Source organism: Brachionichthys hirsutus, chromosome 4, assembly GCF_040956055.1.
Source record: "Brachionichthys hirsutus isolate HB-005 chromosome 4, CSIRO-AGI_Bhir_v1, whole genome shotgun sequence".
Taxonomy (NCBI): Eukaryota; Metazoa; Chordata; class Actinopteri; order Lophiiformes; family Brachionichthyidae; genus Brachionichthys; species Brachionichthys hirsutus.
Genome location: NC_090900.1, coordinates 8749071 through 9016156, shown reverse-complemented (window position 1 = coordinate 9016156; position 267086 = coordinate 8749071). Strand labels below are relative to the sequence as shown.

General features: G+C 40.7%; 17 protein-coding genes across 18 annotated transcripts; 4 read left to right on the top strand and 13 right to left on the bottom strand.

Annotated features, from left to right (window-relative positions):
* Nucleotides 1–743: 743 nt before the first annotated feature.
* nipsnap1 (nipsnap homolog 1 (C. elegans)) lies at nucleotides 744–8176 on the bottom strand. Its single transcript, XM_068761061.1, has 10 exons — nucleotides 8100–8176; nucleotides 6514–6641; nucleotides 5878–5923; nucleotides 5312–5406; nucleotides 4914–4984; nucleotides 4587–4727; nucleotides 2879–2910; nucleotides 2669–2763; nucleotides 1020–1103; nucleotides 744–808 (listed from the first exon to the last, which is right to left on the bottom strand). The coding sequence occupies exons 1-10, from the start codon at nucleotides 8174–8176 to the stop codon at nucleotides 744–746; spliced, it is 834 nt and encodes a 277-aa protein (XP_068617162.1).
* Nucleotides 8177–10309: 2133 nt separating this feature from the next.
* lrrc74b (leucine rich repeat containing 74B) lies at nucleotides 10310–18260 on the bottom strand. Its single transcript, XM_068738812.1, has 10 exons — nucleotides 18162–18260; nucleotides 17439–17613; nucleotides 16852–16994; nucleotides 15518–15650; nucleotides 14726–14932; nucleotides 13350–13459; nucleotides 12081–12196; nucleotides 11627–11705; nucleotides 10518–10613; nucleotides 10310–10426 (listed from the first exon to the last, which is right to left on the bottom strand). Exons 1-10 carry the CDS (start codon nucleotides 18258–18260, stop codon nucleotides 10310–10312), a joined length of 1275 nt encoding a protein of 424 aa, XP_068594913.1.
* Nucleotides 18261–22906: 4646 nt separating this feature from the next.
* Nucleotides 22907–49423, bottom strand: nos1 (nitric oxide synthase 1 (neuronal)). The gene is made up of 27 exons (XM_068738781.1): nucleotides 48699–49423; nucleotides 45803–45887; nucleotides 41982–42119; nucleotides 39227–39372; nucleotides 38727–38889; nucleotides 38432–38523; nucleotides 36873–37014; nucleotides 36631–36770; nucleotides 35616–35790; nucleotides 34796–34897; nucleotides 34398–34592; nucleotides 34130–34215; nucleotides 33505–33649; nucleotides 32752–32856; nucleotides 32600–32658; nucleotides 32386–32502; nucleotides 30604–30778; nucleotides 30087–30225; nucleotides 29028–29106; nucleotides 28660–28853; nucleotides 27566–27735; nucleotides 26535–26745; nucleotides 25288–25375; nucleotides 24399–24520; nucleotides 23984–24132; nucleotides 23500–23694; nucleotides 22907–23029 (listed from the first exon to the last, which is right to left on the bottom strand). Exons 1-27 carry the CDS (start codon nucleotides 49421–49423, stop codon nucleotides 22907–22909), a joined length of 4260 nt encoding a protein of 1419 aa, XP_068594882.1.
* Nucleotides 49424–75061: 25638 nt separating this feature from the next.
* ksr2 (kinase suppressor of ras 2) lies at nucleotides 75062–145615 on the bottom strand. The gene is made up of 21 exons (XM_068738336.1): nucleotides 145442–145615; nucleotides 140087–140227; nucleotides 138792–138942; nucleotides 128351–128386; nucleotides 126274–126775; nucleotides 110104–110276; nucleotides 101643–101712; nucleotides 100168–100251; nucleotides 99737–99822; nucleotides 98787–98807; nucleotides 97983–98092; nucleotides 96538–96706; nucleotides 95962–96003; nucleotides 94100–94169; nucleotides 88599–88647; nucleotides 85432–85793; nucleotides 83039–83135; nucleotides 82809–82942; nucleotides 81537–81671; nucleotides 76687–76816; nucleotides 75062–75208 (listed from the first exon to the last, which is right to left on the bottom strand). The coding sequence occupies exons 1-21, from the start codon at nucleotides 145613–145615 to the stop codon at nucleotides 75062–75064; spliced, it is 2883 nt and encodes a 960-aa protein (XP_068594437.1).
* Nucleotides 145616–146683: 1068 nt separating this feature from the next.
* On the top strand, nucleotides 146684–150920 carry rfc5 (replication factor C (activator 1) 5). Its single transcript, XM_068760826.1, has 11 exons — nucleotides 146684–146778; nucleotides 147199–147263; nucleotides 147550–147686; nucleotides 147827–147906; nucleotides 148090–148163; nucleotides 148856–149015; nucleotides 149173–149254; nucleotides 149390–149519; nucleotides 149646–149723; nucleotides 150127–150181; nucleotides 150297–150920. Exons 1-11 carry the CDS (start codon nucleotides 146732–146734, stop codon nucleotides 150394–150396), a joined length of 1008 nt encoding a protein of 335 aa, XP_068616927.1. The 5' UTR covers nucleotides 146684–146731; the 3' UTR covers nucleotides 150397–150920.
* Nucleotides 150921–151055: 135 nt separating this feature from the next.
* On the bottom strand, nucleotides 151056–156870 carry wsb2 (WD repeat and SOCS box containing 2). Its single transcript, XM_068760825.1, has 9 exons — nucleotides 156724–156870; nucleotides 156407–156575; nucleotides 153489–153691; nucleotides 153264–153395; nucleotides 152837–152937; nucleotides 151992–152188; nucleotides 151695–151784; nucleotides 151500–151616; nucleotides 151056–151357 (listed from the first exon to the last, which is right to left on the bottom strand). Exons 1-9 carry the CDS (start codon nucleotides 156761–156763, stop codon nucleotides 151138–151140), a joined length of 1269 nt encoding a protein of 422 aa, XP_068616926.1. The 5' UTR covers nucleotides 156764–156870; the 3' UTR covers nucleotides 151056–151137.
* Nucleotides 156871–157495: 625 nt separating this feature from the next.
* On the bottom strand, nucleotides 157496–162885 carry vsig10 (V-set and immunoglobulin domain containing 10). 2 transcript variants are annotated; one of them, XM_068738389.1, is made up of 9 exons: nucleotides 162689–162885; nucleotides 162254–162577; nucleotides 161409–161714; nucleotides 159796–160074; nucleotides 159293–159577; nucleotides 158652–158765; nucleotides 158184–158196; nucleotides 157855–157997; nucleotides 157496–157760 (listed from the first exon to the last, which is right to left on the bottom strand). In XM_068738389.1, the coding sequence occupies exons 1-9, from the start codon at nucleotides 162729–162731 to the stop codon at nucleotides 157666–157668; spliced, it is 1602 nt and encodes a 533-aa protein (XP_068594490.1). In that variant the 5' UTR covers nucleotides 162732–162885; the 3' UTR covers nucleotides 157496–157665. The 2 variants fall into 2 exon arrangements, 1 of the variants encoding a protein (XP_068594490.1); XR_011105438.1 differs by lacking the exon at nucleotides 157496–157760 and adding an exon at nucleotides 158924–159045 and having other exon boundaries at nucleotides 157873–157997; nucleotides 162689–162845.
* Nucleotides 162886–163521: 636 nt separating this feature from the next.
* emb (embigin) lies at nucleotides 163522–167059 on the bottom strand. The gene is made up of 9 exons (XM_068738730.1): nucleotides 166579–167059; nucleotides 166096–166173; nucleotides 165767–165950; nucleotides 165477–165559; nucleotides 165180–165316; nucleotides 164762–164923; nucleotides 164236–164353; nucleotides 164122–164152; nucleotides 163522–164031 (listed from the first exon to the last, which is right to left on the bottom strand). Exons 1-9 carry the CDS (start codon nucleotides 166802–166804, stop codon nucleotides 163974–163976), a joined length of 1077 nt encoding a protein of 358 aa, XP_068594831.1. The 5' UTR covers nucleotides 166805–167059; the 3' UTR covers nucleotides 163522–163973.
* Nucleotides 167060–167528: 469 nt separating this feature from the next.
* malt1 (MALT paracaspase 1) lies at nucleotides 167529–178081 on the bottom strand. The gene is made up of 17 exons (XM_068738839.1): nucleotides 177933–178081; nucleotides 175473–175639; nucleotides 173971–174092; nucleotides 173596–173743; nucleotides 173341–173519; nucleotides 173165–173261; nucleotides 171934–171981; nucleotides 171244–171267; nucleotides 171102–171146; nucleotides 170804–171007; nucleotides 170495–170672; nucleotides 170266–170337; nucleotides 170045–170172; nucleotides 169732–169872; nucleotides 169397–169554; nucleotides 168983–169108; nucleotides 167529–168354 (listed from the first exon to the last, which is right to left on the bottom strand). Exons 1-17 carry the CDS (start codon nucleotides 178079–178081, stop codon nucleotides 167875–167877), a joined length of 2466 nt encoding a protein of 821 aa, XP_068594940.1. The 3' UTR covers nucleotides 167529–167874.
* A 1904-nt stretch (nucleotides 178082–179985) lies between these two features.
* Nucleotides 179986–184579, top strand: prlrb (prolactin receptor b). Its single transcript, XM_068760862.1, has 8 exons — nucleotides 179986–180046; nucleotides 180664–180796; nucleotides 181650–181819; nucleotides 182768–182934; nucleotides 183311–183452; nucleotides 183543–183639; nucleotides 183712–183781; nucleotides 183845–184579. Exons 1-8 carry the CDS (start codon nucleotides 179986–179988, stop codon nucleotides 184577–184579), a joined length of 1575 nt encoding a protein of 524 aa, XP_068616963.1.
* A 911-nt stretch (nucleotides 184580–185490) lies between these two features.
* Nucleotides 185491–190817, bottom strand: secisbp2 (SECIS binding protein 2). Its single transcript, XM_068738361.1, has 13 exons — nucleotides 190578–190817; nucleotides 190395–190489; nucleotides 189787–189933; nucleotides 189584–189673; nucleotides 189386–189481; nucleotides 189184–189304; nucleotides 188889–189055; nucleotides 188666–188795; nucleotides 188371–188542; nucleotides 188027–188247; nucleotides 187513–187667; nucleotides 186982–187147; nucleotides 185491–186840 (listed from the first exon to the last, which is right to left on the bottom strand). The coding sequence occupies exons 2-13, from the start codon at nucleotides 190398–190400 to the stop codon at nucleotides 186719–186721; spliced, it is 1593 nt and encodes a 530-aa protein (XP_068594462.1). The 5' UTR covers nucleotides 190401–190489; nucleotides 190578–190817; the 3' UTR covers nucleotides 185491–186718.
* A 1889-nt stretch (nucleotides 190818–192706) lies between these two features.
* On the bottom strand, nucleotides 192707–197871 carry mfsd10 (major facilitator superfamily domain containing 10). Its single transcript, XM_068738495.1, has 13 exons — nucleotides 197827–197871; nucleotides 196834–197019; nucleotides 196170–196266; nucleotides 195955–196058; nucleotides 195594–195752; nucleotides 195121–195312; nucleotides 194681–194774; nucleotides 194485–194596; nucleotides 194289–194397; nucleotides 194110–194200; nucleotides 193642–193689; nucleotides 193449–193538; nucleotides 192707–193317 (listed from the first exon to the last, which is right to left on the bottom strand). Exons 1-13 carry the CDS (start codon nucleotides 197860–197862, stop codon nucleotides 193214–193216), a joined length of 1422 nt encoding a protein of 473 aa, XP_068594596.1. The 5' UTR covers nucleotides 197863–197871; the 3' UTR covers nucleotides 192707–193213.
* A 415-nt stretch (nucleotides 197872–198286) lies between these two features.
* LOC137918108 (zinc finger protein 462-like) lies at nucleotides 198287–203878 on the bottom strand. The gene is made up of 8 exons (XM_068760857.1): nucleotides 203832–203878; nucleotides 203392–203516; nucleotides 202146–202383; nucleotides 201257–201399; nucleotides 200940–201163; nucleotides 200358–200403; nucleotides 199167–199346; nucleotides 198287–198870 (listed from the first exon to the last, which is right to left on the bottom strand). The coding sequence occupies exons 1-8, from the start codon at nucleotides 203876–203878 to the stop codon at nucleotides 198767–198769; spliced, it is 1107 nt and encodes a 368-aa protein (XP_068616958.1). The 3' UTR covers nucleotides 198287–198766.
* A 115-nt stretch (nucleotides 203879–203993) lies between these two features.
* On the bottom strand, nucleotides 203994–209376 carry LOC137918107 (zinc finger protein 462-like). The gene is made up of 2 exons (XM_068760856.1): nucleotides 204288–209376; nucleotides 203994–204115 (listed from the first exon to the last, which is right to left on the bottom strand). The coding sequence occupies exons 1-2, from the start codon at nucleotides 209374–209376 to the stop codon at nucleotides 203994–203996; spliced, it is 5211 nt and encodes a 1736-aa protein (XP_068616957.1).
* A 1443-nt stretch (nucleotides 209377–210819) lies between these two features.
* Nucleotides 210820–215168, top strand: coq2 (coenzyme Q2 4-hydroxybenzoate polyprenyltransferase). The gene is made up of 8 exons (XM_068738546.1): nucleotides 210820–210872; nucleotides 211253–211615; nucleotides 212775–212941; nucleotides 213249–213370; nucleotides 213645–213730; nucleotides 213836–213969; nucleotides 214180–214368; nucleotides 214509–215168. Exons 2-8 carry the CDS (start codon nucleotides 211294–211296, stop codon nucleotides 214662–214664), a joined length of 1176 nt encoding a protein of 391 aa, XP_068594647.1. The 5' UTR covers nucleotides 210820–210872; nucleotides 211253–211293; the 3' UTR covers nucleotides 214665–215168.
* Nucleotides 215169–216205: 1037 nt separating this feature from the next.
* gldc (glycine dehydrogenase (decarboxylating)) lies at nucleotides 216206–229030 on the top strand. The gene is made up of 25 exons (XM_068738317.1): nucleotides 216206–216481; nucleotides 216584–216662; nucleotides 219114–219249; nucleotides 219576–219740; nucleotides 220078–220155; nucleotides 220400–220547; nucleotides 220691–220887; nucleotides 221049–221145; nucleotides 221362–221467; nucleotides 221777–221916; nucleotides 222008–222088; nucleotides 222168–222265; nucleotides 222912–222996; nucleotides 223095–223136; nucleotides 223263–223405; nucleotides 223603–223678; nucleotides 225707–225832; nucleotides 225911–226060; nucleotides 226566–226678; nucleotides 226863–227004; nucleotides 227292–227403; nucleotides 227505–227600; nucleotides 227744–227916; nucleotides 228442–228522; nucleotides 228766–229030. The coding sequence occupies exons 1-25, from the start codon at nucleotides 216206–216208 to the stop codon at nucleotides 228904–228906; spliced, it is 3081 nt and encodes a 1026-aa protein (XP_068594418.1). The 3' UTR covers nucleotides 228907–229030.
* A 2155-nt stretch (nucleotides 229031–231185) lies between these two features.
* On the bottom strand, nucleotides 231186–246851 carry jak2b (Janus kinase 2b). The gene is made up of 24 exons (XM_068738448.1): nucleotides 246799–246851; nucleotides 245136–245365; nucleotides 244419–244542; nucleotides 244189–244306; nucleotides 243232–243377; nucleotides 242594–242885; nucleotides 242386–242505; nucleotides 241670–241827; nucleotides 241096–241207; nucleotides 240050–240236; nucleotides 239593–239714; nucleotides 239338–239472; nucleotides 238779–238866; nucleotides 238199–238326; nucleotides 237895–238033; nucleotides 236686–236837; nucleotides 236044–236194; nucleotides 235468–235604; nucleotides 234735–234924; nucleotides 233868–233992; nucleotides 233617–233789; nucleotides 233346–233463; nucleotides 232553–232666; nucleotides 231186–232062 (listed from the first exon to the last, which is right to left on the bottom strand). Exons 2-24 carry the CDS (start codon nucleotides 245332–245334, stop codon nucleotides 231955–231957), a joined length of 3336 nt encoding a protein of 1111 aa, XP_068594549.1. The 5' UTR covers nucleotides 245335–245365; nucleotides 246799–246851; the 3' UTR covers nucleotides 231186–231954.
* Between the last annotated feature and the right edge of the window lie 20235 nt (nucleotides 246852–267086).

Below are 267086 nucleotides of genomic sequence, written 5' to 3'. Positions count from 1 at the left end.
ACAATGATTTGTAAAGTTGAAATTCACCCTTTCGACTTTCAAATTGGCCAAACTTTCATCGCTTAAGTTAAAAAAGTGACGAACACTCCTAAACTGATTTCTTGTAAATCGCTGTGTGCTTTTATTTTGACAATGCTGACCAGTTCCGATGAAGTTCCACTGCTGCTCCTTGCTCGGCGTGCAGCGAACGTGGTAAAACAATAATCAGACACTGTATTGATTGCTTGGACAAGTTTCATTTAATCAAACACACGTTTCACTGTCACAGCAGTGAAGTTCATCCTAACTTCATACAAGGCGATTCATATCCAGATGTGACATTCTAAAATTGTGGATGGAGATCGATGACCCCTTCTGCTTCATTGTGAAATACAAAGTTGATTCTCGTGATTAAAAGCAAGCAAGCAAGAAAAACAGAGACATGCTACATACTTGTAGATGCACACTCACATCGCCACTATTGCAATGCATTGTTCATGCAAGTAATGCAAAACACTGTGCTGGTTTATCATTCCCACCACCCCACATATTTTACCTATACTTCTGTAAATGTGGCCATTATAGCAACCTAAACATACAAGCACACACTACATCATCCCTTGTTATGATTGGCTGGTTTCAGTTAAATACAGAATCAGATTATTATTTGTTTGCTTATATAGGTCATATCAGCAAATTACAAAATGCTACTTGTTTCTCTGGCGGTAGTTAAAGGAGAGGCGCTCCCAGTTTTAATGATCTTCTTACTGTAAAGGTGAACTCTTGGAGGGAATCATTATTCTAGATTCCATGCTTCTGATCAAAGGCACTGAAGACAGAACAAGACAAACATGCTGAACTCAAATACCATGGACTTGCATGCATACTATAAACATGTATTCTATAGTTGTGTTAATTATGGATTGAATCATTTTATACAGTACTTCAATGAGCACTTAATAAACTGTATGGTATATGTAATCGTTACTATTTTCTAAACCGTAAGTTTTTTCTCAGAAGTATATTTGTGGGTGTCTTACCTGTATAATACACATTTACATCCCATCCCTCTTTCAACCAGGCAGAGTTCCTTGTCTCCTCCCGGGACTGGAGGTTCTCATAAGCTGGAAAGCAATGACATTGCTTGTATGCTTGGTGACACCTTGATCAATCACTTCATGTATGCTGACGACCTGGCCATATTGTCACCGAGCAGTGCTGGCTTCCAGCAGCTCCTGGACATATGCACTGGCTATGGTATCAGGTTTGATGTAAAGTATAATGCCAAGAAGAGTGCCGTCATGGTTTGCAGAACCAGAGAGGATAAGGGTTTGGACTTCCCAAACTTTTATCTGTCAGGGCAAGTGCTGTCTGTCTGCAGCAGAACTAAATATCTGGGCCACATCATCAATGACCAGCTGGGAGATGATGATGACATGTATAGACAGCGGCGGATGCTGTATGCGCAGGCCAACATGCTGAAGAAGAAATTTAGTTTTTGCTCTGAAGCGGTCAAAGTCACCCTCTTCAGGGCCTTTTGTACGCCACTCTATACTGCCCCCTTGTGGATCAAGTACAAACAGGCCAGCATGCAGAAGTCGAGGGTGGCATACAATGACTGCATGCGGATACTTCTCAGGAAGCCCAGATGGTCCAGCGCCAGTGAGATGTTCTGTGGTGTCGGGGTTAACACCCTTAATGCTCAGCTGAGGCACCTGTCATACAGGTTTATATGTCGGCTGCATGACTCAGGGAATGACATCATCAGAACACTGACTCAGCCAAGCCTAACTGCTGTGAAGTTTAACTCAGGTATTTGGTGTCATTGGTACCTGATGTTATTATAGGATTACTGTGTTTACTGTGTAAACGTTGTAGATGTTGTAAATGTTATGTGTGCTTTTTAATTGGACCATTGTGTCTGCAAATAAAGATTTGATTGATTGATTGATTGATTGATTATTTTCTTAGGAGTTCTTGGCTTTACATTACTTCAGTAAAAACTTTTAATCTTTAATTCTAAAAAAAAATAATTGAGGGGAAAGCTGGTTGACCAAATGATAGACTGTGAATAGAAACAAAGCCTCCAACATGGGAACATGTGTGTAGGCCGGCATCGCGATGCTAGTGTCTCAGCTGGGGTGTACCCCACCTCTTGTCTGTATTAAACTGGGATAGGCTCCAGTCGACCTGCGACCTAAAAGGCGGATAGCTGCCGGGATAAGAAAATGGATGGATGTATACTCTATTTCTAGTTTCTTAACGCCATAAATTTCAATTTTTTTTTGTCAAATTCAGACCCAGAGCTTGTTACATTTTCTATGAGCAAGCAACTAAAACATGCAGTTTTTCTATTTTCAATAATAATAATGGATAGAATTTTTAGTGTTTTTTTTTTTTTCTATTTGACTGAAACCATTATTCCTTTACTCCAATCACACCGGTGGTGGTTAACTGCATCTGAAGCCACAGCTGCCTTCGGCCGACTGCCGGAAACATGGCTGCCAACGGCCTCTCCGACAACCACCAAAGATACATTTACATTCATACACTGGAGGCGAGGTGGATGAAATATGTTGCCCAAGGACAACGGCAGAGAATGACTGCGATGGAGCAGGATTCAAACCAATCCTCTGGTTATTGGATGATGCATATGGTTTCTGAGGGGAGGAACATGTTGCGTACTCACCCCACAAGTGATGAACGATATACAGGTCCCCGATCTGTGAGAAGAACCCTCCCACAGCTTCGCTGTTTTCCTGTCTGTGTTTGATGGCCCTTGCCCTGTTGAAAGACATTTCATTGGAGGTGGTTTATGCTTGTTGCTTCAGCGTAACAATCCAGAAACGATTATTTCTTATTTATTTTAAAGGAAAAATAAATGCTCGATGAGGCTTACCAGCGATTACCCCATTCAATCATGGTTCCTGGCTGAAACACACGCAAAGAGAGAAAATATTCCGTTTTAAAAGCAAGATATTGGTTTATACTCCACCATCAAGCCATGACAGGAGTTCTTTTACAAATTCACAGCTTAATCATGCAAGGTGCTATGAGATGAACCAACATGGCCAAACCAGTTGAACAATCACATATCTTTTTTTTTCACACAGGCTAGGCAGCTCTGTTAACCACATGCATGAAGCAACACACACACACAAGAGCAACTCAGTAAGTCAGTGTTCTCATTGTGTTCTTTCGGCATGACTTCATTTACATAAGAGTAAATCCTTCAGGTTGCTTTCAGAGGGACAAAACAAAATTGGAAAGAAAAAAACTTATTCATTGACTGCTGGCTCCAAACACTTTATAATAAAGTTAAAGATCACCTCCACGTGTTTGTGTAAGACATACAGAACAGTTCAGGGCCCACAGTAATGGGCCCTGAACTCACAGAGGGTTCCAACATCAGTTCATGCTGAAAATGTTACGCTGCATGCTGCAACTAAAATTATTCAAGTCCCTTTACTTTATAATGGGGAAAAAAGTCGATGAAAAGATATCGGCAAAGACTTTGGCAACAATTAAATGTCTAATAAATATTTAACTGACATCTGAGAATAATATTGAAGTTAATTATAGCAATAAAGATAAATATTATGCTAAAAAAAGACCCATATGAAAAGTCAACTTCAAAAGTCAACATTCTGTAGAGCATCCTTTGACATTTGGTAAAAACAAAACAGAGGCACAGAACTCTACAGTTCCATTTAAATATCTTAGAATTATGTTTCTTGGCATGTCACATTACGGTGTTGTAAAAATAAATGGCACTCGTAGATTAAATTTGATATTTTCATTAGTAATTAGGCTCAACCCATTGAATTAAGAAAACATATGAATCTTTGGGAAATACTTAATATGCAAATAATTACATACTCAGCAGGGTTGAATTACAGCAACTACAACTGTAATTAATTGCAAAGTAACATGTAGCCAAATGCAATTTTAATCTTGCTGTCTTGTCTTGTTTTCAGACGCTTATCCGGATTGCGGGGGGCAGCAGTTTGAGCAAGGAAGCCCAGCCACTGCTCTTCCCAGCCACTTCCACCAACCCCCCCGAGGGGGGGGGGGGTATCCCAAGGTGCTCCCAGTCCAACCGAGTTACATAATCTCTCCGGCAAGTGTAAGTGCAGGGTCTGCCCCTGGCTTTCCTCCCAGATGGACATGCCTGGAACACCTTCCTAGGAAGGCGATCTGGGACATCCTAAACAGGTGCTCAACCACCTCAGCTGGCCCCGCCCCTCCTGGATGTCTGAGCTCCTCGCCCTGTCTCTAAGGCTGAACCCAGCCACCCTGCAGAGAAAACTCACTTCAGATGCTTGTATTCACAATCTGCCCAGAGCTCATGATATAGGTGAAGGTTGGAATGTAGACAAAGAAGTAAATGGAGACCTTCACCTTGCGGCTCATTTCTCTCTTCATCACAATGGACCAGTAGAACGACCGCATCAGTATGGACACCGTGCCGATCTGCCTGTCTATTTCCTGTTCCATTTTTCCCCTCACCCATAAATAAAACCTTGAGTTACTTGAACTCCTCTCCTTCCTGGAGTGGACACACCACTCTTGTTAGACCTTTTAATGCGTGTAAAAAATATGGATACCTTGAGCTGATAGGTGCGCATTTCATAGATGCTGGGTCCTGGCCTGGGCAAGGGTTCATTCCAGAAGCTGAACTCCAGGAGGAGCTGATTTCTCCTTGAAATCAACATTTTTGCCCTCTCCTTGCGAAACTCCAAATACTCCTGAAGAAAGATGAAAATAGAACAAAGAATATAAGAGAACACACAGCATAGTATTTTTCTCGTACTTGGATATGAAGTAAAACTCTGAAAATTGATTCCAAAGTCTTGGTCAGATCCATCTAAGGGATCTCTACAGTTTAATTCCTACTCTGAAACCTATTTCTGAAAAAATAGTTGATAGGCAACCTTGTTATTGTTCAACTTCTGTAGGCAGTCCGTCAATGCTGGGTAGCCTCCTCTGTACCGCCACAAGTGCACTGAAAAAAACACAATCCAGAACAGCAGATGTCACTAAAGCACCATGTGAGGTGAGAACTGACGCCATCCACTCAACCCGGACTCTGTGCTTCTGCTTCTATCGCCAAACGCTCTGGAGGTATACTAAATTGTAAACGCTCGTATGTAGAGGAGCGGTGTTGATTTTAAGTCGTCTGGCATGCAGCTGAACATTCTTCTGTGGCGTTTTGCTACAGGGAACACTGTCTCTGTGTTTTCACTCAATTTGACCTTGAAACAGAAAAACAAATCCTGTCCTGGGTGAATACAGTATTTTCTTAATACTTCCTGATGGGCAGCTTTTTTACCAGCTTGGTCCTGTTCTCCATACCACGTGTTCCAACTGCCAACCACTTCACATGGGTAATCCTGGTCCTGATGGAGCTTTTCCTGTACCTCAGCCCTAAATTCAGCATAAAAAGAAATACGACGTCTTCACATGCAGACTGTGAAAACGAGCTAAGGGTTTTAATATATCATTTCGACATAATGACCATCTAGATTCTAGAGGGAACTCAGAGAGAATAAAACCACAATGATCCATGTTATTTTCACCCCAAAAAAGACATAATTTCTTACACTCCGATTTTACGCTAAATTTCTTTTGTTCTTCTTGTAGAATACAAACAAACATCCCAATAAATATAGGAATCCGATTAAAAATAAGTGAAATAAAAGTAAGGCTGAAAATCTGCTGTATCGCAAACAAAACCTGTCAATGTCAATTGCTCGATTCAAAGCATAATTTTTCAACCAGATTTGATTAAACTATATTCTATAAATGTATGTATGTATTTTTATTATTCATATTTAATTGTGCTGCCAATAAACGCAGTTAAACACGCAAAAGGATCATAGCAGTGAACAAACTCACTCGAGACTGTTGTATGCTTCCAGACACTCGGGCTTGACATTGTGAACTAAAAGACAGAAAGCCAAAATGATCAGAAATCTGTGTTTTCAAAAAATTCAAGCAACAATCAAATTCTCCAACAAAGTAATTTCACACTCCGAGGCAGCAAAGACGTTGATGCACAAGACAGGCTTGTTTTCAATAGGTTGCAGGCTACGGCTGATAGATTGGCAAATTGAAATCCCTAAATGGTGAGATGTACGGAACAGAAAAGATCAAAGCCTCGGCAGGATGACAGAGTCCTCGGACAAGCGATAGTTGTCACCACGGGCCCAAAAGAACACCAGATAAATTGGTTTTTACTTTTACAGACTAACATACATAACTTTAACACAGAATTCCTCAATGTTTCGCGTGAATGTTAACAAATGTGTCTTCACAGCCCGGCCTCTGATGTAACTATCGCTTGTGTCTGAGGCCATGGAGCCCATTGCGGTTTGAATTGACTTCGTCCGATTGATGCAACTGTTTTTGCAGAAACAAACAGACGATAAAGTGTTGAATGCGTTTCATCATAGTAGAATATCACTACATCCTATTCACCAGAAAATGAAAACAAATCTTTACTTGTGAGTAAGTGAAAGATTTCAAGCCTACACTGAATTTTGTACAGGTTGCTGGTCTCTTTCTTTGACAGAAGGTTGGAGTGGGCATCTTTCCTGGCATCGACTTTGTGCACAAATAAGGAACGGAACCAGCCTTTGTCGCCGTTCTCTGAAAACCTCCTACACAGAAACAAGATGAAAGTAAGTTTCACAGAGGCTAAACGCAACAACAAAAAAATTTAGATGTAAAAAGGGACAGATTTAAAAGGAACATGGAGATGCACGACATATGGGATAAAAGATAGTGAAGCTCGTGTCATTTGATACAAAGAACATGCATAGCATACAAGGGAGTGGGCTGAATGCTGCAGCTTGCATCTTCAGCATAAAACTTATTTTCCTCCCATTGTGGAGTGGATGAGAGATTAATACGTTACTATTCACTTTAAGGACTTTTGCATTGATCCAACAGGCCCTAATCAGTATTTGAAAAAGAAAGTCTTTCGATTTGATGCGCCGGCTGTTCCAGAAAAATGAATGGGGAATGACTATAATAGTGGAATTAAAGTAAATAGGAAGTAGTTCACCCACTTACACTCCTCCAAGAAAGTAAAACTGGGTTATCTGTGTCAATATCACAAAAAAGAACACAAATATTATTTTTATTCAATTAAAAAAATATTGCATCTTCAAAATATGAAGGTCATAGAACAAAAATCAATTATCGTCTTATATTTAGAAATATAAAACCAGGAGGAGAGTGAACAGCTGCTTTCTCGGGCAAAATATCTGAGCTCCTTTACTCATCCGAAACTCAATTCATGGCTTTTGATACATTAAGTCTGAAATGAGTTTAAAGCTGCTTAGAGGTCAACATTAACCTCAATTTCAGGATTTTTATTTTATTTTTTACAGGAAGCGCTGAAGCAAGTACATCCGAAAGAGGTCCCTAATCCATAAATGCGCATATTGGTGTAGATCTTTTTATGGATTGAGGAGCTAAATTTTGTACATAATAACTCTCACATAAAATGTCAATTCACAAAGGGATTTATTTGTTATTGTAAAATACACATTCCTGCAAGGTCTGTGAGACTCTTAATAATCTTACGGGCCAGTGGATTTCTTGGCATAATTTTTAATTACTGGTAATTACGGTAACCATGGATTCCACTTTCTCTTCTTTTCATACACAGTGACAGAAACAGAGTACAGTATGCACTTCTTTTTAAGTATAACCAGCTGCAGAGGAAATCACTGTATGCAGTGTGAACGCACAAAAAAAAAGTGGAAGTCAGATTTAGTACAAAGGTCAGGCGTTCAGCAAAAAGCATGATTACAAATCTTCCTGTCTTATGATTAACAATCGATTGAAGAAAAATACGACGCATGAAGGCACCCAGTTAGCAAAATGCTGGTTAACAAAAATGATTGTGGGTTTTAAGATTATATATTAACTTTTAACCAAGACAGAGAAAAATATTTAGTCCTGACTCCGGCATTACTTTGATCAAAGTTACACACTGTCACAGGAAAAGTCAATAATAACATCAGCCTACTTAAAATTATGCACCCTGTTACCCAGAATGGTTAAGTGCTTAGCCAACTAAAACAACTTTTAACCAAGGACATCTTTACCTGGTCGCCATGTGCACATTTACAGAATGCCTGTAGAACTGCTGCCCTTTAGACCACACATTATTAGCTGTCGCCATGATCCTCTGGAAGAACAAACCTCCTTTGACATGCAAACACACTGCTCGGGTTAATGTTTAACTAATCGGCTAAGTAGATAGCCCGCCAGTCATTTTTAAAAATCCACGTCACCGTGACACAGCACATGGCGATCAAGGTGAGTGCAACTAAAAAAACAAAAACTTTTCGTTGTCACGGGGACGGACAGCTTTCGTTTCTCCACGCGAGAGGGGGGTATTCTAATGAACGCTCCTGACCCAACGTGTTACGCATGCCTGCGGCTATGCCGACCCCGAGGATGAGGATCAAGAATCGGATCATTCAGGGGCTCAGCTCCCAGGCATACTAATAATAATAAATAATAATAATAATTTCCATTGCAATAGTCAATACTATTTTTCTGGGGCTGGTGGTGAAATGTCGTTGGATTTAAGAAAAAGAAGAAGAACAACAACAACAAAAAAGCTATAAGACAGAAACGTCATGTTTTAATTTAATGTGTGTTTTATTTATTTAATACTCTTTTAAGCGTGTGTGTGTGTGTACTATCTACTATCATTAAAATTGTGTCTAAATTGTTTATAATCAGTAGGTTTGAATGTGACACACACACACACACACGTAGCACTATACTGTATTTTATGTTTTGGGTTTATGACAAATTAAAATCAAAGTATGACAATGATAATGCAATAAAAATTAAACTCCTTTGCACCGAGGTGAACTAAAATACCTACATTCCACTTTGTAAAATTGAGTCACTCATATTTATGAAAGTAAAATGCAGGTGAGGTGATGATGATCAATACATTTATTAGATAGAATGTTAGAGCAGTACAAGTACAGTCAAACAATAGTATGTATTATAGTACAAGTACAGTAAAACACCCTGTCTAAGAGGAGCATTAAACATTTCATACATTTAGGCATTTGTACATGATTTCTAGGGTTTTTTTCAGAGGGACATAATGACATTTCTAAATCATTTGAATATTACCATACAAAATATTACAATCCTAATAAAATCTTAGAAACAGTAATGATTTAAGATGTAATGAGTATTTTAATGCTTTGTGTTTCTGTACAGTCTTTCTCATTATGTCTACTTGGGTCACATTTAAGTGTTAGTGTTTCAGACGTTTAGAATTCTCATTATGTTGAATGACCCTTTTCAGACTGCTTAACTAAATTACTAAGTTTATTATCTGTATTACCGTCTAATTAAATGTTGCAGTTAAAGTAGTTCATTTGCTGCTTTTCTTCTTTCTTTTTTCCATATATAACTTTAACTTGTTTACTGTTTTTGCTGCAAAATAACAACACACCCATCAGATGCAGGCATATCAAAATTCTTCATTCACGCAGTAGCCCATAAAAGAAATATATATAGTCCTGAAATATTGTTTTTCACTGCTGCAAACAGGCCTGAAAGGTCATACAAGGTATTTTCGGCCACATATTCCTCACTATTTTTTGTTGTAATAATGATAAATATATGGAATAATATAAAATGGCTGATTTGTAGATACTTTTGTCAGGATTGTGGTGGAGATTCACGTCTCCAAATGACAGGTATTGTATCTAACTGTGTTTGACTTGTCCTGCTGCAGCAAACAGGTCTCTTATCTAATAGTGGATCATTCTTTAAAAGCTGGTTTCTCCATTATACTATTTATGCAGTACTTAAATCCCTTTTGTGCAATCCACTTTCACTTCTTTTCATACACAATGCAGTGCTCTCTGATCCTCTCCATCATTCTACCCACCGGCATTATATAACATCAAATCAGATCATACTAAAATATCGTACTCAATACCTGTATTGTGTGCCTGTGTTCTGTGTATTTCAAGCATACACACACAAAAACTGAAGCTATTTGTGAATTATCTTTATTTTAAGTAGATTGGATATTTAACAACTTTTATTTGATCCAAATGCCTTTAACTCTGAGGGATATTCTCATATATTTTATATATATTATATATATATAAGACATCTCTTTAAGATAATACCTTACATGCCTCCTTCCATTGGTTCATCTGTGGATAAAAAGATCCACAGGGCTTTGACAAGACGGCATCTATCTTTTTCCCATTTTCCTTCGGGCATACAATTTCAGCAATTGCACAAAAATGTTACACAAAAACACTTTTCAAGCTTTTGCCTCTTTGAATGTGCCAGTTCTGCCCCTGTGATTTACTGTAAGCACAGGGAACATTTCTTTCACTGCGGCGTATAAGTCTTCAAAATCCTGATTCACTGTGATGTCCTAGATGGAGCAATGCACAGAGAAGTAAGTGAATAATGTTATAAGTCACATTTGCAGAAAGAGTGATTAAGGTGGAAGGTGCGAAAGTTACCGAAAAGTCTAATGATTCCATCGCTGAATGTTGGTTTTCCTGCACAGATTTGAGAAGTCTATAGCATCCGGAATTCTGGATGGGGTTCCTCCCCATCTAAGGACAAGTATTTGAAATATAATTCAGTAAATTTACAAGTGTGTGTGTGTGCGTGTATTACATACAGTGTTTCCGATGGGGAGGTAGATGAGAAGTTTAATTGCACTCCCACAAGCCATTTCTGTCTGCTAAATACAAGGCTTCAGCCAGCGGTATTCTTGCTTAGTTTACCACAAAGACAGGAAACAAGGAAATAATTAGCCTGTCTCTGTCCAGTCGTAACAAAATCCATCATCCAAAACAGCACCTCAGAAGCTCACACATTGTATGTCCTTTGTTTTTGGGAATGTGCCAGATTATTTCCAGTTTGGGACCACTAATTTCCTGGTTTTTCCTGTGCCTGGTTCAAGCTAATAAAAAGGGCTGCAGAGGTGCTGATAGGTGGATTTTGTAACTTTTGAATAGAGCCAGTTTACTTATGTCCTATTGTTTCCATACTTTATGCTAAGCCAAGCTTACTGGCTGCTACTTTAATATTTACAAACATGAGATTGACATGGCATTGCTGTTCTGATCTCTGTGGATTTTGTCTTCATTCAGAATACTAAAAGTTGTGAAAATGAGGAAATATTCTTTGAAGAATTGATAAGGATAATACGTTTTCTTTCCTTTGGTTTATCCACAGAAAAGTATTTATGTGCTCCTCATATCCAATTAACAAGAACAGGAGGCAACTGCAGCAGATTTAAGTCATGTAAAAAGTCTTTAAAAAACTGATCAGATTTTAAAATATTGACCTGCGTGAATGGTTGCGCTCATTGAAAACTGAATATACAATCGAACACTCATCAGGAGTACTAAACTAATCAATATTAAATGCTGTAACTAATTTTCAGTGTAAGTCATCACCATAACTTTCTAATCAAAACATGTCCCTGGGAATTCTGGGTATTGACATGAAAACAGAGTACAGTGATGCACTTATTTAGGCAATGGAATTTTCTGACCCCCAATCCCCCCCACCCCCCATTGCTTGTAGAACGAGAACGTATCTCTTTTCATTAACTTACATTCAGGGATTTGATTGTCTTGTTTACTCTGAGGCCCATGGCCAGGCAAATAGCTCCTTCAGGTGGTATTCGGTTGTTACTGTGGAGACAAACAAATGCACAGGACGAAACTACAGTGTAAGGTACAACAATCAGAACATGTTATTCCTTTATGCCATTGTTCAGCAACCAAAATTTATATGGTAAGATGTGTTTTCCTAGAGAAGAAATGTAATATATATATGAACAGTAATTATTGCCACTGGCTTGTTCTATGAAGAACTCACTGGGCTCACTGGGAGTTTCATAAAGCATCATTTGCATTGGATTACTTTATCAAACAAGATAAACATGTTGATAACCCCTATTTGCCATTTACAAAGCAACGGTCGGTTTGAGTTGCAACTTCTGTCCCTTCTTTCAGTGTTACTATATAATGTGATTAAAACTAAGATAAACCAACCAAGACACCGACCTTACATTTAACTCCTCCAAAACAACATTCTCTTTCAGAGCCTGCCCCAAGGCAATGGCTCCTTCTTTACCAAAGCCATTAAATGACAGATCAACAGTCCTGAGGAAAATGTTTCCCTAAAACAGAGAAAAGAAGCACATCTTGGGCACAGTAAGATTTCAAATATATTAACAAAACAAATCTTGACGAAGTTCTCCAGAAAGATTAAATAAGGAACAAAGATGCACCTTGAGAGTGAAACAAAAAGTTAGACAGTCGACATTCACATAACAGGTTACAATGCTACTAGTTAGAGAGCTTAGGTGACATTCAAATGTAAAAGGGCTTGTAGGGTGCCCAACATCAAAATTCAGTCTTTTTACTGGTTACATTAAAATACTTCATGACTAGAGAAACTAAAGTCTGTCAATAACAATTGTCTACAACCTTTGAAATCAAGAGTCATTTTAGTGCGACACCTGCTTTCGTTTACATCTGTGTAAGATTGAGGAATATTTTTTTGCAAAGTGCAGCTAGTGACTTCGCTGCAATCCCCATGATGTGCCATGTGAGAAAAGCTTGGCAGGCATGCCGATAGTGACTAAAAGGCTTAGTGAACAATTAAATTTCACTTAAAAATATCTTGCACTGTGTAAACCATATGATATTGTCACACCTCGTGGCGGGGCGGGGTCACCACCTCACAGTCCTCCTGCAATTAGCTTCATTCCCATCACCTGTGCTCCTGCCACCACCTGTACCTCATCAGCCCAGACACTATATCTACCCAGCTCAGTCCTCCGCCGTCCGCCGGATTGTCAGTGATGCGTCCTACTTTGCATCACTTGAACCAGACCTCCCGTGCACCGATCCTGCCTATTCGCCTGCCCCTTGTGTTCCGTCTGCCTGACCTGCCTGACCACCCGGTGTCTGACCCTCGCCTGTCCCCTGGACCTTCCTTGTGCCTGCTCCCCCCCCCCGGCCCTGTCTGCCTCGCATTTGGGTCCTACCCTGCCCTAGGCCGTGACATTTTCATTTGGACTTCGGTTGAGGCCTCTTTTTCTGTAATGACAATGGTGCATTCCAACATTGTGGCAACAGATAAAGTAAGGACATTTACTGGGTCGATAGCCCCGTGCACAAAACCAGCTCTATACAAATAAGTTAGTTAGTTTCATGATCTTATGATATTTGTGCTGCCCTAACCACTCAGCATATTACAGAGCCTATACATCTCTCTCTCTCTCTAAAAAAAAGAATGTTCAAGCATTGATTTTTAGGCGTGTATACCCCGAGTCCATTTGCCAACGCCGCTGCTCCGCTCCCTTGAATGCAGTTCCAGGCCAGATTTAGTGATCTCAGCCCAGTGTTTTCTGAGAGAGAATATCCCAGGCGCTGGCCTTCAGATAAGAAACAAAATAACGCTATTATTATAAAAACAAGTTATATTACAATCACCAATGACCAGTAAAGTAAAACAACAGTTGATTTTTGGTTTGTGAAAGTTTCTATAGTGGTGGAAATTGGATTTTATAGCTATAATTTGGTAAGAAAGTAAACAGCAGTCATAAGATCTCATGGACCAACTTATCTCCATTGGAGAGAGGCACTCTGATTTATGTCAAAGTCCAAGGTACACAAGTAAGTGAGGGCTGAAGAGGCATAGATCCCTATGAGAAAGCCCCTATCATCAATTCAGCCCCTTTTTTTCGAAGATAAGAAAAAGCACAGGACCCTGCAGTTCATAATCATATATTATTACAGGTACCCTTGTCGTGCTGGTTTAGCAGTAGTACGAACGCCACCGTGTTTGATTTGTGTACTTTCTCTCAGGGACCTACTGTACATAATAGCGTACTCAAAATGAATGAGGGTATACTTTGATATTTCAACGGTGGAAGAAAATACAACTGAATATGTGGGAATGAATCACAGCTTCACTGACAATGAGACGTAGCTGTATCCCCTTTCCTGCAGATTTGTTTTCAAATCCCTGCAGTGCTTTCCTGGTCTGTTATTTTTGAACAAGGCATTTGTCACAAAGCTCTCCTCACAATATAATTGAGAAGAGATTTAAATGAAGGCAAAATGTTCTTGACCTTTGAATGCCACAGTTACTGTCTGTTGCGGCCTTCTGTCCTATAACTGCTTCAGACATAAGGCTACACCGTTACAGCAAGGCTCTTTCGATTTCATGGGAATGGATTTTCAAAACCATAATAAAGGTAGATGAGGCATTGCATACGGTCCTAATTTTAAATTAAGCCACACTCTACACAGTAATTGGACATTTTACACGGCCTTAGTGTACATTCAGTTACTTTATTTTAGTGTTACCGTACATATAACACTTTGAGCATGAACTGGAAACTGCCTCTTAGCCAGACCACATAGCATCAGTGAGGGGCCTCAATAATGGCACAGAATAGTTTGACTGTTTGTTGGTGATACATACAGTTTCTGGTTCCTGAAGTTCCCATTAATATTTAATATCAACCCAATGCTGGGATAGACCCCAGCAATACCCGCGACCGGCTTATGGATAAAAAGTGGTTGAAAAAAATTAATGAAATGTAACACATTCCTTCATTCATTAAAAGGCCAATGCCACACAGTAAATATAAGCCCTTTACGGTGTGTACTAGTACCGGTTATTGCTGTGCTACCTGCTTGCTCTCCTAGAGCATTGTAGCTGATGTCAAGGTGCTGCAATTTGGTGTTGGTGATCAGGGCAGGACTGAAATGTTCAGCGGATTGGTCTGTAAAATGGTTTCCTGACAGATTTAGTTTCTCCAGGATGCTGTTCTTCATAAGCATTCCAGCTATGGCTCTGGCCCCATCGTCCCCTAGATTGTTGTCGGATAGATCCACCTCTAGTTTAGATAAAAATATATATACAGGTAAAGTCATGGTGTTGAGAGGCTGGGCAACAGTATAATACATGAAAGAAAAAAGAAAACAGGTGTGTATTTACGAAGTGTCTAAAGAGAAGTACAGTCATCAACATTCCTTTATGGCATTTGTTGTAATGGCAATAGTTCTTTACTTTCATTTTTGTGCATTTATTTGTGGAAAAATAAGAAAAAATAGTTCTGTTAGTTCTGCTAATGTCTTCCATCATCCTTTATCATCCTTCAACATTTGCAAAATATAAGTCACAAATGCATACTGTATTTACAACACTGAACTGAAATTGTTACATTTATATAGTGGTAATGTGATATTGAAACAGCAGAAACCCACAAAACTTACAGAGTCGCTCATAGAGCCCCGATAGGATCCTGAACTGCACAAATGACTGATATTTAGTGACAATGAAGAAGATGTTAAATGGTGTGCTGTGGCATATAATTGTCATCAGAGTGCATGAGTGGGAGTAGGGGAGGGTTTTTTGCTGGAAAATGATGAATAAATGGAAAGAGAAAATTTGTCCACGCTTCAGTGACAAATAAAAGCACCTGTAATGTAACAATTGTCCTTTAACATCTTGGCTATAGCAGCTCCGCCCATTCCTTCCATCCAATTATCTCTCAGGTTCAGCCTCACTATTGAAGTGTTGGTTACCAGGGGAACCGCCATTGCTTTGGTGCCCTGCAAACACACAAACCCCTTCAAAGTGAAATTCTTGTGTTTGTTCACTGCAGTATATTTTCTTATCTGTCTTAAAGTAGAGGTACTGATGCAGGTGGGTGGGAGGGATATTAAACCTGTGTGAGACAAAGCAGAAGTGAGGAAGATGTATGGAGGTGTGGGCCAGAAACACAGATTGAAGCACACGAAAATGACAGCTTCTGACAAGGCTTATGAGGAAGCATGTGTGTCTGCATTAGCCTTTCTGGTGAACTGATGATAATTTTTTGTGTCTACTCTCCTGGATTGACAGATGAAGACTTACTTGGACATGGTTGTTGGTTTATGCATTTCATTTTTACAACTTTCATTCATAGCAATAAGGGCCAGAGGAAGCTTATAAAAGTGTTGCTATGATCTCCAGGCATTGTACTTTTCACATTAACTCAGGATATTGTCTTCTCTCTGCCAGAGATGCACAACAGCAAAGCATTTTTTCATTGATCAACCCTAGAAAGGACAGCTAATTGTTATCGACTTGTGGGTCTGTTAAAAGGTGAAAAGCATTTGCTGTCATTTAGCATTAAAAATGATCATTTCCCCAAAGGAAATTGAAAATGTATAGCTGCATAATGAACTCTCTCTTAGTATAAATTAATTCCAGCGGGTTCACTTCAAAGAGGTGCAGAGCGCTTTAACCAAATGTGTAGCTGCAAGATCTACGCAATGAGCTATAGATTTATGCAATTTTTAATGAACTGTACAGCAAATATATGTCCATGTCTGATCTATCGCATTGAAAAGGACCGAAAATTCCTCAACGTAACTGTAGTGGACAGAGCTCCCCAAACATAATACATGCAGTCGCCCAGGAGGGTAATGGGATGGCGGCTGTCACGACTACTAGTGACCCCTTTACACCAAGGAATTCAATTTGGAATTCAAATTCGCTATAAGGTGGCGTAACCCAACATTAAAATAAAATGTATTAAAAATATGTGAATAAAAAAGAAACTATAATATATAATAATTCCAAAATAAAAACAATTCTTACCATCACTGAAAGAAAGAATCGGCCACAGATGACTGCCCAGCAGCTACTGATGGACTTCAAAATTCATTCATGCATTGATCACTATGAATCCTTCCCCTACCATCCATAAAACAAGACAAATATATAGCCTCCCCATTTAATAATTTTCATGCAGTCCCTGTCCTGTACCTGAGGCCCCAGACCACGATGCATCATGGACAGCTCACTATTTCTCATTTGCTTCAGGAAACAAGACGCAGGCACCACCTTGAATTTTTCACATGCCTCCAAGTAGCAGGTTTGCCCCGTGGGGTCAAAAGCGTCCTCCTTATCTGCAACACGAACAAAGACACTTGTTGTTGCTTCTGTCTTAATGTGTCACTTTCAAAGGGAGCGATGTGGCACTTTCCGCTGGAGGACATTTGGAGAATGATATTGAGATGTCCCGCCAGTTTTACCCTGTCACTGGAACTCCTTCATGCCAGATGGTTTTTATTTCAAGGCTAAGATGAAATCATTAAAATGCAAACAGGGCTCTAAATGTAAAGGCAGCCAGGCGTGGAAGGTTCTATTTATTTCATGATTGAGAATATGGAAAGGGAAGGGAAGGTGAATGATGGAGTGACAGTGGAGGTTTCCTTCATCAAAGCAAGTCTATATTATTATTATTATTGTTATGCTATTTTCAACCAACCATTATGAAGCACCATATGATTTGAGCTTTTTAGCATGTTTCGTTTACGTGAGCGTTTTTTGTGTGTGATCTATTTCCATACCACTGAGCTCCAAATCCGTGTCATAGTTCTCTTCAGAGATTACGCACTCCTCTTCTCTCGGCGCTCGCTCTCGAGCCTCGCCTGTTCCTTCACCTCGATCTAGCATGTTTCCGTCAGGGTGTGAGTGTTGACCCTTTAGCATATGCATGTCAACCTCTGTCCAGCTCGCTCTTTGCTGTTTGGAAAATGATAAAGAAAGACATAGATGGCTGTTGTATAAGACTGTGTAAGGAGACTTAGTGGCAGGAAGATTAAACTGCCAGGCCTGGAGAATAAAACTGCCACCAGCTGCTGGGACAACTGAGGACATCAATGTGAATGGATCATTTAATGTCTCTCTTTAAAGCCCGTATCCCTCTTTTCTTCTTGTCCTTGCCTCTTGCCTCCAATATGCTGAACAAGAGGCTTTGTTTCTCCGTCACATTGAATTCTTTACTCAATACTATTAGCATGTACTTGCATATTGTATTACTCACTTTGCAGCCCTATTGGTCGACTGGTAGTCAACATAAAAATGCAAGAATGACCGAATTAATTTCAGGGTGTTGTTCTGATGGAACAATGATATGGTCAAGACTGACCAATAAAAACAATTCATAAACCTAATCTCTGACCTGTTTTTCTCTCCTTTGTTTTATTCTTATTTGCTTACTTTTTCCACTTGCCTACTTTCATACTTCCTTTCCTTAGATTGCAGACTTTGCTGAATAGTCAGCTTCCTACCTCCTCTGGCTGTAGCTCCTCACTTTTTGTTGTTGTATCATTGTCTTCCAGTAAAGAAGGCAGCAATGTCTCCTTGGACAACTTCTTCCCATGATCCATGACTCTGACACAGATTTAGGATGATCATACAGATATAATTGGCTGCCTTTATGGCAACATTACTTCAAAATTTAGCGTTATCAATGTGGAATTTCTGCTTTATTCAAAAAATCACTGCATCTGACCATCCAGTGTGTTCATGCAGACTATCTTGCTTAGTAGGAGGGTCAAAGTCTGGGCTAATCAAGGTAAACTTTTAGTTCTGTAACAGCCAGTCACCAATCAGGACAGTGATGCAAGTTTGGGTGACTCGTTGTGTTGACAAGTTGCCATGCGTCTCTGAGCCATGGCAACTGGCCCTTAAAGAGCCAGGAGGAGGGGAAGCAAATTCCTTTTTTTTAACCCCCCCCAGAGGAATTTCGTGAATTTAATACAAAACCTGTCTTTTCAAACTAAAATGATTCAGCCTTGTAGACTTGTATAATTAAAACTTATTAAAGAATGCAAAAAACAACAACACATTGACAGATTCTGGAAATGATTCTCTTTATTTGTAAGTAAATGCAAAGTCCTTGCAGTTGATGCATTAAAATCGGCTATTCTCGATTACACAACAAGGTTCATTGTAGCGGGATGATTTTTAATTATTATTCTTTTTTTTTTATAGCAGCAATATGCAAACACAGAAACAAGAACTCCTCAAGACCTTCTTTCCCCAAAGACCTGTGGAAAAATGCTGGATAACTTCACAAAACAGCCTCTCTGACTGACACAGTGTTTGTAAATAGATTTTAAATATGAACAGGAGACAAAAGATAACCATGCATTTATTCAATGCTGCCATTTTACCCCATGCCTAAAGAATATGAGACACCACATAATTCCTTTTTTTTCTTATTTTCAGATCAAGCAAAATCATAATTCTCATACATAATCAAAATACATTCTTAGAAAAGATTGAAGTTGTACTCTAGATTTTGTACTTTACTCTTTGAATATATTTATATATATTTATATATGTATATAGAAGCTATATGTAGAAGCTGTATTGTTTTCTTGTCAAACATTTTACATCTCAGACATTACTTGACACCCCTTTTTCCAACTCAACTAAATCAGTTTAAGTAAATTATACAGAGGAAACATTCATCTAGATAGAAATAGAAACAATGAAATCCCTTGACATGCTGGCAAATATCTTAATTCTGAGACAAATAAAGGGAACAAAAAAAGACTCAGAAGCCAAGAAGGGATCGCTTTAGGTTACTGCAGAGTGCAAAATCAATGATAAATGTGACCCCTGCACCAATATACAAACCGTGTCCCTGACTAACTGGAAAGCAGCAAATGACTACAGTGATCGTGTGATCGATTCTTGTCCCTGCATGAAAATGTCCCTTGACTTTAGTAACAACTACTGATTCCAAAACCAAAAGCCACGTGGGCCATATCTGTTAACAAAACACCATGCGTGAGAATTCGCAGGCTTGTGCCACTCACACAGCAACAAATCAATGCTTCCTTTATCATCAGACAAGCAGAATACAAGTAGATAAACGGAAGAATCATTTTAAAACATGCACATGCATGTTTTACATCTGATTGTATACAAATGTGTTAACCTGCAGGGGTTAAAGCAGGTCAGTCAATTCAATCAATCAATCAATTAATCAGTAAATAATTATGACAGGTAAGGTAGCTTCATAATTAGCGTCCCAACAGTCCAGTTTTGCAGCTGGTTTACCAGGAGGTGCCGCTTGGTATTATGTTATGAGAGTCAACTTTCACACAGATGGCCAGAGCTTCAATCGTATTTTTTTTTAGCATATTTAATAAACTACTTTTTGAAATTCTAGGTTGTTGCATCATTTCTCTGTAGCTCGTCTGGCCTTTGCTGATATATCAGAATTCAGGATTCCTCCATCTGTTAAATTCCATGTTCAACTCCTGTACATTTCTATGGCACGCAGACACACACAAAGATGCTACCTAGCAGGTTTCGGATCACAGTGGATGGGCAGTGTGCAAGCCACAGGGCTGCACACTATCACGCAGAGAGATAACACAGAACAGAATTTTTAAAAGCAGACAGAGGCAAAGAGTTAACATGAGGTGAGAAAGGAGTCATGATGCTGTTAAATTCAAAAGCTCAGTAGGTGACAGACAGCTGATACCAAGTTGACAGATTTCTGATATGATGTGGGAAACACAGCTTGCTGGAACAGTTTTACTTTTTGCTACAAAGAGATAATTTGACATTTATGCAATAAGAGCCTGTTTGTATGCTAAAAGGTAAAACCATCAAAAACCATCATAATTGTATAATCAGTACGCCCATGTTGCTACAGCAAGGTGCTGTTTTGTTAGCCTCAAGACTGAAACTTGCAAAACAGCTGGTTTTGCTCTCTGGGAATGTAACAAAATCTTCCTATATCTTTGGTTTAATCCATTTAAAAACCAAAGGGTATAATTGTAAGTATAAAGACTGGGTTATTGTTCAACTTGAACAAACAAGATGCACATTAATATTTAGGGTGGAGGAGTTTTTTGTTTTTGTCGTTTCCAGTATTTGTCAAATGAAGACACGTGCAGGCATTTTCATATTTCTCTGTCAGATTGATTTTATCATTGACTTATTAACTACAAAACCTTTTGTATCCATGATGGACTATGATTAGAGGCAAACCGTTTAAGAAGTTTTATTTGGTACTAGTTTATTTCAATATGCAGTGATGTAGTTTCAGATTTATTTAGTGGTCATTCTGCAGAGTCTACTGGGGGTTGGGGGAAGGGCCAGCTAAGACACATACTTTATTGGTGGGAGAGGATAGACAGGCCAGTAATACCACATTTGGCACAGAGGCTCATGCATGTTAATGGATTGCCAGGGATGAGCTAGATATTGTTTGTTGAGGCTGTTACAGAATCATAATGTCAAAATTGTCTCACTTTTTGTATCTGCCCTCCTTAACAGGGTTGATTTAACTTCCTTTCTAACATTAACTGAAACTACAGTCTTGGTAAACAATTCTGACAGATTTGACCAGCCCTGATTCTTTTCTGAAATTAAACTACGTGATTTACTAATGCCTTTTGCCCTTGTAAGTATAAAACCTTGATAAAGCCTTTTTTTTTTTTTGGAACAATAACACAGAGTATATTAAATTTCTTGAGTATATTCTTGTCTTGGTCATGCATTCACAATGAGGCAGGTCATTACACAAGGTGCAAACATGATCAATTTATGATTTCTGGAAGTATCATCAACAAGCAAAACATTAGATAACGCAACAATTCCAACTTGGTACAGACAAAGTCGTAGAGCCCAACAGAAACATGTAAATAGTATAAAAAGAAAGAAAGAAAGAAAGAAAGAAAGAAACCCATTCTCTTAACAGTACAAAAATTGGCACAGTTTTCTTTAACCAGCATTGGTATGTCTTCCAGACTGGTGGTCATCAGAAACGCCCTGATTCATACACTTATGAGCAGAAAACCCTGAGAGAGAAGACAGAAGGAGAGAAAGAAAGATGATGAGAGAGAGCAACATAGAAATAGAGATGCTACAGTCCTTACTCACCCAGTAGGCAGGGGTTTTGATGGTCAAATGTGTAATTCAAGTGACAATCCACACATGTTGGTGCTTAATGAGCCACAGTGGCTGTGTTGGGCTCTTGTTTTGCTCTCATGGGAAGGGTATATGAAGTGTCTAATCTTGAATATGCACAAATAACAACGGAAACAAAAACATGGAGCTGGAGCAGAGCCACTCGCATTCACTCTAATTCGGTGGGTTTCAAGGCCCCTCTCCATGGGTTTCTATGGTTACCCACTGTTTTCATCTGAAATGAGGTTGTGATAACACATCGGCGCTGCCAACAACTACAGGTTTGCAGATTGGAATCTGATTTACAAATGTCTCTCAGAGACGTAACTGCTCCCTTAATCTCACCAATGTAGATATGGGCTGTGCCAGAACACTTTTTCTTTTTTAAGATATGAGCTAACCAGATGGTGCATTAGAGTGGCAAAGAAGGCTCTTTGATAGAAAAAAGAAGAGATGACTAAATAGCAAAAATATCATAGATCCTAGGCATCCATCCTTCTCAGGGTGGATTGTGTGTACTCTACAGATATTACCATGCCTCCTAAAATCCAGCAAGAGACAAACAGATCAAAACTGATGAAGGATGATAACGCCTTTTGAGTCTCCAGAGGGAACTGCATGAGCTCAAATAAATAGCCTTAAGTAAGTTGGCATTGGTTTAGTTGGATAATGACAACAACCTTACAGTCAAGCATTAGAAAGACATTATCTTATCAGACTATGGAGACTGCTGCTCATCTGTGCATGAGGGTACATTTGACATTTCAACAAAGGAAAGATGACAGTACAATCTGGTTGCTTGATTTTGATCCCTATTATAAAACTCTCCATCATGATTCTGTCAATGTTACAAGAGAGGAAAGCCAGGACCATGGCAATCAAATCTGGAAGATTCATTCTGCAGTTTAGGGTGATGCCCAGCCATGGAATGTGAAAATACACTCAAGAATTGTGTGGTTACTTGTGTCATGTTACTTAGCTCTCAATTATCCGTCATGCAGTGGATTAAAGATAAAGCTTCCTTTAATGACGCAGCTTTTTCTGAAGTATTCATTGCTTTTCAAAAGGATTGTAATTTTGCCTACGACACCACAAACACTTACTCATCGGAATCCTTTTTGCACTCCTCAATATAGGCGATGGACTCTGAACGAAGACGGTTGGTGACTTCGTAGGTGCGCAGGGTGACACCAAAGATGTCCTCGTGGTAGCGGTTCTCACCCTAGATATGGTGGGATGCAAAGTACACAGAATAAGGGCGCACAATATAAGATGGATTTTACAGATCAGTATAAGACTGAAACAGGAAAGAAGTCTTGTATTTAGAAATGTTTGAGCGCCAACTTAAGTCACGACACGTTATCGCTGTCCTTTTTTCTGTCTAGCAGCTGACATAGAAAAGCTATAACGTTATACTGTACAATATTTCCTTTTTGGGTTACATTCTTCTGGACAAATAAGAAAAATGACATTTTGCGATCATAATGTCTATTTAGGCTGATTTCAGTAATTAATATGAACCCATTTGGGGCGTTCAGCCTTTCAGGAAATAGAAAGGTCAATGGGTGTGTGATTGCATCACTCAAGGCACTGCTGCAAGGGGGGGAGTTCACTACAGCTCTGAGCTGCTCAGTGGCGTTTTAATAGTGAATATCATGGTGTTGCCACTTTGACATAATTCTTCTCTCTCACCCGAAGCTTGCTGATGAAGAAGCCAGCGTCTTCCAGGCTCATGTTGCCCTGTTGTTTGATGATTTGCTGTATGGTCTTGAGTACATCCCCAGCCATTGTAACATCACCACACACATAGATGTGTCCGCCCTGCTCTCTCAGGCACTGGTACACGGTCTCTGACAGCTGCTCGCGCAGTGCGTCCTGCACATATCTCTGAGAAAGAATGATGAACGTGTGCACAAAGAAGTCAAGTGTGAGAAAACAAATCATTCTTAGCAGCTACTAAAAGAAAGAAGAGATATGGTAGATTAGAGGACAGGGCAAAACATGTACGGTAACCTGAAGAACAGCTGTAGAAAATCAAACCATATGATGCCAGTTGGAACATACTGATTTCTATTCAGCCTCTGCTCTGTGAAATTATTTTAAAAATCCACATAGCAGGAAAAGACAGTTGTGACAAATGGATTCATTTACGGCGATGGACTGGCTGTGCTTGTACCTTTGGTTTGCTGGGTTCTCTGGAATATGCCGTGTAGAGCTCGTTAAACACTCCTTTATTTTTGGCCTTGACGGTCTCCTCCTCGTAGATGTGGTCCATCTCAGATTGCCGACAGCCAAACACCAGGATCATGGGGCATGACTCAATTCCTACAGGCAGAGTTAAGTTATTTTGTTATGAACACTCTTGGCACGGACTTGTCCTGAAATCCATTACTACGCAAAAGAGCATATGACATCATTTTCACTGAATTTCACATTCATCAGTCTGTCCTCAACACTGTAAAAAAATCAGCAAATCAAATTGAAAATTATTTGTGCAGTTTCACATGAAGCAGTGAAAACCCACTACAAAGCCATTCTTTGAGACGGCAGTACCGGTAAATGCATCTCTAAGGAGTGAGAAAAGAACCAACCTTTCTGTTCAAGATCATACAGTCTCTGTTGCCAGAAGCTTCTGAATGGGGCGATGCCTGTTCCTGGACCGACCAGGATACAAGGTGCTTGGTTGTCAATAGGAAGATAGAACGATGGCGCACTAAAACAATGCAAAAGAAAAAAAAAGGTTCGATGAAAATATCACAGTCTCACGGGTCATATGTTAGGTTTGACATGAAGCACATCATGTGAGATTTGCATGCACATAATGGAGGAACATAAATAACGTTATGTTCCTGAGCTCAATATAGAACATAATAATTAGGATTATACGTGAATACAGAATACTGAACTGAGAATATGGGATCCAAGCAGATGGCAAACTTTGCATAGAGATTTCAGTGATAAAAATTAAAGGCTGGTTTGACTGCTGACGGTAGAGGTGCATCTTTGAGTTAATTGAGGTGGCTCTGGGAATACTGTAGATGCAGCTTTTGGATCTCTTCTTCACTTTTTCCACATTGCAACATGAGAACAATTGCTCTAGTGTGACATCTAGTGGTAGTAAATGTCATTTATCAAAGGAAAGTATAATATAAATGGAAAAGATTGTAAATATATAAAAGTGCCCAATGATATGGTGATCTGAAAGTTTCAAGTCATTGAACTTGTGAAAAAAATAAAACATAAATCACCGTTATGAGATAATAATGGCACAGACTTTTGACTTGTTTCACATTGCAGCTAAAACCATGCTGAGGTAAAGGCAAGTGCCATTAATAAAATGTGTTATCATTCTTGAAAAACTACTTGAGAAATAATGACTAATTTGAATAATTTTTAATTCCAAATTTTAGCATGCTACAGTATTGATTCATCTTCTAACAGTACAACATTCCTTTGACAAAAATCTCAATAGATATTTACCCTCTGACGAAACATGGCACCATCTCTCCCTTCTCAATCCTGTTGAGCCACGATGAACACACTCCGTGGTGGATCGGTCCCGCTCCATCTGAAAGGGGTGATTTCATAGCAAGCACGTTTCTGTCACTTCTGCCTCCCATTCTTTCAGTGCAAAAACGTTAAATTCTACGTTTTAAGTAAAAACACAATTACACTGATTTAATAAATCGTATGTACCTCAGCCAAGGCAGAGGTTATGTAATCGCCGGCGTTTGCTCGTTCGTCCGTCTGACCATTAGCATCATAACTCAAAATGTTCTGCATTAATCTCGATGAAATTTTCTGGAAATTTTAGGAATTTTACCAGGTTTGGTGATGATCCAGAAGAGATCCTGGATTATGAATCAGTTTGAAATTTTTTGTAACATTGCCGTCAATGGTTCTGATCATATCATTGCCTCCTCTGAAGCGGTTATGTGTTCGGCAAAGCCTGTTTGTCTGTTAGCAAGATAACTCACAAAATTACAGACAGATCTTGATGAAATGTTCGGAATGTTACCAGGAACAGATGTTTATATTCAGAGGCTTATTCAGAGGCTGAGACAATAGAGACTGATTACACAAGGATATATAATAGCCCTTTGATGGACAGACTAAATCTAACAATGTGAAAGCAAATGAATCGTGAATACTCAAGGCATTTTTTATGTGGTCAGACATGCTGGTCTACCTGCAGTGTCTCTTTGACGTCTCTGCTCATATCTTTAAATACCATCAAATAGTTGCATACAAAATCTTGCAGACAGAGAATCTCCCGCATGGATGTCCAACTCTTTTTTTCTTGTAATTATAGTCATGACCCCACAAAGCAGATGCACTTTCCAAGATAGCTTGCAATCAATTTTCTGAGAACCATCAGAGTGTTTTCAGACAGGCTGAGTCATTTGACTTTTCAAGTTGCTGCAGCAACCTTGAAAGTCACAGCACATTGACTTTTAGTGCCATGGATTGGACAGAAGCTAACTTTATACACAGGTATAAAGCCATTAAACACAATTATTGCTGAACAGTTGGCTAATTGGCTATAAGAGCTTCCAGAAATAAAGATACTAATTCAAGATCACCTCAGCATTTCTCTCAGAAGAATACACAGGACTGCAGCTTCCTGTGCAGAGCCTCAAAATCCTCAGAGATGTTAGTTCATGCTTGGCTTCATTAGATGAATTCATGAAGTGAAAAAGAGGCTCAAACGAGTAGTCGGTCCTTACCTTTGGCACAGTAAGAGACCACAGCAACAGTGAGGTGGATTTCGCCTGGGTGAAGCTCGGGAGATGAGCTGATGGAGTAATAGCGAGGCTGCAGCAGGGGCAGCTGGGTGAGCAGCAGAGTGGAGGGTAGCTGGATGGATGGGAACTCCTCCAACACCTCTACCAGTGTTGGATTGTTAAACCACTTCCACTGCTCATACTCCTGCAAGCCCTTGGATGTGAAGGAGAAAGACAAATGTTCCGGTGAATAATTGTCATATTCCGTTTTTTGTTATACTGTATGTTGTTAAGTTATCGAGTTAGGTTGTTGTTCACCATCTTAGGTTGTGGAACTTGATGAAAAAAATCCACTATTCTCTTCCTCTGGTTGTGATAATCTACTTAAAGCCAGAGAAACCCTGCATTCTGTTCTGAAAATGAGCCTGAGCTTTAGCACATAAAAAAAATAAAATCAAAATTCTACTGTACTGGTTGCTTCTCTGAATTCAGAAGCCTTCTATCGTTTCTCCTTGCTTTGATGATAGACGTTTGAGTACATGAGTCACTGCTTGGCCTCAGCCAGTCATTTTCACACATTGACAAAAATATAGAGTGAATTGTGGGAGGCACTGCAATGGGGAATGGCTCTGGGTTAGAACGATTATCAGCTTTAATTTGGCGCCAGCTAACTCCTACTGTACATATTTCCATCGGTGCAAAGTGCATCAAATTGGCTTATAGACACAGAAAACTACCCTCCATATTTTGATATCAAACATGATGAATTTGTTATGCCTTAAATATATGATGGCTTTTTAAGGAATAGTGCGTTCAAAACATGGTCTAATGAAAACTGAAATAAAATGCATTTGGCTTCATACATTTGACTCTGAAATGGGGAAAAAGGAAAAGAGCACATTTATTATTGATATAGCCTAGTACTTATACATAACAAATCCCTCACCTGTCAATACACGAACCAAGAGCTCAGTGCAGCAGCCGTTCAATAACTCTAAAGGTCAATGCTAATCGTTATGCCCAAGTGAACTTACCTTACTGAGAATCTCCAGTTTCTTTTTCTGCTTGTCGTTGGTGGCCAGAGCAGCAAATTGCTGCAGCAGAACAGGACTTGGTGGGGTGGTGATGTCCAGGAAGTACTGGAAGGCCTGGTAGATGGTGCACGGAGGGATACGAGTCTCATTTGTCCAGTTACTGATGACACCTGCATAGTAAAAAAGAGATAACCTGTCATTAAGTCACATGTTAATAAACGACAGTTCAAATGGTCATATGCATGAAAGGGGACTGGTTGTAATAATACACATAATTATCCCCAAACTCTGCAGCTATCCTACATATAGCTTTTTAGTCACCTTTAAACCACAGCCTTTTTTTTTTACAGCCTACAAACTTCTGTTATGAATGTTTCCAGGTTCAGGTGACAGAAAAAAATGCCTCACGAGTGAATACAGCAAGCAATGACGAATGAGAGGCGGTCGAGAACTAAGCATAGCCAAAATGGTAGGAATTACACAGCGCTCCATACCCTCCATGCAGGGGACAAGATCGATAAATGACTGTTTTAGCAATGTTATCTTTTGCTTATGAAGTACCAAGTACATTTTTTTTAAATGTCACAGATGGAGATATTGCTGTTATTTGTCTTGCCTCTTTAACTCACTAAATGTCAGTATGGCATCCAAAATAACACACTTAAGCAGCATTATCCCACCAAAGTAACAAAGGTAGCAGAGAGAAGGGTCTATTATAGAATCTCTCCAAAAAAAGGGCCCTTTTGTGGGACCTGGCAACCTGTCTCGGGTTAGTGTCTACCCGACCTCTCACCCAGTATCTACTGGGATCAGCTCCAGCCACACGTGAATGTCCAATCATATAGTGAACTCTGTTTGGACAAATTTACAATTTGAAAACGATGTTTCACAAATGGTCTGAGAGAAGGGAACATTTTGCTTATAGTCATAGAGCTTTGGAATATTAACCTATCCTTACGGTCTTAAACTACAGACCATAAACACATCTGTCAATATCAGATAATTACTTTTTTCCATTTATGTCATAGGATATAGTCAGTTACATTAAAAAAACAACATATTGTGCATCATTTGATGGCAACAGCATCACCCACCCAGGGCAGTGGTCTTCTCATCCAGGAACTCCACTTTGACTATCTGATTGACAGGTGGAGCATCTTCCAGTTTGTCTAGCAGCGCGGTCACCAGGTCCTCATGGTTGCCAGGGAAGATGCCCAGATGGTCTCCAGGCTGGTAGCTCAGGCTGTCGTGGTTGTTCGTGTAGAGCCGCACTAATATGGTGGAGCGACTGCAAAAATGATCAGGGATTTAGAAAGGAATGCTGTACCATTTTCTGTCCATTCAGACAGAATGAAGGAATTGCACAATAGCACAGTACCATCATCATAAATTACTTCACAAGTTCAACAAGCACATTTGTATGATGTATTGTGGGTATTTTCTTTTGTCAGTAAATGCTTACTTGGTTTTAGGAGATTGCAAGTTCTGAGATTCCAGCATCTTTGCTCCATAAACCTTCTTTTTGTGAATACTGTACAGAGCTGTTGGCAAACAAAATCAAAACTGCATCAGATGCACAATGCTGACTTTACTCAGGGACTTGTTAAAAATAATGTTCATAAACCTTAAAGCAACAAGAGTTGCTGCGTCCTTGAAAGTGATATGGTATTAAACAAAAAGAACAGTGTAACATCAATGCAGGACTTAATTCAGGACTACAGCTTTAGATTGCATAACATTTGTGGTGGCAAAAATACCATGGTCTGTAGTATAAGATGAGTAAAAAACATACAGAATGAGAACAGGGAAATTGTTGAGTAAATGGAAGCTAAGAGAAAAAAAAAAGAGGTTAGCATTGTTTTATTAACAGTTAAATTAAATTAAATGTTCTCCATCACAGATTTGATATGCATCTTACCGATGCCATCTTGCAGCCCGTAGTGTGGAGAAGAACATGGTGACCATGTTCAGGTTTCATAATAAAGTCAGCTGCATAGTTTCACTTGCACACACTTACACGTGGTAAGACAGTCAAGAAGATCTATTAAAAATTGCTGTAACAGTTTTATAGAAATACAGTGAAAATTGTATTCCTAGCAAATCTGTACTTCTTATCTTTATTTATTTATATTTATAAGAAGTGCAGAGCTGATATGTTTGATTCTTTTTTCCTATGAATTTCATGCTACAGTCAGAATTCTTTTTGCAAATATTGCACACAGCCCCACTGCGAGGCAAAATCCAAATTTTTAACTTGGATAATTTACTATAATTTAGTCAACAGAACCAGTGGAAATGTAGAACTTTATCGTGGAAAGCTCTCAAAAGACCATTGCATCATCATTATTCAGTTTCTCACCAGCTATAAAGGTCTCAGCTGCAGGTGATATATGGATGAGTGGGCTGGTCTTGATCAATAACATTAACATAATACTGTAGATATATAGCACTTGTGCTGCTGTTCATATTAGCACCTATCAGCATCAGTTCACTAAACACATTCTACAGGTTTAGTATTTACCTTGTGTGAGGGCCGGGGCCTCAGCTGTGTATGTCAAGCGGAACTTGTTCTTCTTCCAGCTGCGATCATTGCTGATCAAGGAGTCATTGGCCTTCTCAATATTCACATCATCGCCAACGCAGAAGACATCACAGGCAGCCTTGATGTTTCACAATGAAATCACAGCAAAGGACATGGCCATTATTAAAAGAGTCCATTCACACCACACTATTCAGAAAATGATTTCTTGCACTCCCAAGTTGGACAAACTTCAACAGATCGAGGTTAGAAATGACCAAACTTGTTACCTTGACTTCAGCGTGGTTTTGAAATAGTGAGAGCGCTTTCTGATGGAACTATTTCTGATGTCGTTACAGTGACACCAGAGGACCACATCGATATTAAAAGCAAACCATGGCATGTTACCAAAATGTCATTCATGATCTAAAGCCAAAAACTGTATGCCAAGCTCACTCCGCACATCGTGTCATAATAAATGAACTCAAAAACCAAAGGGTCTCAAGCCCCTGAAGCCAACCTTGAAAACCTTTTTGGCCCATGTTCTGAATGACTCCTCCTGGCCACAGAGCTCATCTCCTTCTGCCATGCGTAGGATGCGCTCCCCCCCAAGCTCTTCAAACAGTGTGTCCACAGCGTGGGCAAAAGCGCAGAAGTGCGGATAGGCCCTTGAGCCAAGGCCAAACACTGAGAACCTAAACATTGACAGACGTGGAGAATGAGACTGAAGTCGGGGGCAGGCAGTGCAACAAAAAACCAAAAACATTTACTATACATGTCATTCACAATAAACCGCCACAGAATTAATTAAATAATTTTTGTTTCATTGTTTCATTTCATTTTTACTCTTCTTGAAAAGCACCAAAATATTATTTATGAATTAAATACTTAAGTGCTGCCTGTTTTTTTGAATTGTTAATAAAATTAATTACCGGTAGATTACCTCTTGGAGAAGATATTCTTCCACTGACTCACTTTGAAGCATTACACACATATAAACACATATTATATACACACAAAATTACATCTTAAGAAAAGCTGTAATTTGTGAAATTATCAAAGGCTATAAGGTTTTCCAAGTGATTTATGAAATTGAATGTAGATTAATTTGTGTTCATTCTGCTGTAGTTGCAGGTAATTTAATTCAAAGGATGGGAGTTGGAGTGCTTTTTGGTTTTTGAATCAATGTTAAAATTTAATATTTTCTCCTGACCTCATTCAGGATTCAATCCAGATTAAATTTGGTGGTGGAATAGAGATCCCCACCCGACACGAGTGTGTCAAATTCTATAAACATTGGTCAATAATCAACCGAGATATTGAGGGACAAATCTTGAAATGCCATTGTCTACAATGTTAAATAAAATTGTAACGTGATCCATAATCTATGATCTCTTCTGGACCATCACTAAAATGTAATCATCTGTTCCTGGTAATATTCCAAAAATGTCATGAAGATCTGTCTGTAACTTTGTGAGCTATCTTGCTAACAGACAAACAGGCGCCAGGGAAAACATAACCGGCTCAGAGGAGGCGATGATATGATCAGAAGCATCAAAATGGCAGCAACTGTGCTCCATCTTCGATTTATGGAGTCTGATGGTGCCATACCGGATGCTTGGGGTAGGTGCTTTAAAAGTTCAAACCTGGTGAGAGCTTAACTTTAAAAATGTTCCTATGTATTGGATGCCATAACCTTTAGTTATCTGGCTGACAGAGACTCCTGAAGTTTCCTCTGTTTCAATGGGCTTTCTTCCGGAAATGTGATGGACACGGGATGGTAAGGAATTTTTGAAGAAACCTTGTGGGATCCACCTCAGGTATGGTAATGCTGTCCACAAAACCCCTTTTAATCAGGCGCAAGGAGTCTCAGGACCGCATCTTAACTGTGCTTCATGGGGACACCCTCGCCCACCATTGGCAATGTCAAAGGTAGTAGCTCACGGCACAAAGACCAATGGTTTCCATCTTCTCAGACACAGCTGGCTTACAATGACTTTTGATTACCAAAGACGTTCTCAAAAATTACACACAAGTTATACATTTCAAACATTCTGCACAATCACTCAAAGAGCTTAATTGCATCTACATAAAAAAATTGTTGTACAACTCATCTCCTTTTACCTGAGGCAACAAATACATTCAGGATCCTCATGAGTGAGTGCCATCTTATTATGTTAACATATTTATGTCTACACATCTGACAACTTGCCAATGACAGCTCCATCACTGAATGCGTGTGATACTAATGTGATAACAAATTAACAGTTTTATGATTTCTGCTTGGTTTGGTTTTCTTTACCTGACATTGGCGAAAGGCCCAGTGCTCTCAAAATTGGCCCTGGCTTCTGGTTCGTCACTGGAGGACTTACGAGTGTCAGAGTAGGAAGACACGCTGTTGAAACGGACCTTGTAGCTCCTGGATAGGGAGCAAGAGTAGAGATATGTAGATAGAAGGGGGGAATAAACCAAAACTGACAGACACTTATACAAATAGGCTGAGGCAGTAAACTCACTTTCTGTCTTCTGTGTTAGACGTTGCATGGCGCATGTCCATTAAGGCTGCTCCAAATTTCTACACATGAAGACATGAAATGTTGTTGGTAAATCTGTCAATTTGTCCTGCGCTTGGGCAACTGGAGTTGTTAGAATCTGTTCAGAAACATACCTCTCCATTTTCAGGGGGATCGCCATTTCCGAATGTGCTGGTCACCACTAAGACCAGTGTCTCGTGCTCCAGATGCACCACATCATATTCATCCATCGATGTGACCTGCAGACACCATAAGAAAAATAATACCATGGAGGGGTAACAAAATTAGTCTCCTCTCGCAAGCCCCCCCCCCCCCACACACACACATGCACATTAAGACAAAAAACCAAAGGCATGAAGAGAAAAATAACTTTTGTGCTACAACAAGGAAGACCTGCCCTAGGCATTTGCATCTACCCTAGACCCATCTCCTCCCACTCTCAATGACAAACACAGCCACACACTTGCATGTATGCATCTGTCTTGTCTGAGTGATCACACTGGAAGAACCAAAGAACAAATTAAGATATGACCTGGAGGGAAAACACCCAGTGTATGATTGAGAGCGGCATGTTTAGCATTTCATTTTTCTAAACAGATTTGCACAGCCAGAGGTGCCTCTGATCTTGCCTTAAACTACTGTGCTGATCAACGCTTCAGTGGTTAAATCTTGCTTTTTGAACTGTGGCACTGCATTTTTACCCTCCCCTAGCCTGTACTCTGCTGTCACCTGGTTGGCTTTGTCAACCAGAGAGTTAGGATGAGAGTGACAGAAAGAGAGAGAGAGAGAAAGAGAGAGAGGGGAAATGTAATTATTTGTCCGCACAATGACAAGTGAGCCCACGTTAAACTTTTTGGTAAGATGATGCAAGGCAGAAGCAAGCATACCTTCACAGCAAATGCGTGCTTGAAGATTTCACAGAGCGTTTTAGCATAGTCTTGAGATTTGCCTGTCTCTGTAGCATAAAGTATGGTGGCTTTCACTCTCTTGGCCATTGCCTGGCCCATAAGCTTAGCAGAAAATTTCACAGCCCTGTAGAAAAGAAATGAGACAGAATGAGACAGATAAAAAATAAACTTCAGTCTTTGTCCTTTGCCATGACCAAAATTCCTATTCTGTGAACCGCCATTGACACTCAATAAACTGATTCTGAAAGATGTGTTGGTGTGATGACTCCCCGAACAGTTGATTGGAGGAATTTCACTACTGAGTCTGCGAGCTTCCTTCTCATGTATAAAGGACATGATTGCCTGTACTGCATTAGAGTACTTCTACGGTACTACCACTGTACTTTCGGCTTGTCCCGTGAGGGGTCACCACAGCAAATCAATGTTATCCACTTCACCCTGTCCTTGTATGGCATTAGACTGTTAAATGCTTATAGTAGCTGATAACATTAGCCTTGCTATCAAGGCTTGCACAACAGCATTGAGTCTACCAGTGTACGAGGTACAGCATGCGGAAAATAGGTCTGTAATTTCTTCTAATGTATTTGCATGACTGCAGACTCACTTGGCAAGCTTCTTGAATCCAATGGCTCTCTTCTTTGTTGGTGTCCCATTGACTCCTTTCCATACATACGTATTCCAGGGATCATGCTTTTGCACGTGGGAAAAGAAAAGATACCTCAGAGCTGGTAAATTGTCAATGACTTTGCAATTCACAATGTGTGCTCCAGGAAATTATGATTATTTTATCACCTAATTGAATTCCTTAATATACTGTAGCTTAGCAATCAGTTGGTAAACATGAGCGCATGTCTGATTTTATTGGTGATCACCTGGTACTCAAACGAAGGAGTGAGGTGGTAGTTGAGCATTTCTTGGTGGAAAACTGGTGTGATGCTTCCTGACATGGGAGGCACAATCCACACCCAGTCGCCAGGGCAACCACCTCGTGCCCGATACTCACTTTCCATGTGCTTCATGAATGACTCTGTGGCTGAGTGATGATCTACTATGGTCACTTTGCATGACTGAAATGATCCGACACAAACAATCAACTCATTAATATAGTTTCTGTCAGACTTTCAAAATGGCAATTCACATTCACATTAACTAATACACGAAAGAAGGCATCTTTCTAAATAAAAGTTTGACATTCTCCAACTTGACGATAAACTTGTCACTTAAATCTAAATTGAGTAGAGTGTTATCAGTCCACGGTGACAGTGTTTACCTGGAAGCTGTGAAGAACAGCAATGTTGACCTCCACCAGTGCTTGATCCTTCCAAAGTGAGGAAGTCTTCCTTGTGTCTAAGGCCATCTTGTTAGCAATTTCCTATATTATGGAGAAATAAATCAGACAAAAGGATGATAACAATATACGACAAAGTAAAAATGAAAAAAAGAAAGCATTGCAACAACTTATCGCTCAGGGTTACGTAATGTGAAACAAAGTGTGGTTTTCGACAATTCTTGAATGCTTCATTTTATGGAAAAAAAATCAAAAGTCGACGTCAAAGTGTCCAGTGGTGTTCGTTGCAATGGCACCATACAGTTTTAACTCAAATCTGAGAGGAGGAAATCCTTTCTCCTATTTAACTGAATGGGATGCAAATATATTTTACGTTAAGGCGCTAATTATATGGCAAACATTTACCAATCCCCATCAAGGATATTAAGGGATTAAATGCTGATTTTTAAGTTCAATGACGATACAAAATTATAACATTAATAAAAAGATACACGAATTAACATTTTGGCATCAGTGGTGCAACTAACTCACACTTCAATTTGCTTGTTTAAATACAATGAAGGCACAGAATATGGCTGCATTGATAAATAAATGCACATTTTATAGTTCATCACAAGGCAAAAATGTTATTTATTTCTAGCCAGGTGCTATTGTGCTGTAGGCACTATTAGGGGAAGAATGGCATGATTGTGTCACTCTGGTGACGCAACACATGCTTGTGATCCCACAAGGCTTTATTCAATCTGTGCCTCTGAATCTTCGAATGGAACGTGGCTCCATGCATTTTGGCACAATGCATTACCTCCAGAATGTTGTAGCGTGAGGTGTCACAGAAGTCTCTCACACCAATCTCTGTGCCCATGTACCAGCCACTGAAGGGGCAGGCACTGAATTCCAGGCCACCAATCTCCATCAGCATGTTGGAAACTGCTGGGACGGCATACCACTTCAGCTCCAGCTCCTTGAACCACTCCAACCTGGGCAGAGTAAACAGAAGCATGACTGCTGGGATTGCCCACCATTTCAACAAAATCATTTCACTATGCCGCCTGCTGAGGTCAGGTAACTATCCAACATTATACATCTGCCAAATACTGTATTTTTGTGTTATCCCTGATATGCAAAATTAAAAAAGGAATGCATTCAAAATCAAAAACAACAACAACAAAAACCCACATTTGACCCACAGAGCAGCCAAGACCTCAATCTACAACTCACCACTCTCTCATTTCACTCTCAAGGGGATTGTAACATCGCTTTCAGTTTATAATGTGCAGAGCTGAGTCTAATCTCATGTAATCATGAGATGCTGTTCTGCAAGCCTGCACAAAGCTGCTGCCATGGCTTGAAGGCCAGTTAATGTTGAATATGGGACATGAGATGTTAATTTTGAGGGTATAAGGCAGAAAGATTGGCATGTCGAGGGATTCTGAAATCCTCTTTGTCGTGTGAAGTGATGTAGTAATAGCTCGCTCCGCATCTGTGAGTATCCCAGTATGTGAAAACAAGTAAGAGACAATTATTTAGTGTGACTATAATTTTAGCTACCACAAGTTAATGCTTCAGACATCAAGGACATAGTGACTTTTGAAAAATGGCAACCAATGTGAGAAAAGGTTTTCTTGAAAGTAACATAAACATAAAGGAATAAAAACACAAGGAAGCCTGAAACCTCCCTAGCAAGCTTCCCTTTTGTCTATGAGGTATTGTTGAGATTTACGAGTGGGAGGATTTTCATGCAGTTCCCACCGCTCCTGTTTTTCTTTGTATTTCACACATGCTCAAGAGGCACATGGAAGTCTGTGTGCTTCACTTACTTTGGGTGCGTGATCGGCACCTCCAGGATTAGATCTTCAGGGATCTCAAACAGCTCAGGATCATTTCCATTGGCTTGCAGCAGGAGGGGCAAGACATCAAAGCGGCCTTTTGGAGCTTTCCATCCCAACTGCACACAGATCTAGTAAACAAAAGCATCATGCAAAGTGAGAGCACATAGGACATTTGTTCTAGAGTGAATTTCTGCAGTTATAGCTGGTAGACCTGAAAAAACAAGGTGTACCTCGGTAAATTCAACATTTGCAGGGTCTCCCAAGATCTGACCATCGGATTGTTTGTAACCCGCATAACGAATCAGCTGACTGTTCCACACGCGAAAGTCATGTTTGCCATCTGTCCGCTGAGGAAATATGGTGATGGCTGACCTGCAACAAGCCCATCAGAAAAAGACAACAAAGTATGTAATTCAGTAGAAAAAGAAAGTTCCCCTTTATCAATTCCCTGTGGGGAGCTGCATAGAGCTGTACAACATCTGCATATATGAGCTTATATCTCATTTTAAACTCCAAATTATTTAGAATATGAAGCAGATTCTTCAACTGTGCACAATATCGTCTTTGGTCAACGGCGTAGTTTCCTGAGCGTACTCTGAGCATATTTACTTCAGCAAATTAAATAATGTCATTAAATTTAAGCACATTGACATGATTACTACATACAATTGTTATGTAATATGTGCCCGCAACATTTTAAAGATGACGTCAAAGCGATCAGAGATTAAGTTTAGACACTTTTTCTACAATCCACACAATCAGAATCAGAATATTGCCATTGTCAATGAGGGTTCACAGACTAGGATTTCTTGTCAGTGCCATCGTGCGGAGCGCACGTCACACGATAGCACCAGGGCAGACGTAAAGTCGCCCTCTTTTTTTATTTTATTTCACAGTGGCCTTAAATGCCATGACCTGGCACGTGTTGATACTGATAAGCCGGGTTGAAAGTTGCAGGACAGTCAGAGCAGCTGGTTGGAATCTAGGCCACTTGTTTAAGCAATATACTGTACGTCTGCGAGAAACCCTGCTTGGCTGTGGAAATTCACGCAAGTGAATAGATAAGTTCAAAATCAGACATAATTTTCATTATCCCAACCACGACTTCTTTCATGTTGCATACACGTTGCATACATGTTGCATACATGAAAGAAGTAGTGGTTGGGATAATCGATATACAAGTGCAACTTCTATATTATTGAACAATATTATGACCTCTGCATCCCAATTTTGTTTTTAGTTCATTTTTTTGTATTTTCTGTTTGTGCATTTGTAAATTTCTTTTTACATTTTAATTAAAATTAAGGAGTAAGGAGGAGCTCACAATCTCAGAATTGTGGTCTCTGATTTTGTAACATTGGCAGGCAATGCCAATATTATTATTATCCAAACCACCACTTCTTTCATGTATGCAACCCACAAGGACAATGGTATCTGTGCTTGTAAATGTTAAATCAAGCCAGGCTGAGAGTACTGCTTTTATGCTGCCCTTCGGAGGGCCATGCTAATCATAGTAGTGAGTCAGAAGCTATCCATCATCCAAGAAGTAAATATGAGCTGCCATATATGATTGGGGCTCAGGAGAAAAAAGGTAAGACACCTGTGCAGATCTAACAAATGCCTACTTGTTAGCAGTGTCCACTGCCTCACTGCCAAAACAATGATTGGTGCCAAGACACTGACAGAGAGAAGCAGCAGAAAGTGTCAGAGGCAGAGCACACAGTAGAATGGGACAGTAGGCCGGGTGATTAAACACATTTGAATAAGTACTGTTTAGTTGTGACATTACCTCAGGTTTCCTTTGTTGGTGGCATACTTCATGTGGTTGCAGATGTTATTATACATTCCATGAGCTGTTGTGCAGTCTCTGGCATCAAATACCTGGAAAGCATTTTCACAAAAGAAATATGAAGTTCATACACATTTAAGTGTATAAAATATAAGAACAAAAAGATGACATAAAAGAAGAATGCTGTTATTTATCTCACATTATTCATTGAATAAGTATCTTCTGTGGTAAAGACAAACAAGTAACTGAACTACTTTTTGGGATAATGAACAATACTGTAAATGTGCATGTAGACCTGCAGTTTGGACCATTGGATCCTCCCGACACATCTGGCGGCATTTCTCCAGGCGTGCTTGGCTCCATAAATAAGTTCTGTGTCTTTCAGCTGGTAACTTCCTGAAGCTTCAATCTCCTCGGTCACTTCATCCAGCCTTTCCACATGGGCCTTTGAGCCATATCTGTTCAGGACAGGACAAGTCCACATGCATGAAAAGGACAAGCAAACATGTGCCTACACATCTCTGCAAAACACCTAGAGGTAGTTGACATAAAACGTCAACTGCAAGAACATCAGTTGGATGAAAAGAATAGGGTAGGAATGCAAAGTATCAGGAAGTGAATTCTTGAAAGGCTTAGCTTTATATACAAAAGAAAGGGTGCGGTGAGCCGAGTCAAAACTTTCTGAAGCGCATGACTACGAAGGGACAGGAACAGCGTCTGTAAATGGTATTTGCAAACCAGTATCTGTTTTTATGTTTATGATCTTAACTGCACAAGCTACAGACTGATGGTTACCTTTTGATGGAGGAGTAATACTGATCAATAAAATCAGTGGCTAGTTGAAGAAGCTCCTTTTTGTTTCTGACCTCGTCTGGTTTGCGGATATACTGATTGAGGGACATGATGGAGCCGCTGCACACATTTTCAGCACAGGTTGGGATCTGAAAGGACAAATAACATGAGAGATGGGGTGAAGCTTTATTCAAGGGTGAATTATTATTGTTATTACATTTATTGATTTTTTTTTTACAGACTTAGACTGAAGAGTCATGTGATTTTGGCCTATTGCACAATTGTCGGCCCCCTTGGTGCACAAAGCAGAGGTGTTCTTTTTATATAAAAAATAATTATTCAGTTTGCTTCAACGGGCTTCAGGATTCCTGCCAAGCCATGAGATTTATAAGGAAAGACAACTTCAATACATGAACTTCTTGATAAATAATTTCTTTACTGGGAGGAAAATATTAAGAATAGCTTTTTTATTTTATTTTATTTAGTTTTTCTAACCCTAACCCTAACCCTGGCACACGTTAATTAATTTTCATTAATGTTAGTTTGTCTAAATGTCTTCACTGTCTTAGAGATTGAATGATACACCCCTCCCCCCAACCCTCATTCAACAAGACCAGCAAGAGATGTGTGGATGAAGATAACAAACAAAGGCAGATAAGAACAGCAATTACGTGAAAATCATCAAAATCTGTTGAGAAAACTGTAAAAATAAAGAGAAAATGTACAATTAAATCAGGCTGAGAAAAGCTTATGAAAACAAGTGACAAGAACATGGCTGAGTCATGCCAGAGTAAGAAAAGGAAATGGATGAGGAGTGTTGAAAATAAAACAAAGGAATCCGGTCTGCTCTACCACACCAGCTCATCATACTGCTCTGGCTATTCATGTCAGCCAGCTGTCCGGATCATCCTCGAATACAGTATCGTCTGTGATATATAATATATCTGTAGACAGGTCTTTCATTGGAATGCACAGTCTGTTTGATAAGTCACCAAAGTAATTAGGCTGCTGTTAGTTCTTTATAAATTGCTGCAGTGTTTTGGGGCGTGCACATTTAACGAGTTCACCGTGTGCCAGCAAGGCTTATTAACTAAAGGAAATTTGCCAACATATTCAAATGGGAAGAATAGATGGATAGAGCAGTTGATAGATATTGTAAATAATAATAATAATGCATTGGTTTTATGTAGTGCTTTTCTAGACACCCAAAGCGCTTTGCATAGTGCATTATAATTCACTCCATACTTGTTGGTGGTAAACTACTATTGGAGCCACAGCTGCCCTGGGGAAGACTGACAGAAGCAAGGCTGCCAATTTGCGCCATTTTTTCTTTTGTGGAACAAAATCTTCACTTGTTGATATTGGGATTCTGGCACGCTTGGCTCAACACATGGTGCCGTGGTGCCGTGGTGCCGTATGCTGGCTACCAACATGCGTCATTCTGCACTCATTTGGGCTGCGGTGAACAAACCCGTTTCACAGCAGTGGAAGCTACATAAGTGGTTGGAAACACTGTTAAAAGACATTCTGCAGACACATGCATGCATTCCTTTAAATTAAGAGAAGCAAACAATTGCACTAATAATACTAGTTTAGGATATAATAATTATGATGGGCAGCACGGTGGCATATTTTTTTGCGGCGTTTGTATGCTCTCCTCGTGTCTGCTTGATTCTCTTACTTCCTCCCACCACTAAAAATCATGCAACGTAAGTTGTCCGTAGGTGTGAATGTGAGTGTTTGTATATGTGTGGCTGATCTACACAGAACGTGTTTCTTTCCCTCACCACAGTCAGATCAGGCATATTGGAAAACATACAAATCTGTGATCAAAATTACCACTCAAACTATGTCAGAGCGTTAGAACAGGTGACAATTATGTCAAATCAATTCTCAGAGAAGGATGATGCAACGCTGTCATTGAGAGATGGTGCATATAGCACCTTTCTGTCAGAGATAATTGTAACAACAACATGCCAGCATACCTGTGTATGAGCATACAGCTCAAAGCACTCAAAGTGCAGACTCTGTAGCTGCTAGCATGGCCAAAAAACTATGTCATGTTTCATTTTACCATACAAAATGTCAAGATTCTTCTATAATGGTAAAGATGCATGACTGCATTATTGATAGAATGCAGTTTGTGTAAAAAGATATCCACCAAATGCCACCTTAGATTTCTCAGTTTTCTAAAAATGCAGTAATTAAGTGGGTCACAGCTGTCCCCATATGGCATGTCATTACTGAGCTCTTGTTTAAAATGTATGTAAGGTTTATTCACCTATCCCCTGCTGACTGATATGATTGACTGGAGTTCAGCTGTAGTGACCGTAAGTCAGTTGCCAAGACACCACTGAAGCCACAAATATCATGTAGCATTTGTTTAGTGACACACAAAGCTTCTCAACAATAAACATTTCTGTCTTATGTGTAATTGTTTCATGTGTTTGGCATCTGATGATTATAATTTATCTGGTAATGAGGTGGATGAAATATTCATTTCACTTTCAAAGTGCAGCTATACAATTTCATAAGCATATCAATGTAATTATATTTATTCAGGATGAATCCCAAAACCATCACTGAAAGGATAGACCTGTCATTTCCATCATTCAAATTCACCGCCGTATCCTAAAGGAGAATTTTAATCATGGCGTCAAACTATTTTTCATCCTTTCCAGACGGTTTCCTCGGCTACAAACGGAAAAGGCGGACATTTCATTCAACCGTTATTTCAACTCATTTCCAAATGCCTCACCTTGCTGGAGTTATGATGGAGTGTGTCATTATAGCTGGTGCTATTCTCCCAGTTCTTCACTTTGAGAAAGCGGGGGCATTTGGAGGGGCTGCCATTTGCCATTGCAGTAGTGGGTGAAGCCTTGTCCTGGGCTGGAGGCTGGAAAGAGCAAAGCTATATTTTCACTTCACTCCTTTGTGGTGTGTCTTCTTTGAAACACTGCGACGGAATGTTTTTGAGTCATGAAAAGAGGCAGGGCACCTATTGTGTGCAACTCCCTTAGTGTCACAGCCCTTATTTGATTGGCGAGTTAGTCATCTCGAATATTCGGGAATGGTGTATTGTTCTTTCCTCTATGTTCCTCATTCTCAAGAATCAAGAACAGGAACCACTTTGATGCTCCACTCCCTTTCCTAATGTATTTCTAAGTATCTAAGAACAGGTTAATGGTTAAATAACTTTTGATTAGATTCTCAATTTTTCCATTTATTGATATAAGCTTGCAATTTAACCTTGAAGGTGCCATAAACTTTTTGAGGGATCAGCACCAAGTACCTAAGATCATAGTGATCAGCCTTGTATCTTGGAGTCCCTTTCATTATCTCACATAGCATTGGCACAGTGGAGCAGCTTTTGAACAACAGCAGTTGTTCAATCCTCACACTCGCCAGGCAGGTGAAAACCAATACTAGTCGAACACCATAGTAATTTCTTGGCTTCTATAATGGCAGAGAGCAGTGAGGCAGATTGAATTGAATTTGAATAATGCACACACACAGAGTAAAGAGCTTAGTTCCTGTGTGTTCAGCAGGGGTCACCCCTTTGTGTGGCAGAGTTGGCACCATTGGGGGTTGTGGACAGGAAAAAGCTAATTCCACCCTAACAAGACACACAGTTGAACAGACTGTAAGTCTTGTGGCATACTAATCGTCAAAAGTTGAAGCTTTGGCATTTACATTTTGTAAAGGTACATAACTATTAATGCCATAATATGTGACCCTAACTGTAATATAGATACACACCCACACAATGATATAATAAATTATATTATACAGTATTATTGTAATATAAAATGTGGTTTTATTATGAGATTAACTTTGAGAGAGACAGTAGCACTAACAGCGGTGAGCAGTGGAGGGAGGAGCGTTGGACGGTATGCACACACACGTGCACATACAGAAACTTAGACATAAGAGTTACGCCTTTGAAAGGCTTTGTGTTCTTAATAGCATCCTTCTGTTTGAGGATTGTACACATCGTCGGTGTACTCCGCTCCTACTGGCGTGCCAGATCACTAACGCAGACGCCACGGTCACGTTGATCGATAATGTCTTGCTTCATCTCCATCCCGCGTTTTTTCGCGTCACTTCCATCCTTACCGCTCGCTTTCTTTGGACCCGTCACTTACAAGGAATACTCAAAGGTACAGCCAACATCATGTAAATAATTGAAAAACATTGCGGGAGACGTGCAGGAGCGAGAACGGAATGTGGTGAATACCTCGGCCATTTAGTGCCAGCATCTGGAAGCTGCTTGCATCTAAAATTTATGCTTGTTTGTCAAAACAAAATTCTGCTTGCAGGTTTGCCCGTGTCTCGGAACGCTCGTATGTGGAGGTATTACTGTAAATTGTGCTGAACAAAACAAAAATGAATAAATACATAAATAAATAAATCAAGAATAAAGACATAAAAGAAAACTTCAGTTGGCTTCAGATAATAAGGTATTATGCAGTTAATTCCAAGACACATAATGAAAAACTGATGGAGTTTCAGTGTCAAATGGGCCTGTTAGTTAGACCAGTTCAGGCAGTCAGTGGCATCCAGTCGAGGAGCAGCTGATAGCTGATATGAATTAGACAATCTGGGATTGGAGGCTTAGGCAGCAGAACAGAAAACACTTGTGGATGAAATACTGTCAAGGGTTAAGGACATTGCTTTTAGAAAAAAAATATAAACACACTTAGCATGTTGCTCAGTGTTCTTATGACTCTCTGTGTTCTCTTCTGACCAAGTTGTAGCATAGTCAGGGATATAAGGATCAAATAGTTGTGATTTTATCTCGTCAGCAGGGGCCTTTCAGCAGATAACTGATGTTGAGCAGTGGTAAGTGGTGGTTAACCCTCTTTGTCAAGTTCATATGAAGATGATATGTGAGGCGCATTTTTGTTTGAATCCACCTTTTAGAAGTTTCCTCAAAGAATGACACCAAACTGGGAGTCAAAACCTCCTTGGTTAGGATCTGAGAGAAAAACTGCTGTGGCTTTGCAAATGGGAAACAATTCAACCCATCTTGTGCATATGTCCACAAAACCTAGGAGATAGAGTCTGCCTTTTGACCTTTGGGGGAAAGGCACCATGAAGGGGATTCATTTCATACCCTTCCTCAAGGTCTCCGTACCACAGTTTGTTGAAGTTTTCCCACATCGTTTTTGTGTTTCAAGTTCGCAGTGCTAGTAGACTTGGCAACATTGCACATGATCTCTCACCTCCATGCTTATCTTAGACAAAAATGAGCACCTGCTTTGTACCCAACTCGGTCCATCTGTCTGTTGAAGTAAATCAGCTCCTACACTGACGTCAGTAAAAGATGAATGTGAGGTTGCAGCTTCAGGGCCTTGTAGGGAATTTCCATATTAGATGGAATCCCACAACACGATTGCATGCCGACAGAACAATAGGGTTGCACAACATTTAGTTAACTTGACTATACTGATCACATCAAGTCTCATCAGAGATAACACATAGACTGATCAACAGGGGTCTCAGATTGGCTGGTGCAAAGCCCCACCCTCAGGGGAAGGACTGAAACGGATGTGTTAAAAGGAGGCGACAAGAAGACATTCATTGGTTCGGACCCTGGGACACCCACAAGGAACATGGCCGAACCTCAGCGCTGGTTTTCCTCATCAACTTGTAACTGAATTGTTGTTTATATAAATGAAACCTACGAATGGGATTAAAGAACCGGGGAGAGTTTAGGAAACTCTAACAGCCTCAAGGGCTGCTTGACGTGAGGCCGTCCAAATCAATTTGGCTCCTTTCCATTTTAGGCCATTGAGCGCTTCAGTCAGCTGAGAGAACTGAGCAGAAAACAACACCATCCGACCATCACGGAGAATCTTAGATGCACCATTCTTACCCTTGGCCCTCCTCTCTCCCTCTTACTTTCACACAAATATTCTTACAAGCATACGCATGAACACTTTTCTCTGCAGGTCTGAGGGCCTGGATCATTTCAAAAAGGGGCCACATTTGATGGAGAGAAATGAATAAGCAGCTGCACACATTCATTAAGCCTCCTAGAATAATTTCACCCTATCCGGTCCCATTGATGGAGGCTTGAGCAACATCACAAGTCGGTGGATAATGCAGACCATGTGCAGATTATGACACTATCACTGACACAAACACTAAAACTGTGACCATATGCTTCTGAGTGGAAGGAATAAGATGGATTTAATGCCGTGCCAGCTTTATCCCTGAAAAATCTAATGCCTAGGTGATGGGATCTTAAGCGAAGGCTTTACTATTATGTGCAAAGAAGCAACACTGATACGCCTGCACAGTTTCTGAAAGCATGAATACCACCAAAAGTGTGATCATTTTGCAAGCATCAAGTGCCAGAAAGGCAAAGACAGTCATGGGTGAACATGCATTATAGAGCTGCAAAGATTTACTTGGCAAGCTGAGTCATATAGTCTATCAATATATAGAAAATGGGACAAAGGATCTTTAGGTGGCCTCTCCTTTTCAGTAGAGTTGCTCACCCCTTGAAATAATCTAAAGTAAAAGAGATCATGCTAGAATTGAAAGTACGTACAGGAAAATGTTTCATTTTACCTTGTCAGCGTCTTTGTCGTTGGGCACTGTCGACTTGTTTTCCGGCGGTTGGTTATCTGTTGTCTGAGGTGATGAGCCATTTTCCCTGAAGGCAAACAGGTTTGAATTGGTTTTGTTTGTGTGTGACAAATCTAAATAAGAGTCAAGAGTTTTATTGTCATATGCACAGCAAAACACGTTATAATACACAATGAAATTCCTATTCTGTTCATCCCCCATAAAAGGACAACAATTAAAACACAATAAAAAGTTCAGTGTTAGGATTATGTGTGTGAGTGTGAAAAGTGAGTGTTGTGGATGTGTGCTGTCTGATGAGGTTGAGTGTTCTCTGAATATCACATTAACATATTTTCTAACTAACCCAATTTAAGAATAAGAATCTTGCATGAACTTAACAAAGTCAATAAAGTTATTATATTTTCATTTGACTGAACTGAAACTGCATTGTGGTTTCAGGTAATATACTAACCTGCTTATCTTGATTGCTTTTTATAAATATAGAATGGGAAGGAAAAAGCAAACCAGAAAACCAAAACAAAAAAACAGAACAATCCAACATGGATTCTTTCTTTGTTTCAGATTTTTTGGTTATCTCAACATTTAGCGATAGCATATCTGTACGCACGTCAGAGGTTGAGTTCAGACATAAGGAAACAGTGGCAAAGTGCGTCATTCGGCATTAACCCAGCGTGTGATTAACATCATGCTGGATTGTGAAATTGCAACAGCTTTTCTATCAAAAAAAGCTATTGCTATTATATTATATCCTTCTATTTCATGCATGTTACTGTTTTGCGAAAATGCAGCTAGTAAATTATATTACAAGTAAGTCACTTCACATTTCTCATTTGCTTCGACTCTAATTATCCCTAATAGGGGAAATTTTTTTATTTCTTTTTTGCTGCAGTTTGTCCATCTGTTTATTACTTAGGACAGGGGTCTCAAACTCAAATTCGCTGGGCGCCGCAGGAGGCAAAGTTTGGGTAAGGTATTCCACACAAAATAAAGCTTTGTTAAAAAAAAAAATCTAATTTCTCAAACATGATGACTCACAGTTCTTTAGTTAATTAATGATGTGTTGTTACAATAGTAATGTACATTACGTATAATACACATAATGGGATACAGTTATTTAGGCATTATTTAGTGGTGTTATTTAGTGGTATTTTTAGAATGGATTCAACGGTACGTCCTAGCCTACACCCATGTTCCGTCGACTTTATAACCGAGGTGGGTCGGCTCCATGTTGGACCCCGACTCCGAAGCAGGGCGGCAGACAGGAGATAGCTCAGTGGCCACTCCCATTGGTGACATGGTCAACGGAACATCGGTTTCGGTCGTTAATCTGCATTCATTTGCAGATTCATCATGATAACAAATCTTCTGCATGGATAGTGGCGATCATATCGCTGCCACCTTTCACACAAATGAGCCCATTTCAACTGAGGCAAAACCAAATACAGAATCAAACACCGGTAACATTGACTTAATCTAACTTTAAAGTCAAACAGTTTATTTAATTAAATAACAGTGCAGTCATCTTATTTCTTAATATAATAATCAGACAAAAACAAGTCCACATTAATCGGTGGTTATGGACACAAACAAAATTATAATAAAAGAAAAAAAAACAGTGATGCCACAGGAAGACATCCACAGCAAATAACTGTGGTTACAAGCAACAGGCAGTACCACGAACAGCAGCAACCACCAGTAAAAAAGAAAGAGCAGGACGCGTGGAGCAGCAACGGTTTAAAGTTATGAAGTCTTGGTAGAAAGAAGTTGCCACTTTGGCCTAAAGAATTTCCAGACCTGGGTCAGTGACTGTGAAGGCTCGGGGCGGGGCAGTACGTGCCGGTGAGCACCGCCCAGCCCACTTAAAGCACTGCTCAAAGTCATACTATTACATGAGTTCACAATATTTGCCTCTGTAATGTATAGTTAGAGCACTCTTGAAAGTCTTCCATCAAAGCTTAATGAGAGGATAAAGTTTAGTCAGCCAGATCTTTAATGATACTGGCTATATGTTACCATGTTTTTATCATACATACATACACACACACACACACACACACACACACACACACTAAAGTGTAGTCAAGGATTCTTGCTTTGTTTTTGTTTTTATGGAAACTGCCCTCAATTTAATTTGAATTGATCATGGTTGTATTTCAGATAGCTGAGATGTCAATATCAACCACTGCAGAGCTGGCCATTTAGCGGACAGGGACGTTTCATGAATGAGGCTTCCAGAGAGAACAATTAAAAAAACAAGGAAGCCATCTCTGAACAACATCTGGAATTATTAAAGTTTCAAAAAAGTGTTCATTATTTTTTAGATATTCAGAATTGTTTTCAAATCACTGCTTTTGAACTTCTTACTGATCAAATTTGCTCAGATAAGGTAGATTATAGCTACATACTAATACATAATTTTAGACATAAGATGAACCAAAATAACATAATTTGTGGTGTAAGACAAGACTGTCAAAAACAACCTTTTTATTTATTTTTTATCTACAAGACTAAAAGCAAGTTTCTCATTTATTGAAAAATAGCCAGCAAAGCTGTGAGCTAATGGAAGTAGACCAAACTTCATTTAGCATGCAGACACTAATAACTTGGCACTGTAAACCGAATCATATTAGATAATGAGAGCCTGTCGTCGAATGCAACGCAGCTGGGTCAGGTTGTTTGGGGACGGCAGGGTCGAAAACAAGAATTTTATTAAATCAGAGGACCAGGTGTATGCTCTGGTGTCAAATCATAGCCACCTTGTCGAAGAATTCTCAACCTATTTCTCCGGGGCTACAACTTCAGCTCACAATGTGACGGGGAACAAGCACAGATACACTTTATCCATGGGATCAATGAGGTAGTATCAGAAGCAAATTACCAGGCCACTTGAATCTCTGCATCCCTTCGCCCCACATTTCTCTGGCCTTCTCCATTGATCTCCTTCTTGCTGTTTTTGATGAGGCGGAGGACTGGTTCGATCTCCTTCAGCAGCTCGTTGTTCTCCTCCAGTCCATTGCACAGGAGAGTTCCACGGCCCCCATCCCTCATCAGCAGAGGATCGTGGCCCTGCATGCCTCCTCTCTGCAGGGGGGACTGGGTGATAGATGGAGAGGAGAGGTTCTCAATTGCCCGAAGCTGAGGCTCCTTATTGACCTGCTGCTGCTGTTGCCCGGGGCCAAATGGGCTGAAAGGGGAACTTTGCTCATAGGACTTTGAAGGTGGGAAGGCAGGGCGTGTGACCCTTACTGTGCGTTGGCGTCCATCCCCAGACAAGGTGATTTCCAAGTGGGTGGAAAAGCCCTCAGGCCCACGAAGGATCAGCACGGCGTGACTTTCAGGTGACACGTTCTTCAGCGTCTCCAGGGCCCGTTCATATGACAGGTCCACCAGGGGCTTGTTGTTGACAGCCAAGACAATGTCACCCACCTGCACCAGGCCACACTCCTCTGCTGCACCACCACGGATGAGGTCAGACACAATGACAGGAGGCTTGGAGACCCTCTGCTTCACCAGAAAGCCCAGACCGCCGACTTTCCTCTTGAAAAGACGTACTGAGATTATGTTGGGCTGCAGCTGGCACACCGTAGGCTCAGACTCCTGCATAGTGCCTGTTGTGTGTGGATGTGTGATTGCTTGCCAGTATGTGTGTCCCCAGGGATGTTTCTGAAAACAAACAGAAGGAGAGGCAGGAGTGGAATTAAGAAGTTCTATTAATTTTAAAAGGAAATTACCTCGACTGCATGATTTGTTTACAGTGTATTCATTTACCATAAGTCAAAGAGTGCACGAGTCACTGCATGTTTTCAGAAGGTCATGTACGATTAAGTCTTGGTGAGCTACACGTGCAAAGTGTGACAGACATAAATATCTATTATCCTGCTGATGAGACCTGCTTGAATCTCTGCTATGACACTGTAATGCCTACAAGCCAGATATTGTCTTATTTACACCTAATACTTGGATAGCAATATTATAAGGCTACTAGCATTTGGTGAAGTATTTCATACAGAGCCACTGCTGCCTGTTTCAGGCACTGCAACGCGTTCAGGAAAGTCCTGCGTTCAGCATCGCATCTTCCGTTATAAACCGTTTTATAATCCTGTTGAAATTTGAGGGGAAGATTTTTTTGAATATTTTAAATACAAAACCATAAATCTGATACGTTTATAAAGTATGCCGTATTAGATTCATCCTACTTCTTGTTTATTTCCTGTCCAGGAGAATCACAGTGAGAGAAGCAATCACCATTACAGACAGATCTGATTGCCTGTAATTTGAGCTGTAATCATGACAAAGTGGAGCGTGGTGATTGTTTTTATGCGATTGTTTCATGCACTTCTCTCACGTGCACCGGAATTGCAGAAGTGCCCGCGCGTAAAGCTCTTCCTTTCAGTAAAGGAATGACGCTCTTCAACTTTACAGCGGACAAAAAAAAAAAAGAGAGACGGCAGACGAGCTTCGTCGGGATCTAGACAACACAACTAACAAAATAAGCATCTAATAATGCATTTCATGCAATCGTGTTATCTTTTTTTTTTATTCTACATCAGGCCGCGCGGGTGGCTTTGCGTGGAACGCATCGTGGGTTAGACAGCTGAGGAGTCACAGCGCGCATACTGCAGGATTCAATGGGAGTGATTCAGCACTGAGGTCAGCGCCCCGCATCCACGAAACGCTCACACGCCGCTGCCGCTGCGCCTCCTCAACCATTCATTCATGATGCTGGCTTCATCGAACCTTCCCAAAACACAAATACATCTTGAATATATTCTGAAACCAACTTTTCCAGAGCTCAATAGTGTGGCGCTGACATGTTCACGTCAAAAACGTTCTTGGACAGGAATATGAAGGCTTTCGGTGAAGTCACGCACGTTCAGTTTTGGGCTTCAGGCACAGAAGTGGCCGAACCGTCCTGTGCCACAGGAATAATAAAGTGCTCACTGTATGGAGCAGCACCGTGCCAAGGTGAGAAATGACTACATGAATATTAACGGAATATACCCGATGGTGTTTGAAATAGTCTTTAATGCAGGTTTTTGGTTTCATTGGATTGTTGGGACTGCAGGCGTCCATCAGGACAAGTTCAGGACAGAGATTCTGAGGTCAGCTCACAGAATAGCCATCACACAAACGTCACTGTAGTCGGTCACTGTTTTTTTGTGTGTTTTTTTTACAAATTGCCACTTCGTAATAATTTCCAGCTGTTTGCATTTTGATCTCGCAATTAGTATAATTTGGCTTCATCAAATTGTTGTCAAACAGTTGCCTATATCTCGATTTTTCTTTTTTATATATATATATAGTTTACTTGAATTTAACACAAACGTCTGTAGTAAAACCACTGCTGGAGTATGAAAAAAACCCATAAAACTGTTTGGCAGCCAAATGATTCATCTCATTATTAGAAAAATGTAGCCCTTTAAAATTGGATGGTCGTTTGGTGACCTGATAATCCATCTTTTTTGGGTTATGGCAGAAAAGCAACAGCAAGAAAGCAAACCTGGAAAGGTGTCTATTTTCCCATAACACCATCACACACCAACCTAAAATACAGATAATTCAGATGGTTGTATGATAATTCCCACACTCATGGTTTTTTTCCATAAAATACTAAACAGCAAATATACAGCTGTAGACCTGCCTATTGACAGTTAATAAACAAAAGAAATCAGTAACCAGTTTAAAAAAAAGCATATGCAGTATTTCATCCCCTTACCATTAAAATATATATATATAGAGGAATAACTGAGAATTTTAATGAAAGCAAATGCTCCTTACACTTTTCTTTCCTCTATAAGTATAGATAAAAATATAACAGCCTGACCACAATGTGTAGTTTGGTTTCATATTGTACGCAGTTGGCAAAAATGCACAAGATGTTCCCAATGAGCCTGAACGTGGGTATTTCCTAGAGCAACAAGTTCTTACGATTCTTTCTAGCCAAAATTAATTGAAAAAAAAAAAAATAACACCATCAAAAAAGTAATCGCGGTTATAGCCGGTAGGTTTGCATATTAGTTCAGGACCGCGCCATCATTTTACAATGACAGACTCTCTAAATCCTCTTCCAGCAGAGGAATGCGAAGTCTAATTTTCTGCAGAAGCAAAATAAATACAAAAATAATAAAGGCGCCGCTTTACATTAAAAGAAGGAACAGCAACTCACCCCTGAGAGCAAGCTGTCGTGAACTTGGGGTGAAACTCCTACACGCTCTTTTCCTCAGCAGCGGCAGAGGTCTTTCATCCAGGAACGTCTCCAAGTCGTAGCGATGCGCTCTGCCTCTCTGGAGACGAGGCGCGCGTTTGCCTTGACGCGCACAGAGGCGACTTATAAATACAGAGCAGCGGGAGACACAGTGACGCGCTGGCTGAGAGCCGTGCACGGGCATTTAGATGAACTGTGGGTGGGTTTGGTAATGTCGGCTATCGTCATCACTCAGCATGCAACAGCCGACTCTCCTCATATAAGCTGCACGCTATGCAAGAGCTTCAAGTAGGCATGCAGCCGGATGCAAGGGGGGGGGGGGGGAGGTGAGGCGTGTCACAGCTACAACACTCCAGAGTGTGATATTGAACTTATGGAAAGTCGTGTTAGTCTAGAGGATGAGAATCTGAGCACTGAGAATGCCATCAGAAGAGAAATGAATTTTTCCTAAAAAAATATTCCGCTTGAGGGTTTGCAGGAAAAAACAGGAGGCATTCCTTCCCGCTTTGCAAATGACACCATAAAAAGCAAAGATGCGTTAAAAACATGACGTGTTATTGAGCTCCAAAATATATTGCAATATTTTCAAATACAGATATATGCACTGTAGATGTCATTAATGGATTAACAAATGATAACTAGATGGGAAGGATATTAGCAATTATTTTCAGAAAATTAACTTATCTATCTTTGTCACATCAGTCAGTTCCCATACTGCACTCCTCTTATTGGTGCAGATACAGTTTATCATACACTCATGTTGGACACTTCAAGCCGACGAAACAGTTCCCTCCTACTTCACACAGTTGCAAACAGACCTATTCCGTAGACGAATCATTGAACATATGAATATTGTGAGTTTTCTCTGTGGCTCAAGCGGTCAACATGTTGCAACATTATGCCATTCCATACTTTGTATCTCTCGCAGTGTGTATGAGTATTTGTTTAATTTTATCAGAGGACTTTTTCCAATGTCTCAAATTGTGTTTTACATCATGTGTGTTCAGGCACATGATAAAATACAGCTATAGTGAAGTTTTAAATACAAGAGGTATGACGTGTGTTTGACAAATTGAAGATTTAATTATATTGACACTGGGCCATAATCATTATTCTTCTGAATCAATACACTGTGCGAAATGTGCTGTCTTCGCCTAGTGATTATTTTTACTCAGGAGCACAGAGCACTGATACCAAACTTTGGCATACAGTAATCATCTGAAGTTCATCGCCAGCAAAACCAATGAGTCTGTGGCAGACTGCAATGATTCTGTGATGGCCACAGCCACACCGTGTTAATATGATTGAAAGCCATACAGGCGAGTGGGTTGCAACTTCAGAAAAACACAAGCTGATTGACTAAACAAGCAAATTTGGAAAACATCATCAATTTGGCAATTTATAAATAGCATTTAGGTAACCCACTGCAAATAGCCTGTGCACAAGACAGATTGTATCACAGTGCTTCATCAAACAGTGGTGAAATGTAATCAATGGGCTCTCTGTTCATGGGAAACCAATGTCATCTCTTTATGACACTCAAGCGGCAGCACAAATTAAATATGAGAGATGAACTTTCATGTGCACATTTCCCAAAGATTAAATGCCACCTGTCTTTCACAAACCAATTTTTAATAAACTCCAACATAACTATCTGTCTTTAACCTTAAAATAAATGTGAATCTCATAGATTGCATTTCTGTTTAACTGAAACTCTATTTTCCAAACCTTAGGCAAAACACTCGTGTTCCAAGTAACTTCTGGTAGATTTGACCCGAGCCCTGGACTCTGGTCTGAGTTCCTGGTGTTGCTGATAGAGCCGTTATGCAGAAGTGGGAGAGACCTCTTCTTTGTTCAGTGTTTACCTTTCCTATTTATCCTGCAAAATCTGTAATTTTGCTATAATTTACCATTGTTAGAGGAACATTACTTTACTTACGGTAATCACCTGTGTTCGTTGGAGTTAGCATTCAAATATCATTTACATCAAAGCGCATGAGTAAGTTAATGGTAAGAAAATTAAAAAAGATTTCCAAAATTACTTTACAAAATGTTGTTACACTGTATGTTTCTTTGTTAATAGTTACAGCAGCCAATTTGTTCTTCTGTTTTGTGTGTGTGTGTGGCGGGGGGGGGATCGCCCAGCACTTCCTGATTTTTATACCATTGGTGATATCATGGGCGACATCACTGGGCCAAACCAAATTGATGATTTTTTTGGCAGTAGAATATATTCATGGGTGGGAAGTTTGGTTAATCAAAGAATTTCAAATAAATACCGGTAAGTGATTTCCCATTTAAATTTATATTCAGTGATAAAAGCTGCGTCTAAAATTACCAGAAGTAATTTTAAAGGTATTGTAATATATCTATCCTACTTGATGATGGTAGTGGCTGAGGGAGCCTCAGGTGTGAATTGAATGAGTATTAGTTTCTGTAGAGCAGAGACGGTGAAGATGTGCTGCCATCAACATGTACCTTAAGTTTGAGTTGTGTGTTATTTTGAGTCTAAGCCAACATGCCTGCTGAATCTGCCTACCTATCACCCTCCAGGACATCTGAGCCAAACTACTTTACATCCCCGAGTACACAAATCCCATAGATTTTATTTTGTGACTATATGATGAACTGTGGGTGGCAGAGCAGAAGTGTCGCTTCACAGCAAGGCAGTTCTGGTTGGAATCCGAGGCCTTTGTGTGTAGAATTTGCATTTCCTGGCTGTGTTTGTGTGGGTTCCCTTCGGATACTCCAACTTCCTCTTGCAATCTAAACAAAACATGTAATATACAGTCGGTGGTGGTGTCTATAAGATGAGATAGATAGATAGATACTTTATGTGTATGAATAGCTTTATGCCATCCCAGTAATGAACTGACAAACTGACCCTGTGGTGGATATATATTTATATGGCTATATATGGATGCTTCGACACTATCTTACAAATACACACAACAAAATCAAGTACACAAATATGTTGTATATTCATGAAGAAGAGGGTGTGGATCAAACCCAAAAAAGGAAAACCTTGTAGGAGAAATATCACAATAACAATATAATAACATTCATGTCACATAGTTTGTTGTTATTCTTGAATTTTGTCATGCTCATTTTTAATTGACTATTTCCTTTTCAGCCAAGTGGAGAAATGACATATTGTTGTACAATTTATTATTTATTTTAGTATATTAACCTCTGCAGGTTATCCAGTGTCCCTCTTGACTTGACCACCAGCTGTGAAACTTTAGCTATGTCAACCTAACCTTGGTAATCAAGTTAAAACCCCAAAAATTACAGCCCCACTTTGCTCAGTATGACCACTAAGTGAATGCATTAGTTCCTACAGTTTTCCACAGAATAGACTAAAATAATTACCTCAATTTATCTGGATAGAAGTAGAAACCTTCTTTTGTGTTTGCTCTGTCATCTTTCAGATGACGCGCATACATTTCGGTATTTATGTATGATGCATGGAATATGCACGACTGGAACTGCACGTCACCAGCGTGATGGGACTGGTCTCTGTATTTTTCTACAACTTGATGCCATGTGTAGACAGAACAGAGTGCATAGAGTCCACGACAGCACACAGAAACACACATTAAAAGAGTTAGTTCTTTAAATCCGTTTTAAAAATGCATCACACACACACTCTTGCTCTCTCTCTCTCTCTCTCTCTACAGTAGGCCATGTCATTATGTCAATCACTTCCTGCTTGAGTGCTACCATCTGCCCTCTCATAAAGCCCTACACCATGTGGATCACTGTGCAAAGCCCCTTCTTAGCCCTGTTGTATTGCACATTGCCCAGAGTTAAGACTCCATGGTTAAAATTACATCAGTTTATTTTTAAAAGATTTCTCCTCTAGCCGTTTGCGTTCCCATTAAAGGAAAGAAGCATACTTTTATTGTCTGCATGTGTGTGTGCGTGTTTGGCTATGCATTTAAAGCCACACACCATTTGGATCACTGTGCAAAGCCTCTTCTCGGCCCTCAGCGCACTTCACAGAGTTAAGAATCCCCAGATGAAATTACATCAGTGTCTTTTTATAATTGTTCCCCTCTGCCCATTTTGCCCCATTAAAGGAAATAAATATACTTTTATTGTTTACATGTGTTTATATGCTTGCTTCCCTCAAGTCTTCAGTGCTTGCCTTACAATTCGAGAAATGACGAGCAATTACAAAGCGGATTCACATAAAGTGAATATCATGGCATACAACTATTCCGTTTCGGAGACGCAAGACATGCTATACTGTAGGTACAAACACACATATGATGGGATGATATGCCTGTCAGAAGACCTTTGAGACTCGGACACTTGAGGGAGATAGAGATTAAAGCATCCCCCTCATGGAACTCATACACTAGTGGTGGCTGCATTACTCTGGACAGTCTGATGAAAGGATGAAGTTGATAAATCTGCAAACACTGGATGGTGATGGAAAGGTGGCAGCCAAGCATAGCAGCAGCATGAATGAACTAGAGGAACTGAGAGCATCCTGTTTAGATGGACAGCAGCAAAATGATGGCTGACATTCAAACTGTGTTGCTAAGCTCTTAGATAGAAAACAGCTCATAGCTCAATTGACAGACAATGACAGCAGGATATTAAGACTAAGCATGCGTGAGACCCATGAATAGCAGGGTGAGAAATAAACTATGGATTAAGTTTGCTGAAGGATAGTATCCGCTTCAATATGTAAATAAACATGTACCGTACATAAATAAAGACCGACATAATGTATGAAGTATATTATTTCTTCTAACAAAGTAACCCACATAACTCAACAATGTTTTTACTTGGGGGGAATTCTCCACAAGGGGCAAAGAGTTACCCTCATTTTTGATGCTGTTAATGTATCTGTACAATGTTTCACATGTTCCTCATCAGTAAAATGCTGCCTCATATAAAGTTAGTATAAAAGCTGAAATAGATAGATATAGATTTGTATTGTCCCCCATAGGGAAATTCATCTTCATGTATATATACTGTATAAATACATTATTTTAAGACTTCTCAAAATAGCTGTCATCCTGCCGTTGAGCTGCAGACCACCACTACACAATGATGATAGTGGTAACCAACCCCCAATGATTACTTCAGCTAAAATCGGTCACTGGAAACCCTCCTCAATTCCTCCTAAGCTGGGATGTTTCCATTGAGCTCAATGGCACTGTACACGCTGAAGGTCCAGGCTCGATGAGGCAACATGCCTGAGCTTGAACAAGGTGTTTGTTATGGACAAACTGTGACGAGTACAGAAGTCCAATACCAGAACACCACTCGCGTTGTGAATGGTGGTAACCACGAGGCCGTTCATTCCAATCACCCCCCTCCCGGAATCATGGTCACTGTTCATGTATTGAAGTCCCCCAGAAGAACAATGGAGTCCCTAGTTGGATCAATACAGTACCCCTCCCAGGGACTCTAAGAAGGCCAGGTACTCTGCACTGGTGCTCGACCCATAGGCTGAAACAACAATGAGACACCCCTCAACACCCCCCCCCCCCCAATTTATTCCAACGTTTATTTCAAATTCCACTTCCCATGCCACGCAAAAGTCATTTAATTAAATTTGGGAATTTTCCAGAGGTGAAATGAATATTTTTGTAAATATTTGGGACAACCACTACTCAGAGTAGACATACATTACAGGGGGTCGTCGACTTACGACAACTATTGGTTCAAAGGGTTTTGTCGTATGCCGACTTGATCATAAATTGGCCCATGTTAAATTAACGTGTAATTATTATGCTGCGTCATGAAAATATCGGAGTAGAAAGAGATCATTTCCTCTTGGTGGACATCATGGATGAGACCTCAGAAACACTCGATTTGCTCGCATGCTTTCCTATCTGTTGTAAAAACACCTTGTAAATAGACTAAAAAATAAATGACAGACGAGTGTGGTGGTAAAGTCGAACAGTCGCATAGGTCGTAAGTTGACGACCCCCTGTATATTTTTTCGCAGCATGAAGGTTGCCCTTTTTGCTACTTGTGTAGCAGCATTGTCGAATTTGATATGAAGTGGGCAGCACTGTCTTAATGGGAATAAATAAGGAGGCTAGATTAGATGCAAAACAAGGCCACCAGCTATGATGTGGAGAACTCCTTCCTTTTGATATGATCAAAAAGAAAACACCCACTGTTTGTTGGCATTGAGATTGTCTTGGCACCAACAAATTCAGCAGAGCTAAAAGGGTTAACACTGCCAAAAACAGAGGATAGAGAAGAGCTAAAGGCATTGCTACATATGGAAATATGATTGCATTTTGTCAAGGTCAATGGGCAAAATCATCTACACAAAATGAGCGTTTCATTTCTAGTTTATCATCTTTACAACAGACTGCTGAGGATGATAAGGGTAGCCTGGTGTAGTGTCACCACTCAAACACTCGTGGGTATTATGCAAGAGCCTGCAGTGTTCTGGATGTGGCAAGTCTTTTATACAAATCTGTAATATTTTACTCCAATACTCTTGACATTTTAAAATAATTGTTTGTATGAAAGTCTAAATCTGTAGCACAATTTCATAAATCAAAAATTGTCTCGACCTTGCAGCTATTTCTTTTCAGACAGATGTAATAGATCCTCACGCACGCTATCTATCCTGCTTTTAGTTTCTGAAAACCATCACCGTTTATGGTGAAGCTCATGGGTAGGAATTCCCCAAAATCCACAGCTGAATGCTAGTGCACTTCAAAATATAATAAATATAGCTTGTTTTGGAGAATAATTGACAGTAGCATGTAAGCGTCATTGACCTGACGCATTTCATGGTCTCATGTTTCTGATCCTGTGTTTTCTGTTTTGTATGTAGTGCGGGCGAGGCTCCGAGAAAGTGGGCAGAACACAGCGAGGCACACCTGTTGCTTATTTTCTCTCATTACCATCCGCCGATTTAGATCCGGCCCTGCTGAGCCTCTGACATCAGATTATGCATTCGTCCTAATGTTTGCCATCCTCCCTTGCTTCTGTGTCATCTTGTGTGTTTTTGCCAGCTCTCTCCTGGCCATAAGTTATAGTTAGCGCTAGTCTTGATTTTGTTTTAGCAGTGTATTTTTGTGCCATTCTCTGCGATAAGTACAGATGCATCGTGCCAAAGACGCTTCCAAGGAGACTATCATTCTATCTTCCTGTGTCTTTGGAGTGGCCCGATGGTACATCGAACAGGTGATCCAAGAGGCCCAAGGGGACCAACTCATCCCGGAGGGCTGCACACCAAGTCGTACTGATGTATGGTTGCCCACCATCCCTTGAAATACAAAATTGTCCCGTATTTAAAAATAATAATAATTTTACAACATGTTTGAAAGACAAAGGGCTTCTTATTGTTGCATGGAGTTAAAAAAAAAAAACATGAACCATTTGCACGCAGTAATAAAGGCCAATTATTGTTATCAGGCTATTATTTAGTTCATGTTGGCTACTGTATGTTATTTCCAGCTGTTAATGACTATGTGTTTGTATATTCATTAGTCAATAAACTCCATTTTAAAATATAAATGATTTAACTATGAATTTTGCAATCCCCCCCACGGCTGCCCTTAAAGTGTCCCTTATGTCTTCATTCTCAAGTTGGCAACCGTATACCGATGAGACCTAAGCTTCTCTGTTTCCTCACACCTGTTCCTCTTTGATCCTAATTAGGTTGCTGCAGCAGGGGAATTGGCCGCCCCTTTACAGACACACCTGACACTCATCACTGCAATCACCTCACTCCTTTCATAGCTCCTGGTTGTCTGAAACGGTACCAGATTGTTGCCTCTGTTCCATGCATGTTCCACTCGCCTTTTCCTGTTGCGGCTCCTTCACCTGTTTGGTCTGCGTTTTGGTCTTATTTCATCTGCTGCAGGTTGTCTGCTCACTTTCTGCTTGGCTGTGTTTTTTGTTTATATATTTAATTACCACGCTAGTCCGTCAACTAGTTACCGGTATTTGAATATTGTGTGTATTTTTGTTCTCAAGTTCTTTAGTGATGATAGTCCATCTGCGTTTATTATTTTTCTGTATCGTTAGATTTTTATTTTTTGCTGTGATTAGGTGTTTAACTATTATCAGGACTCCAGCCGTACCGCTATTGTGCTGTTTGTAAATTTCACTCCTTTGTTTTCATAGTAAATAATGTGTAAATGCACCTCTTGGCTCTGTCTCTGCATCCTGGGGTCTCCGCCTTTGCCTGGGGCCTCCGCCCTCAGATGTGTTCTTATTGTTGTTGAACGCTGACAGTCTTCAGACCACATTTAATCTCTTTCATTTGTGTAAGGATACTGTTAGATCCCTGACTTTCTTCACTGTTTTCCTAACCGGCAGGAACCTATTGGCTAATTATGCTTTTTTTTCATGACCCAGCAGCGATGACCTGTACAATGAGTACAATGGCCCTTGATCCTTTCGGCTGTATCTCAGAAGAAACCTGCTGGAGTTATTTATCCTGAAGCACGACAATCCTTTTCGTAATACCCCAGCAGAAACCTGCTGGAGTTATTTCTCTTCAGGCACAACAATCCTTGTCATCGTGCATCAGCAGAAACCTGCTGGAGTTATTTATCCTCAAGCACAACGATCCCTTTCACCAAACTATTTCATCATTCTTCCTTGTACAAAGATGCTAATTCTATAAAGAATTACAAACTTGGTGTGATTACTCGGATGTCTTCTAATACTCAAGGAGTAATCTCTGACAACTAAATTTCCTACAGGCTTTCCGCTCGTCAGGCCAATCCGAACAACAGATGTATAATTTGTTTTCATTGGTATTGTTGCACGTCGATGAATTGCGTAAGAAGGACTTTGAATGGAAACAAGACCACAAGACTATATACCTGTACAATGATGCTGCTCGTCTTGTGTCTTATATGTCCCTTGAATGTTGTAAAATGTTCGTGTAACTGCTATAAAAAACAAATTGCCCTCCGAGGGACAAGTCTGAAGTGGAGTGAAGGGCTTTTTTGAAATGCTCCTCCTAGACAGGGTGTTTGACTGTACTTGTACTGTAGTACACACTAGTGTTTGACTGTAACATCTAACATTCTATCTAATAAATATTTCATCAGAAATCATCAACTTTTCCCCCCCTTCCTATAGTAAAACAAAAAGGAAACTGACCGGCTCTCCAGGAGTTCAGTTCTCAACAGAGGAATGTAAAAGCTTGTGTTGGGGAGACTTGCTTGGCTTCTCACTGTCACGCAGTTCAAAACTCGAAGTGGCTGTTCCACTGGTGTGAGTGATGGGATGAATAATTGCCTCGCCTAAAGAGCATGTTTGTTTGATACTGTGGATCCTGGCTAGTACTGTAAATTATTCTGTCTTTCTGGTGTACTGGAGTACTCTTGGGTGTGAGATAGTAACAAAGATCCATGCCAAAAGTCTGTATGCCTCCTGTATCTCATCCTTGGTTTAGTCTCTTAGTTCTAATATTACTTCTTGACAAGGAACACGAGCAGCTCTGTTCAAGCACACATTTTTAAATTGTTTCAAGATTTGGAGACATTTGCACACTCGAGATCCTTTTCACACTTACTAACCGATATGTTGTCTCCCAGACTATAATTGTGGCATAGCTTCAAGTATTTCACAGATTGAGTGGGCTACAGTAATATTTGGGTTCAGGGTCTTGCTGTGGGTTTTCCAATGGCGTGTTTACATGGAGGAAATCCATGCATAAATATATATATATATATATATAAATAAACACTCCACACACAACCTGAACCACTCCAAGCTCAACTAGTACCGGTACTGAAAATGTGTTTGTTGAAACTCATTCGAACCAACTCCGTGTGTCTCCTTTCAGATTCACTTTTTAATCAATATTTTTCTATATTCTGTCTGTATTCAGGAAAAAACAAAATGATGTATGTAAATGGTTTTCTTGTCTAAAAAACAAAAGTAATTGCACGCCTGCATAAATTCATGCTGTATCAAGTACAGTAGCACTCACATCAATCTGAGTCGTAATAGTGAACAACCTAATTATAAAAGTCTGGCTTATATATTAACAGTTAATCATAAAATTTATTGCACCATGTTTTTGGGAATTGGAACCTAAGAAATCACAATTAACAAAAATGAATAATCAACTGGGCTTGCTAAAGTCCAGGGGATTCTTCATTTTTGCTATTTATGATTTACCTCAACCTGGATGACTGTGAACCTACATACCTAAGACATTTACAGTATAAATGTGCATGTGTTGTATGAAACCCTGATTATCAACTGAAATGAATATTTCATAAGGATAAATAAATTATATTGTTCAAATGTGTAGGTTGGCTAACTGCTCATGGTGTGTTGTGACTCCCTCTCAATGGGAGGTGAGCCTAAATTAGATAAATAGATAAAATCAGTGAGTGAATTAATTAATAATTTAATACATGAGGAACATACTTGACAACTATATGAAGCAGTTGACTTCTGGGAATTGCATCCCATGAGGTGACGCTCAACATTCCAAAAAACCTGGGCCACTCAACTAACATATTCACTTGAAATGTTTTATTGACAAATTGTCTTCTCTTCTGGGCAGTAGAACGAACCCAAAGTTGCACAACAAAGACAAACAATTTATTTGAAGGCCTGAAATTTGTAATTAAATTACATTCAGTTTAACAGCAGAAAGTAAATCATTTCTGGAAGGGTAGAAAACCTTTATAAACTTTACTGTGCTAAATATACAAATGAGGTTCAATCGCAAGCTTGAATGATCGAGGACAGCATTACGTGTTACTGACGGTGATGGTTATGAAGTGGTGATCAAATCAAAGGAACATGGAGGCCAATAAACATGCTGTTGCATTATGACGGCACTGAAGCAAAGTATTTAAAATACAAATAAACCTGGATTACAGAGGGATGAGTCCTGGACAAAATAAAATGACAACACAGCATTTATTCAAAAGATGAAAGCAGGTTTAGAGCATGTTTGAATCAAAATATAGCTCAGTCAGGAAGGCATGTAAACAATACATTTCCACTCATCTTTTCATATTGTATCAAGTCTTCCCTTTTGGAAAACCTGCTTGTATTTGACCTCATTCTGTACATTTTAAAGTTGTCATAAGTGACTTGATGACAGAGTTACAGCCACCTTTTAAAACTTTGCAAACCAAACTTGGAAAAATAAATCCTGGCTGAACTGATCTGAGAAGCCCTTTCAGTGTGTTCCCTTGTAGGCCTATAACGGTCAGACTGATGACAATTTCAAGGTACATCTTATCGTAAAATAATTCTAAGCTTTCATTCTTGCTGAATCTGTGTTAAAGGAACATACATTTTTGAAAATTGCACATATCTGTCAGTCATGAATTAAGAGTTTGTATCAATTTATATAATTATTTTTTAATAATGAGTTTTACAAGTTGCTTGTTCACAGAGTGGGTTTAGCTGTTTCCCACGATTCCTAATCTTACAGACTGTTTGCTCCACCTACATTCTTACATCTCACAAAGTGTTTAACTATTACTTCGAACCTCTCCCAAAAATGTGTCTGTTTTAAATACCCGAACCTGAAATAGCGAAACGTGGGCCATGACTGTAAAACCACAGGCTAAGACAAAGCCACAAGAAAGAAAACCATTAGCAATTTAAGTGGAAAACCAAGCACATTTTCTTTACGGTCACTGTGTTTGCTATGGAATGCTGGTTTCCCACGGATGACTGTCTGCCTCAGTCGAAACTCAAACAATGACTGACACCATGTATATTGTCATTTTCGAGCAGACAACAAAAAAAAGAAAGGATGACTGTCTGGCACGACACAGTTTTTGTTGAGCCAGAGGGAATCAGGCAAACGAGAGACCAGAGCCTCTGTGAATTTATTTCTAATCCCTTCCAGTTTTTGTTTCTCTGTGATTCTGTTTGATCTCAATAGAGCCCTCTTATTTGAATGCATGAAAGAAGATTCATTGTTCTGTTCGAGAGCAGCACCTTCTAGTCAAACGTTCAAGCCTTTCAACGAGTGTGAGCTCCAAGCTGAACTAAGACTGTGAAGAAGAAGAAGTGACAAAGTGGAATCAATTATCTTTCCGGCTACAAAACACGGTTGAAAATATGACAATGACAATCAAATATGTAAATAAGACAACATGTCCACGAGCATAACACTGCAATGTCCAATCTCTTGACAAAGACAAACAAATATGAATATGCTTCATGCATTCCTGTTGTCTAGAAATTATTTGTTAACACCAGTAGCTTTTGTGAACACCAATGTTTTATAATGATCATACTGCAGGTATTCAATGTGAGTGATTGAGTATTGTTCATTTTGAATGAGATCGTTTTTTTTGTGTGTGTGATTAATTTAAATTGTGTGAATTATTTTTATTATACTACCAATGAAAATGCCTGGAGAGAGTTGAACATGGTTCCAGGAACCATGTCAGTGCCCCGATGAGATGCTTTCTTTGCTCATATTGTTGCTATTACTTGCCTTATGATGATCAAAAAACAATAATAAATAGATTAAAAATATAATAATAATTCACCCTGTCCCATTATTGGCAAAGAAAGGGCTCTGAAAAGATTAATACTTCATAAAAACGGACTGTGACTCTTCAGCCAGTGCATCCGGTGTGATTCCAGGTTGGCAATATATAGGAGTGAAGTCTCAAGTGCTTTCGCTAAAGATCTTATTGGAAGATGTGTTTCCTAAATGAATGAAACATTTGCAGGTGTAAAGATATAGAAAGGCCTTTTATTACCACTAGAAAATGTAAAATTCTTACTGAAAACTGTCAAGAAGGAGTAGTCAAGTGTATTAAATCTGCAATCTAATAAAATATGTACTTTATTTTTTAAATAGTGAACTGCATATTCTCCATTTTAATTGCATAGCCTTGAGGTCACTAGACGCCTACATGTGTGGGGGATGTGTTAGTAATCTTAGCTCATTGTCGCTCAAAAATACATACAAATATATTATCCATTTATCTGTATTTTCGTGCCTGTGCAAACCGGATTCAAGCTGCGATTCCCTAAAGAAGAAAGCTCACATCCTTATATTCTCACATCTTAATATTCCTCTGGTGGGTACACGGTTCTTGGAGTTAATTTCATTCTTCTTCACTCACTTGGAGATGATTAATTTGTCAGTCCAGACAAATGGGCGTGCCAGTTCCTAACTTAATAGACCATGTAATGGAATCAATTAAACTGAGATATTCTCACCGGAGGGTTTAATCCCCTCCACCAGCGTTTGTTACCCCTCCATCTTTTCTCACAGTTTGATGGCATGCTGGAGCATGTTCAGCAAGATAAGCTTGCGTCAGAGTTTAAAGTAGATGTGAAATTAGCAACTTTGTTTCTTTCAGTTTGAAAGAAACGCAGCCGTGTTGAAAATGTGCAGTGTGCACAGGCAACTTGATAACTTTGCTGATTTCCATTGGGAGCATTTTGAAAGCAGAGAACTTTAAGAATTCTAACTGTATGCATTTATTCTATCCTGGCATCAACTGGACAAATAGTGAACAAAATATATATACCGGTGTATATATATATATATTTTTCCACTGTCCAAATCTGCTGTGGTGCCCTTGAACAAGGCACTTAAATTCCTGACTGCAGAGACAGCTGTTTAGTGGCCCTCAATAAATGCTAGGCAGACTTCAGGTCTAAATATCTGTGCCGCTGCGTATCACATGTAGCATTCATGCAACTGCACATTCAATGACATTCTGTTTACATACTGCTGAAGTGTTTCCCAATGCAGTTGCAGTGTGGTGTGTAAGTTAGTTACCGCCTCACCTGAAATGTGTTTACAGGGTGCATCTTAGTAACAGCACAGATGATTGTGGGCATAGAAAGCACAGAGCCGTGATGCCCTTTGGTTTACGTTGTGTTTTGAGTCACCATTTAGTTCTTCATTATTCATGCCAGCCCAAGAAACCTTCTCAGACCTAGAAAGCAAACATTCTTTGAGTCCTTAAACATTACTTGGTAGATAACTTAATGTTTCTTCACTATCTCAGCATGTCTCAAGAAACATTTTGGACAGATAGGACAGTGCCAATTTTGGCCTAATTAAAAGGGAATCAGGAACAAGTGTCTTCCCGTCAAATAAAATGTATGGGATACTGTCTCATGACAAAACCTAAACTATGAGTACTTTGCTTAAATCATTATCTGTCCATGCTGTGGAAAGAAAATACATTCAAAGTGAAGTGAACAAGATTACTGGCTCCACTGATTTCAGAGTGCGTTAAAATAGATCCTTTGCATAATTTCACATTACAGATGTTGTGATTTACAATTTTGTAGTTGTTGCAAGCTCCCTAAAAAGATGAGAATGACATGTTGTAGAATTACATGAAAAAAAACACATTTTAAGCTTTAGATGAGTTACAGCATGGCATGTATGGCGTCGTGTGCATGTGGAAGTTCCTCAACAGAAAGACACGGGTGCTGTCTGGGGAGAGGCTTCAGGCATAGCGTGGAGAAAGGCCTCTCTGTTAAAAAGTCTGCAGTGTGTTTGTCGCCCACTCTGATTAGGGTCCCATCAGTCATTAGATGTGTGTCGCAACTGGAGGGGCAGGAGAGGTTTGTCAAAAAAGCAGGGTGGGCCAAGAAGGGGTTTGTGGGAGGGCATGCAGCGGTGGAGCAGATGTGAGCAGAGCTGAGGACGAGCTTCACGCAAAGAGGCAGTCCCATCGATGACTCCGCTACAGCCTGGAGCAGGAAGTGGGGGAGAAAAACAGAAATAACATTAAATTGCAAGTCGCCGTAATGCACAGCCTGCAAGACACCAAACTGTTAATAGCCTACATTCAACTGACATCCAACAATGCAGAGCCCATTAAATAAAATTTGAATCACATCCCAATAATTGTATTCAGGTTTTGTTTTAATTTAGCCGGTCTAAGAATGATAAAAAAAAAAACAACAGCGAAAGAGAAAAGATGGAGCCTGGAAACCTTTCCCTTAATGAGCTCTGCACTGTGAGTGGAAAATATTGTCGTTGAAAGTCATTCATTCCTGATGAACTGCAGAAAGAGAAAGGAAAATTTAGTGGTTCTTATTTTCTATGCTTCCCTCCCTGGTTTGAAGTCAGTTGGGCTCCGCAGGGAAAGCGAGAAGCGACTGTTTACCAATCACATTGTGCAGAATTTCAATCTGCAAGCTGATGAGGGTTGAGAGGTTGTTTGTTTATGTTGCCACCGCTGTGCCAGGTGTGTTGTTTTTGTCTTCCCAAGACAGTGACACCCAATCTTGCCCTTCTCCTGTGATTGACTATTCATTGCCTGTATTTCTTCGGGGTCTTTAATCCAGATGCCAAACCATGATCTTTTCCTAAATCTAACCAGCCTGTGATTGAAAACCAAAAAAAAAAAAAAAAAAATTAAAATGTCTACTTCTAGTCAATAAATAAATAAATACTACTTTATTTTTGGCTAAAAGAAGATTTGGCTTATTATAGGATATACATTCTCATTTATCCTGTCTTTCACTTAACCCCCTCATTCACCTCAAAATGCTTCTTATTTTAGTATTTACTTATTCTTCTTAAGTCATTATGCCAGAATAGCAGTATATTTGCATGTTAAGCTAAACATATTCTGGCTGTTGCCCTACACCTTATTTACCACATAAATATGAAGGTAAATAAAATATTCCCATCAAGAAGCAACTTACTTGAAATGTTGCCATGGACTTCAGGGTCAGTCTGTCTAAATGTAGCTTTTAAAAATCTACAGCATCTATCATCCCATACATGAACACCAGAATTCAAATTTTGCATCCATGAGACTCACAATGGATCTTAGGGAGTCTGAATGGCACTGTCGTTGCACATTCTCTGCCAGATGGGCCAGCATAGGGCCTGCTGGAGGGGAAGACAGGGTCGCATCCTCCTTCCTCTTTCATTATTATGTAAGATTTATTTTTGGGATGTACAGTTCAAATAAGTGTGGGTTTGCCAAGTGGCTGTCAACCAACCGCTCAGGCTCTTGCGTATGATGTGAAATCATCGCCGTTTGACTGCCAAAAATGTCTTACTGAAATATGTCCGACAGCCTGCATTGCTGGGAATAATGCTGTCAGTGAAGACATTCCTGCCTGATTTGATAAATAGCTCTGGCAGCGTTACATTTATTTTTCTCACTGAAACAGGTCAACAGTTGAGTGGGGGTTCAAGCTGCATGCATAAAGGTGTTGCACGAGCCTTGAGGCTTAACAAGCATTACCTTACTGGCACGGCTTTAGACTCAGATAGGCTGAGCATCCGCTTTCTGTTTGCACATGTTGAATTGCTTGCGTTCAGTTTGTCTTCCGAACCTCTTGTCTAATGAAATACAACTCGAGCATAATAAGCCTATTGGGTGTCTTTAAATGAATAAAAATAACTCCACAGTCTGTTGAGGCTATATGACCAATATGAGCTAATGTGCTGCTCTAAATTGACTGTTTTCAAGCGCTTTGTTTGTAGACATGTTTGTAATGGTGAACGCTGGCTAGATATAATTAACCTTGTTAATCAATGTCATGGAGGAAGTGGATATGTTTTATTGCCGGAGGGGCGAGAGGCAGGATACAGCCCGGACACATCGCCAGTGCACCACAGGGCTCTATTTTTTATATTCTATTGCTTGTATTTAATGATGGAAGGAAGTCCAAGAACCTGGAAAGAGCCCACGGAGACACAGAGAGACCATAGAAAAGTCCCAGGTAGATTTGAACCTGCGAACCGCAAAGCGCATATATTAAAAACCTCTACAAAATCACGAAGAGCAAACACGAAGAATCGACTGTTTGACTTGTTTGGTTGACGATTCCTCAAACTCGTTCAACTGCTATGGCCTTGGTTTAGGTTTACATCCGTAATCACACCTTTATCATAGTATAACTGGTGGCAGCAAAGCATTCTCGTCAATGGAAGCCGATTTTGGCCGCAGATTTTCTACAGTTTGTCTCTAAGAGAATGATTCTTCTGATTTAAGGATTGTAGAATGTACAAAATTCTATTATTAATTTAGATGTTTTACAGCGCTGAAACTTTTTTTTTGCACCAAAGAAATACGTTTTTAATGACTTTGCATATTTTGCTTTCTGAAAGATGTTTTAGGTGATTGTAGTTTCTTAAATGAGAATGAATTTCTTTCTTTTTTGGTTAAGCTGTATAATTGGATCCCCCCCCCCCTCTCCTTCTCTGCTTCCTTTTTTGATTTGACAGTAATTTCGATATAAACCCAATTTAAACTATAAATACTGAAAAATGAAATAGTCTCAGCACAGAGTGAACATGAGCCTGCTATACTTTTCAATCTGTAGTGTAGTGTATTTTGGCCCCTTTTAATTTATTGATTTAGGTAGGAAATGTCTTTGGTATTTTATATATTTGTTCTTTGTATCTGTATTTACCGTAACAAGTATACCTTGTCAGGTTTTAACATCTATAAGAATCTGGACTGAAACCAGAGTCATGCTCTGATGGGATTCAGCCTCCCTGAGATTGAATCTTTTACACTTCAGTGGTTGAGTCTGGACTTTTTTGAGGTTAAGGTACAGAACAAGAGGGAGGCTGACTGGCCGAGCAGATGGGCAGAACGCTCATCTGTTCATCTATTTATCTATCTTTCCATTTTCCCACTCCTTGCCCTCACTAACTCAGTCTGCCTGCAACCAGTGACTCATCGGTACGGCACACAAGGACAGACCAGCATGCAAACAGTGGCATCTCGTTCATAGAAAGGTTGACACAAATGAAACGCGAAAACACAAGATCTCAGGATCATTGGTGTTTCACTAGCTTCACTCATGTTAGTGCTTTAAAAAGTGGCCATATTCCAAATCTGTGTTGTCAATGGTTTTCTAAAATATGAATTGAATGACTTTACAGCCATCCGTCCATTTTATTCTCTACTGCCACAGTTGCGTCTTGCGTGCCACGGGTCTCAGCTGGCTACGAGAGAAAGGCAGGGCACACCCTGGATAAGACGCCAGTTTATTGTGGGCTCACACGAAAGACAAACATACACATTCACACTGAGACATGGGCAATTTAGGCCTTCTACACACATAGCCGTTCTTTTTTTACTGAATATTCCTCCCCCTCCGCTTCGTTCTTTTTTCCATCCACACGACCTCGTTTAAAAAAGTGTGTTGTTAAAAACATTCTTCCATCCATCCATCCATCCATCCATGGATGGACGACCTCGTTTAAAAAAGTGTGGTTGTTAAACACATTCTTAAGCATGCCAAATTGTTCCCCAAATACTATCCAATCAGAACGCTTCGTCTCTTGTCACTTTTGCAAAACATGAAACATAACGGCGGGCTCGTTCATGTGGACAATAAGGAGGGAGAATTGTACGTAGTTTTGGAATATAAAGTCAACAAGTAAGTAATAAGCGATATGTTTTGAAGGCATCTGTGCTGTTTCTGAATATAAACGCAGGTCGCACACATATGATGTCACAGCAGATTGCGTCACGGGTGTGACGTTCCAAAACTTAAAACTCAGTTTACAGGCGTCCAGACGCAGACGTGTAAACAGTTTCCAAAAATCTTCACTTTGGCAGGAGTTTTCAAAAAATAACGTTTATAATACGTGACAGAAATAGGCGGTCTCCTGTGGATGATAGGCCAAACCGTAGAAAAATATATTTGTGTTTGGAGCTACGTGTGGACATGGTATCAGTGCGACCAATTCACCAAAGCTGCATGTTTTTGGAGGTGAGAGAAAGCCGGAGAACCTGGACAGAACCCACGCAGGCACGGGGAGAACATGCAAACTCCGCACAGAAAGGAATTGAACCCGGACTTTTCTTGCTGTGGGGCAACAGCGCTATCCACTGCGCCACTGTTCACAATTTACATTACCAATTAATTGGTATCAAAGACCAGAGTCCACCTGGCATTAACATGCTGTTAGTCTAGACAACATCCATGTATAGAGACAGAATGCACCTTAATGCAAGTGAAAGTGTCTCTCGGACGCAACAGATAAGGTGTATAATCTGACCTCCAGTTCTAATAAAGCACTCAGAGAGAGCTGAAAGGTTGCCCTTGTCCTTATAAAGGGCATTCATGTCTACTCACACTAACATTGAAACAGCTTGCTGAGACATTTCTTTTGCTCATACAACCTCTGTGATGATATGGACCAAAGAGCAGGGTGACAAAATCCACAGTTAATTCATCCGAGGTTTAGCAAAGCTTTAGAACCAGCCATCATAGCTTTGCTATTTTAGAAGGGATTAATGTTGCCTGTGTGAGATTTTAAGCATCGGCTAATGACAGAGCAAAGATCCTTTGAAAATAGGCATGAAAAAGAAGCATGAGATATAATACAACAGGCTGCAAAATACAGTAACATCTGTCCCATCTGTTTACAAACTCATTGATTTAGATTTTTCCACTAGCTCTACCGGCAGCTTAGCTGAAGGACATTGCTTTTTACTTTCAATGATTCTGGTCAAATGTATCTCTTTATACAGCACAGCAATGGGGAGTAACAGTGATGAATTCCCACAAAGACAGAATCTCAGACCATGAAGATTGTAACGTTGACAGACCTTAATTTAGAATGATAGATTTTGAGTTTTGATTTAATTTCATTTCAGTGCTCTTTTTTTTTTCTACTTCATGCCGCTATCTCTCCCCTTGGACTACTGTGTCAAACCGAATTTCCCCTTAGAGGGATCAATAAAGGCACGTCTTATCTTGACTCTTATCTTATCTTAGGTTTAGTTTAACATTCAACACAGCACAATGACAAGCACATAATCGACCGACAGCTTCATTTCTATTTACCAAAGCACGGGTTTTACTTTGTCATGGTGAGGACAGGTATTTTCAGCTAAGTCCAAGTGTCCCTCTCGGCCACTGTTAATTAATTCACAGATAAGCAGAGTGGCTGTTCGCTCTGTGTGTAGTTTAACTGCCGGGGTACCAGGTAGAAGTGATCTTAGCCAGCACAAGAAGAGGACTGGATTTTGCTGAAAGGATTTTGCGGGGTTGGGAAATATGAAATATGATTACTTGCATTTGCTGAGTTTTGATTCTAGAATATTTATTTGACTGTCAGGAGTAACCAACGGCAAAAACTATTCCTTGAACAAGTTTCAAAAGATTCATTTTAATAGTGTCTCCTTCAATGACAACTTTAGAAATTCAGCTTGTTTACCCCGATCGTTCTCTTTGAGAGGAAGGTTTATCTATTCAATATACAACTTCAGGTGTACAGCTGGTGGGTGTTTTAAAATCTCATCAATAGAAATATTGTAAAAAATCATAATATTAGTATTTAATTAGGCATAAAATGCTGATTAAATGGAAGTTTATCAGAAATATTGTAAAAACTTCAACCAAAGTAAAATATGGGTTGACTTAGATAAAAGATGACATAATAGAAACAGAAAACATTCAAAATGAAAATATCTTTTTATTGTCATACACTTTGTAAAGGATGAATGCAAATAAAAGAGCTTGTGGTTAAAATCTAGTCATCGCTAAGCCATGGACCATAAGGCAGCATTAAATACAAGCTTTGTTGAACTATCATCTAGAATACAAGGACGGAATCAAGGAAAATAAAACAGCATCAATACTTGTGCAATTAGAAGGAAATGGTGAGAAAGTAATTTAAATAAAGAGAAAACAGAAACAACAAAAAAAACACAACACAATCAGTACATTCAAAAGAAAAAATAAAATAAAATCACAAGGAATATTGATAATATGGCAAGTAATGACAAATAAACTACAATCTGTTATGTACATTTGGCACTAACGTTAGATCTTTGATTGTTGAAGTTGTTTGTTGTATTTTCATTTTAAATGCTATTGTAATAATTTGTATTCAATAAATATTCTGACACAATCACTCTCTCAAACAAAGCTGTTGAAAAAAAGCCTGACATAAAACTTCATTAGGTATTGAAATCAAACTTCTCAATGGACAACAGTTCTTCGGAAATATGCTCGCATACTATATATATATATATATATAAACACACACACACACATATACACACAATATATATCGCAGGATTATTTTTTTATCACAAGAGTCAATCTTTGATATTCCATTTCATGCACTTTTAAGATGTAAACAGTACAAATATAAATGATCCACTTACAATATTTTAATCCCAGCAATTCTAAAATAGACAGACTTCAAAAACAGCAGCAGATGGTTGGTAAGCATTTTCCAATGAGGTGGAAAATGTATTTAACATGATTGAATTGTCTCTATCTATTCAATGTGGCTAGAGAGAATCAAAAGCATTATACAGCTCAAATAATGCATCCAGTATATGGTTATAGCAATCATTATACCTATAAAACATACATGTGAAATATATTATGATATACAGTGTGAAATACAAATATACAAATAGCCTGGGGTGATCTTCAGCATCTCGATACGTCTCCTGATGATATGTTAAAGGGAAAGCTGAGCCGGATTTGAATTATACTTGTTACATTACATTGGAAATCCAATAACAATAATAATTCACAATTTATGGGATAAAAAAAGAAGAAAATGTAAGGTTTATTTGTTAGCCGTGTTGTGTCTACCATGAAGGGCATTCTCATGTCGGTCTGAAAACCTGGCACAAAAAAAGTGCATGAGTAAAACTATCTCAAATATCCATAAGAAATGAAATGTCCCATTTCTCAGTTTGGTTTCTCCAGGAGGATTTGGTCTGGTATAATAAGAATCCTAGTTTATGGTAGCTAGATAAAAATGATGGTGTGATATTGTTGATCCAGTCTTGCTAACAGATTTGCAAAGTATTATCTACATCATCAATTGTCATTTCACTGATTGCTGTTGTTTTATGTTCCATGTTTAGCAAAGATGCTCCGTGTAGCTTAGCTGCACGAATGAATCCAGGTTCTGGTTGTGATTCCTCTTAGTCTTTCCAACTGGCTTTCAATAAATTCACTTTATATACACACCTTCGCATAGCTGATTTCTAAATGATCAAGTAAAGTAATTTATCAACCAGTGAAAACATATTCTTAAATTAGTCCAGCAAAGGTCTTGGATAAAATAATTCCGGTTGAGACAAACAAACTCCTAATCTCTGCCCTTTTAAAGGACAGGCTGCATGCTCTCCTGTTACTGTCTTAAAAGTCACATTATTACTGAGCTTAGATTCCTAACACTTTTCTAAAACATTCCGTCTTCCAGGTTCAGATTTCTATAATTAGCTTTTACATTCTGTATCAATCAATAGCTATTTAAACTAAAATAATACAAACCAGGAGGGGGCTCAGTTATAGCATTTCTGAAGTATAACTATTTCTGTTAAGATACATTTTAGGTGTCAGTGATGTCGCAGAACAGTGAGTCCTGGGATTTTCTTCATGTCCAGAATTATTGTTCAAATGTCTCACTTTATGTTCACAGGCAAAAATCAAAGCACAGGCTGATCAGAGAACAGCCACCCATCAAAGAACGGTGCCAACACATCCCCACACAAACAGGGACACTGGCTTCTTCACATTCAAATGGCAAATAATTGGACTTTTTTTTTTATATCAAATAAAGACTTCAGACAAATATATAACCTGTATAGACAGCCACACATGTGGGACCATGAAGTAACAGTGGCAAATGACCTACACAGTTGACAGACATAAGAAATGGCAAGACAATGTTTAATGAAAAAGTTACATTCATTCAAAATCAGAGACGTGGAATAAAAATTAATAATTATACAAACAAGTTTTTTTTTTAAAGTCCAGGATGATGTGAGCTGTTGAATGTTACGAGCAAGAGACATCCAGGAAAAAAAAACTGATCAAATGAAGGGATCAAGTCAAGAATAAAACACAACAAAGGAAAAATATCCAGTATGGTTTAAAGCAAACCAAAGAAATTATGAGTCCCCCACTACTTTCAGATACCGGACAGTCAATCTGTACACACACATGCGATCATTCTGTGAAAATACACATAGCATGGGCAGTTTTCATCACTGGGCTGGCTTTTGGATTCAGGGCATTCTTTAAGGAGGTGGGTTACGTATGTGATTATGGTGGCTGCTTCTCTAATAGTGACTGCTTGCTTGTTTTGTGTTCCTAACTCATTTGACATACTCAGCTGACTTCCAGAAGTGCCCTGGGTGGGAAAGGCGACGGTTCCGTTTTGGCAGCTTTTCCAGTAAATCTACCAGCTTGGAGAAGCTGGGCCGCTCTTCCTGCTTGTTTGCCCAGCACAGAAGCAGAATTTCCTGTAAAACAAAAAAAAAAAAACAACTACTCTTCACATTATGCATTTAAACATACTGGAACACGGACATATTGAATTGTCCATAGCGCCAATATAATCTAAGAGATAGATTGCTATGCAATCTCAGAACCGTTGTTGAACACGTCTTGCAAATTTCAAATGTGTTCCCATCCTTTGAAACGCTAAACACATCCACACTCCTCCGCAGATCTCCTCAGTCTCCTCTGTTTTTCTTGTTTTCACGTTTAATAGTGCGTACCACCAACTACTCATTTTGAATGCGGCGATGCTGTGCTCGTTAAATCAATGAAAGCCGTTTTGGCTTTCTATTACTGGCCCAATATTTTAACAGATGAAATTCATCATTATCATCATATTGATATTTTTTCGGTCTGATTGCTGCAGTGCATCCTACATTTTTCTAGTCTGAGGTGTGTGACCTGATGTTGGGAGATGGTTTGGCCAGCGGATTTTGTGTGATGACCAAAATGGTCAGGAGGTCCAGCATGCTGCTGTGGAAGACAGTGCATGAGGCAAATAATGTTGATGTCAATATTAAAATGATTGAATAATTGTGCTGGTCATACAAACATAAAGAACATGACTTTCATTAAGAGTTGTTTTGTTAAAACTACTTGCTGCTTTGACCTTTTCATTTTACTTTTCATTGTTGCTTTGTCATTGTCATCTTCAGCATCTCTGTCATTAACCATTGTCTTCATAATCATCATCATGGTAATTGCTGTTGTCTTCTTGGTTACTCTGTCTTCTCTGTTGATTTTCCACCGTCATCATTGTTGTCTACTTCATTCTCATTGTCTTTTATTATTATTCCTTGCTGCGTTCTTTGCCTTATTTGTCTTTAATGCCATTTTATTTGTGATATTCATCATATCTTCATTTTCCTCATGTACTTGATAAATCAAACAAATTCTGCACACGAAGGATATTGAAATCAGTTTGTATTGTATTTTCTGCAGTGTACCCTGTATGCTGAAAATAATTTCATAATTGGCTGGAAATAAATGTGAATTTGTTCTTGGTATCTTTATACACCAACCATGAAAAGTCAAAATGAATCAGAATTATGTGTATTTTTTACTGATTTTTGAATCCGTAAATGGGGTTTTCAATATTAAAATGTAACATTTTTCCTGACCTCATTCTGGATCCGATCCAGATGAAATTTGGTGTTACAATAGTGGTCCCCATCCTACACAACTGTCAAATTGCATAAACATCAGTCAATAATCAACCGAGAAATTGAGGAACAAAATGTGAAGCTCCATTGACTGCAATGCTAATGAAAATTTAAAAATGATCCATAATCCAGGATCTCTTCTGGATCATCGCCACTTCAATTCTGTAACTATAGCCTTTAATTCGTGTAGTTATTCAAAGACTCCATAAACATGGAAAATATGCAGCAATTCACAATTGAAAAGCCACATTTTAGGCAATTTAAACAGAAAGACTTACTGATATCTCCTTCCCCATGCCAGTTTGGGCAAGGTTGGGTTTCATCCCACTGCCAATCTGCCATATGATCACCTCTGCTGGCTGACTCTTGTAAGGCCACTCACGTGCATGTAATTCATACCAGATAGTGCTATGAAGACAGAAGAATGGAGCAGGTAAAAGCTTGGTCTAAGTAAGTACAAAAAAGGATGAGCTTTGTCACCTTCTTAAAGTCTTACAGAGCAATTTTATCAAAAGCTTAAACAAATAGATCATATTTAATTACTGCTCATGCAGAATTAGCATACACCGCCCGCATGCAAATTCATATTGTCCTGCACGTCATGTTTGAGCAGCACAAAGATAGCGCTTTACCGGAAGTAGCAGAAAAAGATGACAGCTGATTGTTAATGAATATGTAAAACAGCCACAAGGGTCACCTCAAGGTAACACAAAGGCTGACAGAGCAGCTGGACATTGTGTAATAGTGCTGCACTCATTTTCCCTTTAAAATTATCTCATGACAAAATCTACATATGAGGGTCTATCTGAAAATCCATCTGTGCTAGAACACAAAAAAAAACCAGTGTGTTAAAGAAATAGCCTAAATCTCCTTAATTTTTCTGCTGATAATTAAATGAGAACATTAATACTATATGTTAATTATGAAGCTAAAGCCAACAGTTTGTTATTAAAGATTAAGATTATGTTAAATACTGGAAAAGAGGAAACAGCCAGACTCCCTCTGGGTAACATAAGCCTATCAACATCTCTGAAGCTCACAAATGAACCTTTAATATGTAATTTCTTTAAATTCATTAAAGTCTGTCTACATGGCAGCTGGCAACAATTCTCAGTGACAGGACTCCAGGAAAGGCCTCTTGCAAAGGGATGATTTGGTTCATAACATCCATCCAGGATAAGTGCATATGGCACCAGGACAACCTAGGAGATCAATGATCAACTTTAATGTCAAGTCATCGGACCTCCGGGCGCGTGGCTTGGACACTGGGTCGAAGAAAGGAGCAGAGCTGTCAACTGATCACCACCTATTGGTGAGTTGGATGCATCGGCATGGTAAGGGGCCAGACAGTCTCAGCAGAACCAAATGTGTTTTGAGGGTTTGCTGGAAACATCTAGCAGAGCCCTCTGTCTGTGTGCTCTTCAAATCCCACCTCTAGGATAAGAGGCTGGGTACATTGACTCTGAATGGACCATGTTCCCCACCTCCATTATCAAAGCAGCTGCTCAGAGCTGTGGTCTCAGGGTCTCTGTTGCCTGTTGCGCCCAAACCCAGTGGTGGAGTCCGGAAATATAGGATGGCGTCAAGCTGAAGGAATCTTATTGGGTCTTTTTGACTCGTGGGACTCCGGAAAGAGCTGACGGGTACCAGCAGGCCAAGCGCATCATGGCCCAAATATTATGGAGGCAAATCCTTGGCCATACTCTCTTGTTGGGGAGGTGCTTTGGGAGAATGGAGTCTGGGGCCCTTTGCTGAGGGCTATCTGGTCAGTGTATGATCAAAGTAGGAGCTTGGTTCACATTTCCACCAGTAAGTCAAACCTGTTCCAAGTGCATGTTAGACTCCGGCAAGGCTGCCCTTTTATCACCGGTTCTGTTTATAATATTTTTGGACAGAATTTCTAGGTGCAGTCAGGGGCCGGACTGGGTCTGGTTTGGGGGCCAAAGGATTTCCTCTTTACTTTTTGCAGACGATGTTGCCCTGTTAGCCTCATCGAACCTGGACTTTCAGTGTGTACTGGGTTGTTTTGCAGCCGGAGGAGGAGTTCACGTATCTTGGGGACTTGTTTAAAGTGAGGAACATATGGAGCGTGAGATTGACATTCGGATTGATGCAGTGGCTGCAGTGATGCAGTTGTTATATAGGTCTGTCGTGGTGAAGAAGGAGCTGAGCTGAGAGAAGCTGTCGATTTACCGGTCAATCTACATTCCTACTCTCACCTGTGGTCACGAGCTTTGGCTCATGACTGAAAGGACAAGATCCCGGATACAAGCGGTCAAAATGACTTTCCTCTGCAGGGTTGCTGGGCGCACCCTTAGAGACAGGGTGAGGAGCTCAGTCACCATGGAGGAACTCTAAGTAGAGACACTGCTCCTCCATCTATTTCGAATGCCTCCTGGTTGTCTCCCTGGAGAGGTGTTCGAGCATGTTCCGCCGGCAGGAAGCCTCAGGAAAGACCCCGGACACCTGGAGAGATTATGCCTCCCGGCTGGCCTGGGAATGCCTCGGGATTCCCCCGGAAGATCTGGAGGAGGTGTCTGGGGTGAGGGAATGCGAGAAATCCCTGCTCAGACTGTAGCCTCCACAACCCGGCCCCGTATAAGCGGTGGATGATGGATGGATGGATGGATGAATGGATGGATAGATGGATGGACGGAAGAATTTAGTCACCTGAAACTATGGATTGTTGTGTTTTATTTACGTTGCCTACGCTTTGGCATCAGGAGGAATTTCTTCTTCCAAAAGCTGCAATGTTACCCTACCATGTTTCAACACCAGCCAGAATGGAGAGAGAGAAAAAACACAAACTCTAAAGATGTCTTCTAACATTGTTCTCGTGTTTTTAGAGGCCACAGGAGGAAAAAGCCAGAAGGCTGATCTCAATCAGCAACCATATGATTAAATGTCACTCAAGTCTACAGAATGGACAATCAAATATAGTGTATTAGACGCTACACAAGTACTGGCAGGTAAATTTTGTTAGCTTTGTATTGTGCCAGTCTATGTGTTGCGTTTATGCTCAGATAAGCAAGCCTCCTGCTGGCTGTAGCTTCATATTTATTGTAATATAATTACAGCAGTTTCAAATTTCGCAGCCAATTCTCAGAATTTTCACAACTTCAGCTGGTTCTCTTTTTGTGTTTATCTGCAAGCTGTGCCTTTGAACTCTCTTTTGTGAAACATTTTCCCACATGAAGGTCTAAAGATGGAAAGCTTAGCTTGGTTCACAGAGCCTTCTTTTCACAAGACTTAAGTTTTCTTTTCTTTTTTTCACCCTTAATCTTAGAACATGGAGTGCAGCGATCCCCTCAAAAGTTAATTCACATCACATGAAGTACGATATGGACACAAAGAGGAAAAAAGAGAAAAAAATAATCAGTATTCAACCAGATGTCATTAAAAACCTCAGTGGTCAATGTGGTGGATGTAATATAGCCAGTCTGCCAGACATCCAGCTGCTAACATGGAAAGCCCAGTGTATAAAGTGGAATACATCAATGTTACAAGAGCAGTCTCTCTCATACCAGAGCTGTTTGGTTCAGTTTAAACTGACCAGAGTTCATTTCATGGGATAGTACGCTTCGTTTGGGCAGGTGTAAAAGCTCATCCGAACTCTGGTGCGGATCAAACAGGTGAACTCTGGTCCGCTTGACAACGTGGGTCACGGTTTGCTTGCACGATTTCACAGTTCGCATTCCAACCGAATCCTGGTTTGGTTGGAATGCAGTGTGAAAACTCACCAGACCAAACACAGAACCAAATGTACGTAGTAACGCTATACGCAGTGCATCTAGGGTAGAGGAAGTACAGCGTACACACCAAAACAAAAGAAACATGGGAGAGGCAGGGACTTCCCCCTCCTACTTTGTCCAATCGACCAGCGCCCCTTTCAACCACATGATGCTGCTCAGGAAGTTTAGTTTGCTTTATAAAACACATCGTGAAAGCAGAACCGAAACTTTCAGCTCCCCAAATCGAACCGAGTCCGTTTGGTCAGCAAACTCCTCCTGAATGGTTGGTATCGAGTTAAACATATTTAACATAGTCGACTTGGTTTCATTATTGGTCTCTTATTCATTTATTCAACACAGAGATCTAATCCTCTTGTAATTTACATTTACCTTAGTTGCTCCACTGATCAATGTTAAATTATTCTGTTCAATGCAAGTACACAGTTTGTACAACAATAAACTAGTTTGTGATTTGTTGTCCTTGTTTTAAAACAACCAGCATTCCCAACAATATAATCGTTTAAATGTTTGCTATCTTTTTTATTGAAACATGAAAAACATTGTGATGGTACTCAGCAAAATATTCTAAATACAAATGTTTAGCCATTTTAAGACCGTTTATTGTGGAAATGTTGCTTTCACAATCTTCCGTTGCTGCTGGCTAAACACAAAGGCACATCACCTTCTGTACAGCTGAGACCCTAACTCAACAAACACTCTGCCAAAGCACCATCTGTTTGAAATCCCGAATATAAAATCTGAAATCCAATCTCATTTGTCATTCCCTCATCCTGCCTGATAAATTAGCTGATGTCTCTAGGCTCCTCAACAATCCTAAATTGTACCTTCCCCCTGCAGTAATCCAATAAATTTTAAGTAAATGTTGATTTAGTTTTATATATTTTGACTGACTAAGGCTCCAAATCACATCCACACGTGGGAACAAATCCAGAGCAAGTGAGGTCTCTATCAATTCTAAATGCTTATTTGTGCATTGTTTGCTCCCCGAGTGCCATCATAACTGAGTGTCTATTCATAACGGCAGTCAGGTCAGGTGTCTGAGTGGAAAATGATATAGTGTATTGTAAGTGGAGTCTTGACTTTATAAATCACATTTGTTTTAAAATTATTCATCCTTATAATTAAATGCCTATAGGTTGGATATCTAATGTATTACAATCGTAGGAGCACAACTGTCTTTGAGAACATTGCATTTTATCACATTTATCTTTGTACAGCAGGCAGTGAAAATCTGTATCTTTTAAAACTCTTAATGACAGTTGCCTGGTTGTCATGTGACATCAGGGCTCAGATCTATGAAAGTAAGGACACATTAAATGAAGTCACCCATTCTGGGTGTGAAATCCCTCTCTGCCATCAGGTCAGAGGACACTTACCCAAAAGCAAAGACATCTGACTGTTTGCTAAAGGGGAGCTTGTCCTCCTCTGTGTCTGGAGAGAGCTGCTGAATGATTTCTGGGGCCAGGTGACACAGCCAGCCATTTGGAATTCTCAGTTTGTCTTCTCTCCGGCTGAAGAACGTGGAAACAGGGAGATGGAGATGTGTTTACCGAGCTGCTATATCAAGCTACCAAGCAATTAAATATGTTGTATTGCTCAATTCTCATCGCACTGCATTTCTATTGCAGATAGCATAAGGGGAATTATTGCTAAAGAAAAGTGGGAGTACTTTTAGCTTTGTGGTTGCATCGCAGGAACACTGCTGCAATTTCAAGCCCCTTCCTCATTTATCATTTAATTATGCACTCAATCAGCATTTAAACAATAAAGCATCTGTTAGATTATTAAAACCACCTATCAATTAAATTTCAGTCCAATAAAGTCTTTATCACAATCTGTGTTACACTGTACGATGTCGGTTTTGAGGCATGTGCTGATAACACTGCTGAATTGTAATTCTATAATGTAAAGAGGAGAAAAAAGACACAGGCAGGGACATGTCAGTCAATCGTGCTAAGAGGCGAGACAAAAGGCGATACTGGTGTTTCTCCGTGTTGAAAATCCACAATAGAAAAGAGGAAAATCAAACCGAGTCGCGGCTCACTGGCGAGATGCATCGGCCCTTCATCTGCCTCTAATTTGCATACCTCTGCTATGATTCCTGTCAGCTGCGATGGGTTTGAGTATGTCGTGCTAAATATCACTGCATCTCTAAATGTCAGCAGAAATGTTGCTCGCTCATCCTAATGGAACTACAGGTGATGCTGATTGTTGCCGTCACCAACTGAACAGATCAATCAGACGCACGTCTCACCCGTGGTCAGCTTTGTGAAAAATTCAATCCAGTTGAAACACATTGTTGAAGGCAATTTTAATTGTAGCTCAATGACAGCAACACAATTTTGGGCAATACGATTATTTTCTCTCCAAGAGTATAGATAATTAGCCCCTGAGGTCTATTTGTTTTGAAAGAACCAGAAGTACTTTGAAACCGCTGTCCTTTTTTAGTATTCCCTTTTGTTATTAATTAACAAGTCTTAAAAGAAACACTGTCCTTACTTCCTGTCTTAAAAAATACAACAACAAAAAAAGGACAGTCACAGAAAATAATTACTCAGTCCGCCTCTATTTATCATCACTCAATATTTTGTTTTATCTGTTTGCTATTTTAATATTGACGTTAAGACAGATATTTTAGACATAGTCACCTGCCAGCCTGCAAAACCCCAGATATGGTGAAGAGTCCAAAGTCGGTGATGACAACTTTGCCGTTGTCGTAAAACACATTCTTCGACTTCATGTCTTTGTGTAAAATCCCTTTAGCGTGAAGGTAGCCCATCCCCTGAGGACACACACAAAAACACTCACAGCTGTTGCTTTTCTAAAACACAATGTGTGCTGCAGTGTTTTCTGGGAAATCATTGTTGAGATGTTTTACCTTGACCATCTCTTGTGCAATCTGTCTTGTCTTGTTGACATCCAGAATGACTTTTGCATCCCGTACCACAGAATAAAGTGTCCGACCTTTACACAAACTGTGAGAGGAAAATAAAAAGAAACAGCCTCACTTAATTCCTTCTGTAATTCATAATTGCTTTATTTAGTCAACACCAGGTGTTTTTACGATATTGTAATATAGGTGAAGACTGATTCATTGAGTACCGGTAACCTTAATGGAAATTGTTTTCATTGAGTGCAAAATTGGTTAGTTACCCTCGCTAGTTTGTCCCATCTGAAAACATCATTCTGTATCACTCCCGATCAGCAAATTCATAGTTAATATTACGATACTGTTACTAAAGTGTTGTACAGTAGTATTTTATTAAGATATCAAATTGAATATGTATACAGGATCGGTCACAGTTCATTTATTATTTACGTTGCCCTGCTAGAAGAGGGGCTTTCTAACCAATTTGGCACCAATTTGTTGACATAGTTCAGAATACGGGAGACATGTTGCGCCCCGAAAATGAAAAGAAGGCTGGAAAGGCCTCTAATAATTAAAGGACACATTTTCTACTGATGGGATTGTGGATTGGAATCCATATAGCATCACCTTGCCCCCTCTTGGCTTTCTTAATTTGCACACAACTTGATCCTTATATCTGGATAAAGAAAAAAGTAATTTAGCAATCAGCAGCAAGGAGTTCTGCTCTTTGCTCTGCATCTGGCATCAGCTGCAATCACTCATCTTAATCAATCAGTGTCTGTTACGTCAAAGGTATTTGTGACCAGAATGAAGCAAGCACGGTTTTAACAATAAGCTGTGTTACGTGATGTATTTTAATATAAATCTGTGAATCTGCTAAAAAATATCTCTCTTCCTTCACCTCAATGCCTTCATTAATCAATACATTATGGGGGAAAACAATTGTAAATGAGGAGTAAATTGTCAGTTCATCAGCTTTTGAAATACTATCATTTATTAACACCCTTCTCAGTTCATATTAATCAACTCGCTTCATTTAAATAGTCATTTTTTACCATTTTGAACAAAAGCTCAAGCTCAGTCTGAGATGTTGTTAGAAAATAAAATGTCATCATCCAAAAGTGAATTGCTGGCCCACTCAGTGACAGTGCGTAGCAGTGGTGCACGGAGGTGGTGTCACATGTCTGGAGCGGTGCCATCATAACAGCGTGTTAAAAGACAGCCCTTCAACAGCCCCCTGCTTCATACCTGAAGCCCTCAACCCTGACTGTGCCACACAGGTGACCAACAGAGGACCTGAAGCCAACAGTTCATGCATATTCATTCCCAGCATCCCGACTACATTTTTAGTGCACCTCTTCCCTTGGGCTGTGGTTTTATAGTCTGTGTGTCACTTCAGCCCGCACCTTTGCATAAACATTATATCATTTGACAGCAATTACAGCTATATCTCAGACAATATCACTCTATAAGCTTTACTGAAAGGCAGCATTTGGTGACAGAAGCAGCTAATGGGGAAAGTTACTTGTGTATTTTGTCTTGTTATTAGATTAAAACCCGGCAGTAAAATCACAGATGGCCCCGTCTTACATGTTGCTAGCAATAAAGCAACAAAGACTTATAATTATAATAAATAAAGGAATGTAAGATAAAGTAAAAATTATTAAATACATTTTGAGAAAATCTTCAGAAAATGCTCACCTTTAACAAACCAATAAAGCACATTTGGATTTAATTTGTAATGTTGGACTTGTTTCACTTTAAGCATCAAGTGAATGTTTGAATTCAACAGTGTAAAAGGAGATGCAGAGCGTTAGTGGGTAACAAAGCCACCTGTTGCCTTGACATTTGCAACTATTTTTTTTTGCAATCAACAGTGAGAAGTTCTGAGAAGCTCATCTGTCAGCTTCGCTACTCTTGCAATAACTTCATCTGGCATCAGCCGCAATGACACATCTCAATCAATCAGTGTCTGTTACTTCAAACGTATTTGTGACCAGAATGAAGCTATCTCAATAATAAGATGTGTGATGGATTTGAATATAAATCTGTTAATCTGCTATGAAATGTTTCTGTTCCTTCACTTCAATGCCTTCATTAATCAATACAATATAAAGAACAACAAATTTAAAATATGCTTTTAAATGAGGAGTAAATTATACAATATTAATTTTTGGTCACAGCTTGTGTTGATGATAACCGCAGTGTGGAAAAAATGCAAACATTTTCCTGTGCAGATTTATTGAAAGGAAAATTGGTATTCATTTTAACAAGAACACAAACATGACTTCCTTAAATTGCAGCAGTTACAATATTGAAATGTATAATTGGTATGCAAACTAAAATAAGTTTGAATTTGAGTTCAATAAATAAAACGTATTCTGTGTCAACTCAATCCTTACCTGGTGATGATGGCCAAGTGTGGGGGGCTCATGCAGGCTCCCATAAAGAGCACCACATTCTCATGGCGAGTGTTGCGGTAGGCCATCACCTCACGCTTGAAGGCCTTGAGCTGGTCCTCGTTGTCACGCTCGATGTCGATCAAGCGGATGGCCACCTCACCGTGCCAGCGCCCATGGAACACTTTACCAAAGCGTCCCTTGCCAATCATCTCACCAATCTCCAGCTGTTCGAAAGGGATGTCCCACTCCTGAAGGAAGATGCTGGTCTGGCTGACCTTGCGTGGGAAGTTGCGAGCCGAAAGGAGCGACAGGTTCATTTCCTCAAACTCATCACCAGAGTCTTCATCGTTGCCCTCCTCGTTCTGTTAAAAGGCAAAATGCAATTGTCCTTTAGAAGCATTTCCCAAATTCAGCAGTATGCAAGCTGATAAAAAATAATATGCAGTATATATATAATACAAAAAAAGTTGATGTAGAACATTTCTATAAAGATATATATTAAATTCCAACAAATGTCATTCAGCGGCTGGCGGATTACAAATATTAAAGCTGCCTCCGAACTAAGTACACGTTTCTGATGCAGGATACATGCATAGTTGTTAATCTGCTCATTTTGAAAACTGTGGTGTCTTCTATAATTTGAGCAAGGAAGATTAAGTGGATCTCTCCTCCCGAGAAAAGGATATAGGATCCACTGAACACCCCCATAAGTCCCATCCACTTTTTATGATCATTTGTTCAGACTCCCACCACACTTTTACCATGTGGAACATTTATCAGTCTGTCCTCCAAGTGCTCTTTTCAGCACCATTCCACTTGCTTGGGAGAGAAAAGATACATTTATACCACATTTTCACCGCTGTCTGCGGACAAGGCACCGCTAATGGCAGCTACTGATGGAAGCCTGCTAACCAAGTTAAGGTGAAACTCAAGGCTACCATCACAAAAAAAAAGAGTGCGGTACAGTAGAATGGCAAAATAAACTAAAAGAGTAGGCGAAAGAAAGGAAACAACAGATGCAAAAATGTATGAATGAAATAAGGAAAAGAGAAGGGGCTGAGGCATAAAGTTGCCACCCCGAGCTTTCATTTTCTATTACGTATTTTATTTAAATATTCATAGTTTTCTTTACAAGAAAATAGTGTGAGTTTGGACAGTAGCTCATTGAATGACAGAATGTTACATCTCACATCTAAACTCTTACATCTAGCCTCTAATCTGTCTGTCATTCTCTGTCTCTCAAACACACATAATGTTGGCGAAAGTGAGACGAAGAGTTAGACAGAGTGCACGTCTGTAATGGAGGGTTACTTGGTTTGCTGTTATACAACAATTAAGAAGAAGTGTTTGGAACTATTTGCCTGTTAATTATAACTTGAGATCCTCCCAGTCATTTGAGTGGGAGAAAACGGATGAGGAGGAAGACAAGCGCGGCTGCTCCCAGCAGGATCAGTGACTTGGAGAGCAACACAGCATTCACATCCTCTCCGTCATTAGCTCAGTCCTCAAACCTGGGATTGAAACCACGTATTTCTGTAAGTTCGGCAGCACGGACTGGCTCTTAAATTGTGTGGGTGGTATTCAAAAAACATGACCTGCGAATCACCCGGCCGCCTTATGAAAGAGAGCGTGGGAGACGATAAACAGACAGAAAGCGTCACTCGGTCGTAGAAATCCACAGACAGAAAGGAAACGGCAGGGAACTCAAACCAACAGCAGCCATCCAGAGACCGAGCAAAAGACAGGGAGACTGTTTACATCACAAATATTCAGATTTATGTGAAAACAGGCAGCACATATTGTACGCATGCCTGTATCTAGTCTCAATAGACCCCGGGTGACATGGGAGCTCACCTGGCAGAGCTCTTTGCTCTTTGTCATCCCCTCCCTCTCCCTTCTACTTTCCCCCTGCCTTTATCCACAAAATGAAAAAAAAAAAAAGAGACAGAGAGAGAGAGAGAGAAAGAAAACACCCAGTGGAGAAACTGACTGATTTATTCTGATTTGATTTTACATTTAGTGTAGAGCAGAACCTATTTAAATACACCCTCTGGAATATCATTCAAGACAGTATCATATATTTTTTTAATATATCACTGTTGCAGGAAAAACTTGTTATTCTACGTGCTGCTTTCAAAGTAAACAAATCGAACAAATATCAAAACCAATTATGAGAGGACAGACGCATCTTTAGGCCTCCATCAAAGCAAATATTTAGAGGTGTGTAAGAAAACCAGTATAAATTTATGTCTGTATATGCAGTATATACATTTCACTTCATGCACTTTGTTAGTACTCAGTGATGTCAGTTTCAGGAAGTCATAAATAATTGTCTATTAAAATGGCAACAAAGGAGTTCATTGCCAACATTTGGATTTAAAGACATAAGACATAGCAAATGTGCAGAACAAATAAGTAAATGAACATCAAGCCATTAAACACTTAAACAAGCAACATGACATACAGAAACGCCTCGACAAGCCACATGCAAAGTTGCACAGGTACTTCCCCGAAAAAGTCAACAGGGATAATTGGATTCTTTGTCACTTTTTGTCCACCAAGTCAGGTCACCTACCGTATGTGTGAGGGAGAGTCTCATTGAGACATCCAGGGGAAAAAAACCCTGTGAAAGCTGATTTCAGTCAGAAAGCATTGCCAGGTTTCTGGATGCTGTTTCCTACAAACCGTACTATGTGAGATGGGCTTCTAAGCTGTCGCAAGCATGAAGACGAATTTCAGGAAAAGACTGTGTAGAGAACAATGTAAGACTCTGTCCCCAATACAACCCCACACTGCAGCATTGTTATTGAGCTCATCATTCTCAGTAATCCGGTGAGGTGAGACATTGTGTGTTCATACCATGCAGCCAATTCTTTCATCTGCAATTTGTGTTCCAGTGGTTAAAAAATGAAATGAAAACCACTGAAATAGATCACATCCCATCATGTGCAGAACAAACAGCACACTTGAAACCGACAGATGTACAGATGTACAAGCGAGGTTAACCTGATGCCCGCTTTGGTAGATGCACAAGAAAGCAAGAAGCTGTGAAAAGTTCACGCTGACGTCACTGACTACACCGTGTAAAGAAATAAAAGACTGGGAAGTTTACAGTGATTCAGCAGCATCATAAAAGGTCACACTTCAAGATGATAAGAAGAACTCACGTCTGATGTAGGTTCAACTTCGATTTGAAGCAAAGGGTTGCCCTCATTCCTAAAACAAAGAGCAGAAATCAATAGAGAGAAAATGTGTCTCCTTTTGCCCATCTAAATGATGAGCCTATGCTTGTTTTTGCCGTGTGTTACATTTTGATTCTTTATTGCAAAATGTAAGCCCAAATGAACCATTTTGGATTTCAATTTTCCTGACAATGTTGCAACATTTAAAAAGATTTAGTTCGTGCAGCTACGTTAGATATTTTGACAGTTGCAGCTCACACCAGAATAGGAGATGTTAAAGGAAAATCATTATAAGGGCGACAAACTGCATAAAAATTGTATAAAAAAATCCTGCACCCTGTAAATATGTTTTAATTTGACAGGAAACCTCCTGTCTGTAAAATAAATATGTGCTTAATATTCAAATTTGTATCTTTTAAATGTAGTTGTATTTTGTGTGTGTGTAGGTGTGTGCTGATTGAACATGTTATCAGACCCACAGCTGAAATCAATGAGTGACATGTAGATCGTCAAAGCTGAAGGTTGCAACTTCAAGTATTGGCTCCTCCCACCTCAGTGGACTGATTGCTCATTGATTGCCCCCCCTCCCCCCTGTGGTATATTTAAGAGAAGTGAAGCCTTGAGTCGATGAGCGCTGCTGAAACAGGGACTGAACAGTCCAGCAGTGAGTTCAGTCTGTTGTGTGTGCCAGAGCACGATTACACAATACAGTAAAGCTGCACAGCTTCTGAAGCTGTCAGCTGTCCACTTTATTTCGTGAGTGGGCAGCTTTTCAGTCTTTTTTTCAAATGCAAGAAAATCAGTTAATGCAGAATCAACTCCAATGCTGAGACATTTTAATCATTAATAAAATAACAATTTTCACAATGCTGTCTATGCCACACACGTAAGAGTGTAAATGCAATCAGTTTCTCCTCCTTGGTTTCCAGCTATAGGACATCCTTGAGTGAATTTTTTTGTATTTTCAAATCTTTATTTTTGTTGACAATCAGGAAGCGTGTTTTGTTCTTAAAACGTTTCCCTCTGGGGTTACACTGGAAATAATTACTGCATGAGAGATCTTTATACTGTTGATCAGTGGAAAGAGCATATTTGTCATTACTATTTCACATATAAATGTATAAAATGTGAACAGCATTAAACGTAACAAAGAGTTCCTAATTACTGACGGTGCTTTCTGACCCTAATTTTCGATTTCACAGTTGCTTTATGAACGTTCAAGCATATTTGTGCCCTGAGTCCCCATTAATTTCTGACCTTGTCATGTACACTGCCTGCACTCTGGGTAAGACGGATGAAACACAAATGGATCCACTTCTTCTCCTCAACCGCCTCCTTTTTTCCACATAACTGGATGTGTAACAGCACCGGGTAACCTCCCGCAACCTCTTTGTGGTGTATTAATATTGGTTTGCAAAGCAATCCCAGACCTGGCAGGCAGACCACAGGTGAGCCAGCACATAAGATAATGTGATTCCTGTGGTGCTAAGGGCCCCTACCAGTGATTCAATCTCTGCTCTAATGAGGGGTACCTGCCGAGCGCTGGGGTCTGAGACAGGCCCTCATTAACCCTGGACTGAGGCTATTAAGACAGAAGGAATCTGCCAGCTGCCACTGCAAGAGCATGCAAAGATGAAGGACAGGAGGGACAATAGCCTTAATTAAATCAGAGGAATATGGGTTTCATAACCATTATTATACATTTCCATTGTCAAAAGGCAGAGGTGGGGAGACTACCAGAGCAAGAAAAGGATAAATTGGTGAAACTGTCAATCTAGAGATATAATAATGAGTAGAGGCTGAAAGATAGAAGTTTTTAGGGAGTTTTTCATCCTTTATTGCAGATTTTATAGATTTTTGTTATATGTTACTGGCTATTACATTTTTATTTTTATTATGACTGTTGATATATATTTTTTGCAAATGTAGAATAAAGGCAGTTGCAGCAACATTTCATTTTAACGTACTTCTTTGTATAAATACAATAAAGCTGAATCTTCAGGAGAACTTTTATTTTAATGTACCTTGTTTGTTCTGGCTGGGGAACGCCATAAATCAATAGTATTTAGAAATCCCACCACATTCTACACTATTGTATTTGTCTATCCACCCACTTAGTTTTCAACATGTAAGTGAGAAAATGAGTCATGATTATTCAAAAACTTGGCTGTCACAATCAAAAAACAAAAGAAAATCTGCAAGGGGACAATTTCTTTTTGATTGAAGATCAAGGACATACTCAAGGAATACATTAATATGTTACTGATTGTTTTGTTTCTGTCGTACTAAAATAACCTGCATTTGAACTTAATTCAGTCAATTTTCTTGAAGACGTGACAATCAATCATCTCGTCTTCAGCCGCTTATCTGGATCCGGGTTGTGGGTCTACACTCGAGCCAATCCTAGCTGACATCAGGCAGTAGAAGGGGTGCATCCTGGATAAGTCATCAGTTCATTGCAGGGCCACATAGAAAAGCAAACACCTACAGTCAATTTAGAGAGTAACCAATTCACCTAAATTAGATGGTTTTGGAGGTGGGAGGAAGCTGGAGAACCTGGAGCGAATCCACGCAGACACGGGGAGAACATGCAAACTCCACACAGAACGGCTCCGGGTGGAATAGAACCAATCAGTGATGAGTCTGTCCTCCATCTTGTGATTTTACTCCTCAAGGACTGGCTCAAGCCCCAGATGTCGTCCCGTGAGGTGGCCGACCACTCTTCATTCAGAGCTGCTGGAATTGTCACTGTGGAGGATGTTCCTGCTGCCATGTTCAGTCAACTAACACAATTGGTTTTTAATGGGGTTTAGAATGGGTTTCCTTGCCAGTCATTACAGAACTCCCAAAATTGCCTCCAGCGTGCCAGTGGTGTGATCCCCGTCATGTTTCCCAAGTTGTGACACTTCTGCAGACGTGATTTTCTCCTCAGCCTTCATACCTCTCTGTAGAGGCGCGTTAACCCTTTAAAGCCCGCCCCATGAAGTAATCGTCAGAACACTCGACTTTTTGGAAAATAAGGTATTAATGTAACCTTCTGTCAAATTTGTCACAAAAAAAGAACACCATTTTTTTATATAAGTACGGTAGTCTAATTTATTGAACTTTTGCAAAATCTGAAATCTTTCTCAAAGTGGGCCAAAAAAAATGATTGTTTAGTTCCTTTTAGATACGCAAACTAAGAATTGATCACTTCCTGAAATAGGGACAGGAAAATTGGGCTTTCAATGTTGGTATCTTTATACACCAACCATGAAAGTGAATGAAAAGTAAATTTATAACCTCTACGGAGGTTATGAATGAATCATTGAAAGAAAGTGATTTCAATAATTTATGGGTTGGGTTTTTAATATTTAATACGATCAAACAATAATGAGGCTGTATAAACATATTTCATTCATTGAGGGGTTGAGGGATGATGCCAGGAAATTTAAAAAAGGGAGACAAGTAGTGAAGAGTGTCATGATGTACTTGAATACACAACACTTCTGAAGATTTAGGATTATACCATATAGAAGCATCAGAGACACAACATGACTCAACAATTACATTTTGCAAGGCTTGTGTTCTCAATAGCTCAACAACACTTCCTCTCTGCTTTTGATTGTGGTAGCTGGATTAACTATTTTAGTTTATTCTGTTAAGTTTCTGACAAACCCTTTTACTGTTATTTGCAAAAGTGGATACATTTACTCTATGTTCAACTTGTCAGGCTGCTTAAATATAGCATGCGATCGCATTATATCCACGAGCTGAACTGGCTAGAATTGGTTCTGCTGGAAGAGCTAAATTCAGCTAATTTAGCTTTTATGGATCTGCAAAATCCCCAAATGATTTGTTCGTCTCATTCCAGTCAGGAGTTGAACTTGAATCCGCTCTTCTCTCGGTGCCCTTTGTGAAACAGGCCGCTAGTCACTCCAGAAGGGGAAACAATTCATCTCTCTCCAGTGACAGTGCATTGTGTGAAGGTTCCACCTTGTCAATTCTGTCTGCTAGCAAACATCAGACAAAAGCTGTCATGTGAAGTGATGCACTACCAACAGGGTAAAGAGCCCAGAATGAAGTATTTATGAGCTGCCAAAATGACATAAAGGGGCCTTTTAAGAAGACAAATGTGTCTACAGGCTGGGGGGATCCTGACGCTCAGCGTGGCGTAATGTGTGCAGCAAGCATTTTAATCTGATATAAACTCTGATAAATTGCTCTTTTTAGGGGGTTAAAATGTCTGTTTAAATGGGATTTCAACTTCAAAACCAAATGCTTTTATGATGGCCTTTTAATGAGTATAGTATTGCTAGTTTGCAGCTATATTGAGAAATGTTTGATTATATTTATTTATTTTTAATCACTTTCTTGAGTGATTATTGCTATGAAGTTGATGGTGATAGACCAAATGTGTGTCTGCTATTTCCTAAACCATGCAATTCCTGGAGTAAATAAAAAAAACTAAATTGGCTGTATGCATATTGTTTTGCTATAATCAGAAGCAGAAAACTTTATTACAATATACAATCATATTCTGAGCTCTATCCATATTCATGGTGTCTTTAAAGGGAATTTTTTGAGAAGCTAAATCCTGATCGTAAAGGGATTACAAAATAACTTTACGGATACTGGTGTGTCATCTTCTGGTCAACAACACTCCAACCAAGGTCCTAACAGTCTGCGACTCATGAGAGTGGCGACTGTTTAAGGCTTGACAGCAAAATAGTTCATTCATATGATACACCCTACACACTACCACAACCACCTGATTTAGCCTGAAAATACAAAAGCAAGCTTACTGTCACATTTTAGTAATGAATGTCAGGCTGCATCAATTGCACAGGAGCCCATCACTGTCTCTGAATGCCACATGAAAACCTCAAATAGATTTTCTTTTGCTTCAAATACATTACTGAGATGTACAGCCTCCTGTCATGCAGCCTCATTTAAAACTCATAACGCTTACCGTCCTCCATGCAGGACCTTGTGAAGACCATGCTGATATTTTGAAAACAAATGTAGCAGTGACATTATTTGCTATTGATTAAACCATTATGATCTGCCGGTATGGTTCTCCCATAGATGGAAGTTCTCTGTTTTTTTTTCTTTCTTATGATAGATTGAGATCCTAATCTAATTAACATCTGGGTCGAAAAGCATCACTCCTCCTCCTCTTCCGGTTGTTTGCCTGTGACCACTGGCTTTCTCAAAGAGTCAGTGGAAATCCAGTTGGCATCCCTAGTGTAGCGTGAAGTAAAGGCCAATCTAACATTAGTCTCTCAGTATTCATCATGTCAGCTCTCACATTAAAATTGTCACCCGAATGTCTGCGCTCCAATAAGTTTGACTTGGCCTCTGACCAGCAGCAGCGCTTAAAGGATGAGAGGAGGTAGCATGCAGATAAGAGGAAGATAACCCGAGAAGACATGAACCTGATGAAGATCAAAGATACTTTAGGTTGCATGGTTTCATTAGATTCCATGTTAAAAGATTTTACTCACCCTGGTTCAGACAGGACGGGGTGCAGGATGACCTGTGGTGCTCTGCTAGGAGGAGCCTCTGGAGCAACATCTGAAGACATTCAAAAAATATCAACTCTCCACCACTGCGTTCGGCTCTAAACCCTTTTTAGCACTGTTTGTATTTGTCTGTGTTTGAGAAAGCAGAAAGCTTGAATAAATCATTTTAAAGCTACAGTGATTATGGAAATAGAAAAAAAATAAATGAGTTTTTGGACAACCAAATCAAAACCATATAAAATAGATTGAAGACTGCCTCAGTAACATTTTCAATTACAAAGCATCTTCACAGCTAAAACTTCTACTCTGCATTTTAGTGTCTGTCACATGGAAGAAAGAATCGCAATATACCCTAACCCCTAACCCAGTTTTTTTAATTGGTGAAATCTGTTACAGTACAACTTATGTTAACCAACTCAATATACACCTATTAAGCAGGTATAAATCCAGTTTCAGACAGTGCCTGGTAAATTTGCTATCAAAACTCCTTTCTGATGATTTTTCTTTGCCACTATCAAATCAGTTCCAGAGAAAAGCACTCAGTTCTCACATGCTGTCAACACGTAGGGGCTTTGAAAATGCATCGTTTCAGTTAAACAAACAGTTGTCAAGCGTAGCCTTCAGAATCTGATGTTGAACATGTGGAACATGAAGCGGGAGCCACACAATGCATTCCCTCTTTCAGGAAGCAGTATGCCGTTGTGTTGCCTGTGTGGATTCTGCACGGGTGGTTGCATGGATTTACTCAAAAGACTGGCGAGCCAAAACGATTGGAGGCTTTAAATTGGCCAATAATGTGAATCTGAGCTTTTCGATCCATCTGAAATCCCCATGACAGACTCAACAGGGTCTCCCTCCATTCTACCGAAAAATACAATATATATACAAAATAAAAACTACACACTCAAGTCCCTCGTGAGACTGAAAATGAGTCTTGCATAAAGACAGTAAATTAATTTCTTTTAAACGATACTGTAATTGGCCCTAGGAGGTTTAAATAATTGTTTTTTATTGTGTACCCTTTCGTTTCTTTCAGCGCAATGGCTTTGCACTGACTGAACTAAAAGTAAGTGGAAGTATTTGGCCATGTTGTTGTGATGCTTCTAAAGACCAGACAACTTGCAGGGTTATCTGTGATGTATGGGGTGACCTTTAACTCGTGTTTCCTACAGGCTGACCTGTGAGTCTGGCAGGTTCACAACCGCTATCAATAAAGCAGAACAACCATTACACTTTTTCCGGCTATTTGGTATAAATATTCCAAATTCTGTGGGTGGGGGAAAAAGAAAAAAGATGAAGAGCTGAAATGTGCTGCCGTGCTCAGCCTTATCACAATCATGAAAAATGCAGCAACGTGATTATAAAGTCAGCCATTTGTGGGTGGGGTCGAGTTCATGTTGGTGACTGGAATATATATGTCTGCAAGTTGGAACATTTGGATTGTCTCTAATAGCAGGATGAGCATAAACTGTTCCTGACCTGCTGCTTGCAGCTTCAATAATATAAGTCTGGATGCCATTCTGTGTGCTGTATATTTATGCCTTTCCTAAAAGTCTGTCTTCCTACATCTCAGTGACATCTCATTCTTTTCCTCGCACCATTTCAGACTGTCTGGGTTGAAATAACCTATCGAATGAGCAGACTGTGCAGCACCAGTCTCGGCAAAAGCAGGGGCTGGGCATTGACAAATAATGAGTACCGGTAGGTCCAAATGAGACAAGTGATGAAAAGGTGTCGGGGTCCACATCGGCACTGACAAGAGTCCTCCTCTTTTTTTTTTTTTTTTGCTTTTCTCTGCATGGTTGCAGTGTACTATGGGTAATAATCAATTATGAGGTACTTACCTGGAAAGATGAACTGTTGTTTGTATTTGAAATAACTGGAGGCTATGGAAGGAGACAAAGAAAGAGCTGCAGTTTGATCTGAGGTCACCTAATATGACTTAGTTCAGGATATATTCTCAAATTAGTTCACACCTAGTAACACCTCATTTATCGCAGGTGTTAAGATCCAGATAGGTGAAAATCCGTGAAGTAGCGACACCATGTGTATGAACCCTCCCTGCTCTGTGATCTACCCACCCTCTACTGTATTACCCTTTCCCACAGTAACACTATTGTATAATTCGTTACCCTCATAGCATAATTGCCCATCATCAATAGGCATTGCCTAAGACTTGGGCAATTATGCTAAGAGGCTAAAAATATTTATTATGCTCTTAAACACTGTCAATGGTACCTTACTTACAAAGAAAGTCAATTTTATTTTCTTCTATAAATTTGGACGCTTGTTTCAGAATGTATACTTTACACACCGATATCCTCAGCGTGCAAAGTATATCAAGGCTAAGCGTTTATTGCTTCCTCTCAGTATTGAATATTCAAGTTGGAGAGAATCCATGTCTCGTCACGTTTTAATACCTGTCAAGTTGAACTGTTTCTGTTGCCGTGCTGATTGTGGGGAGGGATGTAGTGGCGAGGGCGGAGTAGCACTACTGGGTAGAGGAGGTGCCGGGGAGGAAGGGGTGGAGGAAGTGGTGGATGAGGGATTACTGCTGGAATCTGGCTGGTATGGAACTGAGATGTGATCCTGAGAAGAGAAGTAGAAGAGAAAGTTCCAAAAAAAAGTTTTGCTTAAAATTTAATAATGTGGTGATTTTAAAAACTTTTATTTAGGCAATCATAAAATTCCTGCACTCTAAATTAATTCTGCCCCGTTTCTGAATCATAAACCCTGGTATCTAGATTGGTTTTCTACCTTACAGGCAGCACTTGGTTTTAATTATTTTTCATGCAATATGAAAATCATCTTGCAGAAATTTGAAACTTGTATATGCTGCTTTTGCGTTTACTCAAATCACTGTGGGGCTGCTGTTGTGAACAGGAAACAGAGATTCAGAACAGTGCAATTAGGTTCTTTGTAATCAGCTTCTGGTCACATCTGTTCAAATGACTGCAGATGAACTTTTAACCTCTGGAGTAAACGTCTTCATGGCCAAACTCACATTTCAAATATGCATCACAACTGCCGTCTTGTCCAATTTCAACTCAAATGATGGCTAAATATAATAATTTCATTATGAAGTCCAATAAACCAGTTTTTCAGGAATAACTCATAATAATTTCCTTCTGAAAGCTTCACAGGAGTTTACAGACCCTACTGAAAAATATCTTAATTACATAGTCATAGAAATGCAATCTTCTATGAGGTCAACTGAAGGTCCACAGCCTTCCATACCCGGGCTTGATGCTTGAACAACTACTGAAACGGAAGCCCTTCTGGCCTCCTGGTGCCTGCCTGCTATTTCAGGAGACGGAGACCCCTCTGCCAACAGGATGATTACTAACTGGTTTCAATGGAAACAAGACCGCAAGGGCTTTTTTGAAATGCCCCTTCTTAGACAGGATGTTTGACTGTACTTGTACTCTAACCTTCTATCTAATAAGTATATTCATCATCATCAACTAACTCACTGTAATGCTATAAGGACAAAGTTAAAAATAAATAATAATATGTGGAATAGGATTGAACTTTGAATAGTCAGGTAAACAAAAGTAAACTACTGTTTCGTGTTGTATTTAGGTATCATCTTTAGTATCCAATTTATATACTGTTCATTTATTTACCAGCAGTAATTTCAGTATGTAATAACACAATAAAACATAATATGTCGACTTAACATGTGGTTTTGAGATGATGGACAGGTCTGATACTTTCAAACACATTGTTTAATGATGCACACTATGTTTTTTTCAACTGATACAAATATATTTAAATATATCATGGAAAGGCACTGCCACATTTCTTTACCCAGAGGTTTAAGGTTACACGTTGTAAAAAAAAAAAGTACTTTTTTTACACTTACTTTGTTGATTTTGTTGGTTTTGGGGAGTGTCTGACTGATGTGCAGGTCTGTATACCTGAGTGGGTTGTTTATGTCACATGGCACTGATTCAGTCCGTACCAGACGAGCTACTAAACAAAAAAACACACACAACCACAGAAGAACAATGAAACACTGTGGGGGAAATACAATTGGGGAAATGCTTTACTAGCACCTGCTTCCCATTTACTTCAAATAAATGTCTGCAGTGGATAACAAATGTATGATTTGTTAAAAAAGAAAGTCGTTTATTCATTTGTAGAATGTCACATTATGTCATTAAATAAACTTTGTGCAGAGGAGAGCTGCAGCTGCTGGTTTTATAGTGTATTTTACATTGTATAGAATTTTATGGTCATCATTTGCTTATTACAGGTATATTTAAAAAAGACAAACAGACAACCTCGATTAGTCTCCAACTGCCACTGAGCCCAACACAGCAGGATGGAAGAAAAGTGAGATAGAGATCACAAATCCCGATCCCCATACCTCAAGTTACGTTCTGCTTTTTAAGATTTCCTGTTCTAAATTTCTTTTTAAACAAGATAAGGTATTATTTAATTCGTTTTCAAAAGAAATAACTTCATAATTTAGAGATTAAATTATTTGTTCAACATCAAAAAAACACGATTTGCTTTGATTATTTCATGAGTAAATGCATTGATCCCAGCTGTTACTACTACCAATACTAATAGCAGCGGTGCAAAGCCACCTTGCAGTAATACCTCTATTACGGGTATTTTATGGGATGTTATGCAACACTAGCGTAGGAGGAGTGTTCTTTACCTTGAGTTGTTCCTTGGTGGTCTTATTTGGTGGAGAAAGCAAGGGGAGGGAAGAGAAAGCAAAAAGAGTCTCAAGTCTGAAGATAATGGGAATTCTAGTACAAACCGTGCATGACGCAGTCACATCAGTGAAGCCTAAGTGGCTTAATTACCCAGCGGATAACTTTTCATTGCCTCAGGCTGTTGTACTTTAAAAATGGGGCCATAAGATTCAAATATATGAATAATCACAAAGTACCAACCCACAAATTTGATATCCACATAAACACAATACTTATTTATATCCTTTTTTTCTCTTCCATATCAACTAACTGGCCTGTGGGCCTATCCCCTCAGAGAGAAGCTTTCAGGGCAGGTACATTGTGTGCATGTTGGCAGGTGAAGGAAGGGTCCTTGTTGTGCTGATTCCTGGCATTGCAGACGAGTCCTAAGGATGTAAAATATCCCTTCTTGGCAGGGAAGGAACCAGAACTGGTGCAGTGCAAGCTAAATATATTTGGGATCATCTCTATGCATATCCAAAATCCTGGAGACAGGCAGCAGTCGCTCATTATCCAGAATTTCTCAGGGTTTGCCATTCTTGGAATCTGTGGGTGGTGTCCTGGAAAGGGTTCCCTTAAGAGGATATACTGTTCTGGTAGGGAACTATTTGTACATACGGTTCCCCAACCGCTAACACACATCAAGGTGTTTACAAATACACATCTGAAATAAAGGTGTGGAAAACCAAGTTTTTGTTGATTTCAGGATTTGTATTGTGCGTAGCTGAATGACCCAAGGAGAACATTCACAAACATAGCGATTCAATCCTGGAACAGACTTGGCCATCTCACGTTTAAATACACTATGAGATTAAAGACAAGTAATGCAACTTTCAACCATTAAGATTATTTCATTTCATTTCATGCAGCTCATGACTCAGGAAAACTGAAAAGTTACATAAAAATATACCTTTGAGGGCTTCTCGTCCGCCTCGCTGAATGATCAGTAAATGGCAAGGTGGGGCTTCTTTGGTGCATTTGTTGTGGCACTTCAGCCTGAGTGCATATACAAATCTGATTATGTTTTTAGTTTATTCACGCAATTATAAAAGTCAGGGCATTAACATGTAGAAAAACAAACAATATGTTATTCACTCAATCAGGTGAGATTAAATATAAAAGGCTGAATGTGACAGAGAAAAATAGTTAATAAAAAATGAATAAAAACAAAGGTACAATGCTTTGATAAATAATAATGCCATAGTAAGTAATTTACTTTAAGTAAATAATGACACATATTCTCTGGCACCAGCATATATTCACATATAATTGAATATCAGTGATCAGACACAAATCACAGTTGCAATAAATGTAAAAAAGAAAAAAGTAGAAAGTACCTACTTGCAATTTTTACATTTCAGTCCAAACAACATTCCCTTTCCACATACTATACATGTCTGGGACATCCAATACTTTGTAGAAAACCTGTACACAGAGTGGTGAGAGTGCGATAAGGACATTAAAAAAAAAAAAAAAACAAGCCAGGGCAAAAAGCTTGTTTCACATCTAATAAATAAGGTATGTGGGAAGTGTGATTTACCTGGAGAACACTGCTTCTGACCTTTTGCTTTTCATAAAATGCTCTCATTGTCACACACGGCCTTTGCCAAAGAAGTCCTCACATTCTGCATAGCCTTCATAAGAGGATAATAACTGCCTCAAGAAGCTCAACTGCTAGTTTAATGTCATTTTAATCTTCCAATAAGTCTAAAATGAGTTAAAACATGAGAGTCAATGCAAATGTGTGCCAACTGGAAATAAGAAATGTGCATTGTTTGCATCATAGTTTAAAACATTCTAGTTTGTAAATATGTGCATGTGACTTGGGTCTTTGCTTGTTTGCCGAGGACCCAGCAGGTCATTGCTGTACAAGCACTGCTCAGCTGTTGCAGCAGGCCAGATCTGGAGGGGATGATCTAAATATCTGTGGACCTTCTGATTTAATTAACAGTCAAGACATGAGTCAGACAGAATCTAATGGGAGAGAAAATATGGTGGAAACAGTGACCCGTTATTTTCATCTCGTGAGAAATCTCCTTTGTCTCTATTCAGCCCTTTCTTCATCTCAGCCCAAACCCTGGTGTATTTTTTGGGGACTCTGCTGTCACATCCTCCTGAGGTCCAGCCAGTTAGCATGTCCTCTGTAGTGGACATTTGTCCATTACAGAGGACATGCTAACCCAAAGCTGGGTCTCAGGAGGATATATATATATATACACTAATGTGAAATTAGGGACAGATTCTGCATAAACAAAAGTAAAAGTGGTGCGTTGTGTACTATTTATGCAAATTAATTTATGTTAACAGGACGTCAATGTGCTCAAGATTTCATATTAAAATGTGCAAAGCGGAACATCGAGCAGGTTTTTGATGGAATGGTATAATTTCTTCAAACAAGCCTGAATATTCCATGTAAATTATCCTTGTATTCAGTTTGTCTGCCGTCGGTGAGGCTTAGGGCATCTTTCTCCACATCCAACTCCACCTAGCTTTCAGTTGGCAAGACACCCCTGTTCCGGAGATTGCTGTCAACCCGCAACCAATGAGATGTTCTTTTACTTTTTAGATCAGTAACGTTTGGAGTCAAGCAAGCAAACCTCATTGATTGTTGTAGCTGCCGACGGCAACACATGTTGTGGTTTGTTTCACAATCTTTCGTTTATTACGTAATTCCATATGAGTTTCTTCATAGTTTTGATGTCTTCAGTATGAATCTACAAGGTAGAATTAATTTTGTTTTTACATTAAATGAGAAGGTGTGTCCAAACTTTTCATTGCGACTGTACATTCATCCACAAATATTCCTTCAGGCCTACCTGTGTTTTATTGAGTTTCCCAGATCTCTTCGGGGAATCTGTGGGGACCAGCGAGGCACTGAGAGAGTGTCTGGAGAGGAAGAACAAGAATGTTTTTATGTTTTTATTTGTGCACGATTTGATGGATGAATGGATGGATGGATAGATTGATTTTAGACTTTTCCAGACTGAAACTGTCACAAATGTCAAGGTATTGCTTAAACCACCTGTTTGCATACATTGCATGTTTATATTCAGGTACGTCAAAGCATTTTGGAATAATGTCTGTATTGCATTGTGAGGCATATTTGCTTCAAAATGTTCCCTCCACACACACAGAAAAAAACATTTCCTTTGTCCATTAGTGCTCGGAATGGCTGCACAGCCAGATACATTTATGTGTCACTTCTTACTACCAGGAGACAATAGCAGCCTACACAGATTGACGATATGCTGGACATGCAGGGAGATTATAGCTATTTGCAGTGATGCCAATAATTCAGTGACAAAATAGCCATTCTAAAAATGTCATAGGTCATTCTGTGCATCAAGCAAGATCTTCTGTTCTGTTTTATTTAAATATCTGCAGAATCCCTATATTTTATAGTCCTATTTAGATTAAATTCTGTTAAATTTTAGAAATGTTAAATCCAAAATAAATACAATGTTTAAAAGCAAAACAAGAACCTGAAATATTAAACAAGTGTTTAATTGTGAATATGAATATGTTTCTGAACATGCTGCTTAAAGTTAAATAAAGAGAAAAAGAAAATCTTTCTTGTCAATATCTTTGAACACAGAGTCTGAGCTTTGAGTGCACTATGCATGTATAATCTACAATTTATAATGTACTACATTCTTTTAATAACAATGTATTAGGAGATTTCTAATAATAATAATAATAATGATGATACTAATAATAATCTAGAAGTGGAGGCCTTTATACGGTGGATCGTAACATAAAGTTCACCCGTGAAGATGTTAAGGATAATGTCCTGCCTTTCTTGGACTATGTAGCACACCGTAAAATGGATGGGAAGCTCAAGATCCAGATGTAGAGAAAACCCACCCACACCAACCAGTATCTTCTTGATTCCCACCACCCACTGTAGCACAAGTTTTGGGTCACCCGAACTCTGAACCAGCGGGCCCAACACAACCAGAGTGGGAGGCAAGGCCAAAGAGCAGAAACACAAGAGCTTAAGTATCTAGAGTCCACCAAAACATAAGCAACTCCGGTTGATTCTTGGAATCAATGATTGGAACTGTCGTGTAGTTGAGTAACTCTCAACAAAAAATTCCTGCTTCAAATAAAATCAAAACAAACACATTTAAAAGGTGAAGTGGTGACACAGTTTCCCATTGGAATGAAGATTGTGGCCCGCGAGTCAAAACGTTTGCCCACCCCCTGAAATATACAGTACATAAGGTATTTTTATGCAAAACTAAATACAAAAAACATTAAGAGTCATTGTCATTAGGATGGAAATGTGCCTCCTGGAACTCTCTTGAAAACTTGTAGATTACAATGATAATCTAAGTTTTCTGTCACTTCATTTGTGGCTCTGGAAACTTAGTAATTAGGGTTAGTGAGATAAATTTAGATCTCCTGTAAATCTGTTTAAATGTAAACTAAATAGTAGCCAATTAGACTCGGTTGTTCATTAAAGAGGTTTTTTGTATAGGAGGAAAAGGTTTAGATCACAAAGTCCTCTGATTACATTTAGGCACTTATTTTAATTAGCACTTACTTTTTGGGGCTCAGCCTTCTGGTGGGAGGCTGAAGTCCATCAGTACTAAAACCTCATGTCACAAAAACAAGCTTCTTCCTGTCTGCCAGTGGGTTAGGGTTAGGCATAGACACCCCTTCCCCCACTTCCCACATGACTCAGACATTTATTCTGCCTCTGTAGCACTGCGCATTACATTAATGTATACTCCCAGCACCCGTGCATTAAATTGACATCATTTTGTCCTGGAATATTGCTTGTAGACACTGCAAATGCTCTGCCTCAACCGGGAATTAAATCTTATCAACATATTTTGTGCTTTCACACAGAAACTGCACAGCAGCCTTACTTCTTGTTTGAAACATGCTGTTTGCACATCCAAATAATCTTGTATGCTGAAGATGTTTCTATATTTATGCCTATTTTTTATTTGCCTAAATTAAACATAAATTAAGCATTTGCTACTTTATCACTTAATTTATTGAGGTTAAACAACTCTCAGTTCTATTAACCGTATCGGCAGCAGATAAGCAAGACGCAAAATTTTATTCAAAATTATCAGCTACTGTGGGGTTAGTCATTCCTATCAATTGATTATTAGTCATTGACCGTGCTAATCCAATGGCGCTGGTGCCGAATAAAAAAAATTGGTTTCTGAAACACCCACTCCCCCTCCTCGTCCTCCTGTTGCTCCAGTTTCCTTCGAGGGTTGGTGTCTTCTCTCCACACTCCGATGCATCACTCAATTACACTCAATCAACCTGATAACTCAATAGAGAGAGGAAACTGACATCATCTGCTTCTTGTCTGCCTTGTTGGCGACGGCCAGATGATTGGACTTGTCAGCTGTGTGGTCAGGGTTAATTGTCACTGTGAGTGCATGCTGCTGACATCATTGTCCGTCTTCCACAGCAAACGATGATCTACCATCCCTCAAACAATGGAGGGGGTATAGATTAATGCCAATATTTCGGACATGTAAAAATAACAATCCAAAACACACAGGTCTTTCGTGCTTTCATTGGTGTGTGTGTGTGTGTGTGTGTGTGTATGTGTGTGTGACAGATGAGCTTGCAGGAGCTGTGAAACCCCAAGGCGCCAGACATCAGCATCCTCCTCCATCTTTTGTGATTGGTCTCATCTTAATTAAGCCAAGACCTTCCTTTCTCCTCCTTCGTTGGCGAGTCAAATACGAGGTTATGATGGTGAATAGGCTTTGTGTGTTTTTGTGTTGGTTTGAGATTAGATGAGATTAGATGAGATGAGAACACACAGGATGAGAATCAAACCACCAACCTTCCGAAGCACTGTTCTGATTGAAAAAAAACTAGAACTAATAATTGTAGTTTTTTTAATTAAAAAATTAACTAAACTTTTCAACGGAATATCAAAAATGAACAGTTTGGCATTAAGTCAACGGCTAATTATTGTGTAGTATATTGTTCTGTCTGTGTGTGAGTCAAGCACAGTGGAGCAGTTGCAGCTTGTGTGCAGAGACAAAGAGGCTCCACAGGTCTAGAAGTCGATCTCAAACCAAATCTAGTTCATTTGACGCAAAATTGAGATGCCTCTCCCAGTGATTGAATAAGTGCTGATTTCTATTTCCAATGGAGCAGGAATTGTTATTGTGGGTAACAGTACAAGATAGTATGTAGGGGAGAAAAGCACACCATCATTAACCGCATGCCAGTCCAGTCCAGGTTGATATGGGTCAACCAAACAAACTTAAAGTGTAAACTGAAGCTCCAGTTTAAGCATATAAGAATGTGACAATATGGTTCATGCTGCAGATTGCGTATGTCAGCGGTCGAAGTTAATGTGACTGTAACAGGATGTGCTGAATTATAGCATGCGTTATATGTGCAATATGATACAGGCTGTTGTTCATCGTCTTCTCTCCTCCATGTGTTTTAATGGCACTCTCCAAAAGGTAAAGTGACACAACTGTGCGAGGATTAGCTTGAAGTGGAAGCAAGAAAAAAATTATTTCAAGAGAAAGGGTGGAAATAGACAAGGGTGGTTTTTCGCCCCTATCTGAGTGTGAGAAGGAAAAAAAACTCAGATAAACAAGAGACAAAACCAGGTTTCTCAGTTGCTATGGTAACAGCTACATGCTGATCAGCCTTTTTGCAGAATATTGTGCTGTCAAACTTGACAAGAAAATACACACACACACACATTTACAAACGATCCGCTTACACACACAGAGTCCCTGTGATAAGCGACAATAGCAATCAAAGCTTTGGGAAAAATAGCAATTATCATGGATGAAACAAGTATCTCTGCATGGCCTTACAGATAGCGGGAGTCTTTTAAGACTGCACAGCCTAAAGTGTGCCTATGAGACAGAAGGAGGAGGGATGGGAGAACAGATGATGCCTGGCAGCCTTAAGGGTCTGTAGTGACTTCCTCGGTTGGGGGAGGGAAACAGCTCGGAGCACCCAAGCGTTTCAACCGGCCGATACAGAGCAGGTGTTGATGGTGAGGCCAGTCTGGCACCGCTGACGGCTTTCAGGGGAACCTCTTGGACGACACAGATGATGAATGGCTCATGATTTTAAAAGGTGAAAAGATGTTCTCTTATTAGAGCTGGGCTGCTCCCTCTGAGTTGTTGCATTTAGAAGTCTAAAAGGACCAGATAGAGGTGGATAGGAAGGATGTGCCAGTGGTGGTGACAGATATGTGGATTAAAACATGTAGAATTCAATGTTTTGTGACCAATCGGTGCTTCCTCCTACAGCACAGAGCCATTTGAAATGAGGACATCTGATTTAGCTTTCGTGGCAGCTTGACTGATTTAAACGTTTGTTGCTTTGTTGCCATGCTGTGGCTAGCTTGCTATTGAAACAAAAAGCTAAACAGTTGTACTAACTCAATTTATAATCTCTGGTGGGACATTGCAAAGATATCGGTGCACAAAAACAACATTTTAATGAAGCTGCATGCAGCAACACGGTGTTTGTGACATTCTCTGCAGGGTTTCATTAGTTGGAGAAAGAGGGTCAATGCCATTCATTCATTCATTCAGTCATTTTCCTGACAACTTTATCCAAAATCCAGGTTGCCAGTATTGCTGGAGCCTATCCCAGCAGTCTACGGGCAAGAGGCAGGGTACACCCTGGACAAGCCGCCAGTTCAACGCATGGCCACACAGAGATTATAATTCACACACTTACACCTATGGACAATTTAGTGTGACCAATTCATCTAAGTTGCATGTTTTTGGAGCTGGAGAAATGCACACAGACACAGGGACAGCATGCAAACTCCTCACAGAAGGGCCCCAAGTTGGATTTGAACCTCTAACCTTCTTGCTGTGAGGCAACAGCGCAACTGACTGCGCCACCATGCTGGCCGAGTCAATACCGTTCTACCTGCAAAACATAACACAGCTGCTCCTTTGGTAAAACTGTCTACAGAGAAGATATAAAGCAACATATAGGAAAGAGGCAAGACTTGAGTTAAAAAAGAAACTTGGGATGGTTTCTGAGAGTTTATGGGCCATCATTGTGGGCCAAAGAATAGATGAGACTTTGTATTTTATTTGTTCCATTTAAAGGGAAACAGAAGTCAAAAACAAGCCATGTAAAAATAATATAAATATTTAAAGGAGCTGAATTTGCTTGACTGTTTTTGCAAGAGTCACCATGTCAACCTTTATCTATCTATCTTACCTATACAAGTAAAATATAACTAAATCAAAACTACACTTTTTAGCAATCTAATTTTTCCCCAAGCCTTAATTTTATATGTAGTCATTAGATGTTCACATTTTCATTTGCCAATGGGGATAGCCATTGTGGTGCTGCACTGACAGATCTGTGACTCAACTGCAGAGCGCCTATCTGAGGTTAGGGTGAGTGACGTCATCAAAACAGGTAATAATACAAAGAGTTGTGTGCAAGCAATAACCTTTAATCCATTATATCCATATGCACACACTCTCAGACTCCATCTCTCTCTCTCTCTCTCTCTCTCTCTCTCTCTCTCTCTCTCTGATGGACAAATCTTTTACTTCACATTGCCTGCAATATTTATCTAATCTCAAACCATAACCACTTTTGACTAAACCCTTATCTTAAATAATGACCTAAAATATTGTGTTCACTGTGAGAGAGTCAGATTTTGCCCTGATCTGAACAAGCCATCCCAAGTGAACTGGTATTGAGCTGTAAATACTCATACTCACAGGAATGCATGTTGATCGAGCCCCTGGACTTCTAAGTGGGCACAGACACATCATCAAAAGTCACGATTCTATCCTAACTGTTTGAGATGAGCAGCCAGCGGCGCTGAAGGGAAGCTAACAAGAAAAATGACCTTCTGTGGCCACTGTCATTCTCAAATTGAAATAAATAATGATTTATCATAAGACCTAAAGCAAAAACAAAAAACAATGAAAACTGAATATGTATTACTCAACTTGGCCAAAAGGGTAAATAGGAATGATAAAAAATGCACAATGAAAAGCTATTTTCTTGCAAAAACATATTTAGCATCAACATGAGATGGTGCAACAATAAACACGCCAGTGGATATGTTACTCAATGTGTATGCAATGCGTGAGCATTTCAACAGCAAATGCCAATGATGAACTCACTTAATATCGTCATAATGTTCCCAGGATCAATACAACAGAACAACAGTGACTCTGTGATGCACAACATACGATGAAATGTACTTTTAATCATTGGTTAAAAACCAATAAAAAAAAGGTTATTAAAAAAACCCAGGAAGGAGTCAAGTAGTGTGTATTCATTAAAAGTACTTACTGTATATCAGTACATTGTCATATGCAGCGTCACTTTGTGCCTCTCAAATTGCGGCTGGCAGCATTAAAAAGCATGAAAATTGATAACAGAGGCCATGCTGTACTAATTATCTAAACTATCTATTGCTTTTATGTGTCAGTCAACACAACACATGATGTACCAACAACTACCAATAACTAACTGTTATATTTGAGCTTTAGAAAGTAATGAGTGATGATGGCAATGCCTACATGTTGAGCAGCAGGGTCCGGATACTATGTTCTAACACACACACAAGATCCTTGGTATAGTGTTGCTAACATTATCTCAGCTCGCCACAGGGCGATGTTTACAAAGGGCAGTGAATATGTCTCTAGCATTGCTCTCAAACTGTCTGTTTTTTTTTTTTTTACATGGATACTGAAAGTCTGACAGTTCTGTTAATGCCTGGTCATTTCTTCTTGTTGTCATGTTTAACTGGTGCCCACATGACTGTCAACATCAGCATAAGGAGGCAAATGGGGGTGGTGCTCTTTTAATCCAAGCTAATATGTCAATTATCTCCTCTAAGTGGAAATATTGCAATATAATGTTGTTGTGTACGCAGTACTGTATTATCCATCTGCATACAGTATTTACCAGAAATTAACAAAACTACGACAAATTACATGAAATACCACAAGAGCAAAGGCTCATGGATCTTGTGTACCAAGCATATCGTAAGCGGAAGGTCACAAGGTGAATAGGTTGTGACGTTTCCACTGACTCATCCTGAGGAGACAGAGGTCAGTCATCACACCCGATCTTGTGTGTCTTTTGATTCAGATGATATGTGAGATGAGTGAAATGCCTTTTGCTGGAGGCGGCCTAATGTCTGAGATGGCAGTGATGCAACAATCTCAGACAATTGCAGACCCAGGGCAGATGTTCAGCGGTACTGGTGTGCAGGCTTGTCCACAGACCAGTCATAATAACTAGTTTTACTGCCATAATTTTCACGTACAAGAAGAGGTGGAAGTGATAACTAGAGACTTCAGGCACACCTGAGGAGCTCAAGAGTAAAATAATACAACTTTGTTAGTGATTTACAGGTTTTCACAATAAACACATGTATGTTTCATTCGTGGTTCAGTTTATTCAAAACCAAAATGATTAAAAGACAGTGGGGCAGGTGAGGTCCAAACCCAGTACAGCTGTCTAAAGCCAAGCCGTTTGCTAGAGGGCAGGCAGAAACTACAGTCCAGTCAAACAGGCTAAAGAGCCCAGGTTAAAGGAAAGATTAAAAATACAAAAAACGCAAGGAATAACAACCAGGAAAATGGTGGTAATTCATTCATTTTGTTTCCTCTGTTTCTCCTGTCATTGAAATGGTGATTGATTTCGGTTTGAGAGTCTGATTTATATTGGATTCGAGGCCGATGCTTATATTTGTGAGTTAAAACTTTTATCAGCATTCCAGCTAATAAGCATTATTCTGCATAGAAAAAATATTTTTTCGTGCTGTCACACATCATAGAGGGGAAGTAATATTGTAATATTGTGTTTGTGAAAAGCCAATATTATTTCATTAAATCATCTGACCGATTTATCGATGGAGTCCTTGTGTGATTATGCCATTTATTTATTTTTAAAGTGTTATAATTGCTTCTTGTATTTTGGTGAAGGTCTTTGATATCAACACAGAATATTTATATGCTACGAAGTGGAACAGAATATGACTTCTACAAAGCCGGCGTAGGATAAGGGTCATAATTAAAGTAACATTCCACCAGTTCAACAACTAATAATTTTGGGGTAAAATTCAACCCCAGCTCAGTCTTCAACAAAAGAGACCAACTTTCTGACTTAGCGGAGCGCAAATAACATCTCAGGAACACGGTGTGAGAACTGAATAAGCAGATATCAGAGGGGATGGGAATGAAAGAGATGAGACTGAAAGCAATTCAAAAATGTCAAAAGCTAGAGCATGACCAGATTAGGCAGGACGAACAGTTCACTTACTTCCAGAAGGTGTTTCAGCATGGACGGGAGGTGTGGAGGGGATGAAGGAGGGGAAAAAGAAAGAGCGCAAAGATCGTTCAGTGTGGAGGGGCGAGCGTTGCGTGGGCAGATTCTCACAGCTGCCCACACTGCTGTGGATCTTAAGGTTCAAGGGCTTGGTTTTCTTCTTGGCTCTGAGGGAAAAAAATCAAGACAGGGAACATTAGGGTTTGAAATTAAAATTGAACTGAGTCCGTTTAGATGAATTTGAGTGCGTTCAGTTTAGCAGTTGGTTAGAAATGATCAAATTTGTGATGATTATAGCTGCATGTACCGGTTCATACGAAGGAAGAAAGCATAGTTTCCAAGATAAGATGAGATGTGATGTGTTCTCTGTACTACTGCCTTTTGAAGATAATTCTAACACAAAAGTGTTGCCATGGAAATGCATTAAAAATCATTTTAAAAGCCAATCCTATAAATTTGTAATGAGCAAAACACACATTTATAATTATTCCTGGTATACATGTACAATTTATAAAAATAAAAAAAAGGAAATATTGTTCAGAATATTGTCAGATGTTGCCATTGAAATAAAAAAAAATAAGATTTCTGAATGTTAAAAGGCACCACTGTGTGGTTAGTGCCTACCAAATTCCATGAAAAAGGAGTTATGAGTAATATTGCAAAGTTTACAGACAGATGCACTAATGAACAGGGTTTATACACGGCCACAATTTTTGCCAATATCAATAAAAAGAATGAGATTGACATGTTTGGGCTGTCCAATGCCCGTGATCAGTGGTACCGATGCAGTCGGACTCTGTGTTTCTGTTGTGAAGTGAGGATAGGATAAAACTAAAAGACTGCATGAGACATTTTTGGTCTTTAGGTGGCACCAACATGAGGTACAGCCTCACAAAAATACTAACAGTGGATTCTTAGATGCTAGAATAGACAGCTAACAAACTGGATATGAAGTTATGGTTTCTTGGATGTGGCATATGGCATTCCCCTGCAGGGAGTGTGGGCTCACCCTTAGAGATATTAATTCAGGAAGGGATCCAATCGGAGCTGCTGCTCCTCCACATTGAGGGGAGTCAGCTGAAGCGGTTTTGGCATTTGTTTAGGATTTTCCTCGTAACACCTCTCTGGGGATGTATTTTGGGAGGAAACCCCAGAGTAGACCCAGGACACGATGGAGGGATTATATTTTGGGAATGCCTTGGTGTATCCCAGGAGATATATTGGACTGCTGGCCCATGGATGGATGGATGGACATTCTTTCATGTGTTTGATTTCAGTATAAAGTCAAGGTGCTAAGGCCTCCCCCACAATAGACCACATACATAAACTTATGTAATTCAGCTGTAAAACAAGCTGCATTTTTGAGTTAGTAACGTGAATCTGTGGTTTAAAAAGAAAAAACGTATGCCACTAACTAATTATTATTCTCTCCACCTACACACTCTGTATTCCCCACAGCTGAATGTAATAACTTATCCATTCTTGGAGGTATTGTGAGATAAAGAAAAAATCTGCGCAAACAGCGCTAATGAACAATGATATAAAGAGTCAGCGCTGAAAATCAAACGTGATTTTTAAATGTGCAAAAGCTCTTATTTACAAATAAGTTTGCAATCTGGATCTCAACAGATGAACAACACTGACACAAATGTATATTTGGTACAGAAATATCAAATATGTAGGTATGACAGCACCCTAAGCTGCAGTAGGAATAATGTAACCTAAAGACATGAATATGCCGCTAATATATAGAGCGCATAAATATTGAACTGTCATGTTCAAAAGTGGAATACAAACGCTGATGGCATCAGGCCAGATGAAAGGAAACTGCCAACAGCTTGAGAAAAGTCAAAGAAAGTGACAGAAAGTAGGGGGGGGGCAGTTAATTGGGAATGAAATGTCACGGATCATTTGGTGCATTAATAATCACTTCCTCTAGGAGTTAATTACGGATTTAGCGTTTGTAATTCCGTGTTGTAGCTGATGCATTTCTGTCAGTCTTACTCCTTGTTAGATGATCATTTTCAAACTTGCATGCAAATGATGTGATCACAAAGCAACTCGTAGAGTACGGTAAAACTTAGACTAACTAGTCTAAAATCAGACGTGCTGCTCTGTCAGCTTGTACGTTGGCACACTACTGTCAGAATGCTCAAGACCAACATTGCTGATGAAGTTTATCATTAAAAACTTTACCATTCTGAGTTTGATGTATTAGCCTGGTGACATTTACTAATTCAGTCCATGTTCAGCAGAGCCAGATGGGGTGTCATTAGTTTTCAAGATATGTGGGTGAAGATGAAAGACACCTTGGTAGAGGAGTTGGGGCTTTCATTTCATTGATTCTACTAAATTCAGGACTGGATCAAGATGAAGATGAAGATGCACTATTTTTTTTTACTTCCTTTAATGCTAGAGGATAGGCCTGTTTTCACTTTTCTTACCAGCTCCATACAAACTACCAGACAGAGTTTGGCGAGACTTAGTGGAAGTTAAATTCTGGAGAAGATCCACATAAAGTAGTGGATCAATTTTATTTTACTTAGTTTAAGAGAACCCTGAGGGCAGCCAATCTGTTTTATTGGAATTTAAAGTAGAATTTAACCAGATGAGAATGTTGGGATGTGGCAGAGAAATATGTTCCATTGAGTGCCCTTCTCGTATTAATAAAATGCAAGATATGGAGGGTTATGATTGAATGGCTGGCCGCTGCAATGAATCATAAAAGGGCACCACCATATAGTGCAAAGTTAACTGACAGTAAAGAGCATTGCAAGAAGCTTCAGGACACCGTAAATATCCCCAGCGAAATGTAGCAAGCTCCAGCAACACGGCGCAAGCAATTTACTAAATCAAAGCTACGCTTTTCCATTAAACCCACTTCATTCTAAGTCATTGCTATCTCAGTGACGAAACCTGTTGGTCAAACAATAGGGAGGCAAAACCTGTTAAATTCAATTGTTTATGTTAAATAACAAGCTACGCTTTCTGCTGCCACTGTGCCGAAACCAATTTGGCAAAAGAAATTCCACATAATAATTGTGTGTGTGTGTGTGTGTGCGTGTGTGTTTAACATAAACTGTCAGTACATATCAGTAACACAAGAATGAAGGTCCCAACTCCTCCACTCTGCTCCCCACCTTCACCCGCAGCCGTGTTTCCCTGACGTGTTCCCCTGCAGCAGACATTAGCCTTGGATTGATCTTTGTTTTATATTTAGGCATATAGAAAAGTGCACATCATGTTTGGTAGTGGAATATCATTTAATAGCAGTCTTGATCAACTGTGATGGGGTTGAGAGAATGTCTGATGCACTCAGGGCCATCTGTCCACACAATAATCAGACAGTTGGTGAATGAAGATTACTGAATTATGGTGTCATTAAGATTATGACAAATAGAACAAAAACAACCGGAAAAAGTTGAGAAATGTAAATATTAGAACCACAGAAATGGATGTCATTCTAATGTGTGCTAGCGCCAACAGACAAATCAAACAAATTAAGCAGACAAATCAAACACAATGGCAGACATTTACAAAAGGCCACATGAATACGGTGAGAAGCCTGTCTCAATTGCAACAAACTTTTCCATGTCTGGAAACAACGAACGTACACCTTTGACTTTTCAATCAATTAATATTTATTTACACAGTTACAGATTTACCAATTCCAAATCTCAATACAATCGCCACATGGATTTGGAAATGTTTTGTGCACTTAAGACTGTTTAATATAAAAACTGCCCTTTGTATATATATATATATATATTAAAATTAAATTGTGACCTCTGTTTTTAACCTTGATTTAACCTGGTACCACTAAGTAAATTGCAAATTCATTCTCTTTTACATTAATGACCTGAACCTAAGTTGCATGTTTTTGGTGGTGGGTGGAAGCCGGAGAACCCGGAGAGAACCCGCACAGACACGTGGAGAACATGCAAACTCCTCACAGAAAGGCTGCAGGTGATTTGAACCTGTAACCTTCTTTCTGTGAAGCAGCGGCACTATCCACTGTTCGCACCGTGTGCCACCGTGCTGCCCTCTTAATGTGTTAAATCTCAGTGTTTTCCTCACGTCAATCTCTCGCTCCTTTAATGTCATGCAATTAGACCTGGAAACCAGCCCGACACTTTGCTCCCATCTCCTGCATTAAATGAGCAGACTGCAGGTTATCACTTCCCGATCATAGCGCTTTTGTCAGCTATTCCGATTAGCCCATTTTGTGTCATTTCAATCTAAATTAAACCATTCATCACCCTTCATGCATGCTTTTATCCTTTCCTTGAATGATTCGTGGAAGGAAAGTGAGGCAGTAGTGACAGAATGAATGTGGAAAGAAAGGAGGATTCCCAAATGTGGTTTTGAAATGGCTGATGGGAACTCCACAGTTTTTGAAGCAGCTTTTCAGTTACGTTTCTCTACTCGGCGTCTAAAAAGATCAGGACAAACCTAGAAAATATGTGATATTTATGTAAGTGTGACTAGTAGAGTCTGGGATTATACAACCTGATGTATTTCTCACAAATGGAAATCACCACATGTGTTTGTTCAGATAGATAGTCTTTTATTCCACTATGTCTTCAATGGTAAACTTCGCTCAGGTCTTCCAGCATAAACAGGAACCTCAAAGTTTCTTTTTAGGACACCATTCAAGCCTTTCCACTCGATACATTGCAGTGCTTAAAATCCTTGCTGTATCACCTTTATTACCAGGTGATTATCGGATTTGCTTTCAGCGTCCCCGTCCCTGGTGTATCCTCCTTTCTTTCCTATTGTATCTATTCTGAAGTTGTACATATAATATAATTTCATTTAAAGTTTTCATAACATGATTTGATAGAACTCCAAGGATCAAAGTTGTGCTTGTATGAAAATGATCATTTGTTTTCATTTTACATCGGTGAAAGTCCGACACTACTTTTTGTCAGCTGCTTTATCAGATGGAAATCAATAGAATTTGGTCAATATGAAAGGCAATTTATAATGATCATACTACAACACATCACTGGTAACATAGCAATACGTATCTGTCTTGCACTTCATCTTTTGGCTTAAGAACATACAATACTGTGAGATTGCAGTTTTATTTCCGGCTTCCTGGATGGTTTATATTTTAGCAAGAGGAAGACGAATATATAAGCAAGAAAATAAACATGATATTCGTGAACACAGAACTGGCACTGATCTATATCTACTCCTTCCACATCCAATTCCCTCCTCTCATCAGAGGCAGGAATTACAGCAGAGCCCTTCAGGTGGAAGTTTCATTTGATCAAGGACAGAGGAGAAGGAGAACAGCGACGATTCAAAGGACTTGCATCATTCATGGCATATCAAGAACATTTTTGAAAAGAAAAGGGTCATGAATATTGCACAGATCACTGCCGGCAATATAAGTGGCTGCCTGTCGCTCAATATTAAAATGAAATATTTCCTTGGTGCTTTGATACGATAAAACGGTCAAGCTCTATCTTTGCATAGCCACTATGCAAAGACAATAAAGGCTTTCTATTCTATTCTATCTCAGAGATTTTCGTTATTGGAGAATGAGCATGGAAATGACCTGTAAATACTAAAGATTTGATTGCGTTTATATTCAAAAGCACAGATCGTTGAAGAATAATGACATGATAATTAAACAGTAGGAGACGCACCTGATCAGAAAAAGCGAAAAAGGTTTACGTCTCAAAGGGAGAAAGACGATGGCGCTGTTAAAATCAGATGAGTAACGATAATGGTTAATTCCAAGACATTCCTCCTACAGGGTTAAAACACATAATGGCTGCACAGATTGTATCTACCTAAACTCAGTTTCCACAGGTAAGCTATATTTAAATTGAGGATGTGAGCGTGCAGGTGGAAAAAAGCAACACTCCACTGAATAAATAATAAAGTAATATTTTAACCTATACAGATTCTATCTGCATACCATACACGTTAAATAGAAATACACTGAGCTCTACTGGGACCAGTATTGCAACAAAAGCACCCTGTTCCTTCTTTTGTATTCAAATAGTCCTGTGGTTCAATATCAGGAGCCGGTGTCACTGCTTTATTAAAGTTGGTGGTAAAATGACATAAAAGTGGCCAGAATAATGATTTCAACAGAGAATTACTCTGAGCGCTTTCAATCAAAGCAGGCTGACTTTCTTTGAGAAGAACAAAACGGCAACCCTGGGTAGACCTGTTACGTTTCTTTCCTGAGGCGGCGTATTAAAGCCAAGGTTGCAATTAATCCTAAAGGAATTCATTGTTATTGGAACAGGTCAAATGTTCTCTCTATTCAATGATTAAACTAAATGCACGATTTGAAAATTTGATAGAAATTGGATTATTCCACATTTTGCATGAAGTTCAGACAAATCTGAATGCATCTGCGTACTGTGTGTGATGTAATGTCCCTGAAACGACAGTAAAAGTACTAAACTACTAAAGAACCAGTCTTAGTCTTACCTAATCAATCTTGCTTCTATTTAAAGCTCTTGAATCAATGTCCTAATTTGCCTTTTCATGAGACAACAAAAGTCAGACGGCAAGCATGGAAATCATCTTCTTGATCGAACTCGATGGCTTGTTATTTGTTGTTTTTAGGGCCAATGAGAGTATTATAGTTTATGCATCTGGTCACCTTCGTCTTAACCTCCAAACGACGTCATATAATCTGGCTATATTATTGGCTCGTTTAAAACTCATTCTTTGTTGTAGCGATATCTGAATATAACAAAAAGTCATTTGTTTGCTTTATTGCCTTTTTGCCAGTCAGAGATGCATTTCACAACTCAAAGAGTCTCAGTCTCACTACCCAAAAGAAATCACTGGCTCAGTGTCACGGCAGACGTCATTACTAAATATAAAAGTATAAGCACATGTTTCATGGGAACATGTGAACTCATGCATGTAGGTGTGAGATCATGCCCACAGGTTTTATTCCGGTCATCACTCAATGTGTCATCGAGACAACCTCTGCTGACCCCCCCGTTGACTTGGTCACACGATTATATGATGGAGTAAAAAAAAAACGTATTTTCCTGCTCGTTTTTCTCTCTTTCTCTTACTCTCCTCTTTAATTGACAGTGTCACCTTAGGACAGAGGTGGGTGTCAGCGTCAGAGGCCAGCGGTGGCGGGGCACTCCCTGGGAAAGAGATTCATGTGTGTGTTGCGGATTTAATGTTCAATATGATAAAGGAGGAGACAGCAAAAAGAGCACAAAGCCTGTGCAAGAGAGAGACAGAAAATGAGAAGGACGGCTTGGGGGCAGCTGATGACCAGATGTGAAGCGTGACAAGGGTTTTGGGACCAGTGAGCAGGACCAGAGGAGTGATAAGTTGACAAGAAGGTGGACAGTGACAGGTTGTTTGCTCAGTCTCATGCACACTAACACTGCAAGAGCCTGTCTGGTTAAAATAGGTTGATTCTCTTGTCATGTGAAGCCATCAGAAGAGGCAATGATGCATAAGCATAATCTTATGGTTAACAGCATGGCGGTTTAGCTGCTTTGCAAACTGTCCTGCAATTTTTTTTGCAACGCATGTACCTCATTATCGCCACTCTTTTATCGACAAAATCAGTATTGATCAGTTCTCTACAACATGCTTACTTCAAATACACTACTGCATGTTAGTGATCGCTTGGACAAAAACCTGATGAATGTTTGTGTGAAACGTGAATGTTAGTTTGTGTTGTAAAGCTCTTTGATTGGTCAGTTGAACTAGACAAGCTATATAAGGACAGTCCATTCTTGCTTATTATAAGCGCATCTTTCCAGATAATAAGTAAGCACCCATCTTTTCATAAAATATTCAGTCAAAAATAATTAAATTATGCTAAAAATGTTTGCTAACTAGGTACAAACATGAGTAATAATACAGCAGCATGTATGTGGCGTAGCAATAACAAGCATCCTTTATCAACATCATTTAGTTATTCCTCTGGTTCTCTGTGATGTTATCATAGCCAAAGGTTATAACAATTGTTAAAGTGTTGTTTTGCTGTGACATCATCTGTGGACACATGAGTCAGATACATTAGATGACGTATTTCCTTTGCGTTAACATGAAGAACAATTTAAATTGTCCTCAAGTACCACGGCTCAAGCTTGAGTCACGGGTCTTTTTGTACCTATCTCCGGCATGCACACTAAACCAGGCTTCGGTTATAGACTGCAATGAGCTGGTGACTCCTTCAAGGTGTACCGCGCCTCTTGCCAGTGGCCTGCTGGGTTTGGCTCCAGCCTAACCTGCTTTTCAGATAAGCGCTGAATACAAGATAATTGTGATTGTCTCATCTTCAAGAATATGAATTAATGATTACAGAGCTCATATTACCTTACATTTTAACAAGTCAATCAAAAAGATGAAATGTCCTAAAATTTAATTTTATTGTTGAAAATTGTTTTTTTGAAAACTGACAGATAGGATTGGTCATAGATTGTGACTGTACTTGTACTGTAATACATGCTACTGTGTGACTGTACTTGTACTCTAACATTCTATCTAATAAATATATTCATCATCATCATCATCAAAATCAATCAAAATTTCAGGTCAAATTCTTATCCAGACAAAAAAAAATTAGGAGACAAAAGTTCCAGTCCTTGAATTAGAGCTGAGCTGGCGGCTGAGAGCAGTAGAGTCTGGAATCAGGGTCGGAGCAAGGACTATGTTGGTAATGTCAGGTGTTAGAGCCTTCACTCCTTTATGACTGAGCTACAAAGAAAAGAGCGTTCTCCTTCCATGCATTCATTTGTGTGCCATATCCATCCGCTTTCCTGCCGCTTTTCCGCTTTGCAGGTCATCAGCTGCTGGAGCCTATCCCAGCTTTCTATGGGCGAGAGGTGGCGTACACCTCGGGCACGTCGCCGACGCATGGCGGGGCCACACAGGCACAGATAATCGTACACACTCACACACTGTGGACAAATTAGAGTGACCAGTTTACCTAAGTTGCATGAAACCAGAGAACCCAGGGAAAACATATAAACGCCGCACAGATAGGATTGGAACTTAGTACCTTTTTGCTCCAGCGCTAACCACTACACCACTGTGCCACCTAGGTGTGCCTTATATTTAAACTTAATTTGCCAGCTACTGGCTAGAAGCAGCATTATTTTTTTTGTTGTATTTGCTTTAAAAAAAAAACTATAGTCAAGTATTTCACTCAAAACGCTTTGTTGACAAGTGCATTGCTGGGATGGGAGTAAGAAACTTGTGTTTCAAACTAAATTAAAAAACAAAACACGGGCTGATTACGTTTGCTTTGCAAGCAAGGTGACTGTTCACACTGAAGTACACAATAGTAATAGACGTTCTCTGCTACTGTTACCCGACAAAGTTTATCAAAAGCAGTGAGAAAATACTAAATAATCAGGACACACGGTAAACATAAATGCTGCTGAAGTCATCTGTTCCATTGACAGCAGTCGTCTCTGTGACTGAGGGGTTTACACACTTGCCATTTGGCCGGCTGGTTAGCGAGCTACCCTTCGAGTATCATGTTTGCTTTATTGCAAGCAAAGACAAACAGTCATCCCCCAAACAAATAACTAATTTCTGTGACAAAATGCAAATCCCCATGACATCAGCACACAAGCTGTCCCGTGTATTTCTGTAAACTCTGCCACTTGTCCTAACACACTTAAACATCACACACATCTCACATATTCCATTGGCATAGCCAGGATTTGCATGAAGTGCATTTTAACCTATGCTTTTTTTTTTCAAACATCAGTGGCAAGAGAAGCCAGGACAATCAGCAAAGTTGCACAGCGGCTGATGTTTGATGTTAAAGACGGACTCTTTGATGATCAAAAGTTACTTGGAATCGAAACCCTGGTGTGAATAAAATGCTTGCTTTTTAGGCCATGAGGTCCAATGAGGTTGAGGTAAGGGGATGTTGGGGCAAAATATTCAGGCAGAAAAATGTTTTTAAATAAAAATGTCCTGATATCTCTGATGGAGTTCGTCCCTAAGGCCGTCCTCACTGCGGACAGTTCCAATATAATGCTGGAATCGGTGTCTAATCGTTGGCCTGCATAGATGTGTAGCAACAAACCATCAGATCCTCAGAATCAAGCTCTCAATTTAAAAAAATTATCATATCAGTTTACCGGTATGTGATCCTGTAGGTGTTTCATTAATTCATAAGAAAGGGACTGAATGTAATAAAAAACTGAAGGAGATTCAGTGACATCTGAACCTTATTTTAAGGTTCAGATACTAACACAAAAAAATATTTGGTTGATTGGATATTATTTGATCCTATAAATAAAAAATGTATTACTACTATTAGTATCTAAATTTCCTGTCTATCTGAACTGCAAATGTATAAATGTACTGCATTTTCAAGGAGTATATGTTCATATTATGAAACTGAATTAAGTCTTAAATAAATAAATAAATAAAAACAATCAATCTAAATGTCCTTTTATGGGAGCAATCAGTGGTCTTAGATGGTGACACTTTATCATGTCCCAGCCTTCTCTTACTCAGCTGTGTGTATTTTCCCCCAGCATTGAACTGAATGAGAAATTATTTTCTCATCCCAGTCAAAGTGAAACCATATATCAAACGTTATGCGCTCTAATTGAAGTATTAAAGCAGCAGCACTGAAAGCGAGCCAACTATCTAGCCCACATCTGTGTGGGTTAAGTGGTGTTGGGGTTTTTTCCAACACAAGCTGAGCAGTTAATGGCAGGGAGCCTATGAAAAGGAGGAGGCCAGGGACAATATGGAACCTGGAGCCGTTGCCATCCATCTTGACTTTAACATCAAAGCGACGCACGGAGATGAAAGCTTCACTCTGATGGCCTGAGTGATGAATGATGGTAATAACTCCCATTATGGTTGTAGAACTGCAAAACTGGTAAATAAATCAAATGGCAGCTGCCAAAATGGCCTTTTCATTTTGTTTGGTCTGTTGGAGCAATGCTTGACATTTCAAACTTCAAACTCTGGGATTCAACTTAAGCATGCAAGATTTACTAAATTTGATGCAAATGCAAAATATATTTTTAACAACATTAACAAGACACTTTGTGCACTGATTCCTTTTTTCTGCATCTTATTATATAACCTTTTATTATCACCCTGTCAAATTATGTTAACCTCTTCAATTTCTCCGGAAGGCTACACAGGAAAACTATCAGACTAATAAATCCATTCTCCACCAGAAAGTGTGAAACATTTTGACAAACCACTACTTCTAAACACTAATATAAATTCAAAATCATGACTTCAATTTCTGGGATGCTTGCAGAGACTGCCCATTAAGGCTGACGGTCGGTGGATGGATGCTGTTAAGTGTAGGTGGCATCTGGCTGTTAAGGGTCTCATGTTAACATCCCTTCCCACCTGACTTGTCATTAATGGCAAAAGGGCAAAAGCCCTGATTAACATGGATGAGCTTTTGTCTGCAGATGAAAGAAGACACACACAAACTCACAATCCCCTTAGCCCACCACTGGGGCTGCTGCTTCTTCATCCCTCTTTCACACATACATAGAATGACTTTTAGTGTTGACATACATGGCCTGGTGCAAAACACTTTAGCGTGCAGACTGTGACAACGTCCCAAACAAGAGCATCTGGAACTGACAATCCTTCAAGGGGTCAGAGGTCACCCGATAAGGCAATGATGTGTGGCACATCAAAGATCTGTATCTCAGGGGAGCAGCAAAATCAATTTGATACAGGCTGAATTCCAGTTTTCTTCTTCGTAATGAAAGGTGATTAACATGTCTTCAAATTACAGATCACGCCATGAAAGAAAGCATAATAATGGTGAGGAGCAATTTTAGTTGTGATGAGTAGGGAGCGATTTAATTAATAAAACATAAAATATTGATAGCACAGAAGCCCAATGCAAGATTATATTGACTGTGTCCTTTCAACTTATCCATCCTACAACGGCAGCTGCAGCGTTTGGAAGGAATTCAGTCTTTGTTGTATTGCATTGCACACGGTAGGTTTTGTGTAACGCTACTAACAGCGACCAGCAGCACAACAAAACAAAACATGACCTCCTCAAGGTGACTGGGCTTAATTTAATTAAGCTTTTTTTATAGTCCAATTATGTTTTTAACCACTATCTTTTTTATGAGTTGTTGAGTGTGTTTAATGAAGAATCATTGTTTGTGAGACACAAATAAACTATCTGCTGGTGTACATAAATGAAAATCACAGGCACACTAGTACAGCTGAAATAATGAATTAGTATGAACTTCTGGGGAGTCATCAATTATGATGATGTACTGTAGTAAATTATATTTTAGTTTGCTGAATCATGACTGCATTATAAATGCTCTTTAAACTACTTTACTACTTTTTAACCATACTAATGATACCATGCTAATAAAGTGAATCATTTTAAAAGTAAATCACTCCTGGATAAACTTTAAGTAGGCCTGTGTTTTCTGTCCTTTTAACGTTTCAACAGGCCTGAATCAAATTTTTCAGCATTATAACTAGAAAACTGATTTGTTTATTTTCCTCAAGTTTTTACTTTGAGTGTAAACTAATTGACTTCTAAACAAAAAATGCTTATTTCCGCACTACGTTTCCAAACACTGCTAATGTGAATCATCCATACATATAAAAATATTATACCTACCATAATACCAAAAGTATATTTACTGTAGTATAAGCCTAATGTTGTTTGTCCTTATTTTGAAACAGCTGAAAGTCAATTGTAGGCCCTGTGCAGTAGTCGATCCTGTCTATTTTACATTTAGATGACGGATAGCATCTTTAAGTATGGTATGCAACACCTCATAGTTGCCCTTTGGTGACTCTCCAAGAAGTTATGCGATGCTTGATCCCAGTCAACGTCACCAACAGTTTCCATCACGCCGCAGAGAAAAATAAATCCAATAAAAATATGTATTTTCTATCTGAATTGTGTAGACGTTACAGATGACTGCTAAATAACACATTGACAGGCTCTCAAATGACATGCATAATGAGAGGGGTGCATGGGAAAAACAAAAGGATACGGAGAGGAAAAAGGGGAAAGGAAAACAGGAAGACAAATATATGATGTGTACACCAACTCGGTGAAAGCAAACAGCTAAATTAGTCATGGAAGGGATGCAAATGTGTTTCCCCTGAGAGATGCATGGTAGAATTACCCTGAGAGAAGCAGAGGGTGAATCATGCCAACCCCTGGCACCCATGTGATTTATTAGCAAACATTCAATTCAATAAGAAAGTGCTTAACATTCAAAAAGCTGTGAAAGTCTCATGAGGTGGTATTAACTATACGATATTACCATTTCCACTTGAAGGCAAGGAAACACAAGAGACAGTGGAAAACAAACACGCCTGCTTGCAGTATAATCTTGGTGTGACGTGCCGAGTAGGAATGTGACGGACTGAAAAGTCACTTGGCCTTTTCCAAGCGTGCCTGTTTCCACTCATTTACATAGACAACAAGGTTCATTAATTGACACTCCAGCCAAAAGAGCCTCTCCACTTTGAAAAGGGCACAGAGAGGGAAGAGAAGGCACGGATATAGGAAGGTTGAAAACATATGCAAACTGACATTATCGTCACGCTCTTGCCTGGAGATCTAAATGTAACTGCTGTTGCTTTTCTGTCACTCTTTTGTCAATATAATCTACACCTTTAACAACATATTAAATCCCTCAAATAAATGTTGTGTTGCGGCTTCCTTGTGGCCTAGTCCTGGATTTTAGCCGCTGAGAGATCGCCTCTTTTCCACTTTTAGCTACCCATCGTGTGAAACATTATTGAAACCCTGAACAATAAAAAAAAATTAAATCCAGTAAGTCGTCATTGGTAGCGATGAGTAACACGCAGCCTCCCGCCATGCTGGCCACGGTCACGTTGGACACTAAATGCTTTTGTCAATAGGAAAGACCAAGGTGACCACAAGTCTATAAAGTTAAATGAAGCAAATGGGTTTTTGTTTTTACCTTGACAAATGTCCAGATTGCAGACTTTGATGAGACAAACACTGATAGTATTGTATAGGACAGTCAAAAATTAGGGAACCTCTTGACTGGTACCGTAAAGCAAACTATTGATTCTCCTTCCAAAGAGTTCCATCTCACAATGTTTATAGCCACAAGACAAACCCAAGTATGTCCATCAGTAGGCAGAGTTTTACCAACTAAAACACAACTGAATGTATTTGAACAGTTGCCAAGTGAAAGTTTGCTTTCTTATGAATCCCAACTTCCAATATTGAAAGCTCATCTCAGACTGAGATTATCTTTCGTAGATATTCATAGATATTACTGAGCACACCAGCAAGGAGGCTATTTGATCGCTATTTTTGCATAAGGTTTACAATAAGATGGAATGAAAAGCCATCATCACCGAGAAAATACATTAAACTGAGACAATCAAAGCCATAAAGCAAAAGATGAAGGACCTCCCAAGCAAAACTAGAGAATGTGCAGAATTTTTAAATTAATGTGAAGATGACAATTTTCCGAAAAACACATCTTCCTTGGAGCTGAGGCTGCTGCACATTATAAAGGCCATCATCTGCAGGCATTACATTTAACGACAATGTCAAAGACAAAGCAGAAAGTAGTTCTTAATACATTATCCAAAAACATGGATTATAAGTATTACTGGATTGAAATGTACCCCAAAGCCCAAAAAATAAATTTACATTATGCCTCGTGCATAATGTGCGGTGTAATAATCTTTAAAGTCTGAAGTTAATGGAAATACTTGCACTGCACAATATTTAGGTCTTATTATGGAGTGATATCTTATGTCATTAAGATTAAAGGAGAAAAATGTCTCTTGGAGTCAGAGGACAATCCCTCGTGACTTTGTCCCGGCGACAGCACCAAGCAATCAAAGGTATATGAGGACCTCTGAGGTTATTAAAATCCAAAGGTTGGTAATTAGAGGGGAAATGGCCATATGGGCCAATCAGCGAAGCCATTAAGTATAAAATATAATACAATATAAAATTATTTTAGTATTGGTTTGCTTCTGTGTTTTGGAGATTCTTTTTTATCTTGAACCATTAAGTGGACAAAAAAGGTTTAGAAATAGGAATCTTAATCGAGTATTTAGGAAAAGACGGTATGGAATAATTACCCCTCTAATTTGTATTAATTTGTTTATTTTTTGCATCAAAAGAATAACAGATGCCAACTATGCAATGACGCCAACTCTGTTGAACACACAGATACAAAAAAACACAAGTACAAATGTCTCATGCCAGAACTGAGCCACTCTGACTTGATGCTTGCCAGCACCGCCATCCAACCAATTATGATATATTATGAGAGGTACTTGGATATCGAAGAAGCCAGCAGATCTGCCAGGTCTCGATTAGATGCAACATTTCCAGGCACACACAGCCCATTGATTAAAGGGTCTCAACTCAAAGCCTGCAGCCTATCAGCGCTCAGGGACCGGTAATCCATTCTCTAATGCCGTTTGAGTCTATTTGATGTACTCCACGCCGGGCAGATACAGATACGAACACCCACATGCGTAGACACGTGGATGAGCCCTGTCCACAAACCAAGCACAAACCCAGATGGCCGCTGTCAAAGTGGAGGACAACTCCCAAATATCAACTTACAAAGTGTAGCAGTGATAGGACAGTCACATAATGGCATTAACAAAATGAGTGCAGCTCTCCTGAGGCAGACTGTGGTTCCTGATTAGCTAGCAGAGAGTGGACCCTGTTTATGGAAAATCTGATCAGCATAGTACCAGACACAAGAAAGGCCAGTCTGGATTGCAGCCTCAAGGCCGATTATCTCCACCGTCAGGCCCTAGGTTCTTTATGGGCAATGATGTCCTCCCAGGAATTAATCTGATTGGACTCTGCTGGATGATTATGTTCTACTAAAACTGTTAAAAGGAAATAGGGGGCTTTGACTTCCTTTCAATGCTAGTTGGATCAGTCAGAATTATTTTTGCAATGCTATCTTCCATGGATCAGGGCAGAAGGGGACTGAATATCTTAATGTGTACTTCTGGATAGGCTATCTGCTGAAAATTACTAATTTGAATCCAAAGCTGAAGTACTTTGTACTACACAAGATATAGTTGGGGGGCATGTTTTTGACTATTAAGTCATTTGAGGGAGCGACAGGAATTTCAGATTGTGTGCTTGGAATTTTCAGCATTGGTAATCCCAAAAATCCGGAAGAGTGCATCACTTACTTTGGTGTTTGTGCATCATCCAAGCGGTTTCCCAGCTGAAACTCGTGGGATTTGCTGCGGTGCAGTGCAGTGAAGCCAGGCAGCAGATGGATAAGTTTGCGGCTCGGCGGAGGTGGCGTTCCTGGAGCTTTAACTTTGTTTCTTCGCCGCATCGGGGGGGTCCCAGGTGGGGTCATGGTGTTGACTACTAAAGGAGTCCGGGGAGGTGTGTGGCCAAAATGCCTCTGGCGGGGTGACGGAGGCAGGGAACGATGCCCGGCTTCCAAGGGTGGGAAGAGCCCTGTGGTGGGGCTGTCGACAGTCAGTCGATCGGCATATAAAGGGGGGGGCAGAGCCTGGGGGCTCTGGCATACATGCTGGTTGTACTTGGACTGGACTTTGGGGCTTTGAGAGAGCTGGAACCGGATCCACTGGCTGGCCTCTGGTTGGCATACAGGAGTGTTTTCTTTGCCTGATTCAGAGGTGGGCCACTGGATGGACCAGTCCTGCTTCACTTGGCTCCCTTTTGGAAGAAGAAAGATATGGACTGATTTAATGGCTGGTTGGGAAATATTGTCAAAAGATCACACTGATTACAAAACGTTCTTGCTCATTTTTGGTAGATATTAGTCTGGAAATAATTTTGTTTCAATTTCTTGTGATGTTCAGGTATATATATATTTCTGGCACAAAACCTGCACAATAAAATGAAATGAACTGAAATATTGAAAATGTTGATCACAGCTTATTCAAAGTACAAACATAATTTTATGCGTAACTACTTTCCACTGAAGACAGTCAATAAAATTTTACTTATATAGCACAGGGTTTTACAATCTGTACGGCAAAACACACCCTCTGCCCTAAAATCCTTCTGTCCCTGTGAAAAATATTGAATCGCTAATAATAATAATAAAAAAAGCATGTTGCTGCTGAATTATTCTTCAGAACTGAGAGCACTAACATTGTCGGAATCTGTCCTACAATGCACTGTAGATATTTAAAATTAATAGAAAATAGAGTCTAAGTACTGTAACAAAATGTGAGTGAGACGATTGGTTGTGATTTTGGTAAACCTTTGTTTAATATGGTGTTTTTAGTCAAACTAAATAGATCTTTGTCATGCAATTGAAACAGTCATTAACTCCAGGTCATGATTACAGTGACAGGTAATCCTGACAGCAGGTGAGCATTTGAAGAGTAAAGAGAAAAGAACCTTGGACAAATTAAGGCCAATTTAAACTCTGCAATAAAGATGCACACAGATACGGAGGGTGTCTTCCATATACTCATTCTGTAAGCATCGGGCATGTTTCCAGAGCAGTTACTGATATGGATGAGAAGAGGAGCAAAAAGCAGCATCGGAAATGTTTGGGGGAAGCAAAGCAAGACACGACAAAGGCGTACAGAAACGACATGAAGCCTGTTCACTCACTATTACCTCCTTTGTGCTGGAATCAATGACGATTCCCTTTAAGTTCTAAAAGGTGTCTGAAAAGAATGAATGGAGCTAAACGGCTAATAGTATTATTTTCACCTACTGCTAGACAAAAAGCCCATATTTTATTTTAGTTTGTGCAAATATTCAATTATATTGATTTTATATTTTCAAAAGTGAAAATATAACATTCTAATGTCCTTTTGTTTTTCTAACAAGGAAGGCAATTTTACCGGTTAGTCCATTCAGGATACCCTTCCTTTAAGGCGCCCAGAATCAAATACATTTTTGGAAGCAGATGAAAAGAAGCCGACATACCTCTGCTAACACAATAGCAGAGGTATTCCAAGCCAACGAGGCTTCAACAGTCGTAGACATGCTGTATTTGGGCCTTGATGCACAAGGCTTTCGTCGTGCATTGCTATACAGATATGCTGTTGTGGAGCAGACTAAGCACGAATGGCACAGGCGAGTCAGAAAAAATGGGTATACCAGAAAATAACAGTTCAAATCTGCATGAGTCATGAAATAAGCCAACTTATACTAAAAGTAAACTTTCTGTGGCGAAAGAATGAAAAACAAATAAACAGCTCAGAGGCAAAATAGTTGAAGGTGAGCAGCCGAAATGAGTGTTTTTGCGCTCAGATGATAATACTTTACCTTCATTACTATGCAACTTATCCTCCTCAAGTTGTTCTTCAGAAAGGAAAGAAAAAGAATGTGCTTATTGATCTGGCAGCGACACAGCTGAAATAGTCTGCAATACTCTACTTGTATTTCAACCTGCAGTTATGCAAAGCTAAGAGGCTGTTGGTAGAAACGATCCAGGGTACATTTCAACAGACTGTATATATCACACATGGCTGAGTCTGAGCAAATGACCTCACACTAATCTGCTACTGAACACTGAGCCATATTTAATGTAAATTTCATTCAATAGTGCTCCAATTGTCTTTTTTATTTTGAGTCATTATTTTTCATTGCCTTTGTCGTAGTTCTTATCGTTAAGGATCTACAAGCATCAAAAAACACAAACTTCAAACACAATATCAATAGTAGTAACGTCAAATGAACAAGAAAAAGCATCACCCATAAAACATCCCAGAGGAATTGTGAAATTTGACGGGGGGGATCTGCTTTCTTATTTTGCAATTGTATGAAGAAACCATTAATAGACTTTAAATACATGAGCCATAACCTGTAAGTTTTAAACCTCTCTGTTTTATTTATTTATATTTTCTTCATATCTCATTTGAGGTTCTTATATTACTTGTTAAATACAACTCAAAATACACCCAGGGTTGTGACTCTCCAGCTGTTCATTTATTAGGTGATAAGGAATTATAGCAATTAAAGAAGTTCATTCATATTTGTTTTTCGTGTTATGTTAAATGGTGGCAGAAGTTGATTGCTGCCAAAGTTTGACCCAAAATCCATTCATTCGTAATCCCTAAAACCTCAAAACAGTTGCAGTGTGAGAATCACAGAAAACATCAGCAACTGCTTTATTGTGCGTTTTCGAGAGAAAGGGAAGATACTCTGACTGTGCTTAATATATATAGTAGAAGTTGTTAGTGTGTAGTTAATAGACACAAATCTGAGCATATCTAAAATAGAAATGCTTATTACAAACTAAGCAGGGCTCTAAGAGTGTGTGGTTTCACTGCAGAACTAAAAGAAGTCAGTTGTTTGTGTTGTGCTGTGTTTGAGCACAAATCTCTATGAGCTGAACCCCTAAGGTAGAATGTTATGGTTAGAAATGCTCAGAAAGTCATTTCTAGTGAGGGTTACAGGAATGCGAGGCCCAACTGGAGCAATGACTCTGTCAACCTGATGATGTTCTATTAATGCTGAGTAATGGGCTGCTCTCGTTGCACAGGGGCCTTTTATATATATATTTTTTTTTAAGCTATCTTTCCAGATGAAATGAGACATTTTCTACAGACACAAACAGAACTGTAAATCAAATAATATTACCTAATGTCTGCTAGTTCTGAGCTTAACACCCAGGGGGAACATTGGACTGAAACATTGGACTGCATTCCTATGACATTATTGTTCTCCATGGTAACAGCTTCTGAGGATCATGGGTTCAGCAAAATGTAAAGTCATCTTCTACCAATAAAAACGATAAAAGCCTATATATTTAGTTAGAAATACAATGTGAACAGCTTGAAAAAAGGAATCACACTTTGTTATGTTAACCGGGGAATAAAGGGAAGTTGGTCAGTACAGGTCTTTGGAGGTACTATTGGATGTACCTTCTTTAATACACCTTTATTTCTGCAAAAGGTATATTGTGCAAACTCTGATGAATTGCTTCAAGTGTTAACACATCTCACATCGACAGTCATTTTCACTCTAGGTTCTGGTGAGGAAGTAAAAGGAAAACGGATGAAAATGAGTGGAAAAAGTTACTGCCTACTAAACGAACGATTAATTATGCGACTGTTCAATTGTTCACACTGAAATATTCTCTGCATTACACAAATGTATGAATTTTCATTTCTCCATCAGCTATCTGCCTTAAAACATTCACATCCATGCTACTGACACAACTGCATTGGGACCAAGCACAGTGCAGAACTTCAAATAAAAACCTAGAATGATGTCAAACAAGCAGAACGATATTTTCATATGAGATATGGTGTCTGTGAGTTCAGACAGAGTAATGGTGGAAAAGTGGTTAAGCGAATCTCTGCGAGTGTGATCAACATCTAAAGCAGCAGAGTTGGGGGTAATACCGCATCTTATTCACGCCACTTTTCAGCAGACGCTCGGGGAAAAGCTGGGTTTAGTGCCTGACCAACTGCCTGAAATAGAAATGCAGGATTAAGTTGGTGGGTAGATATACATTCAGAAGAATGGCATGCTCTTCCATCATTCACTGTTTTACTAGAGTAGTAAAAGCCATAAAGTGTTTCTGGACTATGCCATTCCAAAACGGGTAGGTTTTAACATATCCAAAGCAGAACACTGAAAACATTTACTTTCAATTGAAGTGACTAGAAAGCACTCAGAGAGCGTTTATTCAAATTAATCATCACCCGCCAAACGATTTGTCTTCACGTGTCAAAATAAAACTCTGTAATAATTGTTTCTCAGCAAGCCTCCAAAATAAGCAACGTGGCTCCCTCATCAGTCCGTATCCATGACGCCACTGGTAAGCTTGTTCTCTCTGCTTGAAACATGGTCATCCATCGCCTGCACAGAATGTTTCTAAGGAAGTAGCAAATAGGGAGAGAAATACTGACCAAAAGTGATGGAAACCATCAGAGCTTACTTTTGTTCACATGTACCAGCAGACATTATCTTTTCTTAAATTGATTGATGTTTCACTAGCGCTGCTTTTTTAAGATTGATACTGTGTGCATACCTCCTGTGTCACGCCTATAGCTGTGGCTACTTAGTCAATCGGGTCCGTTGAATATTGATCTCACACACTATTGTACCTGAAGCCGCATTAAGAGGCTCACTTCCCAGCCCCTTCAGAGAGAACGCAAGATGCAGAGAGAGGCCGAGTGGGTCCAGAGGAGTTCTGCACAAACACGGGAAACGACGTGGCGGAAGCTCAATCACTCCTCCTCTATTAACAAGCCACTAAGAATTGAACAATTCTGATTGAGCCCACGTGAATGAGCGCATCTAATAAACTGAACAGTTTACATTGCCGAGGCTGAGATTTGAGATGGGAGTCAACAGAAAATGTATTGTTTTTGGTCAAGTCTGATAAATGAGTTGCAAATTTGCCTTCGTCCAAATTTGTACCCTCTAAATTCTAACAATATATATATATATATATTCTAAGTCAGCCAATCACCTTTGATTTGAATTATGAGCATCCCTTTCATAATTGCATTTGTGCCTGAGGCAGGCTCTCTTTAAAAAAGTCATTTGACAGGACGTATCAAGCTGACACCGGAGTGAAATTTCTCTGTGAGATAAGCAATGAACTTGAATCACACTCAGGAAACTGTTGGTTCGAGTAATGAGTCACTAGTATCTTAGCAACTGTGGCAGCAATATTGGGACGGGGCTTATGAATTTCTTGTTTCTCAAGATCTAACTAAGAAAAAGCCTCAGGCACACAAGAAAGCTCACTACTAAAATGAGTTGAAGAACACAGAGTGAGCACAACCCTGTGAGGAGAGTGATTACAGTACATTTTGTGTGGATTATGCATGTTAGCAACTTTAGAAGTTGTATTTCACAGAGAGCTTATTAGAAGGAAGTCCTGTAATTAATCACAACTTTGAGAGAATAATCTGAAGAGAGCAATAACTTGCTGATATCGAGGCTTTGCCTGTGTTTAATCAATTTCTGACGGCATTCATCTCCTCTGGAAAATTCACATTAGAATGTTGGTTTTCTTTTACTGGGTTGCTGGATTTCTTTGTGAGGCATTGCGTAACAATATATATATATACATTATTTTTCCTTGCCAAAGAGTTAGATGAGATGAGTACAGTAAATTTATGTCCATGTACTTGAGGCGGAGGACACAAATTACGTTACTGATTCTTAGCACTTCTTTCTGAGGTGGTCAAAGTTGCAGTCTGTGGCTGTGATGTTAATTATTTTGTCCTATAATAAGACTTTTCATCAGATTTAAGATGCATTTTAGCACATACAGTATGTTGAACGATATTTGAATGCATGATCATTCAGCACACGTCAGTAAATGAATGCATCACGGCTCATTCTTGCCAACGCTCGGCACTGACCGAAAATGTTTCGGCTCAGTTGCCCATTCATGTTGTTGACGCCCGAGCTGTCACATTCACTTTGGTAAAAGAAGTCAGTGCAAGCAAAGTAACTTTAAGGGCTCACTCGCCTTGTTTCTGCGGCTGACGTGGCCTTTTAATAAGACGGTTTCAAGATTAGGCTGAGTTGACAACATCTGTCTTTACCAGTAAGTGAAGCTTAAGCATTGACGGTGAAGATTCGGTATTGATTCAGTTCAAATCTATTGTAGAACTGTTCATACATGTACTGTGCACCTAATTTGTGTAAAAAGTACAGCGATGGAGATGATGAGATTATTTCAGGGAGTAAAATTATATTCCCTTTCATTATGACTTTATTATATATCTGCCTTGGATCAAGTATCACACTTAAAACCTAGAAATAATGTTCTAAGTTTTGAAACGCTCACCTAACCTATAACTATGTGTGTGAGCTTGTAGTGACACGCAAACAGACGGTTAGCAACTAGCTGGTGAATACAGTGGAGCATGCTAGCCAAGGAGAGAAAAACAGAGCAACTGAGAGTGAATATTTGACAAGCATTCATTTCATGGAGCGGTCCAAAAGATCACTCCTAATTATAATGTAGCTTCAGGTTGGTCGCCGAGGGAAAACGCAAGTTTTGCATAGAAATAAACCACACTGACTGTATACAGTGATAAGTATTACAACTTGTTTCTGCCGTCCTTCATGTGGCCAAACATTAGAGCAGTTTTGCACATTCCTTATTGGCAATGCATATTTGCAAATAAATAAATAAGCGAGACTTCAAAACCATAAAATCAATCCATTATTTAATTGAATCTATACTCATTCAGACTGCAGCTCCTGGGGATGTAAGTGTGATTGAGTGACTGACCAAACAACATATCAGCTGCCTTCGGGTGTTAAAATGAGCTTCAGCTGCATCAAGCCAGAAGCGAGATCATCGTGTGGCGCTAATTGAGAAAACAGATTCCAATGCACGGATCTTTAAGTGGCTGAATATGTTTTACATAATGAGTAAACCCTTCCTTTGAAGAGGTTCCTTTCCACACATTAGCAAAGACTGGTTACATTTATGCATGTCTTCAGATTTCATTTTGGAGCACCATTGTCATCAATATTCCATTATCTCCTCTCAACGGAATAATCCCACATCTACGCATCAGTCAAACAATGCTCAAACCAACTGCAGCCTGCTTATCCAGTGATTAATGCAAATGGTACACCCCGCCCCCCCATTAATAAGGCAATCTTGACATGCAGTGAGGCTTTGAGAAAGGTAGATAACAGCCACATAATTGGACTAACTACCTCTAAATGTTTTGCTTCTCAGGGCTAAATGGCAGTGAAATGCCAGTGGGACAGAAGATGGTCTGTCTTCCTGCCACTGTAAACAGGATTTATGAAAAGGGCAGTGGTTCAATAAATGCAAGTTTCTTTTTTAATCCTAACCCTTTTAAGTTGAGAGTGTGAGAATGTTAGTGTCAGAGAAACGCTGCTAATTACCTAACGGCTGCTGTTCAGGGGTGCGTTCAGGGCTCTGGTCGACTCTCTTCTGGTAATTCTCTTGCCCTGCTGCACCTGCTCCTTGCTTCTCAACATGACTACGTTGCTAATGTCATCATTGTCTCTTCCTCACCCTGATTCTCACTCATGTTGTTCCCCATCCTTCTTTCTCCACATGCTTTCTTCACTCTCCCTGCATCTCCTCCCTCGTAAATTCTACGCGCCCTTCTCCTTTTCATTTCTCTGCCTCTGTGTCTTGCTGATGGCATTTGAAGCCAATTGTGTGTTTTTGTGTGAGTGAAGCCGTCACAAGGCAGTGCGAGGGGATGCTCCTCTCAGCAATCAAAAAATTGGGGAAAGTTACAGAGGAGACCCACCGTGCCGAACAAAGATCAGCAGCATTAGCCTGATCTACAGAACAAGTTATTTTCCGTGTGTGTGTGTGTGTGTGTGTGTGCGTGTGTATAGACATCTAGAGAGGTGGGCTGGTTAACGTGTGTATATTGCGGCACAAAGCAACGACCGGCTGCCTCCGAATGGAGATGACTCATCCTCATTGCAGCTCGTTGACTGCTAATCCCACGAGCATGTAGTGAAGAATTCTATTAAGATGCATTAGTCTCCTTCTTCCGCCATCACATATATTTACATACATTCACTTATTATGTTCTGCATCTCTCTGAATTGTGGATTGCCAAGACTACATTTTTGCATAACTCCTGGTGACTCATGAACATATTTTCTTTGAGGGAGAAAAAAAAAAATCATGGCACACATATGCATATCTTTTTCTGTCCTCTCATTCATGCAATTGAATTGCTCTGTGATTTTGTAACAAACTTCAGATTTTGAAAAAGGCTCATGCTATAAGAACATCCTCCTCCTTGCTTCGCAGCAGGTAAATGCTAAATGTTCTTGTGGTGCCGTGCAACTCTTCAAAGGCACTATGCTCCTCTTCTGCTCGTGCAGACACAAGTATTTCCAACAAAGTGCACAGACACATAGTAAATACATTACAGATGTGCGAATGTGGCAATGCATCTAAGCTCTGATATGTCTCCCTCTCCTTGCTCCATCTGGATAAGAATAAGAAGGGAAAAAAACAGCGACGCAGACCCGTTTTCTTTCCCTGCTGAAAACTCCTCTCATGGTTGTGGTGTTGCTGCGGTGCGTTCACATATCCCCAGCCAGTTCCCTATGCTACAAAAGCCCATTAGAGGATTTGTGTGGCTGGAGCCTGTCTTTGGAGAGCCAAGGAGAGAGGACGACAGGGGAGTGTGACTGAGACGATGAGTAAATGAGAGCAGCAGATGATAAACAATTAGTTTGAAGACAGGACAAAGAGGGGGAAGGGGTAGGCAGTGAAGAAATTAAGCAAACACAGGGGAAGATTAAACAGGCCAGACTTTAATGGCAAAATCTGAACAGTGACAGTCTCTAAATTTAAGATGCAACCCTTAAAGTAGCTTTTTCCAAAGCTTTAAACTACATTTCATGCAGGTTTCGGGGCCCTAACTAGCTGCCTCAAGGTTTGACGGATTCATCCTTAAGTCGCGTTGCTTAATTCTAATCAACCAGCGATGACTGCAATATATAGCAAATAAATATACATAACATAAGTCATCGCAACAATTTTAATATGGATGAATGGTAAATCTCCATCACACCAGGACCAGAATAGATACAGACAAAATATCAGAGAACAAGCTCTCCAATCCAGAACGATGTTATGATCTAAGGCCAGAAACTCCCCAGTGAGTGACATTTTTCGTCAAGCCCTGATGTAACACGGCATGCACGTGCAAATGCAACTGAATTAAGAGGAAAAGAGGAGATCAGTGAAGGCCAGACTAAACTTCAAACTAATCGGAGCATCGACTTGGAAGGGGTCAAAGGTCAATGAGAAAAGAGTCTAATTCTTAACCATAAACATGTTTGAGCTGAGACAAGGATCCCGATACCATCTTGTTCAAGTGCAACTAAGGCATATTCATTAAAGGAAGAAGGAAGTTCCTGAAAAATGGTGTTTGCTGCAGAGGTGGGGCTGAGACTCGGCAAGCCACACTAAAAAGGGCAGACAGTAATTGTAAATTATGTGGATACCATGTCTGAATCAATTCTACTTCTAGTCCTACTTTATTATTATTATTATTATTATTAGAGTTTACTGAACTCAATAATGTCAGATGAATGATGTTGCATTTGATTATTGACATGTCCAAATTTCACATTCATTCCAAATCTCATCAGTAGGAACAGATTGCTATAGATTCAAAGAGTAAAAGAATCAGTGTGAGTACAGCCAATGTCTATTCTCAAAAAATGCCTGAAGCCTGAGCAGTCTGAACCCAACTGGATTCAAGGCATGGGCGGCTGGGAATGCCTAACAGACTGCCAGGAGACGCCTGCTTGTCTGCCTGTCTGTCTGTCTGCTTGTCTGCCTGCCTGTCTTTCTGTACCTCATCCGCCTCCAAGCTGGTGAGATAAGAATGACGGAAGTTGGAGCAGCACATGAGAAGGCGAGCGACTCCAGCAGTCTGACAAACAGGGAACAACGGAGAGGCGTGAATATTTGAAGAGGACGGCCGACCACCTGCAGAACCACAAAGAGCCTGCTTTTATGGCTGAGCTGTTTGCTTCAATTTCTTATAAACGCTTTGAAGAAAAGACAATTTAAACCTCTAATAAAGCACTAATTTAATAAAAACACACTTTGCTGAAGGAGCACTGAAGAAAAACCACTGATCAAGTTAATTTGCTTAATTATTTAGCAGAGGCTTCTGTCTAAATGGAAAGTGCAGAACAGAATTACATGTGTGTGTGTGTGTGTGTGCGTGTGTGTGCGTGTGCATGTGCGTGTGTGTGTGTGCGTGCGTGCGTGTGTGTAGGAGGAGGACGAAATCTAGCCAGTAAAACTATCAAGACAGTTTTGGTGGAAATCTACTGCCCCCATCTGGTGTATTTATCTTACTGCAAAAGCTTTGACTTCTTATACTAAAAACCAACTGTGGTCTGTATCGCCCCCTGGTGTGCATGAGGAGGAATGTACTCGTACCAGACTCATCAAACAGCTTGTAAAACATTTGAAAATTAAAACACGATTATTGTTGAATAAATTCTTAAAACAGTAATTATATAAAACTAAAACCTTACAGCAGTTATAATGAGATACAGGTCAATCCTTTCAAATAAATAAATAAAATGAATTGTGGGTAACCGGAGCTTTCCAAGGTGCTGATCCTGTTTTCCCCAAACTACAATGAGAAAATCTAAGACTAATTGTTTCAAAGTGTGTTTTTGTTGTTGAATAGCTGCAAAATGAAGAAGTAAATCTTAACTGTGGTTCATGGGTTGACTCACTGTCACTATTGTGCACAAATAAGAATGTAAAGGCACGAGCTATCCATCCCTAACTAGTAAGAGATGCTAAAGAGAAGAATACACACTTTCCAATTCACTTATTCCAAACAAAGATGTGTGCCAAATAAAGAAAAGATTTTGTTCCCACTAATAACAAGTAGCAGGGCCAAAATGACCCATTCGTGTGATCTCGTCTCTGACTGTGCTATATATTTAATGTCTTTTCGTTTCACATCCTGCCTCTTCCTCCTGCCACCCACTAACCCTTTGCTCCCACCATTTCCCATCACCTGACCAACCCTTGACCCCCGCACACCTGGTCCCTGTTTCATCAGATTGTCTGTTGTGCTTCTCTGCCTCTCTGATTATTGCCATTTTGGACCCCTGCACCTTTGCCTGAAGGGGAGGGGGGAATCCTCCCATGTCTGTCTGATATTGATCTTTGTCTTTCTCCAACAATGAGTGATGCTCAACCTTTAACTTGTTCTCTGAGTAATTTCAGAAGCAGAGATGGGTGCTAAATTGATTAATTGAGTTTGATGACTTTGGCTGTCTGCTTCACATTTGTAATGACAGTGGTTTTCTAAGACTGCAACACATAACTAATTGTCAGATGCATCCATCCATCCATTTTGTCGTAGATAAGACAACCTCAATCGTCCTGTCTACAGCCGCCTTTTGGGTCACGGGTGTTGCTGGAGCCTATCCCTGCTGAACAAGGGCGAGAGGCAAGGTACAACCCAGGCGTGTCAACAGCGCATCGTAGAGCCACACGTAGACAAACAACCGCTCACATCTATGGATAATTTGGAATGATCAATTTGACTAAAACACATGTTTTTGGAGGTGGAAGGAAGCCAGAGAACCCGGAGAAAACCCACACTGACACGGGGAGAACACTCATACTCCACACAGATAGAAATCAAACCCTGAAACCATAGTGTAGGTCAGATTTCAAATGGACTCCCAACTTTCATTAATTAGTTTTGATGTATTTCACTTTGATTAAACATGCAAGGCCGAGATTAACAGAGCTATTTGGCATGATAAGGCATCATCAGCTCAATAATATAAGAGCAAGAGAACAAGGAAAAGGTAAAACAGAATTATTATTTTTTTATTTTGTAAGTGGGTATTAGTTGCATACTGTTGACATTATGGTTTAAGGTGCTGACAGCTTCAGAAACTCAAGTTGAATATTATTTCCTGTCAATATCCATACATATAGATAAACAAAAATGTTTTCCCAGTGGGTGTTCTTTCATGCTACTTGGCATTGCAACACCAAGGTCACTTTAAATTGATCTTTGGTTTGTACGTTATCTTTGACAAATTAATGGATTGATCATTTGCAGCCTCCAGGACAGAATACCAATCATCTTGTCTTTGATATTAACATTTTACAGATGACATTACTTTTATACAATCCCATTATCTTTCTAAAAATGTGTGTGTAAGTTTTTGTGTGTAAGCTCATCGCCGTGGGTTTTGTGTGGGACCTCACCAAGCTGGTGGGCTTTTCTCAGGCAGGAGAGGGAAGCATTGAGTCGGGCGCACTCCTCTTCATTGGCACCAAACTTCTGCAGCAGCTCACACACCTGCTCCTCGCTCATCTCCAGCAGGCCCTCCAGGGTCACCTCACCTGGACTCATCTCCTGTAAAACAAACTACGACATAAGTTTTGGGAAGGTTTTAAACATTTTATAGTCATAATTACTTCCAAGAATGATAGAAGGTAAATTTATTTTCAGAAATAATCCTTTACGGAATGAGACAATCACGGAAAGAAAATGCCTGGAAATGAAATTTAAGAAAAGAAATTGAGCAATTATTCTAAAATAAAACATCCTGCTACAAGATCATATATCAAAATAGAGTATGTATTTGCTAAAGTGGTTTTCTTTAAGACAGGAGCAGGTGGCGATCAGAGTAGCTGCAGTGTCAAACACTTGTGAAGAGCAGAATATAACATGAATGTTGAATGCAATGTATGTCAAATAAAACATCAAGTTTAGTATAGCTTAAAGGTCACATATTATACCTGTTTTCCATGAGTTAACGCAGTTCCAAAACACTTATATGAAATATCTCTGTCAGTATTTGGTCAAAAACAGATGGTGCAGGACAGCATCTCTCTCTCTTCTGTCTCAAACAGCTCTGTCAGAAACTCCTGAAAATTAAATTGAAACTAAGTTCATACGGACAGGCAAGCAGCTGCATGCTACCATGGAAACCGGTGAGGTGACTTTTTTAGCACACACTAAAACATTGTTGCCAATTTTTACCACCAAAAATAAACTTTATCCACTCTGTTCTTCTTCTTCTTCGACTCATGCACAAGCCACAGGTAGAGCGTGGACATGCGGAGCACAAACAGGGAGAGACTGCACACAAGGTGCCCCCGTTGTCATGTCACAATGGGGGAGAGTGCTGCCAGACATTTTTCAATACTTGATTATAGAATTACGTAAACGACGCAGGATTGACTGGATGGTTTCATTTTGCCGTCTTTGGGTTGATAATGACCCGAAACCACCAAATATTAGTGTAGAAACATGGGAAAAGTGATTTATTTATTTATTTTCATAATACGTCCCCTTTAAAAATGAAAGTGAATCAAGTAAAATCTAATTTAATAACAAAAGGGAGATTCTGTTGGACAGCGTCCTCTTTCACCCACCTGCATGTCATCAGATGAGAGTTTTATTTTGAGCAATTACCTCAAAGATCCCCACAGCCACCATGATGCAGGATCACATAAATACCTGTTATGTTATAATCTGTGTTTGGACATGTTACCTCTGTGACCTCTTTCCTCAGGTTGGCGATGCGGAACCAGTGTCCGAGGCGAGGGAAGTCCTCCAGCTCTGCGCTGCGCTCCTCTAAGGCCACTTTGCATTTACAGGACAGCTGGCGGCTGAAGTACTTTACCAACTTCCCCTGAGAACAAGAGAGACAAATACAGTGAGGGAAGGCTGCACTTGCCACACATATCTTTTAATGCTTCGGTCTGTTTTAACCCTATACTAATATTTACCTCCGTCGAGGCGGGGGTTATGTAATCACCAGCATCGGTTTGTCTGTCTCGCTGTTTGATTGTTAGAAAGATGACTCAAAATGTTACAAATGGATCTTGACAACATTGTCAGGAAATGTTGGGAATGGTACCAGGAACAGATGAATAAATATTGATGATGATCAAGAAGAGATCCTGGATTCTGGATCACTTTGAAAAAAAACATTAACATTGCAGTCAATGGTGCTTCAGAATGTGTTCCTCAATATCTCCGTTGATTATTAACCAATGTTTATGGAAGTTGACACAGTCATGTAGAGTGGGGAACTCTATCCTAACCCCGAATTTCATCTGCATCTGATCCAGAATGAGGCCATGAAAAAATATTTAATTTTAACATTAACAACCCCATTGACTGATTCAAAAATCAGTATAGAATAAAAGAACACATGCAGTGGAGGTAAATCGATGACTAGACTAGTTCCCTTGCCAGGAAAATAAAGTCTATTATGTGAATAACAGTCAGCGGATTCATGTTGGGACAATAGAATGATCACCAGTGTGTCATGAGTCACAAGAAAACGAGCACGCCGTAACCATATTCCCAAACTATTTAGCAAAACTGTTCCAGGACAGTTCACCCCAGTGTCTATAATACATTTTCTGCTTTTCATCCATCTGGACTGTTTTATTCTGAATGTCTTTCCTCCAACCTTTGGAACTCTCTGCAGTTGACAGTGGCGATCCTGAATCAAGCAGAACCCAAATGTCTCTGCTCTCAAAATGTAGAGTGCTTTCTTGTATTTCTGGGACCCTTTTCTCACACACTGAAATCCCTGGGCAGCTTGAATAACCAGCCAAAGTGAAGCACTGAATCATCCTCTGTTCCCTTAAGCAGCACCGCTAAGATCAGTCAACGTGTTGGCTCTAGTGGAGGTTCTCAGTAGCTATGGTTACAGCTGTGGTAGTACTACCGGTACTAGTACTAGTGAGTTCAAATAGAATTATATTCATGTGCGATGTGTACGCAGACATTTGGTTTGTAGAGCTGTTGCTATTAAGGCATTCAATTGTCCTTTGACCTTTTTCTTTCATTTATTGAAGTGTTGCCTGGACAGTAACAGAGCATTCCCGGGCAGTCGCTCATCCCAATGAATTGTTACAAACACAAAAGGTATTGTGTGTTTACATTTTCCTGTATTTGGTGCAGACACAGTCTTGGTGAGGACAACCTTTGAAAGAGTTTGTCTGGCTAACTTTACAAGAACTGGCATCAAATCTGTTTCAGTGAACCGTCCAATGCTTACTGCTACAGCTACTTCCTGTAGTATTCTTATCAAAGTTGTTAAAGTTTAATCATCGCTTCCCTGACGAAACAAACTTTAACGAAGGGCATCATTCTCATTGCCTGATTTATTCTTGAGCATTAACGTAACTCAGATTTCTTGGTGTTTCTACATTTCATTAAAGAAGTTGTGAAAAAGCTGCTTCTTGTGATTAAAGTAACAATTGTCTGTACTGTGCATTTGATCAACTACTCCACAAGCACATTATTTGAGATACTTAGTTAGTGTTGTATAACCTGCATATCTAAAAGTTACAAATAAGAGGATTGTATATGTAGGTTGTCAGTCATCCAGGTTGAGGTAAATCACAGAGAGCAAAAACGAAGAATCAACTGGACTTGCTTAAGTTTGGTTGAATTCATTTCACCTCTCATCCAAGAGGCTTCTTCATTTCTAACTGACTGGTAGAGGGTCCAGATACTTCTACTCCTGTTGGAGCAGAAAACAAAGAAAGGACCGAAACCACAAGGACAATAAGACACATCAGTAGTCATTAGCATTCATAAGGGAGGTCTGTTGAGCTCCACCTAATAGCAGGATCATGTGGGGGTCCGCAACACGCTGCAGTCAGGAAATTAATAATCTGCTGGCGGTGACTATTGAAAGTTATTTGAACTTTTTTGTTTTTTCCAGCATGTGCTGACATTGTTGACCCCGGCTACATATGGCGCTCAGGATCAGCACTGGACAGCTACATATGGAGCTGTCCAGTGCTGATCCTGAAAGCGACGTCTTTTCCACGGCATTGACTCTGGGAATGTTCTTTATCTTGCCCACTTCGGTTAGTTTTTTTGGTTTGCGCATGTCCATGACAAGACAAGGTGGTGGCTTTTTGCTTTTGCTTTGATTTTGTATCGATTATCTTTGTTCCTGTGTGATGATTACATTTGAATGGAAAGTTTCCACATTATTAGATGTGTTCATTTATTCACATCACAAACTTTGGTTCATACTTGTGATTTTTCTCATTTACAGTATGGCTTTATCTCTAACAATTTTTAAGTTACAATGACATTACATTTAGTTACATTTTTTACAGCAAACATAATGGTAATGTGGCCCTTGGAGAAAATGAGTTTGACACCCCTGGTCTACACCATTCACGGCACTACACAGGCACAGAAAACCGGTACAGAACATATATGATGAATATGGGTATAGATAGCAGTTCAAAACACGCAATAGAATCACATTAAAGGTGCAGGTATAGAGAGATTAAAGTCAAGCAATCACACAAGGATGGATGACAACACTGGCATTGGAGACCACATTGTGTAAACTAGAAAAGCACTGAGAGAGCGCAGACCTCTGCCAAGCAGCTCATTCCCCTCATAATCATATTTACACATCCACATGGTGATCTGGATCATCATCAAAAGGTTCCAAATTGTTCTTGGTATCTTTGTATACACCAACCATGAAAACTAAAATTGAATCAGAGTTTATGTGTATTTGTAACAGATTTTTAAATCCAGAAATGGGGTTTTCAATGTTAAAATGTAATATTTTTTCCTGACCTCATTCTGGATCCCCACCATAAACCATAAACATCAGACAATAATTAACCGAGACATTGAGGAACAAATTTTGAGGCTCCATTGACTGAAATGTTAATGAACATTTCACAATGATCCAGAATCCAGGATCTCTTCTGGATAATCAACTGTTCCTGATAAGATTCCCAACATTCTCTGAAAATCTCATCGAGATCTGTCCATAACTTGCTAACAGTCAAACAAATAAACAAACAAACAAACCAACACTGGCAAAAACATAACTTGCTCGGCGGAGGTAATTATTACTTAGTTGGTTGAACAAGTTTCCAGATGTGTCCTGCAGCTGGAAACAGGTGGGCCTTAGATATGTCGCACTGACATGTGATTTACTGTAGATATGAAATGTGTATTAAAACTACATTTCCAGTGTCAACAATGGTCCACTCTTCTTAGTTATTGTGTCCAAATACTAATCATCCAGTTCTAATAGCAAAACGTAACTGTACTTTAACAGCAATCACAAGTTGTAAGTAGTTTAACTGCGCTACAAGGAAGAGCTACAATATGTTTGAATTATTTTATGTGTTTCCAGGACTTCTGTGGAGCTTGAAAAACATACAGTTACTGGCCACAATTCCAAGAGTGTGCCCACCAGACAAAATTACAGAAACACCAACATGAATTCAGGTCAGAGTGGGATATTTTGGTAGCCGTGTACTGTTGTGGGCTGCAATAGTTCTGTTACATTTAAGCCTTGTACAATGCATTTTATCAATACCCAGGAACCGTTGTAGATATGGCTTTGGACACTGCGACATTACATCATGCACTGCTTTATTATTTTATTTTGTGACAATTCCATGCATAGATTACATACTATTGTGTTAAAGTTAATGTTAATTTAGACTGCATCAGGAACTACTCCTGACAACTGTCTTCTTCAAATCCTCTCAGGATAGCTGTTCTCTTGTTGTCTCAACAACAAATGCAGATTTAATCAGTCATATGCAAGCCCTTCCTTATTAAACTCTGCTGATATTTAATGAGTGTAATGTTTAAGGCTGATTCCCCTTCTTATCAACCCAAAGGACCTAAATTGCACATTAGACACAATCTGTTCCGAGTGTTCAGGATTGCCTTAGCTTTAGCCGCAAATAGCAGCAACCTGGTGAGGTGATGATGTTGGTTCCCATTAATATGATTATCCTATGGTATGGACACACCAGAATACACACTATAATACCTTCTGGATTGCCTCTAACTAATTATCCAGCATCCACAAGACAATCAGGGAACAACATTTATCATTCAGCTGCATTCTGCTCATTGTTGGGAACAAATTATAGCTCTCTCTCTCTCTCTCTCTCTCCTCTTTCATTTCACCACCAGGGCAACACTTACAAACTTAACCTAACAGCTCAGAATGTAGCATAAGACTTTATGTCCACAGGTTTTATAACAAAGCAGCATATTCTAATGTTTAGGATTCGCAGGTGACTTTGTGATATTGTGATATAATTCCATCCCACTGGGAATCCCTGTGTGCTGACGGTGCATACAGATAGGCCTAAACTCACTGGTGAGGCTTTGCTACTAAATGCTATTTGTTTTGATGTCCTGAGGCGTCACATTCTTACAATGCTTTTACTGCTGTGCTGTTATTAACGTGCTTTATGGCATTGGTATGTCCCTTAATAGCCTCTCACTGTTGCTGGACTGGTCAAAGTGGTCTCAAAACGGACAGTTTGCTATATTATAAACACAGAAACCTGGAATATATTTTGGTCATTATGTAACGCAATTTAATGGAACACCCTACTGGCCAATTAGACCTTTATATATTTCCGTAATTATGCTCAGTTCCGGGAACAGCAGGGCCTTGGATGCGCCGCGGGGACACCTGGGGTCGGCTGTCATGTTGTAAACACAGGCCTCAGCTGTCTCCGACGTTATTCTGATGGAGAGGAGCCACCTTCCTCTCCTCCGCCACCTGCAGAATGCGCAAGTCTGTAACAGCGCACTGCATCTCCCCGTGGCCTCTTGATTTATTGCAGCGCACAACACGGACCGGAATCCTCGCACATTTTACGCACTGACAGCACAGAAAACATAAAAGTCGCTTGACGTAGAAAGGTCCTGTAAATATGCAAAGGACCGTAGGAATAAATAACAGAGGGGTGACCCCCCCCCCCCCCCCCCCCCCCACCACCTCCCTCTCTCTCTCTCTCTCTCTCTCTCTTGAATCAGGTGAAGTTGCGCGGCGGAGATTCTGTCGTTGCGCTCAAATGGTGCTTACCTCCAGCGTTCGCATCTCTTTTTGCGTCAAGTCGTTGGATGTGGCACATTTGGTCCGTAAACCCTCCAAACTAGAAATGCTTATGTCGATCATATTTTGCACCAACTCGCACTGCTGCAAGGCTTTCTGCAGACCGAGATGCAGCTCCTCGCCTTTCGTCATCTCCTCGTTCATAGTTTGGGGGAGCAGTTGTCGTTATGTTCCCGATGCACTTGCGAGAAAAAAGGAAGAAGAAAAAAAAAAAAACAGCAACTAAATAAAATAAAAAATAAAAAAATCAGCAAAGAGATGTGGAGAAGCCCACGAAATGGAGAAGCCTGCGAGACGCCATGAGAGGAGATTTAAAGACGTGAGAGAGTCGACTCCATTGCAACGTCAGTCCGAGTAGCTCCTGCATCAAGGTGCCTCTGCTGGTCGCCTAAATCAAACACAATATGAAGATGCGGAGCGGGACGCCACAGCATCCATTGGCTGCCCCCCCCCCCCCCCCCCCTCGTTTTAAAAGAAAAGAGAAGGTGCTCCGCGCATCACGAGCAGCGGGTGGGTGCTCGGTTTAAAGGTGCTCTGTGCACTGGGTGCGGGTACTCCCTGTCTCCCGTGGCAGCAGCTGCATCCCGGTTCGTTCCCACCACGCCGACATGTTTCCTGTCAATCAAACCTTCCCCACAGCAACAGCATCAGCATCGCATCGCATCGCATCGCCCAGGCGCCGCCGCGAGAGGCCGCTCTCGCGAGAGTGGCGATTAGCCTGGACGGCTTCTGCCGGTCTCCAGGCTCGCGAGAGGAAGCTAAATGTTTGGGGGGGGGGATTCAGAAATCTGTTTAAAAAAATACTCCAATTCACTTTTACTTTTAATGGTTGGTGTATAAAGATACCAAGAACAATTTAGAACCGTCTGGTGATGATCCAGATCACCATGTGGACGGTGTAAATCTAATTATGAGGGGACTGAGCTGCATCTCCGAGTTCTTTTCTAGTTGTTGTTATTATCCTGCTATTTGTTCTTTCCTGCAGACTAAAGACTACCTCAAATATTCGCTCCATGCAGTTTTTTTTTTAATTATTTTCCTAAATGCAATCATTTTCTGTCCATTACTTTTTATAGTGGACATATTGTCTAAGATTCCCCGCCCATAACATCACAGGAAGCGATCTGATTGGTTTTACGCCGTGACGTTTGACGCAGACGTCACGCTGCACCGCGCCAAGCACGAGAAGAAACATTCCGCTCTGTGGAAGTGACGCGAACTATAAGCCCGTTTTGTGGCTAAATTCCGAGTGAAGGAAACATGGCTGCTACAAATACAGCTAATGCACAGACCAGAAATTTACCATGGTAAGTTAAGAAGCGTTGCTTGTGTGGGGTGTGTAGTTAATGGTGTAGCTGGTTAGCTAACTACATAAAGAGTCAGCATAGCAGTTAGCTGCGCTGTTCAGATCGAAGGCAGCTCTGCTCGCGTTTACAAACAACGTTATACGTTACTCAGAGTAACGAGTAGCGACTCCTCGTGTCAAATTAATCTCCGAGTCGCCTTTCGGCCCGAATGAAACGAGGCAGTGGTTTTTATTTCATCAGATATTCGCTCTCCAGCGTTAGTATGTTGGTATGATGGCTTAGCGTGGACGGAGTGTATCTGTAGTGTGAATACATTTGGGCAGAAACTACACCAGAGTAACTGCCTAAGGCGTTAATCATTTTCCCAATGCTTTTCTAGAAACAATAATAACGGACAATGTGTTTTTACTCTCTATTTAGGGTGGAAAAATACCGACCACAGAAACTTGATGATCTCATCTCACACAAAGATATCCTAAACACCAGTAAGTAACTTCCTGGATACATCTTTTGTAGTCCTAACACCACATGTAATACATGCTACTGTGTGACTGTACTTGTACTCTAACATTCTATCTAATAAATATATTCATCATCATCACATGTGTCGGCTCAGGGTTTGTCGTTTACTCATTCCACTTGTGGGTAATAAATATGTAGAATCTGTACAGGGATATCTCTTTATTTGCCTGAATGTATTATTTATACTCTAGTGTTTGTTAAGGTCAACATCATATTCCATGGGATGATTTTCCTTTGCTTTCGTCTCAGTCCAGAGATTTATTAGCGAGGAAAAACTTCCCCATCTCCTCTTCTATGGCCCCCCCGGAACTGGAAAAACCTCCACCATTCTTGCGTGCGCCCGGCAGCTGTACAAAGACAAAGAGTTCAACTCCATGGTGTTGGAGGTACGCGATGACTCCACCTTTCCAGTTCTCCTTTCATTGTGAAGCGATATCTTTCTGAGTCTTTTTGCTACTGGCTGCATTTGTGCTTGAGGGACGCTGCCTTGAATGCGCTTTGAGTGGAACGTTAAACTGTTTTGCAGCTAAATGCATCTGATGACAGAGGAATCGATGTCGTACGAGGCCCAATTCTTAGCTTCGCCAGCACGAGGACCATCTTCAAGTAAGACTAAAAACCAACTCTACATACTTGTCTAGTTCATTATTTTAATAATAGGCTTTATTTATGTAGCACTTTTTTAGAAATAAAATCCCCAAAGTGCTTTTACAGATGATAACAAAAAAAAACACAACGGCAGGACGAGTTATTTCAATATCTGCTTCTTCTTTTGTTTTTGTCCTCCAGGAAGGGCTTCAAGTTGGTGATACTGGATGAGGCCGATGCGATGACCCGGGATGCCCAGAATGCATTGCGGCGAGGTAGAACCATCTGTTGGGCGTCACCCACTGTGAGCCAGACAGTGTGACTCCTGGTGAATTAGGGTCTATCTGCTTATACACCTGGATAATAGTTTAAAAACAATATCCGTCCTCTATTGATTAAAGTTAAAGTGGAGACTTCATTTGACTTCATTTTTAAACCTAAACCTTAATAAAAGATTTCAATGCTCGCGGTAATGTTGCAGCGAGATAGAACGCTAGTGTGAGGGAGTGTTTGAGCTGAGAGTCTCTGCCCGACAGCCATGAAATAGATTTTACACAAATCACTCCGAATTCAGTGAGAGTTATGTAGATGAAAGAGAATAAGATAAATATTTTAGTGAATTATTGGTAAATCAGCTCTGGAACTTACTTCACTCAGTCAGTTCACGATTATCTTTTTTTGCACACTGGTATTTCACTTTCTGTATAAAATAAGACACAGTATTTATGCCGGACACATTACTATTTGCTATAATACTTGTGTGGCAGGAAGACAGAACTTGAGCTTGAGCAGGGTTTCTCCTCTGCAGTTCTATAAAGAGATTTTATTTAAGAGTTGTGTCAATATGAGCAATATTTGTGTTCCTGGATTTAATATTTGTATTCCCTGGATTCCTCAGTTACATGATTGGAGATCCATGTGTTCATCTCTCATGGACACTCTTTCTCTTTCTCCCTTCTCATCTCAGTGATTGAGAAGTTTACAGAAAACACACGATTCTGTCTCATCTGCAACTACCTGTCCAAGATCATCCCGGCCCTCCAGTCTCGCTGCACCCGGTTTCGCTTTGGCCCTCTGTCCCCGGACCAGATGATCCCTCGGCTGGAGCACGTGGTCCAGCAGGAGAGGTGAGTGGGACGCGTGCGAGAAGGGAATCAAAGGGGAAAGATTGGATAACTGTAAAATGAAGTATGGCACCTCAGAATTAGTTTTTTTAATGAGGTTTGCAACACATTAAAGATGTTAATTAATTATAGACTAACAAAGTAAATCTTTTTGCTGCAGCATTGATATCACTCCAGATGGAATGAAGGCCATTGTGACGTTATCATCAGGTGACATGAGAAGATCGCTCAACATATTGCAGGTACAACCACAAGATCGTCTTCATCAAGCCATGTTTGTTTTCATATTGGCTTTTAAAACCGATGCATTACACTTACTATTTTGTATTTCAACATCATCTTTTTATGCTGGACGATTCCCACTTCTGTGATTTCAGAGCACCAGCATGGCTTACGAGAAGGTGACAGAGGACACAGTTTACACCTGCACAGGTCACCCCCTCCGCTCTGATATAGCCAACATCCTTGATTGGTCCCTCAACAAGGACTTCACCACGGCGTACAAGCGTATCCTTCACTGCTGCGTTGCTGTGCCGTACTCAGGCTGTATTTGTGTTACACAACACAAGAGACTATGACATACCCCCCCTTATTTCACTTCATGTTCTTGCATCACCCTCAACGCTTTCACAGAAATCCTCCAGCTCAAGACGTTGAAAGGCTTGGCCCTGAACGATATCCTCACTGAGGTCCATCTGCTCATACACAGAGGTAGAGCAGCACATGCAAAAGATGCAATCTGCCATTCCTCCAAGGGAAGAGAAAAACCAGACGTTTAGTATTTCTACTGTGTTAGTGTGGTCTGGGTTTTTTTTACTAGAGGTTATATCCAATTCGTTCTTTTTTCTGTCTTTATAAAAATGCCTCCAGCTTAATAGTTCCTATCTAGACGATCACGTGGTATAAAAGGGTCATCTTTGTATTGTTTTAGAATGTTTTGATGTGATCCATTTTACTCACAATGTAATATGACACCACTTGGGACGCAATAGTTTTCCCTTTTCCTTGCTTTATTTTTAGGTTGGTACCAGTTGATCTTTTTGCGGCCTTCAAATTATTATTTTTTGGCATCTTGGTGCGTTAAGTAACTGAATAATTTGTTTTCTCCTTCAAGTGGACTTTGCTCCAGCTATTCGGATCGGCCTGCTCATCAAACTGGCTGACGTCGAGTAAGACATTTTTTTTATCTTTTATCCTCATGGAAATAGTTTTCATATAAAAATAAATATATTACAAACAAGTAATTAAACAATGCCATGGACCAATCGTATGAAATGTCTTCAGACACAGGCTGGCCTCGGGGACTGATGAGAAGATCCAGCTGAGCTCCATGGTTGCAGCCTTCCAGGCAGTCAGAAACCTCGTGGTCAGCGAGGCCTCATAGATCCTCTCCTCTCCTCAGCTCTGGTCACAATGCGGGCCCCTGCTGGTCATCGCTGCTTCTGTTTGCAGCACGGAGAATACGTGTGGAATTCAGGCAGTCTTATTCCTTTACAACAGAGTGTTGTCTTCCATCCTCGTTCCTGTGAAGCCTGTGGACTCAACTTCAGTGAGAAAGCGGACGCCCTTAAGTGGTCGGTCACTGCATGATTACCCACCGTTGCTCCAGTTGACGTAAAGAGCAGAAGCAAATGCTCAGCTCTCTGAATCACATCTATCTGCGCACAAACCGAGCAGATCGTTCCTTTAGGCATTTCAGAATTGGATTTGTCCACTGGTTAGGGATTGACTAAATGTAAAATTATTAAATTAAATGATGCAACTAGGATGTGGCCATGCCTTTGAATTTGTTTAATAAAACAGTTTCCTATGACTCCAGCATTGTATTAAGTATTTACACAGTAGTGGCCAATGTGCTGTTCTCAAATGGCAAATTAAAATACATATATTTACAGAATAAATTAAACAGTATAAAATAAAGATATTCAATTTAAGCATGTGTACATTAAGGTGTCAAATTATAGTAGTGCAATACATAAAATCCAGTGTAAGAACGTTGCATCTACAGTAAGAGGTGCTGAATGTGCTAAATCAAGCTTTAAAGCGTCTCAACCAACACGTTTTATTATGAGACTATGGAACAGCCGCTTGCTGTAAATGTTAGCTATTGCATTAGCGTCCCTGTTTAGACTTCCCACATTTCTCCCTCTGCCCCTGAGGGGTTGCAGGTCTTGAGGCACCCTGGAAAGTTTTTGTATGTGAGGTACTCCATGATCGGCTTGGGGAGGGGCAGCGTCTGTATCTGGTGTGTGGAGACAGAGTGGCGCAGGATAAATCTGCACAGGTGGCACAGACTGGGGATCGTCCTCGGAGCTCTCCAGAACCTCACGTGTCCGTCCCTGGTTCTGTCACAGAAGGGCATGGCTGGCGTTAGACTTGTATGGTGGCCCAGCAGGCTCAAATGCAAACTAGATAAAGGCATAACCTGCTGAACATGTCAAAATGCACCTTTCTAAAGTACAATCTGGTAATGGCATGTTTACTTACCCTGTTGCGACTACTCCCCCCTGTGGATGGTAGCTGCAGCAGATTCCATTCGAGTCTTGATCCACTTGAGTCTGCATCACCATCCCGCTCTTTCCCGGCTCCCAGACCTGAAGAGCTCTGGAAACACATCAGTGGAATGTTTATCTGCAAACCTCTGCATAATGACACAAAGAATTGTGAGAAGGAGCTACTCACCTGTTTTCAGCCACGATTGCCAAGTACAAACCATCGGGGGAAAACTGTATTGAAGAGATTTGGTTCTGACCATAATCTTCAAAGTTTTCACTGCGGAAATCAGAAACAGAGGTTTTTATTTTTTAATCCTGCTGTGCACCACAGCAGAAGGTGGAAAAACACTGGATACGAGTCATGACTTGAATTTCAACTGTTTCTCCATTATAAAAAAAGTGAAAATGTAATTATAAAATTTCCATTATTCCGTGCAAACTTAAAAGAATGAACATTATGCAACATTTTGGAGTGAGACCTTACACCAAAGTGGCCAGCTTCTCTGCAGTGTACGGGTCCCAGAGGTCGATCCACCAACTGGATCCGCTTAAGGCCGTGGTGGCGAGTAGCGCCCCGTCAGGAGAGAAGTCACAGGAAGACAGGAGGTACAAGGTCTTCCAGGTCCCTACTGTCAGGCTCCTCATGAATGTATACGACCGCAGACTCCACAGACAGACCATCTGGTGGACAGAAAACCACGATGAAGTCTTTATGCCATCATTCAGAAGAATCCCTCCTGGTTTGGTTGAGCTCACTGATGTCAACAGGACAAGTCGGAGCAGGCAGCCAACCGTTTCGAGTGCGATAGGGATCTGCTGTTGCACAACGTTAAGCAGTTGTTTTTTTCTTTGCAAATGAGAACATAATGAATTTGCACTTTGGCACGCGTGGGAAAAGCATCCAGGTGTTACAAACAAAAAATATTCTCACGTTTCTGTTGGTATTACAATAATAAAATAAGAGAACCTGATCACGGGGGGGGGGGGGGGGGGGTCTCTGCAATGGAGCTATGTGTAACCTGGTTAAAAAACAAACACTCCATTCTCCATTCATGTCCAACATAAACAAATTAACTCACATTAATGCAAATATAGACTTAGCCATCGAGAGGAAACAAGGGATGTGACCCAGAGCTTAAAATATTAATGTATAAAGCCAGAATCTCTGAGGAAGAAAATGTAATAAATAAAAATACTCAATCTTTAGTATATAATCATTATTTAAATACAGAAATAAAGTATTGTCTCTTACGGTCATAATAATTATGTAAATGTTTGTGTTACTGTCTGGCGTTGCCTTGGATATTTATTTCCAATAATATCGCTCACTCTGTCAAATCTGCCCACGGACGCAATCATGCTACAATCTGGCGATACGCTGCAGCAGCTGATCCAGTCTTTATGGCCTGAAAGCACCTGCACCCTTTTACCTGCAATACACAGAAAGCCAATGTAACTGAAGTGAATGGCCCAAACCACAAACACATCAAGGGAAGCAATAGAATGGTGGAGAAAGTGCATCCGCGTGACAGCTGTTTGCTTTAGCCTTGGGTCTTGCGAAACACAAGGGTTCCTTCTGTTGGCCTGCACGGGTGTGTGTGATAAATACGATCACTGATACACAGAATGCAGCTACGCAGCCATTGCTTTCAGTTAATTATTAGCACTATTAGTATTATTATTAGTATTATTTATCAGAGCAGAGAATGTTCTGATAAATAAATGTCACTAGAATACTAAACAGAAGCACACACACCTTTCTGAGCCAGATCCCAAATCCTCAAAGTCTTATCCCGAGAAGATGATATGAGCGTGAGTGTCCCATTCTGAGGGAAGATCAAATTCCTCACAACACCTTCATGTCCATGGAGATCAAACACAGCATGACCTGAAAAAATAAATAAAAAAATCGCCTTAAAAATAAGCTCAGAAGACATACATGATAATGGTGAAGCTACATTCTCATAGGGAGAACGATTACCGGTTAACACATTCCAGATTTTGATCACTCCAGTCGCCAAGCCTGTGGCGAGGAGGAGGCTGTAGTTCCCTCTTGGTGGCGTTCGAGCTGGTGGAGCTGCGGCAGCAGATTTTGGAGGTCGGGGCCCGAAGGCGAGGCCCCACACTGGATGACCACAACTGAAGCTCTTGTCGCCACGGTCGGTTTCTCCATCCCGATTGTCTCTGTGCGCGAGAAGAGAAAGGATTATGTAGATAAACTCGCGTTCAGGATTTGCTCGAAGCCGGAGTCGATCATGTGATCCCGCCTTGGCTGATTCCAGCCAACAGTTACCACAGATGTAAACGAGAAAAGCACGTGACTAATAGAAATAATAAATCTGAGGGTTTGTTTTTACTTTTTAATGGGAAGTGAGAAAGGAGCTGATATAACAAACATTTGGGTTTATATACTGAACACTAAGGGCAGTTCAAGCTCAATATTAATGGCAACATATCTGTTGAGTTGTTTAGAATTAAAGGGTGTCACAGGAAGTCAAATCAATCCCAGAGTTTGTTTACATGTTTTCAGAGTTTTCTATCAATTTAAGACTTTTATTTACCTCGGTTTAGATCTCATATTTACGGTGGCCCTGAAGTGCAAAACACAACAACAAATCGTAGCGCACACAATAAAGAAGGAATCGCGCAAACAAGAAAAAAACACGCACACAAATAAGAAATCACGCAAACAAGAAAAAACACACACACAAATAATAAATCACGCAAACAAGAATAGAAAACACACAAACAAGAATGGAAATCACGCAAACAAGAAATGAAATCACGCAAACAAGAATCGAAATCACGCAAACAAGAAATGAAATCACGCAAACAAGAATACAAAACACGCAAACAAGAATACAAAACACGCAAACAAGAATCGAAATCACGCAAACAAGAAATGAAATCACGCAAACAAGAATAGAAATCACGCAAACAAGAAATGAAATCACGCAAACAAGAAAACTCCAAACCGGAAATGCTAAATATCGGACATGCAGAGGTCCGGATGCTGATTGCTGAGAAAGTTCATTTGTAATTATGGCTGCCACCGAAGACATTATCAGTAATAATTTTGATGCGGGACACACTTATGATGCAATAGTTGACATGCGGTTGGTTCATTGTCCAGAATCCCTTGAAGTCTCTTGCCGCAACCACTGCAATAGTTCGGCCGTTCTTCTTCGGGTAACTTTTTACCACAATGACGGCAAAACATATTTTCGTATCTCACGCTGTTCTCTTACCTACTACTCAATTGCTACTAATTGCTGCTCAATTACGGGAAACCTGTAGCGAAAGTCAGAATGATTGACAGTGCTTCTGTCCAATCAGCAACCAGACCCCTCATGTCCGATATTTAGCATTTCCGGTTTGGACTTGTCCGATATTTAGCATTTCCGGTTTGGAGCTTTCTTGTTTGCGTGATTTCATTTCTTGTTTGCGTGATTTCGATTCTTGTTTGTGTGTTTTGTATTCTTGTTTGCGTGATTTCGATTCTTGTTTGTGTGTTTTGTATTCTTGTTTGCGCGATTCCTTATTTGTGTGTGTGTTTTTTTCTTGTTTGCGCGATTCCTTATTTGTGTGTGTATTTTTTTCTTGTTTGCGCGATTCCTTATTTGTGTGTGTGTTTTTTTCTTGTTTGCGCGATTCCTTATTTGTGCGTGTGTTTTTTTCTTGTTTGCGCGATTCCTTATTTGTGTGTGTGTTTTTTTCTTGTTTGCGCGATTCCTTATTTGTGCGTGTGTTTTTTTCTTGTTTGCGCGATTCCTTATTTGTGCGTGTGTTTTTTTCTTGTTTGCGCGATTCCTTCTTTATTGTGTGCAATACGATTTGTTGTTGTGATTTGCACTTCAGGGCCACCGTACTAAGGCTCTAACTTCGACGAAACCTCCTTCAAAGGCAAGCGGCAGAACAGAACTCGGCTTTATTCTGGTAAACTCAAAGCCTGGGTTAAAGCTACAGCTCAAAATAAGATGTTGCGTGAGGGCAGCGTTAAGGCGGTAAAACGTAGAGCAAAAAGGGTTTCATAAAATTAATTAAGTACTTTGGAAAAATGATTGTGCATTCTTAATAAAGACATTACATTTTGAAGTAATCCAATAAGATTTCAAATTGTTACTCAACTTAAATTCTTCTTCCTTTCGCAATTGCGTTTTTTTTTTTTTCTCTCAGTACAATTCTATGCCAAAGTACATTCAAACACAGGTTGAGCTTGCACAATGACATGTTCTGCAACCACATGAATGAGTTTCTACAATACTTTACTTATTTGTGTCACATTGAACACTCGGTCTCCATAAAGTTTAAATAACTAGAACAACACAGAGCGCAGACCTCCGCCAAGCACCTCAGTCTCCCTACATTGTGATTTACACAAAAATAACGGCCATACATTTATTTTATCTCTACTTTTAGATATTTTAAACAAACCTTTAGCATTTTGATTCACACCGATATTATTAGTTTAGAAGTTATTCACAAAAAGCACACTTTCAGTAATGTTTGTATCTTCTGGTAAATGGGAAAATCCGAATCGCGACATTATCCGCAATCCGGATCGGCGCCGGATGAAATTCGGTTGCAACATAGAGATCCCCACCCTACATGACTGTGTCAAATTCCATAATCATTGGTCAGTAATCAACAGAGATTTTCAAGAACAAATTTTTACGCTCCATTGACTGCAATGTTGCTGAAAATTTCAAAGTGATCCAGAATCCAGGATCTCTTCCGGATCAACACAATTTAAAATCGGATAATGAAGTCAATCAATAATTATTTTTCTCCTGGGTGGATTTAAAAACATCCACCGTGGGACTCAGACGTTGTCTGTTTTTTTTTAAACAGTTCTAAACGACGGAGCCTGAACGTGTCCGTGCGTCTCCGCAAACCTACTCGGAGTCGAGAGGCCAGGCAACAACCCAGACGACGCCGTGTCCCATCGACCAGGCGAACCAGTCTCCCTCCGGGGAGAAGTCCACGCTCCATGCCTCACACCCAGCCCGGCCCTCCAAGGCCGGAGGCCGCCTGGTCTTCAGCTCCAGGATCAGCGACGGCTCGGAGGCTGCGGTGGAACAACAGCTGACAGGTTAACCCTTTACGCAGCGGTGCGTTCACGTCTGCGCGTCTCTCCGGAGACGCTTGCCTGGTTACGCAGTGCCGTGCGTTAGTGCGTAGACGCGCCGTAATACGCCTGTGGATTTGAGACTTACGCGTCTGCTGGATCTCCTCCTCGTTTCCCGTGGAGCACATAATCCCTCTCCTCCTCACATTGTCCGCTTCACGGCTTCCGTCCTGAACGCGTCTGCTCTCACGGAGGCGCCTCTCATGCCCGGGGCTGCGACCGGAGACACTCCCGTTTGTTCGGTGACAAAATGTTCAGCGGATTTCCGGTTGTCTGACTCACGTTGAACCGCTGCCCCACGCAGTCACGTTTATTTTGTTACGTAACCTCCATGCCACGCCCCCCCCCAGGAACAATAAGTTTCTGTGTTTAATTAAATGTTCTCGATCATTTAAAAACGAGTATTAATTATCTCCGACAAGGAGTTTGTTTTTGACGGGGTTTTTTTTGTTGACAGGATTACAGAAAAACTGCTGGATGGATCTTTGATCAATTAAAAATCTGAAAATGGATCACGTTTTCAGATATATACAATATAATGGGACAATATATTGTATATATTAGATATGGCCTATTAAATATTTAATCTATCCTATATAAATGTTCCTTTTCAACATTACATTTTGAGAGCGATCCGGATACCAGTCTGGATCCACAAACAAAACAAAAAATTCATATAAAAAAAAATTCAGATCTTGTAACACACGCAGTCTCAGTTTTCACCTACATGTGAATGCCATTCTCCAGAACACGCTGAATGACGGACTCCACCACATTCTTAGAATGGTGATGGTTGAAGCTGATGGGTGGAGACGCGCCGATGCTCACCTCCAAGAAGATGCTTAACGTTCATATTGTTTAAACAGCTTAATTTATTGATTTAATGTCAATATCAGAGCGACATACAAAACAATGCAATTATAGAAATAAACTTGTGAACCCATTAAAAAAACACACAAAGACTCATTTAAAGACTTTTCCACCAATTATGTTCACATTTTCAATTTATCTAAAAAAAAAAACCCAATATCTAAAAAGTTACAAGATCCCCCGACTCCTCCGTTTGAACAGTATCTTCCTGCTGCTCAGAGCTTGCGTCAGCAGTTTCTGCATCTTCATGGTCACCTTAAAAAGAAAATGGAGGGACAATTTTTCCACTTTGCAAACGTAACACTACTGCTTTGTCAACCATTAATTCAATGCCATGATTTGGGCATACCGGAAGGCATCCGGTGTATCTGAACAAGCGTTGTGTGGTTTCCATTTGTCAAAGGAGGCAGCTGGGGAACGGTGTCCTGAAACATCGGCTCGTCGTCCGAATCCACCAGACTCAGCACATCTTCTCTGTTATCGTCCATTTGCCTGGAGAGTATCGAGATCATGGTATCATGTCAGGCAGTTTATACACAAGTCAGCAGAGTACACTGTACAGTAGCTTTTGTGTAATCCTGAACTTTGAATGCACAAAGAGCAAATATAAGTGTATCCCTTTCATCAGTAAGGCAATTTACAGGAAGGCAGCATTAGATAAAGAAATGCGATACTCACCCACTGTCACATCCTGAAAAAAATAGGAACAGAAATTGTGACATTTTAATAATATCTCTGGTAGTCATTCACAAGAAACGGCACTGGTGGGAAGCTTCAACACATCTGTGCCATTGTGTTCTGTGTTCTATGATGTTTTATGTGCAAAGGGAATAAAAAAATGTCTTGGATCTTTTGTATCAACTCGGTAGAATTATCTCATGGTGCAAATTACAGCCAAGGCTGCATGCTGCATGTGGAGTTCTTAGACAAGGCCGTTATCACACTGCATGTTGTTGGGTGTGGGTGGACAACATGAAAATAAAAGGCCAGCTCTCCCATGGTGGCATAAAGAGCAAAAAATACTGCATTTAAATATATATTCTTTATACTTGGGTTTCAGTTTTTCACAAACGTGTAAGAGAAGTCCGTGCAGGCCTAGGCAAAGAATAATTTTGTCGTGTGCTTTCTGTGAGGGGCAAACATTACCTAGGCAAATTCGGTGTCGACTAGAGAAAATGAATTTAGCTATGATTATAGATAATCCCATGATCAGCGCAGCTATGAAGGTACCGATGATGGCTCCCGTGTAGGCAGAGGAGTCTGTCGAGACATAACACAACATGGGAGGATTATGAAGCAGGAGAAGGGGAGGAGCAGCAGGTTCATCCGCATTCCAGGGGCAGAATCAACACCCACAGTAACTGGTTCATTTTTAGATCCCTGGTTCACATACATACATATCCCTGGTTCATGATTACCGTGCGCTCATCTTCCATTACTGATACAGTGGAACCTCGGTTCTTGAGCGACTCCCTTTCAAAGGAATAACCCTTCCTTCTGTCCCTCCACCTCCCCGCCGACACCACAGCCAAAACGGTATCTAAATGACACAGAATTGGGTTAAATTTACTTTTATTTTTCATACTATTTTACGTGTTATCTGTTGTTTAGATACATGTAGTTCCATATTAATATAACTGTAAGCATGCAAACGAGCATTCATCTGGTGCGTAGGACAAATTATGTCCGAGAACCGAGGTTCCACTGTAATTTCTTCTGATGTTGAAGTTACAATTTATTAAATGTTACACTTCAAAGCCAAATCCTTCCTCATATCCCAGACTCACTCGTCACAGTGAGGTAGACTTCCAGCTCTCGGACTGCCAGGGGGTTCTCGCTGCGGCAGAAATAGACACCTTCATCATCCTTACTGGTGTTATGTATCGTCAGCTTGAAGAGCGGCCCTTCCAAAGAGAGCATGTACTTTGAACCAGCTACAATGTCCACCTGCTCAAGCCCTTTTGTCCAGGTGGTGTTTGCAGGTGGGATGGACAAGGACTCCATGCAGGTCAAAGCTATACTGGTCCCCTCCCGAGCAGTGACCATCGGCTCACCTTCAGGGTAAGGAGGCTCTGTGAAGCAAGGACAAATATTGAAATATTTTTAGACTCAATTTATCCCAAAGTCCTGAAAAGAACTCATTCCGTGAAACAGCGACATGCGAGTGGAAAGAGGTTTTTCTTGATTATTTCAAATGTCGTTCTCCACTGCCGCGAACGCCCAGAAATAAAATCGCATTACTGTAATGTCAAACCATCAATACAACAATCCCCCCCCTCGTTTCACGTACTGAGAGTAAAGGAGCACGAGCCGCCTTTCCCTGAAGGGAGCGCTTGGTGCTGGGCCGTGCACCTCAGCGTCTGCCCGTCAGACAGCTCGGAGCGGTTCAGCGTCACTGCCAGGCTGTCCGTCAGAGACGTTGCGTATTTGTGTCCTTCCCCACCGGATCCTTGGTCCTGCCAGCAGAGCGTCGGGGTGGGATAGGCTCCAAACCAAGTGCAAATGAACTGGACGTGTGTGGGGTCTGACGCTGGCGCCCACATACACACAGGGTGCCTGTCTGGGACATCTAGGCGAGAGAAAACATGGCCGTTATGGAAATGAATTCATTAGAGTGGAACGGTCACTCTTCACTGCTTTTCTTCACACCTATGAAAAGCTTCAAGGAGCAGATCCCCCCCCCCCCTTCCACATAAACCTTAGACATTGCTATACAATAAAAATACAGGAATTAATATCCTAACCCGGAAGTTCCACCGGCAAACATCCAACATCTCACCGCTACTATAACAACATTACGTAAGCTCAGTGTCAATCTAAAGATGCTTTATAAACTAAAAAAAAACCAATGTTTTATTTCTCAGTCTTGCAGCTGCTCATCATCACATATTTATTACTCTCTCCCAATACTCCTTGAATATTTATTCATTCAGGTGATTTCTCAAGGAAAATGACTTTCATTCCCTTAGTTGCTCCTCTGACTTGTAATGAATGTCTCTCACACACACACACACACACACACACACACACACACACACACACACACACACACACACACACACACATGCACACTTATGTTCCTTAAATAACTTGACTTATGCATGGGAACATTTAAACACAAACACAGACTGACAACTTTCCTGGAAAGACCTTTACATACTTGCACGAATGTCATTAGTTGTCACGAGATTGTTATTTTCGAAGACCTTTTCTTTAAAATAGCAGCGCAATTATTGATTTATTTAAAAACATTCTCCAAACAGGTTGTGAGGTATTTTCTAGTGTACGTTCAGGTACCACTGAATTACGATTTACACAAGAGCAGTATAACCATGGGGCCACGCCTCATCTACAAATACACCACACATATACAACTGAACTGTTTTACAAAGAAAAGCTGTATCCTTATTGATCCTGCATGGGCTAAACTCAATATATAATATTCAAAACGTTTTATCCATAAGTGGAGATCTCGGGAGAGAACCAGTTCCTTTAATATATATTTAACCCCGACAATGAAACAGCTACGACCCGACAATGTAAATGTAAAATGTCATCGCAGATCTCACTCGGGTGAAATTACTAATTCCTGGTGAACGTAGTTTAAGTTTATTTTCTGTCTGGTAATATTTGGTTGGATCATTTTCAAAGCTGAAAGACCATAAAGCTCAACAAATGGAAGGAAAGAAAATACAGAAGAGTGTTCTCAATAGGGCTGTGAAACCACGGAAACCTTTCATGTTGCACAATGAACCCCAGAAGATTAATTGTTCAAATTCATATAACGGCTCTTTATGAAATAGAACTCCCAACAGCATGCAGCCGCCCAACGAATGAAAATAACACTTCTCCATCTCAAACCATTATTTGCTGTGCATTCTGGGGATTACGGCCAGTACTTACAGTAAACCAGCAGCTCTGCGCTCTTATCGACGGCCTGATGAGACACGGTGTCGCGGGCGCCGCAGCTGTAAACTCCTTGAGCGTCGGGCTGAATATCCGTTATGCTGAAGTCCAGCCGCGATCCAGAGGTCGACGCCAGCGACTCGTTGCTGGTCGAAGCTCCGGTGAAGGCCCAAGTGAGCCGCTGGGCGGGGTAGGATGAGCTGGTGCAGTTGAAGAAGATCGTCGAACCCCGGTAGACGACGAGCGTCCCGTTGGGCAGGGCAGTGGCTGGACCGATGGACGTGGACATGTTTTCTGGACCACCTGAAAGGAATAAGTCCAAAGTCTCACACAAGGCTTTGTTTCTAAAAAAAAAAAAAAAAAACACACGACAGGTGATTTAAAGCAACAAATAGTTCATTTAATAAACAAGTGATGCATGAACTGATGAGTAAAAGCATCCAGCGGTGAAACTAATAAATAAAGCAAGTCGGAGGTGCTCGACTCGTTGCAGGCTACTTCCCATGTGTCCTCCGTCGCACCTCAGAAGGAAACATTTCACTTACCGGACTCCTTCAAAACTTTTGTACGGGCTTTGATCAGGCTACAAGTTCATTCCCAATTTAGCAGCAGACCTCTATTGTAAGGAGCATCCAATAATTCATAGACTCTCTCCCAGCCCAAGATGGACACGTTTTGTTGACATACCTTTGACGCCAAACAAACATAAGCGCGGTCACATTCCCTTTTTTGGAATGTTGGCACACAGCTGATAAGACACCGAGCAGGGGGGGGGGGGGGGGGGGGTCCTCTCTGCTACAAGTAGCTTTACGGCCTATTAGTAATAATTAAAGATCACTCACTGGTGACTTGGAGCAGGACGCGCGTCTGGAAGGTGTTGTTCCCGGGCAGGGTGTTATTGCACAGGTAGCTGCCCTCGTCTCCGGGCATCACCCCGTCGACGCGCAGACTCCCGTCGCGCAGCACCGTGAGCCGCCGCCGCGCGCTGCCCGGGGGGCCCGGGGGGCCCGGGGAAGCCCCGCCGCCTCGGACCAGCTCCCCTCCGTCCTTCAGCCACACGGTTGAAGTCGGAGTGACGTTTCCGACGGTGGAACACGGAAGTAGAGCGACGTCGCCCGGCGTGGCTGCCACCTCCGTGTCGATGGGCTCGTTCCTTAAAAGCGCCGCTGAGGAGAACAGAGGGAACGGCGTGAGCGAACGGCGTGCGGGAACGGCGTGCGGGAACGGCGTGAGCGGAGGCTTCCATGCGCACCTGCGCGCCCTCCATTGGAACTCACCTGCCGCTGACAGGCACAGCTGCAGAAGGGCGAGCGTCTTCATGTTAACGTTCCAATTGGCTTCATCGTCCTCGAAAGAAGTGAACAAAGAGGTTCCCGGTCCGAAAACAGGAGTTCCAGTCAACGTTCGCGAACCTCCGCGTAAATACGCACCAGTATGCCCATCATAAACCACTGCGAGGCGTCGCGGGCGACCAGTCCGGTGTGCTTGGCTTTATTTACTGACGCGTGTTGATCCGGAAACTTCGGCATTGATAAACCACACCTTAACTACACCTTGTTAAAGGGACAGTGACACTATTTATCTATTTATTTAGTCCAGAATGTGTTTAACTCACAGAAAGTTATACTGTGAGACAGCAAATGATAATGCTACAGACTATAAAGACGAAAAAGACAATTTAGGTTGATTTGTCTAATGTTAAATGGATGATTGCTTTGAGTTGTCCTCAATATTCATATATATTTGCATAAAATTTTACCCAAATAAAAATAAACAAAAACAGAAATTGGTGGCAAGGTGGTGCAGTGGTAAGCGCTGTTGCTGCACAGCAAGAAGGTCGCAGGTTCAAGTCCAACTTGCAGCCTTTCTGTGAGGAGTTTGTTTTCCCCCGTGTCTGCATGGGTATTGAATCAATCCTATTTCTTAAATATGTTCTGTGTTCTGCCAGTATCAAAGTCAGCTGCCTGTATTTTTCTGTAATTGGGCGTAGCATAGTGAGCAATCACCATTAATAGTGGTCGGGCATCATTCCTTACAAACAAGCTTTCTGATTATCTTTGATACTTTAACATAAAGAAACAAAACAGTCATTAGCAAGTATGATATATATTGACATACACATTAAGGAAATATGCAGCACATGATATCAACAGTCAGTGCAAATACAGTTTGATGGATAAGTGATTTTCAGAGTGTAAGGCACTAATGATTAAACATAATGGAGAAATGGAGCAAATAAAGAGGATTGGAGGTTTAAAACGATGCAAAATAAGGCACAAACATGAGAAAATTCAAGCCCTATGTAAATGTTTTCCTGTTTTAGTCACTTGGCATCACTGTCAAATAAAGATAAATACAACACAAAATTAAAATTTGAGAAAAGACATGCACATAAGAGTTGTCCCTGTGGACTGATTATTACTCTAAGTTGTTATTGCACCCTGTTCAGTGAAAACACTGACTAATACACTTCATCTTTACAAACTAGCAGATTAAATATGGAGTTTAAGGTCTATTATCTCTAAGCAAAATACATGAACGGGTTTTAAGGGATTGCGGTCTTCAAACTTTGCGCTGTCTCATCGAACTTGTCTCTGATCCATTATTTTCTGTCTGTGTCCTGATGAGATCGTAAAAAGACACGATGAAAAACAGCAAATACATACATCACACTTTCACACAAAAAAAATGGAACGAGTCCTGTACTCACTGCATGTTAGTCTGATCATTTATCCCATCTCCTGAGAATTAGGCATATAAATTGATGTTAAAATACAATACTTAGAGTACAACACAGTTCACACACTGACATCACACCGACTACCTGCTGTTTCCTTTTTCCTTGGGTGACATTTCTCACAGAGCAGAATGGCCACGACCAGGATGGTCACCTCCGCCATGATGGCTATGAATGGCTTCAGAGGTTCATACAATGTGATGACCTTCAAACAACAGTAACAGTACAACAGTGTAAAACTTCAAGTGAAAATCCTGCATTCTAAACCTCTCTAAAAAAAAAGTTGTGTTGTATTATGATAATAATATAATACATTTTATTTATATAGCGCTCTTCTGAGAACTCAAAGACGCTTTACAGTGTACATAATAAAAACAATAAAGTAAAACAAAAAATACAAACAATAAAAATGTGAACACGGATATAAAATCAATAAAATTCAAACAGTAAAATAATACGCATGAATGTTGCCTCCGCGACATGGCCCCAGATCAGCAGTAGAGGATGGATGGAGCTTAAAAGGGTGCTATTAGATCAATGAAGTGGTGTAAAAATGACATGTTTTTCTTCTGAAATGTTGTATAAAAGAGCATCAACGAGAAATAGAGTTTACCTGAAGCTCCATTTGGCCCACAGTGGTGCTGATGGGGTAAACTGCACCACAGAAATACAAGCCAGAGTCAGCCTCCGTCAGGTTATGCATCCTCAGTTGGGTCTTCCCCTCTTTGTTTTTAATTTCATATCGATGAGGCTCTTCAGCAGCAACAATCTGCTCCTGAATAGTGCAACGGGTCAGATTTCATTCAACATTTAATCAAAAATGTGTTCTTGTTGACATGTAATGTGTTCGGCAGACACATGACTGCAGTAACTCTGAATAGATACACATTTAAATTGTATATAATGACAGAAAGCATGGCTAATGCCTTTCCAAGAGTATACGGCACTGCACACAAGCCACATTGTGCCAAACTGCAGCTCAGATTAAGAATAATTTTGAGTTTTGAGCAAGAAGAAAAAACTGCACCCACCCTGTCTGTACCATTCGCTTTATACCAGTCCCACGCTGTGGGCTTTGGTTTGGTTTTGTCCATTTTACATATAAACACCACGGAGTCGCCCACGTAGCTGACTATCGGCTTGTCTCGCACCTCACCAATCTGAGGGCCTGTAGGCAAACGGTGAAAATAACATCATAAAGTACATATGGCACTGCAGAGATTGCATTTGTCACCCTTTAGACATAGAACCAAAACCTTAGTTAGCTGTACCAATAGAAATATAAAATGTGATTTTATGTATGAGCATAGAGGAGAGGTGATCTGTACCTGACAATACAAAGTCTATTTTTGCTTCACGTCCAAATATGCAAGAATAATTTCCAAGGTTTTCTTCACTGATGATGTGAAACCTGTAGAGCAAAAACTGATGTGCAAAATTATTTTTATTAAATTATTGCAGGTATAGTTAATTAGACAGGAGACTGATAAAATCCTCATCTTTTTAGAAATATACAGTATGACAATATTTATAAGATGAAATTTATATAAGCATATTACCATATTTTTGTGTAATAGTACTTAAGGTGCACAGTGAAGGGAACACACGAAATACTCACACTCGTCTGAGATTATACTGCTCGGCCTCCAGCTCCACTGTGACATGGCTGTTCCCAATTTCATGCCCATCTTTTCTCCAGAATCCAGTTATGTTTGGTCCTTTGTTCTGGTTTCCAGTCCAGGTGCACTCCAGTGTCAAATTGACAGGACTCAATAGTTCGACCACCTCAGTGTGACTTTCACCTGCGTTGAGTCAGCGAAGAACTTCAAACACAGGAATGCTGGAGAGATGGACTAATTTATTACAGCTACGGAATCAGGTTAGAGCGGCACACGATGAAAACGTTAATGAAACATAAACTCTTACGTCTGTTTTGAAAAACGTTACCTTTCAGAACAACGCTCCTTGCATCTATTGGCAGCGGGCTGATCGGAACCAGAGGTGGGGGTGTCGGGTCAGGTGTCTCTGACAGGAAAATACGTATTATGAACTAAGCTGTATATTTGCATTATTAAATTCAGCTAACAGAATTTATGAATATCATAGGATATTATTTAATTAAATAATGTTGCATTATTTTATTGCATTTTTTTTTAACTGGCATTTATTCCTTTATCCTTGATTCAATAGTTGCTTTGCTTTAATGGTGAGTTTCAGTGCTCTGCAATGATGTAAAAATGTTTTTGTGGACACTAAAAAAGGAGACAAACATTTGCCCTCTGCAGATACAACATGACACACCATATTATGACACCTCAGTTGCAATACATTTAAAATTTCATTGACTCTTAACAAGGTCACACAGGAAAAGAGAAGGTATGAGGATTCAGAACAGCCACAACCAGTCAAATTTAAACCCAAATATTTTACCCGTATTGACGTGTCTGCAAAAGATGAAAAGGAGGACGTGAAGACGGAACAGCTTCCAGGAAGTTAACATGATTCTTATCCTTCCGTCCTCGTCTCTGTATGCAGGTGTCTCATTCCTTCCCTCTCCTCTCTGCCTGCTGCATCGTCGAACCAGCCCTCCCTCCCACAACTGCAAAAATGACGCAGCCATGATGTCACCTTGCAGCCTGTAGGTGGCTGACGCCATCCATTATTGAATCAGGCGGGGTTCACGACTTGATACTGGGCCACAGTGTCCTAGCCTGTAGAGCTATGCATAGACAGTCTTTATGCACTTTGTGTCCGCAGAAACACAAACATGGTTTGAAACAGGTTAAAAATAAAATAACAGCAAATGCACAATTTAAAACCCCTTAGATTAATCTTTCATTTATTTGTTGTCCATATTAAGTCCTAATGCCGTTTTATGTCTCCTTTATTCTCCATTATTTCTTTATTAGTAAAATCAATTGCTGTTTTGTCTTTAAGGACTCTTATTTCCCATTACTGGGTCGCGGGCCGTGCTGGAGCCTAGCCCAGCAGTCAACGGGCCAGAGGCGGGTTACACCGCGGACAAGCCGCCAGTTCTTCGCAGGGCCACACACAGAATCTCTCACACCTATGTACAATTTAGTGTAACCAGTTCATCTCATTTGCATGTTTTTGGTGGTGGGAGGAGCCAGGGAACCCAGAGAGAACCCACCACAGACATGGAGAACATGCCAAACCCCTCACAGAAAGGCCGCAAGTTGGATTTGAACCTACGGCCATCTTACTGTGCTTACCACTGCGCCACCATGCTGGATATTTATTCTACCTGCACAGTAGAGGACGTTCCTGCAAATTTAGGCTTTATGTTGAGAAACTCTTGCAGCATTTGTTCTTGCAGTGACGGCAGGCAAGTCCTTGTGTATGCAGTGCTTATCATCATAATGGCTCTTTAATTTAGCTCATACTTCTCAATATACACAGTTTTACAAACTCTGGAAAATTCTGTCATCAAATTAAATGAGCATTTTCTGGAGATAGTGGGTCTTTAATCTTTATTATTTTGTTTTTCTCAGTTTGGATTTGTTTTTTTTTACAAATACTGCGCTTTGTCTTTGAACAGCAGAGTTGATACTACTACAAGATATCTTTGCAGCATTTTCTGCAAATAGTTTACAAAAGGTAACACTAACGCTAAGCTTAGAAACGGAAACTGAACTGAATATAGGCTAAAAACTCAAAAGGTATAAAATGCAAAAGAAACAGCAACAGTTATTCCAGAGCAGCATTTTACTGCTGCTGAAGCTGCAGACTGTTGATGAATACAGTCTGCAGTTCAGCGATGTCTTCAGGGGCCTCTATAGGGATGCTGACCCTGCTGGGGGAGCTTGGAAGCCCACCAGGTGAGTCGTATGCAGGTTCATAGCGAGACTGGCTGAGATTGTCATAGTAGGAATCCCCGCAGCCTCCCGCTGCACCTTGAACATGCTCATAGACATCCAGGTAGTGGTGCTGTGGCGACAGGCGGCTGTAGTCATGGGGTTGGGGCAGCCCCTGATGGAGGTAAAGGCAGCGTTCAGGCCCGGGGCTTTGACAGGGGCTGTGGGGCATCGAGCAGGTCTGCATGCAGCTATTTCTCCGCATGTCCCGGTTCAGATCCAGCCGGGAGATCAGCGGCTTGCCAATGTTGATGTGCTTCATCCAATGGACTGGGTCATCAGCCATGGCAGTGAAGGTGCCCTGAAGGCACACGGTAAATACGAGCTCCTCCTGTTGTATGTGACATTAGACATTAGTCAGAACTCACCGAAATCTGATCACAGAATAATCTTTTCTATCTTCTTCTATCTTTTTGTAAATTAAGATAAGGAAATTACAAGTTAAGTAAATAAGAAGCAATATTAGAAAAAACATCCACTTCTAACAAAATGACTCCTGCTACTTTAGCCCCCCCTTCTGTTTCATGTAGCGTATGTGCAGGTATTTCATGAGATGACTGTTAGAATTGCGTTATTAACATTTCTATTGTTCAAATGTTATTTCACTGCCCGATACAACAGGCAAACTCACAAGGTTCTCCTTTACCTGGTTTACAAGGCAAGTCTTTAATCTGTTTTATATTTATTTTATTTATAGAAACAGTATACATTTTAACAATATAAATGCACATATTCATAACACAATTCTAAAAAGTCATCTCATGAAATACCAGCACATACATTACATAAAACTCACGTTAATCAACATCAGCTGCGTCTTGTAATAAATAGAGCAAGCTAACATTAAAGCTAATTGGTGGATGCTAGTGTGGCGCTTGGGCTGATTATTGCGACGGTCAGGTTAGACTTCCACACAGCGCTGTAGGCCATAATGTCCCGATAGCCAGCGGCGTCTTTACCCTGAGCTTCTGCAGCGCACTGACTCTGGTGTAAAGGCAGTGCTGCGGCAAGCTGCTGGACAGGAAGTAGATCCCCGTGTCTTCTGGGGTCTCTCTGTTCATCTCTTTAGGATCCACATCGAGGTCCTGTGGTAAGGAAAATATGCAGATGACAGAGTGCACAAAAACGTCACTGTTCGGCCTCAACCAATTCACCTAATTTGCATGTTTTTGGAGGTGGGAGGAAACCGGAAACCCACACGAACGCCGGGAAAACATACAAACGCAGCACACAGAGGATTAGAAAGTTGTCGGTTAACGGGGGCTTTGTACAACGACAAAATCATTTAGCGACGGGGTCCTTGGAACGTAACTGTCGTTAAGTGGGGGCCACCTGTAATTGGTGAAAGCTTGTATTCATGACAGCGTACCGACCTGTGTGAAGTCAGTGACCTGAGCCTGGCAGAAAGACATGTCCTCTGGCTTCTTAATGATACGAGTGTAAATGACGAGAACGTTGGAGAACTCCGCAGCAAAGCCCAGCTTGATCTGAGCGCCGCAGTCAAAGCTGAGACACATACTCTCAGGAAGCTCTGGAATAAAACACACAGATAAGAACAATTCATGTACCATACCTTTGATTGTTTGTTTTTTTGCAGTCCATATCCTAAACATTTTCTTAATTTCATTCATCTTGAAGAAGCAGAAGAAGAATTGACTTCAGTAAAGGACAATAACTGAATAATAAAATGACTGAGTTTTAAACTCACGATGAGCCTTAGCCCAACGGCTAGGAGCAGGATCAGCACTGTCGCTAGGCAGAATAGGATCGGACAAAGACCTCCTCTCTGACAGACTGCTGCGGATCTCCAGCGCCTGTTTCCCCCTCGTAGCATCAAACTGCCCCATGTCTGAAGACATCAAATTACACAAATCACACATCAACATTTGAAAGATGCCCTCCCTTGACTGACGCATGAATAAATACCCAAAATGCCATAATATGAGCTGAAAGTTGGTCCAACAAAAAAGCATTTACATTGTAATACAGGGGACACTGTGAGGAGCATTTGATTTGATCACCTTCTGCAACTCTGTCCAGCACCACTGTGATCTTCTCGTCGTCCAGCAGGCGCTTCTTTAGAAACTTTACAAACACACCGTTGGTGAAGCCGCTTGAGCTCAGCTCGAAGGCCTCGGCATCCTGGCACCTGAACAGCCGAGCGAAGGATGCAGCTCATGTTCCCGGAGACCAATAAGTCAAGGATTTAGTTCAGAATGATAATTAACGTTATCAAACTCACGTAGCATATCCAAAGACGATGTTTGCTGTAACCCTCAGGATAATGTTGGGAGTGCTATAGTCGTGAATATTTCTGGGGGGGTTAAAATGAATCCATTGACTCAGCCCAAGGTTCCAGTGATGATAACCGTCAGGCTAGCTTTTAGCTACATTAATTCTATACTGTTCTTTTTAAAGTTAAATGTAGTAAATTAAAATGAGAGGAAGGCCCGACTGCCTCAAGAACCCACCTCTTCCTGCACATGTCCAGCAGAAATACGTTGAGGCCCGTCTCCTTCTCCTGCATCAGCTTAAGGATGCTCTGCACACACAAACAGTTGGCTGAGTGGTACGGGTTTGGTGCATCCACTGGCACCATAAAACTGTTGCCATAATTCTCATATCCATGACCAGCGTAGTACAACAGACCTAGAGAGAGAGAGGGGGGGGGGGTATATTTCATCTCATCCATCACCAAACGTCAAAAGTCCATCCCCTTCAACATCATTCACACAATCGATGTTTTGAGACGTAATTCTGAATGAGTGAAAAATCAACACCATAGACTCCCTTGTGCAGCAGCAAAAGAAACTCGTCGACGGCGTTCCTCATCTCCGACTCGGTGAGATCCAGCAGCGACACCACCTGGAAGTTCAGCTGCTGCAGGAGGTTGGTGAGGTCGTACACGTCCACCATGGGGGCCTTGAGCTGAGGGTGGTTCTGGTACGAGAGATTACCGATCAGCAGGGCCACTTTGTCGGCCGCTGGGACGGGACACAGGAGAGGGACAGAACCGTACCTGTTAAAGTCCGGACAGGAAAAACAACCAATCTATGAGAATAACCATCGATCACTTACCATACAGCTGTTCTGGAACACTATTCAGGAATAAATCGCTGGAACCTAAACTTGCAACGTCATAGCCATGTCAGTAAATGCTGAGTAAGGAAAACGTGTTCCAACAGGTTTGTGTAAATACTTGAGAAACGATCATTCTTACCCCCTCCGATGGCGTAAACATCATCTAGAGAACAAAACACAAATATTTTACCACAATATAAGATGACTATATGGGTGTTAGCGATGTTTTATCGTCATCCAGGACATCTTTATGAAGAAAGCGAACCTAATAGCAATGTTAGAGGACGAATGTCCTGCCGTTGAATAAACTCATTGTGATTGCATTTGTACCGCTGCTGTAGTTCATGCAGAGACCAAATCCAACAAAGCATTATCGGAATACTTAAAAAAAATATATATATACATTTGGAAAATTTAATTTGGTAATTCAAACAGGATTAGTTGTTGGGGTCTGTTTAAAGGCTGTAGCTGATTGCACAGAACTTTATCACACATGGGAATTAAGCTCGCCATGCTTTCATATACAGATAATAAATACAATAAGAAGTTGGCATTGTTTCATTCTTTGTTGATTTTGCTCTCTCAGTGGAATAAGAAACACAAAGAACGTGGTTAAACTTAGAAATATGATTGATTGAGAGTAATGACATCACTCAAATTAAAAAGCCATGCATGTGAAACCTGGAAATCAAACCCCGTGAACCTTGTGCTGAATGTGCATCGTGCTCAAGACCACCATTCAGGCACAGCAGAAGGAGAAGGAGAAGGAGAAGGAGAAGGGGTTGTGAAAGACCCTCCCACCACCATGCACATGTTCGGTCAACTCTACCTTCAGTGCACTCCATCGCCCCTGAAATCTGGACAGAGGTCCTTGGATCTTTCATCAGAAGAGCAAACAATCAGATAGTGACATGAGAGCTGCCGTTACTGCCCTGACAGTACAAAAAACACAGAAGCTGCCAGGGAACAGTCACAACAGCAAACCTTTCCTAATAGACTGCATGCCATTCCCCTGATGAAACAAATAAAAGCCTGAGCAGAGCACAATGGCGCCATTAATATATGCAACACAGAATATGTTACAGAAAGTGTCAAATCAAAAGACACTCTGTTTTCTTTTCTCCGTAATTTATTATAAATTGTCCTTTATTCATGCTGCTCCCTTTCTTGGTCCAGGAAGCTGTTGTAAAGAATATTTTTATTATCTGTGTGACGTATTTCCTGGTTGGAAAAAAGTTACGATAAAAAAAAAAAAAACACTTTTAAATATACGCAATGGAAAAGATGGTTCACCTTTAGAGTCGCTTTAAAAATAATCTTTCCATGAAGAGCTCAAAAAATAGACTTGCTTGGGAAAATTAAATATTTGCATCTACGAGTAAAGTTCGGTGCAGCTCCAGTGTACGTGTGGCTTTGGAGATTTTGAGTGGCGAGCAGATGAAGCTGCATGAAGCGCTGTGCCGGAAAAGGTTTGAAGCTTCAACGCTTCGGTGACAGCGGCATCTGGCGGACAACCGTAACCATAGCAACCTTCTAAATAATGATGACATCGACATTACACAATAACAAAGTACAACTAAAATATGTACTAAAAAGAAGATAAACGCAGACACCCTCTCCCATACTGTAAAACATATCCAAGATTAAACCAAAGAATAAATAACAATGGTTTAATGTTTAAGGGTTTCGAAAGCATTATGCTTCATTTAAAAGCTCTACCACAATAAGAGGATAAGAAATCGTTCCTACGCTACAAGAACAATGAACATGTTTTAGCATTTTTAAGGAAAACATTTTAAATGGTCATGTCTTTTCAATGGTCGAGGAGGAATGTTTATTCACGGGAGCAAATACGTTATTTATCTTTACAGCTTTTTAACTTAGAACTATTATTTTTTCACAATGCGGCAGGCTTCAGTCGGCTCCACGTCCGGCTGACCAGCTCCCGAGCTTTGGAAAGTAATCCTCACGCCGATGGACGGATGAGGCTGGGATGCGTTTAATGTCGAGCCAAATCACTCAAAGCACGTATTGAAAGACTGTGAATGTCACTGACATACCGATCACGACCTCCACTTCATCGGTCCACATTCTCTCCGCGCTGCCGCTGATTTCACAGCGATACCGGCCCTGCTGATCCTGCATCACATGAGGAACCTGAAATGACAGTTCTAATTAAACCTTGACCCCCCCCCCCCCCCAGATGATGATGAACTCTCTGACAACAATCTCGTACCACCAGCTTCCTCTTCGTGGCGTTGGGGATTGGCACGCCGTTCCTGTGCCACTGGTATCGGGGTATCGGCCGTCCCACCGCTCCGCACTGCAGCTGCAAGTTATCCCCAGCGTTTAACCGCTGCGCCTGAGGCTGGATCAGCACCTTCAGCTGGCCCTCGATGGAACGACAACTCTGTCCTGATGGTGGCAGGCAGCAACAACTGCTTCAAAGCGTCTGAAAGCATTCACCTTCAAATGAAATGGAATATCTTACCGCAAGGTGCGTCAACGTTCAGCACATCCACCTGAGCCCACTGGCTGAATTCACAGGAATCCCCACAGTTGACCCTGCAGATGTAAAAGCCGGCGTCCTGTAGGTGGACTGGACTCATCAGCAGGTCGGGAGAAAGGCCGTTTGGCACCTGGGGGGGTAAATACCAATCACAGTCAGGCGGGGGTTAAAATACCTCAACTCTGAAATCAAACAGCGGCCCCTCGTCTTCTGGCTGGATGTAGAGATGTTATGTCCAAGTGTCCAAGGGGCGGGACTTATTATGTCCACCAGATCAAACTCAGCAAAAGACACTAACTCAGTCGCTTGTTGCAGCCGCGGTAGCAAAAGAATGTTTAACCCCCCCCGGGGGCTCACCTCCTCCTTGGTCTTGAACCACTGGTACTGCACTGGAGATTTACCCACAGCGCGGCAGCTGAGGCGCAGATTGTGGCCAGACAGAAGTGCAACAGACTGCGGGTGAACGAGGATCTGCAAGGCTGGAGCATTCGGGGGAAATGAGATTCACACTTTGTTTTACGTTACGACACACAATCCATGCGTAACGCACATAATCCATGCGTAACACAAACATAATCCATGCGTAACACACATAATCCATGCGTAACACACACAATCCATGCGTAACAAACACATGATCCATGCGTAACACACACATGATCCATGCGTAACAAACATAATCCATGCGTAACACACACATAATCCATGCGTAACACACATAATCCATGCGTAACACAAACATAATCCATGCGTAACACACATAATCCATGCGTAACACACACATGATCCATGCGTAACACACATAATCCATGCGTAACACAAACATAATCCATGCGTAACACACACATGATCCATGCGTAACACAAACATAATCCATGCGTAACACACATAATCCATGCGTAACACACACATGATCCATGCGTAACACACACATAATCCATGCGTAACACACATAATCCATGCGTAACACACACATGATCCATGCGTAACACAAACATAATCCATGCGTAACACACATAATCCATGCGTAACACACACATGATCCATGCGTAACACACACATAATCCATGCGTAACACACATAATCCATGCGTAACACACATAATCCATGCGTAACACACACGATCCATGCGTAACACACACATGATCCATGCGTAACACACACATAATCCATGCGTAACACACATAATCCATGCGTAACACACACATGATCCATGCGTAACACACACATGATCCATGCGTAACACACACATAATCCATGCGTAACACACATAATCCATGCGTAACACACACATGATCCATGCGTAACACACACATGATCCATGCGTAACACACACATAATCCATGCGTAACACACATAATCCATGCGTAACACAAACATAATCCATGCGTAACACACATAATCCATGCGTAACACACATGATCCATGCGTAACACACACATAATCCATGCGTAACAAACACATAATCCATGCGTAACACACACATGATCCATGCGTAACACACACATAATCCATGCGTAACACACATAATCCATGCGTAACACAAACATAATCCATGCGTAACACACGTAATCCATGCGTAACACACACATGATCCATGCGTAACACACACATAATCCATGCGTAACACACATAATCCATGCGTAACACACACATGATCCATGCGTAACACACACATAATCCATGCGTAACACACATAATCCATGCGTAACACACACATGATCCATGCGTAACACACACATAATCCATGCGTAACACACACATGATCCATGCGTAACACACACATAATCCATGCGTAACACACACATAATCCATGCGTAACGTCGGCAAAGAGAGCAGCACCGAGCAGCTTCCTGTACCTGATGGCTGGAGGCTCTCCAGGGCGGCGCCGTTGCCCAGAGTCTGGAGGTACTGGATGAGGTGAGCTGTGGTGCAGCCTCGCTCGCCCATCAGCCTCAGCAGCGAGCGGCTGGGACTGCCTTCCAGCTGCAGCACCTTCAGAGAGCACGTCTCCATTTCACCGGAGCTGGAGGACGAATGGATCCACGGCAGAGGCATCAACTACTGCCATATTACTGCCATATCCAAGCCAGAGGCATCTATTACTGCCATATCCACGCCAGAGGCATCTATTACTGCCATATCCACGCCAGAGGCATCTATTACTGCCATACTCACGCCAGAGGCATCTATTACTGCCATATTACTGCCATATACACACCAGAGGCATCTATTACTGCCATATCCACGCCAGAGGCATCTATTACTGCCATATCCACGCCAGAGGCATCTATTACTGCCATACTCACGCCAGAGGCATCTATTACTGCCATATTACTGCCATATACACACCAGAGGCATCTATTACTGCCATATCCACGCCAGAGGCATCTATTACTGCCATATATACACCAGAGGCATCTATTACTACCATATTCACCAGAGGCATCTATTACTGCCATACTCACGCCAGAGGCATCTATTCACTGCAGAGCACCTAAAGTATGCTAGCCCGAGGGTCTCTGTCCTGCTTGCGTTATGTTTTACAGGCTTATTGTCGCATGGGCTGCTGCCTGACTCCATGTTGCATGTTACACTGGTGCCAGTGATTAAGGATAAGACAGGCAAGGTGGGGAGCCTGGATAACTACCGGCCGATTGCTCTTGCTAGTGTAATTTCTAAGGTCTTAGAAAAAATCTTATTGATTCGCTTGAGTCCTTTTCTTAACACCACTGACAATCAATTTGGGTTTAAAACCAAGCATGGTACTGACATGTGTATTTATGGTCTGAAAGAAGTGATTGACATGTATAAGGCTAAAGACTCCTCTGTATTGGTGGGTTTCATCGATGCCTCTAAGGCATTTGACCGGGTGAACCATCGGAAGCTGTTCCTGAAGCTGAGGGAGAGAGGTGTGCCAAACTGTCTTCTTAGAATCCTGGCATATTGGTATGCGAATCAGACTATGCAGGTTAGGTGGGGTAATGTGGTCTCACCTCCTTTTGCTGTGGGGAACGGTGTCCGCCAGGGTGGGCTCCTTTCGCCGGTGCTTTTTAACCTCTACATGCATGATCTCTCGGTGCAGCTCAACAGCTGTAATACTGGTTGTATGCTTGGTGACACCTTGATCAATCACTTTATGTATGCTGATGACCTGGCCATATTGTCACCGAGCAGTGCTGGCTTCCAGCAGCTCCTGGACATATGCACTGGCTATGGTATCAGGTTTGATGTAAAGTATAATGCCAAGAAGAGTGCCGTCATGGTTTGTAGAACGAGAGAGGATAAGGGTTTGGACTTCCCAAGATTTTATCTGTCAGGGCAAGTGCTGTCTGTGTGCAGCAGAACTAAATATCTGGGCCACATCATCAATGACCAGCTGGGAGATGATGATGACATGTATAGACAGCGGCGGATGCTGTATGCGCAGGCCAACATGCTGAAGAAGAAATTTACTTTTTGCTCTGAAGCGGTCAAAGTCACCCTCTTCAGGGCCTTTTGTACGCCACTCTATACTGCCCCCTTGTGGATCAAGTACAAACAGACCAGCATGCAGAAGTTGAGGGTGGCATACAATGACTGCATGCGGATACTTCTCAGGAAGCCCAGATGGTCCAGCGCCAGTGAAATGTTCTGTGGTGTCGGGGTTAACGCCCTTAATGCTCAGCTGAGGCACCTGTCATACAGGTTTATATGTCGGCTGCATGACTCAGGGAATGACATCATCAGAACACTGACTCAGCCAAGCCGAAGTGCTGTAAAGTTTAACTCAGGTATTTGGTGTCATTGGTACCTGATGTTATTATAGGATTACTGTGTTTACTGTGTAAACGTTGTATATGTTGTAAATGTTATGTGTGCTTTTTAATTGGACCATTGTGTCTGCAAATAAAGATTTGATTGATTGATTGATTGATATTACTGCCATACTCACGCCAGAGGCATCTATTACTGCCATATTACTGCCATATCCACGCCAGAGGCATCTATTACTGCCATATCCACGCCAGAGGCATCTATTACTGCCATATCCCATCAACCTTATAGACAGTGTCCCACTGCATATACATTTTGTTGTTGTATTAACATATGAAATGCCATTTTAAAGCCAGCCATCACGCGCTGTACTTTTTCACAGTCTGAAACGTGGCTTCCATTTTCTCAGCTGTCCCCGTTTATGTACAGTACTAAGGATTGTCTTTTAAAAGGGGCTGTCTTCCTACCTGTGAGCTGAGAACTACGAATGTTATCGCACTAACGACGGCTTTAACTTTGCTATAACTTTATACCTGTTGCAGCCCGAGTCGCTTTAAGCCTACCTGACTTTAAAGCGTCGGTCATGACCGACTATCTCTCCGAGTCTTCGCCAGCCTCTCTCGGAGGATTTGTCCAGCGCCTCAGAGAGTCTCCTCACAACCGCCTCCGTCAGCAGGTTAACCTTCACGGACGGGTCCAGAGACTCGGACATGGCAGCCATCAGTCAGCCACCAGAATAATGTGCTGCGCTCAACTACCAAAAGTCTACTTCCTGGAACACGAGGTGAACAAAGATTGCATGTGCGTCAAGATAGTACGCTGCAGTTACACGGCACGTTTTAGTTATTCACCAAAAACAGTGAGAGTAATGTGTGTAATATAATATGTCACCTGTAGAGGTCGCTTTTTCCTCATATTTTCTACAACTGACAATATGTCTTTCCGAATAATCTTGTGGCTCCACCTGTTGGCTCAGAGTTGAGTAGACCCCTCACACATTTGAACTTTTTTTGTGAAATCATTTTTCAGTCTTGCCTGAACCAGTGAAATGCTTTGAAAAATTATGACGAAGTGAGTCCCGTGTTTAGATTTAGTGCATAATAATTCATCCAATATCACAAAAATGCTGTAAAAACTGCGCATTGTGGCGCAAATGCAGATGCTGAACTTTGACCTTGCATTTGCTGTACGTATTTACATTCCTTTTTAAACCGGATTTAACTCCTCCCCTTCTACGGTCAAAGGACCTGTCTTCCGGCAACACGCCACTCACCGGGCGCGAGACCTCCTGGGCGCCGCCGCGTCATGATGATAGCTGCCCTTCATTTGTCGTGTCAGCGTTTAGATGATGTCATTTAAACAAAGCGCGTCTTACCTTGATGATATAGGTGAGTGAAAGGCAAAACTTTATTAAGCTTTATTATTTATGGAGCCTTTATGATGCTAATGTTCAAGAATTTAAAGGAACCAAGATGACATGACGAATGTTTTTTGTCTTTTTTCTTTGTCTTTGTCTTTTTTTTTTCTTCTTAATGATAATAAGTTATTTTTTGCAATGTAACAGAAATACTAAATAGGGATACCGCTTTTTAGAAACCAAGAAACTTAGGTAAATCATTTAAATCAATAGAAACGCCGATTTATATGTATTTAAGAAATTACAATGTAATGCTAGAATGACAGTCATAAATTTGGACTGTGTCTCAGCATAAACGTTTTATTTTTTTATGTAGAACAAATCAAGATGTCGGATGAAGGATACATGAGTTTTTTAATATGAAATTTAAAGTCATTTGGAGATACAGCTAATGCATTTAATGACTTAGCTAAGCCATTTGCAGACAAAGACATAGTAAAGTACCCTCAAATTACTTTTTGGTCTAAATGCAAAGATGAATATATTTTTTTTAGGTCGTACCAAAATTTACTTTCACAAATAAGCGGCAATCCTCTTATATAATATGACCCTTATAAAACTTGTGAGAGCAGATGTTGCGGTGTGAAACAGAACCTGTTGTCACTGTGGTTACTGTCCAGGACACATAAGCGGAAGTGTTTCTGTGAATTACAGGCTGGCAGGGAGGCTTTCCTGACATCTGAAAAGTGATGTCAGTCTGATACCTAAACCTGACATTTCTAAATGTCCCACATGCACTTCCCATATTAAAGCGCCACACAGTTGTAGAGCTCCCAAGAAGGAGGAAGTAAATTGTCCGTTTGAGGTTATACAACAGACTGGCCGTCTGTTGTATAGACTTAATACTGCTGGGATGCGGTTGCCATTTTTTTTTTAGTGATGTCCCAAGTGAAATGTTTGAATTTTTAATTGGACCTTTCATTTTTAGTTGTAGGTTTCTCAGGAAGTCCGCTCATTTAGAATCATAGACAGCTCATTTAAACGGTATGTGAGTACACCTGCCTACATCAAAGGTGAGCAGAGCCCAAGTATTTATTTATTTTTTGGCTGTTGACACCTTGCATGTGTTGGCTACAACATGTACAGGTATTGCTTGTGTTTTCCCTTCATAGCTCCCTGTTTCAGGTGAAAACAGAACACGCATGCCCGTTTACAGGCACAAGCTGCTGATGCCGCTTCACTCTCCAGTTCGTGCCAGCATGAGGAGCGATCTTGGATCGGCACTGCTTTTGCTGCTGTCTGCATGTGGACAGTCCGACAGTAAGTTAAAAGTCATTATCTTTGGTTTGTATAAACAGACACGATGGATAGTTTTGGTTTTATTTGTCTTGGTGCGGAATAGCTTTTATTTCCAGAAGCACTTGTCTCTGATCTCTCTCTTATCTGGAGGATCGATAAACTCCATGTTACTTGGAGCTGCTATATATAATTTACACATTTTTCTTTCTGTATTTATGGAGATGTGATTCAAATGTGCTCTTTGTGACCGACCCAGTCATTTGGCAGAAAAGTCCCGACTACAATCTTATTACGACCTTGAATATCTTGAAATGGCAGATTTGATTGCCAACAGACAGAGACGCAGAACTTAGCAACAAAAATCAGCAAACTACTGCTGGACTTTCGGCTTGTCCCGTCACAGCAAATCAACGTTCTCCACTTCACCCTGTCCTTTGCATCGTCCTCCCCAAAGCCAGTCACTCTCATGTCCTCGCTCACTATGTCCATGTATCGTCTCCTGGGTCGACCTCTAGCCCTGTTCCCTGGCAGTCCCATCCTCAGCATCCGTTTCTCCTCTGGACATGTCCAAACCATCAAAGTCTGTCCTCTCTGACCTCGTCTCCTAAACGTCTAACCTTCGCTGTCCCTCTTACCAGGCACGTCTCCGCCAGAGAAACCAGTTCTAATCAGCTGCCGGTCCCCCGAGAAGGAAACCTTTACCTGCTGGTGGGAGCCAGGATCTGATGGAGGTTTGCCGACCACACACCGCCTCTATTACGAGAGAGAAAGGTCAATCCAAGTTTTTCATTCTCATTTCATTCTAATTCTTAGATTTTAAGTTAGTGGAGCTGCAGGGTGTGTGAGGTCGAGACAAGCCGCTAAGGCTCCTGGCTTTCTGTCACTGGATATCATGTTTCTCCAGCAACAAGATGCCCTGTCTGGTTTCACTGGTTTATCACCCACATATTAATATTGACAGTCATTGCAGGATGTCCATCAAAGACGTCCATCATGGATGAGACATTTCTTCAGTTCTGGCCTCACTGTCTCTATTTCAGGATTCAGAGCTCGGTTTTGTCATCGCAATGCTTGTATCACCAGGAGAGGAATTCTTCACGTATTATTAAGGCATAAAAACTTCAAGAAATAATCTGTCAAACACACATTCGTCGTTATTATGTTATTGTTATTTTGCCATTTAAATCAAATCAGCGGCGCTGTTGCTATGCTAGTTATTTGTCAGAGCAGTACTTCTTTTATGTAAACGAGTGGAAAGCTACCAGATGCCCAGTTCACACACTTGTGCTCATTCACCTGAGCACAAATCTTTGTTGCTAAGTAAACTTGCAGACTTCACTTACCTGCGTAACCCTCAACGGCCCTGACCCAAGGGCAAAATGCCAATCCTCATGCTTAGAGACCATTGTCCGTCACCTTGGGCTCATGAAATATGAAGATTACATTAACACTGTAACTATGGGGACATCACTCCAAATTGGTATTTATTTATTTTTTATCTTTCAAGCGCCGTTCTTGTTTATTGAGTGCAAACGTTATAGTTTTACCAGTCTGCCCCTGTTGTAATCGCATGCAGTGTTTACACATATCTGCTTCGTAAAGGTCTTATTGCGTCTACATACAGATTGGAGGGAATACACGAGTGTCCAGACTATCGGTCAGCAGGAAGGAACTCTTGCTTCTTTGACAAGAGCCACACCTCCATCTGGGTCGACTACTACCTGACAGTGGTGGCCGCCAATGCTCTCGGGAACGCCACTTCAGACCCCTTTAAGATCGACGTGATGGAGATCGGTATGTTGTTACTCCCAAAGAAATAGGATTAAGATGAGATGACGCTTCATCAGAGGCATATATGTTGTTCTTATTCCTGTTTATGGACTCAGATGTGGCGCCCGTCATTTGGGGTCAAATGCTAAGATCTAAAATAAAAGTTAATTATGATAAAACTGACCACACAAACGGCAAATAAATATAGAGAGGTCAGGTAAAAGATAGAAATACAAAAATATTTAAGCACAACATTTCTTGGTTATAACAAATTTGTTGGTTTGGCTCTGCATGACAACTTTGTAAACAATGTCAAGTGTACTGCATTGAATGGCAGGGACTATAATGAGGACTTCAACACTGAACAAATGCAACAAAATGTTCAAGACAAGCTGAAAACAATCCTCACATTATGACTCTGTTTAGCTCAATAGTGTCTATTAGATCTGTGTTCATCAGAGATGAGATTCAGCTAATGGTCGTCATGGTTTTATTGACTGTAGCATTCCTTGGTTCAGTAAGGAACATTACTCTGACAGGCAGGAGGCAACGATGAAAACTTGAACGGAATGAAGACGAGCAGGTTTGTGGACAGTCCTAAGTTTGTCTTCAGGTTCAGATCATGCATCTTTTTTGTTTCTTTGTTGATGAAGGCAGTTTCATACACAATCTGATATAGACGTGCAGCAGAGCAATGTCACAAGTAGTATAATGGCAGTGGACCTTCTTCTGACCAATTATTTAACATTTGTCTGTAATGTATATATATTTTTGAAGTTTTGGTGGCTTCTTTAAAACCTTTGAACACACATTCCAGATTTTTTTCTATTCCTAAAAAATGACCTCTTTAGTGCTGTTGCCTACCAGCGAGAAGGTTCCGAGTTTGATTCCTTTCTGTGCAGAGTTTGTGTTCTGTGATAGCATCATAGAAGCACCAGAATGGCTGTGGTTTTGTTTTGTCTGCATCAACAGTGAAGCCAAATGCTCCTGAAAATCTAACGCTGCTTGTGAAGGAGAGCGAGAACAGTCCATATCTCCATATCCAATGGGAGCGTCCCTCCAACACAGACACAAAGTCTGGCTGGGTCACCATTAAATATGAAATGCGAGTCAGACGAGACGATGACGGCAAGTGGAAGGTGAGTTTTTGATGTCAATTCTTTATAGCTGAAATAAATATTTGAAGAAGTGATTTAGTCCGGCCCCGTGATGAGTTTGCGTTTCATTCCTTGGAATAAAGATTCCATGGAAATAAATGAATCTTTAAGTCAGAAGTCAGGTGAACATTCAAGGTATGTAGCAAACCAGTTGAAAGTAATGACGGGACTACCTCTAGGACTGTCAGCTGCTCTCCCCCCAATCCTACTAAATCTATGGGAGTACAATAAGTTAGTAAATCAGCATATTATCATTTATCCATGATGCACCACGAGGTATAACAAATGTTGCTGCCGCTGTTGGATGTAACCAGACCTTGGGTATGAGAGGTTTAATTTTTGTCTTTTTTTTTTCTAGGAGTACCTGTCAGGAACTCAAACCAATTTTTACCTGTACAGTGTCATTCCCGGGGTGATGTACATGGTCCAGGTGCGCTGTATGCTTGACCATGGGTCCTGGAGTGAGTGGACCAACACTACCTCTGTGCAGGTCCCCAACTGTAAGCTCTTTTCTTTATATGTTTGGCTGCACAGCGAGGGGGGCGACTGTTTGAAGCTCTAATGGATGAAAATGTTTTGTTCTGCTGCAGATCCTCCACGTGAGAAATCTCTGTGGATATTGGTTTGTACTGTGGCTCTAATTCCGCTGAGTGCAGCAGTCTGCGTCTTTGTCGTGAAGAGGAAATAGTATGTATGCAAAAATGAGAGTGAGGATGAGCGAGTTAGGGATAATGTGACTTCTTTCATTGGGTTCCTCAGCGTGAAGCAGTGGGTTCTTCCTCCTGTTCCCGCTCCAAAGATAAAAGGAGTTGATTTCCAGCTTCTGAAGGTAATTGTGCGCGATCCATTTCCAACGCATTGAAACTGAACTCAGCTCATCTTAACCTTCTAGAATGGCCGATGTGAAGAAGCCCTGATAATCCACCCACATTTTCACGTGATGGCCTGGAAAGACCAGATGGAGGAGTACCTGATTGTAACGGAGAACGACAACAGGCTGCCGCAAGATCCCTCCCATTTTCATAAAAGGAAGAAAAGCTCGCTCGGTCCTGCTTGCTTCCACTTACAATTAGCGATCCAATGTAAAAACTCAACTAACCTGCAAGATGAGTGCGAGAAAGCCACGGAAAGAAAATATGAAACGGATGAGTTTGTGGAGAAGTCTCTCTCAGGGGAGCGCTCATCTAACGCCGAGCCAGCCCATCTGCTGCGGGAACAGCATTGCACATGCGTGAACTTTGTAAACGCAGGAGCCCCAGAAGAGAGTCAGGCAAATCGAGAGAACGCAGTCAGACTCTTCACAAACGGGAGTTATGTGGATGTTCGGACGCATGTTGAAAACCTGCAGATGGAGAAACAGGTGGACGACAGCGGTGCCAATCATCTGAACGGCTCCGGGTACAGAGATGTTCAGACCCAAGACGTGACGGCATCGGGAGACTACAGCAGGGTGAAAGAGGTGGACAATGACAGCAAGGTCTTCCTACAGAAACACAAAGTCGATCCCTGCAGAGAGAAGGGTGACCACTACAAAGACTGTGCCCTTCAGAAGCCGGCAGCTGGAGCCTTTGAATTGCGCACCGTACTTGGAGGTGGATATGTGGATTATACCTCTGAACTGTGTTAATGTGACATCTTTGCCCACAGTTCCCACAAACAAACATCTCTAGGACCGGCAGGACTTTCCTCCGAGACCAATCCTGGAATTATCTTTAATGGTTTAGAAGAAATATTTTATCAAGTAAATGGATTGTGAAACCTAAACAGGTTCACGATCGACTGAAAATCTTTGCACTTACCTTTTCAAGACACCGAAAGTTCCGTTTTTTAAATAATTACTGTACCGGACAACAGTGGAGCTTGAAGCTCAAGTTTACCAGACGTTGGTCTTTCCAATGGATTAGTTGAACTAATGAATAATATCAGATAGCTTTGCGGTTGCCCCCAATGGTTAAATGTGTGACTACATAAATCTATAAACTGTACTTACTATTTTATTGTGTAATTGTCAATGCATTCTATTGTTATTGGTAACAGTAATAACTCGATAATAAATGTCATCAGCGTTCAGACTGTTAAACCACGTCCCCAGGATCCCACCTCAGGTGCATTTCGCTGATGACAGAAGTTCGTTATCCTGTTAATTCTAGTCTAGTTAAATTAATTAATTAATAAATGATTACAAAATATATACCACTCTGAACGAATCTAAATTCAATTTTTAATCTTGGAAATGGAAAAAAAACTAAAAGACACAAAGTTGATGTGCGCATAAACTCTGAAAATGTTTATTTTTGAGCCTGGAAGCAAAATGTGACATTTTTCATTCAGATCAAAGTGTTCTTTATTTTAATATCCATCAACAAATGCTGATCACTTGAAATTACATTAATCTGTCTGCTCTCTATACAGTTCAGTCCAGAATTATTCACACCCTGGCAAATTTTGACTTACTGTAATTCAACCAACAAGTTTCTTTTCTTGATTGGAAATGACTGCCAGAAGACAAAGACAAGGTACAAGAGAAGAGGCATCACAGACGGGGGAAAAAAAAAAAAATCAATCTCAGCTTTTATTTACATTGCTCAAAAAGTGGTAAGGAGACCTTCCAACCAGAAAGAGCTGGAGCTCATCACTCAAGATGAGTGGGTGAAAATACCAGTGGAGACATGCAAAAAGCTGGCCAGCAATTACAGCAAGTGTCTGTATGCTGTAATAGATAATGATAATACAAACTCACCCCCAGAATACAAATACCACAGTAATGGTGAAATATTGCTGCAAGATTTACATGCAACTGAAGACTGTAAAGATTTTTCACACATTTTTATTAGGACGAAAAGGCTTAAACATTAATCCTATACTGTATCAAGACCCTGAAACAAACTAACAAATGATAGCCGTCATAATCAATGTTGTTAGATACACTTGTGCTTTTCCTCTTCTAACACGACAAAATATCAGACTAAATTTAAATAAATGTCTGCATCCTGTTTGTGTTCTTATCACATTCTACATTAACATTACCTTCCTACAACGTAAATGCTTAAATTATACATTTCAAAATATCAACTGATTGTGATCCGATTAGAAATGATCTGAAATTAGATTGAATGTTAATGTTATGTTCATTATTTAGGTCACCAAAACACTTAATTTATAATGCTGTCATTTAAACTACAGGAGAGGTAGTATCAAACTGTATATCATGTTTAATATCTTGATAGCTTCAAACAAAAAAGACAAATAGGCACGGCAATTGGGATAAAGCAGAATTTCTGAATCGTCACTCAATTTCATTTTTCACACACAAAAAAAGGATCAGCTTGCTTTTAAAGTCTAAACTCATTTGACATTAAGACTTTTAATCCATAAGAATAGGATTTATACTGAACTGAACAAATGCATCATACTGGCTCAAAGTATGTCGTGTTGCTCCATTCCCAGATGCTGCTGCAAACTCAAATTGTGGGATATTTTCACAAACTGGTTTGAACCTAGTACCTTAGGTTAAAATACACAGCTTCTCGTACCATCTTCACCTCAAACATAATATACGTCTCAAGCTTTTCAGAATAAAAAAACCCAAAGGAATTCATGATTAATTGCAGATATTACCTAACAGATTAATTTCCCTGGATGAGAAACGGCGGCAGGGCACCCAACATTGCTCTTTTTCCGCACGTGGGATTGTGCTGATCTTAGTTTCTTCCGAGATGGCGATCAACAAAGAAAGGTTTTTGGGGCATGGAGGACTTTGACGCCGTCAACTCGTCTCCTCTATGCCTCCAGTACATTCGCTTTCCAAGCACATGGAGCTCAGCTGCTCCCCAAAGTTCAAAAATTTGTGGTTGAAATCCTTCTCCAACATTCTTTTCCAAACTTTTACTAGAAGAGAAAATAGAAAAGATAATTACTTTTATTTTGGGGGGGGGGCTTTGGTGAAATCTGTAATGATTGACATACAAGTAATGAATCAAATTGTTTAAGTAGCACAATTCACAGATGTTAGGGTCAGGAATGTATTACTGTATTCCGGTTCCTCCGACTCTGCGGCGTCAGGATTGATCTGCAGCCCCTCGGCGTCGGCTGGCCTCGCCGCCTTCACCTGGTCCGTCCACTCCTGGCTCGACGCCATGACTTCATAGGCACTCCTGGCCTCAGACGACAACTCGATCATCTTATGATAGAAGTCCTGCAGGTAAGAAAGACAAAGTCTTCGTTCATTCATTCAATTTCTTTCCACTTGATCACATGAAAGTCAAACAACCAAACACACTCCCACTCATTCCTACAGGCAAATTTAGAGTCACTAATTCACCTGTATTGCATGTTTTTGGTGGTTGGAGAAAGCTGACACACAGAGAGCCCACGCAAAAACTGCGTAAACATGCAAAGCCAAGAAAAAAGTCCCAGGAATATTTGAACCCAGGACCTTCTTGCTGCACCTGCCCAAGCCGCCACCTCAATGTTTTCATCTAGTTTAAATACTTTCAAAATATTTTACTGTAAAAGGCTTGTAGTGGTAAATGTGTACGCGTCGCTCAAGATTAAACTGACCTGTGCGCCATCGTAGTTGAAGATGCCCACCACGCTGACGGGCACTGCCTTTTTGATGCAGCGAGCCAAAGCTTTCCTCGAAAGGGCAAACACGAACGGCACTCCTTGTTCGCGACAAGTGTCAATGATGGTGTAAAGAGCTTCGTCCAGGCCGCCTACAAAAGAGGGCATTTTTCTTGAAATGCTTTAGAGGTTGTTGTTTTTTTGCATTTTTAGCCGTTTCCTGTCTTTGTTTCGAGGGTAACTGGTAAGGTTCTATCCATTTTGACCATAACGCCTGATCACATTGTTGCTTTAATACCAAAGACAGACTAAAAATGTTCTCCTTCAGATGAAACAATTGGCTTTGTGTTCTAGTGTGGATGGGAAAACAATAGCTGAAATGCAAGCTGGGAAAGATCTAAAAGACATTTAGCTATTCCAGACATTGTTCTGGTGATTATGTGTGGTGTAAACTCTTTACATAAAAAAAAAACAGCCAAAACAAATACAACTGCAGGAAGGACCACTTTACCTTTGGACTGAATGCGTTCACAGTTAGGAGAGATGACGACGCACTTGATCTTCCTGAGTTTGAGATTCTTCAGGACCTCCCTGAGCCCCATCACGATTCGTCTTTTCATGCGGGCCTTCATGGGGTCTTTCTGGTACAGGCGGTCCTGGAAACGAACCAGCTCCTTCAGCAGAGCCGTCACACACTCGTCCACGTCTTTGCTCAGCATCTGGCTGCAATAGCTGACATGTGCACAGAGCAAATGAACAACAATGTGAGGGGAAACGGCGATGAAACACACAGACATCTTGTTCGATAACTTGTGGCGATGCAAATATTGCAGCACGATGCATTTGCAGTCTTACTCTCTGAACTTTCTGCTGTGGATTCTGAGTCGATTGGCTGGGCAGGCCTCAGACGTGACGGCTTGCTGCTGTATGGGCTTCTCTTCCTCGGCCTCTTCTTCACTCTCCCTATGGTTCGTGGCATCTAATTCGGACTCATCCTTCATCTCGCCTACAGGACTTCCAACTCCACCTGAGGGTTTAGAGGAGCGATACGCAGATCAAACACTTCCTTCCGCATGAAGTGTGATGACTTACCGAGACTTCGGTGGAAGGAATCTACGGCATGTTACATTTTATTTCCACTTCCTCTCACCTGTAATGTTTGCCTCACGCTGCTCTTCTTCTGCAGCGTCATTTTCAGGTTGCGCCTCAACTTCAGGCAGCAGGCCTCTCTCCTCCAGCAAACGTCTTTGTTTCCTCTCCTCCCTTTCTTTCAAAATGACCTGAGCGTCGGAAACAAATTAACGAACAATTACTTTATTACTTTCGTTGCAAAACGCACCTGCATTAGCTTCCGAGTAAGACAGCTGACTCACCTTCTTGAGAGGAGTGGGCTTCTTTGCTTTGGGCACCTCTCGCTGTTTGCCTTTCTTTACCAAAGGGCTGGTGGAGTCGAGGGGATTGTGGGCAATTCTATCCTGCTGCCAGGACGGCTTCTTCTGGAATAATTGTTGCTTTTGGACAACAGGTAAGCCTCCAGAAACTACAAAGAAACTACAAATAATTATTTAGGTTCTGTGAATGTGGAGTTTGAAGTCATCTTCACCAAAGAAAGAGATATGATTTGAGGAGCCCAGTGTGGCAGAGGCACTGATGCTGGTTGCAACCCACCAGAGAGAACGACCGGCTTGTTCTTTTGTGATTGTTGCTGTTTTTCCAGGGTGGCCAGCATGTTTCCTATGTCGAGTTGAACCGGAACTTTACTCTTTTTCCCAGAAACCTTTTCAGCTTTCTAGAAACAAAAGGTACAAATAACAGGCTGTTTATTTCAAGGGTTATATCGTTTATTTAAAAGTAATAGTAAAATACAAACCTGTCCTTTCTTAGCGGTCTCTGGGAGCTGGGATTTTAGTGCATGTGATATTTCATGCGCCTCGTCTGCAAGCTGATGGACTCCTCTTTGGCTTTCCTGAGAAATAGACAATTAGTTCTGAAATTATATCTCAAGTTTAATTTGATGACTCATGTTGAAATGTATATTTATTATATAAAAGCATTTTTAGATGTGTACCTCATTGCATAGTTTTACATCATTTCTGCTTGTTATACATCTTTCCTTCCTCGTTAGAGCCAGAGTCAGACCTGGAAACTCTTCTTCATCCTGACCACAAAAAAAAAAGACAATTTTTTTTTTTTTACACCCTATTAAAAAACCTAGTAAAAAAAGTTTTGCTTTTTATCTGAACTTCAATCAAGAGTAAATGTTTTAGTTACCTCAAATTTTGGAGGCTCCTGATAAATTGCTGACCCCTCTGACTCAGCGTTTGCATCGTCACCATCACTTGCAGCCCACTTCTTCTTTTTCTTTCGTTTTTTCCTCCTTGGGGTTCCACCCTCCTGCTGTGCAGCAATTTCCTCCATCTGATTAAAAGCCAAAGGATGAAACAAGGCTTATCTAGGAAGGTAATTGACCCCCCCCCCCCCCCCCCCCCACAATCATACAGCGACTGATGATACAGCATGTAACTTCAAAGACATTAAGCTATTGATATTTGTAACACATTTCTGATATTTCTGTTGATATAATCATAAAAAAAACCCATCAAGTACAAACTAAATATTAAAATAATGGTTGCTACAGGTTTCAAAACAGTGACCCCCTGATGCTCTAATCTCAGGGTTTTAGCTTGAGGATCTAGAGACCGTCTGCCAACAACCCACAATGGCACACGAAACAGCCACTGCATGTAAAAAGTCAGATGCTTTGATTGCTTCAAGGACGTTTTTGGCAGAACTGAAGTCAAAATGTTTTAAAACGCAACACATGTGGGAGCCCTCATAAATCAAAATGTTGAGCTTTGAAATCAAACATGTCCTTTTACCTGCATACGGGTGTTGTGGACTATCTTTTCTTTAGGGGCAGGCTTCTTTGGAGGTTGAGAGGCAATATTATCCCAGGAAGTCTTCACTGGCTGAACTGTTAATATAACGCACATCTTTAAAAATGTATTCATTATAGCACTTGGTGTTATTGGCATTGCCTGATAGCATGGACTTCCACCCACCCAGGAAATCCCTAGATGAATCTGACTTCTGTTGTGACTCAGGCAGCTCTGGGGATTCTCTCCGACCAGACTACTCAATAGAAAGCAGCACCATGTTCATGAGCAGCATTCACAAGAACATTGTCGACATCATTCACTGCTGATATTTCACCGTGCTCACCTTCCAGGAAAAGGATGTTTGCATTAGGGGGCTCGCGGGTTGAGGTTTTGGATCCCAAAATGTTCTCTGGACAGAGGAGCGAGTAGCCAAGCCTGGGAAATCAGTTGCGTTTGCTTCAAATGGGACAAAGTGTGCTTGTGCTAGTTTGGACTTTTCTGCAGAGTTTGGGGCAGACGGTGTCCCTCTGAAACCTGGGGGGCCAAGGACAAAAAGAACATAGCTGAAGATGATCAAATGTGAGCAAACAACAAAAAGATGGGTTAAGGAAACCGACAGGATCACTTAACTGGGGAGTGACTCCCTCTTTTATATGCATCCAGTGACCTGTTGGTTCTAACTCGGCCTTCAGGACGGGAGTCATTGCTTTTTGAGGTCTGTGGACATTGATGAAATATCAACGACGGTGATTCTCATGAGCAGCGTTTGTTAAATCCGGTATCATAAAGAAACCAACCGCTCTAACGGGACGGCTGCCGCTGTAGCCGTGACTCTTTGACACGTCTCCCAGAGCTCCAACTGAACTGGACGGAGTCTGCTTTGGTCTCACTCCTGCCGGGTTCCTGAACAAAGATCAGAATTCCACACAGAGAAAGAGCCTGACATTGGTGACTGGGGGGGGGCATTAAGCAGGGGGTTAGCCGAGGAGAAAAACACTGATCCAAGCCTGCGATCATACCCCCTTAAACTCCGTGTGGGCCCATTGGGAGCCGGTAGTATCAGAGGTGATGAGCATGGCCGTAGGTCAGCGGGCTCTTTCTTTGGCCTCCCTTGTCTGAGCTGAACAGAAGATGACGTATTCTTCTCCTGGTGGGGGGGAATACAATACCCGTCATCAACAGCCTGCTGGAATTTGACCTTTGACACCCGCGTTACTGGCTGTAGTTCACGTGTTGTTGCGTATTAACAGTTAGCACAGATCCGCATTATTAGCTGATCAAGGGACTTTGATCAAACAAAGAATAGACAACTTAATGCATCAGTTATTAGCTCCGCAAGGTTAGCATAGCTGACGCTACGCAGCCCCGGGTCGTTCTTTGGGAAACACCTCAGATGAACTTGTTGCTACCGAACCTAATAACCAGCAGCTTATTAGTGCGCTAAAAGCTACTTATCGTTTGCGTTCTTACATCTAAAGTTCGCTGAAAGTTAGCTAAGTTCGCGTTACGAGCGCACCAAGCGATAGCTTGGCTGGCCAGCTTGGCTAAACAAAACGTCACTTTTCATCATCTACCTTGTCCATCGTCAGGTTTTCCTATAAACGGCTACATCTCGGCTACATCTCGGCTACATCTCGGCTACATCTCGGCTTCTTCCTGCTGTCAAACCCGTCACAGCTGCTGCACCGCGCTGCTAGCTATCCGAACCGCGTCGGCGAGCGACACTGTGCTGACGACGGCCCGCCCCACTCTGCTATGATTGGTTTAGCTTGAGTCGTTTCCCTAATCCTAACCAATCATCGCTCGTCATAGTTTAACCTTTGAACCCAACAAACCAAGCCGAGTACTAGATTATTTTTTTACTTTTTTATTAGCTATGGCCAACCATTAGGGATTACGTCACGTTTGTACTTTTTAGTGATCTTCAGGCATAGATCGTAAAAAATAAAGGCAAATAATTTTCTATTCGTTCATTTTGAACAAGCGTTTCATCGTTTATCCTTTAAGTAACATTTGCGTGTATGCGTGCAGCCAAAACCCCAAGTATCACTTGGTTTTTGATCATTATTTTCAAGTTAATTTTATTAATTTTAATATTTAAAATTAAAGTACTGTCAATGTATATTCAAAGTATACTTCGAAATATTAAGTCTTGCACTCCTAATATTATTATTATGAATGAATGGCATGCAGAATATTGAAGTCGGGTGGATTCATCAACCTATTATTTTAGTTGGATCATGTGTTTTCATTGAATGTGCTAATTTTAAGAAAGAAAGTAAATCAATACTGTGCACGTTTATGGGTAAAATCTATGTACAATATAGAAAATATGAACGATGTACCTAAAAGGAACTTGAGGAAATGATTCACAAAATTAAAATTGAAATAGTCGAAAACAATCTTAAAATAATAGTTTCCACAAAGAGATTAGTTTCTCGTTTAATATTTCTCCACCGCCCCCAAAACAATTAATTAATGTTCAATTATGAAGTGTGCAAATATAAAATGCTACTCTATAATATAATATTTTAAAGTGATATCTATGTCTCACAAGTTTATTCGTCACTTTGCAGCCCAACCAAATTCAGACATTTAACAATGTTCTTTGGTCTACTCTGCATATGAACATTACATTTTCTTATTTGTGTAATAATGTTCAACTGTTTGGCACTTGCATCATCTTCTTACATGGGTGAAGTAAACAACTATACATATCATTTAAGAAAAAGGTCTGTCTTTGTTTTCCTGGCGTATGTAAACGTTATATCACTCACAAAACCTAAATAACAAATGTCTCTTTCAAGTCTTTGTGTCTTTCATTCCTCCTTTTGCCTCCCAGCTGTCCTCAGGAGAGCCAGAGGGATAATAAAACAAGCTGATGTCAGGAAGAAACAGGTCTGAGCTCCAGCTATCCAGTAAACTGTGAAGAAAATACACTTAAGTACAAAGTAAAAATATTTTTACAGAGTATTCTCTGAAATATGTCAGCAGTTTGAATGTTGATAGTGGATGTTTGCATTTTGTGCCTTTACTGCCCTCTGTCTTTCTTACCTGAGGATGCCACGACTGGTCCCATCGCTCTGGCCAGAGCACCTAAACTACGGAGAATCCCCATCACAGTGCCCTTCTGACTGGCCAAGCCTTGAGGAAGATCCACAGTACATGATCAGCAACACTTTACATGCCACGGTATGAAATCAAAAGGCTTTGAATTTCCACAAATAAGAACGAATTAGATGTTCACCGTGGTCAGAAACAAGCGTCGACAGGCATGGAACTACTGTTGCAGCTGCTGTAACGGAAAGAATGGCATAAAATGTAAGCACCAAATAGATTTAATTCAATATAAACACACAACCAAAAGTATATTTTATATACCATACATTTTATATAATAGTGAAGTACTCAAGTTTCCTTTATTGTCAATTCTACAGTGTATACTAGACAAACAGAGGATTGGAATTCCATTTCTCTCAGAGCCTAGGTGCAACAATAAGCATTCATAACTAATACACAATAGAAAAACTAGACTATTAAAAACAATGGACCAAAATTTAAGTCAAGAAAATAAACAGAAAAACATAATGTAAGGCACAAAATTATTCTTCAAAGAATGTAATGTAGTTTATTTACACTTGTGACACTCATTACAGGTGCTAAAAGGATTGTACAATTAAATTAAAACATGAGAAACAATGTAAAGTCAGCTCACCAAATGAGTATAACAGCAAGCCGATGTACAGCATTGTGATATTCCAGGACAGCCCGATCAGAATAAATGCTGGGATCAATGCTACGATTGCCTAAAAAGAATAAACACTTCAATAAACAGCTGTGTACAGAGAACTTCATCTCAAAGCCGTCGGCCATGTAAAGAGAAGGCGCTCCTACCATGCAAACAGTCCTGATTTGCTGCCCAGGATTGATCCTGCGAGCATAACCCCCCTGGATCAAGGCCATGACGACACCAATGAAGAAGAACATCTTTCCCTGCTGCATGCTAATGACAGAAAAAACTGTTTGCTCCTGCTCCATGTTTACTGTAGCTGATGGAGTTATATACGCAGCTTTATCTTCCGGTTCATACCTCGTAAATTGGAATCGCTGGTGAGTCAGAAAACTCAGCGTGAACTCCAGACCGGAGAAGAGGAAGAGGTAGCAGAAATAAACCAGGCCCAACACTTGAAGTTTCTGCATTCCTGGAAAAGGCATTTTCTACATGTATTACATGCGGGTCAAATGTGTCTGCCCTTCTACCCTGCACAGAGGATGCCGCTACATACTTTCCTTTGTGGGCGGATCTTTTGTCCTTGTGACAGCTGAAAAATGGAACAAAGATAATGGGTTCAGAAGATCCCTGAATCCGGAAGAAGAAACCTAGAACGGAACAAGAACAATTCTGAATATGTGAAAAAACATTTGTGTCATTTGTTTTAAGAGCCCCACAACAGACCCCTTTGTCCACCCACACCGGTCTAAGAAGATCTCTTCTGAGTGGGCATCCACAGACAGGCAGCTCCCCCAGCTTCCCTGAGCTCCGTAGCACTTGCTATCATTTGACATTATTGACATTCCCAGTAGGACTCCACCCACGTTCAGCCCAATAGTAGGTCCAATTAGAAGAAGAATTGGAAATACCAGTGAGGTTCACTGGCTGAGAAAGCCTCTGCCCCCTTAGCACAATTATAAGTGACTCTGCGTGTCAGCCGGCAGTGAAGTCAACCTTGGCATCCTTCGAGAGCGTCTCCGGCAGCATGAACCAAATGAAAAGCAGATCAGCGGCACTGAAGCCAATCCCGAGCAGAGCGGGGGTTTGGTAGAAGACATTCCCTGTTGACTTGTAGCTCGTGGCGAAGTAGGCGCCCATCAGAGGTCCCACGGTGAAGCCCAAGGAGAAGGCGATGCCGATCATGGCCTTGCGAGGAGACAATTAAGATATAGATTTCCTTCAATATGTGAGATACTTATCTGAAGGTCTTCAAGTGTGAGTCACAATTGCAAAATAATAAACTTGCTTATTAGCAACATTATACATGTACAGTAAAAACATTTACCCTCGAGTGACATCTGAAGAAAAGAGAGGACAGACATTTAGCAGCGCCTTCTTCAGAAACAAATTGGCAGCTACAGATGGAATGCGCATTTTTACGTCGATACGGTGTTACTTAATAATGGAGAGAGAAATTCTGTGCCTACCATTCCTCGGCTCCGGGCTTTTGGGCACGGCAAGTCAGCCACGATGGCGGTGCAGAGGGTGACGTTGCTCTTGCAAATGCCTCCAATTACCCGAAACAAAAGGAACATGCTGAAGCTCCGGGAAACTGCCCAAATAGCGTAAGAGGACATCGTCCCTAACTGGATCATAAGGCCCACAATCAGACGTGAAGAATTCAGGCTGCATGGATTATTGTGTAAGATAAATATGAACTGCAACTCTATGCTTCGCAATTAGTAATTAATAGCCCGATTCAGTTTCTGCATGGCTTGGAATAAGAACAAATACAGAGGTCTAAACTGTAAAATTCTAAACAGTGACGTTACGTGGATGCCTACGCACTGTGACAAGAATGAGCATGGGCCGCCTGCCATGGGTGTCAGAGAGAGCGCCGGTCATGGGAGACAACAGGAATTGCAGCAGAGAAAACAGCGACCCAATCAGACCTGGAGGAGAAATTGAGGAACAGGCCAATGAGTCTGCCGTGGCATCGTTAAATATCTTTGCTTCATCGCGACCTGGAGCTGTGGTTGAACGTGAAAGCATATCCAACAAACCTCCAAACAGAACACTGTTGTATTTTCTTTCCATGGGAATTCCCACAGCCTCCCTGAACCAGTCCACAACATTCTGCAGAGACTGGTACACGGCATCCTGAATGAGGAAGGACACAAACAAAACTGAAGAGGTGAACTTAGCATGAGTCAGCACACGCAGGCATGCAAGTGCGCCGCCCACGCCTGCCAAACTAATCACTCGCGAGTTGGTTATGGTTTTCATGAGAGACATTCTTTGCACACAGCTTCCATTGTTCGATGGAAGAGACGGACGATGCGCATTAAACTCTGCACAATGCCAGTCGAATACTTCCCGTCGGTTTAGATCTTTTATTTTATTTGCACAGTTGGGAACAATGTTTAATCCAAGACACAAGACTGACGTAAAGTGTCTTTCCAAGAGAGAATACCATCTTTTACAACATTTTGCAATGACTCAAATTCATGAAAATCAAGTTACTATAACGATTATTTCTGAGCCTAATGAAAAGTCAAATGAAACTCAAAGCAAGCAGACTGGATGAAGACCTGTTATATATACATTCAATGCATATATTGTATTACCTGTATGACTTGCACTTGAATGCACCCTGTAGATTAAACTTCAACATACTTTATTGATCCGGGAAAATCACTAATGGTGGAAAAGCAAAACCAAACTAACCCCTGTTTGTGCATAATGGTCCATAATTGAAGGCAGCAGAGGAAGAATCAGAGTAAATCCCAGCAGGTCCAGCAGCAGGACGAGAAACACGCGGTTTATGACTTTTGAAGAGAAGGAGTCGCCTTCCTCTGCAGATTTGTTGACATCTGGCATTTCTCCAGTTGATATATGGCGTCCCGACTGTTCCTGCATGCAAGCAAAACACGAGCGATAAATGTGAGCAGAGAAGCATTGACAAGAAATAGTATAGACCAGGGATATAAATATAGTAGCGGCTGTAGTAACGTTTTATAATAGTGGTGCATAATGTCTACAGAACATTACTGATCTGTAATTTACAGGAAGAAGCTACAGGGATGTAGTTTCCAAATTACTTCCTTGATAGTTTCCTGTAAGGAAAATAAATGGTAATTTGGAACTAAATAGGACAATGAGAAAAAACTTTTATTTAAATTTAAAGAACGAACAATACAGTCATCACAAGAGTATTATTAACTTCCTCTTTGCACTGTATTCCGATGGGAGGCGTTAATAGTGTTGTTCAGATTCCTGAGCGGATCATTCTAGGAACAGAAGAACTCTCTGGGTTGGCCCATCTAGTAAAGTTCTTCTAACCATTGACTTCCACTGTGGAAGTCAAAGTAGTACATTATTAATGGAATTGCCTTCCACGTGTCATATAAAGAAGTATTAACTACACATAAATAAAGCTGAAGACTACATTTCCCATTAATGCTTCAGTACTTCTCGAGTCCAATACGGACAGAATGAAAAACCACACCAAGTAAATTATTTGTAAAAGTGGAAATAGTTCCAGGATGATCTTGCCCAAACGCATTTCCTTACAGCTCGTTACTTCCGTAGACTGTATTCATTGATCGACCATTTTACAGCTATCACCGCCTCTCTAAAACGCCGCCGAGACATTGAACAGTCACAATTTTGCCTCCAACGTTTGTTCTATCCTGAGACTCGCAAATCAAAGCCACAGACCAGACCAAAGACTTGTAATCCTGCGTCCCGTCTCATCGGTCCATTGAGTCGGCACCAGGAAGTCCTCTTACATTTGTGTGACAAAAATGCGTCGTAACCAACGCCGACTACAATGCTGCTTTCAAGAGGTGATCCGAAGCTCGTTTTTCCCAAACACATTTCAGTTTGTTCCGTCCCACTGAAGTTATGAAGACGAAACGTCGATAACTTCCGTTGTATTCTGGCATTTGAAAGCAAGAAACCTGCTTCTTGTAAGGCTAAACAAGTATATTCAGAGAGATATTACAAAAGTCACCATATGCATACACCGTAATCAGTTTTCACTTGAATTACGTATGAAGTAAAATATACTTACGCTTATTCACGGCCTTGAACGCAGCGGAACGAGACTCTCATAAGCAGAAGACAGTTTATTTACAAAACGTATAGTCACAAGGTTACAAATCAAACATATGGTCTACATGTCATATCTAATTGGAAACAGTTATAGCTGTAATTACTGTTTAATTACTTCTTTTTTTGCCCGTAAAATATAAATCAACATATCGTAGAAATGTCCTACAGTACTTTAAGGTAGCATTATGAAGTTTTGGTGAGTATTTCACAGCGTCAGGATTTTCATGTTTTACAGTAGTAGCCTCTAATCAACCCTTCACTTCATGTTTTCAAACTAAACTACCTTCATGAAATATGCATCATTTACTACTGTAACATATTTTATTGAATAAAACAAAACAAAACTGTACATTCATCAGCTTTACAATAAAACCATACTATGACAAGTTTTAAAATGTACAAAACAAAACATGAAAAACTAATTCTGAATCAGAATGTGTTAGAAATTTTCATTATATTGAGAGAGGAGAGTTAGTAAAAAAAAAAAAAAGGGAAAAAATAAAAAAGTGGAAAGCCTCAATCTTATCCACCACATAGTAAAATGTTATATCCTATGTCGAATGATGTGACGTTCAAGTTCAGAACCGTTCAGGAGTTTTCGCCCACAAAACTGACAGGTAAACGGATTCCCCTCTGGAGTTGCTCCGCCTGTGACAGAGAAGAGAGATTATTTTAGGCTGGTGCGACACGTCACTTCCAAAAGCGAACTAGTTCCAGCCCACAGTGGAATCCCATTAAACCAGTAATGCAATCACGCCACACATCATGTTAATAGAATAGAAACTACAATTTGACATAATTAACTACTTTGGAAATAAAAACATATATAACAGGAGTATAAAGCAGGAGGATGAAGCGTTCAGGTGTTTTTAACATGTTGGTTTTCATTGCTTAGTTGCATGTAAAAAATATATATAATTTAGATCTACTGCAACGGATCTTACCTAAAATGTCCTTTACGCCGTCAGCTTCCCGATGTTCCGGATGTGAGCCCTGCTTCTGATCATCCTCAGCGACCATCTCAACTTCTTGCTCCTGCTTCTGCTGAAGATGATGGTCCTGATCTTCATCCTCAGAACCACTGACAGAGTATATTTCTTCTTTCAGGCATTCGATCTTGAGCGCTGGTCTTTCATCAGTTTCTCCTTTGTCCATGTCGTTTTTCAGAGTTTGCAGGTGATTCTCTTTACAGGTAATGCTCGGGGTCCCCTTACGGTTCACCTCGGGTTGTCTGCAGCTGGGCCCCAGGGCAAGCAAATGCCCTTCAGCTGTGTAATTCTGATGACAACGGATTTTGTTTACCTGTCTGAGGTTCGTCTTTGCAGAGACTGAAACCGCCTCCGTCTCGTCTTGTTTTTTGTTAGGATGGGCCAAACTGTTGTCTCCGTCTTCATCTAGCTGTGGGATCTCATCTCTGTCTTTATCAGGCTCAATGTCCGCCTCTTTTTTCGTGAGAATGCTTCCCTCCTCATCCAGCTGCCCGACCTGATGTGGTGTATCGTCTTCTATTTCAGCCTCAATCTTCACAGTTCTCTGCTCTAGCACCCCCGTGTGGAGCTTACGGCCCTGTGCATCTCCAGGAAACTTACCAGATGCTGCCGAGCTTCCCTTTGCTGCTTCCTCACGGTGTTGTGCGACTGGTTTTCTGCCGACATCACTTCCTCTCACCTCATATTGGGCTGGGTCCTCTCTCCTCTGCACATCTCTCTCTGGAGAACTCTCATACGTGATATCTGCACCGCTCCCCTCAGCATAATCCTTTTTTGATAGATTTTCTCTCCCATTTCCACTTGCTGCCTCTGGCGAGAACGAAGCCTCTGCTTGTTCTGGCGGCTCCCGCTCCAGGTCCATTTGTACGATTGTATTTGGTTTTTCTTTTTCGGCAGTTTTCTCTTCATTTCTACTCATGCCACCCTGACCGTTCTGATACGCTTCCTCGAACTTTATTATGACATTCTCCCCGATGTCATTTCCTGCCGTGATCTCGGCTTGTGTGTTCTGCGGAAGGTCAACGCAATCTGCAACAAACTCCTTTACGACATCGCCGCCGCCGCCGCCGTCGCCTGGGTGCTCGTTATCAAACGGAGGTCCCTCGTCCGGTTCCTGTTCTGTCTTCTGGTCGATCCGTGCCTCACGCTGATCGAGGTTGATCTGACCCACAAGCTCATGGTTCCTAAGAACCTGCGCAAAAGAAAATCATATAAATATGAAACCAAACATTTTGAAGCCTGCACAGCCTGAAGATAACGCTTTCTAATGACCCTGCAACAGCAGGGCTAACGCTGGGATGAATGCAGGTCATTCACACGAACATTTGGTCATAGAAAAGGTTTCTTCCGAGCCTCCTGCACTGAAACTTTGTAAGCTTTGTTAGCGTGAGCAGACATCAGATGGCATTTTACTTTCTCACATTACATAAACAGACCTACATATCCAAGGTATTTCTAACGTAGAATGCACGGTAAGTGCGCCTGAACATCAGAAAACCCTGTTTTTCGCTGGGCTTGCCCATTCATAAAACATTTTTACTCCAGCTACTACAAACATTAAAGAAACGTGTCTATGATTCCCATTACTTTTCCAAATTGAAAGTCCAATTCCACTAAATTACATGATGCAGTTATTTGTACTGTAATACATGCTACTGTGTGACTGTACTTGTACTCTAACATTCTATCTAATAAATATATTCGTCATCATCAGCTTAAAATCCTTACCTGGTGCTTATCACTCAGGTGTGCCTCCAAGTTGCTCAGATGAGTGCAGTCAAAGTAGCACAGTCGGCACTTGTAGGGTCTGATGTCGTCGTGTTTCATCGTGTGCAAACGCAGGGTTTCAAGGCTGCCACTTGTGAAAGTGCATTTGTGACAGCGGAAGATGAGGCCTTGAAGGTAACGCGATAGCTTTGGGCGACGCACCTCAATCGGCACAACACGTTCCTCTGGGGGAGAAACAAAAACAGCAACAACAAAGCTGAATGTAACACAACCACCCAGGGCATCAACTGGTGGCAACACTTAATCATGTGACGTACCGCGATGCAAGACGATGTGGTCGATCATGTTATTCTTGTTCTTGGTCTGGTAGAGGCAGAAAGGGCACCGGAGGTCTTTCTGGTGAGTGGGCTCTGACTGGCAAGTCGAGTGACCCATCTCAATGTGCATTTCAAGGGTTTTCCTAGTTAAGGCAAGAGTGACCAGAATCGACGTCAGACAGAGTGTGATGAACAACCGCTGCGTAAAATATCCCAAATAAAAAGGGCAATGGCAAAAACTAACGGCCAACTGAATAAACTCTTAATATTGCATCGTCGTGGATTTCCGATTCTAGGATTACAATACCGGTAACTATCTTCTACGTGGTACAGTAGTTTTGCTTTCAGCCATTTTATTTAATCGTCTCATCCTCTGAGTGAAGACGTTACAAATGACTCATTAGCATGGGACCATGTTAGCCAATAATACAAACAATTGTGTACTCAGGTTCAACTGATTTTTAGTTGGCATTTTTTTGCAGGAAACTAGTCAAAGATAATAATTTGGATGCAATGTACACGTTGTAGATTTATGGTCATTTTGAAGACCATTTCAGATAGTTTACATAGACAGAGAACAATAACAAGGGGTTATTCAGTGTACGCATTTAAGACAGAGAGAGCTTAATATAAATAATCAGAATCCTCATTCTTTCCAACTACCGAATAAAAGTAAACTACCGGTACCTGAGGGACCTTTTTCTGAGGGGTTCCTTTGGCCAGGAAAATATTTCTAGGGTTTATGCATTCGGCTGAATCTAATATATTTATTATCCAATTATTATCAAAGTACATTGTTTCAAATTATTGATTACTTAAAAAAAAAAAAGCGATACTCCAAAATCCCTTTTCAGCATAAAGTAAAATAATCATGTTAGTTGAAACTCACCTTAAACCTGTGAAAAAGCTACAGTCCTTACACCTGAGGATCTTCTTTCCATGGCGGTTTAGGTAGTGCCGTCGCATACTAGACAAGTGTCCAGTGTTGAAATTGCAGACGTCACAGTGCAGCAGACAGCTCTCACGTAACTTGGTTTCTTCCACGTTTGGTGAAGCACGAGCCTTTGCCATCAAGCTGTATTGATTCAACTGTCGCTGCACAGCTGGGGGCTCCATGTACAGTGATTCTGCCAGAGTACAATAAATCACATGTTGGATAGATACTAATGAAAATGCTGTATGTACTGAATTACACATTTGTACTTATATTATGTATAAGAAGAAAAAAAAACATGACTTGCTTTCAGAAATGTCAGGCTTTTCATCATCTTCAGGTAAACAACTCATTTCCTCTGAATTAGGGGGCTTCTCATTGGTCCCCCGATTTCTATCCTCATCTATGTTGGCAGAGTCAGCAGGATCCATAATAACATCTGGGCGTCCGTCAGCATCAGAGACATGGAAGACAGAATAGTTGCATCACAAAGAAGGCACCATATTATCTGTATTAAATAAAAACCCAATAATCAGCCAGGGGTGAGCAGATGACAACATTCAGTCACCTCTGAGACTATGGGAAGAAAACCCAAAATCAAAGAAGACACTGAGTGAGATCATACGATAGCGTAAAGACACTAATGTTATAACGACCGCACTGAAATGTTCAGCTGTAGATTTTTGTCAGTTTGGTTTATGAACAGCCTTGCAGTAACTTCCATCTTCTGCATCTTCCTCCCTAACTGCCTCCACAACCATCACTGGTCATCCTCTTCTCATCAAACAGTGTCTTAATATTTAGACTATCATATGATATAATATAAATAGGGTGGACCTATCACAAACACTTTTAAGCTCACTACGAAACAGCTTGATATAAAAACAACTTGAAGCTAACAAAATGACCATAAACTGTTATTGATGTATTTGTGAAGGCCAGTTTTAGCTGGATATAACAAATAACTTGGTAGCTTTGAGCCGAGTAAAAACCGTTAAAGAAAAGCCACCTCATTTTAAAAACATGTGAGCCTACATATCCCTGATTCTGACATAAATGACCAGACAGAGCCTAAAAACCTGTTCATAATTCAATTATGTCTGCAGGTAGGAGAGAGCATATCTGATGCACCTTAACACGGCAATGCACATTTCATTTGTTCAGCGACGGATAATGCTGATGTGAATTCAGGTTTGCTCACCTTGATGATTTCTCATGAAATGTTTCACCCACAGACCGAGGACAGTCGTCTTGTACAGGCACAAGCTGCAGCGGAAAGGCCGCAGGCTCCGATCTCTGAAGAAGACGTATTTGCTAATGCTGCTGCTGAAAAAAGAAAGAACGATGCAATCACAGCTGACATTAGATGTGTGTTACGTTTCTCGCTTAATGCTCATGCTGCATCAACAGTCGAACGATAGTATTAACTCGCTTTGAAAGACTACACGTGCACAGGAAGCCAAATGATATCATCATTGATGTTTACATGAAGGAAAACCCAAATAAAGAAATCATAAACAAAGTCTGATTTTGCCGACTTTGCTTAGAATGACTGAACATTAAGCAATGCTGTCCCTAAACAGTGACTGACTTGGTCAGTTATGGAGCAAATATCTCACGGCATTCAACAAAGCTTCTTACTTCTGTTTTAGTCCCGACAGACCGTTCCGATTCTTGATGGCCGCCATGGTTGCATGACAACGCTCATGCAAGTGTAAACCTGTAAGTGACATCAATGTCCGCCCACAAAGTTTGCAGATGAATTTCCCTTTCTTCGGTTCCAGGCTTGATTGCTCCAGATCATCAGCGGGTTTCGAAGGTGACGGCAGGGGACTCTGTGGCACAGTGCAGGTTTCTGATGTCGCTTTTGACTTGGCTCCCTCCTGCACAGTTTCGAAATTTGGCAGTTCTTCTTGGCCACAGATCTGAAAATTAGGTAAAGTAATACGCAACAAATTTTACACAGAGGTGTCACTCTAGCACAAAGGAAAAGATCCAGAAGCAAATGATTCTATTCGAAGGCTCGACTTACTTTGATGGATTTATCCTCTGGTGTTGTAATGACAGACGCCTTTGCTGTGCGTCTCTCTGTCTCACGGTGGCAATTCAGATGATTGCGGAGCTTTCTAATTCCATTCAACTGTTTGTTGTTGCAAAGGGAGCATTTGAAAAGCCCAGTGGTTTTCTTGGACGGTGGTGATAACACAATGAAGTCCAATTTGAAATCGGAGCGATGAAAAGTAATGTAGTGGTCAATCAGCGGCTGGAATGAGTCGTATTCCACGTTTGGACACAGTTTACACTTGACGCATGGAATTTGCTCCGATTGGGTTTCAGCAGGCTGGTTTATGCTTCTCTTGTTATATTTCACTAGCATCTTGGAGGCAGAAAATGAATCCAATTTGTGACAGTTTTTGTAATGAGTATGCAAATATCTTCGACACGATCCTTCATAGGTACAAATAGAGCACAAAAACTGTATTTTATCATCCTGGACTGGTGGTGTGTTTGGTTGGACAACTTCCAATTCTGAGTCCCGACAGCCATATCGAGGTCTCTTTTTCGATTTAGCTGAACATTTGGACGCCGCTCCTTTAGCCCGTTGATGGTCCTGATCACAGTGGATTTTCAGTTTCTTCAATGATGCATGGACTAATGGACATAGTCTACAAGCATAACCTCCTAGAGTAGAACCTTTTCCAATAGGATGCCCAGACATGTTGGATAAATCTAGTTCATCCGTTTGAAGTTCATCGGCCCGGACTACGATTTCTGGATGCTTCATTTGGCAATGGGTGAGAGTACCGTGGTAGCTAGCATTCACATAACGGCAGGCTGGACACTTAAAGATTTTTTTTTTTTTTCCTTTTGCCTTTGTTCTAGATTTACATACATCAGAATTGTTGTCTGGTTGTTGAGGCATGGCTTTTTCAGGAACTGTGGGGGCTGGCTTCTTCTGGACCAGTTTGTAAATTGATGCGTAGTACTTTAAGAAGGCTTCCCTTCCATGTTTCTTAGCGTAATGCATTCCGAGACAATTTTTCTTGAAATAGAAATTGGAACACAGGACGCATTTGTAGGAAACATCCTGATCCTTTGAACCAGAAACACTTGCACCGTTGTGGCAAACCTGTAAGTGTCGAGCAATGGCAGACTTTGTGGTGCCCCTAAAAGAGCAGTACTGGCACCAAATTCCTGCATAGTTGCTCTTACTAAAGGGACGTTTTGATAAGGCTACCTTGCTGCTTGTCTTGAGCTTTTTTCTAGTCACATCTGATGGCTTAGGAGCTGACTTGGGCTTCTCTGGCTCAGCATGGTCCTCCTTGCAGTGCATGGTTAGCATTCCGAGCGTTGAGCAAATCTGCGGGCAGATTTTACACATATGCCCACGAATTCTCAGCCCCGTGCTTTTCATTTTGACACAATCCTCCATTTCCTGCAAATTCATTTCATCCACATAAAGACTGTCTATCATCAGTTCGAGGGCAGGATGCTTCATCTTTGAATGCTTGACAACTCCTTGATGATTGGTATTTACATAGGTACAGTGTGGACATTTAAAAATATACACATCTCTTTGGATTTGGAGTCGATTGAGCGGTTCATCCAAATCTTTCGGTGTAGCTTCTCGGTGTTTTATTCCACAGTGAACAGTGAGACCGTGTTGAGAGGGAAACACAGCAAAGCACATTGGGCAGTTGAATTTTTTGGAAGACATTGATCGATGAGATGAATCCTTTGATTTTTCAAGATGAAGAGGTGTGTGGTAGGTCTCAAGTGACACAGGCATATCTTTTTCATCTTGCACCTTCCTGTTTCCACTGTGCTTTTTGCTGCTGATGAGATGAAGGACTGAGCCGTCTTCTTTCACAGACCAAGGATGGACAGCACGATAGTGGTCTGTGATACTTGACAGTGAACTACCTTTAAACGAGCACGCTCTGCATGAAAAGGTTGTAGTTTCAATTTGTCCAGAACTTTGAGCTGGTAAGCTGTCGCCGGTGTCCTCGCCATCACTAATAACATCGGTGTGCTTTTTTCGAGGTTTCCCCTTTTTAGAAGGGAATGCTTTGGGACTGACGTACAGCTTAGTAGTCACATAATTAAGACTTCGTTTACAGCCTGGGTGTTGCTCCTGGTAGTGTTTAAAGACTACTTTTGCTTTTGTGTGAGAGAAAGCACACAACTCGCAGTGATACCCATTCATTGAAGTTCCTTGTTTATGACACAGCCTTAAATCTGCTGCAGCGAGGTGATTCGACTTGTGGGCTTCCCGTGTGTGCTTCTTCAAAAGATACGCATACCGAGTGTTGTATGGGCATTTAGGGCAACAAAGGGGCCTTCGTGTTTTTGAAGCTCTTGCAGGTGATGTTAAATGTTTGCCATGCACCTTCATTTTGGTATTCAATTCTTTTTTTCCCAAGGATGTCTGAATATCTTCTTGGCTTCCAGGTTTTTTGAGGTGCAATTCCTTTGTCTTTGACAGAATCCTTGCACTGTGCTTCCGTATTTGTTCTGCGTCAGTCGCAAATCCACGATGCCGCTTACCGTAATGCCGCAGCACCACATGCATTGTGCCGTGCCTGTAGTTGCAAAAGTGGCAGAACAACAAATCTGTCTCATGTTGGTTAATAAGTGGAAGAGGTAGATGATTAGAAAGGGAAACGTCCTTTGCCTGAGATTTAGATTTTTCAATTTCCTCACGAATCCAATATGTGTGCTCCAAAACAAGGTCCGAGTTAATGTTCATGCTGCGGTGGGCTTTGGTTTGATGGTTCACCACTCCTTGTGCAGACGTATTTCCAAAGTTGCATTCTTGGCAGTAAAACAAATCTTCTGGAGAAGCATAAGGGTTATTGTTTGTAACCAAATCATCGATTGCATCATCCCCTTCACATTTAAGTTTGCTTTCACCACATATCTCACGTTGTTTGGCAGTTTTAGAATCAGAAGATGTAGTTCCGGCTGAGGCCTCAGCTTGACGTTTCTCATTCTGTACATTAGCACTATATAATAAAACATCTTCAGTGTGAGTTGACATTAGTGCAGCATGTTTTGCGTTATGATGTCCAATAACACTTTTTATGGTGGAACTTGAAAAATTGCAAAACTGGCAGTAAAACATTTCATTTTGTGAGCTGCCAGTTCTGGTAGATTTTTCAACTTTAGACTTGGAGCGAGATTTCGGTCCTTTTCTCCTGACCTCAGTGGATTTCACTTCAGTAGACTCTGAGTACGTCTTGGAAATGTCCGGTGTGTGCCGAGAATTGCTTAAAGACAAAGAAATCTCCTCTTGCTTTTCTGTTTTCTCAGTGGATTTCACTTTAGTAGACTCTGAGTACGTCTTGGAAATGTCTGTTGTGTGCCGGGAATCGCTTAAAGACGAAGAAATCTCCTTTTGCTTTTCTGTTTTCTCAGTGGATTTCACTTCAGTAGACTCTGAGTACGTCTTGGAAATGTCTGTTGTGTGCCGGGAATTGCTTAAAGACAAAGAAATCTCCTTTTGCTTTTCTGTTTTCTCAGAAGACTCTGGGGTGGTCTTTGGAAGTGCAGACTTTTCTTTTAATGGCACAAATTTTGGAGACTTATCTTGCATCGTATCCATCGTGACACAAGCTGACCGTTTGATTTTGTCTATTGTGACTGCTACATCGGGGTGGTTTCTCTTGTAGTGGACATGCATAACTACAACTGATTTATGACTAAACTTGCAGTTATTGCAATGATATATTTCGAGGTTTTCTCCTTTGGAAGTGCGCTGTTGTGGAAAGGATGCATTTTTGACTTCCTTGCATGGTGTATGTGAACTCTTGTGATGAATCTCTTGTGATTTTTCTGGACTGGGCACATTTTCACACTTCATCAAATGTGAAGGTCCCTCTTGACATCTTGTCATGGAATATCTGCAGTACATCAAAGAATTATCCATATTGTGTTTTGGGTGAGTCTCCTTGTAATGCTCTTTCAACCCTGTCAATGTATTGGTGAAAAATGGGCACACAAAACATTTGAAAACCAAATAAAATTCATGCGATTGCATTGTAAAGACATTTGGAGCCCATGCATGATTTTCATTGTAGTGTTTTTTAAGAATAGCTGTGCTTAAAAATTCAACTGGGCACTCCAAGCAACGAAAGGTAGCACTCTGATCCTTTGGATCCTGAATGTAGGCGACCCTAAATTTTATGTATGGATGGTCATTCTGATAATGAGTTGACAGGCGACTGATGGTCCCATCACTGTAGTCACAGTGCTTACAAAAATAAACATCTGGGCGTTCCACATTTCCATTAACAAGATTTACCTTCTTTTTCTCTTCGTCTTCACCACATTTAAAGGACAACTCTGTATTGCTTAATTGCTGCTCCCGAGGCCCGTTTGCTTCCTCTGGGAGCTTCCCGTCTTTTGTTTCTGACTTGAATTTTTTAGGAGGACTTTTTGAGCTTTCATTATTGGACCTTTTGCCAATCCTGTCCGGTTGTCTCAGATTAGGAATTTGAAGACGGTCTTCTGAAAACAAATTTTGATTTTCACATTTGGAGACATCAATCACAGACTTTGCAGACACTTTGAACACACCACTACTGGTTGGACAAGAGTCTGATGGAGATTTTTCCAAAATCAGTGTCTCTGTGGTGCCATCGCAAGGTTCTGGGCTATCACACAACTTTGTTGGGGGGGTTTCATCTGATTCAGGTGTTACTTTAATGCATTTGTTGATGGTGTCCAATGGCCTATTGCAGATTTTTGGTTCCTTTGATGCGTTGAGTATGCATTTAGTTTTTGAGGTAGGCATAGCTGAGAAGAAAGCAGATATCACGTTTGCCTTTGAATTTCCTTTGTTATGACTCATCAAATCAATTTGTCTCTGTGAGTTGTCCGAATTAATTTGATTTCCCATCACATTCTGATTTTCTGATTTTAGTTGACACTGGGCCTCATATCCATTTGCCACACAGTGGTGGAATTCAAAGTTACATGCCGAACTACTGTTATTGTTGTCATTGGCAGCTTTGTCAGTGGCAGACTTCCTGAAACCAGCTTCACTGAGAGCAACATCTACGCCGAAGCCATGATCCTTGTTAAGGTGCTCAAATAAGTAGACCTTGGATTTGAGGACGAGTGTACAGTGTCCACACTGGATGGTTTTGGAGGATTCTTGAGTTACAGCTTGATAGTTTGTCATGTGGCCAGAGGAAGCACTGTGCATTGAATCTGAGAAAATGAATAGTGGATATTGTTGAGTAGTCAATTTGATGCACTAGAGAAAACAACACTCAATATTGCTAGACAAATACCTATACTAAATACCTTTTTGCATCTTGTATTCCTCCATGGAACCAAGAGCCTTACTTATAAAGACACTTGTGACGCCCCTGGAGGACTAGAAGCATGATGTGCGTTATTACACAGTGCAGACCCAGCGCCATGTACCTTACTTTGTCACACTTGTAAGGTGCACCACTGAGGTTTTTCTACAGATCAGAAAGTTATTTACAGCAGTAAGCCAGAAACAACTCACTAGTGCAGTCCTTACTGTAAACATCGGTTAGCTAACGTTTCGGTCAAAGAGACAACAAGTAAGAGAAGTGCTATCTGGATGAACTCTCTAAAAAAACAATCAAACGAAGATGTGAATAAATGCACATTCATAAAATACACAGTGGGGTCATGTACTCACACTTGCCGCCAAAGACAGGAAAAGACTTAAAATGCGACGCCCGGAATCATTATTGACGATGAGATGAAGAGACCACACATTTCCGCCATTTTTCCCGCGAGTGTTCCACTATTTGGTTCGTTCTTCCGCTGAAACAAGCGATGAATGGGTTTCACTTCACTTCCTCCAAAGGTCTCTCGACCTTCAAAATAAAATTCCTTTCTTGTGTCGTTCAAAAAGGTCCACTCAATCCGACTAACGGAACGATTGGAGACTTGCTATACTTTAAGAATGAATTCATTTTTTTTATTAGATAGAGCAACGACTTGTAATTTTAAAGCTGATAAACAAACTAAAGCTAATTTGTCCAAATGGACATTGAACAATATTTTTTTTCTGCCCAGTTCCTCCAACACCTGTCGTAAGGAAGACAGCCGATTTTTTTAAAAACAACTTAAAAAAAATACTTACCTAAACATTGATGGAAAAAGCAGAAGTATTGGAAAAATAAAAAGCCTATTACTATTACTATTATTTTCCTTTTGCGTGCTTCCTGCCGCAACCCCCTCCGTTTATCCGGGCTTGAGACCGGCTCAAGGGAGACACTGGCTGTGCAACGCTGGTTCCTGTTCCCCTGCTACCAAAGCTACCTATGAGGCTGCATTCTTTTTTAAATTGTGGCAATTTCTTTAAATATCATGCCGTTTTAGTAAAAAACAGACTCTTACAAGCGACCAAATGCTACCTGTATTGTCTCCGTGATTAACATGCGCCGCAGAAATAATGAGACCGAATCTCTAAATCCATTCTTTTACAGAGTGCTTCCATACTCAAATAAATACATGTAAACTACCTCTGTGAAAATGGTACAATCGGTGTTTGGTTCTTTGTTCCGCATATTGTTTCCGCCCGGAGCAACATTTTGGCCGTACCATGGCCGAGGATCGCTTCCGCCGTGTGCCTGTGAGAAATGGATGGTCTGCTCCGAGATTTTCGCGTTTTCGTGTCCTGTGAACAACAATGTGAGCGATCCGCTTTCAGAATGTTTTTATTTACTAGTAAATGTCTGTATTGTCTCTGAATTAGCTTGAGCAAGAGGTAGCAGCGGTGGATCGTGGCTAACATTCAACAACGTAGAATAAATGACAACGATACTAGCGTCTACCGACGAGGCCATTAGTTTTACTAGCTGATGTAATCAGACGGACAGTCGATAATGCCGCAGTTACACGCACGCACGCACACACACACGCGCACGGGAACAGCTAAGGGCTTTCTGATGCATGGACATCCCAGTCTTTGTCAAGCAGACTCCTGCCTGTTGCAGCAAATCCGTCCTCCTCTCAAAAACCGACTGACAAAACATTTTGTTTACATTTTCATTCGTGTGTTTCTCTCTTAGGAAAAAAAGGGTCCTGTCCGTCCGTCCGCAGAGCAAACATCATGTTCCTCGCCAAGATGACCCGCCAGTTACCTCTGAATGCCATGAAGAGCATTCACCGAGGAGTTTACCACCGTTGTGTTTCCTCCTCGTCAAGCTGTTTCCTCAACGCAGAGGGGGGAAGGAGGAGAGATGATCTCCGCTCAAACTCTTGTGTGTTGAGGAAATTGTTTTACAGGCAGAGTGCGATCTGCCCTTCGTGTAGATGCCAAGCGCAGCAGTGTGGGAGGAGGTCGTTCAGTCTGTCGGCGGCTGCTATTGTGAATTCAACACCGGCGCCGATCCGGCCGTATCTCCGGTTGATGAGGCTGGACAAACCTATTGGTCTGTACATTCTTTCATAATGCAAATTACGGTACATCTTTCTGCTTATGTTTAGATGTGATTTTAAAGGCAGATTGATATTGTTGTTTTGTCTACACTACTGCTATTGCTGCTTTCTTCTTCTGTCGCCTGTGGTTAGTAAAGGGAATATCGTAGAAATGGCTTGTAGCTGTAAACTAGGGTGTAAAGGAGATGTACGGTTGTGTCGCTTAATATTTATTTTTGTTTGTAAAAGCTGTTTGATTCTAAATTACATTTTTTGTTATTAGAAGAATAACTTAAGGAGAAATATAATATAGATCATATAAAGGCATGTTAATAGACAACTGGGACAAAAACGAAATGTCTCCTGAAATAACATTTACAGAAATAGATATTTACATTCCGTATTTACACAGAGAGCATGTATGATCAATAAGGATTGTGTTTTTGTTTTTTTTCATTATAGATAATGAAAAAAGTCCAATTCTCCGTTTAGCCCTCGAGACTGCGTTGCTTTAAGGGTGTAGATTAAAAAAACCTCCCTATTTCTGTAAATGTTTCATTGTTTGAGCAGATTTTATGCAGATGGCATCATCACACTCCAGGTGACTAAGAGCCAGCCCACCTTGTTCATGTGACCTCAGCAAACCGGCTTGAAAGAAGGCTTCTGACAGCCATGCCTAGTTTGCCCTGAGGAAGGTGTGCGAGCCGAAACACGTAGACTTTTTAACGTATAGCCATGTAAAATTAAGGCTTTTTGATTTTCTACCTTTTTCAGTGCCTCAGTGCTTCTGCTTTTTCATGATTGTAATGATCCCTACACTGAAGAGCACCAAAAGGATATTGTATCATATATTCTTACATCCAAGCAGCACTCCAGCTAACCAAACTTTGAACTTCTATGCCATAATTTGAGTAAAATTAACCAACTACCATTAATAAAAGCTTGAATGGAACAAATGTAGTGAGTGAGCTTTGTATGGGAGCTAACATGCTGAAAGTAAGATGCTTTATCTCACACTAGCTGCACATGTGAGCCTGCCAGGGCTTGTTCTGGCAGCATCATAAAAGTTGCTCAAAGCAAACGGCTTTTTTCACGGTTCCTCGGCAGTAGTCATGCTGTCCTGCTTAGACTTAGTCCACCGCTGTGTAAACCTCACGTGTCGGTGTGTTACAGGGACGTGGCTGCTGTACCTCCCCTGTACATGGAGCATTGCTTTAGCTTCTGACAGTGGATGCCTCCCACAGCTGGGCATGCTGGCTCTGTTTGGTACAGGTGCGCTGCTGATGAGAGGAGCAGGCTGCACTATTAATGACATGTGGGACAAAGACTTTGATAAAAAGGTAGGACCATCCACACATCGTGTGAGAGGACCAGGTGGCTTTTTCATTCAATCTGTATTTTTTTACTTTTTCTGCAACAACGTGGTAATATTGGTTCAACCATTGGCCCGGTTTTCTTTAGTTTTCAACAACTTGGATTATTATTATGATTGGTTGCAGTGCATTTTACTCACCTCCATCCTCATCTCCCACAGATTCAGTTAATAATACCCTGCCCGCTTTATTACAGCAATTAACGTTAACATGTTATTATTATTTATTCATGTTATTCCTCTCTTATTATGATTACTTTTTTTTTTGTCTGCAGGTGGCAAGGACTGCTTCTCGGCCGATTGCATCAGGAGACGTTTCTCGCATGCAGGCACTAGTCTTTCTTGGAGGGCAGCTCTCTCTGGCACTCGGCATTCTTTTGTGTCTCAACTATTACAGGTTTTCATTATTTCTGTTTAAAAAGAATGCCAGCCGAGATTAAACAAATTATGCTTACTCACGAAGAACAAAAACGGAGCATCAACTGGACTTGTTCAAATTAGATTGAAGGCGTTTCACCTCTCATCCATTTCAAAGTTCATATCACTCTGAGTCACTCTGAGCCTCCAAAGATTGCGAAGAAAGCGTTTGAGCAAACTGTGTCTCCATTGATTTAAAAATAATAATAAGATCTAAAAAAAGTTGTTTATAAGTTTCTATTTTATCTTCACAGCATAGCTTTGGGTATTGCTTCACTGTCTCTTGTTGTCTCCTACCCTCTAATGAAGAGAATAACTTACTGGCCACAGTTTGTTCTGGGTGAGTCGCATTGTTCGGTCGTGTTCTACATCTAAAGTTAATGCTTCCTCCAGCAGCAAAGCCAAAGTCGGTCTCATGCTCCTTCCATTACTGTACATCTGTTAGGCCTCGCCTTCAACTGGGGAGCGCTGCTGGGCTGGGCTGCTGTCAAGGGCTCCTGTGATTGGTCCGTGTGCCTCCCGCTGTATTTTTCAGGAGTGATGTGGACACTGATATATGACACAATATATGCACATCAGGTGAAGCGCTGAGCTCCAGAGATACTCGCAGTTCTAATTTATTATTCCATTGAAGCACTTATTTGACGTGAAAAATAGTTTGGTCATTTTTAGCAAACATTTATGAAAGAATTGTGTTCTTGCGGAATGTACCAGTGCTTTAACATTTAGTGTGTTTAGCATTATGATCAATTAGAATACAGACTTTAATCCCCGTTCTTTTATAACTAGGATAAGGAGGACGACGTGAAGGTTGGAGTCAGATCTACTGCGCTGAGGTTCCGGGAGCAGACCAAACCTTGGCTGAGTGGCTTTGCGATGGCCATGATGACAGGACTGGTGGCAGCCGGGGTCAATGCTGAGCAGACCCTCCCTTATTATGCTGTGCTGTCCACAGTAGCCATTCACCTAAGTCATCAGGTGAGAGGCTTACTGTTGTCCAAAAGTTAATTATTAGGAAGTTAAGTACCGTCCGTGACAAGTTATCCGTGGTACAAACTGAATAGGTCTAAAGTGCGTATGTCTTTTTCCTGTGAAATGTCACGTCTCCTCTCTTTTAGATTTACACACTGGACATCAACAAACCAGAGGACTGCTGGAAGAAATTTGTCTCTAACAGAAATCTTGGACTGTTGTTATTGTTTGGCATTGTTGTTGGTAACTTGTGGAAAGTAAGAAGAGACACTCTGCTGGAAAATGAAGAGGACTTCAGATGAGTGAGATAATCAGTGACCATTTTATTACACATGTAATTAATCACGTAACAATGCGCACCTTAATTTGTGTTATCCAAACCTTCATGAATGGAAAAATTTGTACTTTGACACACACACAATAAAGTTATGAGGGATTGTTTATTCATAAGATACAATTTATATTTGTTGATTTTGAAAAGCTGGATATTTTTGGGAATAAACTGAATTTTGAAAATATTTATATCTCCAAAGCTACAATTTGCAAAACGCTCAATAGAAAACAAGTGAAAATTGTTCACGTCCATGAGTATTTTCCTGTTAATTTGACTCACCCGGCAAACTGATTGCTAAACCTGTCAAATTGATGTCAGTGATCTAAACACAGAGGAAGCAGCACATATCAGCATTTGCTTAGCAAGTATGTATTTGAATGCTAATTTGAAACATAGAAATGGAAACTATTCCACTTAATTTGTGATGAAATTGTAAGAATGATTTTACCAATAAATCTGGTTCATTCATGGTTCATGATTTGTGATTGAGTTCCCATTTCATTGTAATATTATATATATATCTATATATATTTTAATGGTGGAATGAGCCTGTCGTTTTGAGTGATCCTTTATTTCAGAAGTATGGGAGTATGCTCACAAGTGAACGGTGTTGCGTCTCAATAAAATAAAGAGCAGGATTGCATTAAGAAGTGGGAAAAGACCGATGTATGTTGTCCACAAAAGCCTCAAACCAGACATATCTCTTAACTCAACTGCCATAACAATACAAGAAACAATCATTTGAGTGTTTATCCAGCTTAAAAACGTATAAATCTTCCCCCTTGATGACACGCTGGGGTTCAGGTATCTGTATATATGATAATCAGCTTTTACAGTTGCTGCCCAGGTCAAAATTCCCACAAAGTGACCTAAATGCAAACCGCCTGAGACACCTGTCATACAGGTTTATATGTCGGCTGCATGACTCAGGGAATGACATCATCAGAACACTGACTCAGCCAAGCCTAAGTGCTGTGAAGTTTAACTCAGGTATTTGGTGTCATTGGTACCTGATGTTATTATAGGATTACTGTGTTTACTGTGTAAACGTTGTGTGCTTTTTAATTGGACCATTGTGTCTGCAAATAAAGATTTGATTGATTGATTGATTTGCAAAAGCATAATTTGCGTTACTTGTTGCTAATCGTTACTTGCATGCGGAAACACAACGCGTCTGTGTGTCGCTATTCAGTCCCATCTGATGAAATCTCTCAGGCGGACTTTGCGCTTTGTTCCAGGTCCAGAAGGGCTTCCTGCTCTTTCCTCCGCTTTGACGGGAAGGTGGGCGGGGCCGTGAGAAAGTTTCCGCAGCTGTTTGAGCGCCGCTCCTCGTGACGTCACGCAACACAGTCGCTCTGATTGGTCCGCCCCCCTGTAGCGCTGTGCAGCCCTATAAAGCGCACTTCTGGAGGAGTTGATTGAGTGGCTGACGGGAACCGTCTCTGCCCCCCCCCCTCACCCCCCGCTCCTAAGTAGAGAGGAACTTGCGTTCTTCTTTTGTACCCAACCATGCATCGCTGCGTCGAGTCCTGCGGATCCTTTTTGGCAAAGTCGCTGAATTCCAGCGTGCAATATCGGCATTTGCGTGACAAAAGCCGCATGGTTTGGAAACTCAAGTTGGGGCTCCGGAGCCACGGGGCATCTTCCCGAGGACTGAGGACGTCTGCAGCCGCTTCCTCCAGACAGATCGAGAGGATCCTGCCCGTCCATGATGATTTTGCAGAGAGACATATCGGCCCAGGTGAGCGGGAGAAGAGGGAAATGCTGGACGCTCTGGGAGTCGAGGTGAGCTTTCCACGCAAACACAAACTTTTATTAACGCTGATGAAACGGCAGCGCTCGCTTCTGTAATGTAAATAAGCTTTTATTTGTTTTTCTTATTTTCAGTCGATCCACCAGTTGATCGAAAATACGGTTCCGATCTCCATCCGCATGCAGCGTAGTATGAGAATGGATGATCCTCTCTGTAAGTTCACCCGTCATTCGAATATCGATCATCGCTACAACAAAGATGTGTGTGTGTGTGTGTGTGTGTGTGCGTGCGTGTGCGTGCGGCATTCACCCCTAAATGTTCACGGTGCCGCCTTATAAATCAGAATCACTAAACCGATTCGTCTCTATTTATTTATTTTTACATTGTGAGGCATTCCACGGGGACTCAAACGAAGCCGAGTGGAGCGGCTGAAATGTCGGGCTGCCCTCCATTGTCCGCGGGGCAGCTCTTCCCCCCCGTTAAGTCTTCCTTTGAACATATTAGGAGTTGTTTTCCCGAAACCCGGCGAGCGGCACCAATCTCCTGATGGGACGCCGGCGCTCATAGGATGGCGACTGGAGCTGCCGTCCCGAGTCCAGTTCAATCTGGTTGCAGCGTTCACATTACATCACCGTCGAGGGTGCGACTTTTGCTGCTTTCTCTTTCCATGCGTGCCCGTGGATGCTTAAAAAAATCTACAATGCCAAATAAGAGTAAATGATCCACGTTCTTAATAAACTATGTCAATTGTATATTTATTGTGGATTTAAAATGAACAATTACAAGTACAGAAATCCTCTGTCCAGTACTTGTACAAGGACATATGGACAAGAGATGCTTCAGTTGATCTTGCATTTTCACGGATATGGCTGACCTCTGGACGACGTCGACAGTTTTGAGATGTGGGACGCTGTGGAATTACCTGGAGCCGAATCGCAGTCAGTCACATACAGATGATGAATCGGTGACTTGGAGAATATTGCAGCGTTCTTCACACTGAGAATTCCTGAAGGCTGATGTAATTAGCGTCGGCCCATTGACAGTTTAAATGTTGTTCTGTGGTTTTGCAGATTTAGTTCAATTCATTTCAATTGAGTCGCAGCTGCATTATACACTCGAGGTGGAGTGTCGTGAGTACAAAGCTATGCATTCATGATTTATGTGTGCTCTGAAGTAATGCGTCTGTTGGCGGTTTTCGTGTCAGCACTAGTTTGTTTAACCCGAAGGCCTTTCAGTTCAGCCAGTCTCTTGGAAGGGAGCATTGCATTGGGTAAGCTGTAAGCAGGTCAAATCTGGTTTTTGAATTCTAATCACCTTTTATAGAGGTGTGGGCATTTTGTCCGACGTGGTCCAGGTCGACTTTCTCTCTGCGTAATATTTCCTCTTGCGTTGCGTTCCATAGAGTTAAACGTTTCAAGATAATTATTGGAAAAAAATATTTTATTGGGGGAAAAAAGCAGTGTTCATACAGTATTTGTAAAATGTGTTGAGAGGGCATAGTGTGAGGGCGCCGCCATGGCCCAGCGCGGTTGGGGGGTGCCTTGCTCAAGGGCACCTCGGACACCCCTCTCCAGTCACCAGTTCACAGGAGGAGGCGCCTATAAATTCCACCGCCTCAATTCCGTTTGTGTTTTAGGTATAGCTTACAAAAGACAAGGAACTGCTCGATGAATAAATACGGACAGAACTGTATTTGTTTGACCAGTCCCTCATCTGGTGGTCCCCATGGTGGTTTTCTGCATGCTCAGCTTTGAAGGGCTTCTGCTGCAGTGCCAGTGAGGGATTGTCCCTTCAACAATGGACCTCCTGGATCATTGGGAATCAGCTGCCCTGCAGAACTCTGGTGCCATGGGAAAGCTGTCGTCTCTACTGAAGCAAACGCACACACAAATACTGCTGTTGATTATCCTTAATCAGCACTTTTTTTTTTGACACTGACTGACTCGTCACCCAAAATCTTCTGCATCATTTAGCCTCTGAAAGGGACTGAATATGTCCACTTCCCTTCTCCTTTCCTGTCTCACGAGGACTTAAAGGTGTCTTTCTTTTCTGAAAACGGGAGTAGTTAGGGTGCTTGGTTGGGGCAGGCACTATTGTCCATTCCTTGGAGTTGCCAGGCAACCAGGATGGCCAAAGGAATCTCAGAGGATGTTGTTTTTTTTTTTTTCCAACTGGCAAAACTTAGAGCAAAATAACTAACCATTATGAGGTGTTCTCTTGATCTTGTGGGATGAATTATTTGTCTTCCGTGTCAAACAAAAGGCCAAATTATTTTGAGGGAGGAGTTTATTCTTGGCTGCGCCGAGTATAACAACTCTTATTATTCATGTGTCATGCTGACCTTTCTCTCATGAAGCACTGTTCTTTATCATCACTTTTTATACCTCACAAGTTGTAAATGATTAATATTGCTCTGGGTTACACAATATAAACTTTGTTTTATGTTATAAACGGATGTCGATGACGCATCAAGTTTACCTGCTTTTAATTAAGTCGAGGAAATCCAAGGCCAATGTTGGACCTGTAACTGCTGAAAGTACCCTCGCCTCTTTAGTTAGTGCACATTGCTGAGTAAGACAAGATGATTGCAAAGTTCGCTGTGAGGCATAATAACATGTGGAGCCTGTTGTGACTAAGTAATAATGTTGTCATAATATCTTGCAGGTGAAAATGAAATTTTAGAATCCCTACAGAAGATTGCATCGAAGAACAAAGTATGGAGGTCCTACATAGGCATGGGATACTACAACTGCTCTGTACCGCCACCGATCCAGCGGAACCTCCTGGAAAACGCCGGCTGGTGAGTTCATCCTCCCTCGGAGTGAATCTCGTGTTTAACTGGATAATAGAAAGCAGTGTCACTTTTCTCTCATGAGAGCCGTGCATTTAATAGGAAGCCTTATAACTCAATTTATTAAGATGTCCAGCATGTGAGCGCTGACGAGTTGAACAAGACCCCCTTACAGTCTTCAAATGGCCATGCCTACGGCTTCTCAACCCCCCCCCCCCCCCCACACGCACACACACACACACGCACACACACACACACGCACACACACACACACACACACACTCCAACCGCCAGTAGCTATGCTACTGTTATTGAGTTGCCTCTTTTGCACTCAGGGTAACTCAGTATACACCCTACCAGCCTGAAGTCTCTCAAGGTCGTCTGGAGTCACTCCTCAACTACCAGACCATGATCTGTGACATCACAGGCATGCCTGTAGCCAACGCTTCCCTTCTTGATGAAGGAACAGCAGCTGCTGAAGCCATGCAGCTTTGCAACAGGTATTTTCAAAGTAGACTTCCTATAGATGCTACAAAGGAATGGAATTATGTGACCCAGAAGTGTACAAGCTTATATTACTGTACCGGTATGTAGGCAGGTTGATAAACCTGTCTGTACACGCTGTACATACCGTATATATTGTCTCTTGGATACAGTAGAGCAGAAACATTAAGGTGCCTTATGTTGGAAACACCCATGATTTTTCACAGCAATAACAACGAGCTATGAAATGAAAACAAAGTTTCGACGTGTGACCGTGTTTGTTCAGTGCTCAGACAGATCTGAATCGGAGCTTTTTTTGGTCAGTTGCCAGCCGTTAATTATTTTCCCTCACAGACAAAACAAGAGGAGAACCTTCTACATTGACCCGCGCTGCCATCCCCAGACGATCGCTGTGGTTCAGACCAGAGCCAAGTACGTATGAAGCACAGTCACTCAGTCAACATATAGGAGCTGCTGTCACAGCAGATGTACGGAGTGGGTACGGAAAAGAGGAAAAGGAAAACCTATTCTGCTGTAACGGATCCTTTTTATTGTCTTTAAACTTTTCTTACTGCACCCAACAATTAAACACTTATTTTCCTGATTTCCTGACTTTTTTAAATTTATTTCTCTCCCTCCCAGTAAAACCCAAAATATTATCGTGGTTGTGTTGCAGCTACATTGGAGTGAAGACGGTGCTGAAGCTTCCACATGAGATGGACTTTAGTGGGAAGGATGTGAGCGGCGTGCTCTTCCAGTATCCGGACACTGATGGCAGGGTGGAAGACTTCACGTCTCTGGTGGACCGAGCACACAAGGGAGGGGTAAGAGAGTGTGCAACTAATGGTTGTAAATTATGTGACCCCCCCATGTTTCATCTGTGAACTCCATGACATTCTGGAATTAGATTTTCACACAAAGAGAAAAGGTCAGGTGCACCCGACTCCACGCTCTCTCCTTGTCGCAGGCACTGGCCTGCTGTGCCACAGATCTGCTGGCCCTCTGCGTGCTGCGTCCCCCTGGGGAGTTTGGTGTTGATGTTGCACTGGGCAGCTCTCAGAGGTTTGGGGTTCCCCTCTGCTACGGGGGTCCCCACGCGGCCTTCTTCGCTGTTAAAGACAACCTGGTGCGGATGATGCCTGGCAGAATGGTTGGAGTCACCAGGTGCTACACAACACACAGCGTGTCAGAATAACTCAAACAGGTTTTCTTTGTTGACAAGGTGCACACCTTTTTAATGAATGCACCTTCTGAGTGAAGCCAGTGTCACGCTAAAGCTCTCTTTGGAAACACCTTTTTAAGACTGATGTATGTTTACATCTTAGGGATGCAGCAGGTAAGGAGGTGTATCGTCTCGCGCTGCAGACCAGAGAGCAGCACATTCGCAGAGACAAAGCAACCAGCAACATCTGCACGGCGCAGGTAGAAATGAGCCCGCAGTTCTATTTTTAATCCAACGTAATTCTGTCTGATAAGCACACACATGTTACAAGCAGGGTCCAATTTCAAAGCATGCAAATGTTGGTATCAAACTGTGAGCTGTCCATTCAATGAACGGACAAAGGAGTGTTTGTTTTGTTTCTTTAAAAAGAAAAAGAAGATAATTTAAGTAAAATCATGAAAATTCCTCTCTCCTAGGCTCTGCTGGCAAATATGGCTGCAATGTATGCACTGTATCATGGCCCCCAGGGCCTTAAACATGTTGCCGAGAGGACACACAATGCTGCTCTGATCCTTGCTGAAGGTAAATATAGTTTTTTTTTTTTTTCTTCATTTAGATCTCAAATCCAGTGAATACCGGTACTATCACTAGGCTTATGACAATCAGAAAAAACAGTAACAGAAGTAGCAGCAAAACCATGGAGGGGGTGAAAAAGAGGAGCCGAGGGATAAAAGCATTAAAATCAACAGGAGGCTCGGATATTGAAAATGGGACAATTGAATAAGCGACTAGAAGATGGACTTCACAGCCATTACACACAGTTGTGAACAAGAATTACTGTATTCTCATGGGACGGTAAACACAAATGTACTGGATTTGACTTTGTTTCAGGCCTGAAAAGAGCGGGACACCGGTTGCACAGCGAGATGTTCTTCGACACGCTGAAAATCACCTGTAGCGTGGCTGCCAAAGACATCTTTGAGAGAGCTGCACAGAGGCAGATGAATCTCAGAGTGTACACCGAGGGCGTGGTATGGCCTACGATCACTTCCAAGAACAAGATGCACTTATCATAATATTATTTTTTTACCGTCTTTGTCCCTGCTGTCTGTCTTTCAACAGCTGGGCGTCTCTCTGGATGAGACTGTGACTGAGAGGGACTTGGACGACCTGCTCTGGGTCTTTGGCTGTGAATCATCAGCTGTAAGTTGGGGTCCAGCCACCATTGCTTATATATATGTACCTTTTTAAAGTGTTTTTATTTGACCTGCTATATTCTCAGGAACTAATTGCTGAGAAGATGGGTGAGCGGGTAAAGGGGGTCATGGAAAGTCCTTTCAAGAGGACGAGCAAGTTCCTCACACACCAGGTCTTTAACAGGTCGGTGTCACATTGCAACCCAACAGGCCGTAGTGTATCTCCATCTCAATGATCACGTCTATGTTTTGATGACACGTTGCGCTACAAATATCAAAGTCTGGCACGAAGCTGTCAATACAACATGATGGAATTGGGAATTCATCCCACAGAGTTTGACTAGTATGAAAACATTAGAATTATTTAAAACAAAATGTAAGTACCGATAGTTTTTTTTGTTGATTTACACAGTACAAACAAATAATTTCCATGAAATTCGAACCTGTAAAGGATTTGTTGTTCCTTGTTGATTGCCAGATGTAGCATTAGCACACTTGACCAAAAACTAGACGGGACTAAGAAACTGTAATTCCCTGTTAAGGTAGCCATGTTTCCCATTCTATTATTGCACCTAAAATCACCGATGACAGTTTGACTCTCGCCATCATTATTACTGCAGTAGTCATTCAAGAAAAATAAGTTTCTCTTCTTCAGGTCCTACTTTGTTGTCTTCTTGGTCATTTATCCTGCCCATAGAACCAGTTTCTTGGTAAAACAAAATTGCACAATTAAAGTAATCAGACTATTAGTGTGAATTATGCATTCAGAAACGTACCAAATATTAGAATACAGTCAAACCCCTTAATTCTAAATGTGTCTTTGTCTCCAGTTATCACTCTGAGACCAACATTGTGCGATACATGAAGCGCCTGGAGAACAAGGACATCTCCCTGGTGCACAGCATGATACCACTGGTCAGTACAGCCTCAATACAAGCAAAGTATTTAGAGGTGAGATTTATCTCATGAGAGTTTTATGGTACTAAAATCTTGTCGCTGTTTTTTTTTTTTAGGGCTCTTGCACCATGAAGCTAAACAGTTCCTCACAGCTTATGGTGAGTAATGCAATGGCTGTGATGCATTAATGAGATTGCATGGCAGGTAATGATTTAGAGTTTTGAAATGCAACTTTTGAAAGACGGATTCCAACCAAGTTCGCTGCTGTCCTCTCCTCCATATAGCCAATCACCTGGAGGGAGTTCGCCAACATCCACCCCTTCGTACCTCTGGATCAGGCTGACGGCTACCAGACACTCTTCAAACAGCTGGAGAGGGACCTCTGTGAGATTACCGGTTTTGACAAAATCTCCTTCCAGCCAAACAGGTAAGACATTTTTTGCTCCTTCTCTTGATGGCACAGTCGCACTGCTCTCTTATCACTGTCATCGCCAGCACATTTATAAACAGCAAGCCAATCCTGTTTGACCGGGAGAGTTGTGACGCTGTTAGCCAGACTCTTTGTTCTTTGAATGTGTTAAGTCATAAACCGCATAACCGCATTTTGTTTGTCTTGGCTTCCAGTGGTGCTCAGGGAGAATACGCTGGCCTGGCTGCCATAAAGGCTTACCTAAACTCAAAGGGAGAGAGCTTGAGGACCGTAAGTTCACGCCTGCTGGGAGGAGGGAGGGGGGGGGGGTAATTTGATGTGCAGTCATAACAGAAATCAGTAGGACTGGAGTTATTTTCAATTTACTTTTGCCTCTTCTTTTTTTTTGCCTAATAATATTGGATTAATTGATTACCGGTAAACCTCACTCTCTATCTTATCTGCGCACCAAGCAAACCGTACATGCAGTAACCCACAGAGTCAAAGTATACCAAGTATAATAGTTACTTTAAAAAATATACAAATACATATTTGCTTACTTGCTGAGCGTTGTTGAGAAAACTATTACATTGACATTGTTATCACATAAATATATATATTAGACTCCAGCTAGGAACTTTAGTCAGCTTTAAGACTTGAACATTCATACTGAAACAGAAATAACGCTTGAAAGTTATTTCTTTGCCGAACACGGAAGTCAAGAGAACTCGTGTGTGTGTGTGTGTGTGTGTGTGTGTGTGTGTGTGGGAGGGGGGGGGGGGGGGGGGGGGGGGGGGTTGAGAAGCCGTAGGCATGGCCAATTGAAGACTGTAAGGGGGTCTTGTTCAACTCATCAGCGCTCACATGCTGGACATCTTAATAAATTGAGTTATAAGGCTTCCTATTAAATGCACGGCTCTCATGAGAGAAAAGTGACACTCAACTTTGCTTGTAAATCTGACACCGAGATTCCATGAAGTCTTTATCATTAAGATTCCTAAAACCAAACGACTCAGAGGATTTTCTTTCTACCGTTTGACCAAGCCATATCAGCAAGTCTCATTTTTAGAACACTCATGGAACACATGTCGAAAGGTCACAACTTCCTCAGCATTTATAATGTTGCTTAAGTATATAGAGCCACGACAGAGATACAATAGCAAACAGTTAGAAATTCTTTACTGTCTTGTCTTCCTTTGTTCTGATTGGCTGTAATTTGAGATCAGGGCAAGATAAAGGTCTCCTCAGAATAAAGACTGGCTGACTCATGTCTTCTTTTTTTTAACATGTACTTTAAATTGGTGTTCTTTGTAATGACTTCCTCATTAGTTCAGCTCAGATAATGGTCTGATCTCTTGAAGGAGTCAAGGTCCAAACTAACAACACTTTGTGTAAACAAAGGGGTTCCAACACGCGTTACCTGCTTTCAAGATTCCAAATTTGGAGGTTTTAATACTCTTAAGAACTGCGAGTCACTGCATGCTGTGACGGGCTCAGCCGTCTTTTTTTCTTTTTTCTGGTCCGCCATTCGTCAGTGAAACACAACCCACCAGTCCACCATAGTGTTGCAAAATGTCAGAAGTATTACCCTAATAAGGCATTAAATCCGTTGGTGACAAGTTACACATTCGTGTCAGTGGTTGATCTCATCCTGTAAAAAATTCAGCCAGACAAGATATATCATTACCGCACAGGATTAATGCTCAACCACCCTGCTCTGGATTTGAGTCTGGAAATGATTAGTTTTATAGATAAACTAATCATGCAGAATTGTGACAGTCTGGCTTCTTTTACTCTTTTCCCTTTAGAAAGCCGAAGTTAAAGTTAATTTCAAGGCATTTCATTCCAATATTATTCTCCTGGTTTTGGAAAATAAGATGTAATTCTGCTGTGAAACTTTGAATAGATACGGAACCAAGAGGAGCCCACTGATCAACATGTGTTTTTTACACACACAATTCCACATTGTTATAGTTTTTTTTTTTTATTATTATTTTTTTTATTGATTGAATGTATTTGTTTTTACTCAACATTCTACGTACCGGTACATAAATACGTGATAATAGCAATGTGAAAAAAGTTTGTTGGAAATTTTAGCAAATTTATATAAAAAAAACCCAGCCTTTGCTAAATACTTTAAAGCAAAGTAGTTTACTGCTTCAAGTTTTGAGTATGTTGTTACAAGCCTGACACATCTATATTTGGATGGCCGGGCTGGGGGGGGGTCAGTTTCTGGTCTGGACTCTGGCTGGGTCACGCAAGGACAGACCAAGAACAGACATTTTTCCTCCTCCACCGATATTCTTCCTTTCACTTTAGGTCTGCTTGATTCCCAAGTCCGCGCATGGCACCAACCCAGCGAGCGCCCAGATGGCTGGGATGAAGGTTCAGGTGGTGGAAGTGGACAAGGATGGCAACATTGACCTGGCACACCTCAAGGCCCTGGTGAGCAACAGGATATCGCGGCTGCTGCTGCCCATTACTAGAGGATTTCTCTCTGCTGAGTCCCGCCATCTCTTTCAGTTGGATAAACACACGGCACACTTGGCAGCCATGATGCTCACCTACCCGTCCACGTTTGGTGTGTTTGAGGAGCATGTCAGAGACATCTGTGAACTTATTCACAAGAATGGCGGCCAAGTTTACCTAGACGGAGCCAACATGAACGCCCAGGTCAGAAAAATGCGACGTCGGGAAATGTAAATGTCAAAATGCTGCATGGGAAGTGAAATATTACTCAAACTGAAGGCTTGTAGGATAAAGATTTACAGTCGTGTGCTATCAGGTTGTAAATGAATACTCCTTGGTCTCTGATATGTAGATAATGATATTTAGAACAGCGCTGCCTCCACCAATCCGTGACAGGCTTACCGATCCGGCCTCCTTTGATTTTTAGTGCACAAGATGTCACACATGTAATAAAATGTCAAGCGTTTTGAACTATGCTCCTCATTAATGGCCATGTTGATGGCCAATGCTTAATGAAGTCACAGCTATTAACTGAACTGGCCTCTATTGCTTCACTTCATTCTTTAGTCAGCTGCTACTACTAGCAATGTTTGGTAATACTATTGAATAGTATCTCCGTGAATTGATTTGCTGTGGCGACCCCTCAGGGGTCAAGCCGAAAGTACAGCAGTAGCGTGCCCAGCAGATGGATGATGTTTCTGTTTTCCAGGTGGGTTTATGTCGTCCTGGAGATTATGGCGCTGATGTGTCTCATCTCAACCTGCACAAGACCTTCTGCATCCCTCACGGGGGTGGAGGACCCGGCATGGGCCCCATTGGAGTGTAAGTTAAAAGTCGAAACTGTGAAACCCACGTTCAGGGGTTGAACTGGAATCGTGTCTAAGACGGGTGAAAAATCTATTCACACACCTGCATGCTTATTCTGAAGAGGCAGGGATCGCATCATTAACAGCTTCACATCCCGACGCTGAGTCTGCTCTCATAAACTCGATCTGCTCTTCCACAGGAAGGCCCACCTTGCCCCCTTCCTCCCAAGCCACCCCGTGGTCCCCATGCATTCAGTCAACACCAGGAGCTCACTGGGCACCGTCAGCGCTGCCCCCTGGGGCTCAAGCGCCATCCTGCCAATCTCGTGGGCTTACATCAAGGTCAGCACAGACAATCAGGGGTTTGACACGAAGCTTATGTCCGAAGGAAAAGCACATCCAGAGGACGATGAAAACTAGGAACAAAACGCATTAAACGCTGTTTTTACATAAATTGGCATTCTTTTATCGTCCAAACCAGGGGTTGCCAAGCATTTCATTTTAAAGCTTTATATGCACATTCTAGTGACACAAACAGTGAATGCAATCAGAAACCTCAATGACTCCGGTGGCAGTTTCAATAGTCTTCTCCATTAAATGTCTTTCATTCACTCCTTTGCTCTGTTTAGATGATGGGATCCAAAGGACTGCTTCACGCCACAGAGATAGCCATCCTCAATGCCAACTACATGGCCAAGAGGCTGGGAAATCACTATAAGGTCCTCTTCAGAGGCCGGAAAGGTGCGGCGGAAATATAATATGCATTGATTTTAGTCATGAATGGCAGCGAGAAACGGGATTACCTTATTTAAACGTTTTAAACTTTGTGTTGGTTTGAAAAGGTTTTGTAGCCCATGAATTCATCTTGGATGTGAGGCCGTTCAAGAAGACTGCACACATCGAAGCCGTCGACATTGCCAAGAGGCTTCAAGATTATGGTCGGCTAATTTATAGACATTCCTTCTTAAGTGTTATGCAAAATGCTTTTCCTCGACTCTGAAATATACGCAGACTGTATTTTGTTTCTTGGGTCGTTGCATCAATAAAATAAATTGCTATGCTTCTTGGTGCTGTCGTCTAGGTTTCCATGCACCCACCATGTCTTGGCCAGTGATTGGTACCCTCATGATCGAGCCCACAGAGTCGGAGGACAAGGGGGAGATGGACCGGTTCTGTGATGCCCTGCTTGGTATCCGACAGGAGATCGCAGACATAGAAGAGGGACGGATGGATTCCCGCATCAACCCGCTCAAGGTGTGCTGCCGACTTAACGTATCCACTCATATGAGGGGAAAAGATGCATTAAACTCTAATCTTCTTTCTCTTTTGGCTAGTCCCATCAGGGGACGCCACAGCAAACCAACTTTCTCCTCTTCACCCTGTCCTTTCCATCGTCCTCCCCACCAGCCACTCGTGTCCTCCCTCACTACGTCCATGTATCTTCTCCTGGGTTGACCTCTAGCTCTGTTCCCTGGCAGTTCCATCCTCATCATCCTTCTACCGATATAGTCCCCGTCTCTCCTCTGGACATGTCCAAACCATCGAAGTCTGTCCTCTCTGACCTTGTCTCCAAAATGTCTAACCTTCACTGTCCCTCTTATTGTCTCATTTCTAATCCAACCTGGTCACTCCCAAGGAGAACCTCAGCACCTTCATCTCCTCCACTTCTAGCTCCGCCTCCCGTCTCTAAACTCTAATGCATGCTCTAATGATTGGAGCATGGGATATATTAAACTGTGACAGAGCAGCCTAATGTCTGAATTTGTCAAATGCTTGCAGATGGCTCCTCACTCTCTGGCCTGCATCACATCCTCCAACTGGGACAGACCCTACTCCAGGGAACATGCTGCTTTTCCACTGGTGGGTATCCCCACCCATGCAAAGTCCTCCTCTGCTTGATTTAGCTGTGGTGCTTAAGAAATGCATTTTCTATGTCGCCCTCTATTGGTGACAAGAATCTCAAACCTACTGGGCATTTATTTTTTAATTTGTCACTATTTTTTAATTATTTGTGCCCCGTTTTACCTCACAGCAGATCACTCTTACATCCACATATAAGCCCAGTTAAATTGCTACCTGTCTTTTCTTCCCCCCCCCCCCAAGGCCTTCATAAAACCAGAATCTAAATTCTGGCCCAGCATCTCCAGAATCGATGACATCTATGGTGATCAGAACCTCGTCTGCACCTGCCCACCCATGGAGACCTACGAGTCTCCGTACGAAGAGACGAGGGCATCCTCGTAGAGGCCTTTCGCTCACCCAGTCCCAATGTTTGTCCTACATCTCTGTGGACCTTCCACCTATTTGCACATTGAAAATGTGAGGAGGGTATAAGGACTCAAAATCCCACTTGTTCAAATCACATCAGCTGGAGTAGAAGCAGCTCTTCTGCTTGTCGTCTCACCCATCTTTCAGATGTAGTGAAATTAAATTGACTCGCATAACAATTAATTAGGTTAAAAAAAAATTATGCAAGGGGTCTCACGAAGAGCAAAAAAAAAAAAGAAAAATCAACTGGAGCTGTTCGCGTTTGATCGGAGATGTTTCACCTCTCATCCAAGAGGCTTCTTCAGTTCTGAGAGGCTGGTCGAGGGTCCAGATGCTCAAACTCCTGTTGGAGCAGAAAGCAAAGAAAGGACCGGTAAAAGTCTATCAGCAACATACAATGCAGTATGACCTCTGTCCCCAAAATCCACAACCCCCAGCATCTGGATGCATTTCAACATGACAGCTCAACTGAGGGGGGGAGCTATTGACTCCAGATGATTCATCAGTCAGGTTTTATTCATAAAGGGAATGCTATTGCTCCTTGGGAGTCTGACTGCCTTTGTGGTTTCGGTCACTTCTTTGTTTTCTGCTCCAATAAGTATCTGGACCCTCGACTCTCTCAGAACTGAAGAAGCCTCTTGGATGAGAGGTGAAACGTCTCCAATCAAACTTGAACAAGTCGAGTGAATGCCTCTTGGTGATTTACTGTGACCTGGATGACTGGGAGCCTACACAGACTTCTCATGGGTCTGTTAACGATATATTATTTGCTGTTTAGTCTTCAGACTGTCAAAGGATTTTTATGGAAGTTTTTTCCTATTGCTAGCACCCTAGAAACTGTGGATAATTCCTCAAGCAGGGTAAAGTAGTGCAGCATTTTAGAAGGCGCGTTAAATTGGTATTCAAGTGTTTGCTGGATAGTCAATTTGACAATGATGGCACAACCCAGTAGCAGCTGATAAGGTGGAGAGCGTCAAAGACTTTTGGCTTGTTTTCTTATCATGGCATCCTTTTTACTGCCCCTCCCTCCGCACGCACACACAAACTCTTTGTGGAGACTAAAGGTGCAACTTTTGCACAGTTTGTGAACCTACTACAAGGCTGTTATGTGACATCTGACATCCAGGACTACGAGTCGAGTGCGGTTAATTTCTACAAAATGCCCTTCGTGCCTCAATGTCTTTTGTTAAACAGCTGCTTTTACATCACATTTAGTTTTCCAAATACCTGGCAAAACGTAGGCGGTTCCTTTGTATGTTTTCATTCTGCATGTCTCGTATGAAACACTTGTGTGTGTTGCAGATTTTAACAGTAGTCTTGATTTTCAACTTTTTAAATCTTAACTGTCTGAAGAATTGTCTGTAATAAACAGTTGTCTTTAAATTTGAATGTTTTTATAAGGCAGGTTGTTAATTTTATGCAACATAGAACATCTTACATTTAGTCTGTATGAAGACGACATCATCTCAATCCAGGGAGGCAAACCCCTAATAACATTTATCATCATCTTTTTATTCTATTCTGATAATTTCTAGACTTTAGATAAAAATATCTAGATAATATCTAGATATTTATATCTAGAAGTCTAGAAATTCAAATTAGATTTGCAATGATTACCTTTTCCATTTTACTGATTATTTTCTCAAGCATTTGATGTATAAAATCTAGCATTGTGAAGTACAGTCTCAAAACTTGGGACACAAAAATTGTGACGCAGAACATGCAAATTAGCTTTGCCTCAAATTCCTAACCAACACCAAAAAAAAAGAAGGGTCAAAGTGAACAATTAAAATAAGTTAATTTGTTGTTTAGAATTCCTCACCTTAAATGTCAGATTACTCAACAGCAAACTTGAAAACGTCTACTATATTTTCATTTAAATATTTTAAAACAAATAATAGAATCTTAAAATGAATTCTAAAGTTCACAGGTCACCAGTGAAGTGAGGCCAGAATAGGAGTTATGCGATCCCTTTTATGCATTTCGGCTAAAAGACGAGCAGCAGGATTTTGAATCAACTGGAGGCGTGGAAGGAGAACTGGCTGATTCCAGAATAAAACACACTGTAGTAATCCAGCCAATAACAAAAACAAATCTAAATTCTCTGCACTTTCTGGATAGATTTGGATTTCAAATCAGTATTTACGGTAGTTTGTGAGCTTCTTGGCATCAATGTCTATAAAATGCCGTTTCAATCACATTTAACTTTCAAGGCAAAGAAAACATTTGCTGAACAGACATGACATGTTGACTCTTTATTTTTCAAACCATCTCTCGACAAAACAATGGATTTTTTAATCACCCATGTATGAATTTCATTTTCACTGACATCCTGCCAGCAGTTCGAACATTAATTACTGTATTTTCATTTTGTAAAACTATAAAAATTTTCAGAACATATATACACAAATATAAAAGTCCCTACAAAAAAAGCAACATTTATTTTCAGGTGGGGGGGATGAAAACAACCAGCCCTGCTCGCTGTTTGCACGCACGCACACACACACACACACACACACACACACCTCTTTTAGCAACATGAACTCGAACTCAAGCCTCCATTCTCATTCTGCTGCTGATCACCAAGCTGCTCCACTCCAGAAACGGGGGTCGAGTGCCTTCTCGTTTTAAATGAAGGGAACTTTTATAGCGCTTTTTCACATTTTGCAGCGCCCAAAGCACTTTACCATTTTGGCCTCACATTCACCCGTTCACAGGCTCACTCACACTCCAGTGGGCGACTGCTGCCATGCAAGGCGCTGCCAAACCCACTGGGAGCAATTTGTGGGGTTCGGTATCATACCAAAGGACACTTCGACATGTGGACAGCCAGGGCTGGGATTCAAACCACTGACTTACCGATCACTGGGCGACCCGCAAGTCCTCGGGGTCAAACTACTGTTTCAGTCACAATCGACACTCAGCAGGGAAAGCATCCCAGTTTATCTTTTGAACACTAACAGGGCAACAAGATGAAAAAATGGCTTCTGTTGAGAAGAGTTCTGCACGTTGGGGCTCTGCCGTCTAAAACTCCTTACTGTCCCTGAACAGGTCGATGCTCAATGCAAGCTCCTTGAAAGACGGACGCGAACAGGGGTCAATGTCCCAGCACTCCTCCATGATCTCATTTATCTGAGGGGAAAAGTAGGAAGAAAGATGAATACCTGTCAAGAATAATGGAAAAATACATTTACATTCGTTTCAAAACAAATCAATAAGACTTGCATATAAAAATAGACTGCCTGTGTGCTTGTGGTTCCATGTAAAGTAATACTTTGGCATACGAGTGTTCCGAGATACGAGCAAGCCTGCTAGGAATATTTTGCTTCGAGACGCGAGCCTAAATTTGAGATAGGAGCAACTTCCAGATGTCTCGTCTCCTGTGTTGTGTTTCCGTTATTTAGGCTGTATCTGGGAGTATTCCTTATAAGTGATGGGTCCAAAGCAAGCGAGCAAGGTACAAGAAAAGTTGCTCACACAGGTATATGTGAGCATACCTGTGTCCATTTATTTCAATTGCAAAACTTTGTTTTTAAAGTAGCAAATAGACAAAAAACAATGTGTTATCATGGATTTACAACTTGAATCCCACCTCATCAGAAATATAAGTGTAGTCTCTTACCTCTGTGGGACACCCCAGAGGCTGAGGCAGCCTGCTTCCAGATTTGAGGAGCTCAATGAGGTGATAGACGATCAACTGCCCCTGCTTGTCGTGCCCCATCATTGACATAAAAACCTGAATGGGGGAAAGGATGACAGCCATGAACAAACTTGGTCTACAGACAATAGAGATCCATGCAGATGATAAAAATGTCAAACAAAACAGGTAAATTTAGACCATTTAAAGTCCTCAGCAAACTGACAAACAGAATGACAGAATTCATCTGGTAACTGAAAAAAAAAAGCACACAGCATTCAAGTAACAGCCATAATCACACCCCGATTAGCCAAGAGCGACGTGCATTGAGCTCCTCTGTCTTTGCTTAAAAGCATGTCTACATGATTTTAAACAGGTGACCCGAGTAGCATTCCAATCAACTAAAGAGGAATTTTGACATTCAGGAAAGTAAGTAGAGAGGAACCTCGGTTCTCGAACAACTCTGTCTTCGAACTGTATGACAGAATTAATTATTTTCGAGAACTGAGGTTCCACTGTATTAACAAGTACCAAATAACAGAAGAGTTACAAATCCAAATCTCCAAATTATTTTAAAAGAAAACACTAAAAAAATATCTTCCAAATGAAAGCAGAAAATCTGTGTAATTGACCGGCGAGTCAAAAAATTCATTTTGGACAGTTTGTCAATTCTCAGTTAATTCCTATGACAACTCTAAAAACACTCAAATAATTCAAACTTACCGGTACATATTTTTGACACTTCATCTCAAAAGCAGGGATTACAGCTGTAACTTACTGTAGGTGGGCTACTGCTTTTGTCACTGTGGGTGAAGAGCTCATAAAGCACCACTCCAAAGCTCCAGACATCTGATGCCACAGAAAACCTGCTCTCCGTTAAAGACTCAGGGGCATACCTAGAGGACAGAGCACACGACGGCTGTCAGTTGTGCTCTGCTCCGATCTCCTATGAAAGAAGTTGAGCCCGTAAACTAACTCTTCCCAGTATCATGGGGAGGGCGGGGACAAAAAACAAACACACACTAGAAGTTAAAAAACAGAATTCTCACCAGAATATGGGACTCTCTCCTGGCTCTTTGACCATGTAGTACTCCTTGTCCTGAGGCAGAACCTTGGTGAGGCCGAAATCTCCGATCTTTACCCTCATCTCGCTCTCCACAAGGATATTTCGCGTTGCCAGGTCTCTGTGGATATACCGCTTACTTGACAGGTACTCCATACCCTACGACGGCAGAGACAGGAACCTTGTGGCTGCAGCTCCGAATATCACGTGACAAAACGGAACAAATAAACAAAGTACCTTGCAGATCTGTGAAGTGTAATGCACAAGCTTCTTGTGGTCAATCCTCTCCTTGTTCTTCATGAGGTAATCTCGCAGACTTCCGAAGGGAAGATATTCCATGATGAGACGAAGATTTCTTCGTCCTGACAGAAGTAAAAGAAGAAACTGCCACCCAGAGTACGCAGCAGCAACAGATACATCACGTGTGCTCCCCCGATCTACTCCCGAGTCTGGTCATTCATTCAGAATGTATTCACCACAGCTTGTTTTTCAAAAAATAAGGACTGATTCAACCAAATTGAAAAAAAAATATAGAATTGAGAGGCAGCCGGTTACAGAAGCTCCCATTGCGTTTCCTTGTTGGATTGAGCGAGTGATGCTGGAGAGGCTGGTCCTGGGACACTGCAGACAACAGGTGAGACGTCTGGGTGAGCCATCGCCTACCTGCTGCAGCAATCTCACTCTCATTTGATTTGAAGCAGCTGCACTGTGTGGCATTCAACTCCATCCAGCTATTGCTACTCTGTAAGAAGCTGTGAGTGATGGGGGGGGGGGGGGGGGGTCGACATGCACACCACACCTCCTGGATTACTGACTACCTGAAAGACAGTTTCTCTGACTGTCTGTCTGAGGTTGTGGAGAGTACAGGAGCTCTGACTGTTGACTGCTGCTGAGACAGGCTGCAGCACGACCCGGTAACGGACAAAGCGGTTCGGCAAATGAATGAATGAATGAATGGCTGGTTTTATGGTTAGTAGTGTTATAGTAAATCAATAGCGTTGTATTGAAATTTAATGTGAACATCAACTCTGTTAGTAATATCCTCGCCAAAGAGGAAAGCTTTTTGGTTCTAGAGGAAAGAGAAAGGTCAAAGGTCAACTCCACCTGCACTGTAGCAAACGCCTTTATACTTGACAATGTTCTCGTGCTGCAGAGATTTCAGGATCTCAATCTCTCGCTCAAAGTCTCGCATGTGTTCCGCAGTGCTGTGCTGGAGTTTCTTCACGGCCACGACCTCGCCAGTGTTGTCCTGAAGTGGATCATAGCGACACATCTCCACGCTGCCAAAGTTCCCCTTAAAGGAAAGATTAAAGGAAGTCAGCGCCCCCCCCCTCTTTCAACCACAGTTTCCACAAAGTGTACCAACAGTTACGTGTGAGCTTCAATGCAAGTCCTAAGTAAATTAATCATCAATCTTTTCTCACAGGCAAGCAGAAAGCATTGCTGAATTATGAAATAAGTTGTAGTGGAGAAAGATTTGGTGGATTACTGCTACTATGTCAGCAAATTATAGCGGACATGAGTTGCAGAGAAAGTTAGATCTCAGTGTTTTCCTCTTTGACTATCCGATCACAATATATATTAACATGTCACTTAGTATCGTTATGGAGAATATTGTCCAATTTTAATGCAACACTTTTGTAAAAATAACATGTTTTTAAATTTTGGTTTTGTGCTAGAAAATCTAAATTCAGATCAGTTCCACCAGAATCACTGAATCATGAGGAAAGAAATATAAAATGTAACAAACTCCAAACAAACAAAAAACAGGAAAGGGAGTCTGATCTTAATAACATAGACCAGCTTTGTAAAGCATCGTTTGCACTCTTATACGCACCTTGCCCAGCTGCTGCAGGAATATAAGGTGTCTTTCTTCAAACTGTGCCGGCTCCTGACTCTCAAACCCCCCGGATGACCAGCCAGCAGCCACCGTCCTGTTTGGCAGAATGTCACTGTCCACAATCAACTCGTAGTCTGGGGACAGACGGAACAATGCTAATGCTAATCAAACAGAGTAAGAGACAGTGCGGACAAAAGTAAATCCACATTTACAGAGAATCAGACAAGCTGAACTTCATATTGTATTTCAATTTCATTTGTCCTGATACTGAGCTTATTATGATTCGGAGAAAGAATTTAAGAAAGACCTTAACACATAAAGATGAAACTGATCTTGTATTTTTAATACAACTTTCAAAGTAAAATGCAGATGAATTCCTTCCAAACAGCTCAAACTGCATGTCTCACCTCGTTCACTGCAGCAGCTAAGGATGTCTAATTAAATTATTATTTGTCAGGGACCTGTTGCTGAAGACTCCATAATTAACGTGCTTGCCTGGAGTTGTTTTACATGCTACACCCACAAGTTTGTAGTTTCCACAACGCGCATTCGGCATCTTAGAGTTACACAAACCTGGTGTGAAGAGGCTGTGAAGGTCACGAATAACAGCACGAAAGGTGGGTCTGAACATGGGTTCATAGTCCATGCAGCTGGTGATCAGATTAGCCAGTTCGGTCCATTTTGGTGCAGGAAGCTGGTGATGGTCGTCATAGAAAAGTTTTTTCTGTAAAACAAATGTACAGGTTAGTGTATTGCAACTTGACCAAACCCTCTGTACATGCAGATATATTGTATGATGCAAAGTATTAAAGTGTATTGTTGGGGAGTAAGACATCAAAGGGTCTTCTTAATTTTTCCACCAAAGTAAAAAGTATTTTATAATGTAAGAATGCAGAACAGAAGTTACTTCGTTCCCCTTTTCACAACTGATATGGTTGTGAAATATGCTAAGCTGTACATTGGGTATTTAAACTGTTAATGGAGGATAATGACAATAGATATATCTGACTGGACACATTGTATTACAATACAACAAGATGGGTTACACATGCATTTCCAAGACTCCATGAAATCCTCAACTCTGCAACCTTCAAAACGCTATCCATCAAAACTAAAATGAAAACTCTCATACCATCACATACATAAATTTGCTAGCTTCCAGTATCTATTCTACCTTCCTCTATTATATATTTAATGCCATACAACCAGCCCTACCTTGTCATTATCCAATGTTGCCAACGGTTTCTCCCCACCACTGCAGATTTCCCATAGCGTGGTGCCAAAACTCCACTTGTCTGCAGCCAAGCTCAGGGAAGCAGGATCCCTGACACATTCGGGAGGCACCCAAGGGATCCTCTCAATAAGGACTGATCACAAACATTTAAATCACCGCTGTTAATGTACTATCCATTTTAAGTTGAAACATTGTACAGTAATACCTTGAGATACAAGTATAATCTGTTGCTGGACCAAATCAACTCGAATGTCAAATACATTTTCCCATATAAAATAACTGAAAATGTAATCCGTTCCGTCCGTCGAAAAACACTCAAATCAACGTTAATAATTAAAAACATTTTAATTGCTATAGCGACGCATACAAACACACGCACACAAAAGTATATAATAAATGACATACAACATTACTGTAATATAAAATGTGGTTTTATTATGAGTTTTAGATTCAGCGCTAGCATTCCGCTAACAGCGGTGAGCAGTGCGAGGAGGAGGAGGGATGAGGAGGGAGGGAGAGGACGAGGAGGGAGTTGAACGGTATGTAGACAATTTATACCATAATTGTACCTTAGATAAACATAGACCTAAGAGTTACGCCTTTGGAAGGCTTTGTGTTCTTGATACCGGTACATCCTTCTGTTTGAGGATCGTACACATCGTCGGTGTACTCCGCTCGTACTGGCGTGCCAGATCACTAACGCAGACGCCACGGTCACGTTGATCGATAATGTCTTGCTTCATCTCCATCCCGCGTCTTTTCTCGTCACTTCCGTCCTTACCACTCGCTTTCTTTGGACCCGTCACTTATAATCAATTACTCAAAGGTACACCCAAAATCACGTGAATAATGGAAACACAACGCGGGAGACGTGTAGGAGAGAACAGATGGTGGTGAATACCTGAACGGAACGAGTGAAGCGCGCTCGGCCATTTAGGGCCAGCATCTGGAAGCTGCTCGAGACTCAAAGCTAAATTTTGCTTGCAACTTTTGCGAGTGTCTTGGAACACTCATATGTCGAGGTATTACTGTACTTTGGAGGCAGAATGTTATACTACTAATTTGACATGGATTTTCTTTTAACCAAAAATCATCTAATAATAGACTAAGCCACTGCCTATCATTGCAGTCCCATCCTTGTTCAAAGCTGATTCAAGCATTGTGTGACAGTTAGGCTGAGGCAAACTTACTTTCTATGGGCAGGATGGTGACGCTGATGCCTGGGTCACTCAGCTTGATGAACGGGGGGTTCCCAGCCCTCCGGTCATCCTCTCTGATTAGGAGAATGTTTTTAGCACAGACATTTCCATGGACAAGATGCTTTTCTTCCTGCATGTTAAAAAAAGGAGATTGAGCAGTCATAAACACACAGGAATTATATAAACATGAATATGTGCTCCTGCAGCAGCTACAAGTATGACAAGCAAATAAATACACAGATTAATGTCCATCAATGATTTGTCTTTAAGCCTCACACTACACATGCTTTCTTACCAAGAAGTTCATGGCCAAGGCCAGCTGCTTAGCCACCTCCAGCTTCCACAAGATGTTGATTGAGAACTTGTTTTTCTTTAAGTAGGTGTCTAATGAACCGAACTTCACGTATTCCTGGACCATGATATCTGAAAGAAAGCATTTTATTGCTTAGATCAGCATTTAAGAAACTTTGTGATTGTTATCCAGTTATATCATACATTATATCAATTTACTGCCATCCTACGTAAAGGACGTTACGACTATACTGAGGTTACTCGCATAAAAAAAAAAAACATCCCCAGAAACTGTACATCAAATAAATCAGTATGGGAAATGTCCCCAAATCTTTTGGTTCCCTTTGATACGCCGTGTACGAACTGACCAATCTTTCAATCCTACCGAGAATTAGCGCACCATGGCTGTGGTTTAATCATTGCTCTGAAGCTTAATAGAAACAGGTAAAGATAGAAAGACAGACTCTTGACATCAATATAATATAATGACAAGCATTTTTCAAACACCCCACTTCCACATCAATGCCTATTGGATGAATATGTTTTCAGCGTCAAAATTTGAGGAGTGCGTAAGGTGGACTTACTTTCTTCTCCGCAGACACACACACCATAGTTGAGGATCAGATGTTTATGGGACAACTGGCTCATCATGCTGGCCGCTTCGAAGAAAGACTACAGGAAGACGGAGACGACAGAACCAAATGATTCATTGGTTCATGATAGACACAATTAACCGAGTTCTTGTCTGGAGCAAAAACAACATTTTTATTCAAGTCTAAATACGACAGTAAAGTGTTAAAACATCCATTCATAATGTATTACTGAAGTGGTGGTGAGGAAAACCAAAACCTGTAGCTTTATGCAGCAACATACTAAAAATGAACATCTTTCAGAGGGACAGTCCCAACACACAAATAAAAGCAGTCAGGTGCCACTAGTGAAGGTTTTAGGCAGCTGCTGGGTTAATAAGGCAGCAGTTGTCATTTGTCCAATCGCCACAGCAATGTCAGCCTTTATCACATCATAAGATTCATTCATTTAATTCCACTTTTTTTTTGGAATAGCAGAATTGTGGTTGGAAAAACAAAACAAATCCAGAGTCCCTTCAGAACAACCTTTTTGCACAGCTTTAACTCTACAGACCTCAGAATAATTCCTGTGGACCTGGTCCAGGACTTTCATGACCACTTCAGTCTGGTGCACTAGTCCATAGTCTCCCACCTCCTTGCGGACCCCTTTATAGATCTTGGTAAATGTCCCTTGACCCAGACTCTCCATCTGGAAGAAAGGCAATTAATGATGACTTGATTCTAAAACTATGAACACATTCCATCCTGGAAAGATGAGGAGATATGATAGTTCTGAAACATCGAGTTGACAATCAAGCAACAAGCTTACAAATTCAAGATCTTCTTTCTTGATCTTGTGAAACACCATTTGACTGATGTGTCGATGTAGTGATGGAGATATTGGCACTTCAGGGCCCTTGTTGCTCCTGCACACGAGGAGGCAGTACTTTTCTGTTGGTGCAGAGAAAGACAGACAGACAAACGGAGGTAAATATGAAACACTGGCCTACACAACTCTTCATGTGTGCAAATGGAGAGGAGATTTCAAAACTTGAATTCAGGCCGCCGTGTTTCAAATCTCAATTCACTTTTATCAATTGATAAATCAGGATCTAATTTTTTTCCCTCTCAGCATCATAAATGTTACAATTCACATAGGCAACATATAAACAGTTTAATTGTCCTGTCACTCATCTCGCTGCACATAAAAGATTTGCACACACACATTTTAAGAACATATATGTACTAGTCTCAAACGTAATAAAACCAGAGATTGTTAGTTTTACCTTTGGATTTAGGTGGACAGCACTTGCTGAATTGAAAAATGACACTGTCAGAGCGCACTTTTTCTTTTTGGTAGCAGCTGAGTAGTTCTTGCAAGCTGCTGAAGTTTCTTTTGGTTCCACTGAGGTTAAAGTCCTCACTAGCAGACCTGGTTATCAGGCAGTGCTTGTATTCTACAGCATCATACATCTGAAAGTCGTAAAGAGGAGGGCAGGCGGTGGAAATTCAATGCAATTTCAGTTTCACTGATGGAAGTAAATACTGCAATCACACCAAGTCTGCTTTTGGGTACGACTCCTGCTTAGTGGTAAAACTATACAGTTATACCTCGACATACGAGCGCTTTGCCATACGAGTAGTCCGAGACAAGAGCAAACCTGCGAGCAATATTTAGCTTTGAGACACGAGCATGAATTTGAGATATGAGCAGCTTCCAGATTCTGGCGCTAAATGGCCGAGCGCTCCGAGCGCGCTTCACTCATTAGTTCAGGTATTCACCACCTTACATACTCGTCTCCTGCATGTCTCCCGTGTCGGGTCTCCATTATTCACGTGATTTTGGCTGTACCTTTGAGTATTCCTCGTAAGTGATGGGTCCAAATAAAGCGATTGGTAAGGATGGCAGTGACGAGAAAAGACGCGTGACAAGTGTTACGGCCCCCAGTGTGGCCTGTATTCTGTGGGTGTGTTTTTCTGCATGCAAGTTGCAGGTTGTTGGAGCTTTCTCCCGAATGTCTCCAGTGGGAGGGGGGTCTGGACCACTGCTGGCCTACTGATGGGTTTTGCCTGGCCTCGATTAAATTGTTTTCAGGTATTTTATATGGGGAATATTGATTCGACATCGGAGTGATTTTAGTTACGAGCTCGGCCCAGGAACAAATTATACTTGTATGCCAAGGTATTACAGTACTATGAAAACACTGGTGTGAAATAAACTTTGGTACAGATAATGTGCTTTTAATAAGCAACTGGAAAAAAAAAATTGGCCCTCTTTCTTTCTTTCATTTTCTATCTGAAAAATTCCACCACCAAAGCAAGTGTTACTCACCTCGACAGGGAAAGTAAGAAAATATTTGTTGAAGTCTTTAGGGCCACATCTCAGAATGTATAATCCTTGCTTGTTTCCAGATTTCTGAAGCCGACTAATGGCAAACTCAATTCTGAAATAAAAAAATAGGACATGCAGGCTCGTCACAGGTTATTTATCTGTATCTCAGCAGAGAAATACAGTTTCTATGGAAAGGGACCTAAAAGGAGGGCTCATGTTCAATATTTCTAATGTAAAATTGTTTTTTAAACTAATAAAAGTGCATAAAGAGATGCCTGGTGCAGTTCAGATGAAATCAAAGTGAAAGACACAGGCATGTGAATATGTGAGATAACAAATACAATGTGCAGCAGTTTCAAAGGGCTGTTATTCTGTCAGATGTGATGGAGTGAAGGCATCACAAATTTGCTTGCCCCCAAACAGTTTTTTTGCATTGTTTTAGGATTAGGGTACATTGACGCATTTTAGGATGGAATAATTATTTTCCTATTTAGTCAAATGCATTTATTTATTTATTTTTAAAGAAAATGGCAGCTCTTACTAATGCTGATAGAAAGAGATCTTCTTCACTTACGAGATGGGACCATGGCAATGGGAAGCAATGGCCTCCACAAGCCGAGGAGGAGCTACCTCTTTACAAAGGTAGTGATGCGCATCCGTAGTCAGCCGATAGTAGCCATCAATCAGGGACACAAAAGACTCGGCTTCAGCCAGGGTGGGAAACTCCAGCTCCTGAAACACGTGAAAAAACACTGTTAGATATAATACCCATGCTTCCAGTGTCCTTCACTACTCACTGAGCTGTGCATTGCATTTCTCTTGTTGTATAGGTAAATAGAACAATCCAATGTTTCTACAACTGCTGAATTTTAAAGGAGACATATTGGGAAAAACTCACTTTTCCCATGTTTCTACACGACTATTATCGTGGTTTGGGGTCATCAACAACCCAGAAACGGCTAAATATACCATCCAGTGAATCCTGCGTAGTTCTGTAATCAAGTACCGAAACGCGTTTGGCAGAAATCTTTGCCCCTGTGATGTCACAGAGGGGGAACGTGCACAAGATTCATTCATTAACTTAGTTTCGTTTTCATTTTCAGAGGCTTTTCTGACAGAGCGGCTTGATACAGAAAAGAGGGACACAGATATTTCACATAAGTGTCTGGGAACCGCGTTAACTTGTGGAAAAAGAGTATAATATGTGATCTTCATATTGCTCCTTAAGGAACATGTTCAAAATAGTGGTTTGTTTGCCTGCTTACAGAGTAAATAAAGTTAAAAAGTTACCAGATTTTTGCCATCTTGTTTGCTGATGGTGACCACCCGACACTCTGTTGCTCCATCCTTACAGGCCTGTTTGATGCTGATGTCAGTGACCTCAAGAAAGTCACATAAGGTCTGCAGATCCTAGACAGTGTAAGCAAAATGTAAAAATAAGTTTTGTTTCTCCAGAGAGAGAAAAAGAACAAAGCGTTTTGCAACACTATTGTACAACCTGGTCAGCATCTTTTAATTTTTCTCGACACCACTGTATGCCACTGTCTGCAGCCACCAGGATGGAGACCTGTCCGCTGGAAGATTCCTGGACCTGGAAAGTCTCTGTGTAGAAGGTTCTCTCCAGGGACTCCATGCTGATGATGTACTTGAGCTTGAGGTCTCGAGCTGTTGTCCGACACTGACCGAACTGCTGGATGAAGCGCTTGAAGCGGAAGCGGATTCGCTTGCGGGTCAAAAAGTTGCAGTCCTGGATCCGAGCTTTCATGTCTTTTGGCAAGAAGGATTTGTAACTAGAAGTAAGCATGAGTGAAAAGTAAAAAAAAAAGGTTTCCCTCATTTGAAGAAGCCATAAGCATTTTTTGTGGAGAAGGGGATTACATTTTTGCTTGAAATTTCTCACTTGAATAATTTTAATGCTGTACCATACTCAAATAGTCACATTCTGAATTTACAGTCATCCCTCGTTTATCGCGGGAGTTACGTTCCAGGAGCCCGGCGATAGGTGGAAATACAAACACCATATTTATTTTACGTTTATTTTTACCTTTATGAACCCTCTGTTTTGCATTGTCCCCTTTCACCAGTACAATTCCCCGAGACTTCGGCCAAATGGCGCGCCTGCTTATCCATTTTTACCTTATGGTGTTATAGATGTCCAGTGGTGACAGCTGTCGCTCCTTGGCGGTTCTTGTCATATCGAGCACAGCCATACCGAGGCATTCCTCTTGAGTCTCATGGGAGTTTGGGATCGCCACCGAGCCATTGACAAAGTCGTTCCTCCACTGCACACAGAAGTGAGAGTAACACAGTCAGTTTTGGCCTCAGAGTATGTGCACAACCTTTTTCTACCAAATTTTTAGATGTACCTGAGAGTTGTTATTAAAGAAATAGTGTCAGGCTATTCTCTCTTGTTTCGTGTTTTTATTTTGTAAAGTTATTAATTTGATATGGACCCTAAAATTAACATTTGTGATGCAACATGCACAACTAACTTTTTGATTTAAATCCTGCTGAAGATTAAAAAAAAAAAAAAATGGTCGCACGGTCATTTATAAAGCAAACTTGTAATCTGTTACAGAGTTTACTTTATAGAATCCCTTGAATTTAACTACTGTACTTTCAATGCTGCATATTTATATACATCTGCTGATCAGGGCCTCATGTCAGCCTCTAGTCCTGTGACTCTATTCACTGACTGTAAATTATAATAATGGTCATGTTCATTCATTTCTTCATCCTCCGGATCTCATGTCAACAAGAGAATGCTAAAACCAGCGTGGTGAACACTCAAATTAAGCAAAACCTTGAAGTAGCTTGAACTAGCTCCATTTTAATTTATTATAGCAATATTTTAGCCTGTTTGGCCTTCTTTGTTACTGTAGTTAACCTCCACAGGAAACAAAAGTAAAAACATATAAGTAAAGCAGATATCTGCCTGAATAAAAGTATTTCTAATGGCTATGTGAAAATCAAATTGTCCTACCATACAGCAGCTGCGAAAAAACAACAACCTACCCTCTACCTCTGGCAGAACTGGATTGTAATTTTCTAACCAGTTTGCGTTATGTAGTAGCTGTGTGATGGAGCGCTCACCTGAGAGAAGAGATATGACATTACAAAATCATCAAAGACAGGGCTTTCCGACCCTTTGGTGACCCCATATCGATACGCCCGGGATGCTCCTCCGCTGTACCAGCCAGGGAAGTAGAACCTGTGTTAAATGGCAAGTGCCAAAATGCAGAAATCATGAATACATTCAAATTCTAAGCAATAAAAAGATTCCCGAGTGGGATTGATGTAGCGAAACAACTAATGTACTTTACCTTATTTTGAAAAACACATCCTCAGAGGCCAATTCGTCAACCTGAAATACGTGGTTAGGTGAAAACCACAAACGGTCGTGCTCTCTGAAGAGACCGAAAAGGCTGCAGTAAAGCGGTGATATACCTAATGCAAAGAAAGAAAAGGAAACCACATTATGTTCTCTGACATTTCACTCTGTCCATTGATGTTCTTTTAAACCGTACACGCTAGCGCTACTGTATAAACCTCATGGTGCATGATGGAAACATGATTGTTTCATGGAAACACTATTTCCTTGTCCCCGTGTACGAGTTCATTTGATGGACTATTCTTGTACAAAGTGCTCATTTATGGCCAGCTCATAATACACAACATAGTATGCAGTTTCTACATTCAACATGGGCGAACAAACGGCCAATAAAGATTGACTCAAATGTCAGCCGTGTTTGTTTTATCATCAAACACATAGCATGCGGTTCATGCAACATGCAGGCTAATGTGGACCCCCCCACTCCCTGCATGACTATGTGTATTATTTGCATCATACTTAAGTCTCTTCAATCCAAACAAACTAAAGAAAAACAAAGTAAAAAAGTTACGTTTATTGAACAAGTATAAATGTTGTAGGTTTCACTCCAGCCTCTGGATAACCACATTTTAGGACCTATGACCAGAGTTACATGAACATACATGAATGGGGGTGCATTATGGGGACCTGCAGAGCTTCAAGCACTCACTGCACGCTTTGGCTGCATCTATACACAGCTCCTCAGCCACATAGTCCCCAGGCGGGTAGCCGAGGAAGTCGGCCGTTCCTTGGTTGCTGTGGTAGAAATGAATTCTAAGAACAGCAGCAGCTGGGCTTGCTTCTGGACATTCCCGATGGGCAGTCCCATTTTGGTGCACCATGGTGCATGTGCCAGGAAGAGCATCCATAGCTGGCGGGGATTCCACCACAACGTGCAAACTTGAATAAGACAAAAGCAAAATGTCAGCAGACAGAATGATTCTAATCACGTTCAGCAAAGTATAATGAATTGAATATCATCCATGATAATGGTCACATGATCTCATCCAGCAGCAGAGAAGAGGAAATCATTGTCAGGAGATGGTATCAAATCTGTAAACCAAATTCCCCCGAAACATGGACCCACACAGAGCTTCACTGTTTAAAAACCATAGCAAAGCCTGCTTGTCGAGGTTAAAATCAATAATATTTATATTTAAATACACAATCATCTGCATATTTATATTAGGACGTTTTTTTTTTTTTTGTAATAATCAAAAGCTACTTTAATAATTTATCTAACAGGGATAAGGCAACGAGAAGCATTTCCGTTATGCAGAAACATCCAGGCTAAAGTTTGGCGTAAACATTGCGCCCACAGAAAAGTGCTAAAGAGGATTATCAACGACATTAGTTTGTCTGGCATCTTCTCAGCTTCTGAAAGGCACACGAAATATACCCAGAGGAATACTTCGAATATTAAAGAGTGGTCCTTCACGGTTAAACTGTATTTTGAAGTGTGCTGTAACACTGTTGCTATCGGTCAAGTTAAATATACAAACCGAAACGAGACCGTCAGAACGAACACGACAGGTTCGCTGCTCACGTACAGGTTTGCGGCACAAGTGCGTACTTCCCAGACGACGGCTAAAATGAACATCCAGTCAACCATAAGAGCCTTATCTGCACAATTACCTCGTCGAGGCTGTCGTTTAGCTGCAGCTCGAATAGGTGACGTTAGCCGGAATACAAACCCGCTTAGCCGCCGTGCAGACGGCATTTAAGGACTGGAACAGACGAAGCTGTCAACACATTAGCCATGAGAGTAAACACTTACTTTGGGTAGAGGAGCCAGACGTGCAGCAGCCTGGCTCGGTGCTAGCTCCCCTAGCTTGGTGCTAGCTCCCCTAGCTTGGTGCTAGCTCCCCTGGCTGGGTGCTAGCTTCCCTGGCTTGGTGCTAGCTCCCCTGGCTTGGTGCTAGCTCCCCTGGCTGGGTGCTAGCTCCCCTAGCTTGGTGCTACCTCCCCTAGCTTGGTGCTAGCTCCCCTAGCTGGGTGCTAGCTCCCCTGGCTGGGTGCTAGCTCCCCTAGCTGGGTGCTACCTCCTTAGGCCAGCGATGCAGCGAGGGCTTTGACAGCTACGCCCCGCGACGCTGCAGCTTCTTTTCTTTAAACTCAACAGCTCCCCGAACCAATGAGAAATATTTTATCGGAATAACTCCGGATATATTCGTGTCCTCATCGCACCCGCCGCTGGCTTAGCCTGCTTCACTAGCGACCTGTGGCGTTGCCCATCTCACTCCACGGGAACTTACAGCGCCGGTCTGGACGAGCTTGTAACTTCGCTGCATGACGTTTGCCAGATAGCAAAGAGTTTAATCACATTATTGTACCAGACATGTTGAAAGATCAGTCGGGCGATAGTCGCATTGTTATCGACAACGCAGTCAGCTTGTGTGTTAGTTGCGACGCAGCGGCGCGGAGGTCGGAGTCAGTCAACAGCCCAGCCTCTCACGCCATGACGATGCCGCCTTCACGGGCATCGGAAATATCAAACTTCAAAAAGAGGGAGAAAACAAATATCCCTCGTGTAACGATACAGCATTGACTGTATAGTTTTATTCGTTTCTAATTATTCTTTTTAAAATACGGAAAAAAAAGGTCCAGTTGGTCTGTATACGAATAACTGGAAGCGTCTCCTGAAAGTAGACGTGTAAATGTATTTCAGCAAATGATTTAATGTATTATATGCTTAATTCAGAGAATCCAGACAAAGTGAGCTTTGATAACATAACAATACTTTTAAAACCCAGTTGTAAAGGGATGTCTCCATTGGCAGCTCAAAATACAGGTATCCTTGTGTAACATTACTATTGCAAGATCACAAGTGGGTCATTCATTCATTCATTCATTTAATTTCCTAACTGCTTAGTCGTGGATGTGGCTGGTTTTATTTAATTTCTTTTATGATAAAAAGTTCAATTAAGTTACAAAATCTTTGTGACAACCCATTTCATATACTCATGTTTCACTGGATACGGTTCCAACTGATTGCATTAGAGGAGGGATTGAAAGTCAGGAGGAAAGACGTCCATGTAAACATTTTTGTTTGAAGCATCATTAATATCCTGAAAAGCTATCCATGAAGATCAAAACTTACTGCAAGGCAACCATTTTTGTCGTTTGGTAGATCTCATGGGCAAACATCTGACCTACACACACACTCTCATACCCACAGACACACAGAGTGGAGTCTGTTTGTTCAAACTTATCCCTTTGGGTTATCTAATTCAGAATCACAGCTGGGTTGCCTCTGGCAGAGAGAGGAGAGGGGGTGTGTGTGTGTGTGGGGGGGGGGGGGGGGGGGGGGGGGAAGCGAAACTAAGGAAGAGAAAATAAAGGAGGAAGAAAAATTGGAGGAACTGAAAGAAAGAGGCCAAGAGGAAATAAGGAGGGTGGATCTGTGCAAGAAATGGTCTCGAAAGAGAGAAGGACTTTTGAATATAGAGCAGCAACAAAAGTTGTGGTATATTTCTTGTCTGAAATGATAATTTCTTGCCTTAAGCAATGCATTTCCTCCCACAGTTGAAAAACATTGCCAGCTAGAAAAGCACTCAGAGAGCACAGACCTCTGCCAAACAGCTCATTCTCCTCCTAATTGGATTTACATCATCCACATGGTGATCTGGATCATCATCAAAAGGTTCTAAATGGTTCTTGGTATCTTTATACACCATGAAAAGTATGAGTGAATCGGAGTTTATGTGTATATTTAACTGATTTTTGAATTAATAAATGCAGTTTTCAATGTTAAAATGTAATATATTTTCCTAACGTCATTCTGGATCAGGTCCAGATGAAATTCGGTGGTGAGATAGAGATCCCCCCCCACCCTACATGATTGTGTCAAATTCCATAAACATCGGTCAATAATCAACCGAGACATGGAGGAACAAATTCTGAAGCTCCATTGACAGCAACGTTAATGAAAATTTCAACGATCCAGAATCCAGGATCTCTTCTGGATCATAATCAAAATGTAATAATATGTTCCTGGTAACATTCCCAACATTTCCCGAAAATGTCATCCAGATCCGTCCAGAACCTTTTGAGGTATCTAACAGACAGACAGACAGACAGACGCCGGTGATTACCCGTGGGTAAGCAGTCGCTGACTTCATCAAAAGTACAACAAAGGTATCAGCATGATCCCTAAGAAACACCACTAGGTGGCGCTAGATGTCTGCACAACTTTAACAGTCAAGAGGGAAAAGAGGACAAGAACAAAAAAAGAGGGAGTGCAGAAGAAACGTGCATGAGAAAAAGTGGCGAGTGGTGTTGAAATAGAAAAAAAAGAAAGAGCTCAGGAAAAAATTGCAATAGAGTGTCCTATTGTGTTATGTTTTATTTCATTCCCCAATGATTTGAACAGTCTGCGGCTTTTCATGCCTAAAACTCAGCACCTGCGTCTCTCTTTCTCCTAGCAAAACACAACCACACGCACACGCACACGCATGCATGCACACACATGCATGCACACACATTTACTCAGCTACCCTTTGATCATTTATGGAAATGAATAAATAAAACACAATCAAAGTTACAAAAAATGATTTTGGTGCATTGCGATCTAAGTGGAAACATTCAGAATAATAAAAATAAATAGTTACCTTGCTTTGGTCTAAATAAGAAATATTGGTTTGAATAATGCCAGCAGTGACATTTGACCATCATCTTATGGAGGAACGAAGAAGAATAAAGCTTTTTTTTTTTATTTGTCATTGAGATGTTACCCACACGACAAACACTGCAACGAGATTTTGTTCACACCGTAAACAAGGGACCGCTCAAAACAATCACACAATCATGCATATATGTATCAGGCTGCCGTAGCATGTGCAGCAAAGGGTGAAGGCGCCGCCAGAATCGGCGCACCTGGAGCAGTTGAGGGGGCAGTGCCTTGCTCAAGGGCACCTCAGCAGTGCTCTGAGGGTACACTGGCCCCTCTCCAGTCACCAGCACACACTCCTCATTCCGTCTGGGCCCTGAACCGGTGAACCGGTGGCTTTCTCCGGTTCCCAACTGAGACATATTTTCAAAAGAGATTCCTCAATGTGGTTTGTTGTAAGCTTTGAAAATTGCTCGTTATATTGTTATTAATATTTGTGAAATGCAGACCCAGAGCTCTCTGCACTGATTTAATTGACACTGGAGATTGATTCAGGTCTCTGAAAATGTCACTTATAATAATATCACATTCATAACAGAAACTACAGAGAAAAGGTAAACCATAATGAGCAATTTATATTTAGCACAACCAACAACTTTCAAGTCATTAAAGGCAATAATGGATAAACATGGAGACTAGGGTAAAAAGATAGAAGTGTGAGTGTGAGAAATGAAAAGGATAAAAAGGCTGTGATGGGTTGAAATGGATTACTGTCAAAAGATCAAAGAAGACACATTGCATGTAATGTAGTGAGCATGGAGTAACTGTCCATCTCTTAGGAATGAGGGCAGAAAAATGGAGAAACGTGCTGGTTGGCTATTCTCATCCATACGCCTGTCATTTGCATGTTCACACCAAAACCTCCCACCCCCAAGAAGTCTGTGTCCCATTTGTCCTGATGGCGTATACATTTTTTTTTTCACTTGTGCTCATCTGTGTGTAGTGTTTGTGTGCCCGTGCGTGTGTGTGTTTGTCTGGCTTGGACAGCTAATTTCCAGTGCCAGAAAATATCCTGCAGCAAGAATTTGGACTTGAGAAAGTGTCCGCTGCTCTGTAGATAAATGACATGGTGCCAAATCGGGCATGCGGCCACTTTTGAATGGTCCAAAACTGCCCATTCACAGCTACAGTACTGCCAGAAAATGGCTCGAGTGTTTCAAGAAACTGCAAATAGCCAAAAACAAGTTTGAGATGCTGCAAATAAAAACCTGCAACTACATTAATTAATGTAGTTGCATTATTATAACTGACTGTTATAATACCTGTAGAGAATAAAGTCTGCTTTGGTTACACAACCCTGTTCTTCATTGTTGCGTCTGTGACCACGAGGTATTTGAGCATCTACCTGTCTGGACAGATAAAAACAAAACAGGAGAAATTGAGCTTTAAGATGTTGATATGGCAACAGATAACTGATGAAATAACAAATGGTAGATCTGTTGCGCTCAATCCGCCGTGTGAAGTTGTTCCAGTCAGTGGATTTAGATGAATTGTAATTTGTTAAATTTCATAATCAATACAATTATTTACACACTGAGCAAGCTAATACATTTCCCTCTCTCACTCTGCTACTCCCATCTTGTTTGCTCTGCAGTTCTTCTTTTGTTAATATCTTCCTCATCAAGTTGATGTGGATGACTATCCAAATGCAATCACAGACAATTATACTCCTTTCCGGGCTTGTACGCATTTGTGTAAATGCAATTTCTAGACAAATCTGAGCTTTTTCCAACCTGCTTTGCCCTTGGTTTTGTAGATCAGACGATAAACCCTTTATTATCCAGCTATTTATTTTTGCTGCACTTTGTCTCAATCATGTAATAAAAAGGATCTGTTGTGTGGTCCATTTTCCAACATGCTGACCCAGTTGTGTGACACGCTCGCCTACCATCTGCTGCACCCTCAATGTTATTTATATGTTATGTTGCTGCAGGATACTGTGTAGAGTTGAGGAGCGGTCAGGAGAGAGTTCAGTCGGTGAGATAAATTGCACCAAATAAGAATTGTGCTGCCATAAAACACAAAATGACCACACAGAAACACTTCACGTCCAAGGAATTTTTTTTGTTCTGCACCACTGAGTCAACACCAAGTACGCAATGTGATTTTTGGATTTCAAAAGTCACTTCCAAACCTGCACTCTGTTTTGATGTTCCCTGCTCACTAGCATTTCAAGTAATCTTGTAAAAAAGTATTTGTACCCAAGACAGTGCTGCTTTATTTCCTCTGGTGAAAATCTTGTTTTGCAATGTATTTCTCAAGTGGTACACATGTACATGCACAGTACTACACTGTGATAACGAGTTCACTGAGCAGCTGTTGAGAGTAATAAGTATTTAATCCGGAAAGTCCTGTGAATATTCAGACTGTGATCAACCCAACCAGCCCATCATCTCCTGCCGTCTCATTTCATTTTCACTTTTTGTTCATTCATTTCCTCCTCCTCCTGCTCCAACTCGTCCTCATCCCTCTTCCTTTTCTTTGCACTCCCAAGGTAGCAGGAGCAGTTTGCATCTGAATTGAAGAGAAATCCCTTTCCCTTACACTGCCCAACCCTCTTTGTCTATGTCTTTCTCTGCCTCTTTGCTTTGTTTGTCTCCTCAGGATGATAACCACTTTGATTACATTTTTGCATCATCAGCATTATGCAAAAATGCAGAAATTGCATTGTTTAAACCTGCAACATCCAAGAAGACATCTTTGGTGTGACTCATAAAAACACAAAGTTATTTTTCCATGTATTATCTGTCAAAGTGATCTGTTTATTGTACATCTTATGAGTACTACAGAGAGAGAGAGAGACTGTGACAGCAGCCATTTACAGTGGAGAACAAAAAAGTGATTTGTCATATTGTTGGAAGAAGATGTTACATCAAGATGCTGTAGATGCTATTTGTTGATCCAATAGAATGATAGTGAGATATTTTTGTGATTTGATGGATCGGTGTCTCCAGAATCAAGAGATGCAACAGTTATTTGTGTCACAATGCTAATCAGTGGAAGCATGGGCATGTATTCAAATGCAATCACTGATTATAATCTGCAACATGGCTGCTATTCTACATATATGTCTGCATGCACAGAAGTGTTTGTGTGTGTGTGTGACTGTGTGTTTCATTAGCCAGTACCATGCTAATTACACTTTAATCCTAAACTATTTTTTATAAACATAATACATTTTAAATTCAATGCAGGTTGGTGTCAACGAAGTTTATCTTTACATGCATGTTATTATTTTTTCCTACTCTTTCCTTGTCATTTTCTCTACTTTGTAATCTCAGCGTTTGAGAGATGCTGCATGAAAACGTTACCCTTTTTATGCCTCTGTCCACTTTATGGCTTCACACAATCATCCTTACAAACTATGCTGTCATGTGAGGTTTTTGAGTGTGCTGCTATGCATGCTAGTATTTATTTGCACATTTTAGTTAGATGCAGAAAGCCAGACAGAGGCCATTGGTTTTTATGAGGTGGTGATGGTGGCTAGAAAATGCCTGCATTTGAATTAGGATAGAATAACAGCAATAATTAACTTTAAATAACATTTTCTGGCTTGTCCTCTATAACTTTGTTCACCCTCGGTAATGATGGTAACTGTTGCTTTCATCCCCGTCTGTGGTTAATTCAAGTGCACATTTTGTATTGCAATGCATTTAAAAGCCACAGCAGTGCTTATATTGGCTATGTGTATGACTTCTTTGTTTGCAATGCACACTTAAAGTGACGGTATTGAGACAAACAAAAGGTGAAAATCTATATGAACAAACCAAATGAGGGGTCCACAATCATTTTTGTCTCGATTTACGTTTGTTGTACAAATTAAATGTTAACTGGAATGCATTTTTCTTAAAGGCGTTGTCAGTGTCTGTCATTTAGGAGGGAGTCTTTTTTGTCCACACAGTGGCATTACCACAATCAATCGCCATACAAATCTAATATAACTCAAATTGAGTAGGATTGAGACATTTTGAAGTTTTAAAAATTAGATTAACTGAGACATAGATTTTCTGACACATAGAAGACTGAAATCTTTTGGGACTCTTAACCCCGGAGAACCCACGGGGTCAAATTTGGTTGCTGTTGGTTGCTGCTAGCCAATGGGTAAGAAAAGGGTTCCTGGATTCTCCAGGGTTAATATGCCTGGTGGAGAAAGTCATTCTCTCACACAAGTATATGCTCAACCAGTCAGCTGTGCATAAGCATGCATACTTCAGGTGGCTCACTGGGGCATGCTGAAGAATTCCTGTGGCATCCCTTCAGCAAGATTTGTTGGAGGGCGTCATAAACAAAGCTGAGCCCTTTCTCTCACGCTTCTGCCTTTGTTTCCTCCAGGTGAATCTACTGTACCCTCTCATCAGCTTCCTCTCCAGCATCCTTTGCACCTTTGCCTTGCTTAATTTTATTTTCTAATCCATAATCCCCCCCCCCCCTCACATTATTGCCCCTCCTCTTCTGTTTTGCGCCATTTATTTTCCACATTTCCTCTGTTCCTTGTTGGATCCATCTGTTGGGAAGAAAAGTAAGAATGCCAAAACTAAACAACATGAGGAATCGGGCAGCAGAACACAGTTGGGTTTAAACAGTATTCAGGTGTAATGCCCAGGTTTCAGTTAATTCTGCACACAACAAACAACTGGGCAAATAAACTCTCTGTGAGGTGAGGGCCACTGGGATTTATTGTTTTTCACCCCAAGTGAGCAAACAATTGCAGTCGGAAGTGACTTTTCTTTTGCTGCACTTTGGCTGTTTAGCGATTTTCTGTCTTACTTCTTCTTGATGAGATACATGGAAGATATTCGAAGAAGGCCGCATGAACCTTGAGTTATTTTTGAAGTCAGTTCACATTCACTGCCAACCATTCAATGCACTGCTTCACATCGTGAATTAAACTAAATACTAAATATTATTACATTTAATTTCTATCTTTATTATTTTTCTGTGCATTTTATACCTGACACCCTCCCCACCCCGTGTGTGTGTGTGCACGCTCCAGGTCACAGAGTGTCAACAGTGTAGAGAGATGAGTTCCACATGAATGGTTCACCACCTCTGCTGCTTTGTTCTGTCTTTTCTCATGCCATACATCCATCCATCTGTCCATTTCTCTCCCTCTTTCATTTCTGTCTCTCCCAGACAGCATTTCCCCTTTCAAACAGTGTTGCTGTTTTGGTTATACATAAAATCAAATCACATCTCTATATTTTTAATCTTTACTTTCTTCATGTAGTCTCCTTTTAAGACCAGTTTGACAATTTTGGTATACAGTACTTGCTTATAGTGCACCCCCCCACCCCCCCTCCCCACACAATCCTTTTTCATTCCTCACTGTTATCTGAGACTGAAACTCTAGTTGTTTGTAATGTACACCTCAACCACCTCCAGCTCTCCACAGAAGTATATATATTTGTTCATTTTGCTCTGCTGCTCCCTCTATCTGCTAATCTCTAGTTTAAATAACACACTAACACACACACACACACCATTGTGTGTACTCCACTCTTAGGTGGATCATGTCAGTATCTTTGTCCACTTGAGGGCAGTAGAGGGCTTCGGCTCACCGATATGTTGACAGGCCCACACACACACGTTTTTGTGTCCCCCCCCCAGAGGAACTACACTGGGAGGTGAGGTGAAAGAATTGCATTCATGTACTGGACACTGTGAGACCAATCACAAGCTTTTACTACTGTAAATGTATATGAAAGACCCCGGTATCGTTTAGGTGTGAAATCTCGTCTCAACACGATGAAAAGTTAGAGGAATGTGGATTTGCCATTTAGTTCAGCTGCCTCTTTTTCAGTCGTGGGTGAGGGGAGGCTGGCTTTACAGAGGTCCTCCATATCCAAAACAGGTCAATTTTCAAAGATTATTTCACGGCGTTGGGGTTTACTTTTCAAAGGAATAAAGCAGGGTGAGAATGGTGAGAAATACGCACAACATGGAGAGTGCTGATCATATATAGAATGATTACACTGAAAGTGTACCATTGAACACACACACAGTATTTTAAATCTTGAACAAGACAGAAATCTCCCTTCCTTCTCTGCCACTCAATCCTACAGCAAACACAGCAGAAACCAAAGCGCTTGATTTACCTTAATCTCACCAGTAATGTGCACTCGAGACTGTTCCAGTCTGCTGAGATGAATCAGGCACCTCTGAAGTACTTCAAATATTTGAAGTCAAAGTGACATTGTTAATACAAACAGATTTCAATCTGGATTGGCTGTGCCCTTCCTCTCCAACACTCGAAAATCTTTTTTTTTTTTTTTTTATGTATCACTTTTGAAGCTCGGTGACTTGCCTGATTGCTCTTTTTTTGATTACGGTAAATAATTGTTTTACACATAAATGTATCTCTTTTATTCCGATCCTTTCCTTTCATTGACATTGAGAAGCCAAATATGGTGCATCTGTTTTTATGTTTCACTGTGGCTGCTTTAAGCATACCGTCCTGATTTAACGAAGGCATTTCCCGGACAATAAAACAAAGGTGACAATTCCTCATACAGAATCAATGTAAATTCCAGCTGGCCAGCAGGGATCTGCTACACAGCAGAAAAGAAACTGCTGTAATAGACACAGACAGCAGGTGATTCTGCTGAGATTTGATTTTTGTAAAGCTCATCCATGGATAACTTTCATTATTTAGAGCTTATAGGATGTTACAGGATCTCATGCAGGCAAGAAGTCCTTCAAAATAACCCAAACAAGCACAAAAATGCATAATAATATTAAGGCTCATTTTTATTATTGAAACAGCTTTTTGCACTATTTAGTTGTAGCTTTATTTGGATTTGAGCAATTATGCAGACGGTGACAGATGTTGCTTCAAGCTTTACTCATCATTTCTTCATAACTTCAGTCTCAATAAGCAGTTAGCTCCAACTTAGCTAGATCTTGATTGATGACTGACCTTTTTTTTCTCTCTTCTTTAATTAATGTCCATTTTGCATAGAGAAAACAGAAAAAAAAGAATTCTAAAATCTGCATCACAATTTCCACCAGTGCACTGAAATCCTAATTTGATATCTTCAATACTTATGAAGTTTATATGCTCTTTATATTGCCAGCACTTTTCTACCCATGTTTGGCTTCTGCACCTCGTTATCCATTTATCCAACCGCAACCTGTCATGTTCTGGTGATAGCCAATCAGTGGCAGGATGTCAGGTTTGAAATATTCTCTCATCCTAACATTGAGCTCCACTCCTCTGCACCACCAGTGAGGAGGATTGTGTGAGCGTTATTACTTTCCTGTGTTAGAGTGGTGTACTTCTTACCGGGGTCCTAGGGCCAAAGACTAAACTCTGTTATACAATTATTCATATTACTGTTACTGTGTTATATTTAATGGCTCCTGTTTCAAATACAAAAAGGTAAAATTAAAACTCAATTGATTATTCAGGTAAAAACATGGCATGATTCCTGAGTCACCGACATTAATTACACTAATTGCTGGTCAGCTGGTCTCAGGTCTGTTGATGCTCTATTAACGCTGGAATACGATTGTGTTGAAAGGAACCTTACGGCTGAAACAAAAGCCTGCCTGTGAAATGGGGCAGGCAGCTCATTCAGGACATTCTGCACAAATCCTGGCTGTGAAGTCAGGAGGACATCAGAGAACTGCACTGACACTGAGCTGACGGAGAGCAGCGCGTCGTTCACGTTAATGCAAATATAGGTTTCATAGCAGCTGCACAGCAGTACAGCACATTTCAAAGCCATAACTCTTCTCTGTCATAATGCAAGCTAACAAGATGACAGTGGTGTGCATTGAGTCACTGTCTTTAGTTCTGACGAAGACTTAAAGCACATTGCTCTACTTTAACTTCATGTGGATATATATATGTATGTATACGTATTCAAAATATTATTAGAAATATTTTTTTTCCTATAATGAAGAATATGACTATCAGAGTCAGGACTGAAGATTGAATTCACCACTCTGTCTTTTCTTTTTTTATCCATCCAGGCTTCCATCACACCCTGCACGTCTACTCTCTCCACTGTGTGTGTGTGTGTGTGTGCCTGTACGCACGTCGACAAGCGTGCTGATGGGCCCTTGCACTGAAGTGCTAATGGCCATAGGTGTGATTAACACCCAACCACATGGTCTGATAGTGTGAGCCACACTGCTAAACACTCAGTGTGTGTGTTACTCAAGCTGTCATCCAGCCTCTAGGCATCTTTCAGTGAAAATTAATTCTAGTGAGAGCAATGCATGACTTGGATGGATTTATTCATCCCCAAACATGTGAAGTTAAACAATCAGCAACTCATCTTTTTGTGTCATCAAATCAGTATTGCTGTACTGTTACTGTACTTCTAACCTTTTAATACTAACTACTTCAAGCACAACAGAATCACCTCCATTTAGGACTGTAGTAGTTCTGAGTTTTGTGATTCGATTCTCTGCAATTAAAACCTCAAAAAAATGTCTTGCCTTACTGAATTTATGATTTCCAACCGATACATTTCCACTCAACTTGCGTTTTGAGAAATTGCGATCACAGGTAAAAGTGTTTCTTCACATTATCACGGTATTAAATATTTTTTTTCTTATTCGTGAAATTGAACTCAGTGATAAATAATTACACGAATGACTGAATGACTGAATGACTGAATGAACGAATGAATGACAAGTACTAACTAACCTGAGTTATTCCTAAATTTCTTCCAACAAGATGCCCTAGAATTAAAATAAGTACTATGCATTTACTAATAAATAATGTCACATATATTGTATTGTATGGGGAATCTGGAAGAATTGATATTACAACAGTTCTAGCCTGTCTTTTTTCTTTCTTTGTTCTTTTTTTATGAGAGTATGTGTTCAAAACTGAGCTCCAACTCCCAACATCTACAATGCTTTCATAGTTTCCATGTGCACCTGAATGAAACCATAGCCGTGGCTAGTTGAGACTAACTGCATTGATTACACTGATGACTTTGCATCTTAAAAGTTGCAACCTTAACTCACATCACATCAATCAGAGGTGCCCAGAGCTCCAAACTCATTTAAGACTTTCAAAAGTTCTCCCGATGAAGCAGGAAGACATGCAGCGAAGACATAAAACAGTCGGGTAAACACAACTTTGAATCTCTCTCGCTACATAACTAACTGTCAGTTGCTCTCCATCATCATAAATGCTTACTAATTCACCCAGTCCCCCCCCCCCCACTCCCTGCAGCAAGATGCAACTCACGAGAGATTAGTTCATTTGCAACTAATCTCTTTTACGAATAGGGTCATTAGTATTAGTAATTGTGAGTGATGTCACGCTATGCAGATGCCCACAAGATGCCAGGATTTTGCGAATTGCAGTTGATATTTGGACATTACATGGCTCAAGAAGCAATGATTTGTGTATGCACCATTTGTTGGTCTTAGATGTTGGGATCCAGATCCAAACAAGTGTTAAACCCCAGGATGATGCAAATATTCATAGTTTCATTCCTAGCTCCTCAGAAAGTAGCTCTTTGGTCAAAGCCAGGCCCATTTAAGTGACCCTAAAAGAGAAAATTGTTTTTCCTTTGCTCCAGTTGATGCTTTTAATGTGACATTTAGCTGAAATGTGCCAGGAAAAAATATATTTTCTGTCTTTCCTCCAATCACAAAGCTAATGTCCCACATCCTGGCCACTGGGAGCCAATCAGAGCACACAATCAGTCAGCCACTGAGTTGTAACACTATGGTGACAGGTAGGAAAGCGAAGCACTCACTTAGAAACACACACACACACACACCCACACACACGCACACATACGCGTATGCGGGCACACACACGTGACTGCATTAAACTTGCTTTACGATGAACTATCATCCAAAATTCTTTCATCCATTGCATCGCAAATGTGTGATCTACGTACTAGAACATCATTTGAAGTCCAAAGTTGTTTTCGTTGAGTCTGTTGGATATTTATCCAAATCCTGTCATAGGTTGGTGGAAAACAGAATTATTGATATAATTTTGAACCATTTACCATACATATTTACATCCTGGTTGAGAAGCCAACATCGCAGTAATGAGAAGGAATTTAAAACTTTAGTTATTTCGGAGTTTTACGAAAAGATTTCAAGAATAATTGTGAGAAAAACTTCTAATATTTGTTTGTCATTTTGAGTGTTTAACACTAGTTTATAATAAAAATGCTCACGGGCTAGCTTTGCTGAATTTCAAGGCAATGTCTCATCATTCTGGGAGTGTAGTGCAGAGAGAGGAAGCAGCTTGTAGGGGAGTATAATTTTGTTTCCTCTTGTATTTGATTATTTCTAATATAGTCCCAACTTCCTCTGTTCTACCTTGTTTATTTGTCCTTGTCTCACTCTCTGCCAGACTCACTACACTCACTTTTTCTGACTACATTTTTCTCACTAGCTCCTATGGGCTTTCAAACATCTATAACGGAAACTTATCAGCCTTTCTAAATTACATTTTCCCGGCAGGCACATGTTGAAGCCCTTATATCTTTTTCGATGAACACTTAATGACAATTTCCTCAAACACTGTAGGTGGCTCAATTTTACTGGAATGCACATTTCTTCCAAAGTGTTTCAAAGTGAATCAATGCTCCCTGCTGTGCCTGGTAATTACGCTGGTGACCTGGCAGCAACACAGCACTGAACGACAATTGCCTCATTTAAACTACTGCTTATGATAAATAATTTAATTGCTATCGTTGCCGATAAAACAAGGAAGAAATTTCACAAAGGGAACACGAAAGGATAAATTCAATAGCTTAGGGACATATAAACAAAATAATGGCTGTTGAAATGTAGAGACAAATCTATTTACGTGAAATTTATTTAGGAATAATGTTGTGGATGTTTATGAAAAATGAGCTCGGTTTCACTGATATGGATTTAACGTACAGGGGTTAAAAGGAGTCTCACTGTACACGGCTGGAACAAACAGATTTAGATTCTTGTGAGGCCTGTCGGCAGACTCGTTGGTCTATGTCATTGTGAAGCAATAACCCTCTCCTCCAGGACATAAAGAACTTTCACATTTGGTAGTAGCAATTCATTCATTCATTCATTCATCTTCTTAACTGCTAATCTGAAAATCTGGGCTGCGGGTGTTGCTGGAGCTTATCCCAGCTTTCTACAGGTGAGAGGCAGGGTACACCCCGGACAAGCCGCCAGTTCATCGCAGGGCAGTAACAATTAGTTAGGCATTAAAATCATCCAAGCATCATTTGTCCTTCACCGCTGTTTGTGAGTCCTCTCCAATAGGGAATGAGGCTCAACAGAGTTTAATAAAAAGTTAACTGTAAAATATTTCCTTCCAAAATTCACATTTTAAATATAATGTACAATCTATTATAAATATTGTCCACAACTATTTATCTAAATTTATTGTGAAAAACAAAGTTTGCAATACTTCATATCATCATAATTTTGTGTGGATCAGGATCTAGACACGTTTCATTGTCTGCTGTGGTAAATTTCCCTTCTTGTGGAAGCAGAATCTTTTTAAAATGAATCTATTAATCACCCCAAGTTAATAAAATGAATGAATGAATGTAGGTTGTTTCTCTTCTAGGGTGGACAATGTGCAACTGTTCAATAAGGATATCAACTGAGCTCTATGTATAGCGCAGCTGGAGTGTGCGGGAATAGCAGACATACATAACTGTAGTTGTTTTAAACAGAACGCAATCACGTAAGACCAGCTCTGGACAGAGTATTGAAATCTCTAGGACACCTCAGAAGCAATAACAATGACGTAGGGGGATTCAATCACATGAGAGATTCCAGAGCTTTACTGTGGTCAGTTCTTTTCAGGTGAAGTCCATCCAGCAGGTTCTGAAGAGTTTTCCTTTTAACTCATCACTGAAAGCAACAATTAAAGTCGAATGTCATTCTGCTTTCAGATGATTTCCTATGTTAAATAAATGTTACAACAGTTTATTCTGGTTTAATGCATTTCTTTCTTACTCTTTGTCTAAAATCACTTTTTTCCCCTTCAGAGTTTTCTTTTTTAAAGTTTTTTCTGGCTTCATACAAACAGCTGTGACATTTTGAAAGGTGACCCTTCATGTGACATTTTTATTTCCATAACATTCTCAGACATAAAATTGCTTCAACAAACCAAACTCATTTTTCTAAAATATCAGTGGTTTAAAAGCTAACTGGTCTGTGTGTGTGTGATTTTGTTCTCTCTTTTTTTTATTATTATTATTTTTTTACAGAAAACATATTGTCAAAATCAGAGAGAAAAACTGTGAGTAGCCTTTTGTTGGTTGGAAAAAGGCCATTAGATGAAAGTGATGAGGCCTTTTGTATACATTCTACTAAAAAAGTACAACAGAAGAAGCCTCTCATTCTGTCCCCACTGCATTTAGATTGCCTAATTTACACATGAAATGAAGCAGCATCTCATCCCTGTGTCAGTATGGTGTGTGTTACGCTAACAAGGGATTTTATGTTGTAATCTGTTAAACTATTGGTTATATATAATATTAAGTCTGAAGTAAGTAATTCCAAACTACTCAGGGTCCATTTTATGGGTAATAGTTTGAAAAAAAATATTTGACAAAATATTTAAATTAACTTCCTATATCAGAGAATTTCCCCCCGTGAATATTGGGTGTCTATATACCAGCATTTTGTGGCGAGAGACACAATAATGGACCAACTGTCCACACATCCACCTACTGCACATCAGAAACAGGTTCCAGCTGACGGCTGCAGCGTCACTGGAGACCCACTGGCACCCATAATAAGCCTGTACCTGTCACAACAATAAAAAAAAAAAATCTTGTGAGGCATGACAAACTTTGACCTCACACTTGTCCTGTCCGAACTGATTTTCCATCCAGTTTGTGGAGGAGAATGACAACACAGTTCTGGACGGATCAGTGATGAAGCAAGACCGAACACCTACGGTAAAACTGTGATGCTGGCTATACAACAGAGCAGCAACTTAAACTGAAGGCTACCAGCAGTGCTTCAATTCCAATTTATGCCCCTTTGAACTTTACTGCAGCACACCAGAGGCCAGAGGGCAAACAAAACTGATTGTAAACAGAATGAAAATCAGTAACCTGTAACGGTTAAACACCAGAGATTTCTCTAAGGCAAACAGGTGAAGAGATTTGTTCTTTTTTTTTTTTTTTACTTTGTCTACATCCAAACAGCAAGAGAGGAAAAGGCAAATAAAAATAGAAAAACTTTCTACAAAATAAATATATTCACACAACACGCACAAATTGATCTTAGCGGTGTTAAAAAACAAAATAAGAAACACACTGACTTGCAGAATGTGCAAAGTGCGCACAGCAGCATTTTATTTATTCAACACACTCCTTTGTATGTTTTCTCTGCATGCGTTTCCTGTGTGCATGACGACCACAGCATGATTATATTAAATATCCACACACACACACCTGCGCACACACACCTACACACAGACACACACAGAGAATGTTTGAAGCATTGTTGATATATCAATATTAGACAATTTATGCTCTGACAAATAAGAAATTCCATAAAGCCAAAGATTGTGATCATATCTGTGCACAAACACGTGTGAAAATGCACTCAGATGATAATGCTTCTTGCTTCAACTCTATGTATTGATCAACCGCCGAGGCACGTCGTACTGCACATACTAGTACACACACCTCTGCTCCCTGCCTGACTTTCTCTCTCTCTCAGTGTGACAGTATTAGTCATCCCAAACTCCTGCAGCTCGTGTTATGAGCGGTCCAGATGAGTTGTATGCAACTCAGCATGCTTCTGAGACGAGACAGCCTCTCAAGCCCGCTTACCTGCGGAGGACATCATATCCAAGGCACTTGAAATCTGGCCTCATTGTGGCACTTCAGATAATGAGCAACCACATGAAAGAGCCTTGTGGAAGGTAAAAAAGAGCAGCGGCAACAGTGGGCGCTCATTGTGCTTTCAAAGTGTTGCATAGGAAATATCTTTCAATCATCCATGCCATGACACAAGTTCATTTACTGCATGTGCAACTCTACTTATCTGGTAAAGCGCAGTATAATCTGAAAGTAAGTTAACATTCAAAATGTGAAGCGGTTGTTTTGGTCATAGCATGAATTAAATGATAATTAATGCAATCAGGGAGTCATCTCCCACTCCCATTAAAAAGCAGGTATATGCGTGTACCTATTTCAATTCTCTCCTACCAGCTCCACTCACATCGGTAATGTGCAGGTGTTTGATTTTTGGAGGATTGACCGTCTGCTCATGATTTCTCCTAGTCCTCTGTCCCATAAATGTGAAGAATCAACTGAGGAAGGGAATAGTTAATGGGCTTGCAATATCTACAAATTATCATTCTTATTAATAGGGGATGGATGCAAACACGAATTATCAATAAGGAAAATATAAATTGTATTTATTCCTATTCCCTAGGAGGAGAAACAATATGTGTCTGGCTAATTCATGCAGAGGGGACAGCAGCCTAACTTCATCAATGATTTATACATCAAGATATTAAGTTCATTAATGATTTGTGTTTTCCTACACATTCTATCAGCAAACACTCACTCTCTGTTGTGTAAAATCTTTTAGAGCAGACCAGCTGTTCTCCTGATGGATCAGGAGGCGCTGAGAAGTGGTGCAGATAGCTATAGCTAGATAGATATAAATATTACTGACACATGTATTTATGAAATGTCTGACAGATTTTGAATTGGATAATTTTATTTTTGCTCATGAAGGCATAACATATCATTGACTTGATCAGTTCTAAAAAGAAAGACAAATATTTATTGTACATGCACTTTTGCTCATATGTGCCAAAAGACAATCGTGCAGAGCTCAGCTGTTCAGAACCAGGGCTAGCTCCCCGACTCCCAAACTAAACTTCCAACAGCTGCCCTCACACACATACACACACACACACATACACACATTCACACACGCTCACACAAAACTCAGCACTCAATGTTCGACTTTTATCCTTGGACTCAGCAAACATGCCAAAAGAGAGACAGGGCTCACCAGTTTACTCTCGGCCAGGCTCTCCGCAAAGGACCCAATAATTTAAACATAAAATATTAGTGAACGTTTTGGTGAAATTGCAACACTACGTTTTTGTAAATATAGCCGGAACCTTGTAAGAGTTACATTTGTTCCTGTTTGGCTTCCACAGGGGAGCCTGGAACTAAACATCACATGATCCTCTACCGACCCTCTTCTCTTCACATGCACTTTATTTCCTTTGCTCAGTTTTGGTGCCCTCCTTTCAATCGGTTAATCTCTGCTGTTTTCTGCCTCTTGAGTGCTTCTCTCTCCATCTGCTGTGTTATTCATAAACAGATCGATGCCATCTGGTGGACGCTCCGATTCGGTGTGAGACGAGATCCTGCAGCACCATATTGTGAAGGCTCTCAAAGGGGGAATCGAGTTTTACCATAGGTGGGTCCAGCAGACGTTAAAGCCTCTAATCTGTGGATTGCTTGTTCTATACTTTTCACAGTGGGCTGATAATCATTACAGTTATCATTGATGCTACTCATTAATATGTAGAGTGGATTCCATGCATAACAAATGATATTCATACATTTTCATTTTTACTTCATTATTCTTCATAATATATCAATAAATGTACAGTATATGATTATAAGTGCCTCATATTACCAAAGAAAACTAATTAAAAATATCCTCTCTCTCTCTCTCTCTCTGTCTCTCGCTCTCGCTCCCTCTCTCTCTGCATTGGAATTTCAGCTCTGAATCTGCAGGTGGAGAAAAAAGTTTCATAAGCAGTCGTGTTCAGGAGATCTGATAAATGCCTCAAGGGGAATTAAACGGTTGCGGATGCACAGCTAAGCAGTTAAATCATCTCACATACTTTCTTTACATTTTAATTAGATCACATTAACTTTGCAAGACGTACAGCAATTCTTATCAATTTTATAGAAACAGTTAAGATACAAAGCTGCTCAGAAAAGTAAAACAGAATAGGAGCAGAGCAGAAAGAAGAACATCAGATATGGCAGTTATCTGCAGGTCTGTCTGTACCCAGCAAGTTTTAATGAAATAACTTTTTATTTAGTTGGCTTGTGCTTTACGAAGCTCATTTTCCATCATTTTTTACCTCTTGTTGTAGCTCTGGCACATTGATGGCCTGGCAAACATCTGAAAAGCCACTTAATCCGCCTGCTCAATTAGATTCAGTTTTATACAAAGGTTTTAATTAGTGCTGTTTCTCTTAATCTGGATGCCTTTTGTCAAAGTCATGAGTGAGATGGAGCGAGATAGAGATGGAGAGAGGAGCTGATGATGTGGTCCTGCCCTCCGCTTCCGCTTCCTCCTCGCCTCACAAATGTTTCGATGACTCATCGTCTTGCGACTGTGCCAGATTGTAATCATCTCTGCACCTGCTTCTGGCTTCTTCTCTGACTCCCTATTGATCAGCCGCCTTTACCTTAGCATGAGCTTGCTCCACTTTTTGCATAAAGATGAATTACTCATTTTATATATTGCCATTAACAAAGTGCTCGAAGCTTAGAAAAATAGAAACATTGACATAGACAAACTCCTATAATGAAGCTTTGAGATGAGAGGTGTGTAGGAAAAGTTCCTGTTCAGATGATGATGATTGAAGTCAGTCAGACCAAGAGATTTGCAGGATATAGCACAGGTTGGACGATGAATTTCATCCACCTGAGTTCTTCTTTCCAGATATTAGTAAATTATATCTTGTAAAAATAAATGTATGTATATTATTTTTGGTCAAGTAATTTCAATGCTCTTTTGATGTTTAGTTGTCTGTGATGATGCCCTTCCACAGAACAAAATGGAACCAAACCAAGCATTGCTACCCAAACAGAAAGAGAACAAGAACTATTAGAATGCGTGAGCAGTGAACATTTTACATTTAATATTGTTCTCTCTTTTTACGATGATGATGATGAGCAGGTCTTATCACTGAGGCTGCAACTCCATTTCAATTCAACATCCTGCACAAAGAAAAACCTTCATCAAATGGGGGACAACGCACATTCGGACAGCGAGTTGAGTGGTAATTGGAAAGCCTAATTGGAGAGATGGCATCTTGCTTTTTTAAATTGAATTAGCAGCATGGGGGGGGGGGGTAACTGCCACTTCATTACAATGTCACAGAGTGACTACCGGTAAGTGATTTAAAGGGAAAATATGAAGAGGCAGAAAAGAGATTTCAAGTTTAGCATGCATACAAAGTCCAAGACACACACACACACTTATTATTACACACACCTACACACACACACACACACACACACACACACACACACACACACACACACACACACTTTTGCACATAAAGTACAAGTACACACAAATGAGTCCTGCCCCAGAATCTAAATGGGTGGGGTTAGGGGAGATGGAAGGAACCACAGGGAGAGAAGCTCATGGCTGATTACTGTTACAGCTAAGTGAACTGTGTCCTATTTCAGGGACGTCAATGTCAAGGGGTGTGTGTGTGTGTGTGTGTGTGTGTGTGTCTTTGATTTCGCCTAACAGAATACAATTATAATATTTTTTTTCAGGCTGACCGACTTCAGACTCCAAGCATGCTTGTTGAAACGGTAGCAGCAATTTGAAACAGAATATTTGTGTATATTTTGCCACCAGAAAAGTTAGTTACCAGTTACTAGATAACATGCAAGTACTTCACTTTATCTCTGTGAATGACTAAATAAAATAAAAACAATCTGCATCCGAGAAAGCCTGCAGTTTTAATCAAGGCACATTTAAAGTTTTGCAAGTCAAGCCAAATATAAGATCAAACACAACTTAAAACTGTCTTGGATATTTGAGCTGACACAACATCATGCTTTCAAACGACATATTTTTTCTTGCAAGGCCGCTGGAACATGTGACTTTATTGCAAAACACTCTTAGCTAGGGCAGTAATTATTTCTAATCATGATTATTTAAAACCCGTATATATATATATATATACTGACCAAACAAACTATTGTCATGTATGTT

Excerpts from the sequence above, each read along its gene's own strand:
- malt1 (XM_068738839.1), bottom strand. The coding sequence starts at position 178,081 with ATGTCCGAGTCTCTGGACCCGTCCGTGAAGGTTAACCTGCTGACGGAG. Across the intron at positions 173,744-173,970 it reads GGTTCAAGACCAAGGAGGAG|GTGCCAAACGGCCTTTCTCC; the intron begins GTGAGCCCCCGG and ends TTACCCCCCCAG. Across the intron at positions 171,982-173,164 it reads TGAAGTGGAGGTCGTGATCG|ATCCAAGGACCTCTGTCCAG; the intron begins GTATGTCAGTGA and ends TTCTGATGAAAG.
- secisbp2 (XM_068738361.1), bottom strand. Across the intron at positions 189,482-189,583 it reads ATGTAAAACTATGCAATGAG|GAAAGCCAAAGAGGAGTCCA; the intron begins GTACACATCTAA and ends TCTATTTCTCAG. Across the intron at positions 189,056-189,183 it reads CAAGCCGGTCGTTCTCTCTG|TTTCTGGAGGCTTACCTGTT; the intron begins GTGGGTTGCAAC and ends GTTTCTTTGTAG.
- ksr2 (XM_068738336.1), bottom strand. The coding sequence starts at position 145,615 with ATGAACGAGGAGATGACGAAAGGCGAGGAGCTGCATCTCGGTCTGCAG. Across the intron at positions 126,776-128,350 it reads TAAGTTGCATAGTAATGAAG|GGAGCCAAGTGAAGCAGGAC; the intron begins GTAAAGTATTAT and ends TTCTTCCAAAAG. Across the intron at positions 83,136-85,431 it reads CACTTGGCCATCATCACCAG|TTTGTGTAAAGGTCGGACAC; the intron begins GTAAGGATTGAG and ends TTCCTCTCACAG.
- wsb2 (XM_068760825.1), bottom strand. The coding sequence starts at position 156,763 with ATGTGCTCCACGGGAAACGAGGAGGAGATCCAGCAGACGC. Across the intron at positions 153,692-156,406 it reads GCCTGGCCTCTCGACTCCGA|AGACAATCGGGATGGAGAAA; the intron begins GTAGGTTTGCGG and ends TCTCGCGCACAG. Across the intron at positions 152,189-152,836 it reads CCGTGGGCAGATTTGACAGA|ATGGTCTGTCTGTGGAGTCT; the intron begins GTGAGCGATATT and ends TCTGTCCACCAG.
- gldc (XM_068738317.1), top strand. The coding sequence starts at position 216,206 with ATGCATCGCTGCGTCGAGTCCTGCGGATCCTTTTTGGCAAAGTCGCTG. Across the intron at positions 220,888-221,048 it reads AGAATGGTTGGAGTCACCAG|GGATGCAGCAGGTAAGGAGG; the intron begins GTGCTACACAAC and ends TTTACATCTTAG. Across the intron at positions 223,406-223,602 it reads ATCTCCTTCCAGCCAAACAG|TGGTGCTCAGGGAGAATACG; the intron begins GTAAGACATTTT and ends CTTGGCTTCCAG.
- emb (XM_068738730.1), bottom strand. The coding sequence starts at position 166,804 with ATGGCGTCAGCCACCTACAGGCTGCAAGGTGACATCATGGCTGCGTCA. Across the intron at positions 164,354-164,761 it reads TGGGCCAAATGGAGCTTCAG|GTCATCACATTGTATGAACC; the intron begins GTAAACTCTATT and ends TGTTGTTTGAAG. Across the intron at positions 164,153-164,235 it reads AAGGAAAAAGGAAACAGCAG|GAGATGGGATAAATGATCAG; the intron begins GTAGTCGGTGTG and ends CCTAATTCTCAG.
- jak2b (XM_068738448.1), bottom strand. The coding sequence starts at position 245,334 with ATGGATGCTCTTCCTGGCACATGCACCATGGTGCACCAAAATGGGACT. Across the intron at positions 241,828-242,385 it reads AACAAGATGGCAAAAATCTG|GAGCTGGAGTTTCCCACCCT; the intron begins GTAACTTTTTAA and ends CACGTGTTTCAG. Across the intron at positions 232,667-233,345 it reads AAAGCAGTAGCCCACCTACA|GTTTTTATGTCAATGATGGG; the intron begins GTAAGTTACAGC and ends TCCCCCATTCAG.
- nipsnap1 (XM_068761061.1), bottom strand. The coding sequence starts at position 8,176 with ATGGCGACAGCTAATAATGTGTGGTCTAAAGGGCAGCAGTTCTACAGG. Across the intron at positions 5,924-6,513 it reads CAACCTGTACAAAATTCAGT|TTCACAATGTCAAGCCCGAG; the intron begins GTAGGCTTGAAA and ends TCTGTCTTTTAG. Across the intron at positions 5,407-5,877 it reads GAAGCATACAACAGTCTCGA|GGCTGAGGTACAGGAAAAGC; the intron begins GTGAGTTTGTTC and ends TGCTGAATTTAG.
- lrrc74b (XM_068738812.1), bottom strand. The coding sequence starts at position 18,260 with ATGGATCATGGGAAGAAGTTGTCCAAGGAGACATTGCTGCCTTCTTTA. Across the intron at positions 17,614-18,161 it reads AGGAGCTACAGCCAGAGGAG|CAAAGAGCGAGCTGGACAGA; the intron begins GTAGGAAGCTGA and ends TTTTCCAAACAG. Across the intron at positions 13,460-14,725 it reads TGCTCTAGGAGAGCAAGCAG|GCCAGCGCCTGGGATATTCT; the intron begins GTAGCACAGCAA and ends TCTTATCTGAAG.
- coq2 (XM_068738546.1), top strand. The coding sequence starts at position 211,294 with ATGTTCCTCGCCAAGATGACCCGCCAGTTACCTCTGAATGCCATGAAG. Across the intron at positions 213,731-213,835 it reads CTGGCCACAGTTTGTTCTGG|GCCTCGCCTTCAACTGGGGA; the intron begins GTGAGTCGCATT and ends TACATCTGTTAG. Across the intron at positions 213,970-214,179 it reads ACACAATATATGCACATCAG|GATAAGGAGGACGACGTGAA; the intron begins GTGAAGCGCTGA and ends TTTTATAACTAG.
- nos1 (XM_068738781.1), bottom strand. The coding sequence starts at position 49,423 with ATGCAGGAGTCTGAGCCTACGGTGTGCCAGCTGCAGCCCAACATAATC. Across the intron at positions 39,373-41,981 it reads TCCATCATAACTCCAGCAAG|ATCCCAACCTGTGCTGAAAA; the intron begins GTGAGGCATTTG and ends TTGTCCTTTCAG. Across the intron at positions 24,521-25,287 it reads GTGCCATGTTTCGTCAGAGG|TGCGCCATCGTTCTATCTTC; the intron begins GTAAATATCTAT and ends GCATTGTTTTAG.
- prlrb (XM_068760862.1), top strand. The coding sequence starts at position 179,986 with ATGAGGAGCGATCTTGGATCGGCACTGCTTTTGCTGCTGTCTGCATGT. Across the intron at positions 181,820-182,767 it reads GATCGACGTGATGGAGATCG|TGAAGCCAAATGCTCCTGAA; the intron begins GTATGTTGTTAC and ends CTGCATCAACAG. Across the intron at positions 183,782-183,844 it reads TTGATTTCCAGCTTCTGAAG|AATGGCCGATGTGAAGAAGC; the intron begins GTAATTGTGCGC and ends TTAACCTTCTAG.
- vsig10 (XM_068738389.1), bottom strand. The coding sequence starts at position 162,731 with ATGAAGACGCTCGCCCTTCTGCAGCTGTGCCTGTCAGCGGCAG. Across the intron at positions 161,715-162,253 it reads CGTCCTGCTCCAAGTCACCA|GTGGTCCAGAAAACATGTCC; the intron begins GTGAGTGATCTT and ends TATTCCTTTCAG. Across the intron at positions 157,761-157,854 it reads GATACACCGGATGCCTTCCG|GTGACCATGAAGATGCAGAA; the intron begins GTATGCCCAAAT and ends TTTCTTTTTAAG.
- rfc5 (XM_068760826.1), top strand. The coding sequence starts at position 146,732 with ATGGCTGCTACAAATACAGCTAATGCACAGACCAGAAATTTACCATG. Across the intron at positions 148,164-148,855 it reads CCAGAATGCATTGCGGCGAG|TGATTGAGAAGTTTACAGAA; the intron begins GTAGAACCATCT and ends TTCTCATCTCAG. Across the intron at positions 150,182-150,296 it reads ATCAAACTGGCTGACGTCGA|ACACAGGCTGGCCTCGGGGA; the intron begins GTAAGACATTTT and ends AAATGTCTTCAG.
- mfsd10 (XM_068738495.1), bottom strand. The coding sequence starts at position 197,862 with ATGAGACGGGACGCAGGATTACAAGTCTTTGGTCTG. Across the intron at positions 196,059-196,169 it reads CAACAGTGTTCTGTTTGGAG|GTCTGATTGGGTCGCTGTTT; the intron begins GTTTGTTGGATA and ends TTTCTCCTCCAG. Across the intron at positions 193,539-193,641 it reads GACGCTTGTTTCTGACCACG|GCTTGGCCAGTCAGAAGGGC; the intron begins GTGAACATCTAA and ends ATCTTCCTCAAG.
- LOC137918107 (XM_068760856.1), bottom strand. The coding sequence starts at position 209,376 with ATGACAAACTATCAAGCTGTAACTCAAGAATCCTCCAAAACCATCCAG. Across the intron at positions 204,116-204,287 it reads CAATCATCTGAATTGCCACC|ATCTGTGGCCAAGAAGAACT; the intron begins GTGAGACAGAGA and ends CCTAATTTTCAG.
- LOC137918108 (XM_068760857.1), bottom strand. The coding sequence starts at position 203,878 with ATGGCGGCCATCAAGAATCGGAACGGTCTGTCGGGACTAAAACAGAA. Across the intron at positions 203,517-203,831 it reads CTGTCGGGACTAAAACAGAA|CAGCAGCATTAGCAAATACG; the intron begins GTAAGAAGCTTT and ends TTCTTTTTTCAG. Across the intron at positions 199,347-200,357 it reads TCAGATCAACCTCGATCAGC|CGCTCAAGATCGAATGCCTG; the intron begins GTGAGGCACGGA and ends ATGAAAGACCAG.